At 42.2% G+C, this 213,345-nt stretch overlaps 1 protein-coding gene and 1 long non-coding RNA gene across 4 annotated transcripts; one reads left to right on the plus strand and one right to left on the minus strand.

Moving 5' to 3' along the window:
- The first annotated feature begins 19,939 nt into the window (after window positions 1–19,939).
- On the plus strand, window positions 19,940–97,068 carry LOC144596556 (uncharacterized). Its single transcript, XR_013547627.1, has 4 exons — window positions 19,940–20,097; window positions 43,922–44,110; window positions 53,770–53,835; window positions 94,791–97,068. It is a non-coding gene; the product is annotated as an uncharacterized LOC144596556 (long non-coding RNA).
- Window positions 83,896–204,856, minus strand: LOC144596554 (endothelial PAS domain-containing protein 1-like). Of its 3 annotated transcripts, none has more exons than XM_078404998.1 (15): window positions 204,238–204,854; window positions 135,082–135,278; window positions 123,259–123,404; window positions 121,461–121,545; window positions 119,813–119,931; window positions 117,705–117,907; window positions 113,334–113,440; window positions 109,818–109,965; window positions 106,050–106,264; window positions 103,636–103,844; window positions 96,896–97,006; window positions 94,779–95,266; window positions 89,552–89,669; window positions 87,284–87,416; window positions 83,896–85,564 (listed from the first exon to the last, which is right to left on the minus strand). In XM_078404998.1, the coding sequence occupies exons 1-15, from the start codon at window positions 204,261–204,263 to the stop codon at window positions 85,413–85,415; spliced, it is 2,457 nt and encodes an 818-aa protein (XP_078261124.1). In that variant the 5' UTR covers window positions 204,264–204,854; the 3' UTR covers window positions 83,896–85,412. The 3 variants fall into 3 exon arrangements, with proteins under 3 accessions (XP_078261124.1, XP_078261125.1, XP_078261126.1); XM_078404999.1 differs by lacking the exon at window positions 204,238–204,854 and adding an exon at window positions 200,457–200,578; XM_078405000.1 differs by lacking the exon at window positions 83,896–85,564 and adding an exon at window positions 85,997–86,084 and having other exon boundaries at window positions 204,238–204,856.
- Window positions 204,857–213,345: the final 8,489 nt, after the last annotated feature.

A 213,345-nucleotide genomic window follows, 5' to 3' on the forward strand; every position in this document is an offset into this window, starting at 1 on the left:
GCTGTCTGTCCCACGGTCTGCTGCCCACACTGGACATTGGACAAGCAGCCGAACTTAGCCTGGGCAAGGAGGGGTGGGCTGGGACGCCAGCGGATTGACGTCTCCTCCGGCCAGCCACCGAGGCGGACGAGGCGGCGGCGACCCAATGGTGAGAGGGAGAGGGCGAGTGCTTCCCATAGCACAAATCGGGATAGTCATTGTATCATTGCTGCAGATGCCATGTGACAAGAAAGTGACCTCATCTATTCAGAGCAGCGCTCAGATTTAAAACGGAGGCACAGCGACTCAGGGAAAAAAAAAGCCAGAATGCAATTTGCGAGCTCTCTGCTTTTGAGAGAGAGAGAGAGAGAGAGAGAGAGAGAGAGAGAGAGAGAAAACACTGGTCAGATAATTCCCCGTGGCGTTATCTATATATCATTATATATCATTAATAGCATTATCTATTGTCTAATGCTAAATGATCATCTTAGTGTCAACGTAACGCCCACACCAGAGGTAGAAGCTTTTTTTTTACAGGATAAAACCACCCATTTTTTTAGGCTGTGTTCACAGGACAACCCTACATTATTCGTGCTTTGTTGCCCTAAAGAGCTGAAAGCAACCCTCCCAATTTTCCCGAACAATGGAGTGCTGTACTGCTGCAAGTAAGAATTTCATTGTTCCATTTCGGGACATGATTACAATAAAACATTCTGGTCGTAACTGGGCAAATCTCAGGCGCTGTGTACTTTTCACCCTGAGACCTGGTTTCAAATTCAGCCTTGGTAGCTGGAGTGTTTAAATTCAAGTGATAGGGGAATTAATTTCTAAAAATCGATTAATATCATTAATGATAACGATGAAACTTCTGGATTGTCGTCAAAAACTTACCAGACTGGCTCCACCCATGTATTTGGCTAGAAAGATCATGATACAGTTTGAAGTGGGAAAAATAAAGCTGGCAAGAAAAAAGACAAATTGCTGGAGTAACTCAGCTGGTCAACAGAATCTTTGGAGGACATGGATAGGTAGCGTTTCTACGTGTGACCTTTCATAAGATTAAAGGGGGGTGGGAGGGGGGGTGGTAAGAAAGTTGGAAGAGAGGAGGAGCAGGACAAAGCTTGGGATGCAATAGGTGAATAGAGTTGAGGAGGCATTTTGGTAGACAGATGGTTGGACAAAGGCTAGAGATGGAAAAGACAGAAGGTGTGGGACAAATGTTCATGTCTAGGACCAGAATTGGGCCATTCGGCCCATCAAATCTACTCCATGGCTGATCTATGTTTCCCTCTCAACCCCATTCTCCTGGCTTCACCTCATAACCCCAACACTGTTACTAATCACGAATCTGTCAATCTCCGCCTTAAAATTATCCATTGACAGCCTCCACAGCATTCTATGGCAATGAATTCCATAGATTCACCTATCTCTGACAATGAAATTCCTCCTCGACTCTTTTCTAAAGGTATGACCTTTTATTCTGAAGCTATGGCCTTTGGTCCTAGACTCCTTCACTAGTAGAAACATCCTCTCAACATTCACTCTATCCAGGCAAAATCCAAAAGGACTGAAGAGTTGAGAATTGTGAAGCTAGAGGAAGGATGTGGGAGGTGAGAAAGTTGTCTCTGACACCTCTCATTCTTGTTCTCTCTGTCTCCATCACAGAGAACAGACTGATGTCTACTACAAACCTACTAACTCCCTCAGTTAACTGGATTACACTTCCTCCTACCCTCCTCATGATGAGACGCTATCCCCTACTCTCAATGTTTCCATCTCTGTTACATCTGCTCCAGAGAGGAGGATTTCTATTTCTAGGGCATCCGAGATGTAAACGTGGGTTTCCCTCTACTGTCATAGATGAATCCCTCACCTGCGTCTCCTCTGTGTCCCGAAGTTCTGCTCTCACTCCCCCTCCCCCAATGAGGATAGAGTTCCCCTCATCCTCACCTTTCACCCCACCAGCCTCCGCATCCAACACATCATCCTCCAACATTTCTGTCACCTCCAATGTGATCCAACCACCAATTACATTTTCCAAATGGCCTTTCCACCTTCCGCAGAGATCGTTTCCCTCCGCAACTCATTGGTACCCTTCGCGCCTAAGCCACCCCTCCCCAGGTGCTTTCCCCAACAAGTGCAAGAGGTGTAACACCTGTCCTTATGTTTCATCCCTCACATCTATACAGGGACCCCAGCAGACAAAAGTTCATGTGCATATCATTTAACTAAATCTACTGCATCTGGTGTTCCTGATATGGTCTCCTGTACATCGACAGGTCAAAGCATAGACTCGGCGGACATTTCACTGAACATTTACACTCAGTGTGCCAAGGCCTACTGGATCTCCCGATCACAAACCATTTTAACTCCCCTTCTCATTCCCATTTGGACCTTTGTCCTGAGCCTCCTCCGTTGCCAGAGTGAAGCCATAGGCAAACTGGAGGAACTGCATGTCGTATTCCGCTTTGGTAGCTTACAACACAATGGTATGAACAATGAATTGTTCTATTTTAGTTGACTATCAAACCCCACCCCAACCTATCCCACCCCACCCCACTTGGACTTGCACCTATTTCTCACCTCCCTTGCACCTTTCACCTACATTCCTTCCTCTAGCTTCACAATTCGCAACTCTTCAATCCTTTTGTCTCACACCTTTTGACTTTTCATCTCTGGCCTTTGTCTGCCTATCAACCATACTCCCACCTGGCCCCCCTCACCTGTATCCACATTTAATCTGCCAGGCTTTTACCTGCCCCTCCTCTCTTCCAGCTTTCTTCCCCCCACACCCCACTATCAGTCTGAAGAAGGGCCTGGACCCAAAAGGTCATCTATCCATGTTCTCCTGAGATGCTGCCTGACCTACTGAGTTATTCCAGCACTTTGTTTTTTTTTATAAACCAGTATTTGTAGTTCCTTGTTTCTACAATAAATGCTTGCTTTCATCTGCAAAATTCACATTCAGATTTTTATATTTCTTTTTGTTGGTTTTTATTCCAATACATTCCTTCTGGTTTGAACTGTTATCTGATTTTTGTTCACGGCCTCCTAACTTTTTTCATAAATCAGGAAACTATTAAACTCTTGAGATTTGGCTATAAACTAACAACCACATATTTGAAGGATGCCTTTTTATTATTCCTTCTTCTGGAGGAGTACACATGAAGTTGTCCATTTGCTGATTATTATTCACGTAAAGAGCATCGTCTGGAAATTCCTAATTAACAATTTGCCTTTATTGTGTAAGTGTAAATTGTGTGCTAAAATAAAACCCGCTTCTATTTAATTTTTGAAGGACCAAATCAATTTTCTTCCATTTACACAAAACACAAATTATGAAAGGACTGGACAAGCTAGATGCAGGAAAAATGTTCCCAATGTTGGGGAAGTCCAGAACCAGGGGCCACAATCTAAGAATAAAGTGGAGGCCATTTAAAACTGAGGTGAGAAAAACTTTTTCACCCAGGGAGTTGTGAATTTGTGGAATTCTCTGCCACAGAAGGCAGTGGCGGCCAATTCACTGGATGAATTTAAAAGAGAGTTAGATAGAGCTCTAGGGGTTAGTGGAATTAAGGGATATGGGGAGAAGGCAGGCACAGGTTACTGATTGTGGATGATCAGCCATGATCACAATGAATGGTTTGAAGGGCCAAATGGCCTCCTCCAGCACCTATTTTCTGTTTATACATAGAATTTCATCAAATGTATGACTCAGAACCAGGCTATTTGGTCAATTTATTCATATTCACTTCCATTCACATTCATCCAATTCTGCCTGCATAATCCTATTTTTTCTCTCTCAGTTAAGAACTTGAATAACTTCCCCTAGAAGTTTCCATTATTTTGTTCAATTGCTCCATGTCATTGCAAATACCACATTCTAACAACTTCTTGATTGCTTTTCCATCGTTATAAACAAGTCAATCAATACCACAGGCAATCTTCCTGCTGCACGAAGAATCATATTTTTAATCATATGCGCTGTTGCTACGCTAGATTCATGTAGTGAATGTCTTGTAGCAAGAGCGCATATGATTAAAAATATGATTCTTAGTGCAGCAGGAAGATTGCCTGCTGTATTGATTGACTTGTTTATAATGTTCAGGTACCCACAATACCTGAAAATCAACTCTAATGAATGTAATAAAGATTATGCTCTGCTCTATTGAAAAGTGTAATTTTCAACCTCCTTCGCTTGATTCAAATCTTGACAGTTAAAGTTTGCTTTATGACAGCACATCTGGTATATGACAGCACATTTGGGAGGAGTTGGCTGCGCCTAACGGCTGCGGCTCTCTGGCAGTCTGTTGTCTTTTTTTCTTTTTTTTGTTTGTGTCGGTGTTGGGATGGTTTTTGTTTCTGTTTTTGGCTGTGTATGTGTGGTGGGGGTGTGGGGTGTGGGGGGGTGGGGTGGGGCGGGGGGAAACCTTTCTTTTATTAGGTCTCTTCCCCGGGGCGCAGCTCGCCCGCGGGGCCTTCCATCGCCCGGCGCGGCTCGGCTGCGGGACTTAACATCGCCGGCGCGGCTCGGCCGCGGGACGTTTCAGTGCCCGGTGCGGCTCGGCCGCTGGACTTAACATCGCCCGGTGCGGCCGCGGGACGTTTCAGTGCCCGGCGCGGCTTGGCCGCTGGACTTAACATCGCCAGCGCGGCTTGGCCGCGGGACGTTTCAGTGCCCGGTGCGGCTCGGCCGCGGGACGTTTCAGTGCCCGGCGCGGCTCGGCCGCTGGACTTAACATCGCCCGGTGCGGCCGCGGGACGTTTCGGTGCCCGGGGCGGCTCGGCCGCGGGGCCTTCCATCCCCTTGTGGGGGCTGTGTGTGTCGGTTGCCTCGGTAGGGGTCGAGCTGTCTGTCCGTGGGTGCGGGGGGAAGAGAGGGGAAGTTTTGTTGCCTCCATCACAGCGAGGGGGTGTTTGGAGTCACTGTGATGGATGTTTGTGTTGGGGTCGGGTGTCCTGTGTTCTTTTCTTTTTTGCTGTGTCTTGTGACTGCTGAAATTTCGTTCGGTGTTGTGCCGAATGACAATAAAGTGTTGTTATGTTATGTTATGTTATGTTATTGGCACTTTGCACATATCCCAAATGAACCAATCTACAGGAGATCATAAACATTTGAGAATGTGTACTCTGTAGCACTCTGCCAGACAATAGAGACTCTACGGGAGACAAGAGACTGCAGATGCTGGAATCTTAAGCAAAAAACAAAGTGCTGGAGGAACTTAGCGGATCAGGCAGATCTGTGGAGGGAAATGGACAGATGACATTTCAGGTCAGGATCTTTCTTCAGATTCTAGGAACTGCTGAAGAGAATTGGGGGATGCACTCAGGCAAGTTATCAGCAGAGGTCTTCAGAACAGTGGCTGCTGCCAATTTTTATCACTGACTCTCACTATTTTTCTAAATGGTTGAACAGAAATGGGAGAATTATAGTTAGGAAGGAAGATCAGAAATTGAAAGATGCAAAAAACTCAGTTCAAATCAGTAACGCAATGCTTGGAAGACCATCCATAGAATTCAAATCGTTACAGACATTGTTAAAATATTATATAATTCCAATGAAACTTTAATAACCTGTAGTACGTATCAGAGCCTTGTCATTTAGTGTTGTTCAATCAATTTCTATAGCTCAGGAAGCAGAGAAAGAGAGAAAGCTTTAAACTTCAGGTTTATGCCTGACAAGTGGAAACTAAACTGGATGATAAAAGGAAATAGACGAGAGACAAAGTAGTGATTTTTAAAAAAAATTGATGCTGGGACGTGAATGATGTGAGCAAAACTACATTTATTGTCCATTTACAGTTTCCCAGTTCTAGATAAGTTAGGCTTTTTCTTCTTCAGTGCAGCTTATGGTAAGAGTGGCTTCATAATAACGACAGGAAGAAAATTTGAGGATATACAGCAGGTTGTTAAAGTTTCAATGAAACACTATGGTATTTGAATAACCTCCATATTTGCTTACATTTTATGGAGGGGTTCCCAAGCATTGCATTATTGATTTGAACTGTTGTTTACAATTTAGACTTTACTTCAGACTTTAGAGACACTGCACAGACACAGTCCCTTTGGCCCACCGAGTCAACCCTGACCAGCAATCCCTGTACACTGTCCCTACACACTTGAGACAACTTAATTTTACCAAAGCCAATTAGCCTACAAACTTGGAGTGTGGGAGGAAACTGGAGCACCTGGAGGAAATCCACGCAGTCACAGGGAAAACATACAAAATCCGTACAGGCAGCACCCCTAGTCATGATCGAACCTTTGTCTCTTGCGCTTTAAGGCAGCAGCTCCACCTCGTCAGCACTGTGCCGCCCCTTAGTTGCACCACGCCTTTCAGTTTCTGACCTTCCGCCCTAATTGTATTTCTCCCCAACAGGGCAACAATACTGGTCAATTTCAGGATGCTGTGTGAAGTGGAGGGGAATTTAATATGATGTTTTTCACCCATAGAGTGATATCCTTTTTGGTAGTGCAGGTCACAGGGAAAAGGAACTGTCAAAGAAAGCCTGACAAGTGCCAGAACTGAATCATTTTGATAGTCTAAATTATATCCACATTGAGGTGTACCAGAGTCATACGGAACAGAAACAGGCCCTTCAGACCAACTCATCCATGACAACAAAGAAGTCCTACCTAAACTAGTCCTATTTGTAGGTGATAGTGACATGCTTAGCTGTCGAGCAAAACACAAAGTGCTGTAAGTCAGTGGGTCAGGCAGCATCCGTGGAGGGAATAGATAGGTAACAATTTGGTCAGGACTCTTCATCACACTCCAAGATTAAGATGTTGAGTTCAACACACCGGTACTGTTTGGCTGGCCTGCCTCATCGTGTATGGTGTTACAGTGTCGAGCTTCTTAAGGGAAGATCTGGCAGCATTTATCTATTTGTGTGGTGCCTAATCCATCACATTCCTAATTTGTGCTGTGTAGATGGCAGGGATATTTTAAAGGATCAGGAACACCATGTTGTTTAATTAGCAGCCATTGAGCTTTTGGGTCGATATGTCTGGTCAAGCCATGCTTTCTTTAAATAATTCACTCAGCTGTAACATGTTGATCATGAGAACCTTCATCACAGTTGTAGCACATTGATGGCCAAGGGCATGTCAGTGAACCAATAATGGGTGCATCTGATTCAGGAAATACATCCCCAACTCATAGTAGAAATAAAAATTTGAGTATATAATCTAGTCAGATGTCTTAATGCAGTAATGAGCAAGTGATACACTATCAAAAGTGCTATATTTCATACAACATGAATTCAAAGCTTACAAGGCCCTTTCTGATGAAAATAAAGATCTCACTTCCCTATTCTAAGATGAACAAGTATATTCACCCAATATAGTGATTATCCTGCATTCCTGAACCTATGTCTGTTCAGTTATTTCATCGCTACATTCGGAACCTGACTGCATTTTGGTTTCCTGATACATTCCCTATATTAGAACAGTGACTACCAGGGGTGCAGTGCTGCCAGAGCACCCTTCCATAAGAGCACCCTTCCGTAAGAGCACCCTCTGTTAAAAAAAAAAGCCTAAATAAACAACGGGGAATTTTAATTAGCAGGGAATTTAACAGAGGCCATTCCGGCACCAGTGACAGCACTGGCACCTAAACAATTAGCACTGCATCACTGGTGACTACACTTTAAAAGTCTTATGCAATCCCTTTCCCCCCCAACTGAACAAAGGGTATGCTAGTGCATTGATGGGAATGGTGAATTTTATCATTAACTTTGCCAAGAAGTGCCTCCAAGGTATGAGATGTGATCCATTCTCCAGAGATCTCCAAAGAATCCTTATTGTCAGAAAGCGATGTCAGACATTGGGAGCAGATTGACTGAGGATCTTTGACTGAGGATTATGTCTTGCAATTGTTAAGAGTTGAATATAGTTGAGGTGATGGATAGGTTTCAAGAAACAAAATACAACAAGAAGTATGGGCAGCCTGTGGGAAGGTGGTATTAAGATGGATGATAGGCCGTGATCATATTGCTTAGTAGAGCAGATTTAATGGCCAAATTGCCTACTTTTGTACTTACTTTCCAATGCTTGTAAAGGGCATGTCTGTGACAGGATTGTGACTAAGAGAAACAGAATAACATAGATGGTGTGGGTGTTGGCAGAGGGAAGGCTTGTTAATTCAGCCGATTCATCTGGAGAAGGTGTAAATATCGGGAGATGAAAGATGAGAGAAGAGAAAGAAAGAAACTGCTGGAACTGAGGTAACTGAAATAAAAGAGAAAAGGAAGGAGAAAGAAAACAGGAAACTACTCATGTATTAGCGTGATGTCAATAACAGAAAACATTGGCAATAATAATAAAGGATATAGTCACAGAACATCTGAAAAGGAACAAGTGCCAACAAGGAACAAAATACTTGACAAAACTACTTGAGGAAGTAACAAGTAGAAAAGATAAGGGAAAACAAGTGGAAGTGTTGAATTTGGATTTTCAAAGGGTCTTCAATAAGATTCTACAATGGAGGTTGATCAATAGGGAAACAATGATCAACAGTGTAACTGTGGGTATTATTCTGATATGGACTGAGATCTTGTTATTAGCCAGACAGCAGAGTTGGAATACATAGATCTTCCTCATGTTGGCAGGATGTAAACAGTGGGATACCACCAAGATTAATGTTTGGTCTCCAGCTGTTCACAGTCTATATCAACAATTTGTCTGAGAGGTCCGAATGTCACATTTCCAACTTTGCTGACGAAACAAAATTAGATGAGATTGTGAAGATACAAAGAGGCTTTGAGGGGATATAGCCAAGCTGTGCGAGGGAGTTAGAATATGGCAGATGTAATACAGTGCAAAAAATATTAAGCCATCCACTTTGATGCTGTGATCAGAAAAGCAGAGCATTTGCTACATTGAGAGAGGCTGGGTAATATTGATGTACAAAAGGATCTGGATGACCCTGCATATGTCACAAGTGATCTGGAAGGCATTTGACCTTTATAATTTTATAAGAGGATTTGATTTGAACACTGGAATAAAGTTATCTTGCTGCAGTTTAATACAGTCTTGTTGAAATGACATTGTGTGTATAGTTTTATAGGAAAGAAAACTGCAGATGCTGGTTTAAATCGAAGGTAGACACAAAATGCTGGAGTAACTCAGCAGGTCAGGCAGCATCTCTGGAGAGAAGGAATGGGTAACTTTTCGGGTCGAGACCCTTCTTCAGACTGATGTCAGGGGAGGGGCGGGACAAAGATAGGATGTAGTAGGAGACAGGAAGACTAGTGGGAGAACTGGGAAGGGGAGGGGAAAGAGAGGGACAATGGAACTATCTGAAGGTAGAGGTTAATGTTCATACCGCTGGGCCCAAGCGAAATATGAGATGCTGTTCTTCCAATTTGTGCTGGGCCTCACTATGACTATCAGATTGGGAATGGGAGAGGGAGTTGAAGTGCTGAGCCACCGGGAGATCAGGTTAGTTGAGGCGACTGAGCGGAGCTGTTCAGCGCTTGGTCTCGCCGATGTAGAGAAGTTGCATCTGGAACAGCGGGTACAATGCACGAGGTTGGAGGTGCAGGTGAAACTCTGCCTCACCTGGAAAGACTGTTTGGGTCCTTGGATGGAGTCGAGGGGGGAGGTAAAGGGACAGGTGTTGCATCTCCTGCAGTTGGTCTCATATAAAAAGAGAACATATTTGTCAAGAGTTAGTGCAGTGAAGATTCACGAGGCTGGTTACTGGCATTCACTGGAGTTCAGGAGAGGAGATCTCCATTGACACTTACAATGATTTTAAAGGGCTTGATTGATTGAATGAATGCAGGGAAGATGTTTCTCATTGCTGAAGAGTCTAGAACCAGGGGTCATACACTCAGAATAAAGGGTAGGCAACTTAGGTCTGAGATGAGGATAAAAAAGCAATTGACCTGCATGCAGTCATCATTATTTAATGGAGAAGAATTATGCAGAGCTAAAGAGAAAATTGACAAGGCAAAATGGTCCATTAAGTCAGCCGTACATCATCACTATCACTGAACAAATCGTGTTTTATTTTCTAGCAGGCAAAACTGTGCTACACTACTGCCTCCTTGTGGCACAGAGTTAACAGCAACAACAAAACACGTTGAAGTTCGCAAATATGCAAACACCTCAAGCCTAATTGCTTCAATTACACATGATACATAAGATAGGGTCATATTACAATATAAGACAATAACTGCAGATGCTGGTACAAATCGAAGGTATTTATTCACAAAATGCTGGAGTAACTCAGCAGGTCAGGCAGCATCCCGGGAGAGAAGGAATGGGTGATGTTTCGGGTCGAGACCCTTCTTCAGACTACAGTGTTCATATTACAGTGTTCATTGTATATTGAGAAGTGTGAAAAACTACTCCAATAGTGGTTTAACATATTTACCTGCCAGTTGGACCCCCACCAACCTCAGTAACCTCTTTACCCCAACCAAACAAAAACAAAAAACTATTTCTTCATTTTGTTTTGACTTCCAAATAGACTTGATTTATGTTTAGGAATTGTTAATTACCATTACAGTCTGGCAATTATATTTGAACCTTTCCACACATCCATAGCTTGAAGATAATGCCATCTTCCTCAAATCTATAAAAAAACATGAATTTTTGCAGCAATTTTCTATTTTTTAAAAATGTAACAATCTGTGGAATCTCCAACAGATAATTCATTTCAGAAGACATTGAAAATAATGTTCTTTTACTGCAGCTCCGAAAGTTAAAGGCAATCTAATTCACATCTAAGTGAATGAGATAAAACTGCCATGCAAGTTATTTAATGAATTTCAGAATGGTCAGAAAGGAAAGAATCAAATATGTTTAGTTGTATATTTAGAGAAAAAAAAAAAGTTTATACATTTCTGCAGTTCCCAGAAAGAAATGTACAAGTTGCCCCCTGATTTTCTCAATTCAGTCAGGAAAAGATTCATTCTGCCACTCCTTAGTTTTCTGGTCTGCCTGACTTCTTTGGTCTGTTCTTTGAAATGCTCCATTCCAACTTTGTTCCTTGCCATTTAAGAGAACAAAAATGGAGCCATTCCATCCCCGTTCTTGGTAGGAAACCCTTTGGTGGACCGTTGCTTCAACAGTCCCTGCATCATTGGTGAAGAAGCTACTACCGGATTGTGATTTTTTCTTCGTTTCATTTCCAGCCCAAATAATTTGAACACTTCAGGACACAAAATGTTGGAGTAACTCAGGTTCGATCCTGACTACGGGTGCTGTACTGTATGGAGTTTGTACGTTCTCCCCGTGACCTGCATGGGTTTTCTCCGAGATCTTCGGTTTCCTCCCACACTCCAAAGACGTACAGGTATGTAGGTTAATTGACCGGGTAAATGTAAAAATTGTCCCTAGTGTCTGTAGGATAGTGTTAATGTGCGGGGATCGCTGGGCGGCGCGGACTTGGTGGGCCGAAAGGGCCTGTTTCCGCGCTGTATCTCTAAATCTAAAAAAAAATCTAAAATCTAACTCAGCAGGTCAGGCAGCATCTCTGGAGATCATGAGTAGGTGACGTTTTGGGTTGGGATCTTTGTTCAGACTGATAATTGGACACTTTAATTTAGTTCTCTTCCCATCTTCACTGGCAAATGAATCCGTTTTTTAAACAAAGCTTTCCTCATGTTCGCCCCCTCACATGGTTGGAGATGTTGAAGCAGAAGACAGTTATAGTGAATGCATTAAAGTCTGCAATATTTCACTTGGGACTTTCCAAGTCATAGATGTTAGGTTTTACTTCTAACTCCAGTTAACTGCTTCCTGTCTAGACAGAATTTAGGTGATGAAAGTTGATATATACGCAGATCTGAAAAGAAAATAATTACCACAAATGTATCTAAACATCTTAATTCATATTATAAATTAGTAAAGTTATTGTTGCAAAGTAATGAGGTTAGGTCAGTATGTAAGAATGTCAGTATGAAAGATTCATAATGCACAACTACTAAAACTTAAGTTCACCGGAAACCAATGATGACAATACACAAACATAACACCCAAAATATTTTAAAGGTTGAGATTCCACATGGTTTCTCCATATCCACCACTGTAGCTTTGACAAAAACCTGGTACCTACGTAAGTGATGAACTTTGATAGAAAAGGAGGAGATATGGCTGTGAAAACAAATGTTGGTAGATAGCAGATCAAAGGTGAGAAGAGAAACAGAGATCAAGGATCAGAGATCAGAGAAGATGACGGTTCTGATGAAAGCTCATTGGCATGAAATATTAACCAATTTTCTATATCTTTGGATATTGAAGAAATCAAGGGATACATGGTTTGTACAGGAATGCAGCACTAAAGTTTAGATTATAGTTTAGAGATATAGCGTGGAAACAGACCCTTCAGTCCACCGAATCCACACTAACCCGCGATCCCCGTGCACTAGCACTATCCTAGATACAAGGGACAATTTACAATTTTTACCAAAGCCAAATTAACCTACAAACTGGTATGCCATTTTGAGGTGGGAGGAACCCATGTGGTCACAAGCAGATTGTGTAAACTCCACAGACAGCACCCAAGGTCTGGATCAAACCTGGGTCTCTGTCACTGTGTGGCAGCATCTCCACCAGCCACCCTGTGTTTCTATAGATGCTGTCTGGCCAGCTGAATATTGATAACTTTTCCTGTTTTTCTTTTTCCCCATCATTTGCAGCGTTTATTTTTGTATATGGGAGTTGCACAGATATTCCACTTAAGGGCAGCAGCAGAAACACCAGGAAGGTAGGTATGGTTGATATTTTATTGCAAAGTTCCATCTTTGTAGATGGAACAGATTTAAATGATGAAAGTTATTCCATTTTAACACTGTTGATGCATTACTGACCTTACCATAGGTTATGTAACATTACCAGCATAAATCTAATACCTAACTGGTAGTATCTGATCAGAGTAGATCAGTGCATATCTCCCTACTGCTTAGTTAGACCGTACACACCTTTTAACTTTCCATTTCAAATGCAGTAATAACTGAAAAAAAACCCTGAGATTCCCTCTCCCCTGACTCTCAGTGTGAAGAAGGGTCTCAACCCAAAACATCACCCATTCCATCTTTCCAAAGATGCTGCCTGGCCTGCTGAGTTTCCCCAGCATTTTGTGTCTATCTTTGGAGTAAACCAGCATTTGCAGTTCTTTCCTACACAGTAATAACTTAATTTAGGTTCAGGTGACACATAAATTGAGCAAAGCATGAAGGATGTCTCCAAAAAGTACAACCAACATGCGCAATAATTTTCCACATATGGTAGTGGAATCAAAAACCTTGGAATCAATTGTGACCGACTATTATGCCAAACTGTTCTTTCAGCCATATACTCCTCTCTTGTAGAACTGCAGTAGCACATGTAAACTTTGCCAAACATAATACAAGATCAAATTTCTGAATATTTTATAAACATTATAAATTGATGGCACGTTGAGATCTGGCCATAACATTCTGTACCTACAGTAAAATCTGAAGGCAATATCATGTTTAAAATATAAGTAGTATCAGATTACTAAAAATAGTAAAATAAAACTTGTGAGAATTCATACTTCAAAAACAGTGGTAAGCAAGAATCCTTATAATAAATACAGACAGCACGCAATTATGTTTTGCCCTTATCCAAAGTTGGTTTAAGGGCTGGATTAGGAATTTGATATTTTTGTTACTTTCACCACCACAAATCCCATGATGGATTAACACCATGTTGTAAACTAATGCATAGTCGGCTTGGCTTTGTCTATTCTGAGATAAGCCAAGGAAGCTTCTCCGTATCACTTTCAGCAACAATAACATACAATATAACAATAATTTTTAGCACAGGACTCCTGAATTCCAGCTACAACCTCAGGGACAGAAATATTAAATTAACATAGAAAAGATGTAACTGGCCATTTATACAATGTCTGGTCAATTTCCAGTCATCTATTGGTTAAGATGGGAGATCCAGGTATCATTGAAGAAACTCTTATCTCAAGGTGTGTTTAGTTTACAGCATGGAAACACGCCCTGCAGTCCAGAGTCCGGGCCGACCATCGATCATCCGTTGCCACTAGTTCTATGTTATCTCATTTTCTCATCCACTCCTAACACACGAGGGGCAATTTACAGAAGCCATTTAACCTACAAATCTGCATGTCTTAGGGATGCGGGAGGAAACCAGAACACACAGAGAAAACCCACGCATTCACAAGGAGAGCGTGTAAGCTCCACACAGGCAGCGACTGAAGTCAGGATCAAACCTGGTGCGGTGAGGCAGCAGCTCTACCAGCTGCTCCACTGTGCCAGCCATGGGATGTTGCAGTTTTTTCATTTTTCTATGTTTACACTTTCCCTTTCTTTCATCACGAACCGTTACTCCGTGGTGGAGCATAGCTCATGAGTACTGCATAGCTCAAGACCAAATGCAGCATCCAATCATACTCCAAATTAAGATACTTGGAACTCTTCCAATAGACAATAGGTGCAGGAGGAGGCCATTCGGCCCTTCGAGCCAGCACCACCATTCAATGTGATCATGGCTGATCATTCTCAATTAGTACCCCGTTCCTGCGTTCTCCCCATACCCCCTGACTCCGCTATCCTTAAGAGCTCTATCTAGCTCTCTCTTGAATGCATTCAGAGAATTGGCCTCCACTGCCTTCTGAGGCAGAGAATTCCACAGATTAACAACTCTCTGACTGAAAATGTTTTTCCTCATCTCCGTTCTAAATGGCCTACCCCTTATTCTTACACTGAGGCCCCTGGGTCTGGACTCCCCAACATTGGGAACATGTTTCCTGCCTCTAACATGTCCAACCCCTTAATAATCTTATATGTTTCGATAAGATCCCCTCTCATCCTTCTAAATTCCAGTGTATACAAGCCTAGTCGCTCCAATCTTTCAACATACGACAGTCCCGCCATTCTGGGAATTAACCTAGTAAACCTACACTACACACCCTCAATAGCAAAAATATCCATCCTCAAATCTGGAGACCAAAACTGCACACAGTACTCCAGGTGCGGTCTCACTAGGGCCCTGTACAACTGCACAAGGATCTCTTTGCTCCTATACTCAACTCCTCTTGTTATGAAGGCCAACATTCCATTGGCATTCTTCACTGCCTGCTGTACCTGCATGCTTCCTTTCAGTGAATGATGCACTAGGACACCCAGATCTCGTTGTACGTCCCCTTTTCCTAACTTGACAGCATTCAGATAATAATCTGCCTTCCTATTCTTACCACCAAAGTGGATAACCTCACACATCCACATAAACTGCATCTGCCATGCATCCGCCCACTCACACAACCTGTCCAAGTCACCCTGCAACCTCATAGTATCTTCCTCACAGTTCACACTACCACCCAGCTTTGTATCATCTGCAAATTTGCTAATGGTACTATTAATCCCTTCATCCAAGTCGTTAATGTATATTGTAAATAGCTGCAGTCCCAGCACTGAGCCTTGCGGTACCCCACTAGTCACTGCCTGCCATTCTGAAAGGGACCCATTTATCCCCACTCTTTGCTTTCTGTCTTTCAACCAATTTTCTATCCATGTCAGTACCCTACCTCCAATACCATGTGCTCTAATTTTGCCCACTAATCTCCTATGTGGGACCTTGTCGAAGGCTTTCTGAAAGTCGAGGTACACCACATCCACCGGCTCTCCCGTCATTTTTCCTAGTTACATCCTCAAAAAATTCCAGAAGATTAGTTAAGCATGATTTCCCCTTCGTAAATCCATGCTGACTTGGAACGATCCTGTTACTGCTATCCAAATGCTCCGCAATTTCGTCTTTTATAATTGACTCTTCCCCACCACTGATGTCAGACTAACTGGTCTATAATTTCCCATTTTCTCTCTCCCTCCTTTCTTAAAAAGTAGGATAACATTCGCTACCCTCCAATCCACAGGAACTGATCCTGAATCTATAGAACATTGGAAAATGATCACCAATGCGTTCACAATTTCTAGAGCCACCTCCTTAAGTACCCTGGGATGCAGACCATCAGGCCCTGGGGATTTATCCGCCTTCAGACCAATCAGTCTACCCAACACCATTTCCTGCCTAATGTGGATTTCCTTCAGTTCATCCGTCACCCTAGGTTCTCTGGCCACTAGAACATCTGGGAGATTGTTTGTATCTTCCTTAGTGAAGAGATCCAAAGTACCGGTTCAACTCGTCTGCCAATTCCTTGTTCCCCATCATAAATTCCCCTGCTTCTGTCTTCAAAGGACTCACATTTGCCTTGACTATTTTTTTCCCCTTTACATACCTAAAAAAGCTTTTACTATCCTCCTTTATATTATTGGCTAGCTTACCCTCGTACTTCATCTTTTCTCCCCATATTGCCTTTTTAGTAATCTTCTGTTGTTCTTTAAAAGAGTCCCAATCCTCTGGCTTCCCACTCTCCTTTGCTACGTTGTACTTCTTCTCTTTTATTTTTATGCTGTCCTTGACTTCCCTTTGAGACTTGGTAACTCAGCAGATTAAATCTCTAGCACTTCTTGGCTCTCTAGGAGAACCATGGCTCCTGTGGATACAGACAAACCTGCTCAGTATTTTCAGCATTTCCTGTTTTTATTTTAGTTCTTCCAGCAAGGTTTTGCTTACAAAATATACCACGTGCGGCATTTCACAACAAATAAAAGGGGCAGGCAAGTAAAATGTGTGCCAATAACCAATGCCAGCTTTTAGTAATGTGCGTATTTATGAAGTGCTGCATCAAATTTCACTTGGCATTCACCTCATCCAAGTAGGCCAGTGAATTTTCTAGCTGCCTTAAAGTTCAAAAGGAAACTCCATACAATTAGTTTCACTGAAAAAAAAGTTCTAAAGCTGTAGTATTTTTAGCAATAAGCATCAATATACAGTTGCTGTTTCTTTTCATTTTCAATGATGTAGAGGAGAGATAAAGTGTGGAAACAGGCCCTCCGAGTCAGCGCGGACCAGCAATCACCCTGTATGCTAGCACTATCCGACACACAAGGGACAATTTACAATTTTACTGAAGCCAATTAACCTACAAACCTGTACGTCTTTGCTGAGCAGGGGCAAACTGGAGCTCCCGGAGAAAACCCAAGCGGTCACAGGGGGAATGTACAAACTTTGTACAGACAGCACCCTTAGTTAGGCTCAAACCCAGGTCTCTGGTGCTGTAGGGCAGCAACTCTAACAACCCAAACATCACATTCACTGGAAAAAAATACCAAACAACTACAAATGTTGCTTCCTTTTGCGATTTAATTGCTTTGAATAAAATACAGTTACAGTGTGTTGATACAGGGCAGCACAGTGGTGCAGCAGTAGAGTTGCTGCCTTACAGCGAATGCAGGGCTGGAGACCTGGGTTCGATGGACGGGCGCTGTCTGTACGAAGTTTATGCGTTCTTCCCAAGACCTGCATGGGTTTTCTCCGAGATTTTCAGTTTCCTCCCACACTCCAAAGACGTACAGGTATGTAGGTTAATTGGCTTGTTAAATGTAACAATTGTCCCTAGTGGGTGTAGGATAGTGTTAATATATGCGGGGATCACTGAAGGGAATACAGAAAAAAAGCGGAGAATCATCATGATCTAACTGAATGATAGGGCAGGCACAAGAGAACAAATGATCAATGTCTGCCTCTATTTCCTGTGCTCCTTTATTAGCCACTTATATTGAAATAAAGAAGAGATGCTAGTTTTGAAACATTTCTTGTCACCGATACAGGGTAAGCAAGAGCCCAAATTGTGGCAATTGCAAAATCTTGATTAGTGGTATTGGAACATTTACAAACATTTGTTCTGTCAAGGGACTTTGCAAGTGCATCCTTTGAAGATATTTTGCATTAAATAGAAAGTCACTTTCGCAACATTTTGAGCATTCTATGGAAAGACAAAATGGCTCCATCTAGTGTGTCCCACTTTGGTGAGCGAGGGGGAGGGGGAGGGTGAGAGACCTCTGAGATAACAATAAGCTCACACAGCAGAGCACAGGCACAACTATGAATGATTTTGTTAACTAATCAGCCTAAATGCAAGCTGTAATAGGCCTTTAAACCCCAGTAGAAGTTTGTTCTTAATGATGAAAAGCAAGTAGAAGTGTGGTTATTCCCATTTATTGCCAGCAGGTTTGGAACTTACATTACCAAAACATTATATCTTATTCTCACACTTTATTCTTCTGAAATTGATAATCCATCTGCCTGGAAGTTATGCAATCTGTTTTTATTGGGTTTTATTCTGTATCTTTCTTTCCCACATATTGAACTTTAAGTTCACACTCAATAAAGGCAAATACAATTCAATTAAAATTACAGAAATATTTAATCCCAAAATGCTAATTTTGCATTTTTCTTTAAACCTTTGCTTTACACAAGGAAATTTTAGACATTGGGAAGGAATAGCAAAATAAATAAAAATCTCTGATTTTCAGCAATTAGTAGGTGAATAGCACGGTGGTCTATTAAAGGACATTTAATGTATTATTAAATCCTCATTAAAATTGAGAAATAGAAAGGTATCAACCAAATAATTAAATAAAAAATGTTGCCAGAAAGGATGAATTTTGAAAATACCAATGTAACACTCTTAATGGACAGATGTGCATCTGAAAATATTCATCAGTCATGAGGAATAAATTATTATGAATACTCATAAGAAGCCAATTGTGCTCCATTTAGTAGAAATTAAGATGGCTTTAATAAAGTGCATAATTGCATTGAACCCAATGGTTTCCATCAAGTGATCAGTTAACAACAGTTAATTAAGGATTTTACTATTTAAAAGTTTAGATTGCAGAATATATTGTTACAGGTAGCTTTTACCTGGTGGTCAGAATGATGTGAAGTCTGTTATATTAACGGCCAATTAGGAGTTATTCTCATTGTTGACATAATACTGATGATAACAATGGATAATCAGAAACAATCTGTGTTGAAGTTTCATTGATTTGATTTTAGGTGAAAGAAAACAAAAGCAACTCCCCTTCGCCTCTCATTTAAAAACCATAAGGTTGGATGAGTACATAGTACATTCACCAACCTTGTTTCATAGTTTAAGACATGGTTCATTTGAATTTATCTGATCAGCGTTTAACTGGAGAAAGGGGTGAGAGAATGTAGAATGGTTATTTGGTCAGCAGTTAGATGACATGGATGAAATTTCAGTTACTCAAGCATTATGACAACAGGCTGATATTTCACGAATAAACAGCGATAGGTGACGCCACACCTGTAGCTATGAATCAATGATATGCAAAAAGTTAAGTCTTACCAGGTGAGATTTGTACCAGTTCTTAACCATAACTAATTGACCTACAACACAGTGTAACCACAATTACACAGATTAATTTTCATTCATTCCTTAACAATTACATCAGTATTCTGTACTTTTATCAGAGACAAATAAGAGTACTTTATTTCTGAGACAACCACAGTTGTATTACCGTTAAACCTCCTAAAAGAGGCAAAGAACAATCTATCTCTATCCCGCCCACTCCCCTAACATCAATCTGAAGAAGGGTCTCGACCCGAAACCTCGCCCATTCCTTCTCTCCAGAGATGCTGCCTGACCCGCTGAGTTACTCCAGCATTTTGTGTCTCCCTTAGATTAAACAGGGGCGCAGTGCTGCCGGGTCTCACCGGAGCGCCGCTCTGGCACCTCTGTTAACAAAAAAAGGCAAAATAAACAGCGGGGAATTTAACAGCGGCCACAAAATTAGTACTGCAACACTGGACTGAAAAAAACCCATCTGCAGTTCCTTCTTACAAAAAAACGATATCGTTGTTTTCCATGTTAAAAATAGGACTTGTTCTCACAAAGACGTTGTCTTTAACACACTCCAGGACAAGCGCAGGCCAACACATCCCCAACAACAACAAAAAGTCTATTTCGACCTGCGGTCAAGCATATGCAAAGCAGATCATTATTCAGGCGTTCGTGCGGCGAGGAAGCTGCTGTCGCTCACGTACACGCCACTGCATTAAAGCCACCAAAAAGGCACGACTCCGAAACCGCACGTACACGGGGCGATTTAAGGCTGCGTCGGCTTCGACATCTCGGCGTGGAGACCGGACCGGGGGAGCCGCTGGTGACCATCTCCTCTGCTCCAGGTGGCGAGAGGGAGGGACAGAGTGGGGCCCCGCTCGCCTCTGAAGACCCTCCCACAGGTAAGACCACTCGCAGTCTACTCCGGGCGCATGTTCAATCATTGTCATCACCGGTTACACCTGAGAAACGTCTTTCGTCTCAAAATGCTATTCCCGGAATTGGATTTCTTAGTTTGGTCTCGTAAAGAGTTGCCCGACTCGGACAAGTTCATACATTTCAGAGATACACACAAGGATCCAGCAAAGTGCTGGAGTAACTCAGCGGGTCAGGAGGCAGCGTCGCTGGAGAACATGTGTAGGAAGTAACTACAGATGTTCCTTTGCAGCGGAGACCGATACAAAATGCTGGAGTAACAACAGGTCAGGCAGTTTCTCTGGAGAGCATAATGTAGGAAGGAACTGCAGATGTTGGTTTATACGGAAGATAGACACAAAATGACATAGAATGGAAGTTGTGAGTGGATGGGATTTCAATCAATTGTGCTTCTTTGTACTGGATACATGAGCTACTTTGGTATGGGTTTGCCAAATACTACCGAGGTCGAAGGCAATCACACGGTCCTCGCTTTGTGGTACGTGTTTGGATTAAGGCTGTGATGTGTGGTATGAAGCCGAGTGATTCCAGGGAACACTGTAATGGGCATTGGTGGGCAGTATGTTTGAGCATGTGGCGCAGGATAGCTGTTTGATAACATTTTCCATTATTTTGTTGCTGACTGAAAGAAGATAGGGTGTTGCTAAATTGGGTAGCCAGTTATTTATTTTAAATTGCATGTATGAAGTTTATAGTTTTGCACAATTGCAGTCTATTTGACCACGTTTTGACTTTGTTTCTCAGTTTTAGTTTTTCATCGTTTTCTGCTAATGTCAATTTCAAGAAATCCCTGTAATTTTTTTAAACAATGAGTTTGTGTATACTTAATGGGTTTGTGCATAAATCTCTTTTGAAATGGAAAGTTGTGAACAATATTGAAGAAAAACGACACATTTAGTTAGATGAGTGTTTTTTAATGCACAGGGACTTTAGCATGTTATAAAGAACTGAATTTTCATTCTTTCCTTGTTTTAAGATATTTTTACTATTGAAGATAAATTATGTTGTAATTATCAGTTTGCTACATTTGTACAGAGTGCAAATTGGATCTTTTGGAAAACTAATAATCAAGGTGAAGTTCCAGTGATCTCAGTTTGATCCTAATTGCAGGTGTGTATTGTAGAGTTTGCATGTTCTACTTGTGAACACATGGGTGTTCTGGTCTCCCCCATGACCGAAAATGTGCAGGTAGTCCAGATCCAGACTGTAAACTACCCCTAGAATAGAGAAGTGTCAAAAGTATGAAGTGAGGAGGGGCTGGTAGGCATGCAAGAGAATGTACCAGGGCCACAAAGAAATACAAGGTCTAAACATATTGTTCTGCAGCATGCTAGCTCCTAATGGGACAAGTAGCTGCTGCCTCTGGTGTTATTAACTTTATATTTTTGTTAAACAAAAATGAAATACATGATGCTTGTTGCACATTACCATGTATACCAAAGTAGTGATTTACTGACCTCCTAGCAAGGTGACATTTAGTAATGATTTCAATTGGAAGGCTCTTTTATTGTGCATACAAAATTGAAGATGAGCTAAATGGGAGGCCAGCTTAGTAAATTTTAGTTATAATACTCAGAGCCATGAAACAGGCCCTTCAGCCCAACTTGCCCACACCGGCCAACTATACTAGCCGTACCTGCCCGCGTTTGGTCCATAGCCTTCCAAACCTGTCCTATCCATGAACTTCTCTAACTTTTTCTTAAACATTGGGATAGACTCTGTGCATCTACCTGATCTATTCCTCTCATGATTTTATCCACCTCTATAAGATCACCCCCTCATCCCCCTGCACTCCAAGGAATAGAGTCCCAGCCTACGACCTCTCCCAATAGTTCAGGCCCCCTAGTCCTGGCAACATCCTCGTAACCAATTGGTAACCATGGTTCATTTTGAACAGCTGCACATTTAACCTGCAAGAATTGAACCTGAAACCAGAATTTGCTCTTTGAAATTCAGACTTGTTTGTTTGTAATATGAGTGTGTAGGATTAGTGGTTGGGCACAGAAAAATAATTTGGCTCTTTCCCCTCCGGGCCCATGCACATGTGTGCACTGCATTAACATGCCCTGAATGGTAATAATCTGTACTATACCACTGAATGTTCCTACCCAAGTTTATACAATAAAAAATATACAAGCCTGCGAATATAACTTATATTATCTTAGATTGCAGAATATAACTGGAAACTCTTTGCATAAATTTAGGAAGACATAAGATAATTTGGCATTGATGTCGGGGATTTCTGGACTACTTCCAGCTAATCTAGAGAGTAACAATTCTGATTTACATTTTTTTTAAAAAGACAAGACTTGTTCCATTATTTACAATGTAAAGTTTTCTTTTACTTGCAATACTAATGGTAAATCACTCTTGGTTTCTCATTTGACTGCAACGGGCAGTTTCTATACCCCTAATTGAAACCAGATGATTGCAGATTTATCAAAATAGTTTGTGCACACAGTGCAATCTCAGTATGTTGTTCTTTGCTCAGATTTAAACATGTATCAGTGCTATTTTCAATGTTGTATACTGCATTTGTGGCTTAAGATGCAGTCTCGTTTACATTGGGGTGATCATTGTCTTGTAGCAAAGGTAATGCTACTGTGGTTATGGGAGATTTCAATATGCAGGTAGACTGGGAAAATCAGGTTGGTTCTGGACCCCCAAGAAAGGGAGTTTGTAGAGTGCCTCCGAGATAGATTCTTAGAGCAGCTTGTACTGGAGCTGACCAGAGAGAAGGCAATTCTGGATTTAACGTTGTCCAATGAACCAGATTTAATAAGAGAACTCAAGGTAAAGGAATCGCTTGGAGGTAGTGACCATAATATGATTAGTTTTAGTCTGCAATTTGAGAGGGAGAAGGTTAAACCAGGAATGTCAGTGTTGCAGTTGAACAAAGGGAACTATGAGGGCATGAGAGAGGAGCTGGCCAAGGTCAAATGGAAAAGGATCCTAGCAGGAATGATGGTGGAACAGCAATGGCAGGAATTTCTGGGCATAACCCAGAAGATGCAGGATCATTTCATTCCAAAGAGGAAGACAGATGCTAAGGGGAGTAAGAGGCAACTGTAGCTGACAAGGGAAGTTAGAGATGGAATAAAACTAAAAGGAAAGATGTATAAGATAGCAGAGAGTAGCGGGAAGCCAGAGGATTGGGCAACTTTCAAAGAACAACAGAAGATAGCAAAAAGGGCAATATGGGCTGAAAAGATGAGGTACGAAATGAAGCTGGCCAAGAATATAAAGAAGGACAGTAAAAGTTGCTTTGTGTATGTTAAGAGAAAAAGATTAGTAAATACAAATGTGGGTCCTTTAAAGGCAGAAACAGGTGACATTATTATGGGGAACAAGGAAATGGGGGAAAAGTTGAACAGGTACTTTGGATCTGTCTTCACTAAGGAAGACACAAGCAATCTCCCAGATGTACTAATGGACAGAGGATCAAGGGAGAGACAGAGGAACTGAAAGAAATTTGCATTAGGTGAGAAATAGTATTGGGTAGACTGATGGGATTGAAAGCTGATAAATCCCCAGGGACTGATGGTCTGCATCCCAGGGTACTCAAGGAGGTGGCTCATGAAATCGTGGACGCATTGGTGATCATCTTTCAATGTTCAATAGAATCAGGATCAGTTCCTGTGGATTGGAGGGTAGCTTATGTTATCCCACTTTTCAAGAAAGGAGCGAGAGAGAAAACGGGGAATTATAGACCAGTTAGCCTGACATCGGTGGTGGGGAAGATGCTAGTCAATTATTTAAGAGGTTATAACGGTGCATTTGGATAGCGGAAAAAGGATTGGTCCAAGTCAGCATGGATCTATGAAAGGGAAATATTGCTTAACTAATCTTCTGGAATTTTTTGAGGATGTGACAAATAAAATGGATGAAGAAGAGCCAGTGGATGTAGTGTATCTAGACTTTCAGAAAGCATGCAGGTACAGCAGGCAGTGAAGAAAGCTAATGGCATGTTGGCCTTCATAACGAGAGGATTTGAGTACAGGAGCAGAGAAGTCTTTCTGCAGTTGTATAGAGCCCTGGTGAGACCACATCTGGAGTATTGTGTGTAGTTTTGGTCTCCTAATTTGAGGAAGGATGTCCTTGCTATTGAGGCAATGCAGCATAGGTTCACGAGGTTAATCCCTGGGATGGAGGGACTGTCCTATGAGGAAAGATTGGAAAGACTGGGCTTGTATTCACTGGAGTTCAGAAGGATGAGAGGGGATCTTATAGAGACGTATAAAATTATAAAAGGACTAGACAAGCTAGATGCAGGAAAAATGTTCCCAACGTTGGAGTCCAGAACCACGGGACACAGTCTAAGAATAATGGGGAGGCCATTTAAAACTGAGGTGAGAAGAAACTTTTTCACCCAGATAGTTGTAAATTTGTGGAATTCTCTGCTACAGAAGGCAGTTGAGTCCAATTCACTGGATGAATTTAAAAGAGAGTTAAATAGAGCTCTAGGGGCTAGTGGAATCAATGGGTATGGGGAGAAGGCAGGCACAGGTTACTGATTGTAGATGATCAGCCATGATCACAATGAATGGCGGTGCTGATTCGAAGGGCCAAATAGCCTCCTCCTGCACCTATTTTCTATGTTTCTATGAAATGCAGATTGAGCAATCATTGCATTTCACCTCTGTTCATTTTTGTGACTGATCTGGTTTGTCTGACACTTATTATATGTGCTACTCTCACTTTGATTTCCTACAATACTCCAGTAAAGTTCCATGTAACCTCAAAGAATAGTGCTTGTAAATTGTTCTCTTAACAACATTCCAGGATCAACTTTGTCCACTTCATCAGCTCCATCTACACTTCATGCAGCCTCAGTAAAGCAGCCAATATAAACAAAGTCTATTTTTACCCTGGTCATTCCCTTAACAAGACCTTTAACAGCATTGAGGAAACATGGGGTCCAAGTCTGCAACTCCCTGACAATACTAGCACAAGCAGATGAGTGATAAAGAAAGCATATGTTATGCTTGGCATTATCGGTCAGAGTTCATCGTGTGCATGAGTCGGGAAGTAATTTGCAGCTTTATAGGACTTTGGTTAGGCTGCATTTGGAGTGAGTAATAATTTCATTGTTCCATTGTCAATACAGATGACAAACATTTTTGGACTCTGTTCGATGCCCTATGAGCTGACTGGTCTATAGTTACTGGGTTTATCTCTATATTTTTTTCAACATGAGTGTAACACTTGCTACTTTCAGTTCTAAAGCATGTGTGTGTGTATATATATATATATATATATATATACTATAAGGTTATTGTTTAGATTTATTATTATCACGTACAGTGTACAGATGAAAAGCTGATCAATACCCTTTTTTAATTTTCAGCCTGCTTTAGGACCTACTTGGACCTAAATGGTATATTTACTTCAAATGCAGCTAGGTTTATTCTAGCAAATTGCCTTGACAATTGTTTAGCTCTCCAGTATCTTAAATGCAATTTCCTTCACTGACTGTAACATCTTGTGAAAGGTAGACACAAATTGCTGGAGCAACTCATCGGGTCAGGCAGCATTCCGTGAATATTTAAGGTCATAGCCATAGAGTTATACAGCATGGAAATGGGCTGTTCAGCGAACTTGTCCATTAGACCAAGGTGCCTTCATGAGCTTGTACCATTTGCCTGCATTTGTCCTATATCTGTTTGAATCTTTCTTATCCATGTACCTGTCTAAATGTCTTTAAATGTTATCCAACCACATCCTCAAGCATTCATTCCATATACATACCACCTGCTGGGTGGAAAAAACTGCTCCTCGCTTCCTTTTAAATCTTGCCCCTCTCACCTTAGTCCTATATCCATACCCTCTTATTCTATATTCCACATCAATAGGAAAAAGATTGTGTGTGCATTTCACCCTTTCTATTCCCCTCATGAGCTTATACACCCCTGTAAGATCACCCTTATGCTCCAAGGAATGAAGTCCTAGCCTGCCCAACCTCGCCCTATAACTCTTGCAAAATTCATGAATCTTTGCACTCTTTCCAGCTTAATGGCATCTTTCCTATACCAGGGTGATTGAATACAATACTCCAAGTGTAGCCTCACCAATAGCTTGTTCAACTGTGACATTATGTCCTAACTCCTATACTTAATTCCCTAACAAATGAAGACCAAAGTGTCAAAATTAGCCTTTACCACTCTATCTACCTGTGATGCGATTTCAGGGAACTTATTTAAACCTAAACCTACCCATCACCTCCTTTGCCAGGGTAATTCAGCCTCTCCTCGTTACCCAAGCCTACCAGTTATGCCAAACTCCTTGTGAATTTTCAATGCCCTTGCGTCCTTGTGATTTATTTTTCCTCTTTGCATCCATTCTAGGTTAATGACATCGATTCGGACTAACTACTCTGCTTTCACAAGTGAATCTTTTCTTCAGTCTCTAATCAACTCCATCTTGCCTCTTGCTACCCATTTGCTATTTATTAGCTTGTAAAAATGTTTGATGTCCTTTTTATTTTTGCCCACAGTTCTTTCAAATACTGTGTCTTTGTCCCATAAATTCATTTTTTGTTTTCCCATCCTGTATTTTCTAATAATGAATTAGATCAGTTTGCCTGTGTCAATCTCAACTATTGAATTTTCTATTTAACTTTATTCTTGGTCTCTTTTTGTCATTTGTGGGAGTTCTGGCTTTATTGTTCGATCATTTACCCCTATGAATATGGTTGCCATCGGCCAAGATTATTCAGTCTGACCTGTGTGTGATGCCAGATATGCCAGTGGTTGATTCTTGCGTGTCCTCTGAATGGTTTAACACTCCATTCTGTTAATTTAAAGACAGACAATTAATGCTCACCTTGCTGGTGATGGCTATGTCTGGAAATTTTTTTTTTTAAAAAGGTTGTCCATCGTTTAATTAGTTTTGCTTCGTAAAATTAGTAGGATAGTGCTAGTGTGCAGGGTGATTGCTGGTTAGCATGGACTCGGAGGGCCAAAGGGTCTGTTTCCGTGTGGTATCTCTAAAATAAAGAAGGTATCAATTGATTCCTGTTGCTTTGCCAAAGATTGGACAGCACTTACCCTCTCCATAATTATAATCTCTACGGCATTAAATGAGTTCAGTGAAGTTCATAGTTCGAGGAGCAGAATTAGGCCATTCGGCCCATCAAGTCTACTCCACAATTCAATCACGGTTGACCTGTCTTTCTCACTAAACCGCATTTTCCTGCCTTTGCCCCATAACCTCTGACACTTTTCCTAATCAAGAATCTGTCAATCTCTGCCTTAAAAATATCCATTGACTTGGGCTCCGCAGCCTTCTGTGGTAATGAATTGTACAGATTCACCACCCTCTGACAAAATATATTCTTCCTCGTCTCCTTTCTGAAGGTACTATGGCGAGTCCGGAAACTTGTTGGTTGTAGAAGAAGTTTATTGCAGCCGCAATATTCGAATACAGAGTTAAACAACAAGGTAAAGGACAACCATCAAAAACTTACTGTCTTCTTCGAAGACTTCGCCGAACTAACTATTTCGGGCGCCAAACGCGCACATGACATCGCTGGCCAATCAGCGATGTCGCTCCCTGGACCAATCCCCATGGTCGCGTTCACACGTGACCTCGCTGGCCAATCCGAGGGTTCGACGACCTAGACCATTCTCTATGGTCGCTACATGACCCCCCCCAGAACCCGAGGTGCGGAACCTAGCAGGTAGCCGGATTTCGCGACCTTAACGAGTACGGAGAGGGACAGCCTGAACCACAACAGCCGGGGGTTCCGGACTTGGCGGAACAGCCGGAACGGGAGGTCCTGGAGGAACTACCGGAACGGGGGGTCCTGGAGGAACTGCCGGAACGGGGGGTCCTGGAGGAACTGTCGGAACGGGGGGTCCTGGACTGAGCGGAACTAACGGAGGTCGGCCTCTCCTAGGGGTTTGACCGACCAGGACTGGTTGATCCGGATCCAAATGTGCAGGTTTGAGCCGGGACACCGAGACGAGCTCACTCTTGCCGCACATGTCTAAGGTGAAGGTAGCCGTTCCCTTACGCAAAACCCGGAACGGCCCTTGATAGACCCTCTGCAACGGGGCGCGATGGGAATCTTTTCGCAGAAAAACGAACTCACAGTCCTTCAGGGAAGGCGGTTCATGTACCATGGGACACCCATGACGTGAAGTCGGAACTGGAGCCAGGGAGCCCACCCGTTCCCGGAGAGATGCTAACACTGATGGGACTGTAGGCAGCTGGTCTGAAGGGTCCGGAAACAGATCTCCGGGTACTCGAAGTGTCGAGCCATATACTAGCTCTGCGGACGACGCACCGAGATCTAGCTTAGGAGCAGTCCGGATGCCCAAAAGAACCCAAGGGAGCTGGTCTACCCAGTCCGGGCCTTCAAGCCTTGCACTGAGGGACGCCTTAAGTTGGCGGTGGAACCTTTCTACGAGTCCATTTGCCTGGGGGTGATATGCAGTCGTGGGTTGCAACTTGGACCCGTACAGTTCTGCGAGCGCGGCCCAGAGGGACGAAGTGAATTGTGGGCCTCTGTCAGTGGTAATAACTGCCGGGACCCCGAAACGAGCTACCCAATGAAGGGCCAAAGTCCTAGCACAAGACGCTGACGAAATATCAGACAATGGGAAAGCCTCTGGCCACCGGGTGAACCGATCCACCACCGTGAGGAGGTGGGTGTAGCCCCGGGAGGAAGGCAAAGGACCGACCAAATCCACGTGGATGTGGAAAAAACGAACAGCCGGGACCTCGAAATCCTGTACGGGGGGCTGGACATGGCGCTGGACTTTAGCGGTCTGACAGGGAAAGCAGGCACGCGCCCAACCCGCTACCTGTTTCCGTAGGCCATGCCAGACAAACCGAGCTGCTACCAAAGCAGAGGTGGAGCGGATGGACGGGTGCGCCAGCCCATGAATGGCATCGAAAACCCGGCGCTGAAGGGAGGGCGGTACTACCGGCCTGGGACGGGGAAGAGAAACATCGCACCAGACTTTTGTGCCTTCTGACCCACAAGCTACCTGGGCCAACTTCAATCCCGAAGTGGTGGACTGGTATGCCGAAGCGGTATCCGCTAGAAGCTGTGCCTCCGCAAGCTCTTGGGGATCCACTTCGCAGTCCACCGCCGAAATAGGGGGAAAAGCAGGTCTAGACAGGGCGTCAGCAACGGCATTAAGCTTACCCGCGACATGACGGACATCGGTGGTGAATTCGGAGATAGCAGTCAGGTGCCGCTGCTGGCGGGCCGACCATGGGTCAGACAATTTGACAAAAGCAAATGTTAATGGTTTATGGTCCGTAAAGGCCACAAATGGGCGGCCCTCAAGGAAGTACCTGAAATGACGAACAGCTAAATAGAGGGCCAAAAGCTCTCGGTCAAATGCGCTATACTTCAGCTCAGCCGAAATAGTTGCCGGCTGAAAAACGCCAAAGGCTGCCAACGGCCACCGACCTGCTGCTCCAGAACCCCGCCCACCGCCACGTCAGAGGCGTCAACCGTCAGGGCCGTGGGGGCGGAGGGGCTCGGGTGGACCAACATGGTGGCGTCTGCCAAAGCTGCCTTAGCTGCTGTAAAAGCCGACTCTGCGGTCGGGGACCATATCAACTCTACCGGATTCCCTGCCAGGCATTGGAAAAGCGGGCGCATGACTCGCGCAGCTGCCGGGACGAACCTATGGTAGAAATTAACCATCCCTACGAACTCCTGTAGCCCTTTTACTGTGGTGGGCCTAGGAAATGCCCGGATAGCCTCCACCTTTTCGGGCAAAGGGGAGGCGCCGGCAGGGGTAATTCTGTGCCCTAGAAAATCAAGAGCAGGAAGGCCGAATTAACATTTGGAGGGTTGGATTATGAGCCCGTGGTCTTGGAGCCGCTGGAAAACGGTCCGCAAGTGGGCCTGGTGTTCCTGTACTGAGGTGCTGGCAACCAGGATGTCGTCTAAATAAATAAACAAAAAGGGTAAATCCCGGCCCACGCGGTCCATCAGTCGTTGGAAAGCCTGTGCCGCGTTCTTTAAACCGAAAGGCATACGCAACCATTCAAACAACCCGAACGGAGTAATCGTTGCAGTTTTCTGTATGTCCTCCGGTCGCACCGGGATCTGGTGGTATCCTCGCACCAAATCGATTTTGGAGAACACCACCGCTCCTTCCAGCCCAGATGAAAAGTCCTGTAGGTGCGGTATGGGGTAGCGATCAGCCGTGGTGACAGCATTGAGACGCCGATAATCGCCACATGGTCTCCACCCCCCAGATGCCTTGGAGACCATATGTAACGGCGAGGCCCACGGGCTGTCAGACTGACGAACAATTCCCATTTCCTCCATTTTCCTGAACTCTGCCCGTGCCACCACCAGTTTGTCTGGCGGTAGCCTCCTGGCCCGAGCGAAAACAGGAGGGCCTTCGGTGCGGATGTGATGGACCACGCCGTGCTTGGCCGAAGACATGTCGAAACGTTGAATGAGCATCTCTGGAAACTCCGCCAGAATCTCAGCATACGAGTCGGGGGCCGCGACGACGGCCTGGACAGTAGGGCTGGGCGAGGAGGCGATTGTCGGAGCGACGTGCTCATCTTCGGCGGAGGGTCGGAGTTCGTTACCGCGGACATCAGGGACCAGTGAAAAAGCCCAGAGAAAATCTGCTCCCAAGATCGCTTGTTTGACGTCAGCTATGATGAATGGCCATTCGTACGTGCGGAGGCCTAACACAAGGGACATCTTCCGTATACCGAAAGTGCGAATTGGGCTGCCATTAACCGCGATGAGGGTGGGACCTGTCTTACCCGATCTGGTTTCGAGGTCGGTCGGCGGCACTATACTGACGATGGCTCCCGTGTCCACCAAAAATTCTGTGTCCGTGAATCGATCATGGACATAGAGGCGCCGGTTCTGGCCAATCATAACTGCCCCTATGTACGATCGGCCGAGGCATTTCCCGCGAAGGTACAAGGTGAGCGGCAGTTGCGGGATTCGCTACCCCATCGTAGGTGATAATGGCACCAGCCACGCTTGTGCGGATCTTTTTGGCGGGCTTTCGGAGAATTGGCGGGAGACGTGGCGCCATCTTGCCGTCGCTGTGGCGTGGTCACTAATGTCGAGACCTTGTTGATCGAACCGCTTGCCTGGTCCTTTGCCTTGTTTTTAGCCGCTATGAGCGCGTCCACTTTCGCTGCATATGCTTCGGGGTCCTTAAAAGAACAATCCGTGAGCAGCAGTCGGACATCCTCAGGAAGCTTCTCGCGGAATGCCTGTTCGAACATAGGGCAATCCGTATGCTCACAGGCTAGCATCATCATTTCGGACACGAGGACGGAAGGCAGTCGGTCTCCAAGATCCGGTAGGTGCAGAAGTCTTGCCGCACCACCATGCTTATTAAACCCGAAGATTCGCAGTAATACTTTCTTCAGGGCCTCGTACTTGCTTTCCGCAGGTGGATTAACGATGAACCGCATCACGCGCGTGGTCGTCTCCGATGATAGAGCGCTGACGAGGTAGTAATACCTCGTGGAGTCGTCCGATATCTTCTTTATATGAAATTGAGCTTCGGTGTGTATAAACCAAGATTACGGTGCATGCGTCCAAAACCACGGAAGGTGAACGCTTACCGCGCTTGACTCCGGTGTGCCCGGCGCGGCCATCACCGACGAGGCGTCGGGTCCCTGCATAGTCGGTGATCGTCCAGATCACGTCGGGGTCACCAATATGGCGAGTCCGGAAACTTGTTGGTTGTAGAAGAAGTTTATTGCAGCCGCAATATTCGAATACAGAGTTAAACAACAAGGTAAAGGACAACCATCAAAAACTTACTGTCTTCTTCGAAGACTTCGCCGAACTAACTATTTCGGGCGCCAAACGCACACATGACATCGCTGGCCAATCAGCGATGTCGCTCCCTGGACCAATCCCCATGGTCGCGTTCACACGTGACCTCGCTGGCCAATCCGAGGGTTCGACGACCTAGACCATTCTCTATGGTCGCTACAGTACGTCCTTTTATTCTGAGACTATTGCTTCTGGTCCTAGATTCACCCACTAGTGGACCCATCCTCTCCACATTCACTCTATCCTGGCCTTTGGCTGAACGAGAAAAGTTTGAAGTTTCTTTGTGATGCCATTTTGAAAAAGCATTTCACACGCGTGTTATTATAAAACTTACAATGAAAATACGCTAATATTTTGTCATCCTCATTAGATTTCCATAATTTTGAGAAAAATGTGATAGCCTTTGTTAACCAGGCAAATGTTAATTTTAGTGGACTGATGAAGATCAAGCACTCAGTACCAAAGATACTAGAGGAGCAAGATGAACCACTCCGTTGAAATCGCCTATACTGAAGTGTAGTATGCAATGGAGCGGAATGTCCACCATTTTAGTAAGTAAAACCCGCGATTCGCTATGCCTCTCGTAGTGTAATCAGTGTTTTGGGGGAGCAGTATGCGTGATGATATCATAAAAATGCAGAATATATCTCATCTGTCAATTCACAGATTTTTGTTATTTTTCTTTTTAAATGTTTCTGCCTACTAAGATGGCGCCATGACATACTATGTTTTTTAGGGTCGAGTGGTCTATCGTGCTCTGCTCTATTATCTTTGCTCAGTACCACTGAACACAAATTGCAATCAAAAGTGAGACAAAATTACTTAGAAAAAATTGCTGGATTAATGCCAAATCACTGATACGTGATTTGAAGCATTTATTGAGTGTTGTATTAACAGTGTAACCATATCGCAGCATCGTGAAATTTCACTTTCAGCCTAATTGTTTCCATTTGTTGGCTCAGAATTGATGCTGCAGAAGTTACAAATGACTACCTGTGGAGTGAGAACTTAATTTTTTTTTTAAAGCTTGGCAAGCTGTCTGTGTCTTGCATCTTTCGCTTTGGAAAATGAATGAATCAGTCCGTGTATTTCAAACTCTGGCTGGCTTAATGAACTACTGAATGGAGAGAGCTAGCTGCATCTTTGCCCCCTCCTGGCTCAAAGAAGTCTTTAAAAATGTCAAAGACAAGGAACTGCAGATGCTGCTTTACAAAAAAATGGCGCAAAGTTCTGGAGTAACTCAGTGGGTCAGGCAGCATCTCCGGAGAAATGGATAGGTGACGTTTTGGGACGGGATGTTTTTTTAGACTGATTGTAGTGGGGGAAGGAGGAAGCTGGAAGAGAGGTTGGGGTGGGAAAACATTTGGCAAGGGATAGGTGGATACAGGTGAGAGGGCAAATGGTTAGATAAAAGTTGGAGATGAAAAGACAAAAGTGCGAGAAAAGGAGATTAGGATAAAAGAGATGTAAAATGGGAACCCAGAGAAAGGAACACATGTGGAAGTGGATGGGAGGAAGGGGAAAGGAAGAAGAGGGTGTGCAGTCAGGTGGGGCACAGGGAAGAGAGGGGGGTGGGGGCGGGAGAATGGGAGGGAAGGGGGGTTCTAGGTAGTTATCTGCAATTGGAGAATTCTATTTTCACACTGTTGGATTGTAAACTACCCAATCGTAATACAAGGTGCTCATAAGTTCCCCAGTTCATAATTTATAGGAGCAGATTAGGCCATCAAGTCTACTCTGCCATTCAAACATGGCTGATCAATGTTCCTCTCTCAACCTCATTCTGCTGCCTTCTTCCCATAAACCCCTGACACCCGTACTAATCAAGAATCTGCCACTCTCTGCCTTAAAAATATCCATTGACGACCTTCACAGCCTTCTGTGGCAATGAATTCCACAGATTTACCACCCTCTGACTAAAGAAATTCCCGCTCATCTCCTTTCTAAAGGTATGTCCTTTTGTTCTGAGGCTATGACTTCTGGTCCTAGAATTTCCCCCAGGTGTTGTTCCCGAAGTAGGCCTCACTCTGGTAATGGAAGGGGCCCGATTTTCCTTATTTGTCGGTTGTCATTTGCATCAATACATGGTCAACCTGTGCAAACTGAAACTCGACTCTAATGAGACCCAAAATGAGAGCTAAGCCCTATTCACATGCACATGCAGATAGGTAGTTAAACACCTGCTTTAAAACACCACCCAGTGTATCTGGAACATAATCACTGTTTAAAAGTTCATAACTTTCTATCTCCAGGATATTATCTTTAAACATGGGGCACTAAACTGTCACATTTTCAGTGAATATTTATTAGAAAATCATCTCTCAAACATGTCATCCGTTAGTCTTATTATGGGAATTAAACTTAATAACTGCCATACTCTTTTCCTCTGAAGTGACTAATAGTTGACATGGCACCAATTAAATTATGTAACAATCGTCAGGCTTGCTAATGTTGGTGTTGTGTTTTGTTTCTCATTGTCATCCATGTTAAACTTTTCTGGCCATTTATTTGCCAGCTGCCTTTTTGCAAGCTTTTGCTGATGGGCCCCTTCTTTTCCAGCTCTTGGTTGTTTTTCCCTGCACTCCAGCTCAGGGAAAAGACAGGAAGTTATTAATTCCTCATTTCCTGTGAAGGTTGCTTCCATCATTGGTGAGAGTGCCCAGTATGAACTTGGCTGATTCATTCAATTTTTGCTGTGAGGAAAAGCAAGGTTATTTGATTAGAAGACTGCTGCAAACCCAACTGTCCTTTCATAAAACAAAATATCGAAATAACGTGTTGAGTCCCAAAGACTTGAGAGTTAGGCACTTCTTTCATTGGCAAGTAGTAGGTAACGGAAAGAAATTGCAGATTGCCAAGTCACAAATGAATGGAGCTAATTGCATCCATAAGGCATTCAGTTGTTGGATAACTTCCTTTCTCATGGAGTCTGGAGTTGATTAATTAAAGTTTTCTTGCATTTGTGTGCAAGCTAAGCACTGAAGGCAAAATGAAGGGGTGTAGGATACACCACTCAGTTGTTAATAATTGGACAAGTTGTCGATGGGCTGGTCAGAAATCTTGTTAGAAAATGAGCAGATGCATTTCAAACATTTTAAAACCACAGGATTATTGTGAAATGACTGGCTCATTGTTAATTTGAAACATACCATAAAGCTGAAAATAAAATCCACACGGTTGTTAGAATTGGGTTCAGTTGCCAAGTCTTGTTTAATTGTGTAGGAAAGAACTGCAGATGCTGGTTTAAATCAAAGGTAGACACAAAATGCTGGAGTAACTCAGCGGGACAGGCAGCATCTCTGGAGATGAATGGGTGACGTTTCGGATCGAGATCCTTCTTCAGACCGATTCAGTCTGAAGAAGGGTCTTGACCCGAAACGTCACCATTCCTTCTCTCCAGAGATGCTCCCTGTCTTGTTTCAGTTTTGCAGATTATAACCTTGTGGACTGTTCACATTTCTTCAGGCTTTCTGTTCATTTGTTATTGGGACATTACTGCTGTATAAACTTTGACAATAGACAATAGGTGCAGGAGTAGGCCATTCAGCCCTTCGAGCCAGCACCGCCATTCAATGCGATCATGGCTGATCACTCTCAATCAGTACCCCATTCCTGCCTTCTCCCCATACCCCCTCACTCCGCTATCCTTAAGAGCTCTATCCAGCTCTCTCTTGAAAGCATCCAACGAACTGGCCTCCACTGCCTTCTGAGGCAGAGAATTCCACACCTTCACCACTCTCTGACTGAAAAAGTTCTTCCTCATCTCTGTTCTAAATGGCTTACCCCTTATTCTTAAACTGTGGCCCCTTGTTCTGGACTCCCCCAACATTGGGAACATGTTTCCTGCCTCTAATGTGTCCAATCCCCTAATTATCTTATATGTTTCAATAAGATCCCCCCTCATCCTTCTAAATTCCAGTGTATACAAGCCTAATTGCTCCAGCCTTTCAACATACGACAGTCCCGCCATTCCGGGAATTAACCTAGTGAACCTACGCTGCACGCCCTTTACAGTTTCAACAGGCCTCATTTAAAGGACTATGGGGAGTGTTAGTGAATGGGCATGTAACAAACAATGCAGGTTCATTAATAATTACTATTGCTTTCAAACATTTACAGCTCTTGCATGCAAAATGTTTGTGTATAATAAGATCAAATTGGTTCCTTTCTTCTGTCTTCCTATGAAGATGTTGAATCATGCATAAATGTGATTACATGGATGTTCCCAGGTTTATTACAGAAAATATCTCAGAAACATCATTAATTGGAAACAAATCCAGTTACTGTACTAATTTTTCACTTAGACTTTTACAGTTTCAACAGGCATCACTAGACATGCAATACAAGGTGCTAAAGTGAGTTTCTAAAACTTTACCAATACAGCATTGGCAGTTTTCCATTAAGTGTCCCTACAAAGCTTGCAAGAGGTCATTAGTTTAAAACTGTAACATTGGTGCTCAGTGTTCAAAATCATGTTTTTAAAAAAAATGACAGGAAGCACTTAATTGCAAAAAGTTAAGTGTATAGTCACTTGTCACGTAGCCACTTGTCACGTAGCCACTTGAATATGAAACCGAAATGTATTCAGAACTAACCGATCCATCTTCCTTTTTCCCCTGAAACTGCGAGCCAAAGAACTAACTTGTGACACTGAAATTTAAAATAGTACAAAATTCCTGCAAGTAATTACAATTGCAGTTTATGCTAAATAATTGACAATTTTATCAATAGGTCAGACTTCAAATAGGTTTCCTCCAATAACAACCCATCTCTCTTGTCTAAGACCATTTTCTTTCTTATTGCCTCTCCTATTCTCAGAGGTCAGTTGCTCTCTCATACTCTCTCATTACCTGCTCACCCAAGTTCAACTTCTGATATCCATGCTGGCTGATACTGTAAATGGTTAGTTCATCTGTGATGCTGTTCCCTCCACTGCCCCCCTCCCCCCCCCCACCCCCCACTTCAAAACCACTATTGCATCCCCTAATCCACTCTTCACACCTTCTCAAAAGATCCACAGTTAACAAGTTCACTATGCAAACTGTCACATAATCCTCTATACTCTTCAAATTGCCCATCTTCATCTGCTTTCTTGACTTTATTTTTAGTAATGGAAAAAGATAAAACTAGGAAATACAGGAAGTTTTTGGCACTTTGCGGCCAACAAGTCTGCCAACTACTTGTGAAAATTGGCCCAGGAGGCCCCTGTACGGAACCATTGGAGGTAAAATGCAGCCATTAATATGGGGAAGGAAAAGAGTTAGGCAATCGGCCACAATCTTAGTCAATGCTAAGACTGGGTAAACAAAACTTGATTCTCGTCATGTGCATTCCTCCTCTGGAAGGTTGGTCATCAGCACCAATCTGTGTCCCTGCAAAAATCACAATTGGAAGTGTCTATGCCAGGTGGGGATACATTCATTGTTTTTTGCTCCAACCTCTCACCTTCTCAATGTTGGAGGATAACATTGTCATAAGGTCATAAGTGATAGGAGTAGAACCAGGCCATTTGGTCCATCAAGTCTACTCTGCCGTTCAATCATGGCTGATCTATCTCTCCTAACTCCATTCTCCTGCCTTCCCCCCCCCATAACCTCTGACACCTGTACTAATCAAAAATCTATCTACCTCTGCCTTAAAAATATTCACTGACTGCCTCTACAGCCTTCTCTGGCATAGAATGCCACAGATTCACCACTCTCTGACTAAAGAAATGTCTCCTTACCTCCCTCCTAAAACAACATATTTTAATTCTGAGGCTGATCTCTAGTTCTAGACTCTCCCACTAGTGGAAACATCCTCCCCACATCCACTCTATCCAGGCATTTCACTATTCTTTATGTTTCATTGAGGTCCCCCCTCATTCTTCTAAACTCCAGCGCTTACAGGCCCAGTGCCGACAAATGCTCATCATAGGTTAACCTACGCATTCCTGGGATCATTCTTGTAAAAGGCAAATATTATCAATCTTGGGATCCTTTGGCTTTGTTTTAGGGTTCCATCCCAATATCCTATCCATCTTAAAGAATGTCTACTTTCAACTATGTAATATGCTTGTCTCCACTACTGACTAATTGATCAGCCACCTACAATCTTCATCCTGTGCTCCAATTTACACCTTTCCTGAACTATTTTCTCTTTTTTATAGATTTTCAGTTAAAATCAACATCCATAGGAATGACCAGTTAGAAAAGTGCACAACTTTGAACTGAAAGTTATTGCTTAATTTAAATTTCTTGTATCTCCCATTAGAACAGTGTTAAATTTCTATCAAAGTCTGTCCTTGTATAAATACCAGGAATCCATTTCTGATAGTTAAGTGTTACAAATTGAAATCCATTGTATTTTATTGAATGCAGCTTAATTTTTTTTCAATTGCCCTTTTAAACCAAATTTAGTATTTATGGAGTGAGGCTTGGCATTTGTCCTCATCAGCCTATCTGTGCCAAGATATTGTGGACTTCTGCCAATTACAAACTGATGAGTTTACCAATTCTGGCTGCATAGGATCCTTGCATTCAAAGAAAATCCTTCTCACGATCTGTGCAGGATTTAAACTGCGTTCAGAGGAGAGTAGTTTAATCATTTAGTGGAATATACTACCTATTATTAATCTAAAAGGATGGTTTGTCGATACATAATGTATCTTCTTTTCACAGTTAAAGTAATTGGTTTTAACTCATTACACTTTGTAGAAGTAAACTCCATCCTTGATATTACCAAGGATTTAGTTGAATGGGGTCAAGAATTTGAGTCTTGGAGCATGCTAAGGATGTGGGTGTTCCCCAGCCAGAAACCATGGATGAATCATGAGATCCACTCCCTGGTGAAGGCTAAGTCAGTGGCATTCAAGTCGGGCAATCCTGGTCTGTACAACAATTCGATATACCACCTTTGCAAAGCCATCAAGAATGCCAAAGGAAAATTCTGGACCAAGCTGGTGTCGCAGAATAACCACAGGGACATTTGTCGATTTTTGGCAAGGCTTGCAAGACATTGCGGCCGACAAAGTGAAGTTGGGTAGTTTTGCTGGCAACATTGTATTCTTCGTCAATGAGCTCAATGCATTCTATGCTTCTTTTACGATGGAATGATGTCACTTGCACTGATGATCTTGGGTTCACTAGTACACATGGTCAACATCAGATCAGCATTCCTCAAAAGCTGATATCAGTATGAGTGGACATCTGCAACCTCTCCTATATCTATTGAGGTTTCTACCAGCTGTGAGAAGACCACTATTTTCAGTGCCAAAGGAGAGCAAAGAAGTGTTCTTTAATGTCAACTATCCGGCAGCTCTTACAGTATGTCCACTATTGGGAAGTGCTTCAAGAGACTGATCATGGCACACATCAGCCTTCTAGAAGCTTTGATCCACTGCAATTCACCCACCACCACAACAAACACCATCTCCCTGGTCCTACACACATCCCTGGAATATCTGGACAATAAGGACACCTGGGTCAGACTCATATTCTTTGATTACTGCTCTGCCTTTGATTCCACAATTCCCACCAAACTCATGGGCAAATTCTTGGAGCTTGGAATCGGTACCCCCTCTGCAACTGGATCTTTGACTTCCTGACCAATAGACCACAATCAGTATCAAAGGTGTTGAAATGGAGATAGTTGAGAGCTTCAGGAGCAGCCAACGCAATAAAGGACCACTCATAAAAGGTAATTCCATCTTCCTTCCCCTGTTGAAAGCATGACCACTGGATTTAAGAACGGCTTCTTCCCTGCTGTTATCAGACTCTTGAACAGGCCTCACTTTAGCTAATGATGTATTCCTGATTTCACAATCTACCTCATTGTGGCCCTTGCACTTTCCCTGATCCTGTATTACTGTATTCTGCACTGTTTTCTTTCTCTTTTGCACTACCTATTGTACTCTGTTTGGTTTGATTGTAATCGTGTACGGATGATTTTACCTGGATAGCAAACTATTACAAAGTTTTTCCAGTTTCATTTTAATTTGGAGATACAGCAAGCAATCAGGCCCTTCGGCCCACCAAGTCTGTGCCGACCAGCGATCACCCGTACACACAAGTTCTATCCTACACTCTAGGGACAATTTACAGATGCCAATTAAACTACATTAGTCTGAAGAAGGGTCTCGACCCGAAACGTCACCCATTCTTTCTCTCCTGAGATGCTGCCTGACCTGCTGAGTTACTCCAGCATTTTGTGAATAAATACCTTTGATTTGTACCAGCATCTGCAGTTTTTTTCCTAAATTAAACTACATGGTTAGTTTAGATATACAGTGTGGAAAGAGGCCCTTTGTCCCACCAAGTCTGTGCCAACCAGCGATCACCCGTGCACTAGTTCTATCCCACCCACTAGGGACAATTTACAGAAGCCAGCATAAACAATGCGACAATTTCTTTGAAGGAAAGCTCCCCCTGCTGGTCATTGCACCTGTGATTTGCTGTTCAATGTACTGCCCTAACATGCATCCTTCTTCCTCTTCCCTGTTTCTTCCCTTCCCCTTACAATTGGTCTGAAGAGCAGTCCTGACCTGAAACAGCACCTGTCCATGATCTGCAGAGATGCTCCTGAGTTATGCCAGCATTACGTGTCCTTCTGTGTATTAACTAGCATCTGCAGTTCCACGTTTCTACATGTTTCCGTCTGATTTTGGCAATAGAGTGGGTTATATAGACTGCTAAATTTTCAATCAGCACTTTCTGAATTTATCTTTCAAAAATCTTTTCAGCAGAGTTCAGCATTCAAACATTAATAATTTTTATGGGCTTGTAGAAGTGAGGGGAGAAATACCTGTCTCAACACCACCTCTGTTTTATCCATCCAAGGACCCCAGCAACCCTTTCAGGTGAGACAGGATCAAGTGCACCTCCTCTAACCTTACCTACTGCATTTGGTGCTTCCGCTGTGGCATCCTTTACATCGGTGACACCAAGCGTAGTCTCGGGACTGTTTCGCCGAACATACATGCTCAGTCTGCCAAGGCCAACTGTATCTGCTTGCTAGCCATTTTGACTCTCCTCCCCATTCCCATACTGAACTTTCTGTCCTGCCTCTATTGCCAGAATGAGTTCACATGCAAACTGGAGGAGCGGCACCTCGTAGCTTTCAACCCACCAATATGAACATTGAATTCTCCAATTTTATGTAACACCTCTGCCCACCTTTTGTCTCCCCTTCCTCTCTGTGCTCCACCCAGGTGCCCATCCATTTTTCCCACTCTCCCACTCATCTTTCCCCTTCTCCCATGTCCCCTTCCACAAATATCGCTTATTTTTGGCCTCACATTTCACTCCTTATTATCTTACATTCTTTTGTCTCCTCTTCCACTCTAGCCTTTGTCCATCCATCTGCCAATCAAACCCCTATCCCTCATACCCACCTGTCACTTGCTAGTCTTTGTCCCGGCCCCACGCCTTTTCCAGCTTTCTCCCCACAACCACGATCAGTCTGAAGAAGGGTCCGGACCCGAAACTTCGCCTATGTCCTCTAGAGATCTTGCCTGACCTGCTGAGTTACTCAAGAACTTTATTTTTTGTACACCACCATCTGCAATGCCTTGTGCCTTCAAGGAAGAGTTTTAGTTTATTAATTGGAGTGAACTTGAATTGTAGTGAACTTGAATTGTAGTCGATTTACATGGATGTAAATCTATCAGATAATTTAAAGATGGCAGAACGATAATCATATTGGAAAAGCTTTTGGTGTTCAATGAAATTTGGGTGCTTCGTTTTAATGTAATAATTATCAAGTTAAGACTTGAAGTCTTTTCAACATGGTTTTTTCAAACAAAGTCCATCCGCTTGTCTGCCATGTCAGTTTTATACCTTTTATTTAATTAAAGAATAATTTTGTCTCATTTTTTGTTTCAAAAATAATCAAGCATGGCTACAATTATATTTATACATGAAATCCTCCAGGCATGTGGAGTGCCATTTCTTATTAAGGTCTATCACCCCCCCCCCCCCCCCCCCCACCTACCTGTGGTCACCTATTACTTGCCACACTTTGTCTTGTCCTCTCCTCTAGCTCTCTTCCTCTTCCTACAATCAGTCTGAAGAAGGATCTCAGGCAATGTGTCACCTATCCATGTTCTTCAGGGATGCTGCCTGCTCTGCTGAGTTATTTCAGCACTCTGGGTATTTCTTTTTTATAAACCAGCATCTCCATTTCCTTGTTTCTCCAAATTTGTCTGCCCTCGCCTTGTAATCTTTAATCCAGGCAGCATTCTGATAAACCCTCTTCTGCACCTTCTCCAAAGCCTCCACACCCTTCCTGTAATTTGGCAACCAGAACTGCACCCTATCTTCCAAATGTGACCTAACCAAATTCCTACAAAACTCCAATATGACATCCAGATGCCTTGTCGATGAAGGCAAGCAAAGCATACTTTTCCTTTACCATTCAATCTACATGTGTTGCCATTTACAGGAAGCACTTGCTACCAACTCCCTCCATTGCAAGAATTGCCTTCCACGGAACAAATTTTCACATAATACTTGAGCTGTACGTTGGAGGGAATTGTTTGCTTGACCTGACAGCACACAGGAATAATCTCTCAGAATGGTGGTGAGCTTCTCAAACAAAGTCAGTTTCTTTCAGGGCAACAGTATATACTGGGAAACGCTTTGAGAGAACCCAAAGTGTTTCAACCACTCGCAGCATCTACAGGCTTTTATACACGCTCAACACACTGGTTATGCAGATTTTACATTTTTGGAATAATTCAACAGCGATCAATGTTTCTCTGTAGTGTTTCATCTTTGTTTTAACCCAGGGTTATCTTTCACCTTCTATTTCCTACTATTTAGAAAATCATTCTCCCATTTGTCCTGCAAATGGCTACAATAAAGGTCACCTCTATTTCCTGATCAGTTTTATTGCCCTCTACAATTGTCTGATTTACAATCTCCTAATTTTATCTTTACTTCAACTTCCTAAATCTCTTTATTGCCTCTCTCAACATGATCTTTAAGTTACCTTCTCTATGTTGGCCTCTTTTCCCCATCATGCTTCTCTAGTATGCAATCTCTTGGTTTAAACATATTTTAAACGAATGAATGAATGGTATTTTATTATCACATGTGACATGTGACAGTAAGATACTTTGTTTTGCACACACAAGTATGCAAAGAGTTGCCACATAGGGTGCCGACAAAGTTACAAAATATTCCATTTGGTTCCCTTTTGTTCATGGTACCCTTACCATCCACCCACTAGGCCGGATCCCTCTTTGTTCTCGGTGGAGCTGGTGGTCCGACCTCCAGCACCCACGCGGCCTTTCCTCTGCAATTATTCAGATGTCTGAAGAAGTGTCTCGACCCGAAACGTCACCTATTCCTTGAAGGCCAACATACTATTTGCCGGGTTAACTGCCTGCTACATCTGCATGGCTGCCTTCATCAACTGGTGCACACGAGGAACCTGCTTTCATTGTACCTTCCTTTTCTTAGCCTGTCACCATTGAGGCAATCGGCCTTCCTGTTTCAGCCACCAAAGTGGTTAACCTCTTACTTGTCCACTTCATACTGCATCTGCCATGCACTGGCCTACTCACTCAACCTATCTGTATCGTTCAGGGGTCTTGCTACATCTTCCTCACAGCACAGCCTCACCCAGCATTGTGTCACTTGCAAACTGTAAGGCAGTGTGTTTAATTCCTTTGCCTTGTGATGCCTTGGTGATTGGTTAGAAAACAAGTTTAACAAAATTGCCACACAGAATTGCACTGCAGGATATAAAGTGATCATTTTTTTTCTGAGTGCACTTGAACTTGTGGTGATTATGTATTAAAATGTGAAAGTAAGCCCTTGTTAGGTTTTTATTGGTACACTGTATAGATTTGGAATTGCTATCACATTTATTCTGTATGACAATGATTTGGGCTTCTGTAATCAAGAGTTATGTTTTGGGGACCATGTGTACAAACATTCTGTCGTAGATGGCAATTTTTAAATGTGTTGGGAACTTCATTTTATTATAACGCCATCATCTGCCTTCTCTTTCTAAAGGATCAGTTCTGGAGAACCAGCAGCCACTATTGAATAATGGCGCACCAGGGATTAGGATTTATGCTGCATGTCGCAGGACAAGTAGAATCACAACATCCAATAACAGACCAAGACCAATACATTACCACTGCTGGAAGCGTGAAACAAAAGTAGCAGGTCTGCAGAAAAGGGAGAGGAAAAACTTGGCAGGTACAGAACTGATAACTCTGATCAAGATGTGTTTTTACATTTTAACTGTTGTATGATCTAAGGATTTCTATCTTTATCCATTTTGCACAATGTAACTGGACTTTATTGAAGTTGAACATTAACTTTTACTTCTGAGAGGTGAAAAAGTGACACTATAACCCATAAGAATTGTTATTGGAATGTAGGAAACGGTTGTAAATAAAAATAACTTTAAAAAAAACTGCAGATGCTGTGAATTGGCAACAAGATCTGAAAATGGTGGAAACACTAAGCAGCTCATGCAGAATTTGTGAAAAGAGAAATTTATAATAAAATTGTGACACAAAGACATTGTTGTACTCTGGTCTCTTTTTGTAGACAGAGATGCCAGTATACATATCAATTTAAGCTGCATTTATCAACAATATTGTTCTATCAATATACCCCTCTGTTTGTTATGACCAGTCAACTTCTAAATTTAATTAACTAATAACTAAATAGTATAAAGGTAACACATTAGAATGAAACTATTATTAAAATAACACAGCTAGAATTTACCCGTTTCTATTTTGGAGTTTCCTGTACGGCATTCCAGTGTGTACCATCACAAAAAGGCATAGTTTGTATGTATGGTCACCTTTGTCAATTAAAATGCCAATCCATGTTTGAAAATAAAATGTCTTTTAGATGTTACAACTTAAAGCTCTTATGCATGCATAATTGAATTGAATATATTGAATTGAATACATTTTATTAGCCAAGTATGTATACATACAAGGAATTTGCCTTGGTGCTTTGCTCGCAAGTAACTAACACAATATACAGTAGACAATTAAAAATAAAACATAATTTAAACATGTGGAGAAATAAATAAAATACCAGAGCACAAGGAGGCTACAGACTTTTGGCTGTTGAGGAGAGCTATTGCTTGTGGGAAAAAAGTTGTTTTTATGTCTGGCTGCAGCGGCTTTGACAGTCCGGAGTCGCCTTCCAGAGGGAATTGCTTCAAAGAGTTTGTGGCCAGGGTGAGAGGGGTCAGAGATGATCTTGCCCGCTCTCATCCCGGCCCTTGCAGTGTACAGTTCGTCGATGGGGGGAAGGTTGCAGCCAACAACCTTCTCGGCTGATTGAATGATGCGCTGCAGCCTCCGGATGTCATGCTGATGGCTGAGCCAAACCAGACCATGATGGAGATATGTCTCGCATTTAAAATAATTCTCCTTCCTTTTCATGTTAACAAAACATTTAATGATTGTAAAATGAAAGATCAATTTTAAGACCACAAGCAAGGATCAATTTTATAAATTAATACATGGGCATAAGTTCTGAGGGCTTGCTGCTTTGAATTTTTACATGTCAATTTGTACCATCATAAATTTAAATAACTGTTTTGACAATGCTTTAAACTAAAGAGAGCATTTCCTGTAACTGGAGAGAACGAAACAATTGGTACTTCAAGATTTTGGTGACACTCGTAAATGCACAACCTGAAATATTTAATTTACTGCTGCCTATAACTCTAAGTTTGTCTTGGATATTCTGAGTCAAATATATCTCAAGCAGGGACTTGTTTTCTCAGTGTGTGGATTAAAATACTGTCAACAATATGCCTGCAAATACATAAATTAGGTTTTGTGGGAATTGCTGAAATGAAATAAAACCTCTTCAAAATGAATATATGGGAGATGGTGCACAACAACAAAAAATCCTTAACTCCTGATTTGATTTACCAGCTCGCAATGCAAACTGTCACATAATCATCTATGCTCTTCAAATTCATGCCCATCTTCATCTGCTTTTTAGACTATTTTTAGTAATGGAAAACGATAAAACAAAGAAATACGAGTTCAATTTGCTACATCCTTGCTTGCGGTCTTAAAATCTGCAGTGACATAAAGTACATATTCGTTTCCTAAATTGTCTACACAAATGTTTTGGAAAGCTGTTGAATGGAATTGCCAGCAACATCCTGAAATAGTCATACCAGCAGGATCATAATTTAATGCAAAGATTCCAAACTCCATCACAGTACGTGGATATGCCCGGGTCCATTCCCCTTGAGGTTTATCCCAAAGATGGTGGCCTATGGTTGGGTGGGTCTTGGCATCTTCAATGTTGACATTTGACTGGATGGAGATACACAAAATGCTGGAGTAACTCAGCGGGCCAGGAAGCATCTCTGGAGAAAAAAGATGGGTGATGTTTCATGTCGGAGCCCTTCAGACTGCATACCATGAGGAGATTTTGCAGTGGAGCAGACAAATGTGTAGGAAGGAATTGCTGATGCTGGTATATACACCAAAGATACACACAAAGTGCTGGAGTAACTCAGCAGGTCAGTCTGTAAAAGGGTTCCGACTCAACGTTACCCATCCTTTTTCTCCGGAGATGCTGCCTGACCTGAGTTTTTCCAGCACTTTGACAGTAGCGTAGCTACAGGTCAAACATATGCTGATCGCTACTTGCTGTTCTCCTTCTGGATCTGCATTCCTCTACATTGGACATCGCTTAGAAGAAAGTATGATAAGTACAGAATGTATGAATTTTGTGGTTTTGCCATCATTGAATATTCTGAAAGATGTGATTGGTCAAGGTTGTGAATAAACCACATGGCAAATAAACTCTACTTTCTCCATGCCAAACACCCTATTGTAGTTGTCCCTGTCATTTACAGCATTGCTCATACAAAATCCTTGTAGAGATAAAATCTTTACATCAAGGACATCCTTTTCTATGTTGCTGCATGCTGATGCCATCATACGAAATGGGGCAGTTTGAGAACGAATCCAGCTGCTCACTGCTGTGATTTTGTGCATAATCATCATTAGCAGCACAGTTGATTCCAAAACCGCATTGACTTGAATAAGCCTTGTTTCAGCATTTCTATAAACCCAGGCAACTTATCCTTTAATGAAAGATACAGTGAGCTGCATCAGGTAAACCTAAAAATGAGACGCAAATGGGTATCAAGGATCCCTTGTAAAACTAGGAATCAAAACAAATACCCCCTTTAGTGGCTAAAGTTGTACGATGGGGGGAATTAAAACACAATTGTTGAAACATGTAGTTGAAATATTTAGTTTCAGAAGTGCAGAACAATATTCGTTCACTGCAGAAATTTATGGATGAGTGAGGCACTCTAGTGGCTAGAGCCTAGAAGTGCAATAGACTTGGCTTGGCCAGATACAAAGTGCTAGAGTAGCTCAGCAGGTCAGGCAGCGTCTCTGGAGAGAATGTTTAGGGTCAGGACTCAAAAAGGTCTGAGGGTTCTGACTCAAAACAATGCTCATCCATTTTCTCCGGAGATACTGCCAGACCTGCTGAGGTACTCCAGCATTTTGTGCCTATCTTTGGTATAAACCAGCATCTACGGTTCCTTTTTATTACAAACTTAGCTTGGACTTGACTATGAATAATGCACAATAATTCAAAGCCATGCTGCTTTCTTTCCACTTTCATTGTTTTAAATCTAGCCTCAAATTCCGCCACACAATCTATTTCACCAGGCCATCCCCATTACAACCTCTGCAAGGTGTGCTTTTTAGGCCAGACATTTCTGCTGACCATATACTATGAATGGGGTAACCTAGCCTGCTTCTATGATAGTGCCCTTCATTATTCTGTGATGTCACAGAAAATACTTGGTAAGGCCAGACAGTACAATATCAGGCCTTAATGTAGATTCTCCCCATTCTTCCAGATTCTTGTTGAAATGTCGACATCGCTTCTGACAAGATTTGCCTATTTGGTTCTAAGTCTAACCAACCTCCCCTTATAACTAATAACCTCTAATGCAAGCTTCATTCTAGTAAACCTCTCTGTACCCGCTCCAAAGCCCCAACATCCTTCCTGTAATGGAGTGACAAGAACTATGTGCTATGCTCCAAATGCAGATGAACCAAAGTCCTATAAAGCTGCATGACTTCCAGACGTACTCAATGCCCTGACCAATGAAGGCAAGCGTACCATATGCTGTCTTTACCACTCTATATACGTACTTTGCCACTTGCAATGGGCTATGGACCTGGTTCCCCAATCCCTCTGTACATCAATGCTGTTAATGGTCTGGCCATTTGATTTCCCAAAGTGCAGCACCTCACACTTGCTTGATTAAACTTCATCTGCCATTTCTAATCTATGCTTTCAGTCCAACCTCTCATTGTGGCATGACATAACATCTTGTCTCTGAGGGATTAGTTTAGACCTGCTAGGTCTCAGCTGTGTTCACATTTATCAAGCCAAATATTATGGAGTCATAGAACTAAACGGGCTGGGTACAGGCCCTTCAGTCCAATCCCTCGGCCTACGCTCTCAACGAAAAGAGACATGGCCTTTTGTTATAACGCCAACCTTCCAGGCACAATGACATGCTTGAGAATTTCTTTACCCTTTCCAGTTTAATTACATCTTTCTCACGGGACAACCAGAACTGTAGATCGTACTCCAAATTTGGTCATACCAATGTCTTGTATAACTGTAACATAACATAGTCATACAGTGTGGAATCAGACCCTTTGGCCCAACATGCCCCACCTACACTAGTCCCATCTACCTGCATTTGGCCCATATATCTTTTTGGTTTAGTTTAGAGATACAGTGCAGAAACAGGTCCTTCGACCCACCGAGTCTACACTGACCAGTGATCCACATACACTAACTATATCCTACACACAAGGGACAATTTACAATTATACCAAGCCAATTAACCTACAAACCTGTACGTCTTTGGAGTGTGGGAGGAAACCAGAGCTCCCGGAGAAAACCTCAACAGGTCATGGGGAGAACGTACAAACTATGTACAGATAGTACCCGTAGTCAGGATCTGATAGGACCTGCCTCATCTACTTCCTCCAGCAGTTTGTTCCATACACCCACAACTCTCTGTAAAAAAAATTGTGCTTCAGGTCCCTATTAATTCTTTCCCCCCCTCACCTTAAACCTATGTCCTCTGGTTCTCGATTCCCCTACTCTGTGCATTTACCTCATGATTTTGTTTACCTCTATAAGATCACCCCTCGTCCGTGTATGCCCCAAGGAATAAAGTCCCAGCCTGCTCAACCTCTCCCAAACATTTTTGAGAGAGAGGGAAAGCAAAGGTAATTTGAAGTTAGAGAAATCAATATTTATACTGCTGGGTTGTAAGCTGCCTAAGTGAAATATGAGGTGCTGTTCTTCCAATTTGCATTGGGTCTCACTCTGACAGTGGAAGAGGCCCAGGTCAGAATGGGAGGGAGAGTTAAAGTGTTTAGCAATCAGGAGATCGCGTAGGCCTAGGCAGACTGAGTGGAGGTGTTCAGTGAAATGACCGCTGAACCTGCACTTGGTCTCGCCAATATATAGGAGTGTTGAATTATACACAGGGACAGGCTTATGGAAATTTTCGAGTGTCAGGAAATCTCAAATGTTGCCCTTTATCCACTAGGTGGCAGATGATCCATTAAAATAGAGAAATTGTTTTGTATTTTAAGATTGTATGGGAGGTGATGATTGGCATTAGAACGTAAAATGTAGAACAGTACAACACAGGAATGGGCCTTTGGCCCACAATAATTGTGCGAATCTGAAGCCAAGTTAAACCGATTTCATCTGCCTATACGTGATTTGTGTCCCTCTATTCCCTGCACTTCCATGTGCCTATCAAAAAGCCTTTTAAATGCCACTCTCGTATCGTATCTGTCTCCACTATCACCCCCTGGCGATGCGTTCCAGGCCCGCCCCATCTGTATTACATGTCACATCTCCATTAAACTTTCCCCCTCTCACCTTATAGCTATGCCCTCTAGTGTTGGTTATTTCCACCCAAGAAAAATGCTTCTGACTGTCTACTCGCAAGGAAAAAATCCATATAGAGGCAATTTTGGTCTGAAACTAACCTTTCTTGCTCTTGAGACCATTAAAGCAAAGGTAGTTTGTGTGGTTTACGAGCAAGTGCATTTATACTAGCTGGCACCTAGGTGTAGCCCCATGTGCCCATTAATAGCAATGCCCAGGGTGCATCGGTTTCCACTTGTCCTGGTTATCATTGCCAGATCTAGATATTCTTCTATGAAGTCCTATATTGGTAGTTGGTGTGCATCACCCAGCTCATGTTAAAATAAATCACCCATGGTTGCCTTCAACTCCAGAAACTGAAGTTTTGGACGTGAAATGCTGAGATCGGGGACAATCCCCATGAGCAGCACATCTGAATGCTGCTTCTTTCGTATGTCAACTACAACCATCACAAGTGGCACTTGGTGCTTCAGAGTACCGTAGTTGACGCTTTGCTGCAAATTTTGCCAGTTCCATAGAACTACCCAGGGTGGACGACGAGGATGTAAAGCAGCTCCCACCCCATCAGAATTCTGCTCTACCAACATGGTTTGGGAATTTGCACATTAGTTTGGGCATCTCCATATTGAGTTAGACATGGCAGACAAGGGGGTAGCCGATTAAAGATCCAGGCAGTGGATGCATCACCTTCTGGAGGGATGAACCAGACGAGGAACATCATTCCCAAGCAATGAACTTCTGCCACCAAAAATAAACTTAACCCTGCTGTTCACAATCGATGTCAATAGGATAAAACATGATTGATCCAAATTTTCTGTTAATACCTTGTGAAACAGCGGTGAGGTTTGTGATAAGGATACAGAGACGCTCCACGTGGGATACTGAAAATCTAGGTTAATGGGCCAGGACATGTTGAAGGGAATATAATGTGAACTGCTCCACTTCAGTAGCAAAAAATAGAAAGATGGAGTGTTTTTAAAGAAAACCTGAGATTGAAAAATGTTGCCCTTTAGATGGGCATGGGTTTTGTTTTTCACAAATCACTGATAATTAATTAAAAAGAGGTAATAAAATGTTAGATAATTTGACTGGAAGATCTCAAATGGATTTGTCCGGTTATATTGGACCTGATTGAGATGGCATCCAGCATATTCCATACCTTTCCCCGAAGCAAGGATATATTTGCAATTGAGGGAGTGCAATGTAGGTTCATGAGATGGTGTGGTTGGTGAATGAGAAAAATAGACATGCACTCCTCAATTTAGGAGAGTCAAAGCTGATCTTTTTACATATCGATACAATATTCAGCGGGGTTTGATGGGGTAAATGCTGAGAGGTTTTCCACCCAACTGTGGTATCTAGGACCTGGGGGTGCTTGAAGAGGGTTGTAAGAGAATCTACCATTACATTTATGCAATGTGGATTAATAGCTCTAGAGATTAAGGGAATTGAAAAGACGATTGAGTTTATGCAGGAAAGCATTTTGAAGTAAAATTTACCCCACGAGCAATCACAAAAGGCCAGCTTTTGCTTACATTTTACATTTAATGCAGACCTGTCTCAGCTGTTTCTCAGCAAGTGAAAGGTTTAGTGGAGAGAAAAATCAAGCGTGATATAAATTTTGATCCTTTAGTGGGTAGATTAGATTAAACGTTGTGCATAACAAACAGTCTGCTGGAGGAACTCAGCCAGTCGAACAGCATCTGATGGGCGAAGGGAATTGTTGACATTTCGGGTCAAAATCTTTCATCAGTCCTCCAGCAAATTATTTTGTTGCTCTTTGATTCCAACATCTGCAGCATGGGGCGGCCCGGTGGCGCAGCGGTAGAGTTGCTGCCTTACAGCGGCTGAGACCCCGGTTTGATCCTGACTCTGGCTGTTGTCTATATAGAGTTTGTACGCTCTCCCCGTGACCTGTTTGGGTTTTCTCTGGGAGCTCCGGTTTCCACCCACACTCTCAAGACGTACAGGTTTATAGGCTAATTCACTTGGTAAATTTCTAAATTATCCCTAGTGTGTGCAGGATGGTGATAGTGTATGTGGATCGCTGGTCGGTGTGGACTCGGTGAGCTGAAGGGCCTGTTTCTGTGCTGTATTTCTAAACTACACTAAACTAAATCTGCAGTCTTTTGGGTCTCTATTAAAATTTGAGTGTATAGATTACAGGCACAAAATTAATGGGCTTTACAACATCTATCCAACCTGTGTCACATAAAATGGTAGGACAATCATCTCCCACAACCTTTGTCTCATTCATCCTAGCAGAAACAATGGAACTGCGGGGCCAATTGGAAAAATAACACGTAAATATTTTGGTGGCAACCGCAGGCAATCAAAGCCAGTTCAGGCAATCACTAGCTAATTACTCATCATTTTAAGTAAGCTTTCAAGAAGGGTCACTGTTGTTTTTAGTAGAAATCCTTAAAAGGAATCTAAACCAATTAACCTTAATGGATTAGGCAGATAATTCCAGAATCTTATTATTTAATAAGATTTATCTTGCTGATAGTTTGCCAATTTTAGGAATGCTTTTTGGGTCTTTGCATTGGGCAGTTTTGAGCTCTTCCCATGGTAAAAGCCAGAAAATGACAAAAACAATTGACAATGCCTAAAAAATTCTCAGAAACTCAAATCTTTTTTGTTTTTGTTTGATGTAACTAGCCTGGAAATAGTGCATGAGTAAAATGTTAGTCTAGGTTTCCAATTAATCCAGCTAGGAGCTTAGCATTGAGAAAAGCAGCCAGTTGATTCCACATGTATAATATGGATGCATCTATTTTGCGATCATTATCAATGGTCTGTGAAATAATGCAATTGTTGCACGACTTAAAGGCATGCTTCAGACTGGTTGTAACTTAAATATAAAGAGTTCTGGAAATATTCATCAGGTCGGGCGTTATCTCTGGAGAGAGATATGGAGCAATCTTTTCAGATCATCAATCTGAAACATTTGACTTTGTTTTTCTCTTCCCAAATGCTGTCCTTCGATACATGTTTGTTGAGCTAGTCTTGTTTGCTCTCGGAGTATTGCCCAATGGACTCCCTATTACTACCAAACTTGGGGAAGTAGGGAGATTGAGGGTAGGAAGGAACTACAGAAGCTGGTTTAAACCGAAGATGGACACAAAAAGCTGGAGTAACTCAGCGGGACAAGCAGCATATCTGGAGAGAAGGAATGGGTGATGTTTCGGGTCGAGACCCTTCTCCAGACTACTCAAGAGTAAGTTACTCCAGCTTTTTGTGTCTATCTTCAGATTGAGGGTATGGTTTTGTTGAGTCAGTTGGGTGCAGAATTATGGTGGTGCGGATCTTAGTTGACAAAGGATCTTGGAGCCTTGAGGACAAGTTGCATTTCATTCTCATAAGAGGAAAGTGGCAGTTTATAGCACCTGATCATATCGTGTCAATGGTTCGATGGTTCAATGGTACATTATTATCACATGTACCAAAGTACAGTGAAATTTTTTTTGTTGCATACAGTTCAGTACAAGTATTACTGTACATAAGCACATCTTAGAGTACAAGTGTATAGAAATAGTACACTGAGACAGTATATTCAGTCACCAGGTTTTCCAGTCCCAGTTAATTTCTGGTACTTTTCATGGTTGTTTATGTATTTTTTCTTTTTAACCAAAATACATTTCTACAGTCTGATGAAGGATCCCCACCCTATACATCACATATCTATATTCTCTAGGGATATAGAATTCACTATAGATATTCTCTATATTCTCAAGGGCCTGACCCGATGAGTTACTCCAGCATTTTGTATCTTTTTTGATGAATCAGCATCTTCAAATTTATTCAATTCAATTCCTGGTCGTCTATGAAAAAGTGAGTGTTATGCACCTGTGACTAACACTGATCGAAGAAGATTCTGAGCTGTTGCTTTGTCTCCCTTTTGTCAGGTTCACTGTGAGATTCCCAAAATCAGGATGACAGCAACACCGTCTCTGAACTAAACAGTGATTGAGGTAGGAAGAAGAACTGTCTCACTTTCCTTTAGTTTGTTATGTGTATTAATTCCAGTTATCATTTATATTCTGCTGCTATTTTGAAAAAATCTAATCTGGCCTGGTTTATGCCAGAATGTACAAATTATAATTCATGTGCTTAGTTTATTTGCGTTGCAGAATATGAAATGCATCAGCCCATGTTATGAGCTGACTTAAAACTTGCCCTTTGTTTTTATACTTTAAAGAGCAGCGCGAAGGATAAAATTTTATAGCATCCTATCCAAGTTGAGAAGTTGAATCAGAAATGGTGGTTAAATGCTGCATTGTTATGGGGAACTGCACATGTGGTAGTGCTAAGGAGCTAACTACGTTTGGGGCAACCCTCAACTACTGTGGCATCTTTGAGGTTGGTATCACATTGTTGATTGAGGAAAACCAAAGAAATCATTGTGGCATTGAACAGTCAATGCTGACGGGTTTTCATTGCTGCAGAGGTTTGACATTGCTCTTAAGCAGTAGTCTATTGACAATGCCTTGCCCATTGTCACTCCTTGCCCAGTAGTTATTGCTTAAAGCATTGTGGAAAAAGCCTCTCTGATATTTGCTTCTTCTCTCCTCATCCCTAACTACCATCTCCCATTATGAGGCAAAGTCAGCGAAGCATTCATTTATATTTTAAATCCCTTTGTTGTCTAAAAAGTAGAAGACAGGTAGAACATAAACCATTCTGAAATGGCTTGACATCGCAGTGGATGATGGCTAGTGAGCTCAGATTTGGGGCGTTGTTTTTTGATTAGGGGTGGGCTGTTTAGCAATGAGGTCAGGAGGAATTATTCCAGAAGGAGGAATAAATTCTTTGTTCCAGAAGGTTACAGATGCTCAGGCATTCAAGTGTGTTTAAGGCTGGAAACAAAGATTTGTTTCAATCTAAAGGGATTTGGGTTATGTGGGGATGAGACAAACAAATGGAGATAGACACACGATGCTGGAGTAACTCAGCGGGTTAGGCAGCATCTCTGGAGAAATAAAATGGGTGACGTTTTGGTTTGGGATCCATCCTCAGACTGAAAATAGAGGGGAGGGAACTGGATGTAAGAAAAGGCCAGAACAAGACAGGGCCAGCAACAGATGACCAAAGAATGGTGGAGCGCATAATGGCCGACTGTTGGCTGGGGAAGAGGTGATAATGAAGAGATACAAGGATTCGAGCAGTGGATCGAGTAGGACAACTAGGGTGGGGAAGGGGGGGGGGGGGGGGTGGAGAGGAAATGCAAAGGCTACTTGAAATTAGAGAAATTAACATTCATACTGCTGGGTTGTAACTCCTAATGCAAAATATGAGGTGCTGTTCCTCCACTGACAGAGTGAGGCCACTTGTAAATTGAAGGAACAGCACATCATATTTTGCATGGGCAACTTACAACCCAGTGGTATGAATCCCTTGCTCAGTGAAAGCAGACAATCGACAATAACAGATACCACCCCCCCCCCTCCCCCTCCCCATGGTCCGTTATAACGAGAATTATCTGTATTTTTCTATCAATCTCCATTATAGTTGTGATCTCCATTAACACAGCACTGCATTAATTACTGAGTTATTAAACCATGCATTACTGTTATTATACACCTTATTATTTATTACTGAGGTATTACAAGCCTTTTATTTATTACTAAGTCATTACAAGCCTTTTTAAAATTGTTGTGTTTTGTTCTATTTTTGTGCAACATCAAGAACTGCAAAGTGTTCAAAGCCAGAATAATTTTGAACACGAGAATGACGGCTCTTGAAGGAATACATTTTTAGTCAATTAAATTTGTCCCCAAATTTGGGATTTGGTTACAAGGCATCTGAGCCATTATTTTAATATTACTATTAAAGGTAGGCTATTTAAGAAGTGCATCATTTGTTTACATTGATATCCAAATAATCAGATTTTTGAGGACTCATTTACTCTCGATCTGATATGCTACATATTTCTAGGAGATATTTTTCTATGAAGATAAAAAATGCTTGTTAAATTTTGATGTGTGGTTAAATTCCAGGGCAATGTTGCAGGGTAGGCCCAAGTAATGTAACTTTTGCCTTCTGTTTCAGTACTACGAATAAATGTTCTGATGTTTGAAATTAATTCTGCCAAGCATGTAGGTACAAACCATAGCCCTGCCACCATGAATGCGAACCTGGGTCATATTAATTGTACATAAAGCTGGGTCTAACAAATCTGGGCCAATCTCAGTCTTGTGGATTGGAGGGGAGCTAATGTTATCCCACTTTTCAAAAAAAGAGCGAGAGAGAAAATGGGAAATTATAGACCAGTTAGCCTGATATTGGTGGTGGGAAGATGCTGGAGTCAATTATTAAAGAAGTAAAAACGGCACATTTGGATAGCAGTAAAAAGATTGGTCCAAGTCACCATGGATTTATGAAGGGGAAATCCTGCTTGACTAATTTTCTGGAATTTTTTTAGAATGTGACAAGTAAAATGGATGAAGGAGTAAAGTGGTTGTAGTGTATCTGGATTTTCAGAAAGCCTTTGATAAGGTCCCACACAGGATATTAGTGGGCAAAATTAGAGCACATGGTAAGGTATTGACATGGATAGAGAATTGGTTGGCAGACAGGAAACAAAGTGTAGAAATAAACAGGTCCCTGTCAGAATGGCAGGCAATGGCGAGTGGAGTGCCGCAGGGCTATGCGGTGCTAGGGCCGCAACTATTTACAATATATATATTAATGATTTAGATGATGGAATTAAAAGTAACAGTAGCAAATTTGCAGATGACACAAAGCTGGGTGGCAGTGTGAACTGTGAAGAGGATGCTAGGAGGTTGCAGGGTGACTTGGACAGGTTGAGTGAGTAGGCGGATGCATGGCAGTTGCAGTATAATGTAGATAAATGTGAGGTTGTTTGGTGGCAAGAACAAGGAGGCAGATTATTATCTCAATGGTGTCAGATTAGGAAAAAGGGAACCACAACGAGACATGGGTGTCCTTGTACACCAGTCACTGAAAGTAAACATGCAGGTTCAGCAAGCAGTGAAGAAAGTTAATGGCATGTTGGCCTTCATAACGAGAGGATTTGAGTATAGAAGTAAAGAGGTCCTTCTGCAATTGTACAGGGCCCCGGTGAGACCACATCTGGAGTATTGTGTGCAGTTTTGGTCTCTTAATTTGAGGAAGAACATCTTGCTATTGAGGGAGTGCACCATAGGTTCATGGGGTTAATCCCCGTGATGGCGGGACTGTCATATGAGGAAAGATTGGAAAGACTGGGCTTGTATACACTGGAATTTAGAACGATGAGAGGAGATCTTATCGAAACGTATAAGATTATTAAGAGGTTGGACACGTTAGAGGCAGGAAACATGTTCCTAATGTTGGGGGAGTCCAGAACAAGGGGCCACAGTTTAAGAATAAGGGGTAGGCCATTTAGAACTGAGATGAGGAAAAACTTTTTCAGTCAGAGAGTTGTGAATCTGTGGAATTCTCTGCCTCAGAAGGCAGTGGAGGCCAATTCTCCGAATGCATTCAAGAGAGAGCTAGATAGAGCTCTTAAAGATAGCGGAGTCAGGGGGTATGGGGAGAAGGCAGGAATGGGGTACTGATTGAGAATGATCAGCCATGATCATATTGTATGGCGGTGCTGGCTCGAAGGGCCGAATGGCCTCCTCCTGCACCTATTGTCTATTGTATTCACTAGAATTTAGAAGGATGAGAGGGGATCATATAGAAACATATAAAATTATAAAAGGACTGGACAAGCTAGATGCAGGAAAAATGTTCCCAATGTTGGGGGAATCCTGAACCAGGGTCCACAGTCTAAGAATAAAGAGAAGGCCATTTAAAACTGAGATGAGAAGAAACTTTTTCACCCAGAGAGTTGTAAATTTGTGGAATTCTCTGCCACAGAAGGCATTGGAGGCCAATTCACTGGATAAATTTAAAAAAGAGTTCGATAGAGCTATGGGGGCTAGCGGAATCAAGGGGTATGGGGAGAAAGCAGGCACAGGTTAGTGATTGTTAATGATCAGCCATAATCACAATGAATGGCGGTGCTGGCTCATTGGCCGAATGACCGCCTCCTGCACCTATTTTCTATGTTTGTGTGTGGCAGAAATAATGAGCAACTCTGCCTGAATCGGACAGCATCAATTAGAAAACTGTTTTTAATGATTTGCGCAGGAAATGGAAAATTAATTCCCGTTCAGTTACTGTATGAGATGTTGTTCATGATCTTCAGTTTGAATTCCTTTTTTGGGGGTTTGTGTGGAATCATTTTCATGTTATCTTTAACTTTTTAAAATACCTGGTCAAGAATAATATTAGTATAAAGAAAGCATCATTCACTCCTTGGCACTGCTGTCTCATTTTAAATGATCATAAAGTTTTTATTTTATTTGACAAAAATTTGAAACTCAAAGAAAAGTCTTTAACTTGAAATTAAATTTTTGCCATAACTTTGAAATCTTTAAGTGGTCTCAAATCTTGATGCTTAATCATAGCTAGAAATGCAGCCTGTGCATTTAAAAGAGAAGATTGCAAGATTTCCCACGAGAAACAGTCCATTTTAGTCATTCGAGGCCTTACACGGAAGTTGAGGTTTGCAGTCTATGATGAACTAGAGGTAAACAAGACAGAGAGAGAGGCCACTGAAGCAAAATATGGATTTGTATGTGTTGGCAGGTGCAATTTCTGGTTATGCATATGACTGTTTCAGGAAGCATGTTAACCAAAGAAAACAGGTCATTGCTGGGTCACTGCTATAAATGATAAAAAAGTGTCTCAGACAGTTCTTTTTCCGTCTGTTTTATTTGTACAAATATTACACAATTACGAAAAATTATTGGTGTTCTGATGTCAACTGAGACTTTGGATATCTCCAAATACATTTTCAGTTAAGTGCTTTTAGTCAGCATGATCTAAGAACTGCTAAATTTTGTCAATTTTAGTCCTGTTCAGCGTATCAAATAAACATCAGTTTTCCACAAAGCGTTGAAAATAAAATTCTACAGTGAGGTGAATCTTTCTTTCAAAATAAAAATACAGATGAAGACATTGAGCTCCTCATTAACGGAGAGAACAAGAGAAATAGAAACCAGTGTAAGCCATTTGGCCACTTCTGAGTGCCGGAGTGGACAATTCAGCTGATTACTCCCAAGGAAATAAGTTTCTTTCCTTCTGATTCCAAAATGGCTGATCGCCCTATTTTGAGGCTGTGACCCCTGGTTCTGGAACTGCAGAAAGATGCATCTCTGCATCTACCCAAGCCATGTGCGATTTTGGGGACATCTTAACTCACAAACCCGGAAGAAATCATTGTGAACCACTGAACCATTGATATTACAGCACTGAAAGGAGATTATCAGTTGACATTTCGCAACAAAAATTCGATAATGGCTTATAAGAGAGAGTCTTGTGACTTTGACTTTTAAGAGTTCTTATTGTTTAAAGTGTGGAGAAAAATTGCTTTCTGGTATTTGTTCACTCCCCACCCAACAAACCACCTTCTCTCTTAATGAAACAAAGTCAGAAAAGCATTTGTTATTAACTATTAAGTAGAATACGCCTTTGTTTTCTGAAGATTAGAAGGCTTGACGATTATCTCCTGAAACATACATGATTCTGAAATAGGACAGATGCTGAGAAGTTGTTTCTCTTGGCTGTTGACCTGAGAAGAGGGGGAAGCAGTCTTTGAATAAGGGGTAGAGTGTTTAAGAATGAAGCCAGTAAGGATTGTTTTAAATTCTGTGCCACAAATCCTTTCAATTCTTTATTCCAGAAAATTACAGATGCTTGGACATTGTGTGTGTTCAAGGCAGATTTTTGCGATCTAGAGAATTTTGGTACTGGACTGGAAAAGAGATGTGAGAGTTCACCCATAATCTTGTTGAGTGGTGCATCAGGCTTGAGGACCGATGTAGATTTTTTTTTTTTTTAGATTTAGAGATACAGCGCAGAAACAGGCCCTTCGGCCCACCGGGTCCGCACCGCCCAGCGATCCCCGCACATTAACACCATCCTACACCCGCTAGGGACAATTTTTACATTTGCCCAGCCAATTAACCTACAAACCTGTACGTCTTTGGGGTGTGGGAGGAAACCGAAGATCTCGGAGAAAACCCACGCAGGTCACGGGGAGAACGTACAAACTCCGTACAGTACAGCACCCGCAGTCAGGATCGAACCTGAGTTTCCGGCACTGCATTCGTTGTAAGGCAGCAACTCTACCGCTGTGCCACCGTGCATTATTGTCTCTGCGTCTTGGAATGGAATACTTCATTGTCACAGTGAAATTCTTTGCTTCCATACTCAATGTATACAAATAGCAGGCACCTACAGTGCTAACAAAGTTACAAAGCATGCAGGCTCCTCTTTTTGTTCTCTCCCCCTCCCCTCCCCCATGCCAGGTCCCCATTGTCCTTTGTTCTCCCACCCTCCCCAATTGTTCATTGTTCTTCCCCACCTCCCTCACGGCGGTCCCCCCACGCCGGGTCCTCCATTGTTCTTCCCCTTCCCCCTCACGGCAGTCATCCACGCTCTCATCAACTGTCGACTGCGGGTCGACCCGCGAGGCATCGCCACCGCTGAGGCCCCATCGTCGCGAGGCTTCACTGCTGCCACCGCTTTGCCGCCGCCGAGGCCTCACCGCTGTCGACGCCCCACTTCACACCTCCGTGGTGCCATGGTCTTGCATTCTTTATATCAATACCTATTACCTTGAGACATACGATATAGGAGCAGAATTAGGCCATTCGGACCATCGAGTCTGCTCCACCATTTGATCATGGCTGAACTATTTTTCCCTCTCAACCCCATTCTCCTGCCTTCTCCCTGTAACTCTTACTAATCAAGCACCTATCAATCTCCACTTTAAAAGTACAATTTTGGTGTAGTATTAGTTGGCTTCTAACACTGAGGCTCTAGTTTGTATTCTTTAGGATTGCGTATGAAATAAACCAGCAAATTATTCTTTGTTCTCAGGTTAATATGCTGGCAAGTAGGAATTGTGAACATTGGTTCATATTCAGTCATCCCCTTTGTTTCCTGCTCAGTTATTCCTATGTCTAGCATATGGTCCTCTTCCTGTAGTTATCACTCAGTTTTCTGTTTTACAACTTATTTTCCATGCAACATCATGATCTTTACAGTGTTCAAAGCAAGAATAAATTTGCATGTGGTAAAGTGGCATTGCCACTTTTATTTCACTGCACATCCTGTATATGAATGTGACAAATGAACTTGACTTGAGAAGGTGCTCTGAGAAATTTTTAGTCAATTAGATTTGTTACCAATTTGCATGTAAAACATATGAACGTATGTATGTATGTAAAACATTTGAACGACTATTTTATCATTGTCTGATTTAGACTATTGAAGTACTCTACCTGGAGTGCAAATACCAATGTCCAAATGATTGAATTTGAGCTTCTCATTAACTCTAGATCTGACTTGGTCTATCTGTCTCGATGCAAGGGAAAGGGGTGTTGTTTGTTTGAGAAGACACAAAATATTAGTTTAATTTTTATTTTCTTGTCCCCAATTTCTGCTCCCTTGCTCTGCATGTAACCTAAGTTAATGTTTGTTAATCTTTTCCTTTTTTTTCTTTTATATTTTATAGCTGCTTTTTAACAGTCTGGTGTTAGGTTTTCAAATAGATTATTATTGTATTCCGGTTTCCCATTATCATATTTTCCTCCCTTGCTGAATGCTGAAATTTATACATTCCTTAGGCATGCTCTTTTGGGCAGGCTTTTAGCATTGGCATTAATTTCCCATTTTATTATGCCTTACCTTCATAGCTTACACTGTTTAGTTTAAGAGCTGGTTATCGAGTCATACAGCTTGTAAAGAGGCTCTTGGTCCATGCCAAAAATGATGTCCCATCTAAGCTTGTCCCATTTGCCTGTATCCCTTCATATTTTCCTTATCCATGTACCTGTCGAGGTGTTCTTTAATTACTATTATAATACCTGCCTCAACTCCTTCCTCTGGCATCTTGTTTCATATACCTACCACCCTCTGAGTGGAAAGGTTGCCTCATAGGTTCCTATGAAATCTTGCCCCCTCTCAGCTTAAACCTATGTCCTATGGTTCCCCTACTCTGGGTAAAAGACTGAATAGGCAATAGCCAATAGGTGCAGGAGTAGGCCATTTGGCCCTTCGAGCCAGCACCGCCATTCAATGTGATCATGGCTGATCATTCACAATCAGTACCCCATTCCTGCCTTCTCCCCATACCCCCTGAATGATTGAAAGTAATTTCTTATACCACCACACTCTGTGTGGAAAAACTCACCCCTCAGAGCTCCTATAAATATTTCCCTGCTCACCTTAAACTTGTGTCCTCTAGTATTAGGCTTCCCTATTCATACCCCAAGTAGAGGAAGTTGTGGCTTCCAGGTTATCTGAAGTACTTTTTCAAATGAACAAATTACGTTGCCATACAGGAAGGAGAAAAAAGATTAACTGTTTCCAAAAATATATGAAAGCTAAAGTTTTGTTATTTGTGACCAGCTTTTTTGCAATAGTATATACATTTTCATGAGTTCCATTCCAAATGTTTCCAAAAAGAAGCAGTAATGTATTGATTTAAAGTTGTAATCGCCTCCAATGTCTGCAGCTATACGTCTGGCAAGGAAGAGTTCTTTACTCTTGTTATTCATTATGATGAATGTCTGAGTTAAAATTCGCCAGGCTGAGAAATTTCAATAATTTCCATTTCAATAATATCTATAAGTAGCAAAGCATCCCAAGCTGTTTCACAAAGCAAAGCCTGATGCTGAGCCACATTAAAGAAATGATGGGGCAGGTGACTAAAAGCTTGGCTAAAGGGAGAAATTTAAGTCATGAAATTTGAAATGATTTAAGTTTTGTAATAATCAACGGGAAAAATTTGAAACGCACAGATATAGTCACAGTCATTAAGCATGGAAACACGCCCTTTAGCTAAACCCATCCATGCCAACCAAGATGTCACATCTAAGCTTGTCCCATTTGCCCATATTAGGCCCTTATCCCTTGTAAACCTTTTCTATACTTGCAATGTTCCATTCTCCATCTTAGGGGTTCATGGAGTTGGATGTGATTACAGAGATGATGAAGTATAAAGACACAAGGAATCGCAGGTGCTGGCTTACAGAAAAAAATCAAAGTGCTGGAGTAACTCAGTAGGTCAGACAGCATCTCAAGGGCATGGTTAGGGCCAGGATCCTATATGAAGTATGGAAGATTTTCAAAGAAAGGATGGGATTTTTAAAATCAAGGCATTCACTGGTTAATATAGTTCAAGAAGTAGACAGGTATTCGGTTTATGAATTTGTTGCACTTTAGAACATAGTAGCACTTGTGGACAAGCTCATGTTTGAGGAGAGTGGAATGACGGGGTTGGGGATGGGGGTGAAGAATTCATGGATAAAACAGGACAGTCTAATTTGGAGGAAATAAAGGTACAGCTGACAGTTTGGCAATTTTGAGTTGGGTGATGTTATTGACATGGCACAGTGTGGCACAGTTATGTGGCACAGACATCACCTTTGGGAAGAATATGAAAGAAAGTTAGTAAACAATTGGGCTCAGTTTCAGAAAGTCGCCAAGGATGGAGATGGCATTCATGAAATGGAATTTGTGGCAAGAACTGAAGATTATAATTTTGGTCTGCCCAAAATGTAGTTGGAAGAAATTTCAGCTTGACCCATATTGAATGTGATCATGCAGTCTGGTAATTCAGAGATCATGGAGGAGGATTTGGTGGAATAGAATTGGGTGTTGTCAGTGCAATATGGAAACGCCTGCACCTTTACATGCAACGCCACTGAAGATAAATTATCAAGTGCTTTTGTTCTTATTGTAATAAAAAAGCTACAGCTGCTTAGTTTCATTTATTTTGGGAATATCAAATAAAGAAAGGTAGACATAAAATGCTGGAGTAACTCAGCGGAACAGGCACCATCTATGGAGAGTAGCAATGGGTGATATTTCAGGTCGAGACCCTTCAGACTGAAAGTCAGGGGAAAGGGAAATGAGAGATATAGACGATGAAGTAGAGGGATATAGAACAAATGAATGAAAGATATGCAAAAAAGTAACAATGATAAAGAAAACAGGGCATTGTTAGCTGTTTGCTAGGTGACAACAGAACACTGGTGTGTCTTGGGTGGGGGAGGGATGAAGAGAGAGGGTATGCAGGGGTTACTTAAAGTTAGAGAAATCAATATTCAAATAAAGAGAGCTATTTTTAAAATGTTGGTAAATCAAACTATGGTTTATCTTTATTTTCATAGGTCTAGATGTTAGAGAACACTACTACAACAGTATTCATAATAATGCAATGTTTCTTTGACTCGTGGTTGCAGATCTATGTTTGTAATATTAGTGAGCTTAGAAGGCCTTGATGGCTAGCGTAACCACGAGGCTTTGCACATTTATCAGGATGAAAATATACCAGATCCTACAAATGCTTTCAAACATTGGTCATCATTGGACCGGTTGGACCAAAGAACAACATCTTAATGTGAAGTGACAATACAGAACATTGCTTCTCTCCTGAGATGCTGCCTGACCCGCTGAGTTACTCCAGCATTTTGTGATACCTTCGATTTGTACCAGCATCTGCAGTTATTTTCCTACATTCCTCCATAGCAACAGTGAATGTGAGTTATGGATGGGAGAATGGAGTCAGGAGGGCTTTGAAGAGTGATGGAATAGAGATGGTGAAATGAATGTAGAGAAAAGGTTTAGAGCGTTATGGGCCAAATGTGGGTAGGTAGGACTGGTATAGTTGGGGCTTCACGGTCAGCATAGACAAGTTGGCCCAAAGGGCTTGTTTCTGTGCTGTGCGACTCAATGATTCTATTTTGTGTGCTGAGTTGAATAATTGAGATTTTGGGGTCTGGTGGTCATGTGCTGAGAGGGGGGCGGGGGGCGGGTGGTGAAGTGTGGTGAGGGGAGACAGCTAACTGAGTAGAAGGAGAGAGGTGCTGAGTGATCGGGAATTGGGGTTGTTGAGCAGAAATTGGTGGGATATGATGAGTTCCGTTAGGGATGTCCTGGACCAGCCATATCGAAGCAATGGCCAATAAAGCACACCAATGCCTCTATTCCTTAGATTTAGGAATTTAGGCATGTCCCCAACAACTCTCACCAGCTTCTACAGATATGTTATAGAAAGCATTTTATTGGGATGCATCACGGTATGGTTTGGTAACAGCTCCATTCAAAACCACAAGAAATTGCAGAGAATTGTGGATGCAGCCCAGACTAACACACAAACTAACCTCAGTTCCATTGACTCCATTTACACCTCATTTTGCCTCATGAACGCCACCAGCATAATCAAGGATGAGTCGCTCCCTCTTCTCCCTTCTCACGTCAAGCATTGTTCAACACGAGTACAGTCACGGGTACAGAAGTGTAAAAACGCATACCTCCAGATTCAGAGACAGTTTCTTCCCAACGGATATCAAGCAACTGAACCACCCCACTACCAACTAGAGAGCAGTCCTGGGCTACTATCAACCTCATTGGAGACCCTTGGACTATCTGTAATCGGATTTTGCTGGACTTTATCTTGCACTAAATATTATTCCCTTTATCCTGCATCTATACATTGTGGATGGCTCGATTGTAATCATGTATAGTCTTTCAGCTGATAAGTTAGCACACAACAAAAGCTTGTCACTATACCTCCGTACACGTGACAATAAACTAAACTAAACTAAGCAAGTGCATGGAATCAGCAAACTCTACAGTGTGAAACAGAAGGCCTTGCACCTGTCTCTAGACATCTCCATTGAAACATCTCCCTTGGCGTTTTCATAATCTTCAGGTAATGGAATGAAAAATGGTGTAGCACGCTACATGATTTGGAAATCAAAAACAAAGTTCAGCAGAAGCTGCAGAATGTCAGAATGTTACAGTGTGGATTTGAACTGAGTCCTCAATATAGCACTTGAATACAATGTTATGTCTAACCACCACCAGCAGCAGCAAACAATGTCCAAAGCTTGGAAGAATGACTGAGACACGTTTATAATTAGTGGCTGCAAAGTCTTCTCTTCCTGTCTGCAAAGCTCTCTGACATTTATCTTGGAACAAAACTACCCTCCTCAAATCTATTTATACTTCAGGCATTAACAGTACAAACTATGATAACGATCTAGTTATTAGAATTTATTTATCCCAGGTACTGGTGCCAGGTAAGTAGTACAATTTGGCAACAGGTCCTCCTTAATCCATCTATTCAGGCAGCATTAAATAGAGGACACCGATGTGGGCCCCTCAAAACCAAAGGAGCAGAAAGACACCAGGGACATTGAAGTGGCACAGTAAAAAGTGCATCGTATACAAAGTGCTTGAGTAACTGAGTGGGTCAGGCAGCATCTCTGGAGGAATGAATGAATGGATGAATGAATACTTTATTGTCACATATGACAAGTCACAGTGAAATTCTTTGCTTGCATACCCACGGTACGCAAATAGTTGCCACACAAGGGCGCTGACAAAGTTACAAAGTATACACAGTATCTGCGCCAGGTCTCCCTTTATTCTCACCCTCCCCCCCCTCCCCTCAAGGCCCCCCCCCCCCTGGGTCTCCATTGTTCATCACGAGTACAGTCATGAGAACCACATTTTAGATAAACATGTGGATATATGGAACTGCAGATGTTGGTTTATAAAAGAAGACATAAAGTGCTGGATTAACTCAGCAAATCAGGCAGCACCTCTCGAGAACATGGGTAGGTGGCGGCATCTCTGGAGAACACGGATAGGTACCTCTATCAACCAATTATCAAAAAACTCTGCTCACCTCTATCAACCTATGTCTTCCCTTGCCCCCCACCCTCTACAATCAGTATGAAGAAGGTTCTTGACCCAAAACATTACCTCCAAGGATGCTGCCAGACCAGTTGACTTACTCCAGCATTTTGTCATTTTTTTAGATAAACATGTAGAGTTGGTTAAACACTAACACCATCTTATCTTTCGCAACTGAAACTTCTAAAATATCACATTAATAGATCTCTACCACAAAATGATTGAAATTCTAACCTGCTCCTGCCAGGATCTTCTGTGTAACTGTTCTGGAATCCACACTGATACAGATCATGTGCAACAAAAAAAAATGGTCAGATCCCTGCACTGGAGTAATGAACTGTAGTATACAAGTCAAGAGTGTTTCATTGTTATGTGCACCCAAACAGAATAGGCATTCTTGCAATGCAGTGCATTTGACAATTCCAAAGATGTACATTGAAAAACATAGTTATTCAAATAAAACACTCCACAAATGTGATTTAATGGTACAAATAAAATCTTTCAAAATGTGCAATAATGTTTATTCTGAGATTTTTGAAGTATGCCGTTACCGTGCTTTACAATGGATTCCTCATTTTATTGGCCATGATCAGTTGGGTCAACCAATGTGCCATTCTCTTCCTTCTCTCATCTTTGAGTAGTAGGATGGCATTTCTACTGTGCAATTCACTGGACCCAGATGTGAATTTATGGGATGTTTACGTTCACCACCAATGCTTTCACTTTCTCTGCAATCACTTCTTCTTTTTGCACTCTGGGATAGAGACAATCTGGTCTGATTTTAGTTCCTTTAATTTCTGCAGTATATTCTTTGTGCAAATACTGATTTACTTTAAGTTCCTTGCTCTCATGAGAACCTTGATTCTTGTGTAATTCTTTGACGTTTATTGTGCGCACTGATGCAAATATTCCTTTAATATTTCAGCCATCAGAGAATTAGAACTACATGCTTGCGTAACTAGCATATTGTACAAGTTTATAATCTTTCTCACACAAATGTCAATAAATAATTACAATTGAAACTGACAGGGCAAGCCTTCAACAAATGCGCTTATCTCCCACTAATCAGTATCAGGCTGCAATCACAAGTTCTTGGAAGAGATGATTAAAAGATAAAACTGCAGGAGAAACTTAGCATCAACCCGTTTGCACATAAAATTGTCTTACTACAGTACCTGCACATTTTAAAGGTTCACTTTATCCAGGATCCAGCTAGATTTTCTTTCCTTTTTTTTTAATGTTTCTCCAATTTATCATTGTTTCCTGGTATCACAACTCTGTAACATTTTGACCATTTTAGCTTCGGGGCAAAAGGCTTGCCTGATGCTGGCTTAATCTGTTAAGGGTATTGTAGTCATATTGTTGAGAAAAAACTTGGTCAAAGTTGGAGGTCTTAAAGAGAAAGGTGGAGAAGCAGAGGAGCTTAGAATGAGACACAAAAGGTTTGGATTCCTAATTTGTACACTCGTTCTCACTATTTTGCATCTGCGAGCATGGCAGGAGTCAAAGATTAGAATGGAAATTATGGGAAGTCAAAGATTGTAATGGAAATTGTGGAGAACCTAGGGTCTAATGAGAGCAAGGAACTTAAAATGAATTTGTATTAGTGAAAAGAACGAAGAAGAAAAATTAAGGGAACTAAAAGTAAACCAATTTGTCTGGATATGAAGGCCACATTATCAATGTGTCAGTCAGAAAATAATTGTTTTAATGAGGTTAAGGGAAGTGAATGATGTTGAGCTGGAGGACGTTGTAGAGTTGGAACTGAAGCAAGGCTGGGAGATGTGAGAAGTTATGGAGATTAATTTGGAATGTTAACACATTTAGGTGAATAGATATTTAGGGTTACATTAAATCAAGGAAGTTTATTAGGAAATAATGTGTAGATAAGAAAACAGCATCTCTTTTGTATATTTGTGATAGTGAGATGGAGCAAGACAAATGCTTTTGGAGCAGCATTATGTCCTTGGCTCCTTGAGCTTGCTCCGCTACTCAATAAGATTCCATAAATATGGAGCAAAAAACAAACTTTTGGAGGAACTCAGAGGGTCAGACTAAAGAAGGGTCCCCACCAGAAACATCGTCTGTTCATTTTCTTCCACAGATGCTGCTTGACCCACTGAGTTCTTCCAATAGTTATTCTTTTTGTCTCGACTCCACCATCTGCAGTCTTCTGTGTATCCTGTGAATCTGTTCTGCTTGTATTCCCAACACCTTATTCATACATTTTACACCTGTGCTTACCATTAATCTGTTATCCAAAGACTCTGCTTCTATCACTCTTTGAAGAAAGATTCCACAAACTTTATGATCCTTTAAAAGAGCAAAACAAAACACCTCATCTATTGTAAATAGGCTCTCCCTTATTTTCAAGTAGTGATACTAATTCTAGATTCTCCACAAGAGGGAACATCCTCTCCACATTCACTTCTCAGGATCTTGTATGTTTCAATTAAGTCACCTTCCACTCTTTTCAACTAAACATGAAGGTAGTGATATATCCCAAAGGAGAATATGGAAGCTAACTTGTCCAACCTTTCCTTATCAGGGTACCTGCTCATTACATGAATCAGTCCAGTAAACCTCTGAACTTTTTCCAAATCACGTGTATTTTCCGTAAAGCAGGAGACCTAAACTCTCGACTGGACTCAAAATGGGGTCTCATCAATATTTTAAAATATAAGATCTCCACTTTTGTGTTCGATTCCCTTTACAATAAACAATGGCATTGCTAGTTTTCATAATTACTTCTTGTGTCTGCACATTAGATTTTGCAACTCATGTGTCATGTACTAGGACATGATTTTCAAATCCCTCAGTGTCCAAGAGCTCTACATTCTCTCAATATTTATGTAATGTGCTATATTTTTTTTAATGTTATTCCTTACTTTTTCCCAGGGAATTCCATTTGCCAGGTCCTTGCCCTGTTACTTAGCCTATCTATATTCTGCTGTAGGATACACACTGATGAGCCAAAACATTATGACCACTGACAGGTGAAGTGAATAACATTAATTATTTTGTTTCAATGGCACCTGTCAAGGGGTAGGATGTATTAGGCAGCAAGTGAACTGTCAGTTCTTGAAGTTGATGTGTTGGAAGCAGGAGATATAAGCAGGAGATATGGGCAGGAGTAAAGACCTGAGCGACTTTGACAAGGGCCAAATTGTTATGGCCAGACGACTGGGTCAGAGCATCTCTGAAACGGCAAGGCTTGTGGGGTGCTCCCGGTCAGCAGTGGTGAGTACCTACCTACAGTGGTCCGAGGAGGGACAAACCAGTGACAGAGTGTTGGGCTCCCAAGGCTCATCGATGTGCGAGGGCAACAAAAGCTATCCTGTCTGGTCCGAACCGACAGAAGGTCCTCTGTGGCACAAGTCACAGAAAATTTTAACTGTGGTCATGGGAGGAATGTGTCCCAATACACAGTACATCACACCCTGCTGCTTATGGGGCTGCTTAGCCGCAGACCGGTCAGTGCCCATGATGACCCCTGTCCACCGTCAAAAGCGTCTACATTGGGCACGTGAGCGTCAGAACTGGACCTTGGAGCAGTGGAAGATGGTCGCCTGATCTGATGAGCCCTGTTTTCTTTTAGATCACGTGGATGGCCGTGTATGTGTGTGCTATTTACCTGGGGAAGTGATGGCACCAGGATGCACAGTGGGAAGACGACAAGCCGGTGGAGGGAGTATGAAGTTCTGGGCAATGTTCTGCTGGGAAACCCTGGGTCCGGCCATTCATGTGGACGTCAATTTGACACGTGTCACCTACCTAAACATCGTTGCAGACCAGGCACACCCCTTCATGTCAATGGTATTCCCTGATGGCAGTGGCCTCTTTCAGCAGGATAATGCGCCCTGCCACACTGCACACATTGTTCGGGAATGGTTTGAGGAACATGATGAAGTGTTCACGGTGTTGCCCTTGCCTCCAAATTCTCCAGATCTCAATCTGATTGAGCATCTGTGGGATGTGCTGGATCAACAAGTCCGATCCACGGCGGCTCCACCTCGCAACTTACAGGACTTGAAGGATCTGCTGCTAATGTTTTGGTGCCAGATACCACAGGACACCTTCAGGGATCTTGCAGAGTCCGTGCCTCGGCAGGTCGGCGCTGTTTTGGTGGCATGCAGAAGACCAGCAGCATATTCGGCAGGCGGTCATAATGTTTTGGCTGATCAGTGTATCAGAAACCATGTTGAGCTTGTGGTTTCTGGCACTGCTGCTGCAAGTAGACATTTAATTGTCTGAAGAAGGGTCTCGACCCGAAACGTCACCCATTCCTTCTCTCCTGAGATTCTGCCTGACCTGCTGTGTTACTCCAGCATTTTGTGAATAAATACCTTCAATTTGTACCAGCATTTGCAGTTAATTTCTTACATTTAATTGTTCTGTTGTCAGTCCATATGACAATTAAACAATCTGAAGGATCTCAACACGAAATGTCACCTATTCCATCGATCCAGTATTGTTGCCTGTCCCACTGAGTTACACCAGCATTTTGTGTCTATCTTCGGTTTAAACCAACATCTGCAGTTTATTCTTGCACACCTGGCAATTAAACACTCTTGACTCTTAATGTGGCTTGGCTTGCCAAATATTTCTGGAATTTGCAGGTTTTGTTGCAGAGTTCTTTACAGCTTTTGATAACTGATAACTGTATAATGCACTTTCTTCTACCTTTGTGCGTGAGTGGAGTTTTGCATTCTTACTTCACTGTCATGTTGGGTGATAATGCTTCTATATCTGAAATGCTCAGCAGCTGTTTTAATAGGTCAGCTGAAAACAGATAACATTATCAGCAGAAATCCACTTCCTCCACCTATTTAGTCCTGTATTTTAGTGATCTAGAGAAAAGAGCATAATTTATTTTCTGGAAACAACATACTTGTTATGATGTTACTGAGAAGTTAAATTTGACTGTGATGCTTTTGTGACTGTCGAAAGTACTATATATGCTGTTTCTATAGAAATACCTGGAGGATTGGATCCAAATGCAATTTTGTCCCCAGTTTTAATTAACGCGTTTGTGGCAGTGACAAGGTAAACAAAGCTGGAATGGAATTTGTTAATTCATTGTTTTTATCCACCCCATGGTCTGAAGGAAAGATAAAGCCTATTTCAACCAGAGTTAGAGTTTATCTATGTGACCAGCAATGCACAGAGCAAATATCCAGCTAGCTTGGACTTAATAGATAATCAAAGACGTAAACTGAGAGATTAGACATTTATATATTGTTTACGCAAGTCATTGCGTAATTACATATGATGCAATAGTATTTTTCTAATAGACAATTAAAAAAATATAGTCACTTCTATTATGTTTCATTACTTTTAATAATAATAATAATAATAATGCATTACATTTATATAGCGCTTTTCATACACTCAAAGACGCTTTACAGGGATTTAAAGAACATAGGGAAGTGAATAAATAGATAAATAAGTAAACGAACAGAGAAAGGAGACAGAAGGTGAGGTGACCTTCAGTGGTTGAAGGCAGTACTGAACAGGTGAGACTTCAGTGATGTTTTGAATGTGGTGAGTGAGGAGGAGTCTCTGACGGTTTGGGGTAGTGAGTTCCATAGGGTGGGAGCAGCGATGGAGAAAGCCCTGTCCCCCCAGGATCTGAGTTTGGTCCGGAGGGGGGGGGAGGATAGGAGATTGGCAGCAGCAGAGCAGAGAGTGCAGGTGGGAGTGTGCCTGTGGAGGATTTAGAATTTGTTGACTTGATTGAGAATTATTTACAAATTGCAAGGATGTACATTCTTGTGGTCAGTAACAGATTACCACAATAGGCATTGGCCTTGCATTCTCAACATGTGTTTGCTTCCACTTCCCATCTTCTGGATAATATGGTGCATCAGCAATTTAGATATGAGAAAATAATAAACTTTTATAAATTGGAAGAGCTGACCCAGTAATTGTGCTCTCCTCAGTCACAATCCCTGTGTAAAATCTATTTTTAAAAAATCTCTAAATCCTACCAGCAGTGGTGGGAAAGTGGAAGGACGGAGCCCCAGGAGTCTCAACTGTAACTCTAAACGCAACAAGTCTCATGGTATCAGGGCAATCATTAATAAGAAAACATCCTTCAGATTACCAGCAACTGTCCACCACATAAGTTCTGTGACTGCAAGAGTAGGTCTAACAGCATCTCTGGAGAAAGGAATTGGGACCTTTCAGGTTGAGACCCTTCGTCAGACGCCTCAACCTCTATCCATTCCTCTGCCTCCCTCTGATCCCAATCCCCACCCTTGTTATGTTTTCAGCATTCCCCCAACCTCCCCCTTTCCAATGCAGAATGGTCTGTCCTTAACAGAGGCCTCACCTTTGTTCCCCTCTGCCCCCACCTCAACAAGTTCTGGGTCCACCCCCGTGCCTTTTTCTGTGGGAAAGAGACCCCTTATTCTTAGACTGTGGCCCCTGGTACTGGACTCCACTAACATTGGGAACATATTTCCTGCCTCTAGTGTGTCCAATCCCTTAATAATCTTATATGTTTCAATAAGATCCCCTATCATCCTTCTAAATTCCAGTGCATACAAGCCCAGTCTTCCAGTCTTTCAACATACGCCAGTCCCGCCATTCTGTGAATTAACCTAGTGAACCTACGCTGCACTCTAGAAAGCACACTTTAGCTTTCTTTGACAACACTATCCACTATCAGTGCAGAACAACTCCAGGACCTGAACATTTTATTGTTTACAATCCCTTATTTGGTTCTGGCTAATTTTATTACACTGCTCCAAGCCTTTAACTCCTGCAGTGCCATGTCAGTTTCAATGCCCTAACAAGTCCCATACAAGACCCTTCCGACCTTCTGAATGTTTAAATTGTGACCCTGAAAATTTAACCCAGCCTTTAGATCTTTTCTATTTAACCCTTTTCCCCTTTTGTATTGATCCCAACTTATATTCCATGACATCCAGGATTCCTATGACTAATTGGCCTTGCCTCTCAGCATTACGAGCACACATTGGGGCTAAACTATCACTATTTTATTTTGTTTTAAATACCAATTGGCTCAAGTAGCTATTTCGGGTCCACTTTTGCTAGGTACTGTCTGATTGAAATCAGGCTTTCCACAGTTCAGTACCTTGACATGTTTTCAAGCTAACATACTTGCATTTGTAAATACCAAGGTCTTTGGAGAATTTGCACATGTATTTATTCATTTGCAACATAGGTGAAATGTTCAGTTATATGATAATTAAATTGTGTATCATCTTGGTTAATGTACTTTGCATATTAACCAGCATGTTTGTAGTTTACTCTTAAGAACAATTGGCCTAATTGTTTAATGTGAAATTTGGTATAATGTAACAATGACCAAAGATAAATCCGACACTTTATAGAACAGTTTACAATTTTACTAAAGCCAATTAACCTACAAAATGTATGTCTTTGGAGTGTTAGAGGAAACCGGAGCACCCGGATAAAACCCACGCAGTCACAGCGAGAACGTACAAATTCTGTACAGACAGCACCCATAGTCAGGATCAAACCTGGGTCTCTGGCTCTGTAAGGCAGCAACTCTACCGCTGCACCACTGTGCCGCCCTAAAGACTCTTTCTGAAATGGCAGAATACTTTCAATTTCCTTTTGTGAGCAGTATCCTCCACAACTATGAGAAAAAGATTAGGGACAACTGTTAGCCAGCTGTACTTGATTAACTGTGTATATTTTGTTGCATTCTTCTAAGTTACTGGAAACAAAACTGTTAATGATTTAGAAAGATGGGAAATGAGAAAATAACTTGCAAATCTTACTTAAAATAAATGTGGGCAAGGGTCATCTAGATAAAATTAAACGTGAGCTTGGGAGAGCACAGCCAATTGTTTGTATTTAGGAATTAGTTTTAATTGTGAAAATCAATCTGGGCAAAAAAGTTTCTGAATGCGTAGAAAATATTATAACAGCAGAAACTCCAGAGCCCTGCGAAGATATTGCCTGTGCAGTAGTCACAAAATCCTCGAAAGTTAATCTATCGTCGGCATTCTCTCCAGATTAACAATGCCAATCTTGAAGCTTTGATCATGTCCAATCAGCTCCAATGGATAGGCCATAACATTTGGATGCCCGACAGACTCCCAGGACAAACATTCCATCTGCCAGAGAAAACTTTAAAAGATTGTTCTCCAAGTATCAAAAGGAAAGAATGTATTATCCTCATCAACACAGGGAAATCCTCTCCTACTCCTATCAGTCCAACATAGTATCCCGGCCGTGAAACCTTCATCTTTCCCACCACAGATGCTGCCTTGTCTGTCAAGCTCCTCCAGCACTTTGTGTTTTGCTGAAGATTCCACCGTTTGCAGTTGCTTGCAAACTGCATTTTATTGCTTCACTGTGACATCTCCTTAAAGTATGCCGACTTTGAAGAAGTTCTCCACTCTCAGAGCAGAGTTCTGTGAAACCATCCCACTGCTCGCCCTCTGTGATTCTTGCCAATCACCTACCAGGCTTTGTTTCGCCTCCACCTCTCTTTTCTAGCCTTTCCCCCCATCTCCCGCATTCCTATCAATCTGAAGAATTGTCCGAACCTGTTATCCGTCCATTCCCTCCACAGGGGCTCAGGCAGCTGCTAAGTTCCTCCAGTACTTTGGATTTTACTTAAGATTCCAGCATCTGCAATTTCTCTTGCCTCTAATCCCTAGCTTGTGTCTGCTCAACATGAAGGAGAATCATCTGGGAAAACACTCAGAACCTTGATTCTCTTTGTTGTGGAAGCCAAATGAAAGGAACACACCTTCAGTTGTATCTGCCAGACTGCCACATTAAGTATAGGAAGGAACTGCAGATGTTAATTTATATCGAAGATAGATATAAAATGCTGGAGTAACTCATCAAGTCAGGCAGCATCTCTGGAGAAAAGGAATAGGTGACACTTCAGATTGGAACCCTTCTTCAGACCCGTGCCCTGTTAGGTGCCTGTTGTTCCACCTATGATGCATTCTGTGGCCACACAAGTGTCATGGACCACCTTGGAATCCATACAACTAGTGTTCAAATAAGTAATTTGACCATGAGAGACTGTGGAAGAAATAGATGATATTAAAAATAACTCAATAGTTGAGCTGGAATATAGATAGAGGACTAATATATATATTTTCAAGTTACCGGAATTATTGAAGATCTTGGAATTTCTGGCAACTTCATCTAAAAGGAACTTAATGCTCGCATTATGCAAGCATTTATTTCAAGAGGGCTTGTATACAAAAACAGGGATGTAATGCTGAGGCTCAATAAGGCGCTGGTCAGACGGCATTTGGAGTATTGTGAGCAATTTTGGGCACCATGTCTGAGGAAGGATGTGCTGGCTCTGGAGAGGGTCCAGAGGAGGTTTACAAGAATGAACCCAGGAATGAGTGGGTTAACATGTGCTGAGCGTTTGATGGCATTGGGCTTGTACACGCTGGGGTTTAGAGGGATGAGGGGGAGACTTCATTGAAACGTATCGAATAGTGAAAGGCTTGGATAGAGTGGATGTGGAGAGGATGTTTCCACTAGTGGGAGAGTCTAGGACGAGAAGTCATAGCCTCAGAATTAAAGGACATTCATTTAGGAAGATGAGGAGGAAGGGTGGTGAATCTGTGGAATTCTTTGCCACAGAAGGCTATGGAGACAGGTCAATGGATATTTTTAAGGCAGGGATAGATAAGGTCATATGGAATAGTAGAATTAGGTCATTCGGCCCATCAAGACTGTGCATTCAATCATGTCTGATCTATCTCTCCCTCCTAACCCCATTCTCCTGCCTACTCCCCATAACCTCTGACACCTGTACTAATCAAGAATCTATCTATTGCTGCCTTAAAAATATCCACTGACTTGCCCTCTATGACACTAAGCTGGGGTTCTGAAAATCTGTGGGAGGAATTGCATTGTTGGAATTAGCTGGAAAGAATGAGTTTTAAAAACTGTTCCAGTTTTAAGATAACAACATCAGCATATTTCAGCTTTGCCAAGCTGCAGCAGAGCGATGAACCAAATATAAAATATCATTGGTATAAAAAAACGTGCATATGGTCATTTGCCTTGGATAGGCCGCACAATTACTTCGACCAGTTGTACTGTAAAAGTGAGTATCGCCACTGGAAATGCTGTTGTTTGTAATATATATAAATGTCTTTGGTGAAATTCTAAATGGTAGGAAAATACTAAGTTCAAAAGATGATTGAAATATTGGTATTTATTTCACAAAATGCTGGAGTAACTCAGCAGGTCAGGCAGCATCTCAGGAGAGAAGGAATGGGTGACGTTTCGGGCCGAGACCCTTCTCCAGACTGAAATATTAGTGGTGTTTAGCATAGTGAGTAAACTTTTGAAAGGATTTAGCAGAATATAAATTAGTTGCAAATTTGGGTGGAGACATTGCTCTTGGAGTTGAAGTGTGAGGTGATGCATTTTGGGAGGTCAAATGCAAGAAGAAAGTTTACAGGAAATGGCAGGATCCTAAGCAGCAGAGGTGTACAGAGGGCAGGTCTACAGCTCCCTGGTGGATAGAGTGGTAAATAAGATACACAGCATTGGCTTGTCCTCAACATTTGGGGCTTTGACTATAAAAATGTTGCAGCTCCATAAACCTTTGTTTCGGGTACTTTTGGATTCTGGTGTGTAGGAAGCATATAGAGAGCCAAGTAGTCAGGAGAGCAACTTTTCCTTCAATGTCAGCAAAATGAAGGAGCTGGTCATTGAATTCACAAAGCATGGTGGACAACACGCTCTGTATCAATGGTGTTGAAGTGGAGAAGGTTCAGAGCCTGAAGTTTCTAGGTGTAAATATGGCCAACAATTTGTCCTGGACCAACCATGTTGATGTTACAGCTAAGAAAGCACACCAATGCCTCTACTTGCTCAGAAGGCAAATCAAAATTGGCATGTCTCTAATGACTCTCGTACCATATTCTACAGATGCGCCATAGAGAGAATCATATTGGAATACATTGTAGCTTTCTATGGCAACTATTATGGCCAAGCCTAAAAAGGAAATTGCACAGAGATGTGAACATAGCCCAGTCCATCAAACACAACTGCCCCAGCCACTGCCCCCTCCCTCCAGCTGCCACTGCCCAAAATTAAGTTTAAAATACCCATGTGTATAAATTGGAGGTAGAATCACTTATATAGGTGTTAAGATCAATCATAATTATATAGCACACTTCCCTATCCACGTTGGTCCCATTTATCAATGATTGGCCCATACTGTTCGAAACCTCTCATATCCATGTACCTGTGCAAATGTTTTTTAAGTGTTGTTATTTTACCTACCTGAACTACTTCCTCTGGCAGCTCTTTGCATATACCCTGTGAAAATGTTGCCCCTTAGGTTACTATCTTTCCCCTCTCACCTTTTACTGTCATCTTGAATTACCTATCCTGGGAGAGGGGGTGGGAAGACTGTGCCTTCAGCCTATCAACGCCCCTCATGAATTGATACAGCTCCATAAGATCACCCCTAGGTCTCCAATGCCCCAAGGAAAAAAGTCCTAGCCTGCCCAATCTTTCCCAATAGCTCAGAACCTAGAGTCCTGGCAACATCCTTGGAAACCGTCTCTTCATCTTTTTCAGATTTATGGCATCTTTCCTATACCAGGATGACCAGAATTGAACACAGTACTTCAAGTGCAGCCTCACCAATGTGGTGAACAACTATAATCTAATGTCCTAATTTCTATATGAATAGGACAGCAAAAGTGTGGGTAAATCCAGAACTTTCCATGATTTTAAAAATGTGTTGGGAAGCAGAATAAAATAAATTTAGATGAAGAAATACAAATTAATTCATGGGGAGAAAAACATCTTAAAAGAGCAATTTTTAAAAAAGATGCTGAAGGACTTTGGAATGAAGACATGTGCAGGCAAAATATTTTGTTTGCAGCAATCACTTTGTCAAATTTTCTTGTTATTGATCCATGTATTTTTGACAGTTCATATCTATCAAGCCCAATCTTGAGAAATTACTCCAAAACGTAAAATATTTTGTACATCCCGTGCCAGTTCCAGGTAGCCCCAAATCAAAGAATGGATGGTGTACAAAATTTATTTTATTGATCAAGGCATTACATATTCTCATGTTTCCTGATAATGCAGGATGAACACCTTTAACTCACTGATTCAGTGACATCCCTCAGAGCAATCGCATCAATCCCATGAGCCATCTTATTTCCCTGTAACCTATTCCCACATTCATGCACGATGATTTCTCCCATGTCTCCTACCACCATCCCACTCGGGTCTGTTTGAAATAGCCAATTAACCAACCAACACAACTAATATGTGAGATGTGGATGAAGTTAACGGCGCATGAGGGGAAACTACATGATGGACTGGGCTGCATCCATGACGAATACAGTTTCTTGTGGTCTTGGGTAGAGCAGGATCACAGGAATATTCAACATATCCAACGTATCCGTAATTCCCCTGCAACCATAGAAGACACAATGCTTGCCTTTTTATTTTGTCCATCCCAGCATCCAGGGACACAAACACTCCTTCTAGGTAAAGGAGCAATTCACTTCAACTCGGTTATTGTCTAATATATTGCATTTAGTAGTAACGATGTGGTCATCCCAGCATTGGAGAAACCTGATGCAGGTTTGGTGGCCGCTTTACAGGACATAATAACACAGTGATAGAGTTGCTGCCTCATAGCGCCAGAGACCCAGGTTTGATCTTGACTAGGGGTACTGTCTGTACAGAGTTCATATATTCGCCCTTTGATTACGTGGGTTTTCCTTGGGTGCTCCGGTTTCCTCCCACACTTCAAAGACATATGTTAATTGTAGGTTAATTGGCTTTGGTAAAAGATAGTAAATTGTCCCTAGAATGTAGGATTGTGCTAGTGTATGGGTAATTGCTGGTCGGCGCAGACTTGGTGGGCCGAAGGGCCTGGTTCCCAATGTAGAATTAGTTGCAATTCACTGTGTTTTAGAGTAACATGAGGAAAGGCATTCTGATATTCCTTGGAGTGGTTAATTGGAGAATGTCACATTGATGCAACAGGAAATGCCCTTTTATCATAGGCTTCAATGCTGAATCAATCATGTACTCTTCAATAGTCTAAAGCAGCTGTAATGGTTCATGTAAGTTTTAATGTCATACGTGTGTGTGTAGGTGTGAGTGCACACATTCCTATGTCTACCTTGCATGTTTCATCCTTTCTGCAACAGTTTACATGGCTAAGAGTATTCGTTACTTGTGTAGGAATGAACTGCAGATGCTGGTTTACAGTGAAGATAGACACAAAATGCTGGAATAACTCAGTGGGTCAGGCAGCATCTCTGGACCTTTCGGGTGTGAAGAAGGGTCTCAACCCAAAATGGCACCTATTCCTTTTCTCCAGAGATGTTGCCTGACCCACTGGGTAACTCCAGTATTTTGTGGCTCTCTATCTGCATTTGTTTCTTCTCTATCTCCAGTAGGTACAGCCTAAAATTAAGGGTAAAGTACCATTTGCACCTGAACACTATTTGTATTCACTTGTTTGAGATTATTGATGCACCTCTACACTTTATAAAATCACACTGTGCAGCACAGTATGTAGGTTATTTCATTTGCACTATCCACCATCTAATGAATGTTTATGTGAGGCGTGGAGGAAATGTAGCTTGTCTGGAAAATGCCGTTAGAAGATAAGTGTGTACAGAGATGGTTTCGCTTTTGAAGATAAGACAGATATTGAAGCTGATGGTTTTATTCGAGCAGCAAACTTCACGTGGCTAATAATCTGCAACCCTTGCGACGTGAGACAGCAGCTAGTTGTGTCAGGGCCTGGTCACTCCATCCCCAACCCAACTCTGTTTATTAACGTATGCACGTATCTACCCACTCTGTTTAGTGGGTTCCTACCCTGCTTCTCCAGAAGCTTTGCAGATTTTTAAGAAACTAACTGTGTTGAGTTCAGAGAACTATAAAAATCATTATTTTTTCTAAGAGTCCTTCATTGGAGATTCTGCCCATTTCATTTGGAATAGTAAATGGTGGGTGCTATTACCTCATTTTTATATACAATATATTTCTCACTACATAGTTTAGTTTATTATTGTCATGTGAACTGAGGTACAGTGAAAAACTTTTGTTTGTGTCCTATCCTGTCAAAGAAAAGACAATACATGATTACAATGAAGCTGTCCACAGTGCACAAAGGGTTCAACATTTAGTGCAAGATAAAGTCTGCTAAAGTCTGATTAAAGATAGTTCAAAGGTCACAAATAAGGTAGATGGGAGTTCAGGGCTACAGGCTAGTTGATGAGAGGACTGTTCAGTTACCTGATATATGCTGGGAAGAAATTGTCCCCGAAACTGGAGGTATGCATTTTCAAACTTCATTTCTTGCCTGATGGAAGAGTGAGTGGCCAGTGTGCTGGTTCTTGATTATGCTGGTGGTCTTGCAGAAGCAGTGTGGTATAGAGGGAGGAAGATTCATTTGCATGAAGGTCTGGGTTACGTCCACAACTCTGCAATTTCTTGCGGCCTTGGATGGAACTGTTTCCAAACCATTCTGAGATACACCCTGTGAAAATGCTTTCTATGGCTCATCTGTAGGTTAGTTGGGTCGTTAGGGGCATGCCAAACTTCCTAAGCCTTCTAAGAAAGTAGAGGTGTTGGTGTGCAAAGGTGGCTGTCATTTAGATTTAGAGAGAGTGCAGAAACAGGCCCTTCGGTCCACCGGGTCCGCGCCGCCCAGCGATCCCCGCACACTAACACTATCCTACACCCACTTTGGAAGTAAGAATAGAAAGGCAGATTATTATCTGAATGGTGTCAAGTTAGGAAGAGGGGATGTTCAACGAGATCTGGGTGTCCTAGTGCATCAGTCACTGAAAGGAAGCATGCAGGTACAGCAGGCAGTGAAGAAAGCCAATGGAATGTTGGCCTTCGTAACAAGAGGAGTTGAGTATAGGAGCAGAGGTCCTTCTACAGTTGTACCGGGCCCTGGTGAGACCGCACCTGGAGTACTGTGTGCAGTTTTGGTCTCCAAATTTGAGGAAGGATATTCTTGCTATTGAGGGCGTGCAACGTAGGTTCACTAGGTTAATTCCCGGAATGGCGGGGCTGTCATATGTTGAAAGGCTGGAGCAATTAGGCTTGTATACACTGGAATTTAGAAGGATGAGGGGGGATCTTATTGAAACATATAAGATAATTAGGGGATTGGACACATTAGAGGCAGGAAACATGTTCCCAATGTTGGGGGAGTCCAGAACAAGGGGTCACAGTTTAAGAATAAGGGGTAGGCCATTTAGAACGGAGATGAGGAAGAACTTTTTCAGTCAGAGAGTGGTGAAGGTGTGGAGGCCAGTTCGTTGGATGCTTTCAAGAGAGAGCTGGATAGAGCTCTTAAGGATAGCGGAGTGAGGGGGTATGGGGAGAAGGCAGGAATGGGGTACTGATTGAGAGTGATCAGCCATGATCGCATTGAATGGCGGTGCTGGCTCGCAGGGCAGAATGGCCTACTCCTGCACCTATTGTCTATTGTCTATTGGGACAATTTTTACATTTGCCCAGCCAATTAACCTACATACCTGTACGTCTTTGGAGTGACCCATCGACTTTAAAATGTCACACCGAGCATTTGCATCAGTCCTATTATTTCTTTGTAATCTATTCTTTCACCAACCCATCGGGTCCCTTTTAGATTCTCCTATCACTCAGCAACACCAGGAAATTGTAGTGTTTGGGATGTGGGAAGCAGATAATCATAGAGTGATACAGTGTAGAAACAGGCTCCGGCCCAACATGCCCACATGTTCCATCTACACACCCCCCTGTCTGTGTTTGGCCCACATCCCTCTAAACCTTTCTTTTCATGTACCTGTCCAAATGTTTATCAAAATGTGGTGATACTACCTGCCTCAACTATCTCTTCCACCCAGCTCGTTCCATACACCCTCACCTTAAACCTATGTCCTCTGGTTTTTAATTCCCCTACTCTGGGCAATAGACTCCGTGTGTCTACCTGATCTATACCTCTCATGATTTTGTACACCTCTATAAGATCACCCCTCATCCTCCTAATTGATTGATGATTAATTTGGCTTTTTCCACTGTCTGTGTCAAGCTAAGCAGGAAAAAATATTTGTGATTAGCCCGTTGCTGCAGGTAAAAAGCACTCCTTCAGGTGTTATTGCTGTGCGTATTAGTGGGAGTGTGCTGTGAAACCGGAGGTTGCCGAGCAGGTTGATTGCTGGAGGCATTGCTACAAAAAGAAATCTTAATGTTGCTTGTTATGCAATAATCACAGAGGGAAATATATTATTATTGTGCTACAAAACAAACATAATTCATAACATTCGTGCATGGGCCAACCTGTTTTGTCTCTGGTTCCACTTGATGCTCCTCTGGTTTCCCATTTGTGCCCAACGCTGTGATATGAACCAATTTGACAAGTCAGGTGTCAAGTGTGTTGCATGTCTACTGCTAAAATCTGCAATTGTGAGATGCAAACCTCAAAGTGTGATTGAATTTCTCAACATGCTTGAGGCATTCTTATCACAATTAGCAATGGATTTTCTGCATTGCCCAGAACCTTGATTGAATTCTACTTTTAAACTTGGGACAGGAATAACTTTCAGATCTGGCAAAAGGGAGCGAATCATTTGTCATAATTGTGTGCCTGCTCTTTGATCCGACATCTAAAAGGTAGCTAGATTGTCAGTGGGAGTCAAAGTTTGTGTCATCCACCGAGAGCCCAAAGAAAGAGTTTCTGGCAATGTGAAAACTGTTTGGTGTGATGTGGTGAGCATGTCAACGGAAAGCCCAAAGCAAGGCACTCCCAGTTGCTTGTTATAACCAGCCCTAGTTCCTTTCTGGTAGAGAGTCTTGATCAGCCCTGTAGATAGAGCATAGAATAGTACAGCACCAGAAAATGCCGTTTAACCCGCAATGCCCGTACCGAATATGATGCCAAAACTAACTCGTGGTTGCCTGCACATAATCTATATCCCTCCATTCCTGCATTTCCATGTGCCTCTCCAAATATCTCTTAAATGCCACTGTCGTATCTGCCTCAACCACTACTTCCAGCAGCATGTTCTATACTATATAGTTTTTATTAGTGCAACTTTGGCCAGCCAGAATGAAAACTCAGTGGTAATGCTATCTTTGCAGTAAGTTGGCAGCCTAAATTACGGTACAATGCACTTTTAGGTCACAGGCCCAATGAAACATTCTTTTGTTTCCGATCTACAGTTTTCCCTCTATGTGTACAAAGCAGACGACAAAATAAATAGAAAAGATGTATACATATATGTGACATCAAAGGTTTTATGCTTTAATAAAGTACTGGTGTCAAAAATACATTACCTCATTAGATTAAAATTTCCCATACAGAAAAGATATTAAGTGGCAAGCCATACAGATATTAAATACGTAATAAAAATCTATAGCTGTTAATATTAGAACTGAAACACTGGCATGCTAATTTTGAGCCAAAATATCAAATTGCTGCTTCAAACTCATTGCACCCTTTGATTCTTAAGGAATTAGTCTGGTACGTATTTCTTATTGAAGAAAACATGTGACACTTGAAGGGTTTTCAACAAAGTTATAGCAACTTTATCATTTGAAGAATTTAATCATTGAGGTCAAACCTTCAGTATATTTAACTGGGTACACTTCCTATCGGAAAGATGTGTTAGGGTAAAATGTTACTTGCTGTAGAATGTCCTTATAAAGGGAAACTTGAGCTCAAGGAATAAACAAGAAACATTTTGGGTCTTTTGTTTTACTTTGAAAGTGCAAATTGACCTGTCTTCCTTTCAATTCTGAATTACTTTGGAAATCTTTTACAAATCTTTTCAGTACAGTTAATTCTAAAATATTTTGTTTCTTGCCACAGCTTCATTTAAAAAGCATAAAGGTTTGACCTTAATTTAGTAGGGTCCCCATAAAGATTCACAACATTTCAGCAGGATAAAAGAACTGTTATATTTGACCAAAGAAAAATACAACTAAATATATTTTAAATCTTTTACAATGTATGTTTTGATGTATTCTCTTACTGTGCATTATATATCTAAAATATTCCAGATTTTTAATAAACATTAATACTAAATTGTTGGCTTCCTGCCTTCTTTTCAAGACACCCCCAGGATATCACTGACCAAAATACCATTGAATGCAAAACCAACACTAAAAAATAAAATTGGTTATGTGAATACAGGTAGAAATCCATTCTGTTTCTGCTACTGAAAGTACCAGTACGAGGTTAACACCAAAGATCTATAAATCTTTATAAGCTTAATATTTAGTAAATAAGTCACCAAAAAGAACAAAGCTTATTGAAGCTAAAGTGTGCAACTGGGCAAAATGTCCACATACAGCAAATCTGCTACCAAAATAGCTTTTTAGCAGTTAGTATATTTTAGTTTTCTGATCATTTGTCGGAAAAACAGTGGAACATTTTAATTGTCTTTTTCAAAAAAAGATTAAGTGCATTCTTTCAACACAAGAAAATAGCTGCTTTTTAATTGAAAGGATAAGTTGAGAATTGGGAAAGATCATCATAATGCTACCAGAAAATTGATGAGAACCTTTTTCTCAAAAAGACCTGTTTACTGAAAGGAGAAACAGTTGGTTCAAGAAATAAGATAATGTAATGGCAAGAATAAAAGTACATATTAAGCTGAGAAAATTTATTACATAAAATCGTGGACATTGAACAAGCGAGTGATTTTTAAAACTATATCAATAATGGACTACTTGCAAAAAAATAACTTTTATAAACTGAAGCTGTTATCACAATTCAGGCTAACAATAATGGCATAACCATTTAAGTTACTTGGTCGAGCGCTCTAAGCAATTCACGTCCGTGCAAAAGTGTTGAGCTCCCCATCATAGGTGCATTTACTTCACAGTCATACCTTGTCAACTCTGGCAAGGAATAAGCCAGAAACGAGGAACCCAAAAGGCAGGAAGCCATTCCTGCAGACAGGAATAAAAAAGACAGACAAATATTTGCATTATTATTTCTGAAAATGTTACTTTAAACCGTTAACTAGTCAATCATTACAGTCGGTGTGACATTCGTTATGCAGAATACTGTCCACAGGATCCATGCAGACTCGATGAAAATGCAAGTTGGAGTGTTACATACAAGAAAACTTTTTGTCAGGCTGACAGAAGAGCTAAGGGTGTGCAGTTGTAGTTATGGTGATTTGCTTTTTTAACACCTCAGTTGATGAAAATGCCTGGATTTCAGCCAGAAATTCCAAAGTGGTTGTCAGTATTCAGCTTCCCTTTACAGGCTATGTCATTTTCCAGTCCTAACCTCCACAATCAACAATGTCAGAAGTGCTGGTGCAAAACTTCAGGCATTTAGGAATTAGTCCCGATGTAAAATATCTGAACATGTACCTGTACATTTGGTTGTTTGAGGTCTAGGTAAGACTGTAAATGGTTCACCATTTGAACTACAGCTTTTATTTCCCTCTGGCCTTGTAATCTAAATAGATAACGTTTTTTAAATTATTCAGATGACGAATTTTAAATTGTTTTAAGTATTTAATTGTTCTTGATATTTTAGCTTCTGCATGATTACATACAAATGTTTGAATCTTATGGATCTGTAAATGCTAGAAATTGTGACTTTTCCCCCCAGTATGTAATAGACAAAAGACATTAGACTTTAGAGATACAACGCGGAAACAGGCCCTTTAGCCCAATGATATCACACCGACCAGTGATCACCCAGTACATTATCCTACACACTAGGGACAATTTAACAAATTTACCGAAGCCAATTAACCTACAAACTTTCACGTCTTTGGAAAGAGGAAACTGGTGCACCCAGGGAAAACCCACGCAATCATAGGGAAAACGTACAAACTCCGTACAGACAGCACCCGTAGTCGGGATTGAACCCAGATCACTGGCACTGTAAGGCAACAACCCAACTGCACTGCCCCAAAACTCTATTATTTTGGTGACATCACAGTTGCTTACATCCCTGAAAATTACTACTCTGTAATGACTGAAGTCAATAAAGGGAAGCCCAATGCGATAGAGACAGCTAGATTTTGGAGAGCAATGTTCCCGCAGATGAGGATTGTCATTTTACTCCAAAATCTGAGCCTACAGGTAGAATTAAAGCACACCAGAACACAAACTGTAATATTGGACTTCCAAGGTAATTCGAATGAGGTCTGCGGAAAAAATGTGAAGATTTGTCTGACTATATTTCAAAAACTCAAAAGTAGGTGAGCAAAATATTCTTGGCAACACCCAAGGAACTAAACTGAGTAGGAGATCTTATTGAAACTTACCAGATAATGAAAGTTCTAGATAGAGTGGACTTGGAAAGGATGTTTCCAGTAATGGGAGAGTCTAGGAACAGCCTCAGAATAAAAGGATGTACTTTTAGAATGGAGATGAGGAGGAATATGTTTAGCTAAAGGGTAGTAAATTTGTGGAATTCATTGCCACACATAGGTGTGGAAGCCAAGACATTGGATATTTTTAATCGATGATAGGTCCTTGATTAGTAAGTGTGTCAAAGGTTACAGGGAGAAGGCAGGAGAATGAGGTTGAGAGGGAAAAATAGATCAGCCATGATTCAATGTCAGGGTAGATTCAATGGGCCAAATGGCCTAATTTTGCTATGATGTCTTATAGGAAATGATTGTGACGAATACAGATTCTTACCTGTAAGCGAACCTGAACTCAAAGATTTTTTTTCCATTAAAGGAGGACCATGCTCAGATTTAATGCATTTCATTCTTTTCCATAACATTTGTGCAGAAGCGTTACTTCTTGATGGATCTTCATATGGAGATTCCTTAAAGGGAGACAAGATGTCAGTCCATGGCATTGGTACGAGATGCTAAAATATAACGTCTATGTGAAATGTACAGATATTTTACATGCTGGCCTAAATCTACTGCCATTAGCTATGGTCAAGATTAATAGGTGGCTCTGTATTTTGTGTTGTAGGTGAAGCAGGACTTATCTTTGATCAACTATGACATTGACTTTGAAAATGCCTGATCCAATTGCCAAAGAGTTGGAGTCACAGGTTGAAGCAGAATATTGTTGCATAAATCATTGACAAAAAACTTTACAATTGGTTGCACCAGTAGTCTCAGAGTTCAAATGTAATAAGAATAAGTCCCAATTCAGACACTGGAGGACAAAAATCAAGGCTGACATTGCATATTTTGCTGAGAGTATGCTGTGCTGCTAGAAGTGCTACCTTTCAGTTGATTTGTTAAATTGAAGTTTAATCAACTCTTTCAGATGGATGGAAAATGCAGTGACATTTTCCCTGCACTCTTTGGGCACTTTTGAAAATGTGTACCAACTGCATTAAATTGCCCAAAGCGAAGCTCACATTGACAGAAGATAGACACAAAAAGCTGGAGTAACTCAGCAGGTCAGACAGTATCTCTGGAGAAAGGAATCGGTGACGTTTCAGAATGAAGGGTTTCGACCCGAAACGTCACCTATTCCTTTTCTCCAGAGATGCTATTCCTGTCTGACCGCTGAGTTACTCCAGCTTTTTATGTCTATCTTCAGTTTAAACCAGAATTACTAGTTCTTTCTTTCAAGTTGACAGAAATGAATATGTTACACCTACTGAGGCAAACCTCCCACAACCAGCTCACATTGAATAATGTTGCTCATTGAGGACTTCTAGTTTGGAAATCATCCTATAAATGTGACCTTCAAGTTGTTGTGCATGTTTGTTTCATTATTTAATGAGCATACCCGTAAGTAGTGCTATTTTGGCAGACCACACTACTTTCCTCTTTTAATTCAATGCAGCTTTTATTTGCTAGACTTTAGAGATACAGCGTGGAAACAGGTCTTTCAACCCACCAAGTCCACGTTGACCCGTGATCACTCTTACACTAGCACGATCCTACACAATAGGGACAATTTACAATTTGCAGAGGCCAATTAACCTCAAACCCTCATGTCTTTGGAGTGTGGGAGGAAACTGGTGCATCTGGAGAAATCCCACACGGTCACAGGGAGAATGTGCAAACTCCATACAGACAGCATCTGTAGTCAGGAACCTGGGTCTTTGGCACTGTAAGGCAGCAACTCTACTGCTGCACCACTGTGCCTCCCCTACTGAAGTTGCAGGAGGTTTTCTACCTGACGATGGATAACTCCAAATTAGTCATTTTCAGTATCCAAGAATCTCCCACAGCATGTTAGTCAGGCTGGTTCAAACTATAACTTCTGAAATTTTATACGCCCTGCCTACAAAATATAAATGTAAACATATCTCCATGTTTGGTAACTAAAGAGGGGACTGATGCTTTATAAGGAAAATATCATATTTAACAAAAAATAGTGAATTTTAAAAATTAAACTTAAACTTCTTAAAATCTTTCACAATCGTGCAGCACGGAAACAGACCGTTTGGTCCAACATGCCCATACCAACCAAGTGATGACTAAATTGACTGTATGACCAGAGAAATCACCAAGTTGTAAAAATTAAGCCTCAATTTTCTGATTTTATTCTGTTTAAGATAAATAATACCAGAAATTTGAAGGTTAGTCCAATTACAAAGTAGATTATAAAAGGCAGAGAAATTAGGACCAGACAAATATTTCACTTTCAGGCACTTTATATTGTTTTTGGAACTTAGCTGAAATTGTTATTGGATTTGTGCTGAACTAAATCAGGTTATGTTCTCAAAATATGTATTCTTTTCTTCTTTGGAATAAAGCTTTCAATTTGTTTATAAGCTTATTCTTTAAGTTAAATTAACAGACTAATGATACAATCATTAATGAATAAGAACTCTGGTGTCCATTTAAGAACTTGGAGAACAAATTCAATAATATCATTATGCCTCATCACAGCTTCAGACCAGTAGGTTATACACATTTGCTTATTGATCCCATCTTCGACCAATTTAGGAAAGACCAATAGTTGATTATTTAAAAATAAACTTACTGCTGGGTGTTGGAATATCGGGTCTCCAAAATCCAGATGCAGTTTCCGTTTTAAAATGTTTCTGAAATTCAATTCAGTGTTGGTGTCTTTCCCATGTCGTCCAAAGCTGTGCTGGGATCTAAGAGAAAAGAAGTAGTGTGGTTTGAAACAATTCACTTTTACCCACTTCCTCTTAACTTAGCATGGGGGACCAAAATTACTCTCCCTAAATTGCAAGAAATCGGTTCACACCAAAATGGTAGTCTCTTTTAACACCTGGTTATCTGTTCACTTGATAAATGGTGACGGCTGATTTCATTTTCCAATGATTCTGTTTAGACTGTAAGTTTTTAGGCACTAATCAGTATGCTCTACTTTGTCAATGGTTAAATGAAAAGGAAAATACTTTGAACACATGCTGTGTTTACATTCAGCCTTCCCGAATTTCTGTATATTTTCAACAGGAAGAATTAGCTAGCTTTCTGGAAATAGAATCATGGTTGATTTCCTTCACTACTTGTGCACTACCGCATTCCCATCGCTTGCACAGTGACCACCAATATCATATCATATCATATATCTACAGCCGGAAACAGGCCTTTTCGGCCCTCCAAGTCCGTGCCGCCCAGTGATCCCCGTACATTAACACTATCCTACACCCACTAGGGACAATTTTTACATTTACCCAGCCAATTAACCTACATACCTGTACGTCTTTATGTCCAACATCTGACTTTGCCAGGCAGTGCAGTACAATTATTTATTGGCCTAACTTCTGTACCTCTGAAAGTTCTCTTTGCATTGTTCACCAAGGAGTTAGCTTCCAGATCACACTCTCCCAACCCCCACCACATCTGGTCACAAACCCATCAATGCAATTTTAATTTATGGGGCACTCTAATTAATAGAAACAACTGATAGAAACAAAGAACTGCAAATGGTGGTTTACAAAAAAAAGATACAAAGTGCTGGAGTAACTCACCAGGGCAGGTAGCATCTCCAGAGAACACATAAAGGGTGATGTTTTGAGTCAGGATTCTTCAGACTAATTTTGCTATGGAGGGGAGGAGGAGGAGGAGGGGGAGGGGGGGAGGAGGAGGAGGGGGAGGGGGGGAGGAGGAGGAGGGGGGAGGAGGAGGGGGGGAGGAGGAGGGGGAGGAGGAGGTGGGGGTGGGGGAGGGGGGGAGGAGGGGGAGGAGGGGGAGGAGGAGGAGGAGGAGGGGGGGAGGAGGAGCAGGACAAAACCTGGCAAGTGATAGGAGGGTACAGGTGAGGGTTGACAGTCTGATGATTGGACAAGGGATGAAAAGACAACAGGCGTGAGATAAGGATAGGAGTTGAGAGTTATTAAGCCAGAGGAAGGAATGGAGGTGGAAGGGGAGTGGGGGCGGAGTTGAATGGGTGTGTGTCCAATGAAGCACGGGGAAGAGAGGAAGGGGTGAAAAAGGAGGGAAGGTGGTTTTGGTGACTTCCCTAGAATTGGACATATCAATAACTAACAAACCCTCTTCCGGTCTTAGCTCCATCCCATTACGGAACTATTTGACTTCATCCCATAAGGAAAGCTAAACTAGGATGCATCGTACTGTGCAAGGTTTATCCTTCATACTTAAGTTTTGTACATTTTGCTTCACTGATAGTGTACAACTGTATTAACTGTATATTTGGGATTGTTTTAGATAACTTCAATTTTTATTGGGTTAATATAGAATACTATTTTAATTGTCACAATCAATTATGAAAAAAAGGGTCCTGATCCGAAACATCATCTATTCATGTTCTCCAGGGATGCTGCCCCACTCATTCAGTGACTCCAGTATTTTGTCTCTTTTCGTAAACCAGCATCTGCAGATCCTTTTTCTACAGTTATTTTATACATTGTTTTCATTCACCAGGTTAAAACAGCTGAAAGGAGTCTTGATAGTTGGAACATATTGAGTTTTATACAGCTAAACACAAATAAAACTTGAGAAAGTAGTGGAAAAGTAATTTATAAATAAAACCTGGGAGAAGATAGTGGAAAACTATTTTATATTTTGGGATTCAAGCCAAACTTTAAAGTCTATGGTTTGTGAATCGATACAAAAATACCAAAAAGCGGCATTAATCAGACATTGGCCTTGAAATTATGTAATGAATATCAGCTTATAATTGTTGAGAACAATGCACTTCAGTTCATGGGCAGAGTCATGCTGATGGACAAATGCCAATACCAGAGCAAGCCACTGGCTATCAGTTGTTTGCGACTCATGTTTCAGACTTCTGCAAGTGCATAAACAAACATGGAACTCTGAGATAAGCTGGAGTCAGCTGGTGGAACGTGCAAAAGTCCACATCACCACTCGCCTTGCAAATAAAACCAGTGGTGGGGCATTAAAGTGCTGAGGAGGGGTCTGTAGGCACTGCATCTGGATTGTCACCTTTATCAGGATGGGGAGGGCAAATGAAATATGAATAGTGGCCTCGCCATTAGAATGAAATTTATCAACCCCATGGAAAAAAAGAACAAAATAACCTAAAAACATACATTTTTAATTAATTTATATTTATTTGAATAGTTTTGTCTTGGTCAATGGCATTTAATCTATGAAAGCCTTTTGTACCTGGCCAGTTATTACTTGGAGTGAATAAAATAAGTAGTACAGAAGCAATTAAGAGGAGGCAGGACAATGAGACAGCATCTGCTAAGAGATGCTCTACATCCAGAAAGCAGGAGTACATGAGAGCAGTGGGCAGTATTGACAATAGCATAGACAACAACGTTAATACAGACCAGATTGGTCCCTTTTGAATTGCACACTTGTCTTTTCCTCAACCATTATTTACTTCTTTAATTGTGCTGGTTTGTGTTTGTATCAAGCAACATATCCATTTACTTTTTCAATATCTTATCTTTAAAAGGGTTTGGATTTTGCAGAGGAGAAGCTTTGGAAATGAGTAATTTCAATAAATGATCTAAATTCTCTGCTTGTGTACAAACAGACTACCTGTTTTCTTACACTGCAAAATTAACACTGGATATATTTTCAAAGCATAATTATAAAACAAGCTGAATTCATGAAAAATATTATATATATATGAAAGTCTTTCCTTTTTTTTCTTTTTTATGATCTCCATTAAAGAATTGTTGAACCACTCCCTAAAAAGGGCAGGAGTCAGAAGCCACTAAGTTGATGCTAGTTTTCTGCAGAGAACTGGTGAATCAGTACCATCCCTTATTCTACCCCTGTAACCATGCAGGTTTCAAGTGCTTATCAAATGTCCTTTTGAAATCACTAATGACCTAAGAACACATTAAGGAGCTGAAGAAGGCAATGCCTATTCTGCTATTTGTCAATGAACATGGCTAATTTTCTACCTCAACTCCAATTTCCTTAATATCCCAAAATCCATCAATCTTATTTTCAACTGAATTGACAGGGCCTCCAGGATAGAGATTTCTAAATCAATGTCCAAATAAGAAATTCTCTTCATCCCAGTTCTAAGTAACCCAACCCTCATTCCAAAACTGTGACCCCAGGTTCTAGACTCTGCTCCTTTGCAAACCCATCAAGCCAGGAATCAGTCAGGTGAATCTTTGTTGTGCTCTCTCTGCAACAAGTTATACCCTGGCATTTAAACTACAAGGTTTAAGGAAAGGAGACCAAAACTGTACACACTATTCCAGGTAGTTTATCAAAGGCCTGTATTGTATTTGAGAATTGTACTGCGAGTGCTTTACTCCTGACTTAATGAAGCCAACATACCATTTACCTTTCTAATTGTTTTTTATGCCTGCATGTTCGATTTCCATGACTCATCTACAAGGATACCCAATCAGATTGCCACTATTTATAAAATACCATTTGCATTTTGCAGAAAAATGGATAACCTCAGATAACACCCTATCATCTTCCATGAACTTGCTCACTCTACGTTCTAAAATCCATGGTATACATCAAAATGTTATTGGCTATTACCATCTAAAAATAAAACTAACATTTGCTGTGAATTTAAACAGGTGGACATTCATCCTCCTATTCTGAGATCACCAAGAGGATCGAGGAGGTCAGGGCAGTGGGTGTTGTCCATGTGGACTTTAACAAGGTCCCATGGTAAGCTAGTCTGGAAGTATGGAAGACATGGGATTCTAAAACTTGAGGGCATTGGCTTAAAGTGAGAGAGGAAAGATTTTGAAGGGAGTTCAAGGGTCACATTTTCCACTCGTAGAACAGTAGACAGTAAGTGGTAGGAGCTGCTAGTCCTATGCCTTTATAACCATGAATGTCCTCATCCATTCTCTTGAATTGGGTGTCACATTTACTAACCTCCAAACCAGTGTTGCTTTCCCCTCTCAGGAAGGTTTTAAGATTATGGCAAACCTTCTGCTGTCTACACTCTCAGCCTCCCTTAACAACCTGGTAAACAAGCAACATTGACCAGGTGACCCATACACTCTAAGCAAAGCCCATCCTTCCAGTATATCCAATTATCAATTATTCACCTTGGCTTCTCCTGACATTTTGTCAGCACCTTTTCCTTAGTAAACACGGATATATATATATAGTTATAATTATTCTAGCCTTGCTCTGCACTTCTAAGCACATACCTTCTTCTGTGTCTCCAATTTCCCTTTGCCACAATTTCTCTTCATCAAATGGGACATTGAGCACAAGGGTTGAGACATCCTGTTATAGATCTACAAGATTTTAGTGAGACTGCACCTGGCACATTCTGGTCGCTTTCCCAATAGGAATGATGTAATTAAGCTTGAGTAAGTGCAGTAAAGATTCATGAGGGTATTGCCTAGACTGGAGGGCTTGAGCTTGTAAGGAGCGACTGGATTATTTACAACTAATTTCTTTCCTGGCTCAAATGAGGCCGAGGGGTAACATTGCAAAACATTCCCAGTGTTGGGAAGTCTAAAACTATTGAAAATCTTTTCCTCTTCACCTTCACTATCAATATATTCTGTTTAGCGTAGTTCTCACTTGAAGAATTCAGCACACATGCATACCATGCATTTTTTTGCCTCATTGTATTCGCTACCTCCTTCATCATCCAAGAAACTTTGGCTTTGATTCTCCTGCCTTTCCTCTAATGTGAGAATGGACGGGTCACAGCTGAAGCAAGTTTAGAAATCACTCTATATCATTGCAGCTTCTCCTGCCAATCTTTGATTCTGTTTTCTCCTAGCTAGATCCCCTCTTAACTTTTTTAAATCTAGAAATAAATTGTAGCAATAGGTTTTCATATTTTGTCTTTTTACCTTTCTTTATAGAGTGACGCATGCACTGGCTGGCAAGGTGGGATACCTGGTGGGATACCAGGCAACAATCCAGTCCTCTGATCCATCAACTTCCACTTTCTAGCCGGACAGACAAAAGCTGGGTCTGGTGGCCACTGAATATTTGGTTTGCCACCCATTGAGGACGTCGTACTTAACGGCGAATGGTCAGGTGGCAGAATACCATTTCTGGTGTTGTAAGCCAGTGGTGAAGTTTGGATGGGGCCATTCTTTTTCACCAATGGCATTTGTGGGCAATACTTGTCCAGTGGCATCTGTCTTTGTGAGGTCACAAAATTTGGAGCAATTGACTGGAGCAGGCCGTTCACATTGACTGAATAATCTTGAGTCCGTGATGGGTGTTCAGGTGTGGCTTGCTCATCACAACATATTGGACTTAGCTGGAAGTCTTCCCCATCCATAGGAATGTACGGAGCCAGTGTTTCAAGGTCCAGATCACTCAATTCCGCCTGGAACCACAAAGCACATATAATGATGAAAAGCACAAGGGATAGTGTGGAATATTTGACTGCTTAGTTTTGCCCATTTTGCTGTGCACATGCCATTCCACACAAGCATAAACCTCGCAAGGTGAGCAAGTTGTGAACTTTCAGAACCTTTCAAGAAATTATCCAGTATTTCCAAAGGTTGAGGTTACCGGCGATGCCGGATGAGCTCAACTGAAAATAAAACATTCTAAATAATACTGTGTGGTGTGATTATGGCAGCTCACCTTTTGGGTTTTTTCCCCTCTCTTTTGAATAACTATTTGAGAGGTGGCTACACAGGTTATATCCCCATATTATTTTCAGAAAATGTAACTGTTTAATGTCAACAAACTGTTCTTAAAAAATACTTTTAGTATTGTTTTTCTATTGAAGGCCTGCGACTAAATTTTTACTGTTCTTTGCTCTTTTCCCAAGTCATACAAGTCTGCAGTGTAGATGGAACATCTATGGAATGGATATATAGTCTGATAAGACAAAATTAAGATAGTTCAAAAAGACAATAGATCCAAAAAAAGGTTTGCCTGACATTCTGGTTTCCTTTTTTAAAAAAATTGAAGAATTTTAAAGACGCTATCTTAATCCATATCCCTCAAAAATGAGGACATAACCAAATAATTAATTGCTATTAACGCATTTATCATGTGCAGTGATTAGAAAACAACTTCTGTGATAATGGGACACCACAATGTTTGACCATTTCTGGCACTAAAGCGTGGAAATAAAAGTGTGAGTGAGGCAGTCCAACCAAATTTTAACTGACAAAGTGACACCATTCTGACACAAGTTGTAGGAGACAAAATGTAAGTGATCTACCAGTATGGAATAAGAGGCATCACACTTCCTGTGCATGCCACTCCCACCCACCTTACCATGTTCGCGTCTAATGCCATTAACTCCCTGATCCAATCAGCTCAATGCCAAGCCATCCGAAGATGCCCTCTTACACTGATTTTCCCCATCCACCTTCATTCTATCTCTGGGCACAATCCTCTCTTCTGCAGTCCTATCCTTGGAAGAGAAGGCAGGAGAGAAAATGCCATTATCTCACTATCCATTTTCCCCTTTTTCCCACATCCCCTTCCACCTATAAGCCTCCCTCTGGCTTTACATTTAATTCCTCACCTCATCATCATCCCTCGTCTTTGTCTACCCATTGCCAATCACCCCCACCCCTCACCTGTATCCACCGATCACTTAACGAGAAAGATACATCCACTTATCACTTGCCAGGCTTTGTCCCGTCCCCACCTCTTTTTCAGCTTTCTCCCCAATTGCTCAGGTTCACTTCTGCAAGCCTCCTCCAATCTGGCCTTCATACCCGAGAGTTTCACAAAAATGTGTGTGTGTGTGTTCTATATTCATATCATGTTTTCCATTATTTTGCATGCAGCGCTGAATGTGGTTACAGTTCTTTAACTTTGTTTGTTGTACAATTGAGCATTATCATCAATGAAGTCTGAGAACAATTTGGTATCTACTGTATTTAATGTCTTTCAATAAGATATATTACCCTTTTGTCTCCAAGTAACTTCTGACTGGCTGAAGACAAATTGTTTTCTTGTTTATTTCATGTTAATTTAATGAACTGACCTGAGTGTTACATTGCTTTTTTGCTTCAATGTCCATAGCAAAAAGCTTCTCAATCACTTCTATCTTAAGTTCATTGTCCAGGGAACTGTAGTACTCTCCAGGGCTACTTGGCTATAATTGCAAAATAAAGAAACATTGTCAAACATGTTATCCTGATGGATATCTGATTCATCCCATTACTACAGTACATAAATGAATGGTATTAAGCTTTGCTTACAATGCTCTTCCAAGTCTAATTCTAAGCTTTTGTTGTGTGCAGTGAATTAAAGTATTGTTTGTTTTTGAACAGCTGAAATATATACATAAGCAAAAAAAGAATGGTTGAATGTTGCAATTCCAACTGCCGTGGAACTAGTTACAAAAATCCAGCAAAGTTTAGTCTCATTATCAGTAAAGTCTGGGAGACTAGAAAATAACAGTACAACTTAAAAACCTTTTACATATATGGTTTTAAGTTGTGTAGCTACAGACATTAAAGAATACTCTGCAAGTGTACTGCCTGGTGTAACTAACTAATAATATTTTGCAGTGTTCAATTGTTAGATAAAGCTCTATCTGTAGCGACCATAGAGAATGGTCCAGGTCGTCGAACCCTCGGATTGGCCAGCGAGGTCACGTGTGAACGCGACCATGGGGATTGGTCCAGGGAGCGACATCGCTGATTGGCCAGCGATGTCATGTGCGCGTTTGGCGCCCGAAATAGTTAGTTCGGCGAAGTCTTCGAAGAAGACAGTAAGTTTTTGATGGTTGTCCTTTACCTTGTTGTTTAACTCTGTATTCGAATATTGCGGCTGCAATAAACTTCTTCTACAACCAACAAGTTTCCGGACTCGCCATATTGGTGACCCCGACGTGATCTGGACGATCACCGACTATGCAGGGACCCGACGCCTCGTCGGCGATGGCCGCGCCGGGCACACCGGAGTCAAGCGCGGTAAGCGTTCACCTTCCGTGGTTTTGGACGCACGCACCGCAATCTTGGTTTATACACACCGAAGCTCAATTTCATATAAAGAAGATATCGGACGACTCCACGAGGTATTACTACCTCGTCAGCGCTCTATCATCGGAGACGACCACGCGCGTGATGCGGTTCATCGTTAATCCACCTGCGGAAAGCAAGTACGAGGCCCTGAAGAAAGTATTACTGCGAATCTTCGGGTTTAATAAGCATGGTGGTGCGGCAAGACTTCTGCACCTACCGGATCTTGGAGACCGACTGCCTTCCGTCCTCATGTCCGAAATGATGATGCTAGCCGGTGAGCATACGGATTGCCCTATGTTCGAACAGGCATTCCGCGAGAAGCTTCCTGAGGATGTCCGACTGCTGCTCACGGATTGTTCTTTTAAGGACCCCGAAGCATATGCAGCGAAAGCGGACGCGCTCATAGCGGCTAAAAACAAGGCAAAGGACCAGGCAAGCGGTTCGATCAACAAGGTCTCGACATCAGTGACCACGCCACAGCGACGGCAAGATGGCGCCACGTCTCCCGCCAATTCTCCGAAAGCCCGCCAAAAAGATCCGCACAAGCGCGGCTGGTGCTATTATCACCTACGATGGGGTAGCGAATCCCGCAACTGCCGCTCACCTTGTACCTTCGCGGGAAATGCCTCGGCCGATCGTACATAGGGACAGTTACGATTGGCCAGAACCGGCGCCTCTATGTCCATGATCGATTCACGGACACAGAATTTTTGGTGGACACGGGAGCCATCGTCAGTATAGTGCCGCCGACCGACCTCGAAACCAGATCGGGTAAGACAGGTCCCACCCTCATCGCGGTTAATGGCAGCCCAATTCGCACTTTCGGTATACGGAAGATGTCCCTTGTGTTAGGCCTCCGCACGTACGAATGGCCATTGATCATAGCCGACGTCAAACAAGCGATCTTGGGAGCAGATTTTCTCTGGGCTTTTTCACTGGTCCCTGATGTCCGCGGTAACGACCTCCGACCCTCCGCCGAAGATGAGCACGTCGCTCCGACAATCGCCTCCTCGCCCAGCCCTACTGTCCAGGCCGTCGTCGCGGCCTTCGACTCGTATGCTGAGATTCTGGCGGAGTTTCCAGAGCTGCTCATTCAACGTTTCGACACGTCTTCGGCCAAGCACGGCGTGGTCCATCACATCCGCACCGAAGGCCCTCCTGTTTTCGCTCGGGCCAGGAGGCTACCGCCAGACAAACTGGTGGTGGCACGGGCAGAGTTCAGGAAGATGGAGGAAATGGGAATTGTTCGTCAGTCTGACAGCCCGTGGGCCTCGCCGTTACATATGGCCTCCAAGGCATCTGGGGGGTGGAGACCATGTGGCGATTATCGGCGTCTCAATGCTGTCACCACGGCTGATCGCTACCCCATACCGCACCTACAGGACTTTTCATCTGGGCTGGAAGGAGCGGTGGTGTTCTCCAAAATCGATTTGGTGCGAGGATACCACCAGATCCCGGTGCGACCGGAGGACATACAGAAAACTGCAACGATTACTCCGTTCGGGTTGTTTGAATGGTTGCGTATGCCTTTCGGTTTAAAGAACGCGGCACAGGCTTTCCAACGACTGATGGACCACGTGGGCCGGGATTTACCCTTTTTGTTTATTTATTTAGACGACATCCTGGTTGCCAGCACCTCAGTACAGGAACACCAGGCCCACTTGCGGACCGTTTTCCAGCGGCTCCAAGACCACGGGCTCATAATCCAACCCTCCAAATGTCAATTCGGCCTTCCTGTTCTTGATTTTCTAGGGCACAGAATTACCCCTGCCGGCGCCTCCCCTTTGCCCGAAAAGGTGGAGGCTATCCGGGCATTTCCTAGGCCCACCACAGTAAAAGGGCTACAGGAGTTCGTAGGGATGGTTAATTTCTACCATAGGTTCGTCCCGGCAGCTGCGCGAGTCATGCGCCCGCTTTTCCAATGCCTTGCAGGGAATCCGGTAGAGTTGATATGGTCCCCGACCGCAGAGTCGGCTTTTACAGCAGCTAAGGCAGCTTTGGCAGACGCCACCATGTTGGTCCACCCGAGCCCCTCCGCCCCCACGGCCCTGACGGTTGACGCCTCTGACGTGGCGGTGGGCGGGGTTCTGGAGCAGCAGGTCGGTGGCCGTTGGCAGCCTTTGGCGTTTTTCAGCCGGCAACTAAATTCGGCTGAGCTGAAGTATAGCGCATTTGACCGAGAGCTTTTGGCCCTCTATTTAGCTGTTCGTCATTTCAGGTACTTCTTTGAGGGCCGCCCATTTGTGGCCTTTACGGACCATAAACCATTAACATTTGCTTTTGTCAAATTGTCTGACCCATGGTCGGCCCGCCAGCAGCGGCACCTGACTGCTATCTCCGAATTCACCACCGATGTCCGTCATGTTGCGGGTAAGCTTAATGCCGTTGCTGACGCCCTGTCTAGTCCTGCTTTTCCCCCTATTTCGGCGGTGGACTGCGAAGTGGATCCCCAAGAGCTTGCGGAGGCACAGCTTCTAGCAGATACCGCTTCGGCATACCAGTCCACCACTTCGGGATTGAAGTTGGCCCAGGTAGCTTGTGGGTCAGAAGGCACAAAAGTCTGGTGCGATGTTTCTCTTCCCCGTCCCAGGCCGGTAGTACCGCCCTCCCTTCAGCGCCGGGTTTTCGATGCCATTCATGGGCTGGCGCACCCGTCCATCCGCTCCACCTCTGCTTTGGTAGCAGCTCGGTTTGTCTGGCATGGCCTACGGAAACAGGTAGCGGGTTGGGCGCGTGCCTGCGTTCCCTGTCAGACCGCTAAAGTCCAGCGCCATGTCCAGCCCCCCGTACAGGATTTCGAGGTCTCGGCTGTTCGTTTTTTCCACATCCACGTGGATTTGGTCGGTCCTTTGCCTTCCTCCCGGGGCTACACCCACCTCCTCACGGTGGTGGATCGGTTCACCCGGTGGCCAGAGGCTTTCCCATTGTCTGATATTTCGTCAGCGTCTTGTGCTAGGACTTTGGCCCTTCATTGGGTAGCTCGTTTCGGGGTCCCGGCAGTTATTACCACTGACAGAGGCCCACAATTCACTTCGTCCCTCTGGGCCGCGCACGCAGAACTGTACGGGTCCAAGTTACAACCCACGACTGCATATCACCCCCAGGCAAATGGACTCGTAGAAAGGTTCCACCGCCAACTTAAGGCGTCCCTCAGTGCAAGGCTTGAAGGCCCGGACTGGGTAGACCAGCTCCCTTGGGTTCTTTTGGGCATCCGGACTGCTCCTAAGCTAGATCTCGGTGCGTCGTCCGCAGAGCTAGTATATGGCTCGACACTTCGAGTACCCGGAGATCTGTTTCCGGACCCTTCAGACCAGCTGCCTACAGTCCCATCAGTGTTAGCATCTCTCCGGGAACGGGTGGGCTCCCTGGCTCCAGTTCCGACTTCACGTCATGGGTGTCCCATGGTACATGAACCGCCTTCCCTGAAGGACTGTGAGTTCGTTTTTCTGCGAAAAGATTCCCATCGCGCCCCGTTGCAGAGGGTCTATCAAGGGCCGTTCCGGGTTTTGCGTAAGGGAACGGCTACCTTCACCTTAGACATGTGCGGCAAGAGTGAGCTCGTCTCGGTGTCCCGGCTCAAACCTGCACATTTGGATCCGGATCAACCAGTCCTGGTCGGTCAAACCCCTAGGAGAGGCCGACCTCCGTTAGTTCCGCTCAGTCCAGGACCCCCCGTTCCGACAGTTCCTCCAGGACCCCCCGTTCCGGCAGTTCCTCCAGGACCCCCCGTTCCGGTAGTTCCTCCAGGACCTCCCGTTCCGGCTGTTCCGCCAAGTCCGGAACCCCCGGCTCCTGTGGTTCAGGCTGTCCCTCTCCGTACTCGTTATGGTCGCGAAATCCGGCTCCCTGCTAGGTTCCGCACCTCGGGTTCTGGGGGGGGGTCATGTAGCGACCATAGAGAATGGTCCAGGTCGTCGAACCCTCGGATTGGCCAGCGAGGTCACGTGTGAACGCGACCATGGGGATTGGTCCAGGGAGCGACATCGCTGATTGGCCAGCGATGTCATGTGCGCGTTTGGCGCCCGAAATAGTTAGTTCGGCGAAGTCTTCGAAGAAGACAGTAAGTTTTTGATGGTTGTCCTTTACCTTGTTGTTTAACTCTGTATTCGAATATTGCGGCTGCAATAAACTTCTTCTACAACCAACAAGTTTCCGGACTCGCCATATATCTTTCTTTTATTTTGTATAATCTCTATGAATCGTTTGAACACAAGTAGAATATTATTTCCCCAAGGATAAATGGTATTTTAATGAATGGTCAGAAAATCATAGGAATGTGGTGTTTAAATATTATTGATGGACTAGAATCTTCACCAGTTAGGCATACTTATAAAATTACCTAGATGATGAATGTAAACTATTTGCATTTCATGGAAAGGTTTTGTGAAATTGGGAGGCACACAGTGCAGTACTATCATGCTCCGATTTGCTGGTGCAATTGCACTTCATGACAATTCCAGTTAATGATGACTGACCAGGATATCAGTGGTGGTTAATTCAACATTTGCCCAAGCAATAGCAGATGGATCATAAATCATAAATCATGGCAAGCAAGCAAACATACCATTGGCAGCACAGGAAGTGGAAAGAAAAGTTATTCTAGGTGACTATCTGGCTACATAGTCAAGTGTCAAAAGCTGGATATTTTAAGTATATTTTATGTCATTTTGGGGGTAGCATCAATATTATTGTGATTTGCATTCTTTCACACAGCATCTAACATTACCACTTGCAAAGATTAAGCATTTCTTTCAATATTGACATAAGATCTGGAGAAGTTCACCTGAAACTTTCACTATATTAAACAACAATATGCACTGTTTATATTTCCAATTTAGAGAAGCATGATATTTCAAAGAGAAAAGTGAGGGATATTAAACACGCACATGGGATGATTTATTTTATGAGATATGTTCTTTAAAAGAGAGTTTGAAATTATGATGCGTTGTGCGAAAGGATATTTAAGAGAAGTGTTGAAATTGGGAGGGAAGAGAAGATGTGCAGTAGGCCACAGGGACGGTGGAGGGCATTCGGAACTGAACAGTTGGGGAAAGATGATGAAAGTAGTTAGAGATGAAGACTAGGGCATAAGTTCAATCCTTTGGGGACATAAACCAGAAAAGATCAGTGATGGTTGATAAGCAAATAACAGAGTTTTGGACGATTGTTGGGGGAGTCCAGAACCAGGGGCCACAGTCTTATAATAAAGGGGAGGCCATTTAAAACTGAGGTGAGAAGGAACTTTTTCACCCTGAGAGTTGTGAATTTGTGGAATTCTCTGCCACAGAGGGCAGTGGAGGCCAAATCACTGGATGAATTTAAGAGATAGATAGACCTCTGGAAGCTAGTGGAATCAAGGGATATGGGGAGAAGTTGGGCACAGGTTACTGATTGTGGATGATCAACTACGATCACAATGAATGGCGGTGCTGGCTCGAAGGGCCAAATGGCCTCCTCCTGCACCTATTTTCTATGTTTCTATGATTTAAGTTTATTGAAGATGGAGATCAAATGTGTATTATACAAACAATATCTGGACGTATTAGTGAGCTATGAGAAGCTTCTCTGGGAGATGCAGGTCAGGTAGAAGTAGAATCAAACCTTGCCATCTTACTTGATTCTACTATAGTGGTGCTCTTGATGCTCTGATCACAAAGGAAAGTGAGAATAAAGTGCTTTATATAAGTTTTCCTATAAATGTAATCTACAATTGCTGTTCAGAAATCAGAGTTTGTTATTTTGCCTGGTTACTTACTGAAGAGCATGAGGTGCTGCTGCAGGTATGTGGAGTGGAATTGCTGGATGGAACCTGGGGCATTGTGAAGGCATGTAGATCCAGTGACGATTGCTTGTTTGATTCAGAAGGACACTTCATATTTGATTTTGTGACTTCCATAGGCCACTGCTTGCTTGGTGGCATAATAGCTTTATTGTAAAGAGGGGCTTCCTCGTATTGTTGGTTTCCTGGTGAGGACAGTAAAGAAGGACATTTGTATTGAAATTATTGATCCATATTTTGATAGATATGCAATATTATGCATAAAATGTAAACTATTCCGTCAGTTTAAAAGGGTATGAATAAATCAACAACTACAGTGCCCTCCTTAATGTTTGGGACAAAGACCCATCATTTATTTATTTGCCTCTGCACTCCACAATTTGAGATTTGTAATAGAAAAAAAATCACATGTTTAAATTTACACATTGTCAGATTTTAGTAAAGGCCATTTTTATACATTTTGGTTTCACCATGTAGAAATTACAGCAGTGTTTATACATAGTCCCCCCATTTCAGGGCATCATAATGTTTGGAACACATGGCTTCACAGGCGTTTGTAATTGCTCAGGTGTGTTTAATTGCCTCCATAATGCAGGTGTAAGAGAGCTCTCAGCACCTAGTCTTTCCATCACCTTTGGAAACTTTTATTGCTGTTTGTCAACATGAGGACCAAAGTTGTGCCAATGAAAGTCAAAGAAGCCATTACGAGACTGAGAAACAAGAATAAAACTGTTAGAGATATCAGCCAAACTTTAGGCTTACTAAAATCAACTATTTGGAACATCATTATGAAGAAAGAGAGCACTGGTGAGCTTACTAATTGCAAAGGGACTGGCAGGCCAAGGAAGACCTCCACAGCTGATGACAGAAGAATTCTCTATAATAAAGAAAACCCCCCAAACACCTATCTGACAGATCAGAAACATTCTTCAGGAGTCAGGTGTGGATTTGTCAATGACCACTGTCCGCAGAAGACTTCATGAACAGAAATACACTGCAAGATGCAAACCACTGGTCAGCCGCAAAAATAGGATGGCCGGGTTACAGTTTGCCAAGAAGTACATGAAGGAGCAACCACAGTTCTGGAAAAAGGTCTTGTGGACAGATGAGATGAAGATTAACTTATATCAGAGTGATGGCAAGAGCAAAGTATGGAGGAGAGAAGGAACTGCCCAAGAACCAAAGCTTACCACCTCATCTGTCAAGCACAATGGTGGGGGTGTTATGGCCTGGGCATGTATGGCTACTGAAGGTACTAGCTCACTTATCTTCATTGATGATACAACTGCTGATGGCAGTAGCATAATGAATTCTGAAGTGTATAAACACATCCTATCTGCTCAAGTTCAAACAAATGCCTCAAAACTCATTGGCCGATGGTTCATTCCACAGCAAGATAATGATCCCAAACATACTGCTAAAGCAACAAAGGAGTTTTTCAAAGCTAAAAAATGGTCATTTCTTGAATGGCCAAATCAATAACCTGATCTGAACCAATTGAGCATGCCTATTATATGCTGAAGGGAAAACTGAAGGGGACCAGCCCCCAAAACAAGCATACGCTGACGATGGCTGCAAAGGCCTGGCATAGCATCACCAGAGAAGACATCATTCATGGTGATGCCCATGAATCGCAAACTTCAAGCAGTCATTGCATGCAAAGGATGTGCAACAAAATACTAAACATGACTACTTTCAGTTACTGTGCTGTGTCCCAAGCATTATGGTGCCCTGAAATGGGGGGACTATGTATAAACACCGCTGTAATTTCTACATGGTGAAACCAAAATCTGGCAATGTGCACTTTAACCACATGTGATTTTTTCTATTACAAATCTCAAATTGTGGAGTATAGAGACAAATAAATAAATGATGGGTGTTTGTCCCAAACATTATGGAGGGCACTGTAAGTTTGGTGTTTAAATAAGTTATTTCTATTGCAAACAAGGATATGGATATTGGTTTAGAATCATAGAATGATACAGTGTGGAAACAGGACATTCGGCCCAACTCGCCGACACCGGCCAACATTTCCCAGCTACACTAGTCCCACCTGTCCCATTGATATTGAAAATATCAATTCAATTATGCTTTTTGCTCAATACTCTATCCTGGACATTGTTTCTTTCTCCGTCAGTGCAGCATTTCCAAAGTGTGCTCAAGGCTTTCACCATTGATTGTCAAAAAGAATGCAAGGGCCCAAATGTCACTTTCTCTGTGTGCATTTGCCACATCTTATTGTATTACTCCAGTGAGAAAATTATATTCCAACTTATCTTGATTTATTATCTTCATAGCTGTTCAATCACCCCAAACTACATTTTCCAGGTGTAAATCACAATATAATTGTTCTAAATTGTAACAATTTACAATGGTCATTGCTTTGTTACCGAAGTCAAGTAAAATAACAGCATCTCCAGGTGTAGGAGCAAGTTGTGCGAGTTCTTCAGGTTCTTCCTTTAGTTTACTGAACAGCAGTTGATCATCATCCGATATTGGACTGCCATTGATGTGTCTGCCATTCATATTTCTCACACTCTGGCATGGCTTGAACAGAGACTCTGTCTGGTCCATGGAAAATACCACATTGTTCTCCTCAATTTCACTGCAAATGCAAAATATTTCATATCAGATATTTTGATTATGCCCCAGAATGAACGAAACGCAACTTACATTTGATTTAATGTCTCACATCGCGACAATATCCCTTTTTTCATGAATACAATACTTTGACGTGTGGCTAATATTGTGTTCACACTCACTGTAACCAATCTAGCACAAATTATTTAGTAGAATAATGCTCTGTGTTTATTCACAAAATGCTGGAGTAACTCAGCAGGTCAGGCAGCATCTCGGGAGAGAAGGAATGGGTGACGTTTAGGGTCGAGACCCTTCTTCAGACTGATGTCGGGGGGGCGGGACAAAGGAAGGATATAGGTGGAGACAGGAAGATAGAGGGAGATCTGGGAAGGAGGAGGGGAAGGGAGGGACAGAGGAGCTATCTGAAGTTGGAGAAGTCGACGTTCATACCACCGGGCTGCAAACTGCCCAGGCGAAATATGAGGTGCTGCTCCTCCAATTTCTGGCGGGCTTCACTATGGCACTGGAGAAGGCCCATGACAGAGAGGTCAGACTGGGAATGGGAGGGGTAGTTAAAGTGCTGGGCCACCGGGAGATCAGTTGCGTTAATGCGGACCGAGCGCAGGTGTTCAGCGAAGCGATCGCCGAGCCTGCGATATAAATAAGTTGACATCTAGAGCAGCGGATGCAATAGATGAGGTTGGAGGAGGTGCAGGTGAACCTCTGTCTCACCTGGAAAGACTGTTTGGGTCCTTTGATGGAGTTGAGGGGGGAGGTAAAGGGACAGGTGTTGCATCTCGTGCGGTTGCAAGGGAAAGTGCCCGGGGTTAGGGTGGTTTGGGTAGGAGGGGAAGCCCCGTTTTCTGAAGAACGAGGACATCTCGGAAGCCCTAGTCTGAAACACCTCATCCCAGGCACAGATGCGGCGTAGACGGAGGAATTGGGAGTAGGGGATAGACTTTTTGCTGGGGACCGGGTGGGAAGAAGTGTAGTCCAGATAGCTGTGCGAGTCGGTGGGCTTGTAGTAAATGTCCGTCACTGGTCTGTCTCCTGTGATGAAGATGGTGAGGTCCAGAAACGGGAGGGAGATGTCAGAGATGCTCTGTGTTTGATTGGTCCTGAAATAAATGTTGATCTTAATTCCATGAGTTCTGCTTGTTTTGATTTGAGTTGCCCTCTGGGATCGTTATGATTTTCTCTTGGCACAAAGGAAAGCTGTGTTTATCTTTTCATCCTTCCAATAGTCAGTTCTATACTTATCCAACATAGTGCTCAACTCAGAATTGCCAGATCACTACCAAATGAGCTGAACGGTCACTGCAATAAGCTAGTTCTACACAATTATTTATAAAATGTTCCAGCAATTAATGGTGAACATGACATTTGGTGGTCTTCGTATTTTGAAGCAAATACAATTATTTATGAATTATCAGTCTTGTAATTTGAGGTTTGTGATCACCTTAATTTCCACTTTTGTTCACAATGTATCCTGCTGTTCTGTGATTTCATTTTTAGAGAAATGAATATTGTAAACACTTCAAATTTAGTTTATTCAAATGTTACAATATATTGGCTAAGGTGGTAATGGAAGAATGTATGTAATTGAAATATGATCCAAATCCCTATGGTTCCTGTACAAATTGGATTAAATAGGTGTTGATCATTTTGATTGCATTGAATTGACCTTCGTTCTGTTCCAGCGATTAATTTCTGATTAATAACCCATTTTTTACCATTCTTAAAGTTCTATTATAAATGTTGAGTATTGTTGCCAGTCCGTAAGATCACTTTGTATCCAAGTAAGGAACCATGAGGTGAGAGTAACTGATGTCATTTACTTTCTGTTTTAGAAAGGACTGACTGTTAGATTGTTGATTGTAAAACATCCAAACAGACTTATTTATCATCTCAACATTTTTTCCAGGCCTCAACATTTTTAAACTTGGCAGGATTTTCATTGTACTGTACCTCAACATATTGTGCATATGAAATAAACTCGACCTGACTTAATTAAATACCCTGATTTAACACGCAAATGTACGAGTAAATTTACTACTCCCTCTTTAAAACACATGCTTGAGTATATCAGATGCCATTTTTACTTAAACACAAAATCAAATTGGTTCACCAGTATTCTTCACACCAATTTTAAACAGTTTTTACCAAAGTACAGAGAGTCACTTTCAAATAATAGCATCACTGTTATGTTCAAAATCTATTAAATGTACATCTATATAATAATAATAATAATAATAATAATGCATTACATTTATATAGCGCTTTTCAAACACTCAAAGACGCTTTACAGGGATTTCTAGAACATAGAGAATTGAATAAATAGATAAATAAGTAAACGAACAGAAAAAGGAGACAGAAGGTGAGGTGACCTTCAGTGGTTGAAGGCAGTGTTGAACAGGTGAGACTTCAGTGATGTTTTGAATGTGGTGAGTGAGGAGGAGTCTCTGATGGTTTGGGGTAGTGAGTTCCAGAGGGTGGGAGCAGCGATGGAGAAAGCCCTGTCCCCCCAGGATCTGAGTTTGGTCCGGATGGGGGGGGACAGGAGATTGGCAGCAGCAGAGCGGAGGGTGCAGGTGGGAGTGTGCCTGTGGAGGAGGTCAGTCAGGTAGGATGGGGCCAGGTTATGGAGGGCTTTGTAGGTCATGAGGAGGATTTTGTACTGGATTCTCTGGGGGATGGGGAGCCAGTGGAGTTTGTAAAGGACGGGGGTGATAAGGTCACGGATCGGGGAGTGGGTGAGTAGACGGGCAGCGGAGTTTTGAATGTATTGAAGTTTACTGATGATTTTTGAGGGTGAGCCATAGAGGAGGCTATTGCAGTAGTCCAGACGGGAGGTGATGAAGGCGTGGATGAGGGTTTCTGCAGCTGTGGAGGAGAGGGATGGACGGAGACGGGCAATGTTTTTGAGGTGGAAGAAGGCTGTCTTTGTGATGTGATGTGATGTGATACTAAAACTCTTGTTTGTTTGTTTGTTCCTGAACTACAGCCAAAACGGTACACGATAGCACGACAATTTTAGGCCCACCTTATTCACCGTCGTCCCTTTGGTGCTAATGGAAGAAGTTTCATTGAAATCGGTGTTATATTTTTAGTTATCCACATTTTAAAGTTTAAATCTATCTCCGAGGGGAGGAAGGGGGGGTGGAGGTAGGGAGGATAAGAGGGGGGTGGGGGGGGAGCTGGAGGGAGGGGGGAGGGGGAGGAGAGCTGCTGCACCAATGCAGGAGAGGTTTGGGCCCAACGGGTCCACTTGGTCTAGTACTATCTAATACTCGAGCTATTATTAAATTCAACTTATGGTCAAGGAAGATAAATATTTTAATTATATGCACCCTCCACTAGGAGCTATTTAAAAAAATGTTTTATACCACAAAAACTGCAAAAAGGCCCTACAATACCTCTCAGGAAACCAAGGCTCAGCAGTGGATGAATCTTCACCAAATCACCCATGTACAGAGAACAATAGAAAGCTCAGATACTAAAATAAGATCATTTCATCACAGGATTTCTGTCTAGAATTTCCTGGCTCTGAAATTAATCGTGTAATAATGTGGACATACCTCAAAACATAGTTGATACAGACAATGCACTGTGGCTGAGAGTTACGGCTGTTGTAGATGACTGTCCCTTGGGTCTCAACCCACACATATCCACCTCGTTTAGCAAGCATCCGGTACTGGCCAGTAACTGATTGACCTTTCGTGCATACTTTTAAAATAAAAATACAAAAAAGGAAAGACTTTCAGATATTTAATTTCAATGATTATCAATAAGTATTTTTTAAACAAACTATTTCACTGTATATTGAACATTTTTTTTGGTAATGTAACATTAGGTAGAAAAGGTATCATTGTGCAATACAGGCAACGTATACTATTTTTTGTGCTTTGAATAAAAATGTTTGATTCATTGTTAGAACTATTATTTGTTCATTTATCAGTATTTTGTACAATATTCAACAGATGAAAAACTTGAGGAAAACTACACCCAATATCTTTAATGCTCTTTTCTGAAATACTCCTTTAAATTAAATCAATAGAGTACTTGTGTATTTTGAGCCTGTAACCTTGTACACTAAACTGTACCTTGATTCAGTGTTAGTGTTGCGAGCCTGGTAGTTATCATTTGTGCTTTGAAAGGATAATTGCATTGGTCACAATCAATAAAATCTCAATGAATGCTCTGCTCCAGTTACTTGTTTTCCAGAAGGCCTTGTTATTGCTGTAATCTCGTTTCAAAGAGCACACAATGTCATCAGAGGTATACCTGCCGATCTGATAGACCAATGATTACGCAAATACTGCCATGTAGAAATGAAGCTACACTCGGCTCACTATATTCACCCTCTACTGACCTACAAAATAGCTGCTTCTAGACACCATGCATTAAATATTCGGGTTGCATGCAGCACAAACAAATCTAATTAGCTTAACGGAATTGAATTTTTATTATGGTCTAAATTGAAACATTAAAAATTTGCTGTTATCATAACTTAAGTGAAAGCCTCCCAACAAATTTTATTTTTGCTCATAAAAATGTTAAAATGAAGTTAAGCGAGTTTGGTAATATAGTCATGGGAACAAGGAACCACAGATGCTGGGATTATAGTCATTAGGCCTTGAGATTATAGTCATTAAGAGACATTTGAATAATATACATTGTTAATTCAATTAGTTGTCATCATTAAGATTTCAAAAGATGAATTATATTAATCGCTAAGGAATAGAACATCATTCCAAACTGTTGTAAATAATTAGACATAATGCTGTTTTCTTATATTTACTTTCTTTATTTATGGTTTAATGCTCCTTAGTATTGCTCCCCAAACCCACACCAAATTATAATCCCCCTGATGGAATGCATTTCAGCCTGGTAGTGCAGCTGTTCAGCTCTTGACTTTCAGCTTTAAACCTGAAGAGAGTTGTGAACAGAGCCCAGTCCACCACAGGATTGTCACTTCCGTCCATCTTTGTGGTGCATGGCATCAGGAAGTCTGGATACCTACCACCCTGGCCGTTCCCTTTCATCTCTTCTACTCTGGGAGAAGATATAGGACCTTGAAAGCTCAAGGAGGTTAGACTCAACAACAGCTTCTTCACCACTGTAATCATACTCCTGAAACAATCATTTTTCACACACCATGACTGGAGGTGTTACCATGTACTTTTAATTCTGCCTGATTTGGCTGTTTCATTACTGTACTTGAACACTCTTTTGTGCTACAAGCTTGTACCGTTGCTGTTTTTGCACAGGTTTTATTTATCTTTAATTAACGTACACTGTTTACTCTGTGGGCTTCGTGCAAACAAGGAATTTCATTGCACCCAGGTTCAGGACAATAAATTAACCTGAACATTACTTATTGTACATCTAAAAAGACAGAAGAGTTAGGTTTATTACTATTCTGCAGCCTTTGCTTATAACATTAAAAAAGAAGTTGCATTCCTGACGTCTGGCCAGGTCATTTCTTCTTTCCACCAGTAAAGCATCTTATTAAACTGTAAAAGATTGTTAGGATAGCTAAAATTTAGATGCATCAGGGGGATAGGAGCATTGCTAACTCTATTTTAGTATGTGGATTCAACAAATGAAGTGATAATTAATGGACAGGATGGTCAAAACTTAACGATTCATTATTTTACACTTACACTGCATTTTTCACACATTTTCCATTAATCAATGTATATTAATGAATCCCCTAAGAGCTTTGTGGCCTATCTCCATGGAAACCAGAGTGAACTATATTTTAAGCGATTGTTGTCATGTGGCAACCTGCTGAACATGTCCTGTAGTGTGAATGAATTCTTATTATTATCTCTTCAGCAGTTCCTTGGGACCGAGTGGTGGGGCTTCCAATTGGGGAGCACCTTAAGCTGGTGGTTCATTAGCTCCTCAACCGCTCATTCTCATCAAGTAAGTTCTGGTGGTACTTGATGGATCTAAGGTGCATCGGTGTCCTTCATGGTGGACTTCAGGGCAGCTCATACATTGTGGATCTTGTACCTCCATCTGACTGAGAGTCAACAGCTTGACTGAGAAGTGGAATTGTTGTGAGTCCTTGATAGCTTCAACCTCATTCTTCTTGCAATGTTTCCATTGAGAATGATATTTTGAGGCCACGTTGATAAAGGTAAATGAGGACAATTAGGCACCAGTCAGCTCAGTAGTGTAGGAAAATAACTGCAGATACTGGTACAAATCAAAGGTATCACAAAATGCTGGAGTAACTCAGCAGGTCAGGCAGCTTCTAGGAGAGAGTGAATGGGTCCACAAAATGCTGGAGTAACTCAGCAGGTCAGGCAGCTTCTAGGAGAGAGGGGATGGTTCCGCCCATTCCCTCTCTCCTACGTCAGCTCAGTAGTCATCATTACCTGTTATGGTATTCAGCTGCACTCTCCCTTGTTTAGACAATGGTATAACCCAATAGTTTCCAATGTGTGTTGCTTGTTTCTCTGGATTATGGCAAGAAAGTGCTCCAAGCATTTTGTCTGGAGGGCCATACTATTGGAGTTACTTGCCCCAACTCCTGCCTTGCCAATCACCTTAGAGGGTTGAGTATTTTCCCTTTCTTGTCAAAATTGCCCAGAGGATGTTTGTCTCACTCTGGGCAGTAGAATACAGTTTTTACAAAATCAGTGTCGAAGTTGTCTTTGGCCTGATCTGCAGCTCACCGTATAGGTCCTGCCTTTGGGTGAGCAAAGAACCTTAATGGCAATAAGGCAATCACTACTTCTGCAAGGACAATAAAAATCATAGTAAAGTTGGACTAGCCTAATGTTGATGGCAAAGTTCACGCTGAAGATGATATTCTTCTGGTTTGCTGCTGCAGAATATCAAGCCCCTGTTGCATGGGTGTTAACATTCAAACATTTGCAGGCAACATGTGCAAATACAAGGTTTTCATAAATGCCACTCTAATTAAACAATAAGAAACCAGGGGAGATAGTTTGTAAAAGTCTAGTCAAACTCAACAATTTGAACATTTGAACGTGTGCATGCATGTAAAAAAATAAAAGTTACTAATCACTTGATTAACCTTGTTTTCAAGTTGCAAGATTTTTGGATGCGTTACTTACAGTTCTGATGGCTTTTAATCATGTGATCTGAATCCATTGCATGGTAGAACTCGTACACTGAGCGTCCAAGCAGTTCCTCTGGGCAGTATCCCATTAATGCTGCAACTCTAGTTAAGTAGAAAGTGGACTATTATAAATTCTTGGATTTCCCAAAACATAAAATCCTTAAATAATCTAAGATCTGCTTCGTATTTACTGCACAAGACAAAGGAAAATGTTTGTTGCAAAATGCTGGGTTAACTCAGCAGGTCAGGCAGCATCAATGGAGAAAAAGAATAGGTGAAGTTTCGGGTCAAAACCCTTCTTCAGACTGAGACGGAGTCTGAAGAAAGGTTTTGAACTAAAATGTCACCAATTCCTTTTGTCTAGAGATGCTGTCTGACCCGCTGAGTAACTCCAACATTTTGTGTCTATCCTCAATGTAAACCAGCATCTGCAGTTCCTTCCTACACAAAGGAAAATGTGAACTTTTGGAAAAAAATCTTAAAGGACATAAAAAAGAGGGCAAGAAAACGGAACCAAAGATTCAAAGTTATTGTATAGAGTTCTTGAAAGGATTAGAAAATAGTTCGCGATTGTGCGCTATGCAAGAAATTGAATTGTTGCACTATAATGCTAAGATCTACATTCTGTGCTCGGTATCTTCCCTTTTGGTCTACCTATTGTACTCAAGTTTGACTTCATTGCATTTATGTATAGTATCATCTGATCTGATTGGAAAGCATGCAAAGCAAAACTTTTCACTGTACCAGGTTATAATAATAATAATACAGAATAAACCCTGCAAGGTTCCAAGGGAAAGTGCATAACATTTTAATCATGGTAAAAGTGGTTTAAAACTTCCACTTGTGATTGACCAAGATCAGTTTGGTGTTACATAACTTTGTCCCACATTCTTCCACTGAAATTTTTTAATGAAAACTACAGCCTGCCCACAATTGTAGTCAAGGATCAACAGGTGGAAGCCAATTCTATTAATGCTTCCAGAAATTAGGTATTCTTTTTGTTACACAATTAGTTGTTGCTAAGGGCCGGTGAAGTTTATTATTGTTCTTACAGTTTTCAGTTCCCTTATGATTTAGTTTTAATGTGTTAAATCAGGCCAATAATGTTACACACAAGCTGGTTGCAATTTGGTGATTGCAAAACGAGGCATTGTGATGTTTGGCCCAGATTTTGAGAGAAGGAGAGGCCATCCAGTCAATGAATTCTTCTCTTCTGCTGCTTATACTTTCTAAAACATTGACAGGGCAGAATAACATTGGTTATCCTTCCATCTAAACAAAACTAGTAGTGAAGAATGGAAACAGATTTAGAGCCCTCAACATGTTTGTGACATTGTGTAATTTGAAAAGCCACAAGCAGCACTTTAGTGTTCAGAAGGCAGATTATGGGAAGTAGATCCAACAAATTATCTGTAGACACAGGTAAAAATTAGCCTTTGCAGCTGTCAACTAAGCAAGGCACTAAGTTTACTTAGTGCCCTTGATGGTGCGAAATGCAAGTATTGGCAGTTAATTGAACTATCTTAATGTAGAGATATGTTAACATTTTTAAAAGACTTGAATCGACTTTTTATTGTGGTTACAAGCATCTTCAGATAATTAACCTGTAAAGTCTTATTTTTAAAATAAACAATTTAAGAGTGCATCTTTATAAAGGTAAGTGATTAGTTGACCTTATAGGACTTGATATTACAATCCCTACTATAATTGGCACCTTCTTAATATCTTGAGTGGGGGTAGGGGTAAAGACTTAATTGGGGTCATCAGATGGGTACCCTCCTTCCTCGGTGTTTTCGTTGATGGGCTCAACAGTGACACCTGGCATCCCAGGTGCACTTCCCTCCGTTTTTACCCCTCTTGCTGGTCAGTAACCAACTTTAAAGGAATAATTTTAATTGAGTAAGGATTCAATTCAATAATTGGACTGCCCATTTAACTGCCAAACTAGTGTATCAATAGTCAACACCAAGTATTGTTAGCTTCTATTCCTGATGACTGATAATGTCTTTTGAGATGCAGCATAATAAACAGTACATTGATATCAAGGTGGTTTCCATAGATAGGATAGAAGTTTACATAACTAGCATTCATATATAGTGCTTGTAACATCACTTAAAAACCCTGATGCTTCTCCGGAGAGTTAGTAGCCAAAATTTGATGGGAGGTGTAATTAGCAAAAGCTTAGTTATCTATAAAAGTAGTTATTTAGAAGTTCTTTTAAATATCAAGTAGTAATCGGGAGGAATTTCCACCACCCTAGTGTGGGAAGGAACTACAGATGCTGGTTTACACAGAAGATAGATACAAAATACTGAAGTAACTCAACGGGACAGGCAGCATCTCTGAATAGAAGGAATTGGTGATGTTTCGCGTCAAGACCTTTCTTCAGACGGAAAATGGGTCTCGCCCCGATACATCACCCATTTCTTCTATCCAGAGATGCTGCCTGTCACGCTGAGGTCCTCCAGCATTTTGTGTCTACTATAGTCAATAACATGGTCACCAATCCAGAACACTTAAATTTGAGATAACCAAGCAGAATGAACTACAATTTGGGAAGTGCCGATAACCTAGAGTGGAGGCTTGGAGGAAATGAAAGACAGTGAGGAGGGTTTCAGTAGAATAGCTGGGCAGCAACAGCCAATGTTATAGTGATCATAAAATAAATATCCCCCTCTTCAGTAAGACATCAGGTGAAAAGTCCCCAAAGAAGTTTGATATTGGTTTATTGTCACATGTACCAAAGCACAGTGAAAAGCTTTTGTTTGCATGCTTTCAGAATCACAACTTAATTTGGGAGCTTTCCATGCACAATGGGGCTCTTGTATTTCACTGACCCGACAGGAGGAATGCAAAGTTGTGATAGTACATTTCTTGGAAGAGGGGAAAAGGTCTAAGCAAGTCAGGGTAATAACCAATATTCTCAAAAGACTCTTTGGGGAAAAAAAAACTATTTAGGGCGAAACAAAAAACATCAAAATCAAAACAAGTACAAAGATTTACAAGTTGGAAACAGTGAAGCTTTATTTCCCAAGCCTCATAACTTAAACACTACCAGCACAAATCTTTGGATTAAACTGTTATGTTATGCTGGATTTATACTGGCAGTGAAACAGTGTAATCCAAAATCATAAGATGTCTTGATGCGGGTCACAAGCCTCTTAGTTAAACAATGAATGTTTAATATCAGACTGGGTATTTTCTCTTACATTTGAAGTGTGTACTGCTTACTGGGAGCAGTCTCGTTCCAAGCTGATGTATTAAATGTGATTTGGGTCACTAACGTGGATCAGGAATTTTGTCTAATTATGTTTATTTTCTTTCAAAAAGGGGACATTGAACCATAATTTGCAGCAGGATGGCATTGGCCATTTGTTACAATTACCCATTTCAGGGTTTGTGTGGCAAGTTATTAAACATTTTTGCAGTACACAGTGTCCAATCTGCTGGGACAACTCTGAGCTTTCTGTTGCCTGTCACCTGAATTCCCCATCTCACTCTCACCTAGTGGGTTGTGCCCACCTGTACTTTCACAGTAATTGGAAGCCCATTACAATCTTGAAGAACCACACATCCGTCTGGGTGTGTAGTATCCTCAAGACTCGACATTGAATTACTCAACTTTGGGTAGCTTGATTTCTAATATCAATCATCTATTGGTGTTTTTAAAAAAAAATCTTTCCTTGATAACCCAGCATCTGCAGTTTCTTGTTTCTACATTTTGACAGCTGCACTGCAAAGTCTCCTCAAGGTATGCCTAGTTTGAAGAGGTTCTCCTCCTGAATAAGGGTCCCAATCCGAAACATCACCTGTCCATGTTCACCAGGAATGCTGCCTGACCCACTGAGTTACTCCAGCACTTTGTGTCATTCCTCTGTATTTGTGATAATTGTACAGTTTGATTGGGAGTGGAGGACCTCTTCAGTCTGATCTACCCAGCATGTCCTCCTGCTCTGCATTTCACAACTCCAACATTTTTTAATCTATTTTTTGTCATCTGTTCTTACTCTTTAAATGCTCCCATTCATTTCCTCATTAACCAGATAATCGTGTTTATCGCTTATCCCTGTGGCCATCTTGATTTCATTCTAACATGGATTGTCCATGCTTTTGTTCAGCGTTCGATGTGCCGTGCACCCTATATTAGTGAAGGATCTGGGCACTAGCCTGAAACTGACAGTAGATCCATTGTTCCGCCTACTGGAGGCAAGGAAGAAATACCATCCCATTGCTTCCATTTTCCCGTTTCTTTGTTCAAATAATTAATTTGTGTTTCTCCATGAATGCATGAATAAGAAAATTAAATAATATGAAGAATTTGAGGACAATTAGAGATATGATTTTGCCATTTAAAATGTCACTGTACCTCTCATCACAGTAGGTAAATTTCATGTCCATGCTGTGGCGACTCAAGAATGTTTTGCAGTCCAGTGGAACCTCAATGTTGGATGGATGTTGAATTACCTCACACATCATGATCAAACAATTCAGAGGAGGCTCCTTATACCCACACAGCGTGCGAGCCTGGCAGGCATTGTATATTTTGATGTGCCCTGTGCAGTGTATCACCTGGAACAAGGCAAAACAGAAAACATTAATCTGATTAGAAATAGCGAAACATGCAAAAAAATAGGTGCAGGACCAGGCCATTTGCCCCTTTTCGAGCCAGCACTGCCATTCAATATGACCATGGCTGATCATCTAAAATCAGTACCCCCTTCCTGCTTTTTTCCCCATATCCCTCGATTCTTTTAGTCCTAAGAACTAAATCTAACTCTCTCTTGAAAACAAAATCACATTTAGCAATCCAAACATAATCTTGGCCACATTGACTTTTGTCCAAATGAGATCAATTACCTTAATGGGCAGCTTACAAGCCTGGGTGAAGTGTCTGTACAGTTTTAAATTAAAGTTTACAACAACAGTTTTGAATTCTGGCATATTTAATTTAGATGTTAGAGCAATATTTTAAAAGAGAAAAGCCTATTAACAATGCAACGAAAAGGCATCAAAGCAAAAGTGATTAAATGGTTATCAAATGGTCTGAAGAAGGGTCTTGACCCGAAACGTCACCCATTCCTTCTCTCCTGAGATGCTGCCTGACCTGCTGGGTTACTCCAGCATTTTGTGAAATAAATACCTCCGATTTGTACCAGCATCTGCAGTTATTTTCTTACGCAAATGGTTATCAAGAAGTGCAATTCCATCTCAGAAGAGATTTGCTATAAGTAACGCATTCATTTATTAGAGCATTCACAAAGGAAACCTGAAACTCATCTGGAGCAGCCGAGAAATTCGATGACACAGACCTCAAGAGTTGTTTATTCCTCCAATTTAACAAATGGAATTGTGCACTAATTGATCAACAAATTCAAAGCCCCGTGTTGGTGCAGACTTCTGTGTTGGTGCAGCATGACACGGTAGAGTGGCTGCCTTCCAGCACCAGAGCCTTGGGTTCACTTCAGCCTAACATCTCAGACACTGCAGCACAGGTCACCCTTAGCTGCAATGAGCAGATCATGTTGTTCATATTCCCAACACACTTGCGAGCTTTGTCATGGCATGGCAGAGGAACCGATTCAAGTTTAGTTCTTCAAACCGCCTTGAAAATGTATAAAAGTCCAGACTGACTTGAGGGATTCTGGATCCTGGCCCATGCTCAAAATGGAGAAGGAGCATTTGGAATGACAACCCACATTCACTGGGAGCATGCAGAAGCCCTGCATCAACAAAAGGGTTGACCACTTCGCAAACTACCTACCCGTCCCCGCCATCAAGGACCGACTTCCACACCCAAGGCTGTTAACAGGACCCAGATTAACCTCATCAAAATGTACGTAACATGAGAGGATGAAATTATCATCAATCCCTGTCTAAACTCTCAAGAAATGAGTCTCCAGAGATCATTAAACTGTCCTTGCAGACCATGAACAACTAGTTGAGTTGGCAAGAAATTGTTCACTGAATGTAGAATTACTACCAATTCTCAAAACTCTCCACCTCAGGCACCATCTCAGTTCCCCTGATTCCCAGCCCATTCTTTCTCAAAATCCATCCTCTAACAAAAAAAGTCAAGAGATACCAGTAGTAATGTCATGACCCAAAATTCATAGCACCCTCCCACTTCCTCAGAGATCCCCAGCAGATATCCATGTTTTGAGTCTCTCCTGTAAATAAGCTGCGAGATTCCAGTGTTGGGTGTATCCCAGGTCTATCTGTTCTTGGCGTGGATCAATCACTTTTTTGGCTCCTGAGCTTTGAATACTTGTCTCCTCTTCTTTCCAATGGCGCTGTTCATTCATCAACGGTTCCACTCAAATCCTAACCTCATTACTTTCACTTTGACAAAACGCCAATTTTTAAAAACCTTAATGACTGTAAAAATTATCTTTCTCAAGCAATGAACTTTTGACTCCAAAACAGTGAGAATATCACCAAATGAAATTCACTGCATTTCTACTTCTGTTTTCTCACCTTCCAGGTGGCAGACTTGAGGTTGACGGTTCGTCCGCGGTTTGTCACTGTACATTTCATTCGCATGAAGAAGTCACGCTCTATGTTCATATCTCTGTGTTTCCTTCCAAAGCCTGGGGCTGAGTTAACAAGACAAAAATAGACAGCCATCAATGTATTTATTGTCAACATTGTTTTCAAACCTCCCTTCAAAACTCTTCTCATTTATTACTATACTCTGCCCCCAATAGTTGAAAAGAAATGATCCAATGTTTAAAACATGTTTTTTTTTAAAAAGCCCAGCTAAATTAGATTGTACAGGTTGTGGCTTTTCCTTACTTTAACCTTATCTGTGATTGAAGGTATTGAACAGTTTCCTGTCAAGTGGCCCGGTTTAGCTGTGATTCTCTAACGTGGAAGCAGATAACACAAACAGACCTCAGCCCTTGAGATTGTAATTGTTTCTGCACTCAACTGAAATTTAGCTGAGGTCAGCAAGTAATTTTTATAATTGATTCAGGGGCACCAGCACAAGATGATGCTGGTTGAGGCTGGAACTTCAAAACAAAATCTAGAGTGAAATTGCAGAATCAGAGCCACATCGTTTCACAGAATCATTGCACCATCACAGCACAGAACATGGCCATTTGGCACCATTAAAAGGAAATATACTGCTTTTCATCAGAGGCGCTACAGCAAGGGATTCTCATTTCATGGCCGCTCTTCTGTCTGAGCAAAGTGGAATGGAATTCACTGAGAAAAAAGAAAAATATAAAGTGCTGAAAACAGTCATCAGATCTGGCTTCATCTGTGGAAAACGGAACAGACCTTCTTCTTCTTGCGTTTGAGGCAGCAGAAATTATGTAATGCCCTCCAGGCGCTGTAGCCAGTGCAATATGCTGTTGTCGAGGGCCGTGAGGTCTACCCCTCCACCAGGGGGACGGAGGACAGCGCAGTCGAAAATGACGTGCTGTGCTGTTTGCTGGTCCGCTCCACACACGCAGGCTGCTGATGGACGCAACCCCCAACAATGCATGTTGGCGTTGAACCGGCCGAACCCTGTGTGGAGCCGGTTCAGGGTGACGGAACAGATTTAATGTTTTGGCTTGGAGACCCTTTGTCAGGAGACCCTTGGTTTTGACAATCGGAAGGTGTCAATGTGTATAACAGCAACTAAAACATATGTGTTTTTAAGTGCAACAGAATTAAATTAGAACATCAAATCATTAAGTGCATACTAGATGGCCATAAGATTATGGACGTTAGATATTCCTTTATGTTTTCATCTGGGACATTTGATGAAATATGGTGCTTTCCCCAAAGGGAAGGGCCAATATCAGGGTTTGGGATTACTGTACCATTCTTAAAGATGCATAGCTACAAGAGTGTTATCAGCATGAGATGTGACCGTTCTCTCAACTCTGAAGTCCAAGATGCTGGGAGGAACATACAATTATTGTCAGTAAAGAAGAATTGGTATTGATAACGTTGGTTTTAATATTGTCAAGTGTAAACTTGATTTTACAAAAACTTTATTTTGTGCTGCCCACATAAACCATCCATACGTTTCCAATCTAACCGTATAATAGGTAGTGCAAAAAGTACAAAGAAACAGAGTGCACAATACAAATGTGTTAAGGAAAAAATAAGCATGTCACAAACATTTTACCTTTTTTTACAGCCAGATTTTCTCTTATCTCCTCATGATCACATGGATGGATGAAATCAAAAATACTGTGTCCAGTCAACTCCACCTATTGCAAAAAAAAATTCAAGATAGGTAATGCAAAACAAACATTTATTTAAAATGACACCAATAAACTTGTAAATTGTACGTCCAAAGCACATCTTTCACTCAAATGAAGTATATTTATATTGAAGAATTAATTATTCGTGCTCTTTCTATATTGTAAAATGTTGTGCCCATACAGTGCTGCGTCAAATTATCCATGCACTCATCTACTTCATTGAGTAGATCCACTTTGCTAGTAGATAATCACCTTCATTATTTGGCTTTCTGACTTTTGGGTAAAATTTGCTCTATGAGTGCTCAATTATGTTGTGTCCAGCATTCGACTGGAAACTGAAAACGATACATCTACTTCTCTTGGGACATTTTGTATCCTTGCAATGGTACATGTTCTACATTGACCTCATCCCCATGGTCACAGTAACTTCAAGGCACACGTGCTCCACTCTCATAGATCAGCATGGAAATGCTTTCTACCATACCTCGAGCAGAGCTAAAGGGATGAAGCTGGATCAGCTCAGATCACGTTCTCATTCATAACTGCAACAAGGGAAGCCACTTAGAAAAGGTCTTTCTACTATACCGGCACTGTCTGTGACAAGGCCAATCTAGGATAATGTCCTGCTGGTGAATTTTTAATAACAATATTTCAATTCGTCAGAATCCTGTGTGTGACAGAATGTCAGTGTGTACTGGAGACACCTGGAGATGAGTTTGCGACTCTTAGCTTTGTAGATATTTAACTGTATGTTTTACTAACTGCTCAGGGAGATTCTGTCTTCCCCCAGAAATTGGTATAATATAAAAGCACAATAGAAGGAAGTAAAGCTTGGTTAGTGCAAGGGTACCAGTGATTTTACATTCCCTTTGTTACTACAGGTCCACCACTGATTTTCCAGCAACTGATGGTCTGGCACCTTCTTTAATCCGTTCAGAATTACGAGACATGTACTTGAAATCCATCTGGAAGATGTACTTGAAAACAACTATTGGTTGTTATTGTATAACGTTTGGTTAATTTCAGCTTTATTAAAAACAGAGTGAGGTGTGTTAAAGAAAATAACCCTTGTACATTTCCCAAAATTGCCAATTTCTACCGCATTCTTCTCCCAAACAACATTCATTAGCCCCTTCACTCCATTCCCCCAAAGAGTTACCACAGTTATAACACTATATTTTATAAGACATGCATAAACAAATATAATAGGTCTATTTTATCTATACAATCTGCATTTTGAAAACCACATTCTAAAAATGTGTGCTTAATTTATTATGTGGTGTGGGGAGGATTTTTTAAAATAAAATTTGTCTCTCAAATCAGAAAAACATTAAATTAGCTAGATGATCTTAACAAGCTTTTTTTTCTCCTGTTTTTAACCAAACCTTTGCTCGGCAGCTTTCTGTTTCTCATCTGTGCCAATATCAACTATTTACAATCATGACATTTAGAAGACACATGAACAGTTATATGGATAGAAGTGGTTTGGAAGGAAATGGGTTAGGCACAGGCAAGTGAGATTAGCTCGGTCAGGCAATTTGTTTAACAAGTTGGGCCAAAAGGCCTGTTCATGTGCTACATAGCTCAATGACTAAGTAGACAGTGCAGTATTATGACTATAGTTGAACATCACCAAACTTAATTTAATAATACATAAATATTCATTAAAAATGTATAAAACTCAAGCGTTTTAAAATTCTGGACTATGTTTGAACTCACCTGTGTTAAACCCATGTACTTGCTTATGTTTTCTGACAGGAAAATGATGTCTCCATCCTGTGTGACCATCATGATAAATCCTTCCAGGGCTTTAAGGTAAAAAGAATCCATCTGCTTCACTGTTTCAGTATCATTCTCTAGTGTTCCTGTAATAAACGAGTCTGTATGTGAAATATTGAACAGTCCTTTCTGCATCTTATACTAAACGGGACATGGAATTACTCCCAAAGACAAAATGACATCAAATCACAAACATGTTGAATGGACCAATTATTCATAGAACATTATTCAAGTACAGCACAGCAACAGCCATTCAGCCCACTGTTTTTGTGCTAAACATGCCAAAATACACTAATCTCATATGCCTACATAAGATCCATATCCCTCCATTTCCTGCATATCCATGTGCCTATCCAAAAGTTTCTAAAACACCACTATTGTATCTGCCATCACCACCATCCCAGGCAGCCTGTTCCAGGCACCCACCATCCCCTGTATAAAAAAAAACTTGCCCTGCTCATTTCCCCTTGATTTTGAACTAGCATGTTGTTTTTTAAATATTCACCCACCATGCAAGTCACAGAAAACCTTTATCTTTGCCTGACACCAAATTGGTTAGACCGTACCTCATTTGATTTTGAAAGTTATAGGGAAAGCCAGTGTTCTATAGACTGCACTGCTATCCAGTGTGGTCTAAAATCCTTGGTACAAGAATAAGGCCTGCATGAGATTGCTCTCTGTGGATATCCTTCATTCATGCTTGTACTTTGCAGGACATGCTGATCAGCAATTGCAAGCAATTACTTCCGACACATTTACTATTGTAAGGATTCACTACAGATTCAAAACTGACTGCTTTCTTTAGCAGAGTCACTTTTAATTAAAACACCAGGCTCTCTTTTAATAGTATTCCTGGTGTTCCACCAGATATCTTTCTTGACTGTAATCGACCTTCATCTAACAAAAGGGTTTGATTACACCAATCTCTCTGTGGCCTCCTGCATTATCTAATGAGAGCCTCAATAAGCTTGAGAGTCAACGTTATCTGCCTTTTGGACAATATATTGCAGCCTTTGGGAGTCAATATTGAAATCAACAATTTCAGATAACTTGCTTTTTCTGTTTTGGCAGGTTCCACTGAGATTATCCAAATGCAATATTAACTGATATTATTGATTCCCAAGAGCCACAAAAAAAAATTGAGGCGCATGTTAACCTTGTCATCGTCAAATTGCACCTTAACTCAAGAACGTCCAAACAGATGTTCCCCAATAAGTTGGCAACACAGAAGACAAGCGCTGAATGAAGGAGTTTCGACAACCAAACAATTCAGTGCTACCTCAACAGTGAAGATGCTTTGAGAAGTGATTTGCCAATGACTTTTGATCTCATTTTCCAAGTTCATGTGACATCAGCCCGTAAGATGTAACTGGTATTGACATACTCTTTTGCTGGCGAATACTGGCTGAGATCAGGAATTACCAGTTTGGATACTCAATCTTGATATTGACGGACACCACCAAAAATAGTCAATTGTATAGTGGCTGGTGATAATATTGAATGTACTTAAATTATCATTACGATGGGGAGAGGCAGAATTGTCATAGGTTAATATCTGAACTTATAAAGTTTTTATTTCAACAGTTCCCATGAATTGGATATTATCGAAATGCTACCTGTGAACCATCAGGAGAAATCGCTAAGATAGACACAAAATGCCAGAGTTACTCAATGGGTCAGGCAGCATCTCTGGAAAAAAAAGCAATAGGTGTTGTTTTGGGTCAGGAGCAGGAGAAATAGCTACATCTTTAATATCTCATCTACTTTCATGAAAATAGTGAAAACAATTACAAAAATTAAATGAAATTTAGCACAAGAATGTTATTATTTAATCTCGTCCTTCAGTGCGACTGACGGAAGATAATCAGTTGATAATCAATGGGACGCTGGCTTATTCCCAATAAAAACTGAAGATATTCTGCTTCTCAGCAGTCTACGTCTCTCTGACCTTTTGACTGTGAACAAGTAGTATTTGTTTTGAATTCTAAAAGTGAGATGTAAAGATTCAGCACAATGCAGTTGAAAGAATGCTTTTGAAAGTTGGAATGAATCATCATGCGAATGAAAAATTACAAGTATGCATTGTTTTTAAAGAGAATGTTCTTTCTCACTCAATGGTACTTTTGCACAGGGATATTGTAAATATATTGATGCAGAATATATCTTCCTGCAAATAAAAGTGCAAATTGTGATCACAGTACAAAATGATGTAAGAAGTTGTTCAACTATTTGGAATAGCTCAAACTAATTTGAGTAAAATATTTTGTGATAACATCTCTGTGAAACTGTGGAAATTATGTTTTATGTAATGACGCCTTACATTTCCACCTTCATGTTCAGATTACTGTCAATTTCATTTAGGGAATAGAAAAAATCCTACTTTAGTAGTCACCTTTATTCAATGACTCAAAATTTCTCCTTGCATAAGCACAAATATTATTTAGTACACTCAAACAATTTCTATCAAACAAAACAAGCATTGGTGTTTTATCTTTTGTATTAAATTTTCTTCTCCACTACTGATCAATTTGACTTTAGTGCCTGCCTTATACAAAGGGCTTTCCTTCATCCTTTAAAAATTTCCATCATAGGTTCCAGGTGTCACTATAAAGGGTAATATTTTACCGTCCCTTCCAAATAAGCATACTGCATGAGCATTGACATGCCCGGGACATATAAAACAATTTAAGAATGCGTTACATGAATTTTGAGTAAATTGTAGATCTTTTCATTCATGAGACTATTTAATTACCTTATCATTACATTCAACAATTAAACTGTTTAAATGCTATTAGTTTAATGAGTAGTTGCACAGTCCAAAAATAAATATATATTCAAGGGGAACACTCTTCTATTCTCACTCTTCTATTCTTTCATCCATTTCCGCCACCTATTTTAGAGCATGGGTACTTTCTGAGTGGAAAGTAAAGGAAAACTTCCAAAATAGGTTATCCCTTAATCAACTACATTCCAGGCATCCAATATTACACAGGTGGTGGCGATGAGGACGTTGCAACATAACAAGATTATCTTATCCAGTGCAGTCGAATATGTCAGTGAATTAATGAAGCAATAAAGTAATTTCTATGCCCAAGTTTACTTTATTTCAGTCAACAATGCCAGACTTGCTACTTAGGATAACTGTTACACGTATTTTATACACCCCTACTTGAAAAAGATAGCCACAGCAAACCAGAAGTATTACTGTTGGTCTCTGGCACAGTAAGGCAGCAACGCCACGCTATGTCACTGTGCCGCCATGTATTACTTTAAAAAATATTTTTAAACCACTTCAAGCAGCCATACAAAGTTAAAGAGGTAGAATTCCATTGAAGCACTTATTGGTTGGTTGCTGGATGAAGCAAATGTATTCAGGACTTCAAAGTACGTTGAAACTTTCATTCATTTGGAATAATAACTTTTCTTCAAAAATAGAGCTATAAACAGACTAATTGTCTGCACAGGATGTGCACAGTACTTTGGATTTTGAAGCACTTTTGCATGACTGTTCCTCACCTCCCCCACCAGTTTCCTTTAAAATGACAAGCTTCACGGAACAATCTTGTTTTAACAATTATTTATTGTTAATACTTCCTTTTATGGGATCTATGATCTTCCAAACTCATTGAAGTTGAAAGGTTCTCAGATCACAAATGATCAAAGCAGTTACACATTGATTACAGCATGGAAGGAGGGCATTCTACCCATCTGATCCATACTAGCACTCTGCAAGACCAATCTCGCTAGTCCCACTTCCTAATGGAAAGAGAGCATTCTACCCATCTGATCCAGACTAGCACTCTGCAAGACCAATCTAGCTAGTCCCACTTCCTCATCACCTCCACAAAATTTAGTCAATTCTCCCTTTTTGGATAATTATCCATTTCTTTTTTAAATGTTACACTTTAATCTACATTCACTGATACCTGGACCATTACTATTTGCTCTACAAAGAAAACTTTTCTTCTTGGTGTACAAAATCATGAGAGAACTAGATCGGGTAAACGCACAAAGTGTTTTGCGTATTTTAGGGGAAATCGAGAACCAGAGGACATAGGTTCCCATTATATAACATATAACATATAACAACTACAGCATGGAAACAGGCCTGTCCGGCCCTACCAGTCCACGCCGACCATTCTCCCTGACCTAGTCTCATCTACCTGCACTCAGACCATAACCCTCCAATCCCCTCCTATCCATATACCTATCCAATTTACTCTTAAATAATAAAATCGAGCCAGCCTCCACCACTTCCACCGGAAGCCCATTCCATACAGCCACAACCCTCTGAGTAAAGAAGTTCCCCCTCATGTTACCCCTAAACCTTTGTCCCTCAATTCTGAAGCTATGTCCCCTTGTTGGAATCTTCCCCACTCTCAAAGGGAAAAGCCTACCCACGTCAACTCTGTCCGTCCCTCTCATAATTTTAAAAACCTCTATCAAGTCCCCCCTCAACCTTCTACGCTCCAAAGAATAAAGACCCAACCTGTTCAACCTCTCTCTGTAGCCTATGTGCTGAAACCCAGGCAACATTCTAGTAAATCTCCTCTGTACCCTCTCCATTTTGTCGACATCCTTCATCTTAAACCCGAGGTTTGGCACAGGACTAAAATTTTAAAATTTTAAATTAAAAGTTGAAACTTGAGTTAGGGGTTGGATGTACAACTGTGGTTATTGTCTCCCGGATCTACTCCCTTTAATTTTTATAGTTATATCTTTTTTTTTTAATCCTCTTATTCTCTCTTCCCAATAGTTTATAGTTTTTTTTATTTTTACTTTCTCTCTTTAAAAATTTAAAAATTGAAGCTATGTAAGAACTCTGTAACAAATGTGTTTTTTATTTCTATTTGTACATATGCTTTTCAAAAATAAAAAAAATAAAAAATAAAAAACCCGAGGGGCAACTTCTTTTACACAGAATTGTTGGTGTATGGAACAAGCTGCTGGAGGAGATAGTTGAGGCAAGGATTATCATGTTTAAGAAACATTTAGACATCTACATGGATAGGACAGGTTTAGAGGGATGTGTGTCAAAAGCAGGCAGGTGGGACTAGTTTAGATGCGGCATGTTGGTCGGCATGGGCAGGTTGGGCCAAAGGGCCTGTTTCCACGCTGCATGACTATGTTAATTTTGACTCTACTGCCATTCTCCTTCTATCAATGTTCCTTAGATCTTGACTGAACTACCAGCAACAACTTCTCTCTATCCACTCTGTTTATGCCCTTCCTAATTCTAAATACCTCCATCAGATATGTTCACAAATTCATCGACTCTAAGTAGGAATATCCAAGCTTGAGTTTTCCCTGAAGCTTGGTGCCAGAGCCAGACAATTCATTCAAATCAGTTATGGAACAATCTGGTAGTTTCAGTTACCTGTACTGAGAGCTTAGTTTTTCATTTAAACATTAGTTTAAAGAGAATGTAGGTTAATTGTAAACTGCTGCCAGTGTGTAGAATAGTGTTAGTGTACGGTGCAGCCACAGTGGGCCTAAGGGTCTGTTTCCATGCTGTATCTCTAAAGTATCTCTAAAGTTTAAAAACATTTTTACTTGAATTTAAATTTGAATCGCCATAGGATTCCAATTGTGTATCAATGGTCCAGTACTCTGACTGCTCACCCAAGAACCCAGGCATTATCCAATTACTGTACCATATGCAGTGACACCCACATCTCCCAAACAAAATTAAACTGTAAATATTTAGTGGATTAGGTTTTTATTACACTAAAATTAATTTATGGTAAGAGAAGAGCAAACCGTGCCGAAACTGTTTTGTTCAAATTCCAAAGAATCTGATGAGTTAAATGCATTTGATTAGACTCACAGTTATATTTCCTTCCATTACAGCAACGTATTCAACCCACAGCACATGCCTGGCTTTTGGCAGTCATACCTGGTTTTACCTGTTCTAGCCGATGACATTGCCATGATAACAAAATAACAATAGAATGACCAGCATATAACATTTTTTTTCATTTTTGTTTTCTTTGCTGTTCGTACATTTGGCCTTTGACATCTGTAACAAAGCATGTTTAGCCCACTGTTCTATTCTCTTTACACCTATGACTGACTGTGTGACTAAGCACAAGTCCAATGCCATTTATAAATTGTTAATTGGCCAAATCATGAGTGATGGTGAGTTAGCGTACGGGGGGTGGGGGGGAGAGATCTAGAGCACGTGGCTGAGGGATACTATAACAACCACCTCTTGTTTCAAGTCAACAAAACCAAGGAACTAAACATCAACTTCAAAAAGAGGGAGTTGTGAGACCAGGTGCCAGTTTTCATTGGCAGGTCAGTGGTGGAGAGAGTTTGCAACTTCAATTTCCTGGGCATTAGCATCTCAGATGATTTTCCTGGACCCAATAATATAGATGTAATTATAAAGAAGGTGAGCACATGCCTCTGAAGTCCCACACCACCAGACTCAGGCACAGCTACTTTTCCACAATCATTAGGTTTTTTAACCTACCTACACAAGCCTATCCTAACTTGGCACTGAACACTATGTACTACCTTTTGCACTATCATGGACCAATTTTCTTTTTGTACAGTTTTGTTCTTGCTGCTGTGCAGAATTTATGCAGAATTTATGCTTTCATGTGTTGTCCATCTATGTACCTATGTTATGGCTACAAGGAAGATTTTGATTGTACATATACCCCACCTTACTTGTGCATATGATAATAAACTTAACTTGTTATAGTTTAGTGTAGTTTAGAGATACAGTGTGGCTCCAGGTCAATCAGAGTCCACTCTGACCCTTGATCACTCATTCACACTAGCTTTAAGTGATCTGCAAACTTGCATGTCTTTGGAATGTGGGAGGGAACTGGAGAAAACCCATGGAGTCACAGAGAGAACATGCAAACTCTGCACATACAGCACCCGAGAGCAGGATCGAACCTGGGTCTCTGGTGTTGTGAGGCAGCAGCTCTACCATTGTGCCGCCCTGTTTGTCTTTGCATTGGCCATTGATAGAATTTAGACAAGCTGCAACTTCACCACATTACTTCCTTTGGGATGAACAGAAACATGTCCTGCTTTTTGCTGATGGTTTTATACATCTAAGAATTTGATTAATGTAAGAAATTACTTCATGCTGTTGATATTTTGAAGTTTTAGAAAATGATTTCACATGATCAACATTTCTAACCTTTGGATCGTTATTAATCTAACTATATTTGACCTTAATTGTTCCCTTTACCATCACTTATCAAAGAAATAAAAAGAGCTAATCTGAGTTAAAGGAAATCCTATTTTTAGTCCAAATAGGATATGAATAACATTTAGGAGCGTAGGAAATCAAAACAGTAACAAACATTTTTTGTAAGAACTTTATAGCATAGGCATGTTAAATCAATTCTTCATTTTCCAGTTACACCATGTACCTTTTGTTTTGGAAATGGAAGCATTATAAAACCATTGTTCCAGTTGATTTCCTGTGATATTAATTGCAATCTAGCCCCCAATCCAGGAGCCACAGTTCCTTGCATTGAATTTCTTCCCTCCGCACATTCTACTTTGGATCAAACCAACTGGCATAAACGAGTTTGAAACAACATCTTCTGTTTTCCCAAACGTTTACCAAAGGTACCATCTTCCACAAATTGACACTTTTCACATTCAGTATAATCCCAATCTATCAATGCATAAGTGGAAAATAAGCAGCCAGGTAATGCACAACTGCAGCCCAAAGTCTCCAGATATAAACTGAAAATCAAATGTCCAGAGGCAACAATTGTACTTGGCTATGATCCAAGGCAAGCCCCAACTACTACCAGATAGAGTTTGCCAACAATTATGCAATGCTTGTGTTTAAAGACTATTTGGTTGAAACGTTCAGAATTTGGACTTCAGCACAAGTCAACATTCAGAAGAAAGCAATGAAAAAAGGCAGCATATTTCTTTATAAAGTTCAGTATGGAAAATGAATTTTCATAATGTTATTGACTATCTTCCTCAGTATTTTGTCTTAAGGAGGCACAATCAGGCTGTGAGGCACCGCACAGTGGCACAGGGGTAGAGTTGCTTCCTTATAGCACCAGAGAACTAGGTTCAATCCTGACTACAGGTGTTGTTTGTTCGGGGGTTTGCATGTTCTTCCTGTGAGCACACGAGTTTACTCCGGGTGCTCTGGTTTCCTCCCACACTCGAAAGACATACAGGTTTGTAGGTTAATTAGCCTCTGTAAATTGTCGCTAGTGTGAAGGATAAAACTATGCTTGGGTGAACTATGAACTCGCACTGGGTACACACAAATTGCTGGAGTAACTCAGCGGGACAGACAGCATCTCTGGATAGAAGGAATGGGTGATGTTTCGGGTCGAGACCCTTCTTCCTTCCTTCACAACCAGAACTGGGTGCCCCGGTTTTCTCCCACACTCCAAAGACGTACAGATATCTAGACAAATTGGCTTGGTAAAATTTCAAATTGTCCCTAGTGTGTGTAGGATAGTCTTAGTGTGTGGGGATCACTGGTTGGTACGGACTCGATGGGCCGAAGGGTCTTTTTCCATGCCATATCTCTAAACTAAACTAATGCATGGGTAATTATTAGTATGCGTGGACTAGGCAAGCTGAAGGGCCTATTTCCACACTACCTTTAAATTAACTAATATATGTTTTGCAAAAAACTGTCCCTGCATAAATCCTAGAACATTTGTTTTATTTTAATAATGCATTTAACATTTTCTACCATGTTAAAATGAATAAATGCACTGATGTCTTGAATTTAGAGTTTTCCAATCAAATTTTTTATTAATGAGCTATTAAAAAAATGATACATAAAACGATGATTTCTACCCAATGATTTGTTGCCATAAAATAAATTAATGGGGATTGTGGGGTTGATAGTGGTGTTGATGTGGAAGATAGATCCTCAGGACATGTCATGTGAGGGAATATTAAGAAGTGCATGTATGCCCATCCAACTGTATCAAAGACGTTACTTAGAGCAAATGGACGCATAGTGGCGCAGCGGTAGAGTTGCTGCCTTACAGCCCCAGACACCTACATTCAATCCTGACTATGGGTGGAGTTTGTACGTTTTCCCTGTTTCCTCCAGGTGTTCCAGTTTCCTCCCACATTCCAAAGACATGCAGGTTTGTGGGTTAAATGGCTTCTGTAAATTGTCCCTAGTGTGTAGGACAGTGTATGGGTGATTGCTGGTCGACATGGACTCAATGGGTTGAAGGGCCCATTTCCATGCTGTGTCTTTAAACTAAACCAAACGCAAATAAGTAGGCATGGTACACTCAGTCATTGTCATAGAATTTTAGAAAAAAATCATAACATCAGGAAGTCATTTGGTCCATTGTGGTTTGACAAAGAGATGCCTTGGGAAGGCAGGAAGGGAACTTGGGTGGACAATGTGTCTCTAGGTGATAGAGTTATGATAGTTGGGCTCAATCACATGAGCAAGTTAAACTCAAATAGGGACACACACATACATCCTCCCAACAACCTCCCACGTCATCTACATGCTGCCCTTTACAACATAATCTCTGAGAAGATTGAAAATAAACTAAAGGACAATGCCAATTTAGGCCAGTGGATCATTAGAGGAAATTTAGCCCAGTTGGTGGAGGGCAAAGGAAAGAAACAAGAAAGAGGCAACTGAGCAAAAACTCTTGATCCTACTGACAAAGACCCATGACACAACGGTGATCGGGCTGATCACCAACGGGGATGAAACAAACTATAGAGCGGAGGTGCAGAACCTGGCGGACTGGTGCTCGGATAACAACCTGTCCCTAAATACCACCAAGACCAAGGAGCTGATCATCAACTTCCGTAGGTCACATAACGGGGAATATGCCCCGATCTCTATCAATGGGGTCAGTGTGGAGAGAGTGTCCAGCTTCAAGTTTCTGGGCACTCACATTTCGGAGGACCTAACATGGTCCAATAACACTGCTGCGCTGGTCAAGAAGGCACAACAAAGACTGTTCTACTTAAGAACACTGAAAAAGTCTGGTCTACCCCAACAGCTGCTGAAGACCTTCTACCGCTGCACCATAGAGAGCATCCTAACGCATGGAATCCCTGTGTGGTACCTCAGCTGCACGGAGGCAGAAAGGAAAGCTCTACAGCGGGTAGTCCATAGAGCTCAGAGGGCCATCGGAACACAGCTACCAGACTTGGAGGGCATCTACAACACACGATGCCTCAGAAAAGCCACCAGCATCCACAAAGACTCTTCACACCCCTGCAACAGTCTGTTCGAACTCCTTCCATCGGGCAGACGATTCAAGGCCTTCTATGCCCGCACCTCCAGACTCAGGAACAGCTTCATCCCCAGGGCCATAGCTGCTATGAACCGGTCCTGCTGAGCCGGATGGCCACAACGCATAGATCAACTTGCACTTTACCCTGTCCAAAACTGTTACAACTGTTCGTTTCGTTGGGTTGCTGCTGTCTAAATTACCTAAATTAGTGCATCGTATGGGAGGCGCATTCCCAATCTCGTTGTACCCCTGGGTACAATGACAATAAAGATATATTGTATTGTATTGTATTGTATGAGACCTTTACACCATTTTTCTTTATTGAAAGTTTAAATTGGCTGTTGAACCGAAACGCTGGGACCTTTTGTGTTGCACTAATCCTCCACACGATAATTTATTGATTGTAGCTTCATCATAGTCCGCAGGTGCAAAGTGGAGCCCCATAGGGAGGGAGGTGCAAAAAGGACGTGTCACCTGCAGGCCAGGATCACAGTAACTAGTGGCCTGCTTCAGTATGATTATCTTTGTTAATTCTGCCCTCTGCAGAAAAAAACCCAAAACCAATTGCATTGATTGCATGCATAACCTTCACATCAATGGCAATAACATTTAAAAACAAAACATGTAAAGGCAACTACTAGCTGCTAAACTACTAGCTGCTAAAGGGGTTTAATAACACCAGCAGGAACCTTTAACCACACTCCTATTTCACACTTTGTGTTGAAGGCAAATTTATTTTCGGGGGGAGTATTTAACTAGATTTCAACATAAGCGGCAGCAAGGAGATATCTTGCAATCCAACCACATGTAATCAGGACAATTACTTATGTGTTCTGCCCAGTGAGCTCAAAGAATAGAAAAGTGCTGCAGGCAGTAACACAAAGTGCTGGAGTAATTCAGCGGGTCAAGCAGCATCAAGAAACAGCACCCATCCTTTTTCTCCAGAGATGCTGGCTAACCCACTGAGTTATTCCAGCATTTCGTTTTTATCTCAGATGCACATGGATAGGTGGCATAGTATTTTTAAGGGAGCTAACTTTAACCAATCACTAGTATAGGCATACAACTTTCTATTAATTTCCTGAGCCCTGACCTCTGCATCTTTGCTCACGTGTGTTAATCCCCACAAAAATAATCTGCACGTCCACATTTGGGCTTTATTATGATCTGCTGAAGGATCTGCTGAGCCCTGCTGAAATGGACCCAGACCCTGGCAAAGGTCCAACAGCATATCGCAAGATAATCCTCCCAGTCTTCTGACTTTATTTCAATGGTTTATCTTCATGCAGGGCGGTACTGGAATCCTCAGTGACTCGTGATGGCCTGGATTCTCAGCACAGTTCCATAAAATGGCCCATTGCACACAGATGACCTTTTTTTTTAAATTCCTCAACAGTACCAAGTCTGTGTAAACTGGAGCAAATAAAAAGCAGCTCCCTTTAAACTGGAACTTCCACTGTGAAGAACTAGCTGAGCATGAGGAGTGCATACATTTATGACATACGTTGCGTTTATTATAGGTCATGCTTACCAGAGTTCAAAAGCTTGCGAGTGCGTAGAAAACTAATAGTCAGACGCATGATGGAAGCTTTGTCCAGGTGTGTACTGACATTATGGGGCAGCGGCAGATGGTGAGCCAGTTCATAAAACACCTCCGTCTCTTTGCTCCTTCTGTATCTTGCTGCATCTCTCGACTTCTCCTTCCTCCTCTCAGAGTTACTTCTGAAACTGAAAAATGTTACGTTTTAAATTCAAATCTCCTCCGTCAGGAAATTTCTACATCATGGCCACACAAGTCAAATCTTCAGGCAGCCGGAGACTTGAGCTTCCTGGACTCCTCAAATGAATGTCATTGGTAGGGGGATTGTTGTCACCACACACCGCAGCTCCCCATGCGCAAAGCAAACTTGTTAAAATTCCTTGCGTGTTTCAGCATGTGGTTCAATTTGTACTTGACAAGCATGTAACTCAAAAGGGAGGCTGCAAATGTTTCAATGATTGGATTAAAATAGATTTGTGACATTTTCCGGCAAGGTTGTAAAATCGATTACATTGTACAGAATTACAATTATCATCTCCACCGTCCAGGTAGCATCCCTACTGGGCAGATTGCATACCTTTTGAACACCTTGCCTAATATTAATGAGAAAAAAAGAATCAGATGGGCTCTACAAAACACATGCAATCAGTCTCGTCCAATTACCACTTTGGAGGCAAAAATCTACGCCCTTAGGCAGCCTGTAGGCGCAGCAATATGGTACCTTTACTGCGCCAGAGACACAGGCTCGATCCTGACTACGGGTGCTGTCTGTCTGGAGTTTGTACATTCTCCCTGTCATCGCGTGGGTTTTCTCCGGGTGCTCCAGTTTCCCCCCCACACTACAAAGATGTCGAGGTTTGTAGGTTAATTGGCTTTGGTAATGATTGTAAATTGCTTCCCAATGTGTAGGATAGTGCTAGTGCATGGGGTGATTGTTGGTCAGCACGGACTCGATTTGCCAAAGGGCCTGTTTCCACGCTGTATGTCTAAAGTCTAGTCTTAACTTGCACACAGATGAACCCTTTACACAATCATAGTTGACACTAGTGTATTCAATTTTTCTAGCTCCAACCAACAGCTTTTGGTTTCCACCGATAATAGGTGTGGTTTAGTTTTGGAGATATAGCGCGGAAACAGGTCTTTCAGCCCACCGAATCCACGCCGACCACGAACCCCGCACACTAACACTATCCAACACACACTAGGGACAATTTACAATTATGCCAAGCCAATTAACCTCCAAACCTGTATGTCTTTAGAGTGTGGGAGGAAATCGAAGATCTGAGAGACAACCCACGCAGTCACAGGGAGAACGTACAAATTTCAAACAGAGAGCACCCATCGTCAGGATCGAACCCGCGTCTCCGGTGCTGAAAGCACTGTAAGGCAGCAACTCTACCGCTGCGCCACCCTTACATGATAAGCTCATCACATGTAACCTTATGCCTAGAGAATGTTATAGGTTTACTATTTCCAAGAGTTTCAAGAACTCTCAGGGGACAGGTATACACTGCCCTAAAAACATGCTTTAACTTCCGAAAAACAATTTCACTTAATTGAGCCTTCTCCACACCTGCCATCCTTAAGGATTAGCGAGTGTCAATTAGGTTCTAATTACTGCTGAACCATTACGCCATGGGTCTTCAGGAGATCAGGAGACTGAAGCTAACAAAACATGTTTATTTGTTAATATGCCCAGAGAAAAAGGAACATTGTTGCACAGCTCCGAATCATATTTAAATTCGGATCAAAGAATTTAAAGGAACTATGTCACAAACAATTTATCCAGCTAAAGATTTAACCAGACAATGAAGGGTTGTGCAAATTACAATTTTGCTCAAATTTTCAGAAAGAAATCATCCAAGAAAGTTAACAAATTTTATTTTAGTTGCATTACTTTCTCAACGTCAGATCCAGTTCTAATAAAGTATCTCAGATGTTATCACTTAAAATAACATTTCATGAGTGGTTCCAATAAAATGTATTAAATGTTGTTGGGCACTATTGAATCCGTGGATGTGGAAACTGATTGCAAGTCGTACTGGGAAACAGGAAATCAGTGGCACTTAATCTTTTGGGCAGTTTTTTTCCTCCAAGGACAGCAGTCAGTATGATCCCCGGTTACAAAATCTAGCTTTGCTTCTCTTCTCTTGATATTACCAGTCACCTGCTTTGCTTCCAAAGGTTTACATGTTACTTGAACACCAGAAACAAAAATCTTTCATTGATTCCAAATGCCCAAATGAACCCAAATTTTCAACCCTCTCTTTGCCTCCAACCCCCCAAAATATTACATTCTTGCAATTTTGAAAGTAGCCTCACCCAAGGCAGATTTCTCTTTAGTTTCAAGAGCGATAAACGGAAACAAAACCACTGCCAAGGTACCAAATTAAAACTGACAGAAAGTTTATTTTTTGAAAAATATCAATTAACTAGGAAAACTTATTTCCTAATTAGTTGGATTAGCCTTGCGGTCTTATTTTTTTAATGGCTCTTTCTTCCCAAAAGCATAAGCTACTGGATAAATAACCCCATCAGGGTTTATTTATTAGGTAGAGAAGGAAAAGTACTTTGTAAGCCTCTTCTGTCATTAATACGATTGTGTAATCTCAGTGATTATCTCAGCAAGAGTTTTAGAAACCTGTCGAATGAGCTCTATGGACATATTTCAACACTCAGAACATTGTGGATCATTTCCTTCAGATTAAAGAAGTTTATTTTTGTTTATTTGGACACAAAAATAAATAAAATAAAGTGAGACAAAAGATGCAACATATCTTGAGAATGTAGATGACTTCATTTGGTGCCATTTCAAAAGCCATGACAACTGTTCACTATCAAAGAACAAAGTGCTGGAGTAATTCAGCGGATGGGTATGTAGGTTAATTAGCTGGGTAAATGTAAAAATTGTCCCTAGTGTGTGTAGGATAGTGTTAATGTATGGGGATCGCTGGGCGGCACGGACTTGGTGGGCCGAAAAGGCCTGTTTCAGGCTGTGTATATATGATATGATATGATATGATATGATATGATATGATATCTATGGAGAACATGGATGGGCAATGATTCAGGTGGGACCCTTCTTCAGACTGATTGCAGTGAGGGGAGAAAGCTGGAAGAGAGTTGGGGCAGGCCAAAGTCTAGCAAGTGATAAGTGGATTTCGGCGAGGATGTTTTTATGATTGGCACTTGACAGGCTTTGATACCCTCCCCCCACCCCCCACCTCTCAGCTAGCTTTCTCTCCCCTAATACAATCAGTCTGAAGAAGGGTCCCGACTCGAAATATCACCGATGAATGTTCTCCAGAGTTGCTGCCTGACCTGCTGAGATACTCCAGCACTTTGTAATCCAGCATCTGTAGCTCCCTGTGTCGACGTTGTGCTCACTATTTACGATCTATACAAGTTATATTACTATGAGGGAAGTCATTATTTTCATATTATATATGGTGGAATCGTTGAAACAAATGGGTGGCATAGTAGTACAGCAGTAGCGTTGATGCCTTACAGCACCAGGGACCAGAGTGGCTATGGAGTGCTGTTGTATGTTTGCCTTATGACCACTTGGGGTTTCATCATCATCATCATCATCATATATATACAGCCGGAAACAGGCCTTTTCGGCCCACCAAGTCCGTGCCGCCCAGCGATCCCCGTACATTAACACTATCCTACACCCACTAGGGACAATTTTTACATTTACCCAGCCAATTAACCTACATACCTGTACATCTTTGGAGTGTGGGAGGAAACCGAAGATCTCGGAGAAAACCCACGCAGGTCACGGGGAGAACGTACAAACTCCTTACAGTACAGCACCGAACCTGAGTCTCCGGCGTTGCATTCGCTGTAAAGCAGCAACTCTACCGCTGCGCTACCGTGCCACCCTCATCCACAGATTTGGCCACAAAGTCATCAATTCCATCATCCAAATAACTTGGCCTCTCACTGGGAGCTTCGGTTTTCTCCCACATCCCCAAAACATACAGGTTTATAAGTTAATTGGCTTCGGTAAGAATGCAAATCATACCTAGTGTGTAGGATAGTGCTAATGTATGGGGTGATCGCTGGTCTGCACGGACTCAGTGGCTGAAGAGCCTGTTTCCAGGCGATAGCTCTAAAGTCTAAACACATTGGTTACTCATAAAAGAATATGTTACAAATTTACTTCATGAAAGTAAGCATCGTCGTGGAGAGATGGTGGAAATGGGTGATGGGAAAGCTTGACTGTATGTATGTATAAATAATGCATAACTGAGGAGTTAGAAGTAGACAAGAGCTAGTCTTAAAGTTAAATTGAATGAGCTATTTTAGTCCAAAAAAGAATCTAAATCCAAAACATCACTTATCCATGGGCTCCAGAGATTCTGCCTGACCCGCTGAGGTACTCTAGAACTGTTTTGTTTTGCGTAAATCAGCATCTGCAGATCCTTGTGTCTACAAGATCTAGATTTCAATCACTGATGACTTAAGGAGAACTGGAAATTTGCCTCCTCGTAATTAGTTACTGCTGCAATAGACAATGATATCTGGATATTCTCCGTGTTAAGAACTGAGTATTTCTCTTGATCGTGAACATGTTGTTGTTCGTCCTTCGGGTTCGAAGATGACCATGACTTCACTTTCAGTTGGAGGATTGGTGACTGTGGGTCCGGAAGTGACTGGTGAGGCCAATCCGGGCCCGGAAGGCACGCCCACACGTAGGACCCAAGTGGATGGCTGCTGCAGTGGAGCCTTGTCTTAATTGCTGTGTGAATACTTTCATCTGGATTTCCTTGAGGTAATTGACGATGGGAAGTCCCCCACCCTTCACATTACAATATCACCTTCCTATCACAGATACATGGCCTGCTACATCTCAGCTGATTTCACAACACCAAGCACCGAATCATCAAGGACAGTAGATGCAATGACATTAACAGACTCACACATGCACTATGCATATGTAGCTTAGCAAAGGTAACATTTCACCCTAGGCTCATTAAGACAGATACTACCAGGTAGGCAAAATATCCCACACAAGCCTGGTGAGACCAGAAGGTGTGGGTTAAATGTGCAGAGGGGGACATTAGAAACCAAAACTGACCGCTTCAAATCAATCACATCGCATGAAAGAAAGTTAGTGTTGCTCAACCTCTATTATGGGGTTGCACTTCCTCCCAGAGGAATAGGCAATGTGCTACTTTATATTCACCTAATGGTGTTGCTTAATTTAAAACAGAAAATGCTGCAAAAGTCAGTAGGCCAGGCACAAAATGTAAGAGAGAAAAGTAGCAGTAACATTTCAGGTTAAAGACCCATCTCCTAATATATACCTTTTACGCAAAATGTTAATCAGTTTCTCCCTCTTTCCTGCCTGACACCTTATTGTAAAAATTTAAAATTTCCAGCAACAGGCAGCATTTTACTTTGAATTAGAAGAAATCTGGAAGATCCCAGAATATATATGTTTTTATTGTTCTTGCACAAATTACTTGATGATATTAGGGAATTAATATTCACGCCCAAAAAATAAAATGCAATTTACACATACACACACAAAATAAGCTTCCATCAGACTCAAATCTATTTGCACATTGAGTACAATATCAAAAGCTAAAGGCTACTCATTGAAATGTTATTTTTTACTGTCACAACAATAATGAACTTGTAGGTGACACAGCCCTATAAACGGCGACTTAAATAATTGGTAATCTTTGCATTGCAGGAACAGCTTTCAGACACACCCAATAATAATGCTGCCGTTTGAAAGCGAACCACAAACCACACATTAAGATGAATATAAACACTACAAAACCCCCAGAGAAACTGAGTGATACAGCGGATTAATACCCTGCCATTTCATCTCCCCATGAAACGTGTAAGAAGCCAAATTTAAAGTGCTTTTAAAATAGTTATTTAGGGCTTGCACATTTGCTGGGGGCAGGTTGAGGATAAAACTCATCAATAGAAAACAAAACATATGCATCTTACTTTCTAGTCAACTGTAAATTCACGTTCTGAGCTAGGAAGTCAAACATGATAAAGTCTTCTATATGGAAACGCAAGGATGGTTGATGAACATGTTTGTGGTTGAACTTGTTTATTATGTGGCAAGGCAAATCTAACCTGCTGCAAGCCACGACATTTCAAGCATAGGCAACTGGCTCCGACCCAGATATCCAAGTCATAAGCCACAGCCACTGTTTGCCGACATCTTGATGAACCAAAATTCATCCAATCCCCAAAAAGTTAAAATCTTAAGAATGCAGGAGAAACTAATTGTAAACATTACCTATTTAAAAAAAATTGAATAATGTATATGATTACAATTGGGGGAAATATTTAATAGGAACTCGAGGGATAACCTTTTTCTTTACACAAAGGGTGGCAGGTATACGGCACAAACTGCCGGAGGGAGTAGTTGAGGCAGGTACTAACACAACGTTTAAGAAACATTTAGACAGGTAAATGGATAGGAATGGTTTAGAGGGATCTAGGCCAAATGCAGGCAGGTGGGACTGGTGGGGAATGGACATGTTGGTCATTGTGGGCAAGTTGGGCTGATGGGCCTGTTTCCACACTGTATTACTCTACATAACTATTATACAGGACATTATGCTGCTACAAAGATGAAAGTTTTACTCTGGGTTAACACTAAAAGTGTCTAATTCATTAATTGGAATAGAAGTCAATTGTCATTGATAGAAAGCTTAGAGAATGGCAGATTAATACACTTCAGTGCTAGAAAGCAGTCCAGCAGACCATCACTGCTTATCTGAAATATTTATGATATATTTCAATGTGATGTTGGAAGTGCAACACATTTTTTCTAAAAACAAAATGTTATATAGACAATATAGACATGGTGTGAAGGGCTTAAATGGGGTGCAATTCCTCAAAAGTGTTCAGGAGAGTATGTAGAGGCCCTCACACGTGAGAGGGCAATGCTGGACCTAGTATTGGGAAAATTGGGATGGGCAAGTCAATGAAGTGTTTGTGGAGGAGCCTTTTGGGACCAGTGACCACAGTTTGATTAGGTTTAAGTTAGTTATGGATAGGGACGGAGAGGGTTCACGTGTTAAAATGCTCAACTGGGGCAAGGCCAACTTTGTGGGTATGAGAGAAGGTCTCGTTCAGGGTATTTGAGGGGAAAGGAACATCGGCAGAGTAGGATTTTATTTTTAAGTGTGCTGATGAAAGCTCAGGATATGTATGTCCCCGTTAGAGTGAAGGGCAAAGCAGGCAAACATAAGGAAGCTTCGCTGACGAGGGAAATTGAGGCGTTGGTCAAAAACAAGGATGCATGCGACTGGTATAGGCAGCTGGGATCAAGTGCATCCCTGGAGGAGTTTCAGGAACTAAGGAGTAAACTGAAAAAGGGCAAAATTGGGCCAGGAGATAGCTCTGGTGGGTGGCATTAAGGACAATCCCAAAAGATTTTATAAATACATAAGGGGGAAAAGGGTAACTAGAGAGAGAGTGGGACCTCTCAGGAATCAATGTGGTCACTTCTGTGCGGAGCCACAGGAGATGGGCAAGGTCCTCAATGAGTATTTCTCCTCTGTATTTACTGAGGAGAAAGACAGTAGGGCAGAGGAGCTCGGGGCAATCAGTGGAAGTGTCTTGAGAGCAGTCAGTGTTACCGTCAAAAAGGTACTGAAAGTACTGTCATGTATGAAGGTAGACAAATCTCCAGGGCCTGATCAGATAAATCCAAGGACATTGCGAGAAACTAGGGAGGAAATTGCGGGAGCCTGTTTGAAATTTATGAGTCGTCCTTAAATAAAGAACTGATGATACAAAAGTGAGTGGCTTTGCAGATAGTGAAGATGGTTGTGAAAGATTGCAGCAGGATCTGGATCGATTGGCCAGGTGGGCAGAGGAATGGTTGATGGAATTTAGTACAGAGAAATGTGAGGTGTTGCAGTAAACGGTAGGCCTCTGGCTAGTGTTGTAGAGCATAGGAGTACAGGGGCATGGTTCCTTGAAGGTCAAGTTGCAGGTAGATAAGGTGGTCAAAAAGGCTTTTGGCACTTTGGCCTTCATCAGTCAGAGTATTGAGTATAGAAGTTGCAGTTGTATAAGATGTTGGTGAGACCGCATTTAGAATAGTGTTCAGTTCTGGGCACCATGTTATAGGAAAGATATTGTCAAGCTTGAAAGGGTTCAGAAAACAATTATGAGGAAGTTGCCAGGACTAGAGGGTGTGAGCTATAGGGAGAGGCTGAGTAGGCTGGGTCTCTATTCCATGGAGCGCAGGATGATGGGTGATCATATAGTACAAAATCATGAGAGGAATAGATCAGGTAGATGCACAGTGTCTCTTGCCCAGCGTATGGGAATTGAGGACCAGAGGACATAGATTCAAGGTGAAGGGGAAAAGATTTAATAGGGGTAACATTTTCACACAAAGGGTGGTGGGTGCATGGAACAAGCTGCCAGAGGAGGTAGTTGAGGCTGAGACCATCCCATCGTTTAGACAGGTCCATGAATAGGACAAGTTTGAAGGGATATGGACCAGGCGCTGGCAAGTGGGACTAGTGTAGCTGGGACATTGTTGGACAGTGTGGGCACGTTGAGCCGAAGGGCCTGTTTCCATATTGTATCACTCTATGAATCTATGACTCTATAACTGTGTGTGATGAATCTCTAAACAAGACTAGGCCAAATAGGTTTCTGTTCTGTAGTGATTCGGTCTGCATGCAGTAATGGCAGCCCCACCTGATTCAAGTGGGTGATATTTACTCTTCAGAGACTACACCAGAACTGGAATAGGGCAACCAGTTTGGTTCTCAATGGCAGTTTTGTTTTTGCTGAGTGTAGCAAGTTAAAACCAGTAGTTTAGAATACTGTTTAAACAGATGGCGGATTATCCCAGCCTTCTTTCTATTTTGTACACAACTTTTGCCTCCATTAATTCTGTTTTGGTTTAAGCGTTATTCATTTTCACTCTGTTGGCACCCAAATTAATTTGGGGTATTGGTGTAAAATCACATGGAGTTTCCCAGACATAGGCAATAGGACAAGGCAATTCACCCCAATGAAGGTGTTGTTCTCCCATCATATCTCACGGTTCAAATTGCCAACATGTTCATTTCTCGCAGATCAACAGAAATTGGATCAAAAGATTGGATTCTGCAAACATACTATTTTTCCGTTCACAGTTAAACAAGGTGCATTTTCACAAATGCTCCACGTTGACTTACAAACCCCTCCCTTTCTATCGAACACGTACTGACAAAAATCACACCATTCCCTGCACTGGATATTCATTCTGCAGTCCCACAATTGCAACACCAATGGTCCAACTGTTCATGGGGCATGATTGGAGTTATTACTAACACTGCACGGCATAACTTTTTCACTCGACCCAATTTCCTAATTCCACTCCCTCAATCAATAAATGTCTTCCTTTTCCAACCCCACTCCCCCACCTCTCAGACTCAATTTTCTGTCTACTTTCACTAGCTTAATATTCCCTCATCTCTATGATGAGCTGTGTGGCTGCTGTACTGTTACTTTAATGCACTGACCCACTACCTACTGGGCAGTGGCCATGGGCTGATGTTGCAGCAGCAGGTGCCTGTGAACACAGTGATCAACTCATTTCCTTCAGTGGGAGAAATCTAAATTGGCAATTCCAGGAGGTCGCAATTCAGTGTTTAAAAAAAAAAAAGGTGTTGCAGCATCCATTTTGCACGTCAGAAATGAGTGAAGTCCAACATCTAGGCTGTGTTGTTGTAAGCTAATCAAACAGAGCAATTCTGTCAAGGTTTAAACAAAAAACAAGAACCTTCAGTTCTATGTGACAATTTTAAATATGGCTTCCATTAACTTAAACACAGTTGATACATGATGCCTTCTCATGTGCAATGTATCACCATATATTTATTGGTCTGCAGATACAACTTGTTGGCAAAGTAAACAGAAATTGTCATTACTGTATATTGATCAAATTTACAGAGAAATATTGCGTACAAGGAAGAGCTCGCGAACACGAGTTCTAGATTGGGAAATTCACTGTTATTTGAATCAACCTAGTCAGCTGCTGATAAAAAAATCTGCGTGTTTTCTTGTTCAATTTTAACTTGAAAAAGATTACTTCCAGATTGCAGGCCCCTGTCTCATCAGTTCCTCTCATGACTACAACACAGTTCACAACTGATTTATGTTCCACTAAATTTCTGCAAGTATTTACGAACCTGCAAATATGTATCACAGTTTTTGAGATATTCCTGTACAGTTATAAAAATAGCGATGTTTTACTCTAAGAATCAGTGCAAGCTAAATATCTACAAAGCCATACTGTTTTAATAATTTATAACATGATGCATGGTTTCATGATGAATTTTATTCTTGCTATATGAAATCTAATTGAGATCATGGGAAAGAAAATGCTGATTCTTGTTAAAGCAACAAGAATCAGCATTTTCTTTCCCATGATCTCAATTAGATTTCATATAGCAAGAATAAAATAGTACATCTTGTCTTTCCCAGTTCTGCTAAAGAATCTCATATATGAAATATTAACTCTGTTTCCTTTCCCACAACCTGATCTCATGAGATCAGTCCGTTGAGTAAAGTACAAGATCATTTGATAGCTTCTCTAACTTTATTAACTGTTATGAGATTGTATGAAATTTGCTAACAAATACATAGATTAAACGATTGGAAAGAGTTATAGCAAATAAATCTTAATATAGGTAAATGTGAAGGCATGAGAATGAGAGTCAGTGGGTCCTCATTTTCTCAGGGGAATTCCCTCCGTGGAGAATCGGTGCATCTCTATCTGCCTTCTCCCATGTACAGCGACGTGAGATTTTATGGCTCCAAAGTTCTGAGTCGGTTCCCTGTGCTGAGCTGCACCCAAGTTACTGCAGGGTCACTGGGAGGCAATAATGTTCCCAGCAGAAACCAACAGATCTTTGTGGAAGCCCCTTTGACAACAGCGGTACCAAGGAGGGAGTTTCAGATTCTGGAGGGGATCGGCAACTAACAACAAATCAAAGTTGTACAATAGAAAAATGGAGACTGTGACTCCGGAGGGAATGGGGATGAATATTAGAGGATTTATTCACAAAATGCTGGAGTAACTCAGCAGGTCAGGCAGCATCTCGGGAGAGAAGGAATGGGTGACGTTTCGGGTCGAGACCCTTCTTCAGACTGAGTTACTCCAGCATTTTGTGAATAAATCGATTTGTACCAGCATCTGCAGTTATTTTCTTATACTGAATATTAGAGGAACTGTTCAAACCATCTAAGTGCATGCAGGCACATATATGTAGACATTAGGGTAGTGAATCTGTGGAATTCATTGCCACAGGAGGCTGGAGGTCAAGTAAATGGATATTTTTAAGGCAGAGATTGACAGATTCTTGATTAGTACGGTGTTTGGGGTTATGGGGAAAAGGCAGGAGAATGGGGTTGAGAGGGAAAGATAGATCAGCCATGATTGAATGGTGGAGTGGACTTGATGAGTTGAAGGCCTACTTCTGCTCCTATAACTTATGAACTTAGAACATTGGTGAGATAATTCGCTAATGCACGAGGGGAGTGGAAAATGAACCAGGCAGCAGATCTTTGAAGAGGGGTTCCAAAATTAGGTAAATGTTTATCAAAAACTGTAGGTACTGGAATCTAGTATAAAAACAGAAAATGGTGGAAACACTCAGCAGGTCAGATAGCATCAGTGCAATGTGAAATTGCACTGCTATTGCAATTAACAGCAAGTTAATGTTTCAGGCCAGAAAGCATTAGTCGGAACTAGGAAAACTAGGAATTTTTCCGGAGGTGGTGGTGGAAGTATGTGTAAGGCAGGGAGAATATCTGTGATGGGGCAAGGATAGGGGTGGGCTAGGGATAAATTGTAGGGTCATTCAAGTCAGTGAGTTGAAGGGGGAGTTAGAGAATGAGATTACAAACTAAGGAGAGTCAAAATAGTTGTAAAGTGCAAGGCTCTGGGACATGCATAGCTGGTCGGGTAGTTCTGCTAGAGAGGAGGAGGAAAACTGAGCCAAAGTGAAGCTTCCAGCCGAAGTGAAGCTTCCAGCCAAAGTGGCCAGGTCTGACACAGACAGGGAAAATTAGTTGCTTGAAATTGTACAATCTATATTGAGTCTGGGAGGCTGCAACATGTCCAGTCTAAGTGGAGATGGTGTTCCTCGTGCTGACATTGGGCCTCAGTATAACAGCAGAGGAGATCACAGGGGATTAGGTCAGAGCGGGAACAGAAGAGAGAAATATAGTGGCAGACCACAGGGTCACCCCCGAACACAGGTGTTCCACAATCCGGGCCTGGTTTCTCTGACGTACAGACCACATTGTGAGCCCTTGGAGCTTTACACTAAAAGCGCTGCTTCACCTGGAAGGCTTCGATGGTGGGAAGGGAAGAGGTGAAAGGACAGGTGTTAAGCCTCCTGCGATTGTACAAGAGGTGCAGTGAGCAAGGGGAGGAAATGCTGAGCAGAGATCGTAAAGGGAACAATCCTTTCAAATGGTGAAAGGCCAGAGGAGGGCACGACGCATCTGGGATCTTGTTGAATCTGGCAAAAAACTGGAAGGGCGAATATTAAAGGTGATGCCTTCGCAAAGTGAACAAAAACAACGACCAAATCTTTATGTTTTCTCCTGGCCCCCTTCGTAATGTTATTTAATATTGTAATGTTTTGGTTGCATCCGAGGGTTACTGCGACATAAGAGCAATTGGATTTGATCATCAATTTGCTAATAATTTACTATAAATTATTGAACCGATGGAAATCTTTGCATTCTAACGCCGTCCAAAAGGAGAGGGCATGAGAGCAGAGATGAGGGAAATGGATGAAATGCGGCCCTGTCAATTATGGTAGAAAGGAAGCCACCCTTCACGAAGAAGAAAAAAAACTTTTCAGTGGCACCTCTAGTTTAGTTTAGAGTTACAGCATGGAGCCGAGCACTTCGGTCCACCAAGTCCAAGCCCACCAGCCATCAGCCATATACCAGTTATATCTCACACACCAGGGACAATTTACAGAAGCCAATTGGTCTACAAACCTGCACGTCTTTGGAATTTGGGGGGAAACCAGAGCACCCGGAGTACTCCCACGCGGTCATGGAGAGAACATACGAATTCCATATAGAGAGCACCCATAGTCAGGATCAAAACCAGGTCTCTGGCGCTGTAAGGCAGCAACTCTACCGCTGCACAACTGTGCCGCCTCCAGAGCTGATACCATTGTCAGAATGGAATGGAGGCCTTGCAGGAGGCAGAGTGGAAGTATAATCAAGAAACTTATATATTAGATGTTTGCCACTATTCCTCAAAATAGAGGTGGTAAAATCCAGTAAAGGACAAGTCAAACTGCTGACAGAAGGTGACAGCATGTGGAAAACTGGCAATAACAATAAAATATCAGTTTCTGTACATGCATAGAGGAGCACCAAAACAATTGTTAATGCACCAAGAAGAGAGTTATAACTTTGTGATATAGTTGGACTGAAACAATTGATCGAGATGTTCCATGCATCTCACACAAGACAAATGTAGCTCAGGCTCATGCACATTCTCATAAATACACCTTTGATGCAGAGGTGGTGAGTGGAGATAAATGTTTAATGTGAGGAGTTTAGCCAGGGCCCTCAGGCCATCTTGATGCTGGATGGAGTGTAGAGGAATTGTGCATTTATGTAAAGATGAACAGACTTGGACTACAGAATAGCCATTTATCAAAATGACAGCGAGCATCAGACATCACAAACATTGGTGGGAAGGGACTGAACCAGAGAAAAGGTGTAAGAGTCAAGGCAGGAAGAAATAAGTTTGGTCGGGCAAGAGATGGTTGAAACTGGCCAAATAGTCCCGCTTATGATCTTGGGCTGGACATAGAAGTGGGCTATGCTGGGTTGGGATACTATAAAATGGTGGAAGAAAGATCTCTCAAGTAAATGAGGTCTGTGACTGGAGGACCAATGTTTGTTGGTGGCATCCCCATTCTGAGGAAGGTATGAGGACATGTTTGTGAGCTGACATTTGGTTTCTGCAAGCCAGAGGTTGGTTCCCCAGACCACAAAGCAACACCTTATTGTCACATCCACTTTAAATGTAAGTGTCTCATAACATATGTGTAGGAAGGAACTGGAGATGTTGGTTTTTACTGAGTTTATGCTAGAGTAACTCAATGGGTCAGGCAGCATCTCTGGAGAAAAGGAATAGGTGACATTTCGGGTCGGGAGGTCACCTATTCAGTGTCTCCAGAGAAGCTGCCTGCCCGCTGAGTTACTCCAGCATTTTGTGTCTATTTTCTTTCTGATAACGTAGTTGTTATGCCATCCACTGACATCGGCATAATGTTGAGGTTACATTATTTTACTAAGTCAAACTGACTCGCATAAAAGACCTGAGACCTGTGGTCTAGTCATTAACAGAAGCTTAAATGATTCATAGGTGCTCATAATGAGAACATCATCATCCTTATCTTTGTGTAAAGTTAGAGACCAGTTAAAATTGTCCGTTTGTAAAACTCCTAATCGAAGGGTTCATGAACTTTACAACCAGGTTGTAAAGCACATGAATATCGCCACTCAAGAACTCGATTTACTAATGTAGGTTGTCCATGTGGGAATACCAAATCGTAGTCTCCAGTGCACCAGTTAATTAACATTTCCTGAACAAAGTGCACAAAAATAACTTTTTGTTTCACTCAGCGAGCTTCTGTTTTTGCAGTTGCTCAACGATATTGTTTATCTTTGAGCAATTTTCCACAAACTGTGAGTACATATCTGTGCCTCTCCTCCCCTTTGCTCTGCTTCTATATATCTAGATCTGAATTTGGAATGAATCCCACTTATTTTCTGTCTGATCTACAAAATATTTCCAGAATTTTGTGCTTTTTACTTTACAAATTCCCACCATCTGTTGACATATTGTGGTTTGATGCTTACATTTATAACGCAGTAGTTCAAGTGACTAGATTTGTTTACAATCATTGATACAAGTATGGGATTATTATTATTTCGTGTCATCATACAACTGTTTGCCAATGGCGAGCAAGTTTTAGTGCCACATCGTTGGCCTCTGCAAGATCCTTTACAGTGCGTGTGCCATGCAGCATGTCACAGCTCAGGAGATGTTCCATAGTCTGGTGGCCCCGTCCGCACTCGCAGTCGGCCGCATCTTCAGTATATCCCCACTTCAGCATGTTCGATTTGCTCCTCCCCTTGCCTGTCCACCACACACTGTATTCAAGTATGGGATAATACTTGACATTAAATAAAACTGCAGTGACCGACAACCACAAACATTTAACCACAAGTGATTCAATTTTAGTAGAGGAAATACCAAGTTAAGCTGTGGATTGTGGTGAAAGCTTGGCACTGCACTCTGCCCAAGACACTTGCCACATCACCCAAGATCTATCTGGATAAAGCACTGCTCCTGCTTCTTTACTTTCATGTGGCTGAATGAGCTAACCAGCAGTATGCTCAAAAGACCTGCAATGATCATTGTTGACATTGCTGAATGTTGCACAGTGTTCAGGCAGAGTAAGGGAAACAATGAAGTCCAATTCATACCTGACATCTCAGCAGACTACAACCGATTGGTGAGGAGATTCAAAGAATAATTTCCATCTCTAATATTTTACAAAAAGAAAATGGAGAGCTAATATTTATAAAGCAGAGAAAAATGTTTTTTTGTAGTGAAGTGATATTTACACAAATTATCAAGGTAAAATGACTAGAAATAGTGGGAGTTATTCATAAGATGTAGAAAGCAAACATTTCCAGAAGGAATCATACAATAATGGTCAGAAAGTTGATGTAGATGGTTGAAGTGGTTGGAATGAAAAACTTTGAACGTGCTTGACAATTTGAGTGGAGAAAACAGCAACTTTTAAGAAGCGGATTTTTGTTTAATTTCAGAATAAATAATATCTTTATGATTAAAAATTCTAGTGATCTGATTAGTTTCCTCTAAGGGAGGCTTTTATTCCTTCAAACAGATTCTTAAAAATCTGATTTTTTTCCTTCAACATATTTAGGCATTAAAAATGTACCATTTAGTTAAATGGCCAACTAATCTAGTAGCCCACACATCTTTGGGATGTGAGAGGAAACAAGATCATCAGGGGGAAAGCACATGTGGTCATAAGGAGAACATTCAAATGCCACAAAGACAGCACCCAGAATCAGGATTGAACCAGGGTCACTGGGGCTGTGAGGCACCAGCTCTACTATCTACGTCACTGTGCCAATCAGCAGCAAGTTTTAGGAGTCCTTCACTGGTATTTTCAAGTGAGACTTTATTTCATTTTACTTTTGTTTTCTTTCCTCTGCTAAATCTAATCCGATTTCAGTAAATTATTGAGGCAGTCAATATCTTTCCAGGAATCAAGTAATGTAGGTTGATTTGATAATTGTATCATAGCCGTCAGGAGTGATATCCAGGCAATTTCAATGCGGATTGTTGAATAAATGGCAGTGGACACCTTGGCCCATTGTAAATATACATACACACAGACACCCCAATTCAGAGCATTGAAGCCAATTGCAGTTTCACTACATCAGCAGAGATTCATCAGTACATGAAACAAATGTGCATTCCGGACAGAAGTTCATCTAAGACACGATTCCTGCATGTTATTTATATTTCAGATTTCCAGCAGCTGCTGTATTCTACTCTTTTCTTTTCTAGATAAAAGTCAATTGGCAAGATTATACAGAACAGTCTACAAACCTGTCTGTGAAGGTGACAATCTGTTTCATCAATTTCCCATCAAATGAGTCAATCATCAGCTTGTGACTAAGAAAATCTCAGAAGTGACCCAGAGACATTTCCCCCCTTTGTGCCAATAATACATGCCATCTATTCCAGTGAAGAGAAAAAAAACTTGCCCAAGCATAATTGAAAAGGAGTACATAACTGTGCTGTGCCAATAGTAATCAGTACATCATGAGCAAGATTGGCAGAGAGAGATCTGAGGGGCCCCATGATGGGTTCATCAACAAAGCTCCACTCTTGCAAATGCTCTCCCATTCATAACAATGCAGGGAACTTTACAGAAGACAAAGCAAGAAAATACATGCATGATCACAGTATCCAAATTCTGTAAGAGACAGCAGTAGTTTCAAGGAAGATTGAACAAAATTTAGTTGAGAGAATGTGAACGAGAGAGTTCTGGGCATTTATTCTTGGAATGTTTTGCACAGAGTAAAATAATTTACCACATCCTGAAGAAAGACTGACACCCTCACCCCTCGCTTTCTTTCCAGCTCAGAAGTTTGCCTCCATTCTATTAAGCCAGACAACCAATTACATTTTAAAATAATGTTATATGTAGGAAATTGGTGCACGTATTGCAATTATCACAGCAAATACTGTTCGAGTTCATAAATTCAATAACATGCATATGTTTTGTAAATTAAGCAACTTTTATTATCATTTTGTTACTCTGGTTCCAAGACAAATAGGATCTAAATTCACATCCAGTTGATGCAAATGATGTTGACACTAAATTATTTTACAAGCCAATAAATGTAACTCAAACAGAAAATGTTATTTCAATGTGACCACAGAAATGTACTGAAATGGTTAATGCAATGAACTTTAAACACAAAAACAGCGCCTGGACAATTAGGTTAAGCTTGATCTTCATCATCATACAGAAGGCCTCATCACGAGCACATTCTTGGCGAGGTGCTTCGAGCCAATTAACTTGGTTCATATTTTTTTTTAATTTGCTGGAGAACAAAATGAAAACCGCACACAGGTAGTCTTGTTTTTTTGGTTTTTTTTGGTTGCGATTGCGTGTGAAATTGTTTATTTTTATTGCTCTATTGCTGGACTGTGGGTGACCTTTAATTTCACTGCACATCTTATATGTGTATGTGACAAATAAACTTGACTTGACTTGACTTCATTCGTGAGGTCGGTGAGTACAAGTCTTGTTGCAACTTGATAAAACTGAGGTGAGGCTCATTTGGAGTATGGTGTGCAGTTCCAGTTGCTCCTTTACAGGAAGAATGTGGAGTCTTTGGAGAGGGAGCAGCAAGATTTACCAGAATGCTGCCGTGATTAGTGGGCATTGCCTATAAAGAGGGTGGACAAACTTGGATTGCTTTCTCTGAAGCGTTGGAGGCTGAGGGGAGACCTGATCAAAGTTGATAAAAATTATGAGAGGCATAGATATGGTAGACCGTCAATCTTTTTATCACAGTGGAAATGTCAAAACTCGAGGACATATCTTTAAGGCTAGTAGAGAAACACTTAAAGGAAATGTGTGGGGCAAGTTCTGTTTTAAACGGAGAGTGCTGAATGCCTGGAACAGGCAACCAGGGCTGGTGATGGAAGCCGATGCAATGGTAGTTTTAAGAAGCTTTTGAATAGGTACGTGAAAATGCAGGGGATGTAAAGATATGGATCATTTGCAGGCAGAAGGGATTCATTTAATTTGGCATCACGTGCGGTTCAAATATCGTGGGCCAAAAGGCATGCTTCTGTGCTGTACTATGTTCCTCTAGTTGTATTAATACAATCTAACTGAAAGGTCGGTATACCAGACGTTGCAATAAAATAACACAAAATCATATTGACACTGCGACATAAGCCAGGTACTTTAAGAACAAGTTGCTTTCAGCACACTCATTTTGAAACTATTTATGCCTCCTCAATTTGCTTATCCCACTTTAACATAAACTGTTATACCAAGTATGCAGCTCCCAGCTGTGAGCAGTGACAGGAACCTTGCTACATTCTCTGCAAGTGTCTTCCGTGAAAAGTCCCTGAGCCGCAAAAGAATGTCCCGACCAAAACCCTCTGACTTTTTGTTGTTGTTGTTTCCCTGCATGGAAGCCACCATTCTTTTCCTTCGGCACTGAGACAGGCTTCCTGCCGAGACAACACGTTAGCAAAACCGTAAACAGAACGGGAAGATTTCCTCTTATTCGAGTGGAATTGGAATCTCTCAGGACACACGATTCACTCGAAATAGCCAACGTAGGAAATCATCCCGCTGCATTTTCACCATCACAGGAAACCTTAAGCTGAATAGAATCAAACTCTTAACTTGGAAAAAATGTGCCACAAATAGTCAGAGGTCAAGGATAATAATTTATGGAGAGAGAGAAGCAGAGTTTACCACTTTCATCAGTTCTATTAAAAAGGTAATGATATGAAATTTATTTCAGTTCCTTTCCAGCTAATGCTGTTCAATCTGCTGAGTACCTGTTTTTATGTCGGCGTCTGCAGTTTTTAGCTTCATTGGAGATTGATATCTATTCATGTCTCAATAATCAATCATCGTCTATATTTTCCAGGTACTTTGGTAGGTGATACAGTGACGAGGGCTAGAAAATTTGCCATGAATTTTCAAATGGAGAAGCCAAAAATAGCCTACCCTTTCATTTAAGGATGAAACCATGTTCGGGTCCTCTTAGTCTGTCATGTGTACCTTGCGATTTTGTTCAACTCTCGCCCCCTCCCCCTCACCATCAAACATTTCCCCTCATCAATATCCTCAATCCTACATGAGGTAATAGAGTCGGAGCATGGAAACAGGCCTTTCAGCCCAAGCCAACCAACATGCACTAGTCTCACTTGCCTGCATTTGGCCCATATCCTTCTAAACCTATCATATCCATGTACCTGTCTAAAGACCTGATCAGTCTGAAGAAGGGTCTCGACCTGAAACATCACCTATTCCTTCTCTCCTGAGATGCTGCCTGACCCGCTGAGTTACTTCAGCATTTTGTATCTACCTGTCCAAATGTTTCTTAAATATTGTGATAGCACCTGCCTCAATATACCTACCACCCTTTGTGTAGAATGTTGTCGTCGTCCCCCATTTCAAACCCCTGGCTGTGCCTCAGCTGCATCATTTCCACTACCATGCCTTCAACACTGTACAAGACCTCTGTAAACCTCCATTACCAGAATGAATGCCTCATGATATATTTTACATGCACGCATTTTTAGTTGCAAAGAGAGCCAGCCTCAAAAGATCATTGATTCGACCTTACATTTTGTACTCCAATAACATATTATGCAACATGTTGCATCAAGTTTGTCAATAAATGAACTGTATTTCAGAAAGTATTAAGAATCTGTGCATGTGATCTCATGAACTAATCCCATAATTTATTATAAATACCACTACTATATTTTAAATAATAGCCCTGATTTCATATGCTACTTAACCTGTTATCTAATTATAGCTATGTAGTTGAGTAGCAATTATCCGGTTCAGGCAAGTAACTATTACCTCTGTCATCCCCCCAGACACAAGTTCCAGATTTAAATACAGTTCTCAAGTGCAGAGTTACTAGAAATACTACACGAGCTTTTAGGTAACCATCAGCTGGATTCTATTTGGGCTAGAACATGTCCTGCATGGTACCATATTCAACATTCTCCAAAGTCCTTCCTCTGTATACATAAATGGTAGATTGTGCTTCCAAACTAGATCGCCATCCACTTTAGTATCATCAAAGTTTATTGATAACAAGTATATATTTGTTATTTTGAGATGACCCTCAAACACGAGATGGTGATCCAGCGATTTGGTGGTCATCATTACCTCAGAGTTTTCCTTAAAATTCCAGATTATTAGTCAGAATTACAATCCAATGGCTGCAGTGGTATTTAAAATTGGGTGGTGTTGGTGTTGTTTGTTCTGGCTCCAGATTGCAACCCCGATAAATTAACTGTTCTATCACCACCTTACTCTCTATCACGATTCCTGGTGTACATAAGCTTCTGAGAAGCACACAATTAATCACATTTCTAGTCAACCATTTAATTATAGTGACAAGAATAGGCTGCAGATTTCCAGCATCCTTAATAGATCCTGTCAATTTACACATTTTATATCTACACTTTTGCATCCCAATGTTTTTACCCCTTCCAATATATACTGTTTCTACAAGAAACACAAGCAAATATTGAGTAGGGATTTATCCCACTATGACCTCTGGCAAAATCAGCTTGTTGTTAATCTACCATAAACTTACAAATTAATATACATACCAATTAATCAATGAAATATTTAAATTGTTCTTTGCTCACTTCAAATTCTAACCATTTCCAAAGCCATCCATCTTTATTAACAGTTTTAAAATGACAAAATGCTTCAAGGATCTGTTTTGGATTTTGTATCGAAGTCTTTGGCGCAGTTTCATGCTTTACAAAAGAAAATAGACAAAGCTAATAGCTTTTGTCTATCTATTTGCACAACTAGCACATGCAATTCTAAAGTAAAGAATTAAACAGATCTCTCAATATGTTACTGGCAGTTTATTGGCTTTAGTTTCATTATCAAATTATAAACACTAGTGGTTGCAAAGTCCAGTCTCTAAGTTCCACCTTGTTACTGAGAATACTTTACGTGAACTCTCACATAAATTGCACCGATTCATTTGATATAAACATTAAATGTTATTCATACATAGGTAAACAAGCAACACTTGTAATACAGCTCCAAAGGGCATTGTATTTATGAATCTTTATTAACCAACTATTAAAGATAATAATACTGATATGAATAACATTATTGCTGCAGCTATTGTAATTGACCTCAAATTCTACTGAGCTGATAGTGCAGCGTGACTATTGTAACTTCTTACATGCCACACATGAGCATCATTTCAGTTGCTGTAAAAATGTTTGCTTTATCTAACATAGAACTACAAAGTATTTACAACACATGCACAGATTTGCCTAGTCGGTCTATTGCTTTCTCTTCTGGGTGCATTTAGTATCTTCTTGAAAGCATCTACACGTTCCTTTATCCATCTCTGGATAAAGAGGCCTTTTCTGGGTGCCCTACTGCGAGAAATATATACGAGTAGCAACGTGTTCATTTCCCTCACCTTCTTACCAAATGTCGACCCTTTGAGAATCTTGGAAGGATTACAAAGAAAGTTCACTTAAATGACACCAGAACGATAAGACGGCAATAATCGGAAGGACACAAAGATTCCCATTGGGTTTGATGGTGCAGTCATAGACAGATATCATTTGCAGGAACAAGCTGAACCACTGGCCATTAATATGTGATGATCAGTAATGAATCTAATAGGGATCGCAGGAGAATCATTTTCACCCCTAGACTGAAGAAGGGTCCTGACCCACAATGTCACCCACCCCTTTTCTCCAGAAATGCTGCCTGACCCGTTGAGTTACTCCAACACTTTGTGTCCACCCTTGGTATAAGCCAGCATCTGCAGTTCCTTGTTTCTATGTCTTGCTAGCTTAGATGGAAGGAAAAGTTCAACTTAAACCAATGAAACCACGTCTTTCAGAGCCCCAGCACATGTTCAAAATCTTTACAAATTTTTCAATAATATTCATTGTAATAATACAGGAAATATGGAACACAATTTGCATGCAGAGTCCCACAAATAGCAACAAAACAAGATTATAAGCTTTCATGGTATTGGTTGGGGATAATCATTGGCCAGTAGATAGATGCAAAACGCTGGAGTAACTCAGGGGGTCAGGCAGCATCCCTGGAGAAAAGGAATAGATGAAGCTTCGGGTCGAGACCCTTCTTCAGACCATCTCGACCCAAAACATCACCTATTCCATTTCTCCAGAGATGCTGCCTGACCCACTGAGCTACTCCAGCATTTTGTGTCTATCTTTGGCGTAAACTGGCATCTGTAGTTCCTTCCTACACGAGAAGATCTCACCTGCATTTAAGTATAGGTGGTGTTGAGATCACCTTTAATAGGCTACTAGACCAAGTTGATCCGTTGGGCCCAAACCTCTCCTGCATTGGGGTAGCACGCTCTCCTCTCCCCTCCTCTCCCCCCCATGTCTTCCCCCTCCCCCCCACACTCCGTCATCCCCCCTTATCCTCCCTCCACACCCCACCCCCCTCCCTCCACCCCCCTCCCCTGTCCCTCCCTAGGAGATAGATTTAAACTTTAAAATGTGAATAACTTTAAAAATATTACACCGATTTCAATGAAACTTCTTTCATTAGCACCAAAGGGACGACGGTGAGCAAGGTGGGCCTAAAATTGTTACGTTTTGGCTGTCGTTCAGGAACAAACAAATGAGAGTTTTAGTATATAGATAGATATTTCCCAGCAGATTCCACTTGTCCAGTATAAAGTATAATTCTGTCATAAAAGCAAGATAATCCACTTTGCAAAGCAATTATTCGCCTTGAAGTTTTATGTTTCAATTTTCTTCAAGGGATTTAAAATTAAAGTATTTTTTCCATTGGAAACAGTATCTGGACTGAGGTAATTGTTGTCTGCTGAAGGCTGGCAGGAAGGAGATGCTTGTTTTGCTAAAAGTTGCACCACTGATTTAGTCCTTTACCTTGTGACTAATGAAGTTTAATTGTCCTTCACAGGGAAAAAAAAGTGCTTGTTTGCATTAGCTCGGCACAAGCTTTTTACCAGGTCACTGCTAAAAGGTACATTAAATTAAATAATGTGGGTTTTTTCCATCCATAATTGGCAGACCAGTAGTGAAATGTACAGTAATCAAATTAAGCCTTAATAAAAAGCAACTGCTACCACAACATTATCAGCTTAGCATCTCGAATGACATTTTCTGTGTGTTTTAAATATACATACAGTGGCCATTGCTTATAAAACCTAACCTGGAATTTAATTCAGACAAGTGCGTAGTGATGCATTTTAGGAAGTTAAAGGAAAGCAGGGCATACATAGTAACGGTGTAGGAAGAAACTGCAGATGCTGGTTTATACCAAAGATAGACACAAAATGCCGGAATAATTCAGCGGGTCAAGCAGCATCTCTGGAGAAAAAGAATAGATGACGTTTCGGATTGCAACCCTTCCGCAGACTGAAAGTAGAGGTTGGGGGAGGGGAGACAATAAACTGGAGGCAAGAAAAGGCCAGAACACAGCAAATGACAATCACTGGGAATTTGGTTCAACAGAGAAACCTAGGATACAAGTACATAGTTCCCTGAAAGAGGCAACATAGACAGACAAGATCTCAAAGAAGACGCATGGTACGCTTGCCTTTATTGAACAGGGTATGGAGTGCAAGAGTTAGGATGTCGTGTAGCTGCTGGACATGACATTTTGTGACACCATACCTGGAATACTATGTGCAATTCTAGTCATCATAGTATAGGAAGGAAATGGTTAAGCTGGAGAGGGTGCAAACAAAAAATTACGAGTAGCCTGGGACTGGTGGGCTTGCATTATAAGGAGAGGCTCGATGCTTTGGCACTGTTTTTCCTAGAGCCAAGGATGCAGAGGGGTTACAAAACTATGAAGGCCATAGATAAGGTGGATGGTCAGTCTTTCTCCCCCCCCATATGAAGCATTTCCTCTATTCATTTTGTAATCTCTTGGTGTGTTGGGAGCTCAGTCTCATGTTGGGCATGTGAATAATGGTGAATGCCCATCAGAGCTAATGGATCTCGAGTCTGGAGATATTGGCTAAGGATGGTATGCGAACCCTACAAGCAAACCTAGAGGATTTTGTGGAGGTAACATTAATGGTAACTGTTGACTGCCTGTTATGGGAGGTGGCACTATATTTGCAAGAGAGCAGCTAATAATAGACAAGGGGATGTTGTCTAGTTGGATCATACCATCAACAGATGCACTGCCATTCGGTTCAAAGTCTTCTCTGAACTTCATGTGGCTGAACATGGATTCACCAACAGAAAGACTGTGATTTAGTGTAATTGTTACACGTTAATTGCTGCCAGTTTGATTTTGGCTTTTGCCAATTTCCACAGTTGTTCCAAATTGCAGAAATGCATAGGGTGTGACATACTACTGCTGAAGTATTTGTTCCTTTATAATGGTGGACAGTTCAACTGAAACCAGCTGCTCCCTGACAAAAGTTGACTTTTGCCCGACATTCATCATGATGGAGAAAACAAACAACAGGCCTATCAAACAGGGCAAGCTGTCAAGAGGGTGGGTGGTGGCAGAATAGATTGAAGTAAAAGGTCCATTTCATAAATAGGCACAAAATGCTGGAGTAACTCCGCGGGACAGGCAGCATCTCTGGAGAGAAGGAATGGGTGACGTTTCGGGTAGAGACCCTTCTTCAAACTGATGTCAGGGGGAGTGGGCTGTACAGAGATAAAATGTTGTCAGAGACAGTAAGACTGGTAGGAGAACAGGGAAGGGGTGGGGATGGAGAGAAAGGGAAAGCAAGGGCTTCTTGAAGTTAGAAAAGTCAATGCTCATACCGCTGGGGTGTAAGCTACCATTCATAACCACTGGGGTGCAAGCTACCCCCTTCTCCTGTCCATTTCATAGATTGTTGACAAGTGATTGATAAAGAAGTGGTGAAGGGAGCTATGTCTAACGCTTTTCCTGGAGGCAAAATGTGGTATTACATGATACATTTATTTGACCATTTGTCTAAGGCGACTGAACTGACTTTAGCTGCATCCCGTTTGATTTTCACATTGAACGTCACAGCTCTCTGTTTCGTCTGGTTTTCTGAGATTGCATCTGGAAGGGGCCCTGATACTCCATGCACTGGATGCTACTTCCACTATCTACTTCCTCCATAACAAGCCTCCATTGCAACACATCCTCCTACATTATGTCATCCTGCAAGGTTTTCTAGGTTCGATTCAATTACATTGGTTTGGCAAGAAAAGATATTGGACCCACCTATTTCAAGGAACTGTCAGTGAGGTTGTGCTAGCTGGATGCATTTAAATAAATTGGCATCACAAAGGTTTCAAAGGTTTCAAAGGTGTTTTATTGTCACATGTACCAATTAAGGTACAGTGATATACAAATTACCATACAGCTATATGAAAAAATAAAACACAAAGACACATTACAGTCAATAGATGTGGGCTAACTGTGCATTATAAGGTCCAGTCCTTTCTTTTGGCAAGTGGGAGCATTTTCTAATGTCATGCCTCAAATCCAGTTATAAAACCTACATGTAATTATTATTTGTAAAAAGTACAAATTAAAAAGCAACAGGAAATTAATTATAAACTCCACAATTCCAAAATACTGCAATTAATACATTACAGTCAAACTCAATTGAAATATGGTACCAAAATCAAAACGTGACTGCATTGTACATCCTCAACGAAGAAATTTGCACGTTAAATTTAATGTCACCACTGCTAATATTCTGGCAAGATTCCCATTAGATTTTCATTGCTGCTGCTGTTGTCAGGTAGCACTTTGACAATGTTCCTGTCCATTAATGCAATACAGGCATCAATAGGATCAAGAGCACTAGGCTGAAAATCTCTCAGCAAACACATTAAGCATTCATTATTAATATTAATGTTAATTGGGGTCAGCAAATAACATGCGGATAGTGTACAATTGCAGCTGTTTTTGAACATATTAAATAAACCCAACCAGCCTCCTCAGTTAGGGATAACAGATCCAATGGAACAATTTCAAAGAAGAGCAGGGATTTCTTCCAAGTGTCCCAGCCATTAATTATCCCACAGCCAATTACTTATCACCCTGTGACAATTCACTGTGCACAGTCACTTTACCATGCTTCCTACATTACCGTGGTAACCATGCTTTTAGCAAAATTTTTGTTAACGATATGGGATATGTCAAAGGAAAGAGGTTTTTCAAAAGATCCTTTCCATAGCCACATGCTCCTCGTTTTATGACTTCCCTGACCACTGAAGTGAGAGTTGGACCAAAGCAAAGACCATTTCTACTTTTTGCAGGTTTAATTGTTTTTGTTCTGTTGTCACCCATAAGATGGATAACACCTAACTATATTCCTAACAAACACAAGAAAGATTTGAGTTGCATACAGTTTAAAATAAAAGCAATCATTCTTAAACACAAGTTTAAGAAGCTATTCCTTTTATTATTTAACCAATATTAAAATGTTATCTATCTTAACTCATTTCCATGTAGGTTCGCAAACTAAGTTTCTGCAATTCCTTTTGCAAGTTTGCAATTCCTAAGTTCCTGCAAAGCCTAGCACTTATTCTTGGAATCTGAATGTTGAACCTTCTATATAAACAGGAAGGGATTGAAGTGAAAAGGTCAAGTTAAATGTAATTTAATTGTGTTAATTAGTTAAATACTTTAATTGTTTTTTTAAATGTTTAAAATAAAACCACTTTAAAGTTTAAGTTTGATTGGGAACATTCATAGACTAATAGTGATTTTGATTTTTGATAGCTGGCTGAGATAAGTTGCATCTACGTCTTTGCCAAATCATTCCTGACATTTGTCGGCAGGGCTTGTTCTGGTCCCATCAGCTGATGGCATTTAGGTCCAGAACACAAGGGTTCACCAATGTGGTCAGAATTAATTTCAGTGAATTTCCTTCTGTAAGATCTGCCGTAGGCAAGTGTTGGCTTAACTGTACTTAAAGTAAGTACTTAGAGAGGATACTTAGAGAGGAAGAATGCGTGGCTTAAAATAACACTGAATTTAGGTAATTAAAAGAAAAATGCAAAAATACCCGGCAGCACAAGCAGCATTGGTGGACAGGGAGGGAAACAGAGTTAACCTTTTGGTCAATGATCTTTTATCAAATCTTTTATTTATATATCTGAGAAGTATAAAAACACTGATATATTGACTCATCAAATTGATACGAATAGGGGTACTGATTGTGGATGATCAGCCATGATCACAGTAAATGGCAGTGCTGGCTCGAAGGGCCAAATGGCCTACTCCTGCATCTATTGTCTATTGAATAAATTGGCTTAGAAGTAATTCAACCACTGATTTTAAAAAGGAAAACAACCAATCATCTGACAAAAAGCAGGAAAAAAAAAAGTCAGGTCCAAAATGTCTCCTTAATGCCAGACTGATCTTGCCAGAAACAAAATACATTACCATAGTCATAACTAAGGTTTCAATAAAGCTTTTGTTTGACCCATTGTGGATAATTTGAGTCAACATCCCAGAATTAAATATCAAGTACTTTATTTTGTACTAAGAAACCATCTTATTTACATCAAGAGATTTTCTCTTAGTGATATTCCTTCAAGGCTAAACATTTTCTGCTATAGACAGTAGAATGAAGTGCTGGAGCTAATGAACCCGAGAATTTGAGTGGCACAATGGCGTTATGGCGAGTCCGAAACTTGTAGTTGTAGATGTAGTTTATTGCAACCGCAATACACGAATACAGAATCAAAACAACAAGTCGCAGGACAACCAATATAAACTTACTGTCTTCCTTGAAGACTTAGACGAACTAACTAAATCGGGCGCCAAACGCACCCATGACATCGCTGGCCAATCAGCGATGTCCTTCCCTGGACCAATCCCCATGGTCGCGTTCCCACGTGACCTCGCTGGCCAATCCGAGGGTTCGACGACCTAGACCATTCTCCATGGTCGCTACATGACCCCCCCCAGAACCCGAGGTGCGGAACCTAGCAGGGAGCCGGATTTCGCGACCACAACGAGTACGGAGAGGGACAGCCTGAACCACAGGAGCCGGAGGTTCCGGACTTGGTGGAACAGCCGGAACGAGAGGTTCTGGAGGAACTACCGGCACGGGGGGCTCTGGAGGAACTGCCGAAACGGGAGGTCCTGAAGGAACTGTCGGAACGGGGGTTTCTGGACTGGGCGGAACTAACGGAGGTCGGCCTCTCCGAGGGGTTTGACCGACCAAAACTGGTTGATCCGGGTCCAAATGGGCAGGTTTAAGCCGGGACACCGAGACCAGTTCGCTCTTGCCGCCCATGTCTAAGGTGAAAGTAGCCGTTCCCTTACGTAACACCCGGAACGGCCCTTGATAGACCCTCTGCAACGGGGCGCGATGGGCATCCTTACGCAGAAAAACAAACTCACAGTCTTTCAGGGCAGCCGGTTCATGTACCATGGAACACCCATGGCGTGAAGTCGGCACTGGAGCCAGGGAGCCCACCCGTTCCCGGAGAGATGCTAACGCTGATGGGACCGAAGGGAGCAGGGCTGAAGGGTCCGAAAAAAGGTCTCCGGGTACTCGAAGTGTCGAGCCATATACTAGCTCTGCAGACGACGCACCGAGATCTGGCTTAGGAGCAGTCCGGATGTCCAAAAGAACCCAAGGGAGTTGGTCCACCCAGTCCGGGCCTTCAAGCCTTGCACTGAGGGACGCCTTAAGTTGGCGGTGGAACCTTTCTACGAGTCCATTTGCCTGGGGGTGATATGCAGTTGTGGGTTGTAACTTGGACCCGTACAGTTCTGCCAGCGCGGCCCAGAGGGACGAAGTGAACTGTGGCCCTCTGTCAGTGGTAATAACTGCCGGGACCCCAAAACGAGCTACCCAATGGAGGGCCAAAGTCCTAGCACAAGACGCTGACGAGATATCAAACAATGGGAAAGCCTCTGGCCACCGGGTGAACCGATCCACCACCGTGAGGAGGTGGGTGTAGCCCCGGGAGGAAGGCAAAGGTCCGACCAAATCCACGTGTATGTGAAAAAAACGAAAGGCCGGGACCTCGAAATCCTGTACGGGGGGCTGGACGTGGCGCTGGACTTTAGCGGTCTGACAGGGCACGCAGGAACGTGCCCACCCCGCTACCTGTTTTCTCAGGCCATGCCAGACAAACCTCGCTGCTACCAAGGCAGAGGTGGAGCGGATGGACGGGTGCGCCAACCCATGAATGGCATCGAAAACTCGGCGCTGAAGGGAAGGCGGCACTACCGGCCTGGGACGAGGAAGAGAAATATCGCACCAGACTTTCGTGCCCTCCGACCCACAAGCCACCTGGGCCAACTTTAATCCCGAAGTGGTGGACCGGTAAGCCGAAACGGTATCCGCCAGAAGCTGCGCCTCCGCGAGCTCCTGGGGATCCACCTCGCAGTCCACCGCCGAAATAGGGGGAAAAGCAGGTCTAGACAGGGCGTCAGCAACGGCATTAAGCTTACCCGCGATATGACGGACATCTGTTGTAAATTCGGAGATAGCAGTCAGGTGCCGCTGCTGGCGGGCCGACCATGGGTCAGACAATTTCAAAAACGCAAATGTTAATGGCTTGTCAAGTCAAGTCAAGTCAATTTATTTGTATAGCACATTTAAAAACAACCCACGTTGACCAAAGTGCTGCACATCTGACTAGGAAAAAAAGAAACATACAGTGGCAGGCAGCCAAACACAACGGCGCGGCCATCTTGAACAAAATGTTAATTCAATCACCCACAGTCCAACAATAAAAGCACTAAACAGGCACCCAAATTACCCAACCCCAAAAACCCCCCAAAACACAGTCCAACAATAGAAGCATTAAATAGGCATTCAAATCACACACCCCAAAACCCCCAAAAACACAGTCCAACAATAAAAGCATCAAACAGGCACTCAAACCACCCAACCCCAAAAACACACAAAAAAGAAACATCCATCAAAGAAACATCCATCACAGTGAGTCTCCTCCAGTCCTCTCTCTCCTCACTGTGATGGAAGGCCACAATGTCTTTCCCTTCTCCTGCTGTCCTCGCCCGCGGTCAGGTTGTTGTGGTTGCAGGCCGCACCGGATGGTCCACAGCGGGCCGAGCCCAAGGCGAGTCGCGTCGCAGCCGCTCCCGCAGCCTCCGAAGACGGCCGGCTCCGCCGATAAGTCCGATCCGGGGCGGGTGAACACGCTGCTGTTGCCGCTGTTGCTGCACGTCGGGGCGGTCGTGGCTCCCGACATTGAAACCCCCGCCCAGCAGAGAAATATCCCGCGGCCATCTTAGGCCGCGCCGGACGGTGAAATGTCCGCGCCCCAAGCCCCGCGATCCGGGGTGGGCGAACACGCTGCCGCTGCCGGAGCTCCCGATGTCGGAATCCACGCGGCCCGAACCTAAGGCGAGTCGCAGCCGCTCCCGCAGCCTCCGAAGACGGCCGGCTCCGGTGATGGTAAGTCCGATCCACGGACTTGGATGGTAAGTCCGATGGAGGCCGACAGCTCCAGGAGTTGGGCCGATGGTAGGCCGCAGCAGGAACGGAGACACGGCCCAGAAAACAAAGGTCGGGTCTCCGTTCGGAAGGGACACATATTTACAGTGATTAGTTTCCCCCTCCCCCCCACATACACACATAGTACACAAACACAAAAACACCACATCACAACTACAATTAAGACAAAAAAAACAACAAAAACACAAAGACAAATGGACCGCAGGTGAGCGGCAGCTGCTAGGGCAGTGCCGCCATTTTGTATCCGTAAATGCCACAAATGGGCGGCCCTCGAGGAAATACCTAAAATGACGGACAGCTAAATAGAGAGCTAGAAGCTCTCGGTCAAATGCACTATATTTCAGCTCGGCCGAATTTAGTTGCCGGCTGAAAAAGGCTAAAGGCTGCCAATGGCCACCAACCTGCTGCTCCAGAACCTCACCCACCGCCACGTCAGAGGCGTCAACCGTCAGGGCCGTGGGGGCGGAGGGGCTCGGATGGACCAACATGGTGGCGTCTGCCAGGGCTGCCTTAGCTGCCGTAAAAGCCGACTCTGCGGCCGGGGACCACAACAACTCTACCGGGTTCCCTGCAAGGCATTGGAAAAGCGGGCGCAGGACTCGCGCCGCTGCCGGAACGAATCTATGGTAGAAATTAACCATACCGACGAACTCCTGCAGCCCTTTTACAGTGGTGGGCCTGGGAAAGGCCCGAATGGCTTCCACCTTCTCGGGTAAAGGGGCGGCACCGGCAGGAGTAATTCTGTGCCCTAGAAAATCAAGGGCAGGCAGGCCGAATTGACATTTGGAGGGTTGGATAATGAGCCCGTGGTCTTGGAGCCGCTGGAACACGGTCCTCAAATGGGCCTGGTGTTCCAGCAAGGAGGGGCTGGCTACCAGGATGTCGTCTAGATAGATAAACAAAAAGGGTAAACCCCGGCCCACGCGGTCCATCAGTCGCTGGAAAGCCTGTGCCGCGTTCTTTAAACCGAAAGGCATACGCAACCATTCAAACAACCCGAACGGAGTTATAGTTGCAGTTTTTTGTATGTCCTCCGGTCGCACCGGAATCTGATGATATCCTCGCACCAAATCGATTTTGGAAAACACTACCGCACCTTCCAGCCCAGATGAAAAGTCCTGTAGGTGCGGTATGGGGTAGCGATCAGCCGTGGTGACAGCATTGAGATGCCGATAATCGCCACATGGCCTCCACCCCCCAGATGCCTTGGAGACCATGTGTAACGGCGAGGCCCACGGGCTGTCAGACTGACGGACAATTCCCATTTCCTCCATCTTCCTGAACTCCTCCTTTGCCACCACCAGTTTGTCTGGCGGTAGTCTCCTGGCCCGAGCGAAAACGGGAGGGCCTTCGGTGCGGATGTGATGGACCACACCGTGTTTAGCCGAAGGTGCGTCGAAACGTTGAACGAGCAGCTCTGGGAACTCGGCCAGAATCGCAGCATACGAGTCGGGGGCCGCGACGACGGCCTGGACAGTAGGACTGAGCGAGGAGGCGATTGTCGGAGCGACGTGCTCGTCTTCGGCGGAAGGCCGGAGGTCGTTACCGCGGACATCAGGAACCAGTGAAAAAGCCCAGAGAAAATCTGCGCCCAGGATCGCTTGTTTGACGTCGGCTATGATGAATGGCCATTCGTACGTGCGGAGGCCTAAACCCAGGGACATCTTCCGTGTACCGAAAGTGCGAATTGGGCTGCCGTTCACCGCGATGAGGGTGGGACCTGTCTTACCCGATCTGGTTTCGAGGTCGGTCGGCGGCACTATGCTGACGATGGCTCCCGTGTCTACCAAAAATTCTGTGTCCGTGAATCGATCATGGACATAGAGGCGCCGGTTCTGGCCAATCGTAACTGCCCCTATGTACGATCGGCCGAGGCATTTCCCGCGAAGGTACAAGGCGAACGGCAGTTGCGGGATTCGTTACCCCATCGTAGGTGATAATAGCACCAGCCGCGCTTGTGCGGATCTTTTTGGCGGGCTTTCGGAGAATTGGCGGGAGACGTGGCGCCATCTTGCCGTCGCTGTGGCGTGGTCACCGATGTCGAGACTTTGTTGATGGAATCCCCTGCCTTGTTTTTTCCCGCTATGAGCGCGTCCGCTTTCGCTGCATATGCTTCGGGGTCCTTAAAAGAACAATCCGTAAGCAGCAATCGGACATCCTCGGGGAGTTTTTCGCGGAATGCCTGCTCAAACATCGGGCAATCCGTATGCTCACCGGCTAGCACCATCATTTCGGCCATGAGGACGGAAGGCAGTTTGTCTCCAAGCTCCGGTAGGTGCAGAAGTTTTGCCGCACCACCATGCTTTTTTAACCCGAAGGTCCGCAGTAATACCTTCTTCATGGTTTCATACTTGTCTTCCGCAGGTGAATTTATTATGAACCGCATCACGCGCTTGGTTGTGTCCGGCGATAGCGCGCTGACGAGGTAGAAGTACTTCGTGGAATCATCCGACACCTTCTTTATATGGAATTGGGCCTCGGCGTGGATAAACCAAGCCTGCGGTGCGTACGTCCAAAATAACGGAAGATGAACGTCCGCCGCGCTTGACTCCGGTGTGCCCTGCTCAGTCATCGTCAACGAGGCGTCGGGTTTTTCTCAGTCGGTGATCGTCCAGATCACGTTCGGGGTCACCAATATGGCGAGTCCGAAACTTGTAGTTGTAGATGTAGTTTATTGCAACCGCAATACACGAATACAGAATCAAAACAACAAGTCGCAGGACAACCAATATAAACTTACTGTCTTCCTTGAAGACTTAGACGAACTAACTAAATCGGGCGCCAAACGCACCCATGACATCGCTGGCCAATCAGCGATGTCCTTCCCTGGACCAATCCCCATGGTCGCGTTCCCACGTGACCTCGCTGGCCAATCCGAGGGTTCGACGACCTAGACCATTCTCCATGGTCGCTACAGCGTAGCAATAGAGTTGCTGTCTTGCAGCGCCAAGGACCCGGGTTCGATCCCGACTACAGGTGTAGTCTGTACGGAGTTTGTATGTTCTCCCCGAGACCTGCACGGGTTTTCTCCGAGATCTTCGGTTTCCTCCCGCACTCCAAAGACGTACAGGCTTGTAGGTTAATTGGCTTGGTAAAAAAAAAGTTAAAATTGTCCCTAGTGTGTGTAGGATGGTGTTAATGTGCAGGGATCACTGGTCAAAACGGACTCGGTGGGCCGAAGGACCTGTTTCTGCACTGTATCTCTAAACTAAACTGATCAATTGTACAATTTTAAAATCCTTAAATTGGAAATTGACTGTATTAATAGACAAATGCTTAAGTAAGCTGATTTTGGGTCAGTTTTGATCAAGCTGTCGTGCATGCGGAGCATCTTTTGAGTTATGTTACAAAACCTGCAGATGAATGTATCAGATCAAGAATTGCAGGAAGGATGTTCGCAGCAATCCACAGCTTGAAACAGTTTGTTCCAACAATTACATTAATTAGTCAATATTTCCATGATCCCCCCACCCCTCCCCAAAACAGTACAAATCTACAGTGAGGTATTTTGTGTGCATTGTTTATAAATAAATATGAAAACTTGGCAGAAGGACAAATCCTTTGGGAATGCATTGCTGGGCTCTGAGGTTGACCTTTGCTGTATCAAGTTTGCTCGCAGTTTTCTCAGGGATAATTTGCCACAGGGTAAATGGTCAGCTCAACAAGCTAAACAGATGGTTAAGTCTTCGGCTCTTGTTTGTCCCCCGAGAGTCCTCACCGAAAATTCCTGCTTGGCAGAATACCAAAACCTTTTTCCTTTTTAAAAAGGATATTATAATTTACCCTTCTTTCAAAGAATTGCAGTGGCAGACAAATGAAACCCAGATAATGCACCGAAAAGTTCATTTGCGTGGTTTTGGTCAAAATATCCCAAGGTCCTCCTGCTATTTTTTTTCTGGAGATTAATTGGAAGCCACAAAGTTTTATACTTTGTGAAACCTGCATGTAAAGCATAACGAGCCATGCTTGATTAAACCACATTGCATTTCTTGCCAGGCAATCCATCTTCCTGATGGCATAGTTTTTTCGCAAGTAAGGTAAATAAATGACTTTCTTTTATAAAACAAAACGTATCTTGCACACTTATTACAATTAAGCTAGCAGCTCAAATAATTACTTGAACATATTCCTTGAGTCTTATCAAAAATAAAATCCAAAGGCTAACTTATCGTTGGTTTTAGATGCCACTTTGCAATCTAACTGATAATCAAACCTCATTTGAGCTAGATAAACAGTATTCTGTCTGACCCTGGACTGCCCTATTACATTTATACTATTTACTGTTTTCAATTCAATAGCAATGATTTATGCATATTTTGGGCTTAAATAATCAAGCTATTCAGTGGCTAGTTTATTAATTCACGATGACACAGAATCACTAACATCACCACAAAGTATAACCCAAGGGAATAATTGAAGCTCCATGTTTACCTCTCCAAAATTCCCTACCCAAATCCTAGTCCAGTTTCTACGCAGCACTGCAATAATCCTCACTCAAGAAACAAATTACTATCATGGCATTTTATCTTTTCATGTTCTCTCCATGCAACATCCTACATCATTCAGGCTCCATAGTATTTATGTACGCATGTTCCTGTTTATCCAAAATCAGTTCATCTCCCAGAAAGGCCATTTCCTATCCCTTGCACCATTGCCTCTGATTTAATATATTATCTGTGATGCCAGACATGGACACAGAATGGGCTTTTGAGTAAATGTCAAGAGCATCCATCCTCCTAAAAAAGGATAATCATCGAATGACGGGTAAGATAGATGAAAACAGATCCACTTGCATCAACTAAAATTTAAGGCACATGGCTCAGAGAACTTCAGCTATTTTTGGTGACTTTCTGAACAATTTTATATCATGAATAAGCTAATTGGATAGAATAAGAAAGAATCAAGTAAAAATCACCAAAGTATAATGAATATTTCAACATTAAATACATTGATAATTATCATTTCTTTTTTAAGAAAGAAAACTAATTGTTATCAGACTGCTTATGACAAGAGAGGCCACTTGATTCAGTCCCTGCGTTTGTTCCCTACAAGACCTCTCCAATGAATTTCTTCAGCGATATCTTCAATTTCACATTTTCCAAATTTTTTATTCAGTTTCCTTCAATAGGTAGTAGTGAAAATGCTTTCGTCGACTTGCCTTATGATGATGTCAGGATGTTTTAAGTAATGTATATTAATTTAAGGAGTTTTACCATTTCGACATCAAGTGTAATGTACAAATTTGTGCAAGGCTAAGCCCAATATGTAGCAAACTCAATTTATTTCCTTTAATTGTATAGACTAGCCAAGATACTAGAACAATTTCCAGCCATTCTTCAAATAATTGCATGGGATCACCAATATAAGCAGTGAAGTCTTAGTTAAACTGACATCATTCTCTGACAATGAGGTGTTCCCTCAGTAGTGCACTGAAATGTATGTTCCACAATGGTACATTTAGTGATTTTTTGCACACAGGAGTGTTTCCTGCTGAAAATGATAATGTTCTATGATTATTGTTTGCTACCTTTATCCATAATCAACTTATTTTCCAGATGTTTCATTAGGGCAAGAAGAAAACCCATCTTAAACATGAAAATACATCAATGCACTTTTTTTCCCTCAAGTTTTGTACAAAAGCCAGGAAGGTTAGATTTAATATCCATGATCGTTGCTGGAAATTGTCATTCATGGTATTTAGATCCTCAATTTCCAATAAGGGAAATATCTAACACATGGGCAGCATGGTGGCGCAGCGGTAGAGTTGCTGCCTTACAGCGACAGAGACTTGGGTTCAATCCTGACTACGGGTGCTTGTCTGTACAGAGTTTGTACATTCTCCTTGTGACCTGCATGGGTTTTCTCCAGGAACCTTTGGTTCCATCCCACACTCCAAAGATGTACTGGCTTGTAGGCTAATTGACTTGGTATAAATGTAAATTGTCCTGAGTGCGTGTGGGGATCGCTGGTCAGCGCGGACTCAGTGGGCCAAAGGGCCCGTTATTTTTGCTGTATCTCTAAACTGTTAAGTCCCCTTCTCAGTTGGTCAATCCACCAAAGTCACCTTTGGGCACAAAGTGCAAGTTATAAAATAGTGGAATGCAAAGCAGCAAGTTAAACAAGTAAAATTAAGACCTTTTATTCAACGCAGAATCTAGCAAAAATGTTTTGACAATCAAGATTAGCTCACATCTGCTACCTGAATCACAGTTACATCAGGCAGAGCATCACTCCAGGTTTTAGTTATACAGGGCCTCCCAAAAAGGAAGGCATCCAACTCAGATGTTCTACAGTGATTCCAATCAATGTCAGATAAGAGAGGAATAATTGTCCCATTGGTTTATAAACAAGTGCATTAAAAAGAACTTATCAGATTTTGAAGAGGCCTGCTTGTAGTTGTCTCGGGTTGACATGCACGATTCTGTTAAGATTGCTGCACTGAATTTGGTAAACAAGAAGCATTTAGACTCCCAGAAACATTTTAGCCTCTGATGCGTGTTTACAAGTCATCCATTTACACAACCAACATCCATACTCCTTTTTTGAAATGTCAGCTGATAAACGCCGTAGCCCACACTCTAACCAAGGGCAAGAGACAAACTTGGGGCAAGCAAACTGATGCCTGGTCCCTTAACATGAATGTTTTTCAAGCCAATCTGGTATAACAAATCCAAGGCATAGCTATGGGCACTCGCATAGGCCCTAGCTATGCCTGCCTCTTTGTAGGGTATAAACCCTGTCCAGGCGTACACTGGCCCCATCCCCTGCATCCATGCAAAACTCGCTGACCATCAACTTTACCACTAATTTCCATCCTGCTCTCAAATTTATTTGGACCATCTCCGACATTTCCCTACAGTTTCTAGATTTTACTGTCTCCTTCACAGGAAACAGACCATTGACCGACATCTACAAACCTACTGACTTCCATAGCTATCTTTACTACACTTCTTCCCACCCTGTTTCCTGTAAAGACTCTATCCCCTACTCCAAATTACATAATCTAAGCCGCATCTGCGCCCAGGATGAGGTGATCCATACCAGGGCATCGGAGATGTCCTCATTCTTTAGAAAACAGGGGTTGCCCTCTTCATTATAGATGAGGCTCTCACGAGGGTCAATACTGAGTTTATATGTTCTCCCCTGACCTGGGTGGGTTTTCTGTGGGTACTCCGTTTTCCTCCCACACTCCAAAGTTTGTAGGATAATTGACTTGGTATAATTGTAAATTGTCCCTCGTGTGTGTAGGAAAATGTTAATATGCGGGGATCGCTGGTCAGAGCACCCAGAGAAGACCCATGCAGTCACAGGAAGAATGTACAAACTCTGCACAGACAACACCCTCAGTCAGGATAAAACCCAGATCTCTGGTGCTGTAAGGCAGCAACTCTACAGCTGCACCATTGTGTCGCCTACAAATGTATCTCCTCATATTTGCTAGGATTAAATTTTATCAGTTTATCTTTACGACTTATTACTATCATTCCCCTTGCAGATTAGGGATGATTTTTCTATCAACAGCATTACCAGTTTTCCTGTCATTTGTGAACATATTAATCAAACCTCTTTTTCACTTCCAGATTGTTAAGGTAAATAACAAACAGCAAGTGGTGCAACAATGATCCACGTAGTCCTTTATGAGTCGCAGGCTTCAAATTGTAAACAAATGCCTCATTTATGGCAAACTGTATCCCATCAAAGAAGGAGCACAGTAATACAGCTGGTAGAGTGGCTGCCTCACAGCACTAGAGACCAAAGTTCATTCCTGTCCTTGGGTGTGCAGATTGCACATTCTCTCTCTGAAGTGTGGGTGCTTTGATTTCCACCCACATCCCAAGGACTTGGGGTCTGTAAATCACTACTTCCATAGAGGGAGTGGATGCGAAAGTGGAATGACATAGAATTGGTGTCAATGGGTGATCGATGATCGAAATAATTTAGTGGGCTGAATGTCCTGTTTCCGTGCTGTATCTCTAAATTAAAACAAATCTAAACTAAATATAGCAAGGAAACCAGCCATTCAGCCCACTAAATTATTTCGATCATCGATCACCCATTGACACCAATTCTATGTCATTCCACTTTCGCATCCACTCCCTCTATGGAAGTAGTGATTTACAGACCCCAAGTCCTTGGGATGTGGGTGGAAATCAAAGCACCCACACTTCAGAGAGAGAATGTGCAATCTGCACACCCAAGGACAGGAATGAACTTTGGTCTCTAGTGCTGTGAGGCAGCCACTCTACCAGCTGTATTACTGTGCTCCTTCTTTGATGGGATACAGTTTGCCATAAATGAGGCATTTGTTTACAATTTGAAGCCTGCGACTCATAAAGGACTACGTGGATCATTGTTGCACCACTTGCTGTTTGTTATTTACCTTAACAATCTGGAAGTGAAAAAGAGGTTTGATTAATATGTTCACAAATGACAGGAAAACTGGTAATGCTGTTGATAGAAAAATCATCCCTAATCTGCAAGGGGAATGATAGTAATAAGTCGTAAAGATAAACTGATAAAATTTAATCCTAGCAAATATGAGGAGATACATTTGTAGGCGACACAATGGTGCAGCTGTAGAGTTGCTGCCTTACAGCACCAGAGATCTGGGTTTTATCCTGACTGAGGGTGTTGTCTGTGCAGAGTTTGTACATTCTTCCTGTGACTGCATGGGTTTTCTCTGGGTGCTCCGATTTCCTCCCCTGTGCAGGTTAGTAGGTTAATTGGCCTCTGTAAATTGTCCCTAGTTTGTAGGATAGAACTAGTGTACAGGTGATCATTTGTCATTGCAGAATCGGTGGGCCGAAGGGCCTGTTTCCACACTGCATCTCTATACATTTTTGGAGAACTAACAAGGCTAGAATATACAGAATAAATGGTAGATCCCCAGGACATACTGAGGATATGAGAGTCTTGGCATAAGACAATGGTGGTTGAGACAGCACACTTTACTGCCTTCATTAAACAGGGCAGAGCACATAACAGGAAGGAGGTTATGATACAGCTTTATTAATCATTAGCTTCTCCATTAGCTTGGAGAATGGAATGTGTTTCTGGTCACCATACCAGAGGGAAGACATGGCTATACTCAAGAAGGTATGGAGAATATTCACCAGGATATTGCCTGGGATTGGGAGCTCCAGCTTTGAGAAGCTGAATTTGACTTTGTTGCAGTGGAAAAAAACAAAAAAAGGAAAATATAGTGGAGGACGGTATATAAAATTGTAAGAGGTGTAAGGTGGAGTAAATAGTGAGAAACATACCTCATGGCGATCTATAATGAGAGATGATCCAATTTAAAAAAAAGAATAGGTGATTTACAAGGGACTGGATGGTATTTTTTTAATGTAAAGGCAGGGGGTGATTAAAATCTGGAACATTCTGCCCCAGGGTGTGGTGGAGGCAGATACAGTTGGACAAGTAGTATTTAGGTGATCAGTTGCAATGCTGTGGCAAGAATAGTTAGGGGTTAAATGCAGGAAAATTTGATTAGATAGGTACTGGGTGATCAGCACAGACACAAAATGGGGCAAACACCATGTTTCCGTGTAGTTCAAGAAAAACATTTTCACTGTATACCACATTATTCAGCGGGCGTGAGCAGCCAAATTTCTATTCAGCCAACAAGTCTGGTTGGATATGAGATTAGATCAGGGAAGATGGAATGCTGCAGGACAAAGACACTGTGGCAGATACCCAGGAATCCTGCACGCACCTGCAAGTGGATCATATTGCGGTTACGTACCAGCCACAAACTGATGCAGAGAATGATAAGCACACTTGGGTGTTCGGGGGGGGGGGGGGGGGGGGGGGGGGGGGAGGCATCTTAATTGCAGCATGCAAACAGCTGATGATTTGCTTTCCCAAGGGAAGAAAACCATGGTCAGAATCCTAAACACCTGCTCATTTCCAATGCAATCATTACAGAAACGTTTCAGATCGCTGCCTCGCATCTGTCGCCTGTGTGGCAACCACAGCAATTCTATAAATAGGATTGAGGGCAAAAATGAATTGATGGGGTTATTTAAAATATATGTTTGAAATAATTCAGTCATGGGATATGGGCACTACTGGCACAAACAGCGTTTTTTGCCCATCTCTAATTGCCATGAAGATGATGATCGCGAGGAACCTTCTTGAACTGCCCCAGTCCTTCCCACAAAACTGTTACCAAGATATATTACCAAGTCGGGATGGGATGGGACATCGTCAATAATCATATGCACTTATACAGTGAGATCCAAGTACATGAAAATCTTGCTTGCAACGACAAATGCACATAGATTCAGACAACACAAACAATTTACACAAAAGTTACATAAAAATTCCACAAATTCTGCAAGACAGTAAAGAGAAAAAAAATGCAGAAAACAAGACATTGGTGCAAAACACTACGAATAACAAGTCCACGGTGGAGCAAGAGAGAGTCTGCAGTGTTCCATTACCAAGATAGGATTAGGGTTTTGTAGGTCGGCTCAAGGACCTGATAGTTGTAGGAAAATATTTATGACTTCTGTACTTCCTACCCAATGGTAGCAGCAAGAGGGACCTAATCTGAATGGCAAGGATCCTTGATTGATAAACTTCCTTCTTGTGATGGCAATTCATGTCAATGGTTTCTGTGGTGGGGTATGCTCATAATTGACAGGGGATCGACAGGTCATGGGGTTTCTCTGCACCTGCTGCCCATGCCATTCTTTGTGATAGGGGCCACGGGTTTGGGAGATGTTGTTGGATGCTTTAGGTGAGTAGTTTAGATATTTTTTTATGTAGCAGCTGGTATCAAGTGGTCATCTTTTGGTAGAGGTATTATGCAGCTGTCATCAACAGATGACAGATCTCAACTATTCCTAGACTCCTGTAGTTGTGCAAGATTTTTTAAATCCTTTTCATGCTATGTGTTGGATACGCTACTGCCAGCTCACCTCCGTTGACCTGGTCTCCTGTGGTGCTACACCTTGCTGTGTATACCAACACAGTGTCCTCAGTCTGAAGAAGGGTCTTGACCCAAAATGTTACCCATTCCTTCTTTACCGAGGTGCTGCCTGACCCTCCGAGTTACTCCAGCATTGTGTATATCTTCGGTACAAACCAGCATCGGAGATTCCTTCCTACACATTGTTGTCCCTACGCTTCCTGTTCATCTTGGTTCTCATAAGATCCAAATAACTTAACCCAAGCTGTACTCTTGCTGACCTGATAAATTTAGTTTATTTTATTTTTGTCATGTGTACTGAGGTACAGACAAAGCTTTTGTTGCGTGCTAACCAGTCAGCGGAAAGACAATACACAATTACAATCGAGCCATCTACAATATACAGATACATGATTAAGGAAAATACATGATTGAAAAGACTGGGCTTGTATTCACTGGAGTTTAGAAGGATGAGAGGGGATCTTATAGAAACATATAAAATTATAAAAGGATTGGACAGGCTAGATGCAGGAAAAATGTTCCCAATATTGGGCGTGTCCAGAACCAGGGGCCAGAGTCTTCGAATAAAGGGGAGGCCATTTAAAACTGAGGTGAGAAGAAACTTTTTCACCCAGAGAGTTGTGAATTTGTGGAATTCTCTGCCACAGAGGGCAGTGGAAGCCAAATCACTGGATGGATTTAAGAGATTGGATAGAGCTCTAGGGGCTAGTGGAATCAAGGGATATGGGGAGAAGGCAGGCATGGGCTATTGATTGTGGACGATCAGCCATGATCACAATGAATGGCGGTGCTGGCTCGAAGGGCCGAATAGCCTCATCCTGCAACTATTTTCTATGTTTCTATGAAATAAAGTATAGTGCAAGATAAAGTCCCAAAATGATGATCCGATGCATCATCCTTTAAAAGTGGCCACAGTAAACTGACCCATCAAAGTACACTTCAAAAAGTTGTCAGGTAAACTTCTTGGCACAAATTGCAGTACTGTGAACTAAATCTTTCGCCCAAGCAGTCAAAAAATGACTATCTCATTTTGATCTATTTACAGTACCATCACCTATTTAGCTCCCTGATTTGCTTTCTTCTTCTTGCCCTGATTTTATTATCAATCTGCAGAAGGCCTTGGACCCTACTGATACACTTCCAATTGTAAAGGACTTGCGAATTCCTGTTTAGTTACCTAGACTGAAAAGGGCCAATGCCGTAATCCCAAACAGATTGACCTGGATTAAAAATGTAGTTTAGAGATAGCGTTGAAGCAAGGCCATTCGGCCCACTGAGTCTGTGCTGACCAATGATCATCCGCACACTAGTGTATAAAAGTGTGAAATTCTGGATCTTCCAACTCTTATTCTCCCTTTAAACAAAATGTCGCAGAGTCTAGATGAGAAAAATTTGAAAAGTGCATTGCCATAACTACCACAAATTCACATTTGCAAGCCAGCAAATCTTTTTTATGCATAACAGATAAAAGTGACACAACCAACTGTTGGTACTCTTCTTTTCAGCTTTGAAATGTTGTTTCAGTCGTGAACAATATGGTACGTGTCAAATTTAATGTTCCAAACAGATAACTTCAAACTTCAGTGTTTCTTCAAAAGACACCACTGGGACTGCCCAGAACTTAGCATATAACCCGATGCCATATAATAGCCGTGTGATAGGTTTCATTGTTTACCATTGCCTGTCCTTTGACAACAGCTTTTGTAATTCACAAACATGTCACAGGCAGCGATCCAGCCAAATTTCATAGTTATACAAGAAGCAAGGAAATATTATGCAAGTCCACAGGAAGTTCGAGGAGACAGTCTTCTGGGCAGGCTTGGTGAATAGTCTGTGTGAACTTGAGTTGACGGGCAAGAGTTCAACCACATGGGCCAAATCAGTGGCAGTCATTCCCACTGTGGGGAAGAGGGTTTACTCTGCACTCTGCCAGTAGGCAATAATTCAGAACTTTCTGTGCTCAATCAACAGGCATGCAGCCTCCCTGCTTTTAAATTCTAATGTGCTCATTACTACAACACTGATTAACTACTTAAGTGACCGTGGGTACATTGTCACAAAGGGGAGCATCTGTTCCGTTATGTTTCTCAACTGAACTTCTAACCTCGACCAAGATTAAATTGCGAAAATACGCACACGATGTTCTTTTATATGTTTCTTGGAATTAACAGCGACTGCATTCTTGCGGAATCCATTTTTGTTTAAATGGAACCTTTACTTTCCTTTATATTTCAAACAGACCAAGAAAACAAAATTCAACGCTTTCAAATGGGGAATGTTAAAGGATTCCTTCCTTTCTTGAAAACAATTTTCTGTATGAAACAGCCTAAATATTTGAAAATTGATAAGGCACATGCAGTGAAATTGCAAGCACAAGGATTTTTGCAAAGGGTCATTAAACTTTTATACTTCATATTTTCAAAATAAATTTCAAAATCAAAGATAAAACAGTAAATGAAAAGGGAGAAAGAAACTTAACGCTAATCATGTGTTCATCTTCAGAATAGATCAGCATCTGCAGTTCCCTTCTACACATTACATCTATGGGATGTAGACACCCCATAGCCTTTCTGACAATTGCAGGGGACATTAGGAAATGTGGTGACATTTCCCAGGGCAAATACACTTGAACTGTACTCAAGCCTGCAATAATTCAGAAGAAAGCCCATTTGAATCCATTCATCACTGGCAAATTATGGCTGGAATCTAGCTGGCTTCACCAATGCTTTTGATGCAGCCAGGGCTGGATTAAGCTCGTGCAGGGCCCGTAGCATATGTAATAAAGGGGCCCTACATATGGGACAAGGTGACGTCACTGCCCACATCACCTCACCCAGTTAGTGGCTACGTGCTCCCGCTCCACCAATGGCGGCCACCTGGGCCGGGAGGCGGGTTGCTACGCAACCTCCACTAGGCAGCGCCCGGGCCTACAGGGTCTGGAGGTAGACACAAAATGCTAGAGTAACTCAGTGGGTCAGCAAGCATCTTTGGAGAGAAGGAATGGATGACGTTGCGGGTCGAGACCCTTCCGAAGGGAGAAGGTCTCGATCCGAAACATCACCCATTCCTTCTCTCCAAAGATGCTGCCTGACCCACTGAGATACTCCAGCATTTTGTCTTCCTTTGATTTAAACCAGCATGTGCAGTTTTTTTTCCTCCACTTCCGAAGCGTCTCGACCCGAAATGTCACCCATCTTCTGGCTAGACCTCTTGGGGGCGGGTTTGCTGGCTCCGTAGTGACGGGAGGCCTGGTGCCGGGGGAAGCAGCCGGAGCCAAGGCCTGGACGTGACCGGGTAACCGTGAGCCTGAGGTGGGCCAGGGGGAAAGGCTACAGCAGCAGCAGTGGTGGTGAGTCCGGGTGTTGGTGGAGGTGGAGGCCTGGCGCTGGGCCTGCCCTTGCATCACCCGTCCCCCTCTTCTCCCCAGCCGGCACACTGCTTTCCCCATGATGCCCAGATTGAAGCAGCATCGGCGCAGCAACGTGCTCTGGCAACCCGACGGCCGTCTGTGGGAGAGCCGTCGCCGTCTACACACCACACTGAACATCCCCGCACCGGGACAGGACTCTTCCTTCCTTCCTTCCCCCCCCCCCCGATCCACCAATGGCGGCTGGCGGGTTGCTATGCAACCTCCGTTAGGCGGCATCTGGGCCTACAGCCCCCCCCGCCCCCCCCAATATGGGACACGGGCGGTAAGTTAGCCGGTTTAGCCCAAAAAGCAGGATGTCCCGGCTAATATGGGACAGTTGGCAACCCTAGTTAGCCTACACTGTCCGGGCCTACAGTGTCGGGGCCTACAGCTGCTAAACGTTTCTCATTATAATATTGCCTGTCTGATTGGGCATTTCCAGCCTTTTTTACATTTTTATTTTATATTTCAAGCATCTAAGCTTTTAATGCATTCCAATCAAATCTGAATCACTGTACAAAAAATGACAAAGTTACCAAGCACGGCGTCTCCTCCTTTTGACCCTCCCCACCGCGATACCCTCACGCCGGGTCCTCCATTATCCCTTCCCTCACGGCGGTCCTCCACGCGCTCATCGACCATTGACCGCGGCACAACGCTTGAGGCATCGCCGACGCAGCTCCATCGTCACGAGGTTTCACCGCTGCCGAGGCCACACTGCTGTCGGCACCCCACTTCACGCCTCTGTGGTGTCGACCCGTGACTGTGCCCTGTCGGCTGCTTCGCCCGACCTGGTCTTCCACCCATGAGGCCCTGGCTGGACCCTGACCCGGGCTTCTAGGCGGAGATCTGGGAGGCATCGAGAACGCGGCGTCGCGATGAAGGCCTCTGGCCGCGTTCCCAGTCCACAGCCCCGGCACATCGGGAAGTTATGTGTCGGAAGAAGCTGCAGATGTTGATTTACACCGAAGATAGACAGAGAATGCTGGAGAAACACAGCGGGATCTCTGGAGCGAAGGAATGGTGATGTTTCGGATCATGACCTTTCTTCAAACCAGAGGTGCCAGAGCAGCGCTCTGGTGAGCCCCTGCAGCACTGCACCCTGGTGGGGGGGGGGGGGAGTGAGAGTCTGTGTCTCAGGGTTGGCGGTTGGGCGGTGACGCACTGACTGCCCATTGGTCCGTGCAGCCCCGCGCCAACACATTCTAACCGTGGCGTTGGCAACATTCTACCCGCGGCGGTTGGGGAGCGGTGCGTGCAACACGAAAGCGCGGGGCTCGTAGCAAATGCTACTTTTGCTTCTATGTTAATCCGGCCCTGGACTCAGTGTTCCCAAAACCAGGGATCATTGCTGCCTTGAAGGCATCAGATGTTTAGGAAGGCCACCATCACCAAGCTGCACACCAGAGTTGAAAACATATTGCAGATCCTCTTGCATCTCGAGTCAAAATCCGGGTGCTTGGCGACACAGCGGCGCAGCAGTACAGTTGCTGTCTTTTAGCGCCAGAAACCCAGGTTCAATCCTGACCTTGGGTGCTGTCGGCAAGCTATTTACACATTCTCTGTGACCACGTGGGTTTCCCCTAGGTGCTCTCAGTTTCCCCATCACATTCCAAAGATGTGCAGACTTGTAGGGTAATTGGCTTCTGCAAATTGTACCTGGTGTGTAGGATAGAACAAGTGCACGGGAGATCATTGGTCAATGCAGACTAGGTGGGGCGAAGGGCCTGTTTCCACACTGCATCTCTAAACGAAAAACTAAAGTTGACTTCACTACTTTGCTTCACTTTGAGACAATTTTTTTAGTTCAAATGGTTAGGGTTAAAAATTGTAAATTATTCCTAATGTGTAGGATAGTGCTAGTGTATGGGGATCGCTGATCGGCATGTACTCGGTGGGCTGAAGGGCCTGTTTCCACGCTGCATCTCTAAACTATCTTTTGAGAGGACATTAGTCCGTGTTCTTGAATTAATGCATGCTGTTTAGTAAAGGTATGTAGTGAAGTTACTAAATCTCAAATATCATGCATAATCAATATTATGAATCATGCACATCATCAATTCCAAAGACAAAACTTTTTGGGGGCAAAATACAGAAGTCTAGAATTTCTATTGCTCACCAAGGAGATGCAGATTAATTTAAAACCCAATTGGAAACTTTACGCCTTCTTGAGATTGTTGCGCAGTTCTCGAGAGCCGGGTGAGTTTGAAAGGAATGGCGAGGGAGATTCTTGTGATGTTTCTAACTGGTTTGTGAATTGCAAAAGCCTGGGATTCCAGGGCAAGGTTTGATCCAGAGGTTTACATAAAAGGCCTGCTGCTACCAGATCAGCTGCCAGGCAGAGAAGTGTGCTGGGATAATAATAGGATTAATATTCAATAGACATGGAAATCTGCCAGACTGGCACCAAAGTCCAAGCATGCCAGACTGTCAGAGTTTTTCTGTGTGTGCTTTCCTCCAGCCGTTTGACTAAATATGATCATCCCACAAATATCTTTGTCCCTCCCTGGAGTTCATTGTCATTAGCAATGACACCATGATTGCCTAACCATGATTATCAAACCAGAAGTTCTATTCTTCCTTCTGTATTAATCAGTCTCACCACCACCTTCAAAATGCTACCATGAATCATCTACAGTGCCCTCCATAATGTTTGGGACAAAGACCCATCATTTATTTATTTGCCTCTGCACTCCACAATTTGAGATTTATAATAGAAAAAAAATCACATGTAATTAAAGTGCACATTGTCAGATTTTATTAAAGGCCATTTTTATACATTTTGGTTTCACTATGTAGAAATTACAGCTGTGTTTATACATAGTCCCCCCAATTTCAGGGCACCATAATGTTTGGGACACATGGCTTCACAGTCGTTTGTAATTGCTCAGGTGTGTTTAATTGCCTCCTTAATGCAGGTATAAGAGAGCTCTCAGCACCTAATCTTTCCTCCAGTCTTTCCATCACCTTTGGAAACTTTTATTGCTATTTATTAACACGAGGACCAAAGTTGTGCCAATGAAAGTCAAAGAAGCCATTACGAGACTGAGAAACAAGAATAAAACTGTTAGAAACATCAGCTAAACCTTAGGCTTACCAAAATCAACTGTTTGGAACATCATTAAGAACGAGAGCATTGGTGAGCTTACTAATCGCAAAGGGACTGGCAGGCCAAGGAAGACCTCCACAGTTGATGACAGAAGAATTCTCTATAATAAAGAAAAATCCACAAACACCTGTCCGACAGATCAGAAACACTCTTCAGGAATCAGGTGTAGATTTGTCAATGACCACTGTCCACAGAAGACTTAATGAACAGAAATACAGAGGCTACACTGCAAGATGTAAACCACTGGTTAGCCGCAAAAATAGGATGGCCTGGTTAGTTTGCCAAGTACTTCTTAAAAGAGCAACAACAGTTCTGGAAAAAGATCTTGTGGACAGATGAGACAAAGATTAATTTATATCAGAATGATGGCAAGAGCAAAGTACGGAGGAGAGAAGGAACTGCCCAAGATCCAAAGCATACCACCTCATCTGTGAAACACAGTAGTGGGGGTGTTATGGGCTGGGCATGTATGGCTGCTGAAGGTACTGGTTCACTTATCTTCATTGATGATACAATTGTTGATGGTAGTAGCAATTCTGAAGTGTATGGACACATCCTATCTGCTCATTCAAACAAATGCTTCAAAACTCATTGGCTGGCAGTTCATTCTACAGCAAGAGAATGATCCCAAACATACTGCTATTCAACAGTTTTTCAAAGCTAAAAAATGGTCAATTCTTGAGTGGCCAAGTCAATCACCTGATCTGAACCCAATTGAGCATGCCTTTTATATGCTGAAGAGAAAATTGAAGGGGACTAGCCCCCAAAACAAGCATAAGCTAAAGATGGCTGCAATACAGGCCTGGCAGAGCATCACCAGAGAAGACACCCAGCATGGCTCAACATCCAAGGACGTACACGCCACTGGAAATAAATGGGCCTACTGTGGATAGGGTGAGCAGCTTTAAATACCTGGGAGTCCACATCAAAGAGGATCTGACATGGACAACACACATTGCGGCACTGGTGGGTAAGGCAAAGCAGCGCTTTTACCACCTTAGACAGCTGAGGAAATTCAGAGTGTCTCTGAGGATCCTTCAATGCTTCTACTCTGGGGCTGTAGAGAGCATACTGTCCGGCAACATCACAGTCTGGTTTGGGAACAGCTTTGCCAAGGACAGAAAAGCCCTGCAGAGAGTAGTGGGTTCAGCAGAACGCACCTTGTGAACTACACTCACCCCCCTGCAGGACCTATACATCAGGAGGTGCAGATCAAGAGCAAGCAAGATTATGAAGGACCCCTGCTACCCCAGCAATGGACTGTTCCAGCTGTTACGGTCAGGCAAACGCCTCCGCTGTTATGCTGTGAAAATGGAGAGGATGAGACGGAGTTTCTTCCCACAGGCCATCAGGACTGTTAACTATTATAACTCCAGGGACTAAATTTTCTTTTCTTTTCTGTATTAATTTTAATTTATATGCTGTAATTGTATTTTTTTGCACAATCCGCAGGCATTGCCACTTTCATTTCACTGCACATCAGGTATGTGTATGTGACAAATAAACTTGACTTGACTTGAAATGGTGATGTCTATGAATTGCAGACTTCAAGCAGTCATTGCTTGCAAAGGATATGCAACAAAATACTAAAGATGACTACTTTCATTTACATGACATTGTTGTGTCCCAAACAATATGGTGCCCTGAAATGGGGGGACTATGTATAAACACTGCTATAATTTCTACATGGTGAAACCAAAATGAATAAAAATGGCCTTTATTAAAATCTGACAATATACACTTTAACCAAGTGTGATATTTTCTATTACCGATCTCAAATTGTGGAGTAGAGGCAAATAAATGATGGGTCTTTGTCCCAAACATTATGGAGGGCACTGTATGACCTAATAAAAGAGGTCAAAGTGAATGAATTTCAAAACTGATAAGAAATAAACAGGAATGTACCTATTGTCTCGCCAAAAGGACTAAAAGACTAAACTGATAAAAACAATTGAATCACTTTACTATGTTCCCACAAGGAGAAAATCTCTAGCATCGATTCAAACCAATGTAACAAGCACTAGCCTCAAATTAGCCACTTTATGAATTGCAAAAGATTAAGTATTTATAAAATAAGCTCTGAAATATTTAGAAAATACCTCCCAGATTTGAGGCTCTGGTGTTCTCTCACATAACCAAGGTTCAAATGCTGCTCCATAATACAAGCATGGTGTAATTAGTTATGGATTGAACCAAGAGTTGTTCTAGATTGTGCAAGAAGGGACTGCAGACGCTGGTTAAACCGAAGACAGACTGAAAAAGCTGGAGTAACTCAGCAGGACAGGTAGCATCTCTGGAAAGAAGGAATAGGTGACGTTTCGGGTCAAGACTTTTCTTCAGACTGATGTTTGATAACTGCTTCAGGTGGTGACTCTTTACAAGATTTGTGTCTGCTGCATCTAAAGTGAGCAGCTAAAACTTTAGGATCACATGTCCCTCCGTCATAACAAGTCAGATAACATTGCCTAAAACATTTTAGACAGAGGAACTGAAGATTCACAGCTGTAGCTGTTCAATCTTCAAATTCAGATCAGCGTTTGGGAAAGTTAAAAAGACAGCTTTGTAACACAGAAATTCCATTAAAGCTTGTAAAGTAAACAATTATTAAGTCATAACTAGATAACTCTGTAATCTTGGAAACTTGCACTGTGAACTTTAGACCCAGCCTATCAAGACTAATTTAGATGGTCGATGCTTACTACCAGATGACAAAAAAGCTGGAAACTTTCATGCTTTATTCTATTTGATTCAACAAATGCATATGTACGAATTGCAGGTCTATTCTACAATTATTGATTATATGGCATCAAAGTTATGTGTTAAGTTTATAATTATTTCCTCATTTGTGAAGTCTGGAAAAAGAGTGTGTACTATTAACTAATCATGCCAGTGATTTAACTTCAGAAAATATGAATCTGGGTTTGAAATTTCAACTTTATCAGTTACTCCAGTGAGATTATTATAGTCTCTCCCAAAAATCAAATATATGGTGGAAATTCTGCACGTTTCTTATTCCTATGGATCACCAAGCTGATAGGAAACCAAAACAGACTATTTTTGTAATTATGTACCCAAAGCTTGCAACGAAATGCAATTTAAACTTTTGAGAAGGTTTTTTAAAAAGCTGAACATTGCAAAAGTCTGATTCAAGCTTCATTAGCACATTTTGGAGAACTAATCTATCATCATCATCATTGGAAAAATTGAATATTTCACTGGAATTAGCTTTCCAGAAAAAAACCCAAATTGTCCCTATATCAGTCTTGACCAGAATACACCTCCAAGCTACCAAATATGGCAGCCTGTTTGGAGGTACTGCTGCTACTCCATTTGCCAAATATAAATAGTAAATATTGATGCGATGTATAATATTTTTAAATTTCTTTGCACCCTTCATTCTTTAACCTTGGCTGACTGAAGCTGCCTCCAATTCAAAACAATGGCAGGAAAAAACTTTCTATTATGCATTGAGGCTCTGCAAAATCCAGATGGTCAAGAATTACTTGCATTCACAGATACACACCCTCTCTCTAACGTAGAACATAGAGCACTGCAGCAGAGGAATAGTACCTTTGGCCCACAGTGTCTGTGCCAAACATGATGTCAAAACAAATTAATCTCATCTGCCAGCACATTATCTATATCCTTCCACATGAACTATCTGGGCAGTGAGTAAGTGGTCCAGAGCAATAGGCTAGGGGCAGAATTTATGAAGTGAAGGCACCTACAGTGCGGCAGACTGTGCACTGACTCAAACATACCATGGGGAGGGGGGGGAGAAAAAAAAATCTGCGGAGAAATAAATAAAAATACAAAAGGAATCAATGGATACTTTTAACAACAATGAGATGGCTGATCCATTTCCTCCCTAGCCAAGGGCAAGACGACCGTCTATACGACCCTGAGACCAAATCTTTCACAACACTTTCTACGTAGGTAAATGTTGAAAAGGAACAGCACATTCACTCATCAAACAAGTTCGGGGAAGGAAAAACAGGAAACAAGCTATACTACAAAAGATCTCATTGTCATAACATATGATGATTTGATATTATCATAACTTGTGTGATCTGCCTGGCTAAGGAAGATTATTTTTAAAATGCACCACAATAAAATATTTTTAAACAATGTGTCACTTCCTCAGCAGGGAAAACTGCATTCATAACTTTGGTCCTGCCATAGAAATGACCCGCAGAAACAACCTCGATTGTCATTCTAAGCAAATAAAATTAGATGCAGACATTCCACGCCATAAGTTTCCACATCTCACTTCTAATTTTGTAGTTGTTTTGAATCCCATCATCGAAATATGCAAGATGCAAAACTGAATTGCTCAATTAAATTTAGCGAACTCACCATTGGTGATGATATATTGAGGTCTACAGTTTATTTTATTTTTAGTACAAAAACATAATCGAATGATGATGTTGAGCTAAGAAATAGATAAATGGGTAAATAAATAAGACAGATTATATCAAATTTCTTAAGCAGCTCAATTTGAAGAAGTCATGCAGTTTGAAGAAGTCACACTGAATGTTGTTCAAAGAGAACAAACAAGTAAAATGCTGAGATTAAGCCCATGCAGTAACTTGGACAAGCCAAATTCAGGTTCTTATTCAACCAATGGATTTTTGCAAAAGAAACACAAACAGCAGACATCAGAAATAATGTCTGCTTTGCGCAACTCCCTCATGAGAACAATTTATCACCTCATGATGCATACACCATTCTGCATAAAAGTTTCAAGAAAGCACCTTTCAAATGGTGCTGCAAGTATTGCAGGCGTGTCACAGCTCCAGCAACATGGTTTTGATCCTTGCATCTAGTGCTTTTACTGTGGAATTTGCACGCTCTCCAATTCCTGCAGATGATCGGGTTTCGTCCCACAACCCAAAAACATGCATGAGTAAATTAACTGCCCCTCTAAATTGCTTCCAGTGCAAATGAATAGAGGGAGAATTGGAATATTATTGGGCATGTACGAGATAATTTGTTATAGAAAAATAAGTGGAGGAATCATAGTGATGGTTGATCTAAGAGCCAGCTTGGACGTGAATAGCAAAGATGGCCACCTATGGCATAAGGAAATATGCACTATGAAAATTTGATCGAGAGAAAATAGCAGAGAGTTGAACATATCAGAATGGGCTTGATCAGAATGGAGAATGTAATCAACAGTCGTAATGTATTTCCAGAGCCTCACATTTTGATGTGGTGGCACACAAAGTTGTTATTGCACTGGACAATCTCACAGCACTGAGAATAATATATTACCATAGAGAAGAAACTGGTTAAAAGTCAAAAGTGTCAGGTTTAATGGATCATTTTCAGGTTGGCAATGTAACACTAGAGCAGGTGCTACAAGGTTCACTGCCATATCATCAACCATTTACACAAAAGAACGGAGCAAAATATTAAGCTATGGCTGATGATCCAAAAAATAGTGGGAAACTGATGCAATGATACAAAAGGTTTGCTAGGGGATATAGATTGGTTTAGTGAGTGGGCAAGTTCCAGATGGCATGTGTGAAACTTATCCACTTTGATTAGAAAAACAAAAATAATTGGTGTATGTTTGAATGGAGGTACACTCTAAAATGTGCAAGCAGAGATAGATGTGGAACTCCTCATACATAAAGACAGGAAGTTAACATGCAGATACAGCAAGTAACAGCAAGTAAAATTGCTTCCCTCTTGCAATAAAGGCAACTAATGTACTGAAGCCTTGCTACAACTTTTTAAAACATTATGTGAGCGTCCCAAATCTAAAACCCCAAAACATTCTAGCAAGGTTTACACACAGGAAGATTTCTATGCACTGAGTTAATTCAACCATTTATTTCACGTTTACAGAATGCAACTTGTTTTTTGTTGAAAATATTTAAGATTTACAAATGCTAGTGCATTAAAAAAAAACACTTACACACAGAATGAGCACTGCCCCATGTAATTTTATCAGAATCTCAGAATTATGGTACCCAAAATTAACTGGAAAACTTTTCTTGCATCCCACATCCACAAAACAAACTTTTTTTTGCAAAAGAGCACGCTGCAGAAAAATCCAAATTTCAACATACACCTTTAGTCGGATGCTAATCTGAACTTTATTATAGATGCTACATCTGATTACAGAATGCTTTTGCTACTAAATCAGATTCAGTTTATTTTCTAAATCACTATTTCCAGGAATATTCTTTGGGAAATTATACTGACCGACAGTTTTCAATGACTAATGATGTTTTAATTTAAAACAATCTCATATTTACTTTGCCTTGAGGCAATATTGCTGTGGAAAGGGTGGCTGCCCTTAAGTATTTCTGCGAGGAATGAAAACATCTCTATTACCGTTTTCCTTCCCCGCCACCTTTCAATTGATCAATTGCGTCCGAACACGGAGAAATATTTTCTCACAAAATTGCCCATAATTTCAAGAGCAAAATGACTTTATTTTTCTAAATGCAAGGGGGATCCTGGTCTCAATGAACAGGTGCACGCCAGGACAATGAAAGGATGGCAACAAATATATATTAAAGGGTGGCAGGCATCAAGGAAATGTTCAGGAAACAATCTGCCTCCTAGGCGTCTGCATAACATGCACGTAGTGAAAATGTTTGTACCTCAGATTCTGCAGCAGGATTCTGATAGTGCAGCGAGTTGCCATTACAGTTTTCACCTGCTAATGGTACAACAGATGTTGCTATGAGTTTGTTAAATGGCTGAGCCTACAAGTAGAAACAGTAATGGAAATGGCTATGACTATCTTGCTGGAATAAATGGGCTCCAGGTTCTGTGCATAGCCCTGTGCCAAGTTGGCACTTGGTTACTCCAAACATTTCATGACTAAGTGAAAAGGTTCTGGCACGTTTCCCAATGCACCAAGCATATCATTGTCTCTTTTAGTCATTTCTATCATTGTGTCTTTGTCATTTTTATCATTGTGTCTTTTAGTCATGTCTATCAAAGTCCTGATCCAAATCCAATGCAATAGAACTTGCATGTGATCACATTTAGTGGAGCTCTCCAATTCTCTGCAAATTCACACCTACGTTGTCCATTGCACAAAGGGATCTTAAAGGGATCTAATGGTTTATAGTCACTAATGCTTTCTGTATCATTGAATGCAGGTCAAATTTCTATGCTGCCCTCTAAATATCTATATTTCAATATCTGGAAGCAAGTTTGAAATGAAATAGCAGTCCATCGTCATTCTCCTCCATCAGTAGTACCATATCCTAGCCAATTTGCAATTCTTAGTATTTAAAAAGGAAAATTATACAAGGAGGTAGAACAGGAAGACTAAGAAAATGGGAGTAAATGTGCTTACATTTATTTGTAAGTTGTAAATAAAAGGCCCACTGCACCAACACTATTAAAAATGACCAGAACCAAGTATGACATGAACTTACAACATTGCATCCAGGTCCCAGGTGACCAACTCCTTGTCTTGACAACAGTAGGTCTAGTGGTCTAGTGGGCATGTGTCAGAAGGGCTTCCCGGACAACACTCTTATTGAACATTTCTTTCAAGATCTCCAGTGCAATGTATGAATGCCTTGGATTTCACACTCTGCCCATCTACTGTCATTCTTGAATGTTTCCCTGGACAAAATCACTTTCTACCTGATCACTAGTACTTTAGGCATAGCAGCTTTTAGAGGTTCAAACTAGTTGTAAGTGAAGTGAGCCAGTACTAATGTTCTGGCTCTGCAAGTGTACAGCTCCACGATGCAGTAACTGTACAAATGATTGGGCAGCACAAGTTGCTTGCTTTCAGCAGGTACAGGTTAACCAAGCATCTCCACTCCAGTGTCCCTTTTCTGGGTCGATCATACTAGGCTGCAATTTCAATAGTGTGAGACTGCCGCTCCATAGAATATTTCCAAAAGAGTTAAGTTTCTTCAAATAATTCGAGAAATGTGTTAGATCGGGGCTTACTTTGTTTATTTGACAATTTAAGCATTTAATCAAGCTAAAGAAACAAAATAATATGACTGAAGTACCCACTAAACATTTACTTTAAAGTCATTAAGCAGGCGAAATATATATTTGATTTAAAACTATGAAATGATTGCTTTAAGTGGAGGAAGTGTTACGTTCAATCAATGGTTAAAAATACTTCCCTTTTGAAAACAACATACCAAATCTAATGTTTATAACATACCAAGACTCAGTGACACCAATCAACAGGGGAAAAAATAATGACGTTTGGGGAAATTGAACAAGACCTGCCCAATTCTTTGCTTCTATCTTGCTGTACACAATAAAGTCCAATGCAAAAATCTGCAGGAATCAGATACCAATCTTTTCCACCTAGAAACTTGAATAATTAAACATGGTAGGCTCCTGAATATTGTTGTCTAGATCCTTTGAAGGGAACACCCTAAACATTCTGCAAATCAAAGTGAAATGCTGACTTCACAAATTGCCAGAGGTTATGGTCAGGGCAATTCTTTTATGACAAGATCTGACTTCAAAATTCAACTAAACCAACTGTGCTTGTCCAAACAAAACCATTGCTTTTACAGTCGTGATTATGCAAGTCAGGTGTGCCCACATGCTAGCTACTGTGCAAGCGCAATTAAGCTAATTCAATGATTATCTTCTCATCTTTCTTTTAATTTAATAAAATGACATTCCCGCTGATGGAAATGATACGTTGATATTTATGAGTAACTGTTATAACAACTGCAGGCAGACAGTATGAGATTCAAAAAGCCAAAAGTCTCTTCAAATCCTGTTCTTCAGCAGTGCTTACAGTAGGAAGAGTTGCTTCCGCAAATGACCTGTGGGTTCCGAGGTGACTGATATATGCTGTGTGGGACCAGCACACTCAGAAGGGGCAGGAGGTTCTGCAGGGAAGCTGGTGTTTGACATTTAAAGCTTTAAAGCTTAGGGCTCTTTCCGCTATTTGCACTTCACCTTCATGTGCTCAGAGGGATTCAATATGGCCTGGTCCTTCCTGGACATCTCTCAGCAGTTCGAACATTACCAAACAGGAGACTCATGAGTCAGTAAGGGATATTACATAACAATTGTCCCTTGCCCTCTTCCACACACTTCCCAAGGAGAATTTGAGGAAATGCTTTCCCCTCCCTCCTAAAGCACCTCTCACTACAGAGCAGTGCCTTGTTGCAAGTCTGGTCTGTAGATTTTAGAGATACAGCATGGAAACAGGCTCAACGAGTCTGTGCCGTCTGGCGATCACCCCGTACACTACTAGCACTATCCTGCACACTAGGGACAATTTTCAATTTTACCAAAGCCAATTAACTTGCAAACCTGTGCGATTGGAGTGTGGGAGGAAACCGCAGCACATGGGGAAACCCCCACTCGGGCACAGGGAGAACATACAAACTCCATACAGACAGCACCCATAGTCAGGATCGAACTCAGGTCTCTGGCACTGTAAGATAGGACTCTACCGTTGCACCACCATGTCGCCTGGTGCTGGACAGTACATGTTGTGGCCTGCCTGGTCATAATCAGAACCGGATGCTCGCCTGGGAGAGGACACTGATGTTGATTCTGTGCCCCATCTATGTGTTTGGAGATTTCATGAGGAGGTGGGGTTATTGACCACTGTAATTAGTTTGAATCTCTAAAATACACAGTAAAACGAGGCTCACTGCTGCTCAGAATAATGGATTTGAGTTCTTAGTCTTTAAACACTTTCATTCCACTATTAGGTCTGAGGAAATTGTATTTTTTGCACTTGCCATAGCACTGAAATACATCGAATGCCCTAAAATTCCTGTATTGCATGATAGCATCAAACTAAACTCACCAAATAATTTTCAACCAATTTTCACTTCAGCATAACTACCTTGCTTGATGGCATGTGTTAACTATTATAAATGATTTCCATTTATAATCTCGGGGACTGAAAACTAACTACATTACCACAAACATGTTGTTCTATTCCTTTAGAACATAACTGTAGCAGATTTTAAGCATTTAATTTGCAATTTATTTCTCCTTTCCCTTCTCTTTTAAATCAGTCTCTCACAATGCCCACTTTAATAAGATCTCATCCCATCATTAATTTGAGATATTATGCAATTATTTAAAAATTGCTGCATCAATAATTCTGTATTAGATAAGAATGCACTTGCATTGTCAACCTGCTTTAGTCTCAAATTAATTCGGCCATTTTGCTCTAATTTTGAAAATCACAGTAATTTGTGTAATTCAACTTCTTTCTTTCTCTCTGGGATGTTTTAAGAACATAAAACTTGCAGCACAGAAACGAACTCTTTAGCCCAAGTTGCCGACCATGGTGGCAATCTAAGTAACCCCATCTGCCTGCACAGAGTCTGTATCTCTCTATTCTTGGCCAGTTTGTTTGTCTAAATATCTCCCAAACATTACTGGTGTATTTCCTTCTCACAGCTCATCGCACCCAACACCCTGTAAAAAAAGTTGTCTTGCAGATATCCTTTAAACTCACCCTACTCATCTTAAACATTTGTCCTCTAGTATTTAAAATGTCCACCCTGGGAAAGAGACTGACTAGCTATCCCGTCTATGCTTTTCATTATTTTTTAGACACGTTTCAGATTATCCTCCAGCCTCCAATGCCTCAGAGAAAGTTTGTCCAACCTCTCCTTCTGGAGAATAAACTTAAGTCCAGGCAACTTCTTGGTGAAGCTCTTCTTCACCCTATCCTCAACTTCAACATCCATAGAGGGGCTATCAGAACTGCACATAATGCTCCAAATGTACACCAAAAGGTTTAGACAGCTACACATTTTCTTACTTATGTCCTGACCACAGGCATTCTTCACCATCCTATCCACTTGTGCTGCATATTTTATAGAGCTATGGATCTGCCCAAGATCTCTCTGTACATTATTGCTCCTCCAGGTTCCATCATTTACTGTATACTTTCCTCTTACATTTGACTCCCCAAAGAGCATCACAGCACTACTTGTCCAGATTACCCCCCCCATGTGTTCTATGATGAAGGGGATTTGTATCCAACCTACCAACTCACCATGGATACCGTGTGACACAATCTTCTGGCCCAACCTACTATGAAGGCCCTTGTCAAATGCTTTTATGTCCCTTATTTATTGTACAGTCACTTCCTCTCATTCCCTTTGTGCCATTACGCAGATCTGTCCTCAAAGTCTTTGCACTGTTCTGGGTACTCTCCAAACTTATTACTTCAAGGGCTTCACAACTGAAGCCTTCAAAAACCATTCCCATTTCTTACTGGCTACTTGCTTGAAAGGACCCAATGTTTTTTATCCCCAACTTTAAATACCCTACTTCCTTTGTCATTTTTTAGTAAATTATGAATAAATAATAGTTAGTGTTTGAACTGCTATGAGTTGATTGATTTTGCAAACTCACTGAGCTATCACTAACATCAATGGTTTATATTTCCAGTCAAATTCTGAATCTTTATTGTTAATGCAAGCTTCAATTATTACACTTCCATTAATGGAACACATAAGCGTGCCTATTAGCAAAATCTGCCACAGAAAATACTTACTTAGGGCCATTATCGCAGGAACTGTAAAGTAAATTCAAATGGTACAACTGAATATGGCATTATTGATTGCCAGGCAAATATTTACAAGGTCGAACTCCAAGTGACAGTCGTGGTTAAATATGAGCCACAGTGCATGAAGACCCACATTATGAGCAATCTTGACTTGGCTTCAATATTCTTTATTTTTTAAATATATACTTTCATAACTCTAGCTTCGAGATCACTTAATGAGCACGAGAGAATCAGGTACCCAAAATTCAAAGAGCCATTCATCACATATGAACCTAGTGCAGTTCAGCGATACCTTCATTATTAAGGCAATCAAAAGTATGTAAACCCCACAAGGTCTGCCCAAATAAATTTGCACACGAGTTGCTGGAAGCCTGGATTTATCCTTCCTTTTCAAGTGCTAACTAGTTTGCTTGCATTTCCTATACAGGCAGTTGTAATCGTATAATATTTCCTAGGTCACACTTCAATAAAACAAATCCATTTATAACAAAATCTAAATCCCGAACGGATCCAAATGGCACACACACCGCAAAACTATACAGTTGCAGAGAGATCCATAGCATTGTTCTGCAGAAATATAAAATGTGTATAAAACCCAGGATCCTGCCACAGCCAACATTCCCATTGACATGAAATTTGCCTTACATTCATGGGCACAAACAAGATTATAATTCCAGCTGCCTTATAATAAAAAGAGGTCCAGAATAACATATTCTCAAATCCTCTTCCTCTTTATCTTCCTCCTCAAACACAAACGTTGGGAACTCTTTGGTTATTCTTAACAACTACATTTTCAAAAAATACTTCCGAATGTGCCATGTAGGTATGTAGCAACTAGGAGAAGATATAATATATTGTTGGGGCAGACCATCGAACCCTCTGATTGGTCGAAGAGGTCAGGTGGTGCGCAGGGGAGGGAACAATCAGTCTGGTTTTGAACTCCAAGAAAGACAGTTGAATTTATGGTTGTTTGTCGTTTACAGCGTTGGTTTTGTCACGGTTGTTAGCCTTCTAATAAACGTCTACCTCAACGCACATCGCCTTACGACTCGCCATAGTGGTGACCCCGACGTGATCACAGATCACCAAGATGTCCCATCAGGAGGCATCGACACCGAACGCAGTCGGCGTTCATCTGCCCCCGTTCTGGGCCCACCAACCACGCCTGTGGTTCGCCCAAGCGGAGGCCCAGTTCCACCTCCGGGGCGTAAAGGAGGACGAAACCAGGTTCTACCACCTATTGAGCGTCCTGCCGTCGGAGACGTCTGCACGGGTAGCGCAGTACGTCACCGACCCGCCAGAAACCGGCAAGTATGCGGGCCTCAAGTCGCTGCTGCTGAAAACCTTCGGCCGCAGCCAACAACAGCGGGCCAGCACACTCCTGCACTTACCTGAGCTCGGGGACCGACCGCCGTCGGTCCTCATGACGGAGATGATGACTCTGGCGGGAGAGCACACCAAATGCCTCATGTTCGAGGAGGCATTCCGCGAGAAGCTGCCAGAGGACGTCCGCGTAGTTCTAGCAGATTTTGCAGAGAAGACGGATGCGCTGGTCGCGGCAATACTCGCTGAATTTCCGGAGCTCCTGGTCCAGCATTTCGACGCACCTGCCGCCAAGCACGGAGTCGTGCACTTCATCTCTACGGATGGACCGCCTGTTTTCACCCGAGCCCGACGCCTACCCCCTGATAAGCTGGCAGTCGCTCGCGAAGAGTTCCTCATTTTGGAACGGCTGGGGATCGTGCGCCTGTCGGACAGCCCGTGGGCCTCACCGTTGCACATGGTCCCAAAAGCATCTGGGGGGTGGAGACCGTGTGGCGATTACCGGCGTCTGAACGCCATCACCACGGCTGACCGATACCCGATCCCTCATATTCAGGATTTTTCCGCCAGCCTGGAGGGTGCCACGGTATTCTCAAAACTGGACTTAGTCCGAGGGTATCACCAGATTCCAGTTCGCCCTGCAGACATCCCTAAGACCGCCACGATCACCCCGTTCTGGCTTTTCGAGTGGCTGCGGATGCCTTTCGGCCTCAAAAACGCCGCCCAGGCGTTTCAACACCTCATGGATCATGTGGGTCGGGGTATGCCTTTTGTGTTCATCTATCTGGACGATATTCTCGTGGCAAGTCGGTCGGCTCACGAACACCGGTCCCACCTTCGCTCCATATTCCAAAGGTTGCAGGACCACGGTCTGATGCTACACCCGTCCAAATGCCAGTTCGGGCTATCCTCGGTCGATTTCCTGGGTCATCGGATTATACCGGCCGGTGACGTTCCCTTGCCCGAGAAGGTGGCTGCTATCTTTTCCCCGCCCCGACACCATCAAAGGGTTACAAGAATTTGTAGGCATGGTGAATTTTTACCACCGATTCGTCCCGGCGGCAGCTCGGATCATGCGCCCCCTTTTCCAATGCCTCGCGGGTAACCCCACCTAGCTCGTGTGGTCCCCTGCTGCCGATGCGGCTTTCGCGGCGGCCAAGCTGGCCCTCGCGAACGCCACCATGCTCGTCCACCCGCGCTCCTCTGCCCCCCACCGCCCTCACCATCGATGCCTCCGGCGTGGCGGTGGGAGGCGTCTTAGAACAGCAGGTTAACGGTCTCTGGCACCCTTTGGCGTTTTTCAGCCGCCAGCTCACTCGCCCCGAGATAGCTTACAGTGCCTTTGATCAGGAACTCCTGGCCCTCTACCTGGCGATCCGTCATTTTCGCTATTTTTTGGAGGGTCGCTTTTTCGTTGCCTTCACTGACCACAAGCCACTGACGTTTGCTTTTTTGAAGGTTTCCAATCCGTGGTCGGCCCGCCAGCAGAGACACCTCACTTTCGTTTCTGAATTCACCACCGACGTTCGGCACATTGCGGGTAAACTAAACGCCGTGGCGGATGCCCTGTCCAGACCGGCGGTTTCCCCTGTTGCCGAGGTAAGTTCTGGGGTGGATTTCCAGGAGCTCGCGGAGGCTCAGCACCTGGAAGACACCCCCTCCCTGTACCCCCCCACCACCTCGGGGTTGCGGTTGGCACAGGTAGCCTGTGGTCTCACGCGTACCAAACTCTGGTGCGATGTTTCTCTGCCCCGCCCCCGCCCGGTAGTGCCCACTTCCATGCGGCGCCAGGTTTTTGATACCATTCACGGCCTGGCACATCCGTCCATCCGGGCCACTTCGGCTCTGGTTGAGGCTCGCTTTGTCTGGCACGGGCTGCGGAGGCAGGTGGCCGCCTGGTCCCGCATTCCTTGTCAAACCTCCAAGGTTCACTGGCACACTCGGCCCCCCGTCCAGCAGTTCACCGTCCCCGCAGTCCGATTCCTCCACATCCACGTGGACCTCGTCGGCCCGTTGCCTCACTCCAGGGGCTACACCCACCTCCTCACGGTAGTCGAGCGGTTCACCCGGTGGCCGGAGGCGCTCCTGTTGTCCGACATCTCAGCAGCCTCCTGCGCTTGGGCTCTGGCACTAAATTGGGTTGCCCGTTTCGGCGTCCCGGACGTCATCACTACCGACCGGGGCGCCCAATTCACCTCGTCCCTGTGGGTGGCTCTGACTCAGCTGTGCGGGTCCCGATTACAACAAACCACTGCCTATCACCCCCAGGCCAACGGGATGGTGGAGCGGTTCCACCGGCAGCTCAAGGCGTCCCTCGCTGCCCGCCTGTCCGGCCCCGACTGGGCCGACCAGCTCCCATGGGTTCTCCTGGGTATCCGCACGGCTCCGAAGTCCGATCTCGGAGCTTCCTCGGCGGACCTCGTCTATGGCTCGCGGGTGCCAGGCGACGTTCTCCCTCCATGTTCTACCCCCCATCCCTCCATGCCAGCACTCTTGGCTTCACTCCGAGCGCGGGTGGGGTCCCTGGCCCCGGTCCCTGCTTCTCGTCACGGGGATCCCCCTTCACATGTCCCGGCGGCCTTGGGCGACTGTGAGTTTGTGTTCCTACGAATCGATGCCCATCGTCCCCCGTTCCGGCCGGTTTACCAGGGTCCATTCAGGGTAGTGAAGAAAGGCACAGTCACCTTCACGTTGGAAGTGGGCACCCGACAGGAGGTCGTCTCGGTTTCCCGCCTTAAGCCTGCCTATTTGGACCCAGACCAGCCCGTTACAGCGGCTCAACCTCCTCGCCGGGGCCGACCTCTGGCCGCTGCTCCCGTACAGCAGTTTCCCCCCTCGCTGCCCCCGTTCGGGACTCCTCTTCCCCCGGTCGCCTTGCCACTGCCGCCTCCGTCAGCTTCCCCTCCTCCCCTTTCGCCTCCGGCAACCCCTCCCGCGGTGCCTGCTTCCCCGTCCCCACCCCCGGTTGGGCCTCCCTCTCCTCTCCTCTCCGCACCCACTCCGGTCGGGTGGTCCGGGCACCTGCCCGGTATCGCGCCGAGGGTTCTGGGGGGGGGGGGGGGGGGGGGGGGGGTCATGTAGGGGCACAGGGATTGGTCCAGACCATCGAACCCTCTGGTTGGTCGAAGAGGTCAGGTGGTGCCCAGGGGAGGGAACAATCAGTCTGGTTTTGAACTCCAAGAAAGACAGTTGAATTTATGGTTGTTTGTCGTTTACAGCGTTGGTTTTGTCACGGTTGTTAACCTTGTAATAAACGTCTACCTCAACGCACATCGCCTTACGACTCGCCATAATATCACAAAATAAAAGATGAGGACAAGAGTTGTTTTCACATTTTGATCAACGAACTGGACCAAATCAACACGACAACATATCAATTCCTTATTGCAAATGTGGAGTTGGTCATTAATGTCACATATCCACAATCTCGTATTACCAGCAAAAGTAGAAATGTTTAAGTAGCTACATATATCACCTTTGCAAGAGGAATGACAATCAAAATAAACGGCTTTGCCAAATTATTTTCCCTCCATCCCCTCAGTAAGGAAACAACAATTAAATACTCAAAAAAAAAAAAGGTTATCAACCCGAAGAGCCATTACTACGGGATTGAGATATCAAGTCAGTATTCATGGCATCTGTGAAAGCTATAAACCAAGATTCTAAAAAAGGTTACTGGAACTTACTGAACAAGAAATTGAAATACAGTACATTCGTCGAGCAAAAGTTGAGAAGCGCCTTTATGCAAAACCCATTTCCTCTGGCGGATTTAAAACACTTCACAAACACCAATCCTCAATTCTCTCTCGCACACCTCTAGTTGTTGAAACACCGGAATCACTCTCCGGTTTGTGTATCCAGATTATTTACTCGACTAAAAGGAAACACGACGGCAGGTAAAAAAAATATATGGAAAAACCTGAACATTATAATTTAATGTCTCATGTCCCGATAGAATAAAGGTCACAACTGCAATAGGCCGCCTCGGCACCAATTCCATTAACTTGCGTTTTCCCGAGTGCACTTCTTACCACACGAGCAGGTTCAACGAATTTACACTTAATTCACGAAATAACAAGCAATTATGCGTAACTCAAAGCAACGAAACAGTTATTTCTATCTCACATTCGTTAACGAGTACAGATGCCACGTTTATGAATAAAGTGGGTTAAATGAAGAAATGTTTCCAACTTTTAACTCGTGTTATATAAACTTTAGGATCTCTCAGAAAAGATTGACAAAATCTTTCGTCCCACCTCACCTCTTTCCCATCCTTCAGGGAATGTCGTTCAAAGAGGGGAGCCTGTCCATCTTTGTTGTTACTGCTTTTCACAAAATGTCCCCTGGAAGATCACCCCAAATTTTTTTTTTGCTCTACACGCGCTGGTCTGGTTTCAAGCCTTCGTTGGAATAAGGATGCTCGGAACGTGAGCCGACTGGAAATCACGTCCTTCAAACTGTAACCAAGCGTCGAGCAGCGCTGAACCTGCGTTGCGATTCTGGACAGGTTACTCACGCCGGACAACAGTCTCTTACATGAAACTGTTGCAAGGTTTTTAAACAATCGTGCATCAGCTTATTAAAATGACATGGTTATGTTCCACCCCTCTTTATACATCACTGTAGTCAGTCAATGAAATAATGATGAAGAACAGAAGCTGTATTACTCTTTCAATATTGAAATATGTAATTGGACATTATCTATCTATCAACCTACAATGGCCTTTATCTTTTATCATCGTAACTTCTTTGCATATCTTTCATTCATTTGTTCTATTTCTCACGTTTCACTTTCCCCTGACTAGTCTGAAGAAGGGTCTCGACACTAGACGTCACCCATTCCTTCTCTCCAGAGATACCGCCTGTCCCGCTGAGTTACTCCAGCATTTTGTGTCTATCTTCGGTTTAAAGCAGCATCTGCAGTTCCTTCCTACACTTATTATTTACCTACTTTGGTACCGATAAATTGCGCGATGGTAACGCGGTTTACAAAGCGAGGCGGGTGCTGAATCTGATTATATGCGAAGATGCTTACAATGCAAATGAAGGTTTACTGCGTTCTACCTGTTGATCTGAAAATGGAGATCGGTTACTTTTCTTTTATGTCAATTATAAAAAGTCCCAACGAGTTACGGAAGATTTCACTTCCTGCAAGATTATTTTGCCATCGTTTCACAAATTTACAAAAGGTTCATTTCTGCAGTACGGTTGCTTTGAAGTTTAGGAACAGCCTACAGAGAAAGTAAAAGTCAATTAGGGTTAAATTCCTCGAGGAAAAGAAAAGTATAATTGAATCTCATGTGAACGCCAAAAGTTGCCCTTTCAGCGTTAAGTTCGGAAACAAGTTTATGGTCGAGTCTTCCGCTGTAGAATACAATTGCCCCATCACTCATGTCGTTATACGCGTTGTAACGTGTTACAACTTGCGCTAAAAAAGGCAGCATTCAGAAACAACTGTTGAATTTGGTCCATTTGGCATACATAATACGAGTACAACATTAATCAGCTGCGGTCTGGGCGTCTGCAAGCGCTGGCGGATGCAATGTATGAAAGGAAATAATGTGTATAAAAGTCCAGGCCACTCTGACTATCAAAACGTTCAGAAATCTCGGTTCATTATTTCCTCCACATCTTCATTAACAAGGATTTATTGTCAATTAGGAATAACCATCAGCTGGGAAGGGAAAAAAATAGAAACGCGGTGATTTAAAGGAGTTTTTCCCTCGTGCATCGAAAATTAAAATGTGATGCGGGGACCATTCTGACTGACCCGCAAAACTGAACTGGCGGTGCAAAAAAAAACAATCGTTTGAAAAACAATTAAGAGTACAATCAATTATGCATCAGAATTGCTCCGGTTTATGATAAACGCGTGGATAGTTGCGTGGGAGTTTTGAGCTTTGATTAGATATTGGTACGATTCAGTAACTAACATAGCACAAGGAACTGCAGATGCTTTAATATTGAGCAAAACGCAGAGTTGGGGGAATTCGGCGGGCGGGCGGCATCTGTGGAGAGAATGGACCAAGAAGAAGGGTCTGAACAAGGATCCCGACCCGAAACCTGCCCATTCTCTCCATAGATACTCCCTGACCCGCTGAGTTCCTCCAGCACTTTGTGCTTTGCTCACCGAATAATATACAGTCATATTTCTGTGGATTATATACGACCCTGCTTTATAGATGTACGAATGTCTGCTCTATACAATTGTGAATAAGTTGTTAGATCGGATATAGTGAAGTTTACAGCGGGTCAGGCAGCATCTCGGGAGAGAAGGAATGGGTGACGTTTCGGGTCGAGACACTGAAGAAGCACATCAACTGGTCGCCCCGTTGCAGGAAGGATGTGGAGGCTTTGGAAAGGGTTTACCAGAATGATGTCTGGATTAGGGGGGGGTAAACATTACAGGTTGGACAGACTTGGGTTGTTTTCTCTGGAACGCCAGAGGAAGCGGGGGGGACTGATGAAAGTATAAAGTTGTGAGAGGCGTAGACAGTCAGAATCTTTTCCCCAGGATGGAAAAATCAAATACTAGAGGGAACAGCTTTAAGGTGAGAGGGGGAAAATGTAAAGATTGTTTTTCCCCACTTTGGGTGGCGAATGCCTGGAGCTTGCTGCTGGGGTTGGTGGTTGAAGCAGCTGGTGGCATTTAAAAGACTTTTGGATGGGCACATGGGTATGCAGGAAATGGGGCAATATAGGTTATGTGAACGTAGATAAGTAATGGTCTTGGCATCATGTTCGGCACAGACATTGTGGGCTGAAGGGCCTGCTCTTGTGCTGTACTGTTCTATATTCGATACGTTCTATCTCCCCGATCTTGTCCCCGGACCCAGCTCAAACCAATGACTGCAATTGTCAAAGGAAACCAAGTGAATGGCTTGCACTGGCCGGCCGGCCGCCCTGTGGCGGGCGTATCCTAAACCATGAGGCAGGGAGGTCGGTGTAATTCATCCAAAGGCTCAGCGCAATTTTACCGTTATCAATTCAATACTTTCAAGAGCACTTTGCCAATTGTCGACAATGTCAGCCTTTTCTATCTCCCAGGTGAAACAGCTCCTGACTAAACACGATTTCCAAAAATAAAATCACCAATTGTTTACACAACTGTCTCACCATTCATATGGTCGGGGGAGGGATGTCTCTAATCGAAATGCATTGATGTCTCTGGTACCATACCACTCCCCGAAAAAAAAAAACATAATCATTGGGGGGGGGGAGATACCCAGTATTTTTGCTTCAAGTTATAGTCCAACTTCCACGAAAGAAGGACCTCAAAAATGCAGGGCAGACGCCAGTGTCCTTGAGGTCCATTGTCAAATCCAGTGCTGGGCAGAGCGACGGATACGATTGCAACAGACCGTTTTGTTATCAAAAAGAGAATACTTTCTCTTCTTGCAAATAATAAAACGGCCGCGTTCTTGGGTTGCACTCGGAGCCCGCAAGTATCTGCAAATGCGGTTGACATTAAGCGCAGAGAGTGTCTGGTTGCAACGAAAGTGTACACGTTAAAACAAAATACTCTTTCAACCGGTGTCCAGTGGAAGTTGCCCGGAGTTATCAGAGGTCAATCCCGCGGCTCCGGCCTGTTGCCATTATGTGGAAAACATACATTGCGCGGGACTCCGCAAACAGCCCGAGAAAAGCAAACACGCGAAGGGGGTGGGGGTGAGAGGGAAACATATCAACTAACTATTCAAATAACTCGGGTCCCTTTCGCAAGTGCTTGTGGATCTTGATTGGAGCGGATTGTCTTTTTGCCCTTGGCGAAGGGTTCTGAGAGGCAAAGTGGCAGCAATGAGAGACGGGTCGCAGCTGACAAGCGGCGAGAAGCAGTCAGCTGCCCAACGACCTGCTCACCTCGACCACAGACTCAACCCCAAAACAATCGCAGCGACAACCTTGTTGCTTTACCCTCTCCAGTTGTGCGTCGGTCTCCAAGACATCTCGTCCCTTGTCACCAACAAGTTGTGACTTGCAACATATTATCAACTAATAATTACCGATAAATTTTCAAAAAGCATTTGACTCTAACGTCTTACCTTTTCTTGTCCTTTTCGGCTGTCATGGTCCTGGCGATTAGTGTTCACAGCAAAGAAGAGCGACAAGTGCTAGTGATATTCGAGGTTCAAACTTGCAATACAGTGCAGAAGGCACGACTCATACTTTTTTTCCTCTCCTCGACTTCCTTTCACTTTCTCTCCCCCTCCTTCACACACACGCAGAGTCGAACGCTTTCGCCGCTGTTCTTTTATGGGTTTTTTTGTTGTTGTTTTGAGATTGGGGGAGGGACACTTTATTTATGTTTTCCTTTGCTTGTCAGCCTCTTGTTTTCCCGAGTGTAAAAGTAAATGTCCAGTTGAGCCAAGTTGGTTGAGGTGGTGAGAACACTCGGGCTGTGGAGACGACCATACAGTCTCAGGACACTGCTGAGGATTGTACAGCCGCTCCCCGGCGCGAAGACCAATTATAAAGAGGGCAGGCGATAAAGGAAAGCCTTGCTCTTGTTTTTAAACGTCCACTGGGGCGGGAGGATTACGCTTCGATTACCGTGGCGATTCTTCTTCTCTCCTGTCCTTCTTGAGCCAGTTGACAGGTCGCTCCTCGCTCTTCGCTTTGCAATAGGTTGCAGCGCCGCGCCGCCCCGCCTCTCCCCGCCGGTGTATAATTCTCCTTCAACCTTTGCCCGCTCTGCATGGGAGGACCTGCCACTTCTGGTGACATAGCACCTTTTCGTGTCAGATAAGTCCTTCTGCTCCTGTGCAGTTAAAGCGGTGGTAACCGATTACTATTTTAGCCTGATTACACCCAAAAAATAAAGAGGGGGGGGGGGGGGGTGGGGGTGTGGGAAGAGGAAAAAAACACAGTAATTACAACTACTATTTGGGATTAGTTTACTCGTGACTAATCTTAAATTTGACCACACGCTTAAAGAAAATAAGCAGTGTCGATAATGTTTCGGTAGCATTAACCCGAGAACGCCAACAGCCGCGAACACGTTCTGGAAATATAAAAGTCTTATAAAAATAATCAACATTTAACATTTAAGAAGTTACACAATTTAGAGGAAGGGGGAGGGGAGGGTGTTATTCAGATAAATAGGCGAACTTGAGATATTCGCCACCGTGCGTTATTAGCTTTAGCAAACATATAATCTTTAATTTTTTTCGTTTGTCCTGTTGGGTGAATCCCAAGGAGAGAAAGCCGATTTACCGGTATTGGGATATTTTCAGAATGCATGTAATGTAGGAAGTGTTCTTCACAAAGCGCCAAACGCGCGCAATCTTGGGGGGAGTTCATCAGTAAATACGGGAATTGAAGGAGAAAACAAAGTTACTCGTATATAAAAGAGACCTGTAAACGTACAATGTTTGCAAATGGTGTCAGTTTTTGTCTCAGACCAAACACTCGCAGTGAGCTAAGAGATCCAGTTGCAACCCGTATAATGTAGTGATTCCCAAGATGTGAGACAACAACTTTTCTTCACCACAATGTTATAGCTACAATTATTAGGACAGTTAGAATCAATGAGAACAATTTCCAAACAATAGTAACATGAAGGTGGGAAGTTAATTCCCAAGTCTTGCCCCAATTCCACAACACGATACACTAAGAACATTAGTATCACGACGTGGGAGATTCCCAGGAACCAAAATAAAGTGATTGAAGTCTAAATAAGGGACCCGATCGAAACGTCACCTGTCCATGTTCTCCAGAGATGCCGCCTGAACCTCTGAGTTACTCCAGCACTTTGTGTCCTTTATTTGCAAACCAGCATCAGCAGTTCCTTGTTTCTACTCTTCCCTAAAGTGATTGCAGTGTTGTCTGAGTCAACGTGCCTGCGTTGCTGTTACGGGCAAGATTTTATTTGTGCCCCCTACTACTTCATATATGTGTATGTAACAGTGAACTCCACTTGACACATGTTAGACCACAGTTGGAGTATTGTGTGCAGTTCTGGTCACCACACTGTCAGAAGGATGTGGTTATGATGGAGAGAGTGCAATGGAGATTCAGTGGGACATTATCCGGATAGCAGGACTTTAGTGAAAGGGAGTGATTAGACAGGCTGGGCTTATTTTTCACGAGCGGCAGAGGCTGAGGTTGATAATGATTGAGATATATACAATAAGAGGCACAGATAGGATAGATCGTCAGAATCATTTCCCCATGATTGCAAAAGCAGAAGGGCATAGGTTTAAGATGAGACAAATGAATTGTAAAGGAGAACTGAGGGGGAAAGTGTGTAAGAAGGAACTGCAGATGCTGGTTTAAACCGAAGATAGACACAAAAAGCTGGAGTAACTCAGCGGGACAGGCAGCATCTCTGGAGAGAAGGAATGGGTGACGTTTCGGGTCGAGCCCAAAGTGTTGAGAGTGAACTTGTTGCAAGAGGTGGTGGAATCAGTAAACTATTGCATTTAGGAGACATTTAGACAAACACTAGACCGTGGACCCGTTGGGCCAAAACCTCTACTGCTTTGGTGCAGCACCCTCTCCTACCCCCCTCCCCTCTCCCCCTCCCTCCTCGCTCCCTCTCCCCTCCCTCACCCTCCTCCCCTCCCTCCCCCACCCCTCTCCCCTTCCCCTCCCCCACTCAACCCCCCATATCCTCCCTCCTCCCCCCTCCCTCTTTCTCCCCTCCCTAGGAGATCGATTTAAACTTTAAAATGTGAATAACTTAAAAAATATAACACCGATTTCAATTAAACTTCTTCCATTAGCACCAAAGGGACGACAGTGATTAAGGTGGACCTAAAATTGACGCGCTATCATGTACCGTTTTGGCTGTAGTTCAGGAACAAACAAACAAACAAATGAGCGTTTTAGTATATAGATTTAACGAGCAAGGCATTGAAGGATACAACCCCCTCTGCAGGCAAATAGGATCAGTCAAAATGGGGGGGAAAATGACTGGCATGGACACAGTGGGATGAAAGGCCTGTTATGTGCTGTACAACTTCATGACTTTAAACCACATTTAATCATCACAGCCTTGCCTTCAGATGCCAAGAGGACTTTGGTCCGACACAGTATCTTACTTGATGCAGTTTCTCCCTCTCAGTGATTCCATTATTCCTAGTCTTTCTCCTTTTAGGATGATTACTTTTATATTTAGCATAAACATGTACCCCCATCATGAAGAATTTAAAAGCCTAAGGGTTCGTAGATGTCTGAAACCTGTATTACTTACATTTATTCAGAGCATTTCATTTTGTACATTATTTGTAAAGTCAATAAACCATTTAAAGTAACTTCCCATTTTATCAACACTTTTTGCACATGTATCAAACAAAATTGCTTTTATTATTTTTATTTCAGTGTCTGTAACACTTCCGTTGTGACTTGTGCCATCCAAAATGCAACTTCCAACAATGTTCTTCGGGTCTTTACAGATAAGCTTTGTAATCCAACATTGATGAGTGCTGGGAATTTGGTAGGAGACAGACACCTTTCGCCAAGAACAAAATGATGACAGATTCTGCTTGAGGAACAACCGACATCACAAGCAAAATTGAAGATGTTTTTCTTTGGCAACACATTGTAGTTGAGGTGGCTTCTATTCTGGGTTTTTTGGGGGGCGTTCTACAGTGAATGTTGAGGGAATCACAGACTTGTCTATATTTTGGGGCAGGAATTAGTCATAGAATCATACACTGTGGAGACCTACCCTTCTGCTTAACTTACCTACACCAATCAATATGTCCATCTACACTAGTCCCACCTGCCTGCATGTGGCCCATATCCTTCTAAACCTAATCTATCAATGCACCTGTCCAAATCTTTTTAAAATGTTGTGATGGTACATGCTCTGGCAGCCCCTTCCACCACCCTTTGTGTTAAAAAAAACTGCCCCTTAGGTTCTTATCAAATCTTTCCCCCCCCTCACCTTAAACCTACGTCCTGCTAATTAGTTTGTTAGTTGCTTGTTTGCTTGTTAGTTGCTGAACAAGGTGGGCAGGTGGGTGATTTGTGAGGTGATATGCTCCTCCCTCTGCTTAGGCAGGGGTTCTGCATGCTTCCTATGCATTGCCTTGAGATTCCCAATGCCATGCTGGAATTTCCCGCTCCACTTTGACTGGCGAAGGGCCAGCAGCAGTTCCCTGGAATCAGTGGGAATCTTGCATGTCTTCGAGGAAGCTGTGAACATAACCTTGAATCGTTTTCTCTATTTAGTTTTTAATCTCTTCACATGACAGCGCTCAGAATAGAGTGTTTGTTTCGGGAGTATAGCATTGGGCATTCAAACAACGTGGAGTGCCCAATTTGCCCAGAAGGTGACACTGACATTGGTTTGCTTGCCTCTATGAACATGGAGGAATTTGCAGAGTCTCAGTGGCCTTGTTCCAGTATCTTGAGATGACGACTGCATGGGCTCTGGGTGTCAGAAGCATACAGGAATATTTATATATTACCTTCACAAACCAAGTGCTTTACTGCCATTGAAGTAAATTTGAAGTGCAATCACTATTGTAGTGTATGTAACAGGCAATCATTTTACTGACAATAATTACACATATGTAGCAATGTGATTATAATCAGATAATTTGTTTTTCTCTTTATTTTTACCAAAGGATAAGCATTGATCAGGATACCAAGAATAATTAGACTGCATTCCAAATAATGCCTTGAGGAATTTTTCTGTATAGAGCAAATGATTTAATACCTCATCTGAAAAGATGGCACCACTGACAGCGAAGTACTCCCTCAGTGGTATGCCGAGTTGCTCAAGTCTTTTGACTAGAGATTGAACCCGTACCTTTAGGTGCTAAGGCAAAAGGGCTACTCACTGCAAAAGAGCTGCTAAACATCTAGAAAGCTGAGCAAACCCTTGCATGCATTGTGGAATTGCCCAAGACTGATACTTGGCTCTGTAGGGGAACCCCAGAAATGAAGAGTTGACACACTGCAAAATCTGGAATAGATTACATAATACTAAATACTCCGATCCGCTTCACAGAGCTAGTGGAGGAAGGACAATGTCTGGTTTAAAAATAAACTATATCAGCACTGTATATTTTTAAACCAGACATCGTCCTTTCTCCTTTACCTCTATCTATCTCTGATACGTGGAAAAAATTCCGACAACGCATCCTATCTGTCCCCAAGATTAAATTAATATACACAAAATGCTGGAGTAAATCAGCGGGTCAGGCAGCACCTCTGGAGAACATGGACAGGTGATGTTTCCGGTCAGGTCAGAAGGAGAGTCCTGACCTGAAATGTCACCTATCCTTGTTCTCCAGAGATGCTGCATGATCTGCTGAGTGACTCCAGCACTTGGTATCTTCTTTTGTGAACCAGCATCTGCAGTTCATTTTATGTCCAATAACATTTTTGAATTGATGAAGAAGTTGTAGTAAATTTGCACACTCCGCCACTGGATGACCACTATAGTTCCAATTCAATTAGTTGTTTTTCAAGTCCTGTTGATGAATAAACTGGGGTGTTCAGCACTTTGGCTATTCACCCTTCCTGGCATTTCATTTAAAAATTCTGGAAGGTTCAGGCAGCCTGGGAAGTTTGATCATTTATGATTTATCACGTATGTTTACAATCTGTTTTGCCTACTATCTCCAAATTCATTCAAATCCACACATTATCCACATAGTTTTAAAATGTTATGACGTGTTTTAAGAACTTGCTTTGTGTAGTGATTTCAAAGGACATCCATATTTATCTGCGGTGTTTCTTATGTGTATGTGTTAATTTACAAATGGCTGCTAAAACTTGTCTAGAAATTAGCAGTAATCTGGTTTGAAAATTACAAGTAAGGAGGCACCATGATAATATTATAGTTAAAGACATCAATGCCTTTATTGATGTGAACCATAAATCTATGACATTAAACAGTTGTAAAATCATCCATCATGGAAAGAGGCCTTTCAGGCCAACTTGTCCAGGCCAACCAAGACGCCCCATCTAATCCTTTCCCATTTGCCTGAATTTGGCCGATATCCTATAAACTTTTCCTATCCATGTATCTGTCCAAACATCATTTAAATGTTATCTGGCTTCCTCTGGCAGCTTGTTCCATATTCCCACCACCTTCTGTGAAAATTTTGCCCCTCAAGCTCCTATTAAATCTTTCCCTCTCATCTTAAATCTATGCTCACTAGTTCATGATTATCCTACGCTTGGAAAAAAATATTCTGTGTATTCACCCTATCTATTCCCCTCAAGATATTAAATACCTCTATAGGATCACTCCTCAGCCTCTTGCGCTCCAAGGAATGAAGTCTTATCCTGGCCAACTTCTCCTTGAAACCCACGAGTCCTGAGGGTTGTAAATTTTGTCTCTCCAGCCTATTTTTCCAGATAATGTGCAATGTTTGTATTGTTTTCTGTTCTCTTACAATACCTCAGAATAAGTGAAAGATACTTGTAAGGCTGCTGTTCAAATCAGAGGAAATGTGTACATGAAATTGTTCCATATGGTTATGTTCAGGTACATGAACATAAAAATTAAGAGCAGGAATAGATCATTTGCACCCTCAAACCGGCTCCACCATTCAAGAAGATCTTGGCTGATATGACTGTACCTCAACTCTGTCATTCTTCACTTCCTTGTTTCGCAAGAATCTATGAATCTTTGCTTTAAAAATAATCAAAGGCTCTGCTTCTTCCACCTAAAGACCCACGGGCCTTAGAGAACAAAAAATCACCTTATCTGCCTTAAATGGTTGCCCTTTTGTTCAACCATGACTCCTGGTTCTAAATTCTCCCAAAAGATGACTCCTCCAATCTGGCACAGCTCTTCAATATCTTATGTGCTTCAATCAAGTCTTCCCTCTGTCATCTAAACTTCAGCGGACACAAGCAAGGCCTGTTATACCTTTTTTCTTAGCACAAACTGGCCATTCCTGAAAGTTAAATAGAGAAAACAAAAATTTGCTATAAGTTTTAGGTCGATTATAAAATTTGAACATAAAGAAAGGCTCCCCAATTGAAACCATACAAATTTCTCAGATGTGTAGGAAGGAACTGCAGATGCTGGATTACACCGAAGATAGACACAAAATGCTGGAGTAACTCAGCGGGACAGGCAGCATCTCTGAAGAAGGTCCCAAAATGTCACCCATTCTTTCTCCAGAGAAGCTGCCTATCCTGCTGATTTACACCAGCATTTGTGTCTAAATTTCTTAGAAGGCTTGACAGAGCACATATGAGGAAATTGTTTCCCCTGGTGCAAGTCTAAAACTAGGGATCAAGTTAAGGATTGAAATGAGGAGGAATTTCTTCACTCGGATGTGAGTTTTAGAAATTCTCTAAGATTAAGGAGGGTTAGTCGTTGATTAAATCCAAACAGAGATCAATATATTTTAAGATATTAGAGGGATCTAGAAAAAAATTGTGAGAAAAATGATATTGAGGTGGTGATTCAGACATGATCTTGCTAAGTGACAGAGCAGGTTTGAGGTTAGCCTACTTCTGCTTGTATTTCTTATATCCTAATGTTCTTACATAAGAGTGCAGTTTGCATAAAGCTATTTATGTCCATTTACATTGATTCCACAGGCAAAGATTGCCCAACCAAACATAGCAAGTAAAGCCTATCACTCTTAAATTTGAGGATTTCTTAAAAAGACAAACTTATGCATTTATGATTTTGTTCCATATTTTGCAATATTACATTCATTAGATGGTTAGTTTTGCCCAATTCGTTGGCAGTACATTTTCCAATTGTACACAAATAATTGACTTAGATTTGTACAAGTATTGCCGAAAAGAGTAATTTAACAAAAGCCAGTCATCAAAATGGGAGATAGTTACAAAATCCTGGAGTAACTCAACGGGGCAGGATGCATCTCTGGAGAAAATGGATAGGTGACTTTTCAGATTGGGATCCTTTTTACAGAGTCTGAAGAAGGGTCCCGACCTAAATGTCACTTATCCATTTTCTCCAGTGTTGCTGCCTGAATCACTGGGTTACTCCAACCTTTTGTGTCTATCTTTGGTATAAACCAACATCTGCATTTCTTTTTAATTATCAAATTGGGAGATCTCTGCAGCTGAGGAAATTGTTCAGTTTTGTAGGTTTTATGGCTGTCCAAATTATTTTCACCATTTCCCATGAAAAGAGGTAGTTTAATAATATATTCCTTTATTCGTCCCACACCAGTGTTACAGCAGCAAAGTGGAGAGCGAGAGATCATTCATTATAAATAAAAGTAAAGACAAGGATAAATTGTCATCAGTTTTCTGTGTGTTCTTAGCTGTTATTGTTGACTCGTCTGCTGGGAGCAGTGCTGGTTGTGCAGTCTCACAGCAGCGGGAAGGAAGGACCTCCTATATTTCTTCTTCACGCACTTGTGGTGAAGGAGTCTGTCACTGAAGGAGCTACTCAGTGCAGTGACAGTGTCCTGCATGGGATGGGAGTCGTAACGTAAGACTTGTGGAAATTATGGAACAAGGGAAATTGAAACAATAAAAAAAATGTTTTTACTTGAGGTAGATTTTACGGGGAGTGTCCCGGGGAACCGCGCATGCAGCGGTAGTATCCTGGGTAGCCACGCAGGCTCGATCCACCTGCCGAACAACCACAGAGCTGATGACCAGAACGACGACTGAAGACCGGAACGCACCCCGGTAGGCCAGACTTTCCCCACAGGCCTCCCAAGGGACTGCGGTGAAGCCGGGTAGCGAGGCCTGCCTGGGCCGAAGGGGCCTGCCTGGGCCGAAGGGGCCTCAGCCATTGCAGCGATGGGAGCCTCGGCAGAGGCAGCGGGAGACTCGGCGGTGGCAGGAGACTCAATGGCCGTAGCGGGAGCCTTGGCGACAGTGGGGCCTTGGTGGCAATGGGAGCCTCAGAGGCAACGTGGGCCTCGGCAGCCTATCTGGGCCGAAGGAGCCTTAGCGGCGGCAGCGATGGGAGCCACGGCGGCGGCAGCAGGAGACTCAGCTGCCGTAACGGGAGCCTCAGTGGCGGTGAGGCCTCGTGGTCGATTTGCGTGAGGGGGGAAGGGAAAACAATGAGGACCCGGCGTGAGTTTGTTTATTTATTTATTTATTTGTTTATTTATTTATTTAAGTTTTAGAGATACAGCGCGGAAACAGGCCCTTCGGCCCACCGGGTCCGCGCCGACCAGCGATCCCCGCACACTAACACTATCCTATGCCCAATAGGAACAATTTTTACATTTACCAAG

This window comes from Rhinoraja longicauda, chromosome 9 (assembly GCF_053455715.1).
Source record: "Rhinoraja longicauda isolate Sanriku21f chromosome 9, sRhiLon1.1, whole genome shotgun sequence".
Lineage (NCBI taxonomy): Eukaryota > Metazoa > Chordata > Chondrichthyes > Rajiformes > Arhynchobatidae > Rhinoraja > Rhinoraja longicauda.

Bases quoted from the DNA above. Each gene is read 5' to 3' on its own strand.
- LOC144596554 (XM_078404998.1), bottom strand. From the start codon at position 204,263: ATGACAGCCGAAAAGGACAAGAAAAG. The intron at 119,932-121,460 runs GTAAAATGTTTG...TTGTTAACTCAG, and splicing joins AAATCTGGCTGTAAAAAAAG to CCCCAGGCTTTGGAAGGAAA. The intron at 106,265-109,817 runs GTATGTCCACAT...TTGCATTTGCAG, and splicing joins TGTATCAACTATGTTTTGAG to TGAAATTGAGGAGAACAATG.